The sequence below is a fragment of the Gopherus flavomarginatus genome, chromosome 1 (genome assembly GCF_025201925.1).
Source record: "Gopherus flavomarginatus isolate rGopFla2 chromosome 1, rGopFla2.mat.asm, whole genome shotgun sequence".
NCBI classification, from domain to species: Eukaryota; Metazoa; Chordata; order Testudines; family Testudinidae; genus Gopherus; species Gopherus flavomarginatus.
In genome coordinates this window covers 209,122,785-209,411,142 of record NC_066617.1, presented here as the reverse complement: position 1 = coordinate 209,411,142, position 288,358 = coordinate 209,122,785, and the positions used below count along the sequence as shown (strand labels likewise).

Here is a 288,358-nt window from a genome sequence, read left to right as displayed (position 1 = left end):
GGCCTCCTATCAGCTGAGCAGGCAGGTAAATAATGCCATATCACAGTGTGCATGGCAAGAATCCACTCTAAGATCCCCAGGCTGTGAGGTGGGATCCACAAAAGTCCCCAGGGAGGTGGGATCCCCAAAGGTCTCAGGGATGCAGGTGGGCTATAAATAGAGCTACATCATGACATAAGAGGATAGGATAAGTAATATTCCATTGTGAGATGCTGGGATAGGGGCATCCTAATGAAGGCATAAAAAACAAACACAGCCTGTGTCTCACCATATATTTTGCAATCACCAAATGGCACAGAAAAAGAAAACTGGAAGAGGAGGGGAGAGAATTGGTCGCCCCTGGGGGAGAGAAATGATTGAACACTGAGAGGCGACGGGGGCTCCCATGGTGTGTGTGCATGTGGGGGGGAGGTTCTATGTTTTCCCCACTTGAGCAGGACAGCAGAGAGTTCCCCCCTCCTTGGCTCCTTGTGTGCTTGTGGAGTTGCATTTCCCTGGTGGGCTGGCCCTGTGGGTTGAGGTAGTGAGGATTTCCCCAGCTCCCCATCCCAGCGCTCCCACAATCTTACTGTCTATGTTCTTCCGGTTGCTGATGTGCTGCAGGTTGCTGATCAGCATTCTAATGAGCTTTATGACCTAATTTAGCTGTGTTTAGCACTTTACACAGAAAGCTGTTTTTGAAATATCTATTCCTTTTGCATGTAACATGACTCAAATTGTTAGGATACTGAAATGCAGCAAAGCTCCTCAGCTGCTTTCAATCTTTTTCAAATGAAAGGTCAAGAAGTGAAGCAGTTATTCCCAGGTGAACCCAATTCACTTTTTGTTAACCAATGTGACTGCCATGAATAATTTATCTAGAGAGCCATACCCACAGCAACAACTTTTACTAACACAAACAAAATAGAAACACTGACAACTAAATCTTAAACCCACAGTAGATGGCCGTATAACTCAAAATTTTACCTATATTGCTATTCCCTCAACTTCTAAGTACAAGCTGAATCAAATCAAGTGGTAATATATGTTTCAACACAGTCCCTAGGCTAAATGTTTCAAACTCTGGTACATAATTAATTGATTTTTCAGCTTCCACTTAAGTCAGCTGTTAGTACTCTGTACTTGGAAAATCAGGTCACTTTTATGCCTATATTAGGGTAGCCAAGTCTCAAGAAGAAGGTGGGATGGACTGGTCAAGGTATTAATGTACTAAATTTAAATTTCTTCATCAAATTCACATTAAATTGACATTATCAATAAAAATACATCTCTAATTAAATAAATAAATAGGCAGGGTCTGGTTCAAAAGAATAAAAATTACATATATTACAAGGTACATTTAGGGGCATATCCTCAGCTGGTGTAAATTGCTATTGCTCTACAAAGATCTGCTCCTCAGTGTGTGATGCAATAGGCCACTGTATTTCCGTGTTTGATTTCTGAAAGTCCTTTGCTGAGTAATGAACTCATCAAAGCATTTGATTGTTAAATCTTCAATGCAGAACTAACTAAAATGCGGGGAAAACCTTTTGAGGCTGACATTCAAAATGTCAATGAAAATATTCATTTACAAAAATGTAAATTAGGACTTTTTTTTACCAAACCTGCTTTATCACTAGAAGCGAGACCAATAAATGGCCCTATTGTTCAGTACATGTCAACTGCAATTAGTTTGCAAGGTTAAACTGAGTAGTACCATAACGGTAAAGCTGGAATGGTGCTTTCAATAGCTCTTTGATCTCTGCCAGTTTTGAATGAATCTCTGCAGCAATTTATCATTGCTACAGAATTCTTTGCAATTTCATCTGCATTGCCATCAAAATCAGTGTACGTGTCCTTCACATATACAGTCTTTCACTATTCAAGGAAATGTACATTATGAAAATGTATACTGTACATTTATTTTATTTGACACTTCACATGCCATTGAATAAAGGCTTGCTGTGCTTTAGCTTTTCCATATGAGTGGAATGGGGAGCAGATGCATTTTCCACAATCCTCTCTTGAATCTGGTAGAAAATGGTAGCCTAAGTATAGAATTCTAGGGATATTGTTCTCTAACAAACTCTATAGCAGATATATCTTCCTTTGTTAAATAAATGGTACAGGCTTTTAGAGTAATTTCTAATGAATGCTATTTAATCACTGTAGAACCTCCTGGGCTTCATCTGAGTTTCTCTAGGATGTTCCCAGAAAGGATGTTTCTAACAGAGACTCCAGATGGTAGGAGCAGAGGTAGCCAAAGCAGGGACTGCTGAGCTGGGAAAAAGGGGTAAAAATGGGCCCCAGGCAAGGCCACCTCTCCTCTCAGCACGTCCTCTGGATCTGGAATGGTACAGGAGAAATCGCCTACTCTAGGGGCATTAGATGGTGCCTTCCTTCCCCCCGCCATGTAGCCTTGTGGAAAAACCATGGAGAGGAGCCAGAGATTCCATCTGATAGTCACAGACACCGCCAAGGCAGAGACAATTGGACATTGAGACATTTCTACAGTTTGGAGTGGACTTCCTCTGCCCTGTGCTGATTGGTTGTTTGCTCCAACACTCCCACTCCCTCACAGACTTTCACCTCAACTTCTCTTCACACCTGCCCCTCTTACCCTTTTCTTCCCTGCTCCATCCTCCCTACTTTCTTCCCTCCCTTTTCTTTCCATTTAGCTGATCCCCTCCTAAGTAGCCTCCACCAAAAAAAAAAACCTGTGGTATTAGCATGACATTTGCTGCCACCACACTGTTCATGCTGCTTCTGTGTTCTGTCCCTTCCCTGTTGTGTCTGTCTTATCTATTCAGTTTTGGAGCTCTTTGGGATCATCTACTGCTCCGTAGTTTTACAGTGCCTGGCACAGTGGAAGCCCCCTTCTTGGCTGGCCTTTAGGCATGACCATAACAAATATGATTAATAATAATCTATCTTTGCTAAATAGTGAGAGTCAGTCACATGATGCAGCACAGAGGCTCTCAGATCATCTTAACATTGTGCAGAACACGAGGCAGCATAGCAACTCACAACATCTGTGAACTCTCAGCTGAACACTTTGATGAACATTATTTCAAGCACTGATCTAATATATTCAAATGATTAAACCACAGAATTACACTCAGAATGCAACACAATTCTCTTTGAAAAAGGGGAAAGGCCATCCTGCTAGATTTGACATAAAAACTGCCACTCTAAAAGAGTAGAAGCCAATCAGTAAGCCAATCCAGATGGCACAGTCAAGCAGTCTTTAAACTTAGTGATTCAACCCTCCAACCTCAGCCTGAACATAAAGCCTGGGGTCCCCAAGGCTCAGAGGTCAGGAAGGGTGAGGAGGCCAAGCACTCAGGGGAAAACATCCTCAGAGGCCCAGCTCCCAACCTGCAGTCCCGGGACTAACCATGAGGGCCTGTTTCCCCTGTAGGCATCAGGGCCATCATTATCAGGAATTCCCCTATATGGAGTGCAGCTTTGAGCAAGTATGGATGGCAAAGAGCAGTGACTGGAAGTGCACCCAAGCAAAAGTAACAGTTCTGGTACAAATAAAATGGGACAGAGGTAATAGGTCTAATGGACTCTGGATATGGGCAAACCCTGGTCCAGGATGACTTAGACCTCAACCCTGAAGTCCCCAGGGAGACCATCTTGCTGCACTGCATTCATGGGGATATTAAACCCTATCCCAGTGCCCAGGTAGAGGTCACCATAGGGGAGAACACAAAGATCCTTGTAGCAGGGCTAGCCCAACCCTAGCCTACCCCATTACCTTGGGTTGAGATTGGAAGCACTTCTCTGACATATTGAGGGGATGTAGACCTGCTCCTGGAGAAAGTGTTCAAGGGACCCAGAGCAGGCAGGGAACCCCGGCCCATGATACTTGCTGGAGTAGGTAAGGAGTGGGACCCTGGGAAGGGGGGTCCTAGCTCAGAGGAAGTGCTGCCGGAAGATCCTTCTAATGAGGAGGCGTTACAAACCCCGCTCCAAAAAGGAGACTTACTGACCCGAGAGGCAGACTTTGTGAAGGACCAGAGGGAGGATGAGACCTTGAATAGTGCCTATGAACAACTCCCAGCAAGGTCGTAGATCTCCACTAGGCTGCACTGTACCCTCACTTTGAACTCCAGAAGGAATGGCTATATAGGCTGAAAAAAGACCATCAAATGTGGGAAATTGGATCACAATTCCTCATCCCTCGGCCACTTTGATGAGAAGTCATGTGACTGATCCATGCTATCCCCTCCGCAGGCCATCTTGGACAGGAGAAAACTCTGGCCAAGTTCCTAAACCACTTCTTCTGGCCTGGAATACATTAAATAGTTAAAAACTTCTGCAATTCCTGCCCTGAATGCCAGCTAATTGGGCCACAAAAGGGGGTGAACCCCACCCCGTCCCTCTCCTGGTCGTTGATGTCCACATGGAATGGATTGGTATTGACCTTGTCAACCCCCTGGAAAAAAGTGAAGATGGATACAAACATCTATTGATAATAGTCAATTATGCTATTCAGTATCCTGAGGCAATCCCACTATGTAACACCAATGCAAAGACTATTGCCACAGAACTATTGAAAGTCTTTGCTTGAGTAGGGGTTCCCAAAGAAATTCTCACCGACCAAGGTACAACCTTCACATTCTGCTAGATGAAACAAGTCTGTGATCGTCTGAAAATAAAGAACCTCTGCACCTCAGTTTATCACCTGCAGACAGATGGCCTGGTTGAATGCTTCAACCAAACCCTGAAGCAGATGCTGAAAAGGTTTATGCCAGAAGACCTGCATCATTGGGACCAGCTGATCCCCCTCCCCCTTCTGTTTGCCATTTGGGAAATCCCACAATCCTCTATTGAGTTGTCTCCAGCTTTTGTATGGGAGATGGCCCTGGGGAATCCTCAACCTGTCTCGGTAGATGTCGGAAGGACAAACTCTTAGACCTCAGAACGTCATGCACTACGTGTTGAGACTTAGGGGGCAACTTGAGATTGTGGGAGCTTTGGCTAAAGAAAACCTCCTCACTGCCCATCAGATGCAGGAACATTCCTATAACAAGGGGGCACAGGTACGCACTTTCAGGCCAGGCGATAGGGTCCTCCTTCTACTCCCAAATACGGAGTCTAAACTACTGGCTAAGTGGCAGGGACCCTGCAAAATAGCACACTAAGTCAGGCCAGTCATGACGAGGTTAGACAGCCTGATAAACAGAAGCCCACCCAGATCTATCAAGTCGACCTGCTGAAGGCGTGTAAAGAACAAGAAAGCCTATTCATTGCTGCGTACCCCCTGAACCAGAACTGGGGCCTCAAGTGCCTTACACCCTATCCCCAGAGACTATACACGTGGGGGAACAACTTTGCCCCTAACACAGGGCCCAGGTGCAGAGCTTCATGAAAGCATTCCCAGTGGTGATTTCCTCCTAACCAGGAAGGACTTACCTCATGCACCACCACATCTAGACCAAACCTGGACAAACTGTCCAGGAGAACCCCATAACCACTTCCATGGAAAGTGTATGAGGCTGTAAATGAGGAAGTCTGGACCATGTTGGAGCTTGGGGTCATTGAGGAATCCTGCAGTGAGTGGTGAAGCCCTGTTCTATTAGTCCCAAAGCCGGATGGCACTGTCTGGTTTTGCATCGATTCCAGGAAGGGCAATACAATCTCCAAATTTGACGCCTACTGCAGATGAACTACTAGACCGGCTGGGCGAGGCTCAGTATATCACCACATTAGACTTAACGAAGAAGTATTGGCAAACCCCACTCACACCAAACTTGCAAGAAAATACACCTTTGCCATTCCATTTGCCCTCTACCAGTTTTGAACTATGCCCTTTGGACTCTATGGAACACCTGCGATGTTCCAATACCTCATGGACCAGGTTTTGCAGACCCATACCTTGCACACCGCAGCTTATTTAGATGATGTACTCATCTACTGTCGAACCTGGGAAGAACATCTGGCACAAGTTGCAGATCCGACCCCTTATAGATAAAGTCCAAGCCCTCAAGGAAACCCCACACCTTGTCACCAAGAAACAGGACAGGAGTGTTTTGGGACTCACTATCTACTACTGCCAGTTTGTACTGTAGTTTTTGACAATCTCAGTCCCTCTTACAGATCTGGCCATGAACGACAGCCCCAAGAAAATGCTCTGGTCTGAGGCCTGTGAAAAGGCCATTCAAGAATTTAAAGAACTCTTATGTACAACTGGTCCTATTCAGTCCAGACTTCTCCAAACAATTTATTTTGCAGATGGATGCTTTGTATGTGGGACTGGTCGCTGTTTTATCTCAGGAAATAAAGGACAAAGAACACCCCAAACTCTATTTGAGCCACAAACCGTTCCCACAAGAACAGGTCTACTCTTTTTATAGAAAGTAAAGTGGCAGTAAAGTGGGCCATAGATTTGCTCCAATATTATCTCCTAGGAAACCCATTCAAGCTCGTCACTACCATTCCCCTGTAAGATGGCTAAACACCATGAAGGACACAACCCCCCAACTAATGCGTCGGTACCTGTCTCTCCAGCCCTACGTATTCCAAATTCAGCACTGAGCCAGCGAAGCCCACCAGAACGCTGACTTCTTTTCCAGTGAAGAGGGGGAGCAATCAGATGGCCCCAGGTCTCCTGGCTCCATCTTGAGGGGGAGGGTGTGTGATGGGGTATACAAACACCCCACTGGTCAACAAGGTGTTAAGGGATTATTTTCCACTCAGTTATCCCTGCCCTGCCACACCCGCAGCAAATGCTCCATCTGCTGAAGGAATTAAAAAAAAGAGGAAAACAGTTCATTTGGGTGGCAGAGCTGGAAGTGACCAGCCCTGCAGTGCAGAGCAGAGGGAAGCCTAAAGGCTCTGACACAGCTGCCCAAAGGGGCTCGCCCTGAGGGAAGGGACGTCCCACCCCAGAGACAATCAGAAAGGGAAGTATCCCCCTCTCCCCTGCCTGTTGACCCTGGACATGAGTAATCCCTCTTACTTATATTGTTTGGACTTCCTCAATGGGGGAAGCTTTGGACTAAGCTGACCAGGGGGTAGGGGAGGGACAAGAAGAAGTGGCCCAGGGAGAACAAATCTTGGTTGCCAAGCCACTGGTGGCACAAAGGCCCCTGGGTCAGAGCCCGATGGAGTGCGAGGGCCCGGGCTCCCCTCCCCACAACTCCCTTGGGAGTTAGAGGTTGCAGCCATGACCACTAGGCCGTGCTTCCCAACCAGACTCCAAGAGAGCACTATTACACTCAGTCACAGCAATGCTACATGAATGGAAGGTGTGAGCTCAATACTTGTATTTTAGTGGAAGGTGAATTACACTGTAGCTGAGAAGAGCATGATTTCAACTGTCCTCTCTACTGACTGTGGTTGACATTTCTATGCACTAAAGCACCCAACTCTCTCGGGCCCTTTTGAAAATCTCACTTTATAATATTATAGTTTGTTGGCTTTTACTGCGTGAACCGAGATTTCATTTCTCAATTTCCCAATTTTTCTACTGGTAGGATGTTTAAATTTAGGAGTTTCCATTTTTTAAAGAGCTATGAATTTCAGCTTCTGAAAGCATATGAGATAAATGACTCTACTATTATGCTAAAACTTCCGAACACCAATGTTATGAACTGACCAGTCAATCACACAACTCATTTGGAACCGGAAGTATGCAATCAGGCAGCAGAGAGAGAGAGAAAAAAAAACATATACAGTATAATACTGTGTTAAACATAAATGACTAAAAAAAAAAGGGAAAGTTTAAAAAAAAGATTTAACAAGGTAAGGACAGAGGCAGATTAGGATTTTCTGGGGCTCAGGGCCAGATCAAGTGGGGGCTCCTCCCCACCGCTTCCACCTGCAGTCCCCCCCATTTTCCACCCCACGGTGCTCCTGCGAGGGAGTGGGGTTGGGGTGCGGGGGCTTCCCTCTCTCCCTGGCAGGAGCACTGTGCGGGTGGGTGGAGCGGGTCAGGGTGTGGGGGCAACTATTTTTCTGGGGGCCCCCAACTGGCTGGGGCCCCTGGGCCTGGGCTCCATTAGCCCAGTGGCTAATCTGCCTCTGGATAGGGAAACTGTTTTTGTGCTTGTTTCATTTAAAATAAGATGATTAAAAGTAGAGCTGTCAATTAATTGCACTTAACTCATGCCATTAACTCAAAAAATTAATCACAATTAATCACACTTTTAACAATAGAATATGAATTAAATATTTTTGGATGTTTTCCTATATTTTCAATATTGATTTCTATTACAACACAGAATACAAAGTGCACAGTGCTCACTTTATATTATTTTTGGTTACAAATATATATACTGTAAAAATGATAAACGAAAGAAATAGTATTTTTCAGTCCACCTCATACAAGTACTAAAGTGCAATCTCTTTATTGTGAAAGTGTAATTTACAATTGCAGATTTTTTTTGGTTATATAACTGCACTCAAAAACAAAACAGTGTAAAACTTTAGAGCCTACAAGTCCACTCAGTCCTACTTCTTATTCTGACAATCCCTAAGACAAACAAATTTGTTTACATTGACAGGAGATACTACTGCCTGCTACTTATTCACAATGTCATCTAAAAGTGAGAACAGGTGTTCGCATGGCACTTTTGTAGCCAGCGTTGCAAGGCATTTACACGCCAGATATGCTAAACCTTCATATGCCCCTTCATGCTTCGGCCACCATTCCAGAGGACATGCTTCCATGCAGATGATGCTCGCTAAAAAAATAATGCGACAATTAAATTTGTGACTGTACTCCTTGGGGAAGAATTCTATGTCTTCTGTTCTGTTTTACTCACATTCTGCAGTATACTTCATGTTACAGCAGTATCGGATGATAACCCAGCACATTTGTTTTAAGAACACTTTCACAGCAGATTTGACAAAACACAAAGAAGGTACCGATGTGAAATTTCTAAAAATAGCTACAGCACTTGACCCAAGGTTTAAGAATCTGAAGTGCCTTCCAAAATCTGAGAGGGACGAGGTGTGGAGCATGCTTATAGAAATCTTAAAAGAGCAGCACTCTGATGCAGAAACTACAGAACCAAACCACCAAAAAAGAAAATCAACCTCCATCAGTCAGCATTGCTTTGGATCATTATCAATCAGAACCCATAATTAGCATAGACACATGTCCTCTGGAATGGTGGTTGAAGCATGAAGGGACATATGAATCTTTAGTGCACCTGGCACGTAAATATCTTGCAACACCAACTACAAGAGTGCCATGTGAATACCTGTTCTCACTTTCAGGTGACATTGTAAACAAGAAGCAGGCAGCATTAGGGTACCAACTCATTTTTAAACAAATTCATCTTCATGGATTAATGTTTATCATTTTCAATTAATCCAAATAAAATATATAAATGGCCTGTTGCATACTAGTTTGTTTTTAATATTCTGAATGTTTCCTTTTCCTTTCAAAATTATGACCCTGATTGTCCACTTTATCTGTGCTGCACAATGGGGAGTGGTGCCTCAGAAAGCTGGCTGCAACTCCCTGATCCCTGACCGCTCACACCAGGGGAAGTCAGAACAGCAGAAGACCTGCTTCAACTTCTGCCTTTGGCACCAATGGTTCATCTAGTCCAGTATCCTGTCTTCCTACAGAAGCTGGTGCCAGGTGCTTCAGAGAGAATGAACAGAACAGGGCAATTATTGAGTGATTCATCCCCTGTCATCCAGTCCCAGCTTCTAGCAGCCAGAGGCTTAGGGACACTTGAGGTTGTGCCTCTGACCATCTTGGCTAATAGCCATTGATGGACCTATCTCCCATGAATTTATCTAATTCTTTTTTAAATACAGTTATGCTTTTGGCCTTCACAACATCCCCTGGCAATGAGTTCCATAGGTTGATTGTGAGTTATGTGAAGATGTACTTCCTTTTGTTTGTTTTAAACCTACTGCTGAATAATTTGATTGGGTGATCCTGGCACTTGTGTTATGTGCGGGAGTAAATAACACTTCTACATATACTTTCTTCACACCATTCATGATTTTATAGACCTCTATCATATCCCTGGCCCTTGGTTGTCTCTGAACTGAACAGTCCCAGGGTGTCTTAATCTCTCCTCATATGGAAGGTGTTCCATACATCGTCATTTTTGTTGCCCTTCTCTGTACTTCTTCCAATTCTAATATCTTTTTTGAGATAGGGTGACCAGAATAGCACACAGTATTCAAGGTGTGGACATCCCATGGATTTATATCCTCTCATTATGATATTTTCTGTCTTCTTAGCTATCCCTTTCCCAATTGTTCCTAATATTTTGTTAGCTTTTTTGACTGCCTCTGATCATTGAGCAGATGTTTCCAGAGAACTATCCATGATGAGTCCAAGATTTCTTTCTTGATTGGCAACAGCCAATTTAGACCCCATCATATTGTACGTATAGTTCAGTTTATGTTTTCTAATGTGCATTACTTTGCCTTTATTACTATAGAATATCATCTGCTGTTTTGTTGCCCAGTCACCCAGTTTAGTGAGATCCCTTTGTAAAGGTTTGCAGTCAGCTTTAGACTTAATTATCTTGAGCAATTTTGTATCATCTGAAAACTCTGCAACCTCATGGAGCCAGAGAGCAATGGGAAGTGGGGTGGGAAGCAGAAAGGGTGGTTATTCACTGTCTAGTTTCCACTTCTGGCTGTAGAAAGGCGTAAAGTGGACTTATCTCAATGTGGCTGCTGAGGAGGCCAACAGGCAGGGATAGGCACAGAAGGGAAAAGTAGGGTCAAGCACGTTTGGATGGTGTTGCTCTTAGGCGAGTGCCCACACTTCCCTGCTGAAAAGACACTATAATTGGTGGGGAAGGAAATCAGAATATACTATTCAAATGGGACCAGAAACTGATTTGTTATTAAAATTAGTCAGTGGAAAAACAAAAATTCAAGGCAAGTGTCCTTTAAAAATAAATGTAAGCTGGCTGGTATAGGCCTTTCATCACAAGTAGTTGTAGTACTTGCATTTAGGAAATTTAACATATTCACGGTAAACGAGTTGGTGCTGTACTCCTGCAACAGTACATTTAAAAATGAAAACTCCTTTTAATGGTCCTGCTAATTATTATAAGATTTGGACATCACTTTTTCTTGTCTATGTACCTGACTTCCCCTGTGTGTTTAGAATTCAAGACACTTACCTGATCAAAAGCTGACCAAGGGCATCAGCATTAAAAGAGGAATTTCAACTGGTGAATTTCACAACAGCCTTAATTGTTTGTCTCTTTTCCGATCAGTAGCAGATGCTAGTGGCAAGGTGGGGAGGAGCAAATCTACATGGCACACCCTTTGGTTATTATCTGTGTATCAGCAGCTTAGATATTTAATCGGTGGCAGATGTAGATGCTGGGAACATTTTGTGGTAGAGTAAACCTACAGGGTACATGGGCTAATCGAGCAGGCACAGAAGTGCTAGATAGTCCTACAGAAGCTACTGCTATAGCAGAAAATCAGGCACCAAAATCTGTACCTTTTTCTTGCTTCTAATTAGAGTGTGGGCTGGAAGCAGCAGGGATACCAGAGTGGGAGGAGCGAGAACCAGCCAGGTCAAGAAAACTTCCATATCCCTGATGGTTTTCAGGGGGAGAGGCAGACTGCCTTGAACTTGGGAGGTGAAGAAAGGCAGAATCAATAGAGACTGAGGTAGGGAGTTGAGGGAAATCTCCTTGTGCTTGTTTTCTGTTGTGAGCTCCCATGAAAAATGTATTTAGTTTTCTTTTTTAAACATTCAAGTTAATTTACTGCTGGTGAACGATACTAGATTGAGCGCTCTGGACATTAAAGACTTCTGTTTATTCATATCAGTTTTGCTACTCCAGATCAGGTCCATCTAACTCTGTATCCTGTCTGTGGCAGTAGCTGGATTAGGTAACAGAAATGCAAGCTTCCAACAAAAACCATCCCTGCCGAGGTATTTCAGCCTTGCCCTGGAGTTGGGATGACAGGGGAAGTCAGTTTTCATGGTACATTCAGGCCTTAGGCTGATCTATATTTAAAAGTTGTATTGGTATAACTTTCAGTTAGGGGTTGGTTTTTTAACCAAAATAGTTATATCAGTACAAGGCCTAATATAGATGCAGTAATACTGCTATAAATGTGCTTTATGTCAATATAGGTTATTCTGGTTCAGGAAGCTATGAGCACTTATATATCTAGTATCTGCATCCATGCTAGGGTGCATTGTATCGCTTTAATATATTGGTATGGTTAAAACAGCAAAGTTTCTAGTGTAAACAAAGTCTTCTGTACTGAGCCTGTCAATGGCATTGGGGTGGGTGCTTTGGACATCTGTCCCACTAAGAACTGGGCTCACTCACTTCACACGTGAATTGTTGAACAGCTGGTAAACAGTAACTTTTGCTCTTCAGGGTACTGCCCTGGGTTCAAATTCCAATCCTACTGGGAACCAAGTTCTCACAGCATGTTCAGTTCACTATACCAACCCCCCAAACTACCACTGTTTATACCAGACCTGTTTACATGTTAGAGGACTTCCTATGGATCACCAAAGATGCAATGCTCCAATTTGGACCTGTTCCTTAACTTGTTTTGTTTTGGATGCTACATTCTAACCTCTCTTGGTGGAAGGCACGAGCTTTTGAGCAACACAGAGATCTGTGTAGTTCAAAAGCTTGAACCTCTCACCAACAGAAGCTGCTCTAATTAAAAAATATTACTTCACCCACCTTGTTTCTTTCATTATGGAAAAGGTCCTCTGGGGTCACATCTGTCAGTGGCATCAAAAGGAAGGCCTCTCTATCAGTTCAAACTTGCCCTTTACACCCTTCCTTTGTGTCTTACATCTCTTCTGGGACTGCTCTGAACCAGGATATGCAAACTGCACCAGGATGTGGTACTTCTCTGGAGCTGTTTACAGTCCCAGCACAGCCATAATCAATCCTCACACATCGCTCTTTCTTCAGCCTTCTGTTTGTCTCTGCTGGGATAGTGCTACTTACAGGAGAGGAGGAAGTACTGCAACCAGATTCAATCCAATACTTCCTCCAGCCCCTACAGGTAATGCTGGTCCAGCCAGACTATGTCACTATCACCTGGCACTAGCAGGCTGAGTGCCAGGGGTGCATATCGCAGAGAACTGAGAGAAGTTTTGGAGTTAAGAAAGGAGATTATTTCCTCTGAACATACACTTTGTCCTGGACTTCAGGAATGATTTCCAGGTGCTTCATTCTCTTAAAACCAGCTGCTCGGTTCCTCCTTGTCACACTCATGGGATAAGCTGTCAGAGTTCAGGACTCCTCAGGTTGACCCTAGGGCCGTACACCTGAAGATTGGGCTCTCAGAGGAAACTCTGCCACAAAGAGATAGGTCTGTTGTCAAAGATGACTGGTGGCTGCTGAGGGGCAAGGGGGCACATTTTAAAGATTCACCACCTCCAACAGCTTCAGTCATGCCCCCCCCATGCATGCTCCCCCTTCTTACTCTCAGCAGCCCTTCTTTGCAGCTCCCAGGTGTTAGCTCTGCAGGAGAGGCAGCAGCAAAAGCAGCAGATCACTCTACAGCCACCAGCTGCTTGCCCCTGCCTCTCTGGGCCACAGATCCCAGCTTGTGACCCTATGTGCCCCCCCTCCACTTGTCATCTCTGTCTCTTGCAGCAGATTCAACTGTATGTATCTAGGATAGGCCCTAAATAAACAGATCTGGTGTTAGGCATATTTTGGGAAGCAGAATCCAACAGATTCTAAGTTAAACTTTTGACTCACAACAGACCTTGTGACCTTTTAGAAACAATATGTTGATGGGTGTGTCAGTATAAAATAAGGAGCCAGCTGCTAACTACTTTATATCCTGTTCATATCCTGGTCAAAGATGGTTTGAAAGTAATCACCTGCTAAATTTTAACTAGCTAACCACACAGTGAACACATGTACCAAGTGGAATTATGCAATGCAATTGATTGGTTATTGCTATGGCAGGTACAAGTATCAATAGGAGAACTAAACTCTTGGTGCCCACTCAGCAAGAACCTCGAGCCCTAGATACGTATTTCCCTGCTAATTTTCCTTCAGTGCTTTTGACCAAATAACTGTAATGATTATCTTGTAAACTGTGATTGTTGCATTTCATCCCAGAGACTGATTGTTATTCAGGGCAGAGGGAAAAAACACCTGGCCTGATTTTTTCCGAAGGTGCTGTGAACCCACAGTTCTCATTCGCTTCAGTGAGAACAGTGGGTGATCAGTACCTTTGAAAAGCAGAACGTACAGCAGAAGGGCCAAGAGGGAATCTGAGAAGCAAATAGCCAAAGATAAAGACGAAAACCAAGAAATTCTCAAAGAATATCTGAAGCAAGAAGCCTTTCAGGGTTTATTAAATTACTAGGGAGGAAAAGGACAGTGCAGAGAAGTTACTAAAAAAATATACCTTCACCTTTCTAAAAAGGGATGATGGGCAGATACCTACCCCTGAGATACTTTATACAGGTGGTAATAAAGATGTGGCAGTGCTAGAGAGTGAGGTGTCAACATAAGACATGCTGGAACAAATGGATAAAATAAAAGAGCAAGAAGGCATCTTGACTGGTTAGTGACCTGGCTGAGCTGTTAAAAATCTGTAATAGATAATGAAAATTAATTACTGTGTTAGTAGATTGGAAGGTAGCCAATGTTGTTGCTATTTTTAAACGGGTCCTTAAAGTGAGCCTGGGAACTACAAATCAGGGAGCCTTACTTCAGGACCAAGTACATTAAGTTAAAAAATAGAGAATTATAAAACACTTACATGATAGCTAGGGCCCTATCAAAGTCATGGTCCATTTTGGTCAATTTCATGGTCATAGGATTTTAAAAATGGTAAATTTTATTATTTCAGGTATTTAAATCTGAAATGTCACAGTGTTGAAATTGTAGGGGTCCTGATCCAAAAAGGAGTTGTGGGGTGGTCACAAGGTTGTTGTAGGGGAGATTGCGGTACTGCTACCCTTGCTTCTGCTGGGTTGCTGGTGGCAGTGCTGCCTTCACAGCTAGGCAGTTGGAGAGCAGTGGCTACTGGCTGGGAGCCCAGCTCTAAAGGCAGAGTCACCACCAGCAGCAGCGCAGAAGCAAGGATGGCCTGGTATGGTATTGCCATCCTTACTTCTACACTGCTGCCTGCGGAGCTGGGCCCTCAGTCAGCAGCTGTTACTCTCTGGCCACCCAGCTCTGAAGGCAGCAGTGCAGAAATAAAGGTGGCAATACTGTGACCCACCCCTAAAATAACTTTGCAACCCCCCTGCAACTTCCTTTTGAGTCAGGACCCTCAATTTGCAAATGCTGGTCTCCCCCATGAAATTGTATAGTATGGGGTAAAAGCACACAAATGACTAGATTTCATAGTCAGTGATGCGTTTTTCATGGCCGTGAATTTGGTAGGGCTCTAATGACAGCATAAAGAGGACCAGCAGAGCTCCTACAAGGGAAAATTATCTAACTTATTATAATTCTTTTTAGGGAGTTAACAAATTAGTGGATAAAAGGAGAACCAGTAGATGTAATGTGTTTGGACTAGAGCTGGTCAGGAATTTTCCAGGGAAACAGATTTTTATTAGGAAAATGCCAATTTGTCAAAACAACATTTGTGAAAACATCTCAGTTTCAACAAACTCCTGACGAAACACAGGCAAGGATCTGATGGAACTTTGCCTGGTTTCCTGCCAGCTCACATGGTGGGCTGCTGGGGAATCTGGGCTTCCAGGGTTCATGGCTGTGGGGCAGCTCTGCTACGTGGACTGCCTTGGAATTGGTTAGGGCAGGGTTTCTGGCCTCCGTGGCTCTGGGGTAACCCCACTATGTGGAATGACTTGGGACTGGGGACTGCAGTGTTTCTAGGGTTTGTGGTTCCAGAGCAACCCTGCCATGTGGACTACCCTAGAGTCTGGGTCCTCAAGGCTTCCAAGCTCCCTGCCACAGAGCTGGGCTTCTGGGCTCTAGCAGGGGCTCAGCTCTTAGCTCAGCATCAGGATACCTGATAGCCCTGAGAACCCCAACAACACTATGACAGATGAAATTATGCCTGATTCTGTTCTTCCGTAAGCCCTGATCTACACTACAAATGTATGTCTGTGTAACTACATTGCTTGGGAGTGTGGAAAAGTCACATCTGTGACTGACATCATTAGATTGATCTAACTCTTGGTGGAGTCAGTGCTATGTTGATGGGAGGGCTTCTCCTATCGACCAAGCTACTGGCATTAGGGGAGGTGGAGTTCCTATGCCAAAGAGAGAGGGTGTCCTGTGGCTAGATAGCATCTTCACTAAGTGCTACAGTGGTGCGGCTGCGCTGCTGCAGCAGTATAAGTGTAGACAACCCCATGTACATTAGGGCTAACCCTGCTGAAGCCAACAAAGTTACACTGGTGTATAATAGATTTGAGAAAAAAAATCATATGTATCTACTAGGATTAAAACATGATTTTCTCTCTATCATAGTTATAAAAATATGTTTTAAATGTCAACACAGAGAAGAAACTATACACTATAAGACAGCTTAGTCACAGCCATGTTTATTACACAACCTTGCTTAAATATGGATATTTTTGTAGTGTAGATGGAGTGAAAAAGATATACATGCAATAGATGGATCATTGTCTGGAAAATGTAATCAGAATCTAGAAACTGTTAAAAGACCAGGAGTACTAGAGGCACCTTAGAGACTAACAAATTTATTTGAGCATAAGCTTTCATGGGCTACATCCCAATTCATCAGATGTATAGAATGGAACATACAGTAAGGAGATTTTATATATATATATATATATATATATATATATATATATATATATATACACACACACACACACAGAGAACATGAAAAGGTGGGAGTTGCCCTACCAACTCTAAGAGGCTAATTAATTAAGATGAGCAACTATCAATAGGAGAGAAAAATGTTTGTAATGATAATCAAGATGGCCCATATCAGACAGTTTGACAAGAAGGTGTGAGGATACTTAACATGGGGAAATAGATTCAATGTGTGTAATGGCTCAGCCATTCCCAGTCTCTATTCAAGCCTAAACTGATGGTATCTAGTCTGCATATTAATTCAAGTTCAACAGTTTCTCGTTGAAGTCTGTTTTTGAAGCTTTTCTATTGCAAGATTGCCACCTTTAAATCTGTTACTGAGTGACCAGAGAGGTTGAAGTGTTCTCCTACTGGTTTTTGAATGTTATGATTCCTGATGTCAGATTTGTGTCCTTTTATTCTTTTGCATAGAGACTGTCCAGTTTGGCCAATTTACATGGCAGAGAGGCATTGCTGGCACATGATGGCATATATCACATTGGTAGATGTGCAGGTGAAATAGCCCCTGATGGTGTGGCTGATGTGATTAGATCCTATGATGATGTCACTTGAAGAGCTATGTGGACAGAGTTGGCATCGGGCTTTGTTGCAAGGATAGGTTGCTGGGTTAGTGTTTTTGTTCTGTGATGTGTGGTTGCTGATGACTATTTGCTTCAGGTTGGGGGCGGTCTCTAAGTGAGGACAGGTCTGTCTCCCAAGATCTGTGAGAGTGAGGGATCATCTTTCAGGATAGGTTGTAGATCTTTGATGATGAACTGGAGAGATTTTAGTTGGGGGCTGAAGGTGATAGCTAGTGGCATTCTGTTATTTTCTTTGTTGACCCTGTACTGTAGTGGGTGACTTCTGGGTACTCTTCTGGCTTTGTCAATCTGTTTTTTCACTTCAGCAGGTGAATACTGTAGTTTTAAGAATGCTTGATAGAGATTTTGTAGGTGAATGTCTCTGTCTGAGGGATAGGAGCAAATGCAGTTGTATCCTGAAAGATGATCCCTCACTCTCACAGATATTGGGAGACAGACCTTTCCTTGCTCCATTGACTTCAATGAGCTTTTTGATCAAGCCTTTAATTCACAGATATACCTGAGGATATGCAATGAGCCCCTCTAGATGTGAAAGATTTTCATCTTACATTCAAATTTTTCAGAAGAATCTAAAGGCTGAAGATTACAAACTGAAATGGAAGAGAAGGGGTTTTGGTTACTGGCGATTGTCCTGGTATTGGAATGCAGAATCCTGATTGAAGAAGGTGAAATACCGAGTAAGTACAATTAACATTTCATCCCAAGGTGATGATGTATGAGCCAATACAAAACTTCTATTGACTTCATATGACCATGCTTCATTCCCTACTCAAAGCAAGGTAATGTATCCATGGGAAATATTCTTGGTTTCCCGTGTTCTCTCCCTACGTCAGAGTTTTGCTCTCAGAGATACTGGTTGCCAAATAGGCAACTGTAGAATGTTTAGCTTCTCCACTGGAAGTTCTAAGAACTGATTAAACCTTTCCTGAAGGAGAAACTGACTCATGCCCAGTAATTAGAAGCATCATCAGGAAATTGTTATTAAATGAGCAGCCTCTGTCCTTCTCAGTGAACCTCTCCCCCAAAATGTAGAGTTTCCCATTTCAGGCCAGGAGACCCAGAAGGTCAACACTCTAGATCTCCTGGAACGTCATACCAGAGATCTCTCTAATCTGGCAGACAAAGGCATACGAAGATCTCGTGGATGGAAATGAAGCTTGAAAAATTAAAACTGGAAATAAGATGTGAATTTTGAATAGTGAGGGTAATTAACCACGGTAAGATTTACCAAGGAATGCAGTACATTTTGTATCACTTGCAGTCTTTTAAATCAAGTATAGCTGTCTACACCCTGCTCACTATTGGGCTCGATGAAGGGATCACTAAGTCAGTGATTCTCAAACTAGGGCTGCTGCTTGTTCAGGGAAAGCCCCTGGCAGGCCGGGCCAGTTTCTTTACCTGCTGCATCTACAGGTTCAGCCAATCGCAGCTTCCAGTGGCCGCGGTTTGCCGCTCCAGGCCAACAGAGACTGAAGGAAGTGGCGCAGGCTGAGGGATGTGCTGGCCACCACTTCCCACAGCCCCCATTGGCCTGGAGCAGCAAATCCCGGCCAGTGAGAGCTGCGATCGGTCGAACCTGCGGACACAGCAGGTAAACTAACCGGCCCGGCCCGCCAGGGGCTTTCACTGAAAAAGTGGTGGCCCTCAGAACCACTACTCTAAGTGAAATTCTAGGGCCTACGTTACACATAGGGTTTTAATGGTGCCTTTTGGCCATTCAGTCTGTGAATCTGTACATCTGTGGAGGCAGATCTTTGTCTTAGTTCCTAATGCAGAACAGACATCAAATTTATTCACAGATTTTGATGACCATAGCATATTTCAGGTGACGTTTAAATTGAAACAACATCATTTTAAACTATAGTAAACTAATGATCATCCTTTACATTAACATTTCACTCATAAATGGTTTATAAACAGTTAGTAAATTACAAAGGGTTCATCCATGCTTCAAATTGTTGGAGCCAAACTGGTCATTAGTTTGTTTATAACCATGGCTTATAACAACTTCTAGTGATGTGTTTATAACCATCCATAAGACTAACCCGGTTTGTAACATGCACATAATATCTAGTAGTTATTAACACTTTATATGTCATTGATAAATGAAAACTTAACAACAACAAGTGTGACCAGAATAATAAAAATTCAGTTGTCCAGATAGGTCAATTCAACATATATAGTACAGAAAAGCTCACTCTTAGCACTCCCTTCCCTTGCAGTGACTATCCTCAGACAAGCAGAACTTTATAAACCAACACTCTTAGCTTCCTTCTTTAACAAAGAATGTTTGCAAATCCTGTGTCTTAAGTTAGCCAACGGGATTTCAATATTGAGAAAGATGACTCCAATATTTGTCTTCAAGAATACCAGTTTTTATACGGGTAGGGTGTCTACATTTAGGGGATTCCAAATTGAGCGAGGTAGGAATTTTAACTTCTGAAAACAAAGGAGATAAATGACACCACTATTAAGCTAATAATTTGAATGAGCAGAGTACTGAAAACTAACCATGAACAGGAAAATACACAAAGTGTAGGACTTTGTCTTTAACAGGTACAGGTGAATGTGCTATGAACGTAAAAGAACGAACGAACTGTGATTATACAGGCATTTCAGTAAAAGAATGCAAAACTAAGGGATGTTGATTTGATGCAAAATACCCAGATGTACCCTGGTGTTTCTATCCTCACCTCAAAACAGGTAACATACCTCTATGAAATGTTTATAATTATCCCATTACTTGAATGTATGAAACTAATGGAAGTGGAGAATGATGCTTGTTTTCTCCCTGGCCTCCGTTATGCTTTATGTGATGCTGGCAAATCCCCTTTTGACAGAACTTCATGCTCTCTTCCTTTGTTTTCTTATCTTTCTCTCTTATACACGCTCACAGCATCACATGCTGCCCAGCGTGATTCATCCTTAATTGGCTCCTTGTACTAGTCCTAGTCCAATCTCATGTTTAGTGGACCACTTGTGCCTGACTCAAAATATCCAATAATGCCTAATGTGGAGAGGGTACTGTGTCAGGTTCCCCCGGGGTGTCACCTGGAACTGGGGTACCACTGAGCCCTCTGACCCACCAGCCTGGGCTCCCCCTCACACTGTGCTGCTGTGACAAGTTGCCATGCTCTCCAAGCCTGCACTTTCACCAGCATTCACGTGGCCATTCAGCCTGGAATCTGTTCCTCTGTGGAGGCAAATCTTTGTTAGAAACTAGTTCCTAACGCACAATCACAACGTATATCAGGTAACAGCTTAAATTGAACCCACATAATTGTTAAGGCTAGTGGACTAATGGTGATCCTTTATATTAACATTCCAATCATAAATGGTTTATAAATGGTTAATAAATTACCAAGCATTAGTCCATTTTTAAAAATTGTTGGAACCAAACAGGCCATTAATTTATTCATAGCCTTGGATTATAACAATTTCTACTGAGGCGTATATAACCATCCATAACAGTAATCCCCTTTGTAACATGCGCATCATAGCTAGTATTCATTTATTAACACTTTCTATGCCATACATAAATGAAAACTTAATATTAAGTAAGACCAGAATAATAAATATCCAGTAGTCCAGACAGGTCAATTCAACACACACAGTACAGAAACACTCACTCTTAGCACTCCCTTTGCCTGCACTGACTATCCCCAGACAAGCAGAACTTTACAAACCAACACTCTTAGCTTCCTTCTTTAACCAAGGGTGTTTGGAAGACCTGTAGTAGTAGGATTTTATGTTTGTAGTTCATATAATTTAGAATGAAGAATAAACAATAATTCTAGCATGTATTAAATATGTTGGTGCATAATTTGATCATATCCTTCCAGCCACCCATTTTAAATAGCAGAAAGGAATGGGCTAATGGGTCATTTGGTAAAGATGCATCAGCTGGATTCTGTATCTGGGCTGATTTCAAGGCAGTAACAAACCTTTTTAGGGTCACCAATTTGTTGTAGGGTACACATTTTAAAATACACAATCATGGCATTCTTTTCCTTTTCTTTTGCATTGCAGCTTAACGTTTATGTCAGCCAATGGGATTTCAGTACTGAGAAAGGTGACCCCAATATTTGTCTTCAAGAATACCCGACTTAGCCTTAGTGGAGCCAGGGGAGCAGGTAAACTACTCTCAACAGGATCTTTCCTGGGAAAACAGTGCTGTATGGGTTCTAGGCAGGAAAAGGAAGCAGCAGAGCTTTCAAGTATGCTGGATTTGGCATGACATTTCACATTTCTGCTGAATCAGGCTGTGTGTTTCACTCTGTGTGGAAGAGGGGAGCTAAGTACTTGTAGTTTAGTGGTGGAAGGTGGATTTCACTGGAATTGAGGAAAGCATGACTTCAACTGTTACCTCTACGGACTGCGGTTCACATTCCTATGCACTAAAGCAATTGGAGCTGGGCACCCAACTCTCTAAGGCCCTCTGCAGAATCCCATTCTACAATATTATAGTTTCTCAGGTTTTATTTGTAAGAACTGAGATATCATTTCTCAATTTCCCAGTTATTCTATGGGTAGGGTGTTTACATTTAGGGGATTCCAAATTGAGCAAGCTATGAATTTTAACTTCTGAAAGCCTAGGAGAAAAATGACACTGCTATTAATCTAATAATTTGAGTGAGCAGAATACTGAAAACTAACCATGAATAGGACAATACACAAAATCTTGGACTTTGTCTTTAACAGGTACAGGTGAATGTGCTATGAACGTAAAAGAACGAACGAACTGTGATTATACAGGCATTTCAGTAAAAGAATGCGAAACTAAGGGATGTTGTTTGATGACAAATACCCAAATGTACCCTGGTGTTTCTATCCTCACCTTAAAACAGGTAACATACCTCTATGAAATGTGTATAATTATCCCATTACTGGAATATATGGATCTAATGGAAGTGGAGAATGATGCTTGTTTTCTCCCTGGCCTCCGTTATGCTTTATGTGATGCTGGCAAATCCCTTTTTGACAGAACTTCATGGTCTCTTCCTTTATTTTCTTATCTTTCTCTCTCATACACACTCACAGCATCACATGCTGCCCAGTGTAGTTCATCCTTAATTGGCTCCCTGTACTAGTCCTAGTCCAATCTCATGTTTAGTGGACCACTTGTGCCTGACTCAAAATATCCAATAATGCCTAATGTGGAGAGGATACTGTGTCAGGTTCCCCCGGGGTGTCACCTGGAACTGGGGTACCACTGAGCCCTCTGACCCACCAGCCTGGCCTCCCCCTCACACTGTGCTGCTGTGACAAGTTGCCATGCTCTCCAAGCCTTCACTTTCACCAGCATTCACGTGGCCATTCACCCTGGAATCTGTTCCTCTGTGGAGGCAAATCTTTGTCAGAAACTAGTTCCTAACGCACAATCACAATGTATATCAGGTGGCGGCTTAAATTGAACCCACATAATTGTTAAAGCTAGTGGACTAATGGTGATCCTTTACATTAACATTCCATTCACAAATGATTTAAAATGGTTAATAAATTACCGAGCATTAGTCCATTTTTAGAAATTGTTGGAACCTAACAGGTCATTAGCTTATTCATAGCCTTGGATTATAACAATTTCTACTGATGTGTATATAACCATCCATAACAGTAATCCCCTTTTGTAACATGTGCATCATAGCTGGTATTCATTTATGAACACTTTCTATGCCATGCATAAATGAAAACTTAATATTAAGTAAGACCAGAATAATAAATATCCAGTAGTCCAGACAGGTCAATTCAACACACACAGTACAGAAACACTCACTCTTAGCACTCCCTTTGCCTGCACTGACTATCCCCAGACAAGCAGAACTTTATATACCAATACTTGACTTCATAATACTTGACTTTATAAATCAACATTCCTAGCTTCCTTCTTTAGCCAGGAGCGTTTGGAAGACCTGTAGTAGTAGGATTTTATGTTTGTAGTTCATATAATTTAGAATAAAGAATAATGTAGCATGAATTAAAAGTATTGCTGCATAATTTGATCATATCCTGCCAGCCACTCATTTTAAACAACAGAAAGGGATGGGCTAATGGGTCATTTGGTAAAGATGCTTCACCTGGATTCTGTGTCCGGGCTGATTTCAAGGCAGTAACAGACCTTTTTAGGGTCACCAATTTGTTGTAGGGCTGGAATTTCAAAAACAATCATGGCATTCTTTTCCTTTTCTTTTGCATTGCAACTTAATGTTTATATTAGAGTACAGGATTTCAGTATTGAGAAAGATTACTTCAATATTTGTCTTCAAGAATACCAGACTTCGCCTTAGTGTGAGCGATGGGAACTAGTAAACTACTCTGAAAGGGAACTTTCCTGGGAAAACAGTGCTGTACAGGTTCCAGGCAGGAAAAGAAAGCAGTAGAGCTCTCAAACGTGCTGGATTTGGCATGATGTTTCACATTTCTGCTGAATCCGGCCATGTGTTCCACTGTGAGTGGAAGGGTGGAGATCAATACTTGTAGTTTAGTGATGGAAGGTGGATTACACTGGAATTGAGGAGAGCATGATTTTAACTCTTACCTCTGTGGACTGCAGTTGACATTCCTATGCACTAAAGCAAATTAGAGCTAGGTACCAAACTCTCTAACGCCCTCTGCAAAATCCCACTCTTCAATATTATAGTTTGTCAGGTTTTACTTTTAAGAACTGAGATATCATTTCACAATTTCCAGTTTTTCTACAGGTAGGGTGTTTACATTTAGGGGACTCCATATTGAGAAAGCTATACATTTTAACTTCTGAAAGCATAAGAGATAAATGACACTTCTATTAAGCTAATAATTTGAATGAGCAGAGTACCGAAAACTAACCATGAATAACACAATACACAAAATCTTGGACTTTGTCTTTAACAAGGTGAATGTGCTATGAACGTAAAAGAAAAATGAACTGTGGTTATGCAGGCATTTCAGTAAAAGAATGCAAAAGTAGGTACACCAGATGTACCCTGGTGTTTCAGTCCTCACCTCAAAACAGGTAACATACCTCTATCTATGAAATGTCTATAAATATCCCATTATTGGAATATACGAAACTAATGGAAGTGGAGAATGATGCTCATTTTCTCCCCGGCCTCTGCTATGCTTTGTGTGATGCTGGCAAATCCCCTTTTGACAGAACTTCATGGTCTCTTCCTTTATTTTCTTATCTTTCTCTCTCATACATACTCACAGTATCACATGATGCCCAGTGTGGTTCGTCTGTAATTGGCCCCCTGTACTAGTCCTAATCCAATCTCATGTTTAGTGGGCCACTTGTACCTGACTCAAAATATCCAATAATGCCTAATGTGAAGAGGATACCCTTAGATACTGCATGAAGCAGCTCCTGTTAACATCAATAGGAAATTTCATTTAATGTTATTTAGATTAAAAATCTAAATGTTTTCCATGAACATTTTTATTGGAAAACATTGACAATTTTTTGTGACCAGCTTTAATGCAAGCATCAAAGGTGTTCACTAGTGCTTCATTCCCTGCTCAAAGCCAGGCCATGTATCAATGCCAAATATTCTTGGTTTCCAGTGTTCCCTCCCTAAGTCAGACTTTTGCTCTCGCAGACTTACTGGCTGCCAAATAGGCAACCATAGTATTTGTATCTTCACCAATGAAAGTTCTAAGAAATGATCAAACCTTTCCTTTAGTAGTCTCATGCCCAATAATTAGAAGCATCGTCAGCAAATGGTTAGTAAATGCAGTGGCATAGCCAGGTTCTAACATCAAGGGGAGCAAACACATAAAAAAAGGCACCACCCAACATATCAGATTACACCTCTACCTTGATATAATGCGACCCGATATAACATGAATTTGGATTTAACGGGACAAAGCAGTGCTCAGGGGGGCTGCACACACACCCAGTGGGACAGCCCCTCTCATCTCTCCAGAGGGGACTGCTCTGCAATCTGTGGCCCCTGGAAGCAGGCGGCATACAGGAGCAGGGGTTGCGGGCAGAGTCCCCTGCATAAAAGAGACAATTGGATGGAGGTGGGCAGGGTCTGTTGGAGGTTTGCATGGGGGAGAGAGGGTGGGAGGCTGCACTGGGAGACTCTCCAATGCAGGACCTAGCCACGCTGGCTCTGTGCATCATGAGGCACTCATGAAAAGGAGGCAGCAAGAGAGAGAGAGGCTGAGGAGAAGTGCCTTTCCCCTCCCAGCTGGGTCTGAGAGTCCCTGATCTCACAGAGTCTCAGCGCTGCAGGCACCCAGCCCCCAGGTACCGGGCTTCAGTGCAAGCTAGAGGGGCTGATACAGAGAGTCAAGACCAGTTAGAGCACTTCCCATGTCATCATGAAAACTCACTCCTGGAAAGCTGGGTGAGGTAATATGGGGGTGTCATAACATTTCTTCCCAGATCTGGATCTTAGTGTCCAAAATATGGGTGTTAGCATGAAAACCTCCAAGCTTAGTTACCAGCTTGGACCTGGTAATTGCTGCCACCAGCCAGGAATTATACAGTGCCTAGCTCACTGTGGTCTCCCCAAAACCTTCCCTGGGGGACCCCAAGACTCAGATTCCTTGAGTCTTACAACAAAGGGGAATAAACCATTTCCCTTCCCCCTCCTCCGCTCCCGGTGTTCCCTCCCTGTGTTCCTGAAGAGATATACAGAAGCAAGCTCTGTGAATCTAAACAAAGGGATTCTACCCTCCCTGTTTCCAGTCCTGGAAACACAAGTACCGAGAGAGAGCTAATCTCTCTTCCCCCTCACCCAGAGGGTATGCAAAGTCAGGCTTAGTAAATCTAACACAAAGAGATGTTCCCCCTAACTTCTTCCTCCCACCAATTCCCTGGTGAGCTGCAGACTCAATTCCCTGGAGTCCCCACTAAAGAAAAACTCCAATAGATCTTAAAAAGAAGGCTTTATATAAAAAGAATGGAAAAAGGACATAAAAGGATCTCTGTATTAAGGTGACAATATACAGGGTCAATTGCTTAAAGGAAAAAAATGAATAAACAGCCTTATCCAAAAAGAATACAATTTAAAACATTCCAGCAACTACACACATATAAATACAAAAAAACCAATACAAACCTATTGTCTTACTATCCTTGTACTTACAACTTGGAAACAGAAGATTAGAAAACCTGGAGATAGAAAAATCACTCTCAGAGCTGAGAGGGCACAGACCCAAGACAAAGAACAAAGAACTCACACCCCAAAACTTCCCTCCACCCAGATTTGAAAAAGTCTTGTTTCCTGATTGGTCCTCTGGTCAGGTGTTTGGTTCCCTGTGTTAACCCTTTACAGGTAAAAGAACATTAACCCTTAGCTATCTGTTTATGACAGTGGGCTAGGGGGGTTGTAATATATTTTTGTATTTTGTGTATTGTATTGTGTAGTTTGTATGTGTGGAGGCTGCTGGGGCAGTGTGCTGGGAGAGAAGCTGAGCTCTGTTTAGGGGGCGGGGCTTGTCTACTTAGGGGTCCTATAAAAGTAGCCAGCCAGTCAGGCAGTGGCATAGGCAGTTGCAGCGGAACAGCAGCCAGCAAACAGAGCTGTAAACAGGGGAGTTTCAGAGGGAGTTTACAGGGGGAGGTTGTGGGGGGAGACTAAGAGACCTAGGCAGAGGAACTGACATGCTAGTTAAGGGAGTGGGTGGTGGTCTGCCAGTGTTCTGATGCCTGTTGGGGGTTTGTTTTGTTTTGTGTTTCTTGGACTACTAGGTTTTAGGTGGGAAGGCTATGACTGGTACAGAGGCAGCAGTGAAAGACACAATGAGGATGACCGGATGCGGAAGCTGCGGCATGTACATGATCCTGGAGGGGGTACCTGAAAAGAGTTTTGTCTGCATGCAGTGCTGCCTGATAGAGCTGATGGAAGAAAAGATCCGAGGACTGGAGATGCAGGTGGAAACTCTGGTCGAGTTTAGAAGGGAGTTCGAGCAGATGATGGAGCAAAGACATGAGGAGGCTGAAGGGATAAGCTCAGACTTGCAGATGGAAGCAGGACCAAAGAACTCAGAGGAGACTGCTGGGTAAGGAAAGTGGACAGTGGAAGCATGTGACTAAGAGAACCAGGCAGAGGAAAAGATGGGCCAGTGAAGGAGAAATAGAACTCAGGAACAGTTTTGCAGAGTTGGAAAATGAAGAAGGGGCACAGCAGGTGGTCGCTGAAGGATAGAGGGCAAGGAAAAAGAGAAGAGCTGCTAGTCCTACAGGAAGAGGGGAGGAGTCAATGGAGGCAACACCAAATATGAGCCCCAGGAGGATTGCAAGGGCGAATAGGAATCGAGAGGACTTGCAGCCAGTGGGTGCAGGGGATAGACCGGAGAATCACACTGTCAGCAGGAAAAGGCAGGTCTACGTGACTGGGGACTCCTTACTGAGAAGAATAGGCAGGCCTGTAACTACAGTGATCCAGAGAACAGAAGGGTATGCTGTTTGCCGGGTGCTAAGATACGGGATGTGGACCTGAGGCTGAAAAGGATCCTTAACTGGAGCGGGAAAGAATCCATTGATTGTCCTTCATGTGGGAACGAATGATACGTCTAGATTCTCACTGGAATGTATCAAGGGAGACTATGCCAGATTGGGGAAGACTCTTAAGGAAATCAAAGCTCAGGTGATCTTCAGTGGGATTCTGCTGGTTCCTAAAGAAGGGCAACAAAGGTGTGACAAGATTATGGCTATCAACAGATGGCTCAGGCAGTGGGGCTATAAGGAGGGCTTTGGGATGTATGGCCACTGGGAAGCATTTATGGACAGAAGACTGTTCTCTCGGGATGGACTTCACCTGAGTAAGGAGGGAAATAGACTTCTAGGATGGAGGCTAGCCCAACTGATTAAGAGACCTTTAAACTAGGAAGTTGGGGGAGATGCTTGGGAGATGTCCAGGTGATCTCCAAGCCAGAATTTAACCTTGAGAGTGAAGAAAACAAAGTAAGAGGGGATACTGCCGTGGACAGAAGAATTGACATAAGGAGGCAAGGTAGTGTAGATACCAGTCTAACAGGTGATGCTGGTGGTAGAATGTCTGTGCCTAACCGGCTAAAGAATGTCAGTGAAGCCAAACAGCAAAAATTAAGATGTCTGTACACTAATGCGAGGAGCCTAGGTAACAAAATGGAGGAACTAGAGCTACTGGTGCAGGAAGTGAAACCAGATATTATAGGGATAACAGAAACATGGTGGAATAGTAGTCATGACTGGAGTACAGGTATTGAAGGCTATGTGCTGTTTAGGAAAGACAGAAATAAAGGCAAAGGTGGTGGAGTAGCATTGTATATCAGTGATGAGGTAAACTATAAAGAAGTGATGGAATGGATAAGACAGAGTCTGTCTGGGCAAAAATCACACTGGGAAAGAAAGCTACTAGAGCCTCCCCTGAGATAGTGCTTGGGGTGTGCTACAGACCGCCAGGATCTGATTTGGATATGGATAGAGACCTCTTTAATGTTTTTAATGAAGTAAAAACTAATGGGAATTGTGTGATCATGGGAGACTTTAACTTTCCAGATATAGACTGGAGGACAAGTGCTAGTAACAATAACAGGGCTCAGATTTTTCTGGAAATGATAGCTGATGGATTTCTTCACCAAATAATTGAAGAACCAACAAGAGGAGATGTCATTTTAGATTTGGTTTTGGTGAGTAGTGAGGACCTCATAGAAGAAATGGTTGTAGGGAACAACCTTGGTTTGAGTGATCATGAGCTAATTCAGTTCAAACTAGATGGAAGGATAAGCAAAAATAGATCTGGGACTAGGGTTTTTGACTTCAAAAGGGCTAACTTTAAAGAATTAAGGAAATTAGTTAGGGAAGTGGATTGGACTGAAGAACTTGTGGATCTAAATGCAGAGGAGGCCTGGAATTACTTTAAGTCGAAGCTGCAGAAACTATCAGAAGCCTGCATCCCAAGAAAGGGGGAAAAAACCATAGGCAGGAGTTGTAGACCAAGCTGGATGAGCAAGCATCTCAGAGAAGTGATTAAGAAAAAGCAGAAAGCCTACAAGGAGTGGAAGATGGGTGGGATTAGCAAGAAAAGCTACCTTAGTGAGGTCAGAACATGTAGGGATAAAGTGAGAAAGGCTAAAAGCCATGTAGAGTTGGACCTTGCAAAGGGAATTAAAACCAATAGTATAAGGTTCTATAGCCATATAAATAAGAAGAAAACAAAGAAAGAAGAAGTGGGACCGCTAAACACTGAGGATGGAGTGGAGGATAAGGATAACTTAGGCATGGCCCAATATCTAAATAAATACTTTGCCTCAGTCTTTAATAAGGCTAATGAGGAGTTTAGGGATAATGGAAGGATGACAAACGGGAATGAGGATATGGAGGTGGATATTACCACATCTGAGGTAGAAGCCAAACTTGAACAGCTTAATGGGACAAAATCGGAGGGCCCAGATAATCTTCATCCAAGAATATTAAAGGAACTGGCACATGAAATTGCAAGCCCATTAGCAAGAATTTTTAATGAATCGGTAAATTCAGGGGTTGTACTGTACGACTGGAGAATTGCTAACATAGTTCCTATCTTTAAGAAAGGGAAAAAAAGTGATCCGAGTAACTATAGGCCTGTTAGTTTGACATCTGTAGAATGTAAGGTCTTGGAAAAAATTTTGAAGGAGAAAGTAGTTAAGGACATTGAGGTCAATGGTAATTGGGACAAATTACAACATGGTTTTACAAAAGGTAGATCGTGCCAAACTAACCTGATCTCTGTCTTTGAGAAGGTGACAGATTATTTAGACAAAGGAAATGCAGTAGATCTAATTTACCTCGATTTCAGCAAGGCATGAGACACGGTTCCACATGGGGAATTATTAGTTAAATTGGAAAAGATGGGGATCAATATGAAAATTGAAAGGTGGATAAGGAACTGGTTAAAGGGGAGACTACAATGGGTTGTACTGAAGGGTGAACTGTCAGGCTGGAAGGAGGTTACTAGTGGAGTTCCTCAAGGATCAGTTTTGGGACCACTCTTATTTAACCTTTTTATTACTGACATTGGCACAAAAAGCGGGAATGTGCTAATAAAGTTTGCAGATGACACAAAGCTGGGAGGTATTGCTAACACAGAGAAGGACCAGGATATCATACAGGAAGATCTGGATGACCTTGTAAACTGGAGTAATAGTAATAGGATGAAATTTAATAGTGAAAAGTGCAAGGCTGTGCATTTAGGGATTAATAATAAGAATTTTAGTTATTAACTGGGGACACATCAGTTGGAAGCAACAGAGGAGGAGAAGGACCTTGGAGTATTGGTTGATCACAGGATGACTATGAGCTGCCAATGTGATATGGCCATTAAAAAAGCTAATGCAGTTTTAGGATGCATCAGGTGAGGTATTTCCAGCAAAGATAAGGAGGTGTTAGTACCGTTATATAAGGCACTGGTGAGACCTCATCTGGAATACTGTGGGCAGTTCTGGTCTCACATGTTCAAGAAGGATGAATTCAAACTGGAACAGGTTCAGAGACGGGCTACTTTAGGATGATCTGAGGAATGGAAAACCTGTCTTATGAAAGGAGACTCAAAGAGCTTGGCTTGTTTAGCCTAACCAAAACAAGCTTGAGGGGGGAATATGCTTGCTCTTTATAAATATATCAGAGGGATTAATATTAGGGAGGGAGAGGAATTATTTAAGCTTAGTACCAGTGTAGACACAAGAACAAATGGGTATAAAGTGGACACTAGGAAGTTTAGTCTTGAAATTAGACAAAGGTTTCTAACCATTAGAGGAGTGAAGTTCTGGAACAGCCTTCCAAGGGGAGTAGTGGGGGCAAAAGACATATCTGGCTTTAGGACTAAGCTTGATAAGTTTATGGAAGGGATGGTATGATGGGATAGCTTAATTTTGGCAACTGATCTTTGATTATCAGCAGGTAAGTATGCCCAGTGTTCTGTGATGGGATGTTAGATGGGATGGGATCTGAGTTACTGCAGAGAATTCTTTCCTGAGTGCTGGCTGGTGAGTCTTGCCCACATGCTCAGGGTTTAGCTGATCACCATATTTGGGGTCGGGAAGGAATTTTCCTCCGGGGCAGATAGGCAAAAAACCTCAGGGCCTCTGCCATTCTCTGCGGCATGGGGCATGGGTCACTTGCTGGTGGATTCTCTGCAGCTTGAGGTCTTCAAACCACAATTTGAAGACTTCAGTAACTCAGACATAGGTTAGGGGTTTGTTATAGAAGTGGATGGGTAGGATTCTGTGGCCTGCTTTGTGCAGGAGGTCAGACTAGAGGATGATAATGGTCCCTTATGACCCTAAAGTCTATGAGTCTATATCAAGGTGGGTGAAGTAATATATCTTATTGGACCGGCTTCTGTTGGTGAGAGAGACAAGCTTTTGAGCTTTCACAGAACTCTTCTTCAGGAAGAAGAAAGAACTCCATAAAAGCTCCAAAGCTTCTCCCACCCCCCCCCCCCAAACAAAAGTTGCTCCAATAAAAGATATTACCTCATCCACCTTGTGGCTCTAATTTCCCAATCCCAGTGCAAGGCAATATGGGATCCAGGCACCAGGTCCTTAGAATCAGAATTTGTACTCACAGGATAGTGGGATGACATTAAAGAATCATAGAGTATTAGGATTGGAAGGGACCTCAGGAGATCATCTAGTGCAACCCCCTGCTCAAAGCAGGACCAATCTCCAAATGGCCCCCTCAGGGACTGAACTCACAACCCTGGGTTTAGCAGGCCAATGCTCAAACCACTGAACTATCCCTCCCCTCCTTAGAAAAATTACAGAAGGCAACCCCCAAGAAATAAGGCATTGACCAAATGGCTGGGCAGATGTTAAACCACCATCAGCAGCCATTGTGTGCAGCAAGTGAATGACAATCAGTAACTTAATGACCACCATCACCAGAGAATTACTTACCCCTGGGACTCAGCAATGCCTCCCACTCCTCCCAACATGATCACAAGCCCTTCCCTTAAGGGACAATTCAGGTTTCCCCTGATAGAAGGAAAATCAGGCTACCTCTCCCTGCCCCCCATCATGGTGCCTGGACTTATGTTTGCCAGAGCACATGGACTATACTAAAACACATACTACAACAGCAGATAGTTCGTTCCAGCCTTCCCTTGGGAGACAATTCCATCCACACCCCCAAGCAGAGATTGTACTGCTATGAAGATTTCCCCTGATAGTCTCAGTTTTCCTCTCCTACCTCCCCACCCCATCCCTTCCCCACTGCCTCTTCCCTTCCGCTCCACACCCCTTAAGAGGCAGTCACCCAGATGCCAGGGAGGGGGAACTAAGCAAACTGCATGGCCACTGTCTCTGAGAGGCAGGCATCTCTGCCTGGGCAGGAAGGGCAAGCAGGGACACCACACCCCACAGGAGACACGCCCCCCCCTCCACCAATGCCTGTCGTGGTCCACCTGCCTGGGTGCAGGAGATGTTTTTGGAGATACCTCTCACTGAGCCCCCTGCCTCTCACTATGCAGACAACCATCCCACCAGCAGCCAGATGCTGGCTCTCACAGCCACCTGGGGGGTTTCCAGTCCCACCCCCCAGCCACCCTCACCTCAAGAAAGACCCCCTTTGAAATACACTTACCAGCTCCTGCTACTGGCTACCTTTAGTTGAGTGATAGGTTAGGAGCTGCTGCAGAGCCAGAGAAAGCGCACCTGCCACAGTGTCACAAGAAGCAGATAGGAGAAGGAGGTGGGGTCTCTCAGCTGCTCAGCCCCTTTCTCCAGGATCAGTTTCCCTCACTGATTGGCTGGTGGCCAAAAATCAGCTAAACAGCAAGCACTCGCACTCTCCTAGCTAGCTACCCTACTGCCCCCACCCCCACCGAACAGTGATGGCTCATGGGCCCCCACAGGCCCCATGAACAGTTGACTGGTGGGTGGGTGCCCCCCTATAGGTGCATGCCCTGACCAACCCCCTTCTTCCCCAAGGCCCCAGCCTCTCTTCCTCCCCAGGAGCCCAGCCTGCTGGAGCTCAGTTCTTTCCCCCTCCCCTCACTGATTAGCTATCTGGCTCCCTCCTGCTGGAAGACAGCTAATCGGTGAGGCAGAGAGGGGACAGGGTTTATGCAGCACACTAGGGGAAGCCAGCAAAGCCTGCCTGCAGGAGCCTAGCTTGCTAGAGCTCAGTTCTTCCCCTCCCTTTTCTCTCATGGGATCAGCTGTCTCCCTCTTGCTAGGAAGCACAGCTGATCGGCAGGGGCAGGGTTTGCAGCACCCTGGGGGACGCTGGGCAGGCCAAGCTTCAGAGTGGAGCATGGGCCGCGCACCTGGTGCTATGGTAACCCTGCCTAAGGTGAGGCTTTTTTGAAAATGTGCTGAGGGGAAGCAGCTGCTTCCCCTGCACCCCACTAGCTACGCTACTGAGTAAATGGGCAGCCTCTGTCCCTTCTCAGTGAATCTCTCTCTCAAAATGTAGTTTCCCTTTCCAGGCCAGGAAACCCAGCAGGTCATCCTCCTAGAGTTACACTCTGCGTCTTCTGTAATGTGGTAGATTTCTCTAATCTGGCAGACAAAAGAATAGCAAGAGCCAGTGGCTGGAATTGAAGCCTGAAAAATTCAAACTGGAAATGAGGTGTGAATTTTGAATAGTGATGGTAATTAACCAGTGAAAGAGATTTACCAAGAGATGCAGTAAATGTTTTATCACTTGCAGTCTTTTAAATCGAGTATAGCTGTCCGTACTCTGCTTGTTATTGGACTCTGTGAAGAGATCACTAGGTGAAATTCCAGGGCCTATGTTACAAAGAAGATTTTAATGGTGCCTTTTGGCCATTCAGTCTATGAATCTGTACGTCTGTGAAGACAAATCTTTGTCAGAAACTGCCTTTTAGTCCCTAATGCACAACAGACTTCAATTTTATTTCAGGTGGCAGCCTAAATTGGAACCACATAATTGTTAAGGCTAGTGGACTAATGGTCATCCTTTACATTAACATTCCATTAATACATGATTTATAAAGATTTAATAAATTACCAAGGGTTCATCCATTTTTAGAACTTGTTGGAGGCAAACAGGTCATTAGTTTGTTTACAACCGTGGCTTATAACAGTCTACTGATGTGTTTACAACCATCCATAACAGTAATCCCCTTTGTAACATGCTCATAATATCTAGTGTTCATTTATTAACACTTTATATCCCATTGATGAATGATAATATCAGTGAGACCAGAAATAATAAAGATCCAGTAGTCCAGCCAAGGTAATTCAGCACACGAGGTACAGAAAATCTCACTCTTAGCACTTCCTTCCTTTGCAGTGACTATCCCCAGACAAGCATAACTTTATAAACAAACACTCAAGTATCAGAGGGGTAGCCATGTTAGTCTGGATCTGTAAAAGCAGCAAAGAGTCCTGTGGCACCTGTGAGCTTTCCTGGTTGAATACCCACTTTGTGGGATGCATGCATCCGAAACTCATGCTCTGATACGTCTGTTAGTCTGTAAGGTGCCACAGGACTCTTTGCTGCTTAAACAAACACTGTTAGCTTCCTTCTTTAACCAAGAGTGTGTGGAAGTCCTGTGTCTTACGTTAGTTAACAGAATTTCATTAATGAAAAATATGACTCCCAATATTGGTCTTCAAAAATACCAGTCTTCATTTAATTTAATTTAGATTAAAAATCTAAATGTTTTCAATGAACATTTTAATTGGAAAACACTTTAACTTTTTTTTTTGACCAGCTTTACTGCTGGTTGGAAACTTGAAGTTAGGGAGAGAAATAGTAAAAAAAAAATGTCATGGGTTAGCATTAGAATAACTTTTCAACTAGCTGTAGGGATTTTTTCATCTTCATTAACCTGAAAAATAGAGACTATTGTAGGGGCATCTCAGTTATCTCTTCCCTATGCAGATATATGAGATACATTTGTTTCATCTTCCTGTATTGGTTTATGTGCGTATGATATATACCAGGGGTCGTCAACCTTCCGGAAGCAGTGTGCCGAATCTTCATTTATTCATTTCAATTTAAGGTTTCACGTGCTGGTAATACATTTAAACATTTTTATAAGGTCTCTCGCTATAAATCTACATATTATATAACTAAACTATTGTTATATTATAAAATAAAGAAGGTTTTCAAAATGTTTAAGAAGCTTCATTTAAAATTAAATTAAAATGTTGATCTTACGCTGCTGGTCCACTCAGCCCTCTGCTGGTCTGGGGTTCTGTGCACCTAGGCCAGCAGCAGGCTGAGCGGGGTCTGCAGCCGGGACCCCAGATCGGCAGTGGGCTGAGTGGCTCAGCCTGCTGCCACTCAGGGGTTCCATCCACAGGCTCCTGCCAGCCGGGATCCCAGGTGCCGGACCTGCTCAGCCCACTGCAGGTCTGGGGTCCCGGCCCTGCCCACATACAGTGAGTACCTACCTTCTCCCTGGTTCTGGCCCATTCTCTTCCTCTCTCTGCACTGAGCTGAGGGTGGGAGTACACTGAGCACAGGGCTGGGGGTGAAGGAGCAGGCTGGGGGTTGGGGTGTAGGATCTGGCCAGGAGCTAGAATTAGGGAGGGGGCTCAGGGTTGGGGCAGGAGGTTTGAGTGTGGAGTGCTTACTTGGGCAGCTCCCATTTGGTGCGAGGGGTGCAGGTGGGAATGTGGGGATGGTGGTGCAGGAGCTCCCATTTGGTGCTCAGGGTGGGGATGGGGATGTGGGAGGTGCAAGAGTCAGGATGTGGGGGGTGCATGGGTTGTGGGGGGTCTGGGTATGTGGGGGGTGCAAGAGTCAGGGCAGAGGCCTGGGGGCATGTGAGGGGATGCAGCTGTCAGGGCATGGAGTGTGTGGTATGTGTGGGGGTGCCAGAGAAGGGCTGGGGTCGTGGGGGGGGTGAAGGAGTCAAGCAGAGGGCTGGGTGTGTGTGCGGGGCTGCAGGGCTCAGGGCAGAGGGCTGGGTGTGTGTGAGCTGGGGTCAGGGCAGAGGGCTGGGGCTGTGGGCTGGGGTCGAGGGGTGCTCACGGCAGGGGGCTGGAGGGGATATGCCCCTATTCCACTACCCCTCTTCCCCAAGGCCCTGCCCCCGCTTCTTCTCTGCCTCCACCAGAAGCAGCGAGCACACTGACTCCACTCGTCCTCCAGCTCCTTCCTCGCAAGGGCCATCAGCTGATTAGCCAGCAGGGAGGGAGGGACGGAGATGAGGAGGAGGAGCAGGAACCCAGCACATTGCAGGAAAAGGCAGGGGAGCTGGCAGGACCAAGCTTCTAACCCCCTGCCCCGCGGATGGGGGCGGGGAGGGGGGAGGGCAGAGGGCAGAGAAAAGCGGGCCGGGCAGGGCTGGGCAGGATTTTTAATGGCACGCTGCTACCTGCTGGGACTAAGGCAGACAGCAGCATGCCATTAAAAATCGACTTGCATGTCCTCTTTGGCACGCGTGCCAGCCCCTGATATATATCATTGTTCTGCTGCTGGCCCTCTACAGCTAGGATCCTTTGTCCTCCAGTAGCCATCAGCACAAATCCCAGATGAAGGGCACAAAAAGTTGGTGCAGATTCCAGTTGTGGCATCCCAGCCTTTATGCAACTTCCACTATCAGGGCCTCTGCTCTGATCTTGCTCACCTCCTGAGTATAACAGAACTAAAGAAAAAGAAAATCTTTGACACACTCCTTCTGTTAGACCAACTGAACTGTGTACAGTCATTGAGGATGTGTAGAAGGGGACTGTTGTGTTGAACAATTGCCTGATATATACCTCTCAATTTGTCACAGCTTTGCTGCTTTAGGATTCAGAAAAATACTTTTCATTAACCTGTGGAATTGATGGGAAAATCTGACCCTAAAATATTGGTTTTCCCGTTTTTTTCTACCCTCAGATTGTTAAAGAAAATCTACCCCATGAACATACACGAGGAACTTCTCTGTCAATAAAACCATTGATGAAGGAATGTGTTTAAATCTTGCGATTTCTACTCTGTAATAATTTTGATTTCCAAGTCATTCCTGTCTTATGCAATGACACAGTTAATTACTGGATGGGGGTGGGGTTTGGGTACCAACTCATTTTAAAAAAAATCCTCTTCACTGGTTTAATATTCATAGATTCATAGATTCTAGGACTGGAAGGGACCTTGAGAGGTCATCGAGTCTAGTCCCCTGACATCATGGCAGGACCAAATACTGTCTAGACCATCCCTGATATTGGGCAACTGTTTATCATTTTCAATAAATCCAAATAAAATATATAAATGGTGTGTTGCATACCAGTTTGTTTTTAATATTCCGAATGTTTCCTTTTCCTTTCAAAATTATGTCCCTGATTCTCCACTTTGTTTGTGCTGCATAATAAGGAGTGGTGGCCTCAGAAAGCTGGGTGCAACTCCCTGATCCCTGACCACTCACACCAGGGAAAGGTAGAACAGCAGAAGGCCTGCTTCAACTTCTGCCTTTGGCACATGCTAAGCTCGCACCACGGGGGGAACCAGACATAGGTGGAGCCCCGCTCTACTGGGACCCCATAATTAGAAAATCAGAATGGCCACACTGGGTCAGACCAATGGTCCATCTAGCCCAACATCCTGCCTTGTGACAGTAGCTGATGCCTGCTGCCAGAACAGGGCAATTATTGGGTGATCCATCCTCTATCATCCAATCCCAGCTTCTAGCAGTCAGAGGCTTAAGGACACCTGGAGCATGGGGTTGTGTCCCTGACCATATTGGCTAATAGCTATTGATGGAACTGTCTTCCATGCACTTATCTAATTCTTTTTTTAATACAGTTATAGTTTTGGCCTTCACAACATCCCCTGGCAACAAGTTCCACAAGTTGACTGTGCGTTGTGTGAAGATGTACTTCCTTTTGTTTGTTTTAAACCTACTGCTGAATAATTTCATTGAGTGATCTCTGGTACTTGTGTCGTGTGCAGGGGTAAATAACATTCCACACTCACTTTCTTCACACTATTCATGATTTTATAGACTTCTACCATATCCCTGGCCCTTAGTTGTCTCTAAACTGAATAGTCTCAGTTGTCTTAATCTCTCCTCATATGGAAGGTGTTCCATACATCTAGTCATTTTTGTTACCCTTCTCTGTACTTTTTTAAATTCTAATACCTTTTTTGAGATGGAGTGACCAGAATAGCGCATGGTATTCAAGGTGTGGACATACCATGGATTTATGTCATCTCGTTATGATATTTTCTGTCTTCTTAGCTATCCCTTTCCTAATGGTTCCTAATATTTTGTTAGCTTTTTTGACTGCCTCTGATCATTGAGCAGATGTTTTCAGAGAACTATCCACAATGAGTCCAAGATTTCTTTCTTAAGTGACAACAGCCAATTTAGACCCCACCATTTTGTATGTATATTTCCATTTATATTTTCCAATGTGCATTATTTTGCATTAATCAGTATTGAATTTCATCTGCCATTTTGTTGCCAAGTCACTCAATTTAGTGAGCTCCTGTGATGAGGTAGACTAGGCCTCTGGCTGTAGGTCTTGCCATACCACACCTCACCCCAGAAAAAGGCAGTGGAGAGGGTTCTCCAAGCTGCCTAGAGAGGCAGCGTAGGATATAGCCAATCAGAGAAGCTGCAGAGAGCAGCCAATCAGGGTGTAGCAGACTTGTATAAAAGGCTCTGCGGCCCAGAGTGAGTTCAGCCTGTTGTCTGGGACTGGGGGAGCAAGTGGTGCTCTGGTTGACTGCAGTAGCTGAAATAGTCAAGGCAGGTTGTTGCTGGCTGGGAATGGGGAGCAAAGAAGGAGCTCCTAGCTGGCTGCTGGGACTCGACAAAGATAAGGGCTGTGGGGAAGTGGACCAGGGAAACAGTTAATTAAAGTGAAGTGGCACATAGCTGCTACTTACAGCAGGCCTGTACAACATGTGGGTCGTGGGCTCACTGTGCAGCCCACGGTGGTGGATGAGGGATGGGGGTTGAGGAAGCAAGCGGGCAGTGGTTGGGGGGGCAGGTGAGCTGGTGGTGGTGGAGGGGGGCTGAGGAAACAAGTGGGTGGGCAGAGGCAGGTGAGCTGGCAGCTGGCCCCAACTCACTGCTCCTCCGCCTCCTCCGCTGAACACACTGCCCTGCTTCCCCCCCCACCCCCCTGCTTCCCATGAATCAGCTGTTCATGTGAGAAGCCTGGGAGGGCTGAGAAGTGGTGTGGCAGCTTCGTGCTCAGGCCCAGGGAGGCGGTGGTGAGCTGGGGTGAGGAGTGGTTCCCCTGCACACCCCTTCGGTTACGTGCTGTAGCACGGGCGGCCTTCCTTGCACACACACACCTACCCTGCCCAAGCTCACCTCCGTCTCCCTGGGCCTGACTGCGAAGCCACCACACTGCTTCTCAGCCCTCCAAGGCTTCCCGTGCGAACAGCCGATTCATGGGAATCGGGGTGGAGGGGGGGCTGCAAGCTCAGCCTGACCCGGTGCTCCAGGTGCTGCGTGGCGGTGGCATGGCCTGGCTCCAGCCAAGCAGCACAGCTGTAGTGCCACCAGCCACCTCTAGGCAGCGTGGTAAGGGGGAAGGGAGCGGGGGGGGTTGGATAGAGTGGTCAGGGTGGGGGGGTTGATAGGTGTTGGGGTGGTCAGAGGGTGGGCAACAGGGGGGTTGAGTGGGGGCAAGGGTCCCGGGGGGGCCATCAGGAAGGAGGGAGAGGTTGGATGGGGTGGTGGAGGTCAGTCAGAGGACAGGGAAGGGGGATAGATGGGGCAGGAGTCCCCGGGGGGAAGCATCAAGGAACGCAGGGGGTTGGATGGGGCAGGAGTCCCAAAGGGGTGGGGGCAGGCCACGACCCCCTTGTGGGGTGTGGAGGGAACTGGTTGTTAAGATTTTGGCAGTTCATCACTGGCCGGGGGGATAGGGGGCTGAGGAGGCGAGCAGGGGGTGGGAGTCTGAGGTGGTGAGTGGGGGGCAGGTGAACCAGCAGCAGCAGGGTGGAGGGGGATGAGGAGGCAAGTGGGGGGGTGGGGGGGCTGAGGAGATGTGCTGTGAGTCGGTGGCTGACCTGTTCTACTGATCTGATCTGGCTCCCATCTCCTCTCCAAGGGTTGCACCTATCTGGAGGTGCTGCCTTCCACGCCTTCCTCATTCACTCAATAGGGCAATTGATTACAAAGTGAGGGAAGATCTTAGTCTACTTCTAGAAAAAAGACATTTCTTTTACCTTAATTATACTACCTTAGAGGCCCGCTAGAACATGTTACCAAGGTTCAATACCGCTGTTTCGGCGGGGCGGCACTGGGGAAGGAGGGTTTGTTTCCGTGGGGTGGGCAGCTCTTGGGGGGGGGGTTCTTTTGGGGCGCTGGGTGGTGCTGGGGGGGATTTGGCAGTGCCGAGGGGGATTTGGCCCTCAGCTGTTTTCTTTGGAGTAATATGGCCCTTGTCACTCTGAGTTGTGCAGGTCTGACTTAGAGGCTTCCTAGGTTGGGGCTCAAAGTAGTGGGTGGGCTCAGGTCCCCTCCAACACCTATTGGGGAAGTGGCTGTGACCTGAGAGAAGGGAGTTTAGACATGCCCAGGGAAAGAACTGTTTATGGAACTGTAAACCCCTTGGAAGGGGGTTGAACGGAGACTGACCCAGCTGGAGATCCAGAGTCAGAGGACTAAAGGACAGATGAAGAGTCACCAGGTAGGAAGCCCTGGGGGTGCTGTTCCATCCCAGAGTAGGAACCTTTGCAACTAAGCTGGCCAACTAGGGTACTGAGATAGGCTGTTGGTCAGACTGAGGTCCAGAGCCCAGGCCGGGCTACAGAGATGTTGCCAGTGGAAAGGTATTGCAATGGGTTCTGTTGGACTGTGAAGGGACTGAGACAAGAAGGAGCTGCAGGACATTACTGTGGACTTTGAAATAGACCTGATTGGACAGTATACCCCGGAAGGGGGTTGTTTTCTTTAGTTTCTCACATGGACTGTGAGAGGGCTGAGTCACCAAAAGCCTGCCTGACAAGCACAGCTGCTGACAGGGGGCACCATGAGTGGAGGAAATTGAAAAAACTGCAGACACACCCTACCAGAAGGAGGTGCTCACAAGAAGTGGGTGCCATACTGCTACAGATCCCTTTGTAAATCTTTGCAGTCAGCTTTTGGCGTAACTATATTGAGTAATTTTGTATTGTCTGCAAACTTTGCCACTTCGCTATTTACCCCTTTTTCTAGATCATTTATGAATGTGTTGAACAGCACTGGTCCCAGTGGAGATCCTTGGACTACCCTGTTATTTATCTACTTTCTTTGTGAAAACTGACCATTTATTCCTACTCTTTGTTTCCTGTCTTTTAATCAGTTACTTATTTATTACTTATTATTTTTGTTGGTCTTTTGACTGACAATCAACATTCAGTTGCCTGTTTGATGACTTTAGTTGTGGTTTTCCACTTAACAGGGTGAACCAGGTGAAGGTGGACTTCTTTCATCCAACTTCCCACCTGGCAGTTATGGACAACATACCCCAACAATGCCTGAAATTGCAGAAGCCACATGTGGCCACCTCATGTTTCTGGATCCAGCCAGGGAATGGCAAAGTGTGTGGACATTATCAGTGACCCAATTAGCTGCCCTCCATGGTTCAATCTGCCATGCAGACTTTGGGCCATACTGAACAACATTCAAACAAACCATGGAAGATGTGGCTACTTGATGTACATGTGGAAAATCAAAGACTCCCCTTCATGAGACTGCAGTGAGAACATACAAAACATCAAACACCTTGTAACGCAGTGCCCCAAATAGGGATGATGAAATGGATGATATCCACAATGTCACAGAGGAGGCCTTGAAATGGCTTCTGGACCTACAACTGAGTTTGAAGCCTAAAGCCTGAAAAACTGGAAGGCAATTTATTTTTAAAATCTCATGACTCTTTGGGCTCTAACTCATTGTGAGTGCTGAGGGTTAGAAATGCCAGAACTTTTCCAGCCACAGGCCCCTCCATGGAGCAATGGGAAGCAGGGTAGGCAGCAGAAAGGATGGTTTTTCACTGCCAAGGTCTGCACTCCTGGTTCAAGCAAGGGGTAAAGGGAATTACCTCAGTGCTGCTGCTGCTGAGGAGGCTGGCAGGCAGGTGTGGGCACAGAAGCAAAGAGTGAGGTCAAGCATGTCTCTGTGGTGTTGCTCTAAGGCCAGTGCCCACACTTCCCTGCTGAAAAGACTCTACCATTGAGGGAGGAGTGGTGGAAGGAAATCAGGATATACTATTCAAATGGGAATAGAAACTTGATTTTTTCTTAAAACTAATCAGTTTTTTTTTCAAGTGTCAGTGTCATTTAAAAATAAATGTAACACAAATGGTACAGGCTTCTCATCACAAGTAGTTATTGTACTTGTATTTAGAAAACAATATATCCACAGTACACTAGTTCTCAACCAGGGGTACACAGAGGTCTTCCAGGGGGTAAATCACCTCCTTTAGATATTTGACTAGTTTTACAACAGGCTACATAAAAAGCACTAGCAAAGTCAGTACAAAATAAAATTCCATATAATGACTTATTTATATAGCTCTATATACTCAAACAGTGTACTTAAAATTCTATATTCCAATTGATTTATTTTATTATTGTGGTAAAAATGAGAAAGTAAGCAATTTGTCAATACTAGTATACTGTGACACTTCTGTATTTTTATGTTTGATTTTGTAAGCAAGTAGTTTATTGGAACATCTCTGAGGGTGAGATTTATCTGTATTCAGTTTCTTAGTGTATGAGGTGTAGGCTTGTGAGTTTTGTTTTATTTTGTTTGGTAACTTTGTTCTGTCTGTTATTACTTGAAATCACTTAAACCCTACTTTCTATACTTAATAAAATCACTTTTGTTTATTAATTAACCCAAAGTAAGAGATCCTGACTAGCTCAGTTGGTAGAGCATCAGACTTTTAATCTGAGGGTCCAGAGTTCACATTCCTGGTCAGGCAGAGGGACACTTCCCCCTCTAATATTCTTGGGGACTGGACTCAATGACCTCTTAAGGTCCCTTCCGGTCCTAGAATCTACTAATGCCTGGGGGAGCAAACAGCTGTGCAGACCTCTGTGTTATAGAGGGTGGACAATTTATGAGCTTACCTTGTATAAGCTTTATACAGAGTAACTACATTTATTTGGGGTTTGGATCCCCTTGGGAGCTGGTGTCTGGGTGCTTGAGACAGGAATACCTGCTGGTTTTCAGTTAAAGCCTGCAGCTTTGAGGGCATGGTTCAGACCTAGGTCTGTGTTGCAGCAGACTAGCATTGTCTTGCTCAACAAGGCAAGGTACTGAAGTCCCAAGCCATCTGGGGAAATGGGCTCAGAGGTAGTTTCAGCACATCAGATGACAGTCCCAATGGAGTCTCTATGACCAAACCCATCACACTCTCCACTCCAATATCCCAGTTATTAATGAAAATAGTGAATAGTGCCAGACTCAGGAGAGCCCACCGTGTGACCCCCCCTCATATGTTCTCCTAGTTTGACAGTGATACATTAATAACTGCTCTTTAAGTACATTTTTTCAAGCAGGTTTGCACCCATTTTATAGTAATTAGATCTAGACCATATTTCCCTAGTTTGTTTATGAGAAGGTCATGTGGGATGTGCCAAAAGTGTTACTAAAATCAAGATATATCACATCTACTTCTTCCCTTTCCTTCCCCCCCACAATCCATAGACAAATAACCCTGTCAAAGAAAGACATTTTGGTTGGTTTGGCATGATTTTTTCTTGACAAGTCCATGTTGGCTGTTCCTTATAATCCTATTATCCTCTAAGTGCTTACAGATTGATTGTTTAATAACTTGTTCTACTATCTTTCCAGGCATCAAAGTTAGGCTGCCTGATCTATAATTCCCTGGGTTCTCTTTATTTCCCTTTTTGAAAAAAGGTGTCATATTTGCCCTTCTCCAGTCCATTGGGACCTCACCTTCCCTACCGCTGTAGCAGGGGAAAGGCTCCAGCAAGAGAAATGCAGTGGGATTTGGGAGGCACTGCTTGGTAGGGGAATATGCTCAACAAGGACAAGTGCAGAGTCCTGCTCTTAGGACAGAAGAATGCCATGCACTGCTACAGGCTGGGGACTGACTGGCTAAGCAGCAGTTCTGCAGAAAAGGACCTGGTGATTACAGTGGATGAGAAGCTGGATATGAGTCAAGAGTGTGCCCTTGTTGCCAAGACGGCTAATGGCATATTGGGCTGCCTTTGTAGGAGCATTGCCAGCAGATTGAGGGACGTGATTATTCTCCTATATTCAGCACTGGTGAGGCCACATCTGGAGTATTGCATGCAGTTTTGGGCCCCCCACTACAGAAAGGTTTGGACAAATTGGAAAGAGTCCAGCAGAGGGCAACGAAAATGATTAGGGGGCTGGGACACATGACGTATGAGGAAAGGCTGAGGAAATTGGGCTTATTTAGTTTGCGGAAGAGTGAAGGGTGATTTGATAGCAACCTTCAACTACCTGAAGGGGGGTTCCAAAGAGGATAGAGGTAGGCTGTTCTAACTGGTGGCAGATGACAGAACAAGGAGCAATGGTCTCAAGTTGCAGTAGGTGAGGTCTAGCTTGGATATTAGGAAAAACTATTTCACTAAGAGAGTGGTGAAGCAGTGGAATGGGTTAACTAGGGAGGTGGTGGAATCTCCATCCTTAGAGGTTTTTAAGGCCCAGCTTGACAAAGCCCTGACTGGGATGATTTAGTTGGGGATTGGTCTTGCTTTGAGCAGGGGGTTGGACTAGATGATCTCCTGAGGTTTCTTCCAACTCTAATCTTCTATGATTCTATGGTTCTGGCATGTGTCTATTATATTCACCTAAGCAGTGCCTCACTGGCTCCATTGCTGTTTATACCTATGCTAGGGGGACATGTAGTGGCTGTACTCAAGTGTAGACCTATCCTATTTTACTTGAATATTCTTTAAAGTGCACTTTCCCTATTCTGGCTTTTGTTCCTTCCCTATTGTTGTTAATATTAATTGTGTTATGCATCTGGTCACTAAAATTTCAGAGTTCACTTTTTCTTCTGAATGAAGGTTGAGATTGATTTTATTTTAATCAAATTGATAGCCCTGTGCTGCTGTTAGCTTAACATGCGTGGTTTATGCAAGTCACTCCCTGTGCAACAAGAAGGGAATGTACTCCTAAATGTACATTTAATAGAACTGTACAGTAACTCCTCACTTAAAGTCATCCTGGTTAACGTTGTTTCAATATTAAGTTGCTGATCAATTAGGGAACATGCTCGTTTAAAGTTGTGAAATGCTCCCTTCTAATGTCATTTGGTAGCCGCCAGTTTTGTCCGCTGCTTGCAGGAAAAGCAGCCAGTTGCAGCTAGCTGGTGGGTGGTTGGAATCAGGATGGACCGGCAGCCCCCCTATCAGCTCCCCACTATCTGACTCTTGTAGTTGTTTGGACCTGTGCAGAGCAAGCGTTAAATGCCACCAAATCAGAATGGTAGCGTGTTACACCTACTTCACACTTACTAAATCTGATCATCTGGTCTTGCCAAACTTGTCCAATCCAGGATCCAAGCAAAAGGAGACACAAAAGGGGACTTTATGCCACTTTTTTGGTTCCCCAGTCCTGGGGCTGGTTTGTTTTGATTTCGGGCACTTTAGAGTAGCCTTTGCACTGATCTAAGCTGTGCCCAGTTAATTCTAACCCCAGAAGGGCTGTTCTGGCAATGTGGAATAGCAAGAGTTCAGGGGCACTCTGTATGCAGCCTCTTCCAGATGAGCATGTTCCTTATCATACTCCCAAATCAGTGTATAAAAAAGAAGTGTTGAGCTGGAGTAGATGGTCCAGAACTAGCAGGAGACTCTTCAGCTGTCTTGTTAAAGAATCTTGACTGTCCCTTTTCACCTCTGGTACAAAATGTCCAGGTCCAGGAGCTAGCCCAGTTCAAATAAGTGTGACTACACAAGATGCAAGGCAATTGAGAATCAGGCCCAGACCTTTAGGACAGGGGTTCTCAAATTGGGGGTCAGGACCCCACAGGGGGTTCTGAGGTTATTACATGAGGGGGTCACAAGCTGTCAGCCTCGACCCTAAACCCTGCTTTGCCTCCAGGATTTATAATGGTATTAAATATATAAACAAGTATTTTTAATGTATAAGAGGGGGTCACACTCAGAGACTTGCTGTGTGAAAGAGGTCACCAGTACAAAAGTTTGAGAGCCACTCACTGCTCTAGGAAGTGTAACCATAAATACATAATTATTATTGATGTCTATAAATGATAAAGCTATCTACTGGGTGACTTCAGTTTCAAATGTGGAAACTGGCTGGTTATTTCTGATCAGGCTATGCAATTGTTCCCAGCGTTGCATCTGAGAAATGAAAAGCTTAAAATGCCATTTCTTTATTTTCTTTCTCAACAATCACTGTGAGTTTTGTATAGGATAAAAGCAAAAAGATATGTCTGGTGTGTCAGTAGGTATTAATCACTTTTTCCAAGACATAGCTTAGAAAGCTGAATTTAAAGGCAGAGGACATCTGCAATGAGGGTATGACTGAAAGGATGGATTCCAAGCTCCAGTTCAGTACAAACATGGGCCCTGATCAACTCTGAGTCAAGGAAAAGATTACAGTGGGAAATGGAGTGAGCTCATGGCATTTTTTCCCATGACAGGGATCCTTTGTAAGTGCATATCCTAAAATCAAATCCAAGTGACATAGAATTGTATGACTAGTTCATCAGTTCTCTTCATTGAAACAAGTTTTGTTTGAGCATATCTATTGTTTGTGAAAAGTTCTGGCATGAAATCCCTGGAGACTAAAATCTCCAGCAGCATAGGTAGTAATATTGCATACTTGTCCATATTGCCCTATCCATGTGCTTTAACCATGATCTGGAGGAAGTAGCTGTAGGGGTGAGGAGGTAGTTCAGTCTCCTTGGTCTATTCAGTCCTTGTGTCTGTTAAGACAGCCAACAAAGTTATCAGTCAATGCCATAGGTGATGAGTTAGTCATGTGGATACATGTCCATTTGGAAATAGACTATGATCATGTAGGCCACAGAAAAGTCTTTAGCTGGTAACTTTAATTCATAACCAACTTAAGCTAGTTTCTTATTTTTGGTAATGTCTTAATTTGTACTATCTGTATTGACAATATGATGATGTATTTTTCTCCAGAACTATCAGTAATTGATTTCTCTTGGAAGTCAGAGAGAGAAATATCCACTTTCCAGGAAAGGGCAACCTATTTAGAGCACAAAAATACCAAAGAAGCATCTTGCAATTTTTGTTTTGCTGCTTTTATTGTTTCAGGTAGGTGCATGATACTAAAGTATAGTAAAAAGATTGCAGTGGTAAATTATGTCATTGTAAAGAAAACAGAGGGATCAGAAATGACCTGCATGAAAATCAGCATAATTACAGGTCACGTACATTGTACAGATGAGAGCACTTTGTCATTGTCATAATGAAGAACTCCATTGTGAGAAACACGTTTCTTGAGAAGATCCATTTTATAGTTGACATTCTGGGTGGAGAAGGAAAAAAATGAAAAAGGTAATGCACTGTGCAGTAGTCAATCTCAAACAATTTCAAAAAAACCCATTTCACAAACACTGTGACGACATTCTGAAAGTTTGGACTAAGTTTAATTTTCCCCTGTCATCAATAGAGGAAACAAATTAGTAACTGAACTCTAAATATTTTCACCAAGGGGTGCCAGATGGTGTTGAATAGGAAGGAAATGGAAAAATAAACGAGAGGGATAAACTGAAAACCACTTTAAACAAAATTCTCCTCAGCCTCCCAAATCCTCTCAATTTTCCCTCTGTTTCCTCATCTTCTTTCAATCTATCTACTAATTGTAGATGACTGATAAGCTCTCTAAAGCAGTCACATTTGTAACCTTCCATTTATCTTTGAAATCTACTGATGTACTAAAATGTAATTTCTGCTTCACAGTGTGGCTTCTGTACACATTGATATGTAAGAATGCATTTAGTCATATGGTACTTTTCATTCACAAGATGGTGAAGTCACAATGCAGCAGACAGCACCAAGACCTACCTTAGCATGACATTTAACTGATCACAGGAGTCCTCCTGAAAGTTGCTGTATTAACTTTAATGAAAGGGGAAGATGCTCAACATCTTGCAGAACTGGGATTTATACAAATAAAAGTCCGTCTGCCAGCACTGAAAAAACTGACATCCTTCACACACTTACCTTCTGCTGGAACCGGTTTGAAACACCAGGGGCTATCTGGGGCATCTGAATTAAAGCAGCATTGTCTTGCACTACATTCAATTTCAGTGATGCCTGCATACCCACAGTTTTCTCTTGCTTTTGGTTGCACATCACATTCACCGGGAGCTATTTAAAACAAAGTACAAGGTAAACAGCCTAACATATTTTTTATTAAATGACTATGCATCAGTTATTTAAGGAATTCAAAATGACACTTTCAGGCACATCAAGCACTTTCATAATCCTAAACAATGTATTACCTTAAATTTTAAATAGAGCCAGCTCAAAACAGTCCCTCAGCATGGGACCCAGTAGTGAAATGGGTTATTTCCTTAGACTTATACTGCAGAAGAAATATGTTCAAATTCACAATTTAAATGCATCTAGTGTTCTGAGACTGCTGAATATTTGCTCTTAGCACTATGACACCACTACACAGCTTTGCACAATTGGCAGTCTTTCTCCAAAAGAATCCTCCAGCACAGTGACAGTGAGCATTACTGTACAGTAGTTTTACTTCACTACAAAAATTATACAACTACTGGTAGTACAAAGTTGTAATTGTAAAATACTAAGAGCCAAATTCTAGCTGTCAGTAGAACCCCAGGCAAGTACCCCCAAGATGAATTTGTCCCTAATTTTGTAGCTGATACAAAGAACCCAGTTCTGATCTCACATTGCTGTAAATTGAAAGAAACTGCACTGAAATCGATGGAGTTATATTTGCAAAATCCTAGTGAAAAATGAGAGCAGACTGGGCAAAAGAAATGCAAAAGTGGGAACTGGTTTACTATATCAAGTACTTTGCTTAAATCATCTAATATCATGGATGTAAAAACTAGTCCTTTTTAGTTTTTGTTTATTTGAAATTGTTTTCTTTCTACTTTACTTAGTGGGAGCGGCGTGCTTTCCAGACTTCAGGTCTGAAATGCCTAGACTCTCTTGAGACTTGAATCTTGACACGATTCTCTTACCCTTTCTAGACAGTAAATTCTGTGTAGCTGGAATCTTGTCTTTGTTCATGTTTTGTAAAGCATAGTGTACATGTATGGTGCTATATAAGTATTTAAGACACACTCACAACCTGGTTTTGAGGAGCAGGCCCTTTTCGAAAGCTGGGTGGATTTCCAGAGAGGGGTCCATCCAAATTCATGGGACAAATAGGCACAACCTGGTTCTGTAGCTCTTAAGGCCTGATCTTGCCCATTGAAGTCAATAAAATTTGCTATTTACTTTAATGGGAGCATGATCGGGGCCTCAAGAAAAGCTTTTTGAGGTTTACATAATAAGGATTTTGCAGTACTATGTCTTATAAATTTGTGTATTAAAATTCCTTGTATTTTTAACAATATTAATATAACTAAAAATCTGAAGTATGTAAATTATATATTCTGGTTTATATACTTTAGAATGCATTTAACTGGGACCATGAAAATGGACTAGTCAGTCTAGCATGAAGTCCTTTAGGGGCCTCACTGTTGCTAACCTATATTCATGGAAGGCTTTCGGATAATATGGGGATGGGCAGCAGTATAAAATTCTAAGAAGGCTCCCCTTTTGCCTATCTGCTTCTCCTACAATAGAACAATGTTGCAGTGTTTGGAATGCTGGAAGCTTAAATCCTAAACAAGAACTGTTTATAAATTTGTAAAATTGTGCAGTAATTTCCAATAAGATTTGCAAAATCTTAATTCTGGTTCTAAAGTAACTGACTTTTTTTCTTTAAATAAAATTAACTCCATAGAAAAATAAGATCCTACATATGAGTATGTAAAACATGCTTCACTGATTTTTGCTCTGTTGCAAATTCTGTATTCTCTTTTGTGAGCAGCTGGCCAAGTATGCACATGCAAGGGGCCCAAAGACTACATTTTGTATATTTTGGGGACCTGGATGGTCATCTTTTTATCATATAGATCTCTTTTGTAAGCAGTGCCATCAAACACTGCTGCAAAAGGACTCTCCAATACAAAAACATGAGCAAAGCTCTTGAAAGAAGTGCTATATGCTGCTAATACACTAGGCAGTGCGCCTTGCAACTAGGCCATATTATGTCTAATTCTTCCAGGTCTATTTTTCCCATCTCTGGGATAATTTTTTTCCCTGGACACCAACAGCTTCCAATGAAGTCAGCAGAACTCTGCACAAATATCCAGATCAAAATTGGGCCTTATGTGGACAAATCTCTCCAGATAAAAAACATTATTGTTAGAAGTACAGACCCACATCTAGTTATCTCTGCATGACAGAAAGAAACATAATTTATTAGATCTCAAACGTCTTTGCTCTCTCCTTCCCACTCATGCCAAGAAAAATATCAGAGGGGTCCTAATTTTCATTCTTTCCCATTTGTAGCCATAACAAAGCTGAAGCACAAAGATGTACTAAGTTTTACATCTCAACATAACATTAGAACAATTAACATAAAAGTTTCTTAATATTTAACATTACTGAAATTCTAAAGCAGGACCTTTGAGAAATACCTTATTTAACAATACTCAGAATTAGTGTTGATTAATTTCAGGTGGTTTGAGCTTATGCCCTGAACATGATATTTTAAACATGCACTTACGCAGCAAGGCATTGCTGAGCCCCACAATGAGGGAAATGGTCAGTAACCAGAACACCTTATTTCCCATTGCAGTCTTCAGTGTTCAGTCTTTAGGAAGAGTGTGAGTCTACGGATGAAAGTGTCCCCAGAGGGTTTTGTTTTATAGCAGTTTTATTTGCTCAAATAGTTTCAAATAACATTTATCTATTGAGGCATTTTTGGCAGTTCTCTCCATTTATCTCTTTTTGATTAAACCATTTCCTAGCCCATACAATGTCCAGTGAAGTGATAAGTATTTGAAAGTGGGAAAATGCTGGTGTAGATATAAAGCTTTGTTTAAGGCTTATGTGGCAATCAGGTTTTACATTCCGCACTGGCAACCTAACCTTATCAGAAACAAGTCGATACTCTGTCATGGGTGTGTTCTGCCAATTTCAGTATCAATTATTTTTAATATTAAAAAAGTGATATTTTGGCAAGCCACCAAGATGCAGATTTTTAAAAGGACATAAGTGTTGCTGTGCTCAGCGTTGCAAAGCTTAATAGATTTAGGAGCATAAAGACCATTTTCAAAAGTGATTTAGGCTCCTAAGAGCCTAAATCCCATCAACTGTCAATGGGATTTTGGTGCCTAAGAGCCTAAATTAGATGAGTGCTGCAACACTTAAATATTTGGGCCTCAGTGTCCATATGTCTGGGACACTAGTTCTATTCTATATGGCTTCTTATACCACCCTCATCACTGTAGTATCTGAGCACTTTCTGGTAGTGCATAATTCAGGGTTAAGGGGGAAAAACTGAAAAGCAGATGAAATTTATGTACGACTTTTAACAGTTTTCTCACTTCAGAACTGAGGCCTGTTTAGTAAGGTACTTAAGCGCATGCCTGACTTCAATCATATGGTAGCTCCCATCTACAATAGACTACCTATCTGTAGCGCTTCGGGCTCCTGCTATACATATAAAGAAGACTGGAGGAGAAGCAGAGTTGCACTTCCTTCCTCCACACAGTCAGAATAAAACCAGCAACAAAACATCTGAAAGAGGAAGCAGTTTCTGTATAGTTCATTGGTTCTTTCTTTCTTTCTATTTCCAGATAATTATCTCTCAAGGCTTATCTAAATGGCATAAATCCAGGCCTTATTTTTTAAAATGTCACACTATTGATAACTGCAGATGCTACATAATCCAGAAGGACTGACAAAGGCTCAGCTAAGGCCCAGCACTGATGGCTAAGATTCAGCATAAGTAACCCTTTTAAAATAATGATTAAGGCTAGGATTTAGTCACTGGTATTCAAAAATTCAGGCCCTGACCTGTCCATGACTTGTACTAAAAATACCTATGATTAAATCTGTGCAGGGGGAGAAGGGGAGAGGGGCTGCTGGAGAGATATGGGGGGTCACCGGGGAGGGGGGAATGGGGGAGCCGCTGTTGGGAGGGCACCCAGGGCCAGTGGTACCAACTGCCAGGGCCACGGACCGCGGTCACTCCAACAGGCCAGGGACCACTGCCAGGGCCAGCGGACGGCTGCTGCTCCGGCCGCCCCAGGTCTGCTGCCTGGGGCCTGGAGCAGTGGCTGGTGTGGCAGCCCTGGGGGCCACCTGAGCAGCTGGCCCTGGAACTAGCTGCTTGGGCAGCCATGGGGTCAGTCACATTGGCTGCTACAGAAGTCACAGAGGTCCCAGAAAGTCATGGGATCCCTGACTTCAGGGACCTCCGTGACAGGCACACAGCCCTAATAATGATCAATAACATCATTGTAACAGTGAAGTGTTTGGGGCAACTGAGGAACAGAATTTAAGTGACTCACTTATGGTTACGTAGGAAATCTGGGGCAGAGCTGAGGACAGAACCCCTAACAGACTCACACATTGTCCACTGGACCACATTGCCTCTCATAAAATTATTTCAAATCTCAGGTTTTAGGCTAATTGCAAAATAAGATTAAAGTGCTCACTCACCTTTTATAAAGTGCTCTGAGATCTGCAGATGATAAAGCAGTGTGTAAATGCACAGAATTAGTGTTAGCTATATATATATCAGATGTAAGAAGACAAACCAGAAACAAACAACTTGCTTGAGAAAAACTGTGGCCAGGTAGATTAAGTATTTGGAATAAAGCAGAATGAGCCCTGATGCTTAGGGTATGTCTACACAGCAAAGAAATACCCACAGCTGGCCCATGCCAGCTGACTCGGAGGTCACAGGGTCAGGCTGCAGTCATGTTTCATTGTTGTGTAGACTTTGGGGCTTGGGCTGGAGGCATATGAATAAGTAGTAGAGTGACATCAACGATAAAAAACATAGCAAAGTGTTCTTTTGCATTTAAATTTTCTGAATTTGCTGCAACTTCTTTTCTCCCACCCAGCAGGAAGGAAACTAGGAAAAGAAATAATGAGCAACTATGTATTCCTGTGTAGTAGCTAATGCTGATGGTCACCTGGCTACTAATGGCTAGAAAAGCCCGAACAGCCATGATCTGTTTAAGGCACAGGTGCAGCTCATTACCAAATGGGTAATCATCTGAGGCACAGGAAGCAAGTTAAAAACCACCTTGGGAGCTCAGAGAAGCTCTAGAAAAGAGACCTAAAATGAGAGGCTGGTAATAGTGTTTTGGAGTAAAAGCTTTGACTTTATTTAGGGCTCTGGTGAGCCAGAAAATAAGAATGCCATTTCTTGAAAAATTTTGAGGTGTTAACATTTGTTTTCATTCTGCATCAGAACAAAACTCAGACCTTTCAAAATGTTTCTCCGATAGTCTAGTGGTTAGGAGATTCAGCTAGGATGTGGAAGACCCAGGTTCTAAGTCCTCTTTATTATTTGTATTGTATAAGTGCATAGGCGTTCCAGTCATGACCAGGCCCCATTTTGCTAGGCCAGAGGTGTAGCTAGGACAGAAAAACTGGGTGGGCAGGCAGAGATGGGAGGTCTGTCTCCGCCGGCCCTTACCTCTCAGCAGGCACCAGAAGATGAGGCTGTGGGGGCAGAGGGGGGCCCTTCTGGGGCTCAAGATCTGTCTGACCCTTCATCCCTGCTTGGTGTCAGTCCGTCCATCCAGCTGGCCATGTCCCTCTCCTGCCAGCACTGTGTGCTGCTGCTCCAGTCTCTGGCCCTAGCGCTAGCCATGCCTAAATCCACATCCATGAAGCAGACCCTGCCTGGAGTGACTTGCTCCCTTCCATCCTGTGGATCTGGGGGCTCCAGCCCAAATTTGTGTGGGTCTGGATGCTAAGTGGGTGGCCCTGGCCCAGCCATGGTGTAAGCAAAAGCCTGATGGGAAGAAATTGTCTCAGAAAAAATTTGTACTCCATTTTGCTAGATTTGAATTTGTAAGATATTGTTCTGCGTTTACTTTTTGCTGATTGTGTTAACATTTGTTCTTAGAAGGATAGAAGTTTTATGGCTTTAATTGCCTTATTTACTGTTTGGTGTGAGTGAAGAATGTACAATACTTAACTGAGAAAGGACAACTGGGCTGGATGGTCAAGAAGGGAGTGGAGGAGTCAAGAGGCACCAACTTGATTATCCATCATTTGGATAGCAGATTGACAACCCAAAAGCCAAGGCATACACCCCAAGGACGAGATAAGGAGTTGAGCCAAAAGGACAGATAAGAAACAGCTGTGGATCTTCCTGGTAACAACTCAAAATAATGTTAATTAAAGCAACTTTGAATACCTCGTGATTGACAGCTCCGGTGTGACACAGCAAGGTCCATAGACTAGTGTGGGAACTGATCATTGTAAAAGAAAGGTGTATTGCCATGGGACTTTGGGTTAGTTCTACATCAACATCAGAGCTTCGAATGCATTTGACAGAGGCCCGGCTCCCCTCCCTTGTGTGCAGTTTCAGCTGGCTGCTGGAACTGACCAAGCAACACTGAGGACTGGTAACTATACAATCCAGCTGCAGAACTGTGTGTGTGGGAGAGAGAGAGAGAATGGAAGAATGTGATTTTAATGCTCAAATTGTACTCTCAATAAATGCGGCACGTTGCCTTATCCCCTTTAAAAAGATTCCGTGTGCTTCTTATAAGCCCCTGTGCTAGGCATTGTAGAAACCTAGAACAAAAGACAGTCCCTGCCCCAAAAAGCTTACAACTGACGTATAAGAGACAACAGATGGATGCAGATGGACAGACATGAAACAATGAGACAAAATTGGTCAGCATGATAGGCAGTGGTCTCAGCACATTGTCAACATTGTCAAGTTTTTTGTAGATATCATATCAAAGCAGAATTTTAAGGAGGGATTTGAAAGAGAAAAATGATTTGGCTTTGGAGACATTTACAGGGAGCTCTCCCAAGTGTGAGATGCTGCACAGGAGAAAGCGCAAAGGTGCATTAGATGGAGGCTGGTATCATGGGCTGATCAGAGGTGCAAGTTGACCTTTGAATACAGAATGAGAGATAATAGATCATGAAAGGCATAGAAAATGAAGATAAGTAACTTATGTTTGATATGACAATGAAGAGGGAGCCAGCAGAAGGATGTGAAGAGAGGCCATGGTCAAAGCAATGGGCTAGGAAAATAATCTCTGCAGCCGTATTTGGAATGGTTGTGAGTGGGGCAAGAGTGCATTTGTCCTGGCCTGAGAAAAGGATGTCGTAGTATCGAGATACAAGGTGAGTACAAGGTGGATAAGAGTTTTAGTTTTAGAAAAGAATAGGATCAGCGACATTATATGGAAAGAATTGGCAAAACGTAGGGCTCATCTACACAGAGAAGTTAGTGCAGAATAAACTAAAGCGTGAATGTGAAGTGCAATAGCTATTCCACACAAACTCCCCATGTGACACTCTTATTCCACATTAAAAGTGTCTTTCTGTGGTTTAGCTTAGTCTGCAAAACCCCTGGTGAGTTCTAGAGAGAGGTCTGAGTAAAAGCTGATGCCCGGGTCACAGTCCTGAATGACAGGCAAGGCAATGGTATTGTCCACAGTGATTGAGGAAAGAAGTAGTGGAGTGAGTTTCAGAGTGGGGGAAGCTTAAGAGCTCTGTTTTAGCCATCTTGAGCTTGAGCTGACAGCTGTGAGGAGATGTCGGAGAGACAGGCTGAGATTTTAGTTTGGACAGAAGGAGTCGGGTCTGCAGCAGAGAGGTATATTTGAGCCATCTTCATAGTCTTGAATGTATATTTGTGGATATAGTTACCCAGAGATCACAAGTAGAGGGTGAAGAAGAAGGGACCATGGGCAGAGTCCTGTGAACTCCCCCACCCTCCTTCCCACACACAACTATCCATTTGCTTTCAATGTCATCAGATATCTTTTCATTTCGGATATTAGACCATAGTTTCTATCTGTAGAATTAAGTCATTTAGCGTTGCAGGGGTTGGGGGAGTCCTCCAAGTGTTGCTAGTTAGGTACCTAAATAAGTGGTTTGATTTTTTTATCATTATTATTTTATTTTATTTTAAAGAGGGGCCGAACATCCACAGCTCACACTAGTTTGTGGGTATTCTATATCTCTATAAACCAGGCTGGTTATTAAGTGCCCTGAATGTGGATTTAGCTGTCTGACCATAGGCACCCTACTTTGAAAATTTGGGCTTAAATGACACTTAAGTTTTTAAGCCTGTTGCCTGCAGATAATACTATCCTCACCGTACAGAAAAGAGTCATTCAGACTGTCACAAAAACTCTAGAAGAGCTGTGTGTTGCTCAAAAGCTTGTGCCTTCCACCAACAGAAATTGGTCAAATGAAAGATATTACTTCACCCACCTTGTCTCTCTCACCTCTTGGGATCAACGTGGTTACAATAACACTAACACTATGATTTAAAGGTACATTTTATTTTTGTAAACAAGCAAGAATGATACATATTTCAAATACCAAAGTGATGGGAACCATACCCATCTACTTAGGTGGTAGAGACTATACTTGAGTGATTGCTTGTGTGAGAGTCCAGCTCCCTCTGGATGACGCCAATGAGTAATTCTGACCTTAATGATACAGTAGTTGCAGCTACTCGGCAGGTTTCTAGACCAAGTCACCTGTACTTGTTACCAATAGACCACCTCCACCTCTCTCCTGCTTGTCTCTTCTAATGAGTTCCCTGCCTGAACCTTTCGCAACTAACTTGAGGGCAGTTTATAGTTTTCATATGAATGAAAGGCTAGGCTCCACCGCTGTCTGCTAACTCATGTGAAAACTACATACTGCTTTGTCTTCACTAGGATTTTTTCTCAAGTTATTTAACTTGAGTTAAGAACATGCTGGGGTCATGGAAAGTAGTCCTGGGTTTACAATGGTGCCAGTGGTGCCATGGAGCCGGGCCCATGCTCAGAAGGGACCCCACCCTGCTCCACTTGCAATGCATCCCGAGACCCCACCAGCCCACTGCCTTCCTCACACCAACCACTTGCTCCTCTTGGTCTGCCCACCAGCCAGCCTAGGGCTCCTCTCCACCCCTGACCCCACCAGCCGCTCCTGTTAAGAAGTAGATCCAAGACAGGAATGACCCGGAAATCAGAATTATTACAGAGTATAAACCAGAAGATTTAAACAAATTCTTTCTTCAGTGATTCTATTGACAGAAGTTCCTGGTGTATGTTCCTGGAGTAGATTTTCTTTAACAATCTAGAGTAGAAAAAAGGGGAAACCAATATTGAAAGGGTCAGATTTTCCCATCAAGTCCAGAGGTCAATGAAAATTATTTTTCTGAATCACAAAGGAGCAAAGCTATGACAAATTGAAAGGTGTGTATTATGCAATTGTTCAGCTCAACAGTCCCCTTTTACACATGCTCAGATGACTGAACACAGTTCAGTTGATCTATGAGAAGGAGTATATCAAGATTTTCTTTTTCTTTAGTTCTGTTATGTCCAAGAAGTGACTAAGATCAAAGCAGAGACCCTGACAGTGGAAATTGCATGAAGACTGGGATGCCACAACTGGAATCTGCCCTTGTTGTGGGATTTCTGCTGATGGCTACTGGAGGACACAGGATACTAGCTGTGGAGGGCCAATAGCAGAAGAATAGTACCATATGTACATATAGCAAAACGAAACCAATATATGACATTTATCTGTGTAGGCAAAAGATAACTGTGACGCCCATGCAATAATTATTCTCTATTTTTCAGGTTAATGAAGATAGACACTTCACTACAGCTAGCTGAAAAGATATTCTAATGAAAAACTGCAAACATTTTTAAACATTTTTTTTGTTATTATTCCTCACACTACTCTCAAATTCACAACCAGCGTTAAAGCTGGTCAAAAAAAATAGTCAAAATATTTTCCAATGAAAATGTTCATGGAAATTATTTAGATTTTTAATTAAAATTAAATTAAATTTCCCACTGATGTTAATGGGAGTTGGCTCATGCCATATGTAAGGGTATCCTCTCCACATTACACAGTCTTGGATATTTTGAGTTAGGCATGCATAGTCCACTAAAAATGAGTCACAGAATATTAGAGTTGGAAGGGATTTCAGGAGGTCACCTAGTCCAACCCCCCTGCCCAAAGCAGGACCAATCCGCAAATCCCTCTTACAAGGATTGAACTCACCACCCTGGATTAATGGGCCAATGCTCAAACCACTGAGCTATCCTTCCCCCTACTACTATTATGTGATAGCCGATTAAGGATAAACCATGCTGTGCAGCCTGTGAGTGTATGTGTATAAGAGAGACAGAACACCACATAAAGGAAGGACTCATTAAGTTCTGCAGAAAAGGGATTTGCCAGCGTCATACGAAGCATAATGCAGGCCGGGAAAGAACACAGCATCACTCTCCACTACCATTTGTTTCATGTATTCAAGCAATAGGATAATTATACACATTTCATAGAAGTATGTTATCTTTTTTTATTCGAGGATGGAAACACCAGGGTACACTTGGGTATTCTGAATCAAAACAACAGCCCTTAGTTTGTCATTATTTTTCTGAAATGCCTGAATAACCATGGTTCTTTCTTTCCTTTATGTCCATAGCACATTCACATGTATCTGTTCATGGTTAGTTTTCAGTACTCTGCTCATTCAAATTTTTAGCATTTATCTCATACGCTTTCAGAAATTGAACTTCATTGTTCTCTAAAAAATGGGAACACCTAGATTTAAGCATCCTACCAGTTGAAAAACTAAGAAATTGAGAAATGAAATCTCAGTTCTTGCAGTAAAAGCTGACAAACTATAATATTGTAGAGTGGGATTTTCAAAAGGGCCTAAGAGAGTTGGGTGCCTATCTCTGATTGCTTTAGTACATAGAATTGTTAACAGCAGCCAGTAGAGGTGAGAGTTGAAATCATGCTCATCTCAATTCCAGTGTAATCCACCTTCCATCACTAAACTACAAGTACTGAGCTCCCTCCTTCCACTCACGGAGCAGTGCTGTGACTGGGCTTGGCAGCAGAACACACTTCCTGATTCAGCAGAAATGTGAAACCATGACAAATCCAGCACGCTTGAGAGCTTTGCTGCTTCTTTTTCCTGCCTGTTTTCCCAGGAAAATTCCTGTTCAGAGTAATTTACCTGGTCCCATGGCTCACAATAAGTCTGGTATTCTTAAAGACAAATCTTGGGAGTCATACTTCTCAATATTGAAATCCCTTGGGCTATCGTAAGACACAGGATTTCCACAAACTCTGTTAAAGAAGGAAGCTAACAGTGTTGGCTTATAAAGTTATGCTTGGCTAGGAATAGTCACTACAAAGGAAGGGAGCGATAAGACTGAGTTTTTCTGTACTACGTGTGCTGGACTACTGGATCTTTATTATTCTGGTGTACTTGATATTACGTTTTCATTTATCAATGGCATATAAAATGCTATGAATAAATGAATAATAGATATTATCAGCATGTTACAAACATGATTAGTGTTATGGATGGTTATAAACACATCAGCAGAAGTTGTTACAAGACAAGGTCATAAACTAATGATCTGTTGGACTTCAACAATGTCTAAAAATGGATTAACCCTTTGTAATCAGAGAGATCTCTGGTACCATCTTCCAGGTGATGCATAGTGTAACTCTAGGAGCTTGACCTGCTGGGTTTCCTGGCCTGGAATGAGAAACTACATTTTGGGAGAGAGGTTCACTGAGAAGGGACAGAGGCTGCCCATTTAATAACAATTTCCTGACAATGCTTCTAATTACTGGGCATGAGACAGTTTCTACTTCAGGAAAGGTTTGATCATTAAAACTTTCACTGGTGAAGCTACAAATGCTACAGTTGCCTTTTCGATAGTCAGTATCTCTAAGAGAGAGCAGAACTTTGATGTAAGGAGGAAACACTGGAAGCCAAGAGTATTTCCCATAGGGCTTGGCTACACTGGAGAGTTGCAGCGCTGTAAACCCACCACCAGCGCTGCAACTTACTCACCGTCTACACTTGCAAGGCACATACAGCCCTGCATCTCCCTGGCTGCAGCGCTGGTTGTACTCCTGCTCTTCCTCGGGTATAACAATTGCAGCACTGGTGATGCAGCGCTGCTCATCAAGTGTGGCCACCAAAAGCGCTGTAATTGGCCTCCAGGGTATTAGGAGGTATCCCAGAATGCCTGTTCAGCCACTCTGCTCATCAGTTCAAACTCTACTGCCTTGGCCTCAGGTGACCCGCCCTTTAAATGCCCTGGGAATTTTAAAAATCCCCTTCCTGTTTGCTCAGCCAGGTGTGGAGTGCAATCAATCAGTGACCATGCCTCCACACGCCAAATGAGCCCCAGCATGGAGCAATGACGAGTTGATGGACCTCATCAGTGTTTGGGGGGAGGAAGCTGTGCAGTCACAGCTGCGCTCCAGCCGTAGGAATTACAATACCTATGGGCAGATCTCAAGTGCCATGCTGGAAAGGGGCCATGACCGGGACGCGGTGCAGTGCAGGGTTAAAGTAAAGGAGCTGCGGAGTGCCTATTGCAAAGCCCACGAGGGAAACCGCCGCTCAGGTGCTGCCCCCACGACCTGCCGTTTTTAGAAGGAGCTGGACGCGATACTTGGGGGTGACTCCACTGCCAATCCAACGACCACGATGGACAGTTCAGAGCAGGGAGAGGAGAGGGAGGTGGAGGGGGGGGAAGAACTGAGAGTGAGGGTACTGGGGTGGGGGGCGACACCCCGGAGTCCCAGGAGGCATGCAGCCAGGAGCTCTTCTCAAGCCAGGAAGAAGCTAGCCAGTCGCAGCAGCTGGAACTTGTTGGTGAAGAAGAAGCAGAGGAGCGGGTTCCCTGTAAGCAGCTTTTATTTTCATGATGGAAATGTTTCAGGAGAGGAGGCAGGGGTTATGGCTGCATGCATGCATGCCTAGATGTGGAATAGCCCATTGATGTGGTCTATCATGTCGCAGTAATCGGCCTCGGTAATCTCTTCAAAAGTTTCTGCCAAAGCATGGGCAATGCGCTTGCGCAAGTTTATAGGGAGAGCCACTGTGGTCCTTGTCCCAGTCAGGGTAACACGTCCACGCCACTGTGCCACAAGGGGTGGGGGTCCATTGCTGCACACAGGCAAGCTGCATAGGGGCCACGGCAGAAACTGCATTGCTGTAGAAGACTCTCCCTTGCTTCCCAGGTGACCCGCAGCAGTGAGATACCTTCCAGGATTAACTCCTGTGGAAAATGTAGGGATAGTGTTCAATGTAGGTCCCCCTGCAGCTCTTTGCTTTCCCCAAAGCACAGAAAGCCCAGTGCAGCCCCGAACCAATCAGTCCCCCTTCCCAGGTGACCTGCAGCAGTGAGATAGCTTCCAGGATTGATTAACTCCTGCACTCATTCCCCCTTATTCACCATGTCTTCACTGCTGAGGGCTCTCTGTGCTCTGTTTGGTATATGGAAAATATGCTAAAGTGAGACTGTAAACTCCTTCACTGTGATTATACACAATGCTGCCTCTCTGTTAAATGTTTCAATTTTTGTCTTTCTAATAACAGTGTCCTTGACTACTATTACTACTTGACTGGCCGTATCAGAGACTGCTGAAAGGCTACAGAACCTGAGGAAAAAGCCACGAAAAAGCAAAGAAGATATGGTGAAAGCAGCTATGAATCAGTCTGCCAGAGAGAGTAAGAAGCTGTAGGACTCGAGAGAAAAAATGAAGCACTGGAGGGAAAGAGAAAGCAGGAGAAAGGCATTGGCTAAGAAGAAAAGCACGAAGCAGCTGACAAGCCTCCTGGCACGCCAAACGGACTGTATCCAGTCACTTCTAGCCATGCAGACAGAGCACTACTGTGCTGCCTCCCGCCCCCAAAGCTCTCTCTCTTGTTCCCCAATGTCAGCTCAAAACCCCCTTCTCCAGCATCCAGGTTCTTACCACCACCAGCTGCTCCCAACACCTGTAAGTTCACCTACCAGCCCTGAGAACTACGACCCTTACCCTCTGCACTCAACCCCCATCACCATGCAGCATTTTCATCCTGAAGTGCAGCAGTCATTGCACAGTACTCCAGGCAGGACATATTCAAACCTCTGACTGTACAGTCCACCACCCTACCACCCTGCCCTTTTATTTACTTTCTTTTCAATAAATGATTTCTTGGCTTTTAAAACAGTTTTTATTATTGCAGAAAGTGAAAGATACCGTAGCCAAAGGAAAAAAGAGGCACTGCAAATCATTGTAACCACTGCACTTCACTCCCGTGCAAGGCACCAAACATTACTGTTGGCTTTCAGCCTCAAATTCCTCCCTCAAGGCATCCCTAATCCTTGTAGCCCTGTGCTGGGCCTCTCTAGTAGCCCTGCTCTCTGGCTGTGCAAATTCAGCCTCCAGGCGTTGAACCTCGGAGGTCCATTCCTGACTGAATGTTTCACCCTTCCCTTCACAAATATTATGGAGGGTACAGCACGCGGATATGACCGCAGGGATGTTGCTTTCCCCCAAGTCTAGCTTCCCATACAGAGATCGCCAGCGCCCTTTTAAACGGCCAAAAGCCCACTCCACAGTCATTCGGCACTGGTTCAGCCTGTAGTTGAACCGGTCCTTGCTCCTGTCAAGCTTCCCTGTATATGGTTTCATGAGCCAAGGCATTAACGGGTAAGTGGGGTCTCCAAGGATTACAATGGGCATTTCAACGTCCCCTAATGTGATCTTCTGGTCTGGGAAAAAAGTCCCGGCCTGCATCTTCCTGAACAGGCCACTGTTCCAAAAGATGTGTGCATCATGCACCTTTCCAGGCCAGCCTGTGTAAATGTCAATGAAATGCCCACAGTGATCCACAAGCGCCTGGAGAACCGTAGAGAAATACCTCTTCCGATTAATATACTCGGATGCTAGGTGGGGTGGTGCCAGAATAGGAATATGCATCCCATCTATAGCCCCTCCACAGTTAGGGAAACCCATTTGTGCAAAGCCATCCACAATGTCCTGCACGTTCCCCAGAGTCACGGTTCTTCTTAGCAGGATGCGATTAATGGCCCTGTAAACTTGCATTAACACGATTCCAATGGTCGACTTAACCACTCCAAACTGATTCCCGACCGATCGGTAGCTGTCTGGAGTTACCAGCTTCCAGATTGCAATAGCCACCCGCTTCTCCACTGGCAGGGCAGCTCTCAATCTTGTGTCCTTGGGCCGCAGGGTGGGGGTGAGCTCCTCATACAGTTCCATGAAAGTGGCTTTTCTCATCCGAAAGTTCTGCAGCCACTGCTCGTCATCCCAGACTTCCATGACGATGTGATCTCACCACTCAGTGCTTGTTTCCCGAGCCCAAAAGAGGCACTCCATGATGCTGAGCATGTCCGTTACTGCCACAAGCAATTTAGTGTCACACGCGTCAGGCGACTCGATATCATCGTCAGACTCCTCACTGTCACTTTAGAGCTGAAGGAATAGCTCAACTGCCAGCTCGGGCTCCATTTCCCACAGAAATCGCGCTGCACAGAAACCACTGGGAGACTCATGATGGTGCCAAACGTGGATAGAAAAACAGTGACTGCTGGGATGTGAAGCAATGCACCATGGGACATTGGGACAGGAAGCAGAATGACCTGCACCCTTCCGTCCGCTTCCCACAACCCATGGCACCAAAATGGGACGAGGTGCTCTGTGGGATAGCTGCCCACAATGCACCACTCCCAACAGCGCTGGTAGCGGTCAGTGGGGCCACACTGCAGCACTGTCCCTACACAGCTGTACAAAGACAGCTGTAATTCCCAGCGCTGCACACTTCCAAATGTAGCCAAGCCCATAGATACATTACCTGGCTTTGAGTAGGGAATGAATCGCCAGGGAACACCTTTGATGCTTGCATCAAAACAGCATCTCTTTGTCTGGCATTCCACAGCATTGATTCCCAGCTTTCCACAGTCCTTTCTCTCTTACTGCACACTGGCGTTTGGCTGTTTGCAACAAAGTTCAGGTTACTGTATTTTTCTTTCCCTTCCTCCTCCCCATAAATGCTTATTTTTAATCCATACTCCATCAATTTCCACTGGACTATCTATGGGATAGTCTGACATATACAGTTTTGCAGCTATAAATTCTCCATAACTCCATATTTAATTTGGTTCTTAAAACCCCATCTGTTAGAATAAAGATACTGAGAATGCAGATCTCACTTCTCATGATAGAGGACCTGTAAACATTTTGGTTGTTGGAAAGTTACCTTGCATTCGCACGAGTGAATTAATTTCAGTATTTCTACTGTGACCAAAATGCACTTTATAATTTACTTGATTACACCACAGATAAGAGCTTTGCCTAATGGCTTAATGTGAGAGCTTCTCCCAGCTATAAGAACAGGAGTACTTGTGGCACCTTAGAGACTAACAAAGTTATTTGAGCATAAGCTTTCATGGGCTACAGCCCACTTCTTCAAATGCATAGACTGGAACATATAGTAAGGAGATATATAAACATACAGAACATGAAAAGGTAGAAGTAGCCATACCAACTCTAAAAGGCTAATAAATTAAGATGAGCTATCATCAGCAGGAGAAAAAAAAACTTTTGTAGTTATAATCAAGATGGCCCATTTCAGACAGTTGACAAGAGGTGTGAGGGTACTTAACATGGGGAAATAGATTCAATCTGTGTAATGACTCAGCCAATCCCAGTCTCTATTCAAGCCTAAGTTAAAGCCAAAGAGAAACTGCTGAACTTGAATTAATATGCAAACTAGATACCATTAACTTAGGCTTGAATATACATGTTCTGTATATATATATATATCTCCTTACTATATGTTCCATTCTATGCATCTGAAAAAGTGAGCTGTAGCCCACAAAAGCTTATGCTCAGATAAATGTGTTAGTCTCTAAGGTGCCACAAGTACTCCTGCTCTTTTTGCAGATACAGACTAACATGGTTGCCACTCTTAAACCTCCCAGCTATGCTATTATCCAGGTGATGCATACAGAGGATGTGAATAGTACTTTTTGTCATTAAGATTCTATCATTTTCCTATTCTGCCAACCAACACAAGGGTTATTTGTTCCCCTGTTAAGAGAGCTATTTTTTTGCTGTCTTTGGTCTCCTACGTGTATGTTCAGAGAGGGGAACTTATTGCTCTTTTTCTATCTGACAGAATAGAGATATGACAGAATCTCAAGGACAAAAAGCTTTTTTCAGAGTCTCCAGGACAGTCTCATCAGGTGTAAATTCACAATTCAATTTACTTCAATGGAGTTGCACCAATTTACACCCCCTGAGGAATGGACCCTCTGTATTTAATAATTCAATAATATAAATCCATATTCAGGCAAACCTTCCATTGGCAGATAAACACCAAAGTCAGAGTGAAGACTACAGGATCAGGCCTGTAATACGATCTTTCAAATCTGACTGAACTCCCAGTTTTCCATAACCTCTATCTATATCGTAAACTAAAGCTGCCCCCACCTTTTGTGCACAGACTAAGATGAAAAACTAAAGATAATGTATGTGAGAGATGCTACTCCCATTTCAGTGATAGTTATCATTGTTTCTTTGGGATTTAAAGTAACCAGAATGTGGAAGAAGCTTGGAGAGGAGCCTCCTCCGCACCAAAGACATATGATCAGTTAGATCAAGGGTAGGCAACCTATGGCACAGGTGCTGAAGGCGGCACACAAGCTGATTTTCAGTGGCATTCACAGCGCCTGGGTCCTGGCCACTGGTCCGGGAGGCTCTGCATTTTATTTAATTTTAAATGAAGCTTATACATTTTAAAAACCTTATTTACTTTACATACAACAATAGTTTAGTTATATATTATAGACTTATAGAAAGAGACCTTCTAAGAATGTTAAAATGTATTACTGGCAAGCAAAACCTTAAATTAGAGTGAATGAATGAAGACTTGGCACACCACTTCTGAAAGGTTGCCGACCCCTGAGTTAGATGGGAAGAACTTCTGAAGTGAGAGTTTTTAAGACAATTTGATACAGTATCATTATTAGGAAACAGCTTTCCAGTTACTTAAAGTACAGTTTCAGTTTAGATGTGTTTTTCTATTACCTTTGTAACAAACTCCTTATTCTGCAAAGAGTGTAGGTCGCCATATGAAGTCAATAGTTTTGTCATTGAATTTAATAGCAGCAGACTCAGGCTCATACATCGTCACCTTGAGATGAAAAGTTAAGTGTACTTACTTGGTAGTTCACCTCCTTCTGAGGTGTTCTGAGTTCTAATACCAGGACAACTGCCAGTAACCAAAACCCCTTTTGTTCCATTGCAGTTTGTAGTCTTCAGATTTTCTGGAAACTTTGAACATAGGATGAAAATCTTTCACATCTCAAGGGGCTCATTTCATCTCCTCACTATATATGTGAGTTAAAGGTTTGATCTAAAGTTCATTGAAGTCAACGGAATGACTCCTACTGAATTCAGTGATCTTTGGAGCAGGTTATTTGGGCATCCATTCAAGCCAATGGAAATCTTTCCACTGATTTGGATAACACTTGCATCAGTGTCTAGATTCTGATTACATTTTCCAGACAATGATCCATGTACAGTGCTGTATGTATATCTTTTGGCTTCATCTATACTACAAAAATATTCTTGTACAAACAAGGTTGTGCAATAAATGTGGTTGTGACTAAGATGCATTATAAAATGTATTTTCTAGCCCATGTGGACAGAAAAAGCATATTTTTATAACTATTTTAGAGAGGAAACCATGTTTTAGTCATAGTAGATACATTATGAGATGATTTTTTCTCAAATCAATTATATACTCATGTAACTCTGTTGGCTTCAGCAGGGTTACTCCTGATATACATGGGCTTGTCTACACTTACACAGCTGCAGCAGTGCAGCTGCATTGCTGTAGCACTAAGTGAAGACACCATCTATGCTGACAGGAGACTTTCTCCCATTGGTCTAGGAATTCCACCTTCTCTAGAGGCAGTAGCTAAATCAACAAGAGAAGTCCTCCCATCAGCATAGCCATGTCTACACCAGGAGTTAGATTGGTCTAACTGCGTCGCTCAAGGGTGTGGCTTTTCCACACTTCTGAGCAATGTAGTTATACAGACGTACATTTCTAGTGTAGATCAGGGCTTAAGAAAGACCAGAATCAGGCATAATTTCATCTGTCATAGTGTTGCTGGGGTTCTCAGGGCTACCAGGTATCCTGATGCTGAGCTAAGCTAAGCTAGCCCCTGCTAGAGCTCAGGAGCCCAGTTCTGTGGCAGGGAGCTTGGAAGCCTTGAGGACCCAGTTTCTGGGGAAGTCCACATGGAAAGGTTGCTCTAGAACAACAATCCTTGGAAACACTGCAGTCCCCAGTCCCAAGGCAGTCCACATAGTTGTGCTGCCCCAAAACCAGGAAGCTCTGCGGTCCCCAATTCCAAGGCAGTTCATGTGGCAGAGTTGCCCCACAGCCATGAACCCTGAAAGCCCAGATTCCTCAGCAGCCCACCATGTGAGCTGGCAAGAAACCAGACAAAGTTCCATCAGATCTATGCCTGTGTTTCATCAGGAGTTTGTTGAAACGGAGATGTTTTTACAAATGTTGTTTTGACAAATTGGCATTTTCCTAGTAAAAATCTGTTTCCCTGAAAAAAATTCCTGGCCAGCTCTAGTCCAAACAAATTACATCTACTGGTTCTCCTTTATCCACTAATTTGTTAACTCCCTAAAAAGAATTCTAACTGGTTAGCCAGACAATTTTCCTTTACAGGAGCACTGCTGGTCTTCTCTTTATGCTCTCATGTAAGTGTTTTATAATTCTCTATTTTTTCAATTAATGTACCTAGTCCTGGTAAGGCTCTCTGATCTGTAGTTCCCAGACTCACTTTAAGTACCCGTTTAAAAATAGCAACAACATTGGCTACCTTCCAATCTACTAACGCAATAATTAATTTTCATTATCTATTACAGATTTTTGTTAACAGCTCAGCCAAGTCACTAACCAGTCAAGGTCACTTCTTGCTCTTTTATTTTATACATTTGTTCCAGCATGTCTTATGTTGACACCTCACTCTCTAGCACTGCCACATCTTTATTACCACCTGTATAAAGTATCTCAGGGGTAGGTATCTGCCCATCATCCCCTTTTAGAAAGGCTGAGGTATATTTTTTTAGTAATATCTCTGCAGTGTCCTTTTCCTCCCTAGTAATTTAATAAACCCTGAAAGGCTTCTTGCTTCTGATATTCTTTGAGAATTTCTTGTTATTTATCTTTATCTTTGGCTATTTGCTTTTCACAATCCCTTTTGGCCCTTCTACTGTACAATCTGCTTTTCAAAAATACTGATCACCCACTGTTCTCATTGAAGCAAATGGAAAAAAAAAGCCAGGCCACTTTTTTTTCCACCTACTCTGAATAACAATCAGTCTGTGGAATCAAAGGCCAAAAAATCACGCTTCAAAATATAATCAAAACAGTCATTTGGTCAAAAATGTTGCAGGAAAATTAGAAGGGAAATACGTATCTGGGGCTCGAGGTACTTGCCGAGGGACCATCAAGAGTTTCGTTCTTCTATTTATACTTGTACCTGCCATAGTAGTAACCAATCAACTAAATTAAAACAGTTCCACTTGGGAGATATTCATTGGCTATATGGTCCCCTTGCTAAAATTTAGCATGTGGTTGTTTTCAAAATGGCAAATAACAGGATATAAAATATATAGCAGTTTGCTCCTTAGTTTATAAAGGCAATTTATTTGGAAGGGAAATGTGTTCAGCTTGGTATACATTCTCAAGCAAAAGAGAGAGCAGATGACACATGGGTTCCTATTGTGCTTCCAAACTCACCCACTATCTGTTTCTCTAAGGTGACATAAGTGAAATTTGTTGTGAGTCAAAATTTTTTACTTAGTATCTGTTGGATTCTGCCTCCCAAACCATGCTTAACACCAGATCTGTTTTTTTTTTTAAGGCCTATCCTAGATACATACAGGTGAAGCTGCTGCAATGGACCTATCTCTGTGTGGCAGAGTTTCCTTCAAGAGTCCCATCATTAGGTTTGCTTAGCACACAGGCCTAGGGTCAACCTGAGAAGTCCTGAACTCTGACAGCTTATCCCATGAGTGTGACAAGGAGGAACCGAGCAGCTGGTTTTAAGAGCATGAAGCACCTGGAAATCATTCCTGAAGTCCAGGACAAAGTGTATGTCCAGAAGAAACAATCTCCTTTCTTAACTCCAAAACCTCTCTCAGTTCCCTGTGATATGCACCCCTGGCACCCAGCCTTCTAGTGCCAGGTGATAGTGACATAGTCTGGCTGGACCAGCATTACCTGTAGGGGCTGGAGGAAGTATTGGACTGAATCTGGTTGTAATACTTCCTCCTCTTCTGTAGGTAGCACTATTCCAGCAGAGGCAAACAGAACATTGAAGAAAGAAAAGGAGAAGAAAGAGACAAGAGGGTGGAGAGTGTGGAGTGGGGAGGGAAGAAACTGATTGATCAATCTTTGACCCCAAAAGTTGTGCCAAGTAGACACCACAAGGCAAGGGGAAGGAACACAGGAGTAAATTGCTGGTGTCAGAGAAAACTAGCCTGTCTATGGGTCTAAACAGTCACTTCTCTCACCGGTACTGTTTTATAGCCATTCTAAATTCAACATTTTCCACCATGAAAGATCAAGACAAAAGGTCAAAAATATTTTATGCAGGAGGGAAAGACAGAAGAAATTCCATTTCAGATCAAGTGAAACAGATTTTTTCAGTTTGCTCTCTGGGCAGTTCATCAGGCAGCCCTGGGAGCCAATGTGCTGCTGCAGAGCCAGGGACCCTGGGCTTCCCAGCACCCATCCATATAGGATACCAGGACCTAGGGAGGCAGGTAGACTGGCAGGAAATCAGGTAAGTTTCTGAATGAAACCTGTCTAGTTTTCAATGGAGCTTCCATCAGAACAAACTTGTTTCTGTTGAACATTTCAATTTCTTACAAATTGGCATTTTCTGATTGAACCTGTCCATCCAAAAATTTCAAACCAGTCCTAGTAGTAATGTTTGGTTACAGCAGTAGGTTCATCTTGCCGACTAGCTCTCATTACTCAAATCATGATCTCATGGCCTAATCCATTGAGCTTTCACTGCCTTTCTTATGGGTGTCTTCTCTCCATCACCAGCCTTAGAAGACATTTAAACCAGGCGCAGCCTGGGGAGAGGGCACTTGTTACTGCCCATTGTCCCCCTCCTGGTCTTCTGCGGTAACCCTCAGCTGTAAAGAAGTTCTGAGCCCAGCCCCATCTGATATACTCTAAAAGACTAGATTTAGGAGAATGGGATCCATTTATAAGTCTGAGTGTTTGAACTGAGTAATTAGAAAGTGCTGGGGACAATGTGTGAAATACTTATTATGTAGCCATTTTTCCTGGTGATTAATAGCAGCAACAAAGGCCAAGTTCCACATATCTAGGGGTCTCTCTTAAAACTAGCAAACAAACACTGCCATCTCTTGCCCTCACATAGAATTTCTGGAATCACTACATATCTTCCCTGAATGCACTTAATTGCAATACTTCTCCATTCACAAGCACTGAGCGTGTGTATGAAACAAAGAAATCTTTATTAGAGGTAAAAAGAGAACAGAGCATCAGTATAGCTATATGAATGATAAATAACACTGTGACATTGTCAGTAGTCTGTTAATTCAGTTCCTCATCTGCTGGAGTGAATGTCCAACAGAGAAGAGAAATTCCCAGAGGACACTGAACTGGAAGGAGCTGTGGCTGCCAGCAAGAAGAGAAATAATCCAAAGGGCCCTACTGAAATATGGGTAGGAAGTAATTTATCCAGCTATGTCCTATGATATACATCCCTCGTTGCTATAAAATCTGAGCACTTCACAAACTTTAGCATAGTTATCCTCAGAACAGGCCTGTGAGATAGGGCAGTACTATTATTGGATTGTTTTCTAAAAGATCTCCTGTAGGGATTATTTTGGGGGAGTCCTGTGGCCTGTGTTATACAGGAGGTCAGACTAGATGACCACAATGGTTCCTTCCAGCCTTGGAATTTGTAAATACACAAATGTCCCTTATCATATCACTTCTCCCTTTGCAAAACCCTACTCATGGGTTAGCATCAGTGTGTAACGCAGTCCAAGAGTCCTTAGAGCCTCTCTCCAATCCAGGGCCGGCTCCAGGCACCAGCGCAGGAAGCAGGTGCTTGCGGCAGGCAATGGAAAGGGGCGGCACATCTGGGTCTTCGGCGGCAATTCGGTGGTGGGTCCTTCAGTCCCTCTCGGAGGGAAGGACCGGTCTCTGAATTGCCACCAAAGAATGAAGCAGCATGGTAGAGCTGCCGCCGAAGTGCTGTCGATCTCGGATTTATCTTTTTTTTTTTCTTTGCCACTTGGGGCAGCAAAAAAGTTGGAGCCCGCCCTGCTCCAATCTCTTGAGTTGCTTAGTCCTGTGCTGATGCTCCACCACCTAACCTAGCTTTTGGAGTGAAGCTTTGTGTAGTGCCAAGGGGAACAGCCTTACCAGAGCTTACTCATCTCTGCTCCCTGCATTATTCCCCAATGAAAGAATCCTTCCAACAAACACAGGATCCTTAGTAGAGGGGAACCTTTTTCAACCAGCTCTGCTGCAACTAATCCAGGCCAGGTTCTGGCTGGGTTTCACTTTGCCTAAATTGGTTCACCCTTCCACCTCATAGTAACAATAGGAATGAACACTTCTCAGTAGTGCATTTACTAAGTGTGGTCCCGTCTCAGAGAAAACAAATGCTGACTATAGGGAGTATTGCAATCATGAGGCCATATTAGAAGATCCAGGCACATTCTTCCACAAGAAGCAAGAAGCAAAATATACATATCTATTCCTTTGAGTCTCTTCATTTTTGGTGAAACAGGGTCTGAACCTCACATCTGAATCCAGCTCTGAAGTTTCTCAACTCTATTGTGTATTTGAATTCAGATTTTTGGGTCGGGTCCACCTCCAGGTTGTGTGTGTGTATGTGTGCACTTTTGGTTGATCTGAGGCATCTAATCTTTCCATTTCATCTCATGGGTGTGATAAAAGCCCTCTCCCAGCACTGACTCTAACCGTGTAAAATATACCACAATGGACCATGTATTGTTTTACAAGGGCTTCCTAAACGAGTCTATAGGTGTAGAGTTAAAGTTGGTTTTGGCATATGCAATGGGATATTTTACATAACTATGTTTGTCTAAGAGATTGTACGTACTATGAGTATATTGGAATATTTATCTTCCCTTATCTGTTCATTTCTGGACATAAAATGCATAGATTTTTTTAACTATGCAGTTCCTTGGTAGATACGCAGATAGCAACCTGCACTGAGAGAGCCTTTTTTCTGTTAATTTCCATGGTTTAAAAACACATGAAACCAGTGACCTCTCCCTGCCTTTAGATCCGGAGCAAAAAGTTCCCTCCTCCTCTCCTTGGAATGTGGAGCTTTGTAGGGTTCTGGTTCCGACAGCTCATGCTGCCCTTCACAGTCGTCGTTCTTCACACATACCACTAAATGGCACATCTTGTTTTCCCCTGCCTCATTTACTCTGTAGAGGCTGGAGAAAGGCAGCAGGGTCCCTGCTACCTCAAGTCTCTCCTATTCTGAACTGCACTGTGGAGTTTAGGCATAATCCACAGACCTCCCATTTCTCTTCTGCTTGAACTGCTCTGACTCTAGACTCTATAAAGCATTCGTTGGGCATTGGAGGTTTTAGAAGGCCTAGGTCACTATGCAAAATGATAATGGCAATTCTTGGTAAATAAATATTTTAAAAAAAAAGTTGCCTGAGTCACAAATTTCAGTGGTGTTTAATGGCTTGCACAATTTCAAGTTTGGCAATCACAGATTTGTAGTGAGAGGAATGCAAACAGATATTGTGAGTGTATTTTCAAAAAGTGGTGTCATTTTTAATCATCACTCTCAAACATGGTTTGACCAATTGTCTTAGATATTGTCCAGAAAAAGTCTATTTTATCCTGAAAAAAGTCACGCACATACCCTCCCTGGGCAATGGGAGCGAATTTAGAACTCTTAGAGAAGTCTGGTGGTACAACCTTTAGGCCTGGTCTACACTACGAGTTTATTTTGACTTTAGCAGCATTAAACCGAGTTAACGCTCACCCGTCCACACAATGAAGCCTTTTATTTTGATATAAAGGGCTCTTAATATCGATATCTGTACTCCTCCCCAATGAGGAGAGTAGCACTGAAATCGTTATTGCCATTTCAGATTAGGGTTAGTGCGGCCGCAATTCGACGGTATTGGCCTCCGGGGGCTATTCCACAGTGCACCATTGTGACCGCTCTGGACATCAATCTGAACTCGGATACACTGGCCAGGTAGACAGGAAAAGCCCCACAAACTTTTGAATTTCATTTCCTGTTTGCCCAGCATGGAGCGTTGATCAACACAAGTGGGGGCAAAAGACATATCTGGCTTTAAGACTAAGCTTGATAAGTTTATGGAAGGGATGGTATGATGGGATAGCTTAATTTTGGCAGTTGATCTTTGATTATCAGCAGATAAGTATGCCCAGTGGTCTGTGATGGGATGTTGGATGGGATGGGATCTGAATTACTGCAGAGAATTCTTTCCTGAGTGCTGGCTGGTGAGTCTTGCCCACATGCTCAGGGTTTAGCTGATCACCATATTTGGGGTCGGGAAGGAATTTTCCTCCGGGGCAGATTGGCAGAGGCCCTTGAGGTTTTTTGCCTTCCTCTGTAGCATGGGGCATGGGTCACTTGCTGGTGGATTCTCTGCAGCTTGAGGTCTTCAAACCACAATTTGAAGACTTCAATAATTCGACATAGGTTAGGGATTTGTTATAGAAGCAGATGGGTAGGGTTCTTTGGCCTGCTTTGTGCAGGAGGTCAGACTAGATGATCATATTGGTCCCTTCTGACCCTAAAGTCTATGAGTCTATGAGTCTATGAGGTGACCATGCAGTCCCAGAATCAAAAAAGAGCTCCAGCATGGACCGTACAGAAGATACTGAATCTGATCTCTGTATGGGGAGAAGAATCTGTTCTATCAGAACTCCGTTCCAATAGACGAAATGCCAAAACATTTGAAAAAATCTCCAAGGCCATGATGGACAGAGGCCACAACAGGAACTCAACACAGTGTTGTGTGAAACTTCAGGAGCTGAGACAAGCGTACCAGAAAGCCAAAGAATGAAATGGACGCTCACAGAGGGAGGGGCGACTGACGACTGTAGCTATCCCACAGTTCCCGCACTCTCTGAAAACCATTTGAATTCTTGGCTGAGCTCCCAAAGCCTGAAGGGTCAAAAACATTGTTGTGGGTGGTTCAGGATATAAATCATCAAACCCACCCCCCCATTAAAGCAAAGGGGAAAAAATCATTTCTCACCTTTTTTCAGTGTCACCGTGTGTCTACTGGATGCTGCTGGCAGACACGGTGCTGCAGCGCTACACAGCAGCATCCCCTTCCCTTCCCTTCCGGATGGCAGACAGTGCAGTAGGACTGATAGCCATTATCGTCGTCCCATGAATGCTCCTGGCTGGCCTTGGTGAAGTTGGCTGGGGGGCACCTGGGCAAAAATGGGAATGACTCCCGGTCATTCTCTTCTTTAAGCTTTGTCTCCTGGAGATTTACTCCTGTCTAGAATGTCATAGCAGCTGGAGGCTGCCCTCCCCTCCCCACTTTGATCTCTGCTTGCAAAGGCAATAAAGTCAGTGTTGTTTCTTATTCGTGCATTCTTTATTACTTCATCACACAAATGGGAGGATAACTGCCACAGTAGCCCAGGAGGGGTGGGGGAGGAGGGAAGCAACGGGTGGCATTGTTGCAGGGGCACCCCCTAGAATGGCATGCAGCTCATCATTTCTGCAGGATGTTTGGGGCTCTGACCCGGAGAGGCCATTTGCCTCTCTGGTTCTTTAGTAGGCTTGTCTGATATTCTAGGCAGGACTGTCTCTCCCTTTAGACAAAACTTAAAGAAGAGACTGACCTGGGAAGTCATTCCCATTTTTGTCCATGCGCCCCCGCCTGACCTCACTGAGGCCGGCCAGAAGCACCCATGACAGCAGCAGATGGTACAGTATGACAGGTAACCTTCACTGTCAACTTGCAAAGCAGCAGACGGTACAGTAGAGCTGGTAACCATCTTTGCTAACTTGCAAAAGGCAAGGGGATGCTGCTGTGTAGCACTGTAGTACCGCATCTGTTAGCAACATCCAGTAGACATACAGTGACAGTGAAAAAAGGCTGAACGGGCTCTATGGTTGCCGTGCTATGGCGTCTGCCCGGGCAATCCAGGGAAAAAAGCGCGAAATGATTGTCTGCTGTTGCTTTCACGGAGGGAGGATTGACTGACGACATTTACCCAGAATCACCCGCAACACTGTTTTTGCCCCATCATGCATTGTGATCTCAACCCAGAATTCCAATGGGCAGAGGAGACTGCGGGAACTATGGGATAGCTATCCACAGTGCAACTCTCTGAAAATCGACTCTAGCCTCGGTACATGGATGCACACCACCGAATTAATGTGCTTAGTGTGGCCACGTGCACTCGACTTTATACAATCTGTTTCCAAAAATCGGTTTCTGTAAAATCGGAATAATCCCATAGTGTAGACATACCCTTAGTATAGAGCTTCTCTGAGTGACTCCATAGGGTAATAATTAATACCCTGTAACACAAGAACAGTGCAAACTATTTTATTTACACTTTGTACTTATACTTGCACTACCCTCATTTAGGCTCAAAACCATTAGGTCCATTGTGCAATGGAGATATTGCTACAGCTACCACAGTTAAAACCCACAAAGCTGTAACTAGAGCCTTGGTCTTTTAGCTTCAGAAAACACATGTATTTACCATTTGAGCTAAAGAATAATTTGTGTTATAGAGGTCAAGAGGAATCTGAAACCTTACCTTCTGTATTTCTAGCAGAGTTGGTTTTTGATACCATAAACCTAACCTGTACTACATCTAACCTTAGCAGGTTAAGCGGCAACCTTCTGGAATTCCTTTCCTGTTCCAAAATGTACCCTTAATATTCCCAGCAAGTTTCTTAAGGACAGCAAAGAAAACTGGGGATTGCCAGTCTCAAATTTTGAAGTCTGTATTATGTCAGTTGCTTAGTCTTAAGGCTGCTTTGATTTGTGCTCAAGAACAGGGCAAAATGGAATCAGAAGTGTCCTCCCCTCCCCCAATCCTTAGGTGGACTGAGAGCATCTCAGAACAAAAGAATTTAGGGCACCCCCTGCCAAACTTTCTTACCTACAAAAAACTATACTTGTTCAAACTATTAATGATAGCAGCAAGAAAATGCATCCCCATATTGTAGCATGTAAAAGAACATAAGAATGGTCCTACTGGGTCAGACCAAAGATCCATCTAGCCCAGTATCCTGTCTACTGACAGTGGCCAGTGCCAGGTGCTTCACAGGGAATGAACAGAACAGGCAATCATCAAGTGATCCATCGCCTGTCGTTCATTCTCAGCTTCTGGCAAACAGAGGGTAGGGACACCCTTCTTGCCCATCCTGGTTAATAGCCATTGATGGACTTACCCTCCATGAATTTACCTAGTTCTTTTTTGAACCCTGTTATGGTCTTGGCCTTCACAACATTCCCTGGCAAGGAGTTCCACAGGTTGACTGTGTGTTGTGTGAAGAAATACTTCCTTTTGTTTGTTTTAAACCTGCTGCTTATTAATTTCATTTGGTGGCCCCTAGTACTTGTGTTATGAGAAGTAGTAAACAACACTTCCTTATCTACTTTTCTTCACCAGTCATGATTTTATAGACCTGAATCATATCTCCCCTTAGCTGTCTCTTTTCCAAGCTGAAAAGTCCCAGTCTTATTAATCTCTCCTCATACGGAAGCCTTTCCATACCCTTAATCATTTTTGTTGCCCTTTTCTGAACCTTTTCCAATTCCAATATCTCTTTTTTGAGATGGGGCGACAACATCTGCACACAGTATTCAAGATGTGGGCGTACCACGGATTTCTACAGAGGCAACATGATATTTTCTGTCCTATTATCTATCCCTTTCTTAATTATTCCCAGAATTCTGTTAGCTTTCTGACTGTCACTGCACATTGAGTGGATGTTTTCAGAGAACTATCCACAATGACTCCAAGATCTCTCTCTTGAGTGGTAACAGCTAATTTAGACCTCATCATTTTATATGTATAGTTGGGATTATGCTTTCCAATGTGCATTACTTTGCATTTATCAACATTATATTTCATCTGCCATTTCGTTGCCCAGTCACCCAGTTTTGAGAGATCCTTTTGTAGCTCTTCGCAGTCTGCCTGGGTCTTAACTATCTTTAGTAATCTTGTATCATCTGCAAATTTTGCCACCTCACTGTTTACCCGTTTTTCCAGATCATTTTTGAGTATGTTGAATAGGACTGGTCCCAGAACAGATCCCTGGGGGACACCATTATTTGCCTCTCTCCATTCTGAAAACTGACCCTATATACCTACCCTTTGGTTCCTATCTTTTAACCAGTTACCAATGCATGAGAACACCTTCCCTCTTACCCCGTGGCAGCTTACTTTACATCAGAGCCTTTGGTGAGGGACCTTATCAAAGGCTTTCTGAAAATCTATGTACACTATATCCGCTGGATCCCCTTGGTTCACATGCTTGTTGACCCCCTCAAAGAGTTCTGGTAGATTGGTGAGGCATGGTTTCCCTTTACTAAAACCATATTGACTCTTCCTCAACAAATTATGTTCATCTGTGTGTCTGACAATATTGTTCTTTATTATAGTGTCAACCAGTTTGCCTGGTACTGAAGTCAGGCTTACAGGCCTGTAATTGCTGGGATCACCTCTGGAGCCCTTTTTAAAAATTGGCATCGCATTAGCTATCCTCCAGTCATATCCAGTCAAAAGGAAGCCATATAAATGGAATGTGGGAAAAGAAAACACAAGCAGTATGAGAGATGGAACAAATCACAGCTTAAATCAGATAGTCTCAAAATTGATTGGAAACCTGCAAGATTTCAGCTTGTAATCTATTCACAATATACCAGAAACAAAGCTCTGAGCAAAGGGAATGTTGTTTTGTATCCAGAAAAGACGTCAGCTCTTCATTTACATACTGATACCCACATTAACTGAACCCACCCCACCCACACACCTATCTACTGGAAACAATATCTACAGTGTGTGCATAAAAACTTGTATATACACTTCTATATAAACAGTATATAACAATGCCATATCAAGCACCTTGTTTGCCTGTTTATTCTGTTTATCTCTACACAGCTCTGCGTGTATGTGTTTAATGATAAGAGGACTCAATTGTTTAGCTTCCTATCTACCTACCAGCCTCAAAGCCACAAACAAACAGCAGAAACCCACACAAAGCCCAAGTCAATGGGCTTTGTGTGGGATACTATGTGGGATTCGAGGAGGCTGGGATTCAGTACTTCCAACCTACACATGGCTGCCATACAGCCCCTCTGCAGACAATACCCCAGCCAAAGGCAGGAATAGAGGCCCTCGCCTCCTGTATAGGGTGTTAGGGCCACTGAATATGCAGAGCTGGAGATCCCATGGCCCTTCCCCAGACCACTCTCTCTTGGTCCTCCCAAACCTTTCTTGAGTGCTGGTCTGTTTGGGGCTGGCAGGGAGCTCCCTTCCACAGTACACAGGAAATGCAGAGAGCCCAGTGTGTGCCCAGTCTTCCTGTAGTCCCTTGAGTTACTTCAGTGATGTGGAGATCCTTGCCAGGCCCTCTGTGCCATGTGTGAAATTTACTGAGACAAGACTGGGCTCCGGCACTCATGGACATTAAGGATCCCATCTCACTATTATAATGGGCCTGATTTTGATACCTTTACACATGTTGACTAGCCCCTTAGTCTTAAAGTAATAGCACTGATTCCAGTGGAGCTGCTCATGAAGTAAGTGTTACTCAGTGTAGGTAAGGATATCAGCAGCTGGTCCTACAAGAGAAGTGTTAGCCTCAGGGTCTTGGTCAAAAATCTAGCTTAGGTAATTGCATTGATTCTACCTAAACTCTCTACTTCCCCTCCTAAAAACTGTCATGTAGTGTTGCTAGATTAAAATTGCTGCTCCAATTTATATAGATAAAATGGGGATTTTAAGCAAATTTTTGATTGAAATTTTTAGTGAAAATTGCATAAGAGGGAAGGTTTTTCGATAAGATCACAGACTATTTGACAAATGAGGTACTATTTAATTTGAGTAAGGATGTGTTCTGATAATTGGGCCTACAAATTTACCTGCTTTGTGAGTGGAACTGTTAAAAGTACGTAAAAGTTCATAAAATGTCATAATAACCTATTACAACAGATGTTGAAGAGAAATGGTGCAAAAAGGAGACATAAAAATTGAATTAGTCTAAAGCAAAAAAGAAAAAAAAGCCAAGCTGGTATGATTCAAGGACTGTGTTGAAATTATGGATGTTAAAAAACAGGAGATGTGGAACTGGAAGTTAATAAGCCAGAATTGATATGTCAGATATTGGGCCTACATGGTGGATAAAATAATAATGGGATGGAATATTCCACCCATCACTCCCATTTGGAGTCCTTAAAAGAAATAGATTTAGTGGGTAAAGTATGAAAGAACAAAAAGAACAGCTGGGAAGAACAGGTAGAGGCTACTGGAGTGAGCTTCACCATCACAGCTGTCTCTATCACAGTTTCCTAGGATCCCTAGCCTTCATCATCTTGATCTTGAGAGGTGTCCTGACCCAGAATGGGCCAAAGAGAGGGACCTGATGACATTGTCACCCCTGCCAGCTCCAGCTGAATCCCAAACTCCACCTGAATTGACAGTTCTTACCATCTTTGCTCCCATCTAAGGGACTGCCAAACAAGGTTTTTTTTTTGCTTTTAAGACTGGATGTTAACAGCAGCAACAGTGATATTTCCAAACCATCTTAAATAACTAATTCTCTTTCCCCCAAAAGACAATTACTACCACCTTTGATACCATCTAAGAGATGGTCAAACAACAGGGTTTTTCCTTCTAAAACAGGGGTTGGCAACCTTTGGCATGTGGCCCATCAGGGAAATCCACTGGCTGGCCGGGCTGGTTTGTTTACCTGCAGTGCCCACAGGTTTGGCCAATCGCAGCTCCCAGTGACCACGGTTCGCTGTTCCAGGCCAATGGGGGCTGCAGGAAGTGGTGCAGGCCGAGGGATGTGCTGGCCACTGCTTCCTGCAGCCCCTATTGGCTTGGAACAGCGAACCGTGACCAGTGGGAGCCACAATTGGCCAAACCTGCAGACGCTGCAGGTAAACAAACCGGCCCAGCCTGCCAGGGTGCTTACCCTGGCGAGCCACATGCCAGAGGTTGCTGATCCCTGTTCTAAAACCTATCTACAGCTAAAGGGAGAAGGGACAAGGAACACTGTTAAAACAAAAGCCTTATTTAACATTTTGCATTTCAAATGCTTTAACTCTTTTTCCATCTTTTACCTTCAACAAAAGGTTAAAAGGATTTTTAATAACATTTTTGCCATGGTGCTAAGCAGCTGAGCTCTTTCGGGCCCTGTTTTACACAGTTTAATGTTGGACAGTGACTGGATTACGTTAACATCTTTGTACCATTTATTCCATCTAAATGAATACATCAGGTGGCAGGAGCCTCAGATAAAAAGACTTAGATTGCACAGATTACATGTAGCCCGTAATAAGAGGCAGTGTGGCGCCGCATTGCCGCAGGGGTCCCGTGTCCACAGGAAAAGTGCGTACACTGCTATGTTCCTTCAGGGGGTGCAGCACACTCCTGTTGTGTGGAGTTCTGTCTCCTTCCAGGAGAGAGAGGGAGCAGTCACTGTGCTCCCACAAGCAAAAGGACATGCATTATGTTAGCTCCTTATATGGCCCATACAATAGTGGGCAAGGTTCCTTACTCTGTCTCTCCCACACAGAGCGCTGGCTAACTGCAAGAGGACCAAAGGGGATCTAACCCTAAGTAAGACAATAACATGACAAGAATGCCAGTAGATTACCAAGGAGAGCGGCATAGAAAGAATAGGGGTGGAAAATATCACCCATATCTAAATTCCACGAATAGTCCCTTACACACAGGCATCCTGAAAAGTTAGTGGCCTGAAGTCAGTTCTTCAGGTGATGGTATTGTGCAATCACCACTACTTCTGACCAATTTCTATTTTCTTCAGAATGAGGCATCTCTCTGAAACAATAAGAAAAGCCAAATAAGACTACAAAGATTTTTAGTTTTTTTTTTCTCTTGCTCTCATTTTAGTGTTCTAAGAGGATCTCCTTGAGTGAACACTTTAATGCTGCCAAAAATGAGATTATTATGTGGAAACATATTGCATATTTATGTCCAATTAGTGTATTAATGTTCAATGCTCAAAACTGACTGGTGAGGGACTCAATTTAGACCAATGATGAGCAACCTGCAGCTCCCAATGGCAGCAATTCACCATTCCCAGCCAATGAGAGCTGCAGGAAGATGCTGGCCACTGCTTCCCACAGCTCCCATTGACTGGGAACAGAGAACCGCGGCCACTGGGAGCTGCAGTCGGCCATGCCTGTGGAGAGTAAATGTAAACACAGTCTCACAGTCTGCCAGCAGATTACTTGGTGGGCCATATGGTGCCCACCACTGATTAAGACTGACCCCACCATCCTCCTGCATCCCTCAGTAGGGCCCTACCAAATTCACAGCCATGAAAAACACATCACAGACTGTGAAATCTGGTCTCTCCCATGAAACCTGGCTATTGTAGTGGAGTTGTGGCATTGCCACTCTTACTTCTGTACTGCCTTCAGAGCTGGGCAGCTGCAGAGTGACAGCTGCTGGCCAGGCACCCAGCTGTGAAGGCAGCACCACCACCAGCAGCAGCAAAGAAGTAAAGATGCCAGTACCATATCATGCCACCCTCACTCTGTGCTGCTGCTGGTGGCGGCGCTGCCTTCAGAGCTGGGCTCCCAGCCAGCAGCCACCACTTTCTGGCCACCCAGCTCTGAAGGTGATGTAGAAGTAAAGGTGGCAATACTAAAACCTCCCTTCAATAGCCTTGGAACCATCCTTCATGAGCCCCTTTTGAGTCAGAACCCCCATGGTTACAACACCATGAAAGTTAAGATTTTAAAAGTGTTACGAGTGAGAAATTTATCAAAATGGACTGTGAATTTGGTAGGGCTCTACCCATCAGACTGCTCTGGGACTGGTCAGACAGTCCCTTGACAAGTGGCACAGATTTGATTAAAAAAATATAGAAAATAAACCACTTGAATGTATTGCTCACCCAATGAAAGGAAATAAATTCACTCAAGGGAAATCTAAAATAACTTTCTAGATATTCTAACAAAGGATATAAACAGATTAAGAATTTAACAATCGTGTGTTTGCAAAAGGAATAGAAGCCGATAGCTTTCAGATTAAGTTGTTTGTTAAGGACCCAATCCTATACGCTTTGCATAGGTAAATCTTCAGTGGAAGTTTACCCTTGTGAATAGAATGGGATTGGGCCCAACACTGACAGCTCAAAGATAACAGACTTAATAAATAATTTATTAAGCAATAGGAATGACAAATTATACAGGTACTTTTTATGAGTCACACCAAGGTCCAGTAATCAACTCAACATTGCTGCCCTGTTTTGACTGCAACAAAGTTTAGGTTGGATATAAGGAAAAACTTTTTCACTAGGAGGGTGATGAAACACTGGAATGGGTTACCTATGGAGGTGGTGGAATCTCCTTCCTTAGAGTTCTTAAAGTCAGGCTTGACAAAGCCCTGGCTGGGATGATTTAGCTGAGGATTGATCCTGCTTTGAGCAGCGGATTGGACTAGATGACCTCCTGAGGTCCCTTCCAACCCTGATATTCTATGATTCCTCACTTTTGGATAAAAAGGAATTCATTTAGTCATTTGCTTTTCGTATAAAAGAAGGAGGTTTCAGACACCTAAGATTTTCTTATGGGCTGATGCAGCTCCCACTGAAGCCAGTGGAAGGACTCCCATTGATTTCTGGGGTGCTGCATCGGACTCTTAGATTGCATTGACAAAATTGTGTGTAGGACAAGAAACTGAATTCCTTTATCTAAAATGTGAAGTTTTCTTCATTTGATCGTAGGAAGAAGTCTGTCATGAATTGCTGGATGTTAACTTGTAACAGAGACCACTTCTGCTTGCTTCTGCATAATATCTGAAGCAAAGAATGAACAAAGTGCTAACCCATTATACTTTGATGGATCATGCCTTCCATAAAGAAACATTGAACGTGGATGGATTTTGAGCAAAGTGAGCTTTGTTATGGTAGGCCCAAAATATTTATTACAGGGTCAGTAATGTTTTTTCTATTAATAAGTAATTCTCAAAACAAATGGAAGCAAAAAGAGTTCTTAATGTCAATTGATAGCACACTGTCAAAGAACGCAGTGCAGGAAACAAGCCAGAGATTTTAAAAAGTCATTCACCCATTTGATACTAGTGAACACGAGGATTTTCCTGGTGAGCAGGAAGGCACATTCCATCAATATGTACAGAGTATAAACTGTCTGAGGCAGGGGGTGGAAACAGGCTGAGTTAGTTAGGGTTGGTCTATCAATTACTCAGAAAACTGGATTTTTGATTAAGTGACACTTCTCAAAAACAACCTAATTTCCATGAAATATTTGATTTTTTTCAACCCCAACCACCCCCAAATACTTGAAGATTGAAAAAATGTTGGCCAAAAATGAAACTATTTGATTCAGAAATGCTGCCATGGTACCTCATAGGAGTTACAGTTCAGGTGCCTCTTGCCCCCATTCTCATTATGGACCATTTTCCCTGGCTGGACTATATCTCCCATGATGTAACTCAATAAGAGGGGAGATGGTGGTGCATCATGGGAAATTTAGTCCAGTCCATGTTCCAACTAGTCTAATCAGTTGTGTATCTGTGGAAGCAGAGCTGCTCTGGTTTGAAGATGAAGTGCCCTGACTGAGTGCCAGTATCAGAGGCTTTATGTCTTTCTAAAGCATTCTGCATCTTGAACTGTGTAAGGAGTGTACTGGATAGATGGACTTTCCAGGTCCTCACACTACCTGCCTCTATACCTTCCTTGCTACCCTCTATACTTGCCTATCCTCTCCAGCCTCCCTGCAACATAGTAAACAATGGCAACAGGATTCCCATACAGACCAACCTAATAATGTCCACTGAGTCAGGACTTGCCTTTGATTAGCCACAAAAGGGTAACCTTAGGAGCAGGGGAGTGGACTACAGTGGACAAGGCAGAACATGGAAATGGGGAGGAGAGTTGGTTACTTTTTGATCATTAAAAGCAATAAGTCTCTCCTTCGCCAATAAAAAAATACTGCAAAGGGAATTCATTTATTCCCTTGTGAATATATAACCATGCCCCTTGCATGGATCATTTGTGGGGAATGAACACAGGACCTCTGGATCAAAAAGCAAGAGGCCCTATTTGCTTAAGCTAAAGAATCAGATCCTCAGCTGATCTAAATTGTCAGAGCTCTATTGACTTCAGTGGAGCTTTTACCTTTTACACCAGCTGATGATCTACCTCTGAAGCAGCCTACTTTTTTGGAAGCAGGCTCATACATCTCTATATATGGTCCAGCCACTAAAAGGATCCAAGACCAGTGAGGACTGCATAGATGCAGAACATTATTTTCTCTTGGTCATTGACGTAACTAGCTGAACAGGGTAGCTGTAGAACACATGCAGGACTGGCTCAAAGGTTTTGTCAGCATGAGTCTCAGAAGATCTACCTAACTCCTCAGTGATGAACCTACACACAAGTAATGTATGCAGCTCATCCAAATAGGTGCCAATAAAACCTTTATAGAAAAGTACTCCATTCTGTTCTCTGCACTTGCCACATTTTACGTTAAAAATATTCAGCCATTATGTTCACAGCGTACAATACACCACAGAAATATTTATCTTTTTTTTATTAGTGCTATTTTTGTATATTTCCACCTTACATGCCTTGGAATCATGTCTGACAAAACAGGCCTCAAAGGCAGACATTACAGTCTGAAAATTCTAAATATGGAAAAGCTATCTTAGGCTATTAACAGTGGTGTCAGGATTTTAAGCTCCGATCATACCTCTCAAACACATCTCTTTCAATTTAATCCCATAGTTCCCAGGGCAGGAGGTTGGGGTGCAGGGTTCAAGAGGGGTTTGGGGTGCAGGCTCCAGCCTGATGCCGCTTACCTGGAGTGGCTCCGGGGTGACAGTGGCACTGCAAGGCTAAGGCAGGTTCCCTGCCTGCCCTAGCCTTGCGCTGCTCCCAGAAGTAGCTAGTACCACGTCCTTTCAGCCCCTGGGGTGGAGGTGGGAGGCAGAGGACTCTGTGCTGCTCTCATCTGTGGGTTCCACACCTGAAGCTCCCATTGTCCGGGAACAGGGAACCGCTGCCAGTGGGAGCTTCGGGTGTGGAATCCACAGGTGAGGGCAGCGTGCAGAGACGTCTGCCCCCTTCCCCCCTGTCCTCCAGAGGCTGCAGGGACATGGTGCTGGCCGCTTCCGGGAGTGGTGTGAGGCCCATGGTGCCATGGGGGTGGCAATCCTGCAGGCTGGATCCAAAGCCCTGAGGGGCCAGATCCGGCCCACAGACCATAGTTTGCCCATCCTTGCTCTAGGCTGTCTGTCTGCTGATTAACTGTGCTAGGCCCAGATTGCATGCTTTCCTACAGAGCCCCCTAGCCTGCAAGCAGGACCAGGAAGCCTCTTACTCTTAAAGTAATAATGTTAAAATTTGTACCTCTCTTCAATACACCACCCTTTTGTTTAAAATTATTTATGGCAGAAGTTACAGGGTTATTACACTAAATAGGTGAATCCCACAGCACTCTAACATACCTGCATGAATAATTGTATGCCCCTTTTTGGTCTTTGTCACATAGCCACATTTGGGCCTTGGCAAGTTGAGAGTTATGGGTCTAATATCATACAATCTATCAGAGTTAGAAACAAATAGATTTCCCCATTGGAAAAGGTGGTGTAATAATGGTGTCTATCAGGCCTACCCCAATTGTGAGCACAACTGCTAGAACTTGTGTGAAAGTTCACAAAATGTTACCATCACCTTTAGCAAGTGTGAACAGAAAAATATATGAAAGGGAGCCAGAGACTGGACTAGTTCAAACAAAAAGCTCTACTGATACAACCCCAGGGCTGTGTTGAGATCATGTCTGGTAAATAAGAGAATGGAAATTAATGGACCAAAATTGGTGTGCTGGAAATCAGGACTAACTGGTGGGCGAATAACAAGGGTATGAGCTATTCTACCCATCGTCACCCTTTTAGGGTTCTTATGAAAGGGTCTCTCTGGGGATCAAATAGGGAATAGACTCCTGGGGGAATCCCTTGAGGAAAGGCCAACAGGCTTCTGCTTCATTCCAGAGACTGTTTTTCGCAGGTGAACCTTGATCATCAGTCTGTCTAGACCAGCACACCAGTGAGGATGCCCAACCATCACTGCTGGACCAGTGAGAATCCCAGACTGATATATGTGAGATTGTACCCTTTCCTTTGCATCCACCACTACCTTGCTCTGGGGCTCTACCTGCTAGCTTTACACCTGAGCCAGAGACCAACCGCACCACATGGCACCAGCACAAGATTAAATGACTCATTGAAGTCCGTGCAGCCTGAGAGAGATGGATAAAGGAGAGGGACCTGACCAGATCAGTCATATGACATCCCAGACCAGGGAAGTGAGCCAGAGTCCAGAGCAATAGCTGTCTTGGCCAACCTGATAGCCCAAAGCATCCACCTGTGACTGACCAGCCTCTTTGTATGTCAACAAAAGCCTTATTTCTTCCACTTCTCTAATCCTTTCTGTTTTGCCAGAGGCAGAAAAAGTAAACATCATTCTCAGAGGTCAACTCAATATACAAAAGAACTCTAAGAAGGGCTGTTTGACAAAATATGAGACTCTAACCAATATCTTCGCTCTGAAGAGGACTTTGATAAATTTGGATTAAGTTTGTTTTGCATAACAACTCTATTGCAAGATGCTTTTTCTCTTGTGTGTCCTAAGCAATACATTTCCAAACTTTGGCCTTTTTTTTTTAATGTGTTTGCACCATGGGATTAAGATGACCAAGGTCTCTCTACTCATCATAACCCCAAACCATATTGGACTATTTGGTGTTGTACAGTGACAGAGTCAGGTTAATATTCCATTGATTTTAACACAATAGTTCTTTACTTCCTAATGTGAAGTGGTTTACTTTTCTACAGACCAAATGGATTGTGAGCTATCCTTTCACTGGTTCAGGAGTGAATATCACTGGGTCTGGGCCCAGTGGAAGTCTTGAAGCAAAAATTATATATTTGGAGGGAAAATATTGGTCTGGTAAGTTGTTTTATTAAAAACATATAGAAACAGTTTGAAGCTGCTCAGAGGTTTGGAATGTCCCCAAGGAAATGAGCTCAGGTGAGGTGGTCAAAGGTGTATGATAAATGCAGTTTATCACATAAGTTTGCATTTTATCTAATGGATATCACCACCACATATATGATATACTTGGTTAGATTTTCTAATCAAAAGAAAAAGATACTTTAGGTGGAGCATGGTCTGGGAAAGTGTTATCTAAACCTCCTGCACAAACACAAAAGAGGGTATAAAACGAACCCTTCTGAATGTGAGAGGTACTTATCCTCAATCCAAATTCTCTCCCTTTTCTTTTTGAGGACTCCAAACTGCAATGGAACAGAAGGGGATCCAGTTACTCTCAGTCATCCTCATTTTAGGGCTCAGTGCACTGACTGAAGGAGCAGAAGCCCCAGGTAAGTATATTTATTTGATACTGCATTCAGAAGTACTTACATAGGCCTGTTCCTGCTGATTTCAAAGGCAGCAAGAGCAGATCTCCTCTTTGCGTACACTAAAACATTAACATTTCATCTCAAGTATTGTTCCATGATCCTGATCCAACTGCTACTGAATTCAGTAGCAAAAATCCTGCTGACTTCACTGGGAGCAAGATTAACTCTCATATTCTTAGCAAAATAAGCAGCAAGCTACAAAAAGGAGTAGTAATAAACATCAAACCTGGTACTACCCATTAGAAAACCAGAAAGATCTTGCCTATGATGGTCTACTGTAGGCAGCTGTCTCCAAAAAGCACACTGTTGTTTATTTTAACTTATACCACACTGTTGTGCCAATACAAGCAGAAAGTTGTATATAATACTGCATAATCAGACAAAGAAATCCAATTAGACAATCCAAGAAAGGGGCTGCAATTAACTAGATTTGATGCATTTAGACAGCTTTTATTGAACCAATCTATTAGTGATGCCTCTGCTGTACGATTATAATGTCAGAATTTCAGCTATTACAATTTGCATATGATCCTTTATTTTACAATAACCTGACTACCATGGTTTTGTATCTTCACATATATACTAATTTGCACGGAACTCTTCTGTCTCTCTTTCTTTGTAAGAGATCAGCAAAGGTGTCAAAATTTGCTGGAATTGGAATAGTACATGATGTCACAATCTTACTCCTAGGCCTGATCCAAAGCTTACTGAAGTCAATGGACCTCATTCTGTTACCTGAATGGGCTTTGGAGTAGGACAGTAATGCTTAATGAGTTAAACCCTGGCCCCACTGAAGTCAATGGAACTTTGCCATTGACTTCAATGGAGCCAGTATCTTCATACTATTGAAGAGCTGTAGATCAAATGATTTGTGGCTTCAGTGGGTCATGGAGAATTTATGTTTGCAAGATTGTTTGGAACCAATGAAAGTGCCATTGGTTAAAAAAAAACACTAATAAGGATAAAGAGAGAGAGATGGCAACATTGATTTTTGTTCTAAACAGCTCCATGCAGATGTAATGTGGATCCAAAAACCAGAGTGAACTGCGGGCCTCCAGGAATCACTGCCGAGAAATGTGAAAATGCAGGATGCTGCTTCAGTTCAGAAGTTCCTGGCGTCCCTTGGTGCTTCTCTCCTCTCCCAAGACAATGTAATGTACCTTTCTGAGACATGTTTGATTTCCCTAGTGCTTAACTACGCAAAAATGTGCTCAGCTGGGAAAGAGTGCTACTACACAATAAGAAGGAGAACCAAATGGGTGCAGACTTCTATTAGAACACTGCAAAGAGCAAGGACAGTGAAAAATACTAGTGTAGGCAACATTCAACCTTACTTTCAAGTCTCCTATATCTCTATTTTTCTCAGATGCTCTACACCAGTCATTTGCCTTCTCTCCTGGATAGAAGTTAGCAAGTAACTAAAAGTGGCCCCCATCTGCAGCCTTGTTGACTAATGTTAGGAATGTCTTTGTTAATTTATATTTGTTTTCTAAGTGGCTATCCAGGGCTAGAGTTACTCCACATCAACTCTGATCCAAGGTCAGGAAAAAAAAATCTTTAAGAGGACATGAGCCCATCTTTAACTGTTTAGTGCCTTCTGCAAAAGACCTCTAGGTCTATCTTCTCTCCAGTCTCTCCCTGATACTTCTCTCCATTCTCACTCACTCGCCATTTTAACTCCAGTTTTCTGTTCTCCTCCTGTCCTCCGTACTCACTCACTGCATCCTTCCCATTATGATCTTCGGGTAAGATGCCCCAAATGCAGAACTTCAGCCTCTGCTTTAGCTTCTTCCTTGAATAAATTCTACGGAGGAGTCTAAGATCCTGTATTATTTTGTTTTTTTCCTTAAAATTTGAAAAGATGTTCCCAAATTTTGTCTTTAATGGACACCAGACCTAACTGAATAGGAATTGTAGAGCCATGTCTCTAACACTGCAACATGTAGTATATAGGGAAATTCTGTTAAGAGCCAGATTTTGGTTTCTGTGGGACTTTAGGGACCCTTTCTCAGATCTGCACCTATAAAAGGGTCAGAACCAATTGAAGTCTATGTGATATGGAGAACACAGGGGCTGTTCCATTCTGACTCCCTAGGGCAGCAGGACACAGCACCATTGTTTTTAGTGGGGAAGAGTGAGGAAGAGGCAAGATCATGACTCCACCATTGATTCTACTCCTGCATGCTAGGTAGTTCTAGGAAGCATTTTGTCTCTGAGGCACAATTCCTCTTCACAGTCCTGCTGAGGTGGGAGGGCTCCCCATCCCCTTTTACTCTAGACATAAGCTAAACAGGCTTAGCTTCACCTTATGTGTATCTGGTACCTAAGTTGAGAAGACTGGCCTGGCTGTCACGTTCAGTCATTGGCCAAACCTCATTAATGTATCATTTAAGTTCTAAGCTGGATTGTTGTCATGTTACACGTGTTCCAGATCAGAGAAGTTTACAATCTGTACAAAGCCAATTATTATTAAAACATTTAACCTTTTGCTTCCAGGTACTGGGATCTGGTTTTGAGTCTTTCATTCTGCTGGACTATTTAAATCAGGCAGTTTCTGTTGTTAGTGCCTTATGTAGGAAATGTGGGCTGATTTCTCCGCACCCACTGCACTCCCTGTACCTCACTCAGAGCAATGGGACTGGCCAAAGCACCATGCACTCCCACAATCCCTATCTAGCAGCTGGTCCCTACTTGCTCTAAACTGCACCTGTGATCAAGGCTGGGTGTAGAATCAAGAGCTGTAACAGGCTTCCTCACAGAACCCCTTTCACTCCCTGTCACACCCAGCATGTGAGCAGGGACTCTCTCTCTCTATTTCTATAGCCAAGTCCAGTGCTATTCAACTCACAATTTGTCAGTAGATTACAAATAAACACCATGTGTGCCTCCACCTGGCTGTCTGTAGCCATCTGCTGTCTCTTGTCCTACACTTAGATTATCAGCTGTTTGGGGCAGGGACTGTGTTTTTGTTCAGTGTTTGTACAGCACCTGATGCACTGGGGTCCTGGTCCATGACTGGGGATCCTAGGTGCTATGGTAATATTAATAATGAGTAGAATAAAAGAAACCTAAGATAATGTGCCTTTTTAAAAAAAAAACAGATAAAAAGGTCTGCCCAACAGAGGTAAAACTCAGAGAGAACTGTGGTTACCCCGGCATCTCAGCTGATGTATGTGAGGCAAGAGGATGTTGTTTCGAGTCAAAACCCCCTGCTGTCCCCTGGTGCTTTTTTCCTGATCTGGTGGAAGAAGGTAAGTTATGTGTGTGAAATAAAGTTAATTTTCTCAGGATATAAACACATAGAGGTTTGTAGTTGGGAATTTTATTCTTTTACTTTCTGGTCTCCATTATACTTTGCAGGCTAAGAGTTGGTAGAGAATTCCCTCAGACTAAGCTTCATGGAGTCTTCCCTCATTATTTGCTTGTGTTCAAATCTTGCATGCTCAGAGTGTGAGTGTGGTAGAGATGTTTAATGTTTAAAAAAGGGGGAATGAATAACCACAGAAATGTGGGCCTGGAAGGGACATCAAGAGATCATCCAGTCCATCCCCCTATGCTGAAGCAGGATGTAATGATTTATTACATGACGCTCACAGCTGTTATAATGTTGCCTGCAGTGATGTTTGTGTGGCATTAAAGGGATATGAAGACAGTTGTTGTGCATACAGTACTTAGCATTGCTCTGCAGCTAACCCACTCCAACCAGGATTCTGCATCATGGGACCAGTCATCAGGATATCAATGCCACAAGGAGGGCACAAGAAGGTGGTTCAGAGTCCAGATGAGGTGTCTCAGCCACTCTGGAACTTCCCCTCTGTGGATCACAGACCTCATCTTAGTCATCTCCTCTATGTAACAGAAATAATAACATCTTTACACACATTCCTTGATAGATCTTCGTAAGTCATGTGCCTTAAACATATAAAAAGATGTCTAGGAGGGAATTGTTGTGCTGAACAATTGCCTGACATACAACTTTTTGTTATTTGCCACAGGAAAACCAATGCTTTTAATCTTCTATGGATATGATTAAAAAAAAATCAATCTTTAACCCATTATCCTTCTTTTTTCTCTAGCTTGTTAAAGAGACCGTGAACCAGGAACTTGCACCAGGAACCTCTCTGTCAGTGGATCTACTCACGCAGGAAAATAATAGAAAGCCCTCACCTCTTACACTTTGCATTCTGAAATCATTCTGATAATCATCCAGATAATTTTTGCCTTGGATTTACTCCTTTTCCAATGACCCAATTAATCACAGCTTTTATTCTTTTCAATCGGTTGGTACCAGGCAGCCGTCCAAAGCAATAAAAGAATCAAAACAAAATGTGTAAATGCTGGGTTGTCCTTTGTTTCTAATTGTCACAATGTTTCTCCCTTCCCGTAGATGTACATATTTTAGTGCTCTGCAGATAAGACATCAGTCAATAATATTTCTGACACAAACCACAGCACTTTCAGTTGGGATCAGATTGTGATGCCCTTACCAGAGCAGGTGGAGAATTTTTTGATGAAACTGTTGTAAAATGCTGATTTGTTGATTAACAGACGTATTGGAGCATGCGCTTTCGTGGGTGAATACTCACTTTGTTGGATGCATGCTCAATACATCTGTTAGTCTATAAGGTGCCACAGGACTCTTTGCTGCTTTTATAGATTGAGACTAACGCGGCTACTCCTCTGATACTTGATCCTAGCTGAGTGCCTCAACCACTGGCTATTGTCTCACCTGGCTTCTGCTTGAAAAATTTTAAGGGTCTCAATTTTATCTCATTGAGGAAGGGAAAAATCTTGACCTCTTCAATTTTTGCTGGACCGGAAGACCATTTCCCGTCCAGCTCTAGTTCATACTCATAATGGCTTATTCACTTTAAGGTCCCTTTACATTGATGGAATAAAGGACTAATCAGATAACTCCAGAGCGAGAAGCACAAATGGCTACAACTTGAGCTAAAGGGCCAAGCTCTGTAGCCAGGGCTGGGCCACAACATTTTGGCACCTGAGGTGGGGAGCTCAAATGATGCCCCCATGTCCCCTTGCTTGGGCCAAAACTTTGAAAGGTCTCATTTCTGCTTTCTTCCTGTTCTACTCCTCTCATGGTACTTCTCTGCTACTTCTGTCATGGTATGCTCTATTGAGATGTTTGCAAGGCCGACCAGCCTCTCTCCTGTGTCATTGTGGAGCGTAGATGTGTTTTTATTAATTTCAGCTTGGAGAAACTGCGTTCTCCACTGGTAACTGTTACAGGAAGTGTTAGAAGTATGCACAGAGCAACAAAAGCATTTGGAAAGAGGGTGGTCATCTTATCTGTGCACATATATTTTAGAACAGCCTTTGGAGTTGATCCTGCTGAAATGTATCTTGAAAGGGCTTTCAGTTCATCACTTAAATAACTCACATCAATATCGCACATGTCATCATGTGTCAACACTGTTTATAGTGCCCTGCATTGCTGGTGTAGGTCTTCTTCAGGTATAGTGAGGAGTTTTGGAATATCGTACATCTCAAATATACTGCTATGTTCCTTGAGCTTCATGAAACATTCTTCAACTGACTGTATTGCACAATCTAGCACCTGGTTAAAGAATTCAACTTTGAATTGTTGTTTGGGGTCTCGTATGGGATTATCCTGTGCCTTGTAATCAAAATGTCTTCTTCTTCAGTGATTTTTGTATTCTTGAATGGGTGGGAAAATAGCTTCAGTGTGAAGTTCCTCTGCCAACTTCTGTTGGCACTCTTCAGAACATTTTGAAATCCCTCGTATGACTTCACTTTGTCCAGTTGTTCCATTGCTCAAGATATATCAAGGTCAACTCCTTGGAGTCTCTTGTTTACAACATTTATTTCAAATAGTATGTCATGCCACAACACTAAACCACACAGAAATTTGAAGTTATGTATGTTTCTGGTGATTCTATTTCCCTCTGCCACTGTTCTCCCATGAACAGTTCCTGTCATAGCATTATCCTCTATAATGGCAACTATGACATCATCTATCTTCCCAATTTGGTGTTTGATAGGCTTTATCGCCTCCACTCGACTTTCCCATCATGTGGCATTCAGTGGTTTCAGTGTCAGAGAGGATGTTCCCAGATGTTGCTTCAAAATTTGCCATGGATGAATTGATCCAGAGAAAAATACATAAATGCTTTGAATTACATTAAAAAATTCAGCAGCCTCACTAGAAGCTTGAAGGGACAATAGTCCACACCGTGTTGAGTCAAGCACAGGAGTTCATTACGCACAGCACTGGCGGAGTGTCACTTTGCTTATCAGGCTCAGAGACACTGCAAAACAATTAATTACTATTGATTATATATGGTACTCATTGGGCAGAGAGAAACAACGGGGATGGATTTTCCCAAGCCCCTGATAGCCCCTTGCAGCAAGACAAGATAAGCACAATAAGCCAATGGTCTAAAAGATTACATAATGACTCCTCCCATGGCCCAAATTAATATATTGCTGTCACACAGGTAATTACCCCCAAACTACATCTGTTAAAGTGTATAGGTTAAATCCTAATTTTGGGGTCCAGGGGAATGAGGTAGCAGCTCTCTAGGTTGACCAACAGGTACATTCCTAGAGATTTAAAGCAAAAAAGTAGTAATTAGTACTTAACAATTTCACAAGTTTACCCTTGCATTTTTGCTGGCTAGGACTGGCATACATCTGTGAGGGAAGGGTGTCATAACTCATGTCAATCATATTAGGCCTCTCTACGAACTTTGTCTAGGATCTGAGGGGTATTGTACCACTATCTCCTCCCTGTATTAGCGAGTAACCATGCGGCCTTTCTCAGCACTTCATGTGTCTATAACTCACGATAAGGATGCCCAATTACATTCGGAGTTACATTGACTCTGCACACTGGCTTGAAACACAAGGTTATCTGTTTACCACAGCTTCCTCTGAGCCATGTATTGTTCTCTGTTAGCTAGCCCCCATAGCCCAAGCCAAGCTGTGGACTCCAGGCCTATACGAAAAGTTCTCAGGAGAAGCTAATGGATTCTAACTCTTCAAAACTGATGCTGCATCACTGATCACCAAGTTAAATGAATGAGAACTGCATGGGACAAAAAAAAAGCTTGAGGGTTTAACTCTCAGATTCATGTCTGCACTCCTCTGTTCTTTCTTCTCATGTTGGCACCATTATCATAGCCCTGACCTCTCATGTCAGCTATCACAACCCTCATATCTTCCAGCTTTTTAAGAAGCACATTTGTCATACCAGCTTCTGTAGTATCATCAATGTCAATAAATTCTAGAAAATGTTCTCTGACAGTCACCATTGCAGTGATATTTTCACTAGGTTCTGTTGTTGTTACAAAACACACCATTAAAGTCATTTGTTCTGTATGGCTGATGTCAGATGTGCAGTCCAGGATAACAGAGTAATATCTTACTGACTTCAGATCTCCCACAATCTTCTGTTTGAATTTTGTTGCCAGTAACTGCATGAGCTCTTTTTGAATTGTTTTTCCAAGGTAGTGGTGTGTGTACATTTCTTGAGTGGTGACTCTTCTTAGATGCTCCTGGAGTACAGCATCAAATGCAGCCATCAGCTCCACAATTTTAAGGAAGTTTCCATGGTTTGATCGTTACAGCCGATCTGAAATGCCACACAGTGCTAAGTTTTGAGTAGCAAGCATTCTCACAATGGCAATGAGCCTTTTCAGAACATTTTGCCAGTAAAGAGGCTCTGACACAATCTTCTCTTGATGCTCATCATCTATGGTGGCCTTTAACCTTAGCTCATCTCAAGTTCTTTCCACCTATGGAATGCTCTCTGGTGATTTGCTGCCTTCTCCTGGCATGCCAGATTTCTAGCCAGATTTTTCCAGTCCTTTGTTCCTGTTGAACCCAATGTGGCTGGAACATTAGACTGGAAAAGTTTGCAACAAAAACAGTATGCAGCAATCTGGGTTTTTGAGTACATAAGACATGGCCTCTCCACATTGTCAGCATTGGGGATTTCACGCCAGTAATGTGTTGGATGGACACATTTATTTTCATTGTCTTTGGGGAACATGAAGTTTTTCACTTGGTGTGGCCCATACAGTACAAGGAAGTCCCTCAGGCTACTACTCAAGTGGGTCCACAGTCCTGGATCATCTAGACTTAAGGAACTAAACTCAGCAGCAACTGTTTCTTGTGCCTCCACCACACTCTTCTCTGATCTACACTTCAGGAATGTGCCTGGCTACATCCATTTGAGATGGAGATATGGATGCTGCAGTGGCTGCCAGGTCACCTGCACTCTGACTAACTGGAAGATCAGGCATCTCCTCACCACTCACATCCTCACTGGGGCCGGAAGGCTCTCCGTGAACATTTGTGTCTATGTATCTCAGGAGAGCTCCTTCCTGCTTAGATAGAAAAGCTTCCTTTGCTTTCTTTCTTTTTCTGAATGCTGCCCCAGAGGGGCGATTACTTCTTTCATGCATGACTGCTGCTCTGTGCCAGCTCTAGTGGCTCTCAACACTCAGTTGAAGGGGACAAATAACCAGGGCCTGAGTAAGGGAAGATATCAGTGTCTTAAGGGCCTAACTGGCTCCTACTACTTCAGTTGACTGCCTGTTCTCCTTAAGTGGGTTCCAGGAAACAGCAGGAAACAGGAAGCTCCCTGAGAAGCTGGTGTTAATCAGTCCAGGCTCCTGGGGGTTCTAGAGTGGTACATAAGAGGCTCCTCTCCTCTCTCTCCCTGCAGCTCCTGCTGCTTTCTGTTATTCCCTCTCACCTTTTCTCCTGCCTGCCTGTTTTGTGCCCTCCTTCCCCCAGCACAGCACTCCATCATCTCTGAGAGCACAGAGAATACATATGCACCAGCAGCAGACACAATTTTCTACACTCTGGATCCTAGGGGTGCCACACACCCCCTCCCCAGTCTAGCACTTGAGGCAGCCTTCTCAGTTCTCCTCATGTTAAGACCAGCCCTGTCTGTAGCTGTGAACTTTACCAGCCTGGCATCCTCAAGCTCAGTAGCAGAACTAACTTACATTGAGCAATGGGTTAGTAGCTGATAGCTATAAATTGTGGCACATTAATGTTATTAGACACAATTTCCTCCCTACTTTATATAAAGAACATGAACACTAAGAAGGGGCAGATTCAGACCAGTAAGGAATTGTTGTGTAGAGCTCGTGAACTACAAGACTCAAGAGATGGTTTCAGCAAAACTACTGCAATTCATTCATTCAGGAATTCGCCAGTAGAGTGCAGCAGATTGCAAAAACATTGTAAAATAGGTACTTATCATAAACAAATAGTTAAGAGTTAATAGAACAGAAGTACTTCATGTCTCTTTTGCCTGTAAAGGGTTAACAAGTTCAGTGAGCCTGGCTGTCACCTGACCAGAGGACCAATCAGGGGACAGGATACTTTCAAATCTTGACGGAGGGAAGTTTTTGTGTGTGCTGTTAGTTTTTGGTTGTTGTTCTCTCTGGGTTCTGAGAGTGACCAGGCGTGCAACCAGGTTTCTCTTCAATCTCCCTGATACAGGTTCTTATAGATTCAAATTAGTAAGTACTAGGTGATAAGGCGAGTTAGGCTTATGTTTGTTTTCTTTATTTGCAAATGTGTATTTGACTGGGAGGAGTTCAAATGTGTATTTGGCTGGAAGGAGTTCAAATTTGTATTTTGCTGAAAAGATTTTAATTTGTACTTGTATATTTAGGCTGGGAGGGTATTCCCAGTGTCTATAGCTGAAAGGGGGAGAGAAAGATTAATTTCTCTCTGTGTTAGGATTACTTTCTCTCTCAGGGAGAGTCTGGGAGGGGGATTGAGAAGGAGGGGGGAAGGTGAATTTTCCTCTCTGTTTAAGATTCAAGGAGTTTGAATCACAGTAATCTTCCAGGGTAACCCAGGGAGGGGAAACCTGGGAGAGGCAATGGTGGGGGAAAGGGTTTACTTTCCTTGTGTTAAGATCCAGAGGGTCTGGGTCTTGGGGGTCCCCAGGCAAGGTTTTGCGGGGACCAGAGTGTACCAGGCACTGGAATTCCTGGTTGGTGGCAGCGCTACAAGTACTAAGCTGGTAATTGAGCTTAGAGGAATTCATGCTGGTACCCCATCTTTTGGACACTAAGGTTCAGAGTGGGGAATTATACCATGACAGTACCTTTACTGGATTAAAGGAAGAGTGCTTCTGTACAGCTGGACAAATAATGGATTGTTTGCTTTTTTTTTTGGTTTGCTGACAATTTTGAAAACAATCCAAAATAGTTTAGTTTTGTCTCTAACTGAAAAAGACATTTTCTAAGGGTATTTTTTTTGGCAAATTTAAAAATGTTTAAGTCTAAATCTTTTTGGTAACATAGAAATGAAATGTTTCAGTTCTACCTGAAAAAAATGTATTTCAAGTTTCAAGAATTTTTCCAAAAAAAAAAATCAAAAAGAAAGGATAACTGGATTCACAAAGCAAAGGTGCTTCCCTTATCAGCTGTAGCTTAGTACGGTAGTCCCCAAGCATTTTTTATGATGCCCCCCCTTCCCCATAATGGAATCTGTCCACACCCCTGCCCCAGAAACCATAGTCAGAAGCTACAGCTGGGAATGGGCGAGGAGCCACAGTGGGAGCTAGAACCAGGAGCAGAGATCCGATCAGGGCGTGGAGCTGAGAGCTCAGGCCAGGGTGGAGCTGCAGCAGGGGCCAAGGCCAGGGCTGGGCGCCAGGGACCAGGGTCAAGGCTGGGTCCATGGCTGGACATGGAGCCACTGCTGGTGCCAGCAGCGGGCCCAGGGCCCAAGTTATGGGCAGGGCCAGAGCAAAGCTGAAGGCAGGGTAGGGCTGGGTGACACTCCTTCCCTACCCCTGGTGGGTGCTGGCTTGTGCCCCACCATTCCCTCCGCCCCCTGAATGTTACTCCATGCCCCCCAGGGGGTCATGCCCCACAGTTTGGGTACCACTGGCTTAGTAGTTCAGGGACTCACTTGTGTTGTGGAAGACCTAGGTTCAGTTCCTTTCCCTTTGTGATGTGTAAAAGGGATATAACCTGAGCCTCCTCCACTGCAGGAGAGTGTCTCAAGCACTGGGCTATGGCGTATTCTAGGATGGGGCATTCCCAAGCTCTCTTCTTGAAGCTGTTCCACTCTTGATAAATAAGTCAATAGTCTCCGCAGCAAGGATTTGAATTTAGGCCTCCTACATGACAGCCCCAACTATCAGGATATAGAATCATTGTCATTCACTTTTCTTGGCCAAGTGACCATCCATTCTCATCATGAGGGGCAGTAACTGAGCAAGAGGGTTGTGGATCATAGTACAGTAGTGGCTAAATCTGGGATTTGGGCATCTAAATTCCTTTGTGAATCTGAGCCCTGGAGCCTTGTCCCAGTGTGGCTCTGACAAGTGCTAGTACCAGTATAACTGATTCAGTGCTAGTGCTGGCATGTGGGGAGGGAGTGAGGGGATCTCTGGCACATTCCTCAGTACAGGCTGTTTGTAGCCTGACTGGTTCCTGAACTCAATAAAGCATCGGGTACAAAGTACAGTGAGAGTGTTCTAGAGACCCATCTCTGTGTACACATCCTCACAAGAGCTAGAGGCAATGCTTCAGGGTAGCACCCAAAAAGTGCTATCCACCCTCAAGTGTCCCTGAGCTCCGAGTTGCACTCCTGAGCGTAACATCAGTGTGTGATATCAGGCCATGGGGCAGCTGAGTGCTTGCCCCACTTCACCTCCTTTTTACACCAGTAACTGCTCACAGCAGAGTCAGTTGCCATTAAAGAGATGATGTCAGAAAATAGGCCAACCACACCCTGATAGACAAATCCACAATCCTGACACCACCTAGTGGAATAGGAGAGGTACATTTATTATTCAGGGTTAAAAGGCTATCAAAGTTTAGACTTTGCCAATTGCTACAAAACTGTTGAGATTGGTGATTTTTTTGCATGTGCAACTAGTGCTTTTCTCTTGGCCTTGGTAACTATTGGAATTGGCCAGAACACCACACTAACCTAGGAAGCTTCCAAGGCTCTTTTTGTGACTATACTGGTCAGGATGTTGGGTTTATATCAATATGTCTAAAGGTACTTACATGCCCTCCCCTTACCATTATATCTGAGCAGCTCACAACCTTTAATGTATTTATTTATCCACATAACACCACTGTGAGGTAGGGCAGTGCTCTTATCCCCATTTTACAGATGGTGAACTGAAGCACCGAGATGCTAAGGGTGTGGCTACATTTGCAGATGTACAGCACTGTGACTTAAACCCGCCTTCATATAGCTGAGTAGGGAAAGCGCTTCAGTCTGTCCACACTGACAGCTACCAGCGCACTGTCATGGCCACATACGCAGCATTTGCAGCTGCACTGGGAGCGGTGCATTATGGGCAGCTATCCCAGCATTCAAGTGGCTGCAATGTGCTTTTCAAATGGGGCGGGGGTGGAGCGTGACTGGGAGCCTGAGGGGATAGAGAGTGGGTTTTTGGAGTGCTGAGAATGTGTCAGCATGCTGTCTTTTAAGTTCAGACCTCCCTCCCTCCCCCACCTCTCTCTCACTCACTGAAAGCAAACAGCAGCTGTTTCTTTTTTTCTCATAGACCAGATAAGCAGCCGCTTGCTGAAACAGACCCCAAACCCCACCCCCACCTGTCTCTTCATCAAACATTAGCTGTTGGCACTCGAAATGGAGCCCCCCTGCCTGCCTCTCACTCATTCAAAGCAAATAGTAGCTGTGTTTGTTTTTTTGATAAGCAGCCCCGAAATGGAGCTTTGAAAGGGCACTTCCTTCTCCAGAGTTCACAACAAAACAAGAGGATGCTTCAGTTAAAAGGATTATGGGAAGTTTCCGGAGGTCAATCAGTGCGTAATAACATTACTCCCTGTTTACACTGGAGCAGCAGCATCTCAGCCAATAGGCAACAGCTGTTATTCCTCTCGGGGAGGTGGAGTACCAGCAGCGCTGTAGCCACGGAGACACAGTGCTGAAGGTGCCTTGACAGTGTAGATGAGGAGTGAAGTACAGCACCCTGGGAAGCTTTATTGCGCTGTAATTCACAAGTGTAGCCAAGGCTTAAGTGACTTGCCCAAGATCTCATAGGATGCTTGTGGCAGAGCAAGGAATTGACTATAGAGCTCCTGATTTGTGCCCTAATCACTGGGCCAACCTTCATTCCTCATTAAAAAAAGCCCACATTTCCATAATCAAAAATACTAAAACTCTATCTTTGTCTTTGTAGTAACCATCTACTTAACATATTTCAGTGATCAGACTGCAGGACCTTTGGGGTTCTATATGAAGATTAATATAAACATTTAAATTAAATCTCTGTTTTGGGGCCCAGGCAAGCACAGAAAATGGTAAAGCTGGCCAAGAATTTTGACTAGAAAAATAGGTGTCCATTTTTTAACTTGTCCTCTAAGAGACCACATAGTGTTTATTGTAACTATGGAAAGGAAAACCAAGGGAGTGAGCTTAGCAGCAGATCAGCAGCTCTGTGGCATGTTTAGTCATTTGGTGTGGCTGATCATATCATATGTGTGACTAAGTCCAATCAACCCCACCCTTGTGTAAATGAATTTCTCATAACAAAATACTTAGTTATAATCAAAAATATGAGATCCACTGATTCTCTTCACAGGCTTTCCCCTAGGGTGGGATTATATATAAATGGATATAAAAATCAAACAATCAGGGCTAGACTGTGGGTGACCCCTGCTTAACCAGGGACACATACAAAGTCTTCCTGTGCCACTTGGTTGAGTGTGTAATGGCCACTCACAATAGCAGTCTGTGTGCGCTGGGGAATGGGCAGGGTTGTTGCTCCACACCAGCATATGGAGCAGGGCCAGTGCACTGGGTGGGGGATGTTCTTCTCCACCCTAATCTATGGAGCAGATTGCTCATTGCCTGTACACAAGGAACAGCCCTGGCAGAGACTGTGCTTTCCAAGATGCTATCTCTGGTGTGGCTCTGCCCCACCCTCTTTTCAGGATTGTGGCTGAACAGCTGCAATCTAGTCTGAAGTGTTATCTCAGAAATAAATACACAGCAGCACACATTTGTCCAAGATGGGGAAAAACACCCCCTCCCTGAATGTTTGCCTCTGCGCCATTTCAGCTGCACCTACACTGGGAATTGCAGGGACCACTCCCACCATTGGTCTCGCACTGGTGCAGTTCCAACAGTGCTAGCAATAGGAGGAGTTGCTTTGCCAAGTCCTTGAGGAATTTACTGTTTCTCTTACAGACCGAGCTCTCTGAGCTGAGACTCTCAACTTTCATTTTAAAAAAACAGCTTCTAGTCCTCATGGTTTCAGAGAAAATCCTGAAAACCTGATCCCAATGCACCCTAAAGACTCAGAAACCGAGTCATATAAAAAAGCCTCCAAAATATTTTTTAAAATCTCATGGTTTTTTAAGCCAATTGTGTGATTTTAGGGGGTTTACTTGTTATTTCTGAATGTTTGGGATTAGTAATATTGCTAGTGTGCACTGCCTGGCAAGCTGTCTAGATCGGCTCATCACCAGGAGTGCCAACCTCAGGGCAGACTGTGAAGAAGCAGGGCACAAACCCCAAACTGGTTGTGAGCTCTAAACTTAGATTTCACCAATCAAGTATCCAGTGTGAATTCCTCCAGCACTACAACAGCCTTAACATGGAATCACAGACAGTCCCCTTGGGCACTCCAGTCTATCCTGCCACCTAAGCAAGCTTGCCTTTGTGATGGATGATCCCTTACACCAAAAATCGCAACAATATTCAAGTTACTTCTAGTCCCAGAGGACCAGTCACTTACCCCAGATCAGGGATCAGCAACCTTTGCACACAGCCTGTTAGGGAAATCCGCTGGCAGGCCCAAACAGTTTGTTTACCTGCAGTGTCCACGGGTTCATCCGATTACAGTTCCCACTGGCCACGGTTCGCTGTTTCAGGCCAATGGGGGCTGCAGGAAGCGGCAGCCAGCACATCCTTTGGCCTGCGCCGCTTCCCGCAGCCCCCATTAGCCTGGAACTGCAAACTGTGGCCTGTGGGAGCAGTGATCAGCCAAACCTGCAGATGCTGCAGGTAAACAAACCGTCCCAGTCTGCCAGCAGATTTCCCTGATGGGCCATGAGCCAGAGGTTGCTGATCCCTGCCCCAGATCAATTGTACTTCAGATCTCAAACCAAAGACAATGCTTTTAGCCAATTCTATAGTACTAACTAAAGAAAAAGAAATGTGAGTTATTTACAAGGTTAAAGCAGGTAAATATGCACATGCAAATGAGCTGCCATCTTAGATTCCAAAGGTGATAGCAGCTGCTATATATGCAAGCGCTCTGTGTCTCTTTAGGGCTAACTCAAACTAAGGGCTTGTCTACTCTACACAGCTTTTAGCGACAAGGCTGTGTTGACATAGCCTTGTCACTAAAAGTCAGCATGCGTGAATGCTCTCTGTTGATATTTTGTCAGCACTTTTGCCAAAAAAATACTTCCAGCCCTGTGAGCAGCGTTAGGTTTGTCGGCAAGAGAGCACTCCCTCCGACAAAGCTGCATTCACACTTGCGTAGGCAAAATTTTTGTCTTTCACAGGGGGGGCTTTTTTAAATAGCTGTAAAAGACAAAAGTTTTGTCAACAACTTCTCAGTGTAGATAAGCCCCAGGCTGCTTGAGGATCCCTTGCTTATGCTTCAAAATATTGCCCTCTCCGAACTCCAAACAGCATAGTGATACAGATCCTCCTTGTCAGACATTTTTATTCCCTTCCCCCTAGAGTTCAAGCTAGTGGGGTGAGTTCATGCTCAGGTCTCTTCATGGGGGTGGAGGGGAGCAGTCAGCAAAGTCTTTGTCCTGTGATGTGTCACAATGGCTCCTTTGGTTTCAATGGGCTTTCTTGTGTACAGGACCAGAACTTTACACTAATGAATGCACCTTCCTGTTTGGTGAGTTGCACAATTACAGAGGTTTACAATGCAAACACTCAGCATAACTTATACCAGGGGCTACAGATGTTACAAGTGAATTCAATACATGCAGCATCCTACAAGCATTTCATCAAGTCTAAACACTAAATGCATTTGTATCAACTTAACATCTATTTTAACAATACTAACACACCAGTGAGACAGACTGGTTTCTAGCTATGTGTTCTGTCAGTGTCCAATGAGGCCTAGGGGTCTTGCCATGAGCTGGCACCTGATCTGCCAGCATCACAATGCTCACGGACAGTTCTCCCAAAGTAAAGAGTGCTTGTGGATGACCAATCCACATCAATGCCTGAACACTTTAGAGCCATCTTCTAGGCCCCTATCTGGTAAACATTTCCATATGGATGGACTGGTGCATTCATATGAAGTCCCACTGACTTCAATCAGACTCTGCATCTGTGTAAGGGTCCACCACAGAGATCCTGTTACAGGGTAGGGACCTTAGCACCTTTTCGTTGGAGACACATCAAGTACAAAGGTTTAAAAAGCCAGGGTGAAATCTTGTCCCCTTGAATTAAATGGGAGCATTGCCACTGACCTATTTGGGACCATGATTTCACCCAAGATCCTTTTCTTCAGCTGTTAGATCTACCAGCTTCTAATGCTATCCTAATTATTTTCTGTGTGACTATTGTATCTGGAATAAGAGGGCTTAAACAGGTAAACAAAAATATTACCCTACTACAACCATGGTCAGCAGGTAATTTCTTGTCAGACAGGTACTGGGGCTTAAAAAAGACTCTACTAACAGGGTATTTGCAACCACATAGTAAAGACAGTATTATAGACACTGTGTCTCATAGGAATCAAAATAACTATTACCTATTGGGTTTCTGATTATAATAATAATAGTAAAAATATACTGTGATGTACACGACGTCTAGACTACGATGTTTTTACCAGTAAACCCATAGATATGAGTATGCAGAAAACTGGCATTCTGAAACCTGCATTAGAATGAAAAATGTCAGTTATTAGCCTCTCCCATCTTTCTCTACTGTAGAATCAACAGTCTGTTTAAAACTAGTGCAAACCAGTGAGTGTATTTGTGGGCTGCAGAACTTCAGGTATGGGAATCTGGTAACACCCATCCTGCTCTTTTGTTTGCACAAGGCCTCCTGATATCTGAGCATCGGTAACCACAGAAAGAAGATACAGGCTGCAGCATGCAGCAATGGTCCATTTGCAGGAGATGTTTTGTCTGGTAGGCAGAAACAGCTGCTGCTGTTAGCATCTCTCTCAGAGGATCAGAGGTGCAAAGTAATATATTTGATGTGTTATTTTTCACGTTCCTTCCTGCTCCCGTTCATGCTCTTGCCTCTTGAATGCACGCTGTGTTCGTGGGGAAATTCCGGTGATCATATAGCTGAGCACCTCGCTGCAAAAGAGACGCATACAGAGAAAATACATTTCCGTGGAAAATCCTGAGCAAGTCACATTACACCAGCACACTGTTGAGACATAAGGCAAATCCTCAGTTGCCCTTAGTCCTTACCTAGGCAAAACTCATTCGACTTCAGTGGGAGTTTTACAGAGTAAACTGTGCACAGAGTTTAGCTATATTCGACATAAGTGGATTCACTGTAGTAATCAATAGAATAGCTTGCATTTATATCAGTCTACACTTTTCATCACTTGGCCCCCATCTCTGTAAATTATCACAATAACCTTCCACTCTTTAATGTATTTATCTTCACAACATTCCTAAGAGATAATGAAGTACTATTATCCCAATTTATCCAGGTTGGAAACTCAGGGCCTAACATTGCCCAAGATCACATATGGAGTTCATGGGAGAGCCAGGACGTGAATCTAGGTCTCAGAAGTCCCAGCTTAGTGACCTAACCACTGGACTGTCTTTTAGCTTCATCTAAACTACTTTCCATCCCACAATGCTTTAATAAACACTATACAGGACTTATTTTAGGCACCACCAAAATGCAGCTCTCTGGAGAGGAATATGGAAACTTTTTAAGGGAATGATCTTTGCATTGAAGTCAGTGTTAATTTTGCCACTGGCTTCAATGGGCCCAAGATCAGGCCCTAACAGTACATAGCAAAAAAGACACAATTAAAGACAGGACAAGAATAAAAAACCTGAATACAGTTCAAGTGCTGGGGGGATTTATATAAGCAAAAGGTAGTTATCTAAATTGAACAAGGACAACAGGGGCTGACACCCTCACTCTTCAAAAAAGCCATGCTCTAGGGTCTTCAGTGACGACAAGTCCCTTAATTTCCCCTCTAGAGTGCACTTTCTGCAGCACAGTTACTGCAAAGACCACATTGGGATATTGCTTCAGGGTTGATTCACAAAAGGGAGGCGTGCCTCTTAATACAGAATTGCTAATACAATTGTATGGAATGTACATGAATGAAATAACTAATGTTCCTAAGGAGTGCTTGTTATCTGAAGTGCTGGTTTTTCAAACCACTGATATTCTCAAGTGGCTGAGATTTTATAGGGCAATAGGACATTTTAAAAAGCCATGCTGTTCTAAGTTTAAACATTAATATGAACAAGTAGCTGGTATGAGAGTCATACTTCTACTACTCTCAATTACACAGCATTAGGAAATGCTACAAATTCTCTTGAATGTTCTTAATTTCTGAAACTTCAAGGACTGAATGAATCTAATTTTATTGCTATAAGAATAGCTGCTCCTGATGATCAATCTCCAATATTTAATCAGTGATATGCTAATGCTAATCACTGATCACCTTAATTATGTTGCTCATAAAATAATATTGGATTGCTGTGCTGCAGATCCCTATTTAAAGGCAAAAAGAAAGTGGTTCCATTTAATAAATACTTGAAAGATTAAGTAATACTCTTACTTAGACTTCACAGATTTCCATCTGTATGCAGAACTTGGGGAGAGAGAATTAAGTGTTAAAGCCTATCAATTCACTTGAGACTAGAGCTGGGTGACTGTTTTTTGACAGGTAGTTTACGTGCTGAAAAATGCAATGTTGGTCAACCTGGCACTATTTCTGAATTGGACCCTTTTGGTTTTGACAAGCTTCAGAACAAAAAAGTGTATATATGTTCATTCCCTGTGAGCCCAGTGGTTTGGACATCTGCCGGGTATAGCAGAGACCCAGCTTTGAAACCCTGCTCTGGAGCAAAGCCTCAGACTCTGATCTTCTCTCTGCCTGATGGAGAGAAGGGACTTGAATCCATGTCTGCTACCTCTCAGGCGAGCACCTTAATCACCAGGCCATTTAGTGGCTGCTTCTCTTTTTGGCCCAATGAATACTTATATAGTTATAGAAAGTGGAATAGCTTCAACAGGAGAGACTGAGGGCAGGTCTTCACTACCTGCTGATCTGGAGGGTAGTGATAGATCTATTGGGGTTGATTTATCATGTCTAGTTTAGACGCGATAAAATTGATCCCCGATCACGCTCCCCGTCGACACTAGAACGCCAGCTCACGAGAGGTGGAAGCGGAGTCGACAGGGGAACGTCAGCACTCGACTCGCTGCTGTCCTCATGGTCAGGTAAGTCAATCTGAGATACATGTACCCCCTCCCCCCGCTAGTGTAGACCTGGGCTCAGAGTAACCCCCCTACACCTTCCAAATAGCCATCAGTGTGGTAGTTTGGAGCCTCAGCTCAGAAGGGGTAGCTCTGAGTTCAAATCCTTGCTCTAGCATGGGCCTCCAAAGCTGGATCTAATAGATACCAGGCAAATGCCCTGATTGTGGAGCTAAATGTTATAAGGGTCACATACCCATGTTTTTGCTGAAAAGGACCTTTCTGATTTGCTGAGAAATTCCAAACATTTTCAGAACCAAACTGAATATTTTTTCGGTTTGCTCACTGAACCGAAAGATTGATTATTCACCCATCTCTACTTGTGGCCTTAATGAAAATGTTCTGGAAACTGTTGTGCTTATAACAGCTCCTCAGAATAAATTTATTTGTTTAGTTTGCAGTGTACCAATTCCTGAAGTCCACACTTAGACTAAATTCCCAACTGCTGTGAGAGTTTTGCTTGAAAGAGGAAAGAGTAACTACTTCAGGAATTTACTCTGTAATAGGTCCAGGGTGTCCTCACCATACAAGCCAGACTGAGAACCAGTTCTCCTCTCCCTTATACTGTGTGTAGTAACTGATACCTGTGCAAAATCAGTTTCCAGAAGATGTCAGATATAATCTAGTCAGAATAGATTGTGTTTTATGCCCAGTTTGCCCAGGTATAAATGACTACACAAGACACAAGTCTGGGCCCAATTGTTTTCTTATACCAGTTTTGCACGTTTCAACAGCGTTACCTTGATGTACACTAGAGTGAGATTGGTATCCAGGTCTCTGTTTGCTGCTACCTTTCCTGAGTCATATTTATGGAGATGTAACAAAAAAAAAGTCACAGAACACAACCTGGCTCTCTTTGTCTAGGCTCTTATTCCACACAAACTACAACAAGCAAAAGAAGGGGAATTCAGTCCAAAACATAGTAAAATTGCCCAGGCAGCTGCTTGGATGAATCCTTCCTGTAGGCTCCTTGACTCCTCTCTTTCAGGTCCCAGTTTCCTCTGAGGGAAAACTAAGGGTACGTCTACACTACGGGATTATTCCGATTTTACATAAACCGGTTTTATAAAACAGATTGTATAAAGTCAAGTGCACGCGGCCACACTAAGCACATTAATTCGGTGGTGTGTGTCCATGGTCCAAGGCTAGCGTCAATTTCCGGAGCGTTGCACTGTGGGTAGCTATTCCGTAGCTATCCCATAGTTCCCGCAGTCTCCCCCAACCCTTAGAATTCTGGGTTGAGAGCCCAGTGGCTGATGGGGCAAAAATCATTGTCGCGGGTGGTTCTGGGTAAATGTCATCAGTCATTCCTTCCTCCGGGAAAGCAACGGCAGACAATCATTTTGCGCCCTTTTTCCCTGGATTGCCCTGGCAGACGCCATAGCTCGGCAACCATGGAGCCCGTTCAGCTTTTTTTTTTTTACAGTCACCGTATGTGTACTGGATGCCGTGGACAGAGGAGATACTCCAGTGCTACACAGCAGCATTCATTTGCTTTTGCATGATAGCAGAAACAGTTACCAGTCATTCTGTATCATCTGCTGCCGGTGTAAATTGGCAATGAGATGACGGTTATCTGTCCTTCTGTAGTGTCTGCTGCTATCATGGGTGCCTGTGACGTTATTGATATAAAGTGGGACCATACAGAACATGGTTTGCAACCAAGGTCCTGTAGTGGCACCAAATCCTATGTGAAGGGGGCCATATAAGGTGTCTAAGACCAGGTTATGTGTTGCTGGTTATCATTAGGCTGTCTGTATGTCTGTATCATTATGTAGTTGAAGTTATAAGTATTGGCTTTGTACTGTCTGTATTTCAAATTGGTGCTGTAGTTCTGGGTGACACTCCAGACAAGTTGGTGTTAGCTCTGCTTAGTCTGCTTGATGGCCCATTAAGGACCATCAGCTACACAATTGACCCATTGAGAGGAGGCAGATACATCTTGTTACTCAGCAGGGTGTGCAGAGACTTGCTCATGTGACTCCAGACTCCATTTTGCTGTAATTTTCCACAGTAAGAACAAAGAGGTACTTACACCTGGAAAAGCCTATATAAGGCTGATGCCTCATCTCCATCTTGTCTTCAGTCCTGCTTCTTACCTCTGGAGGGACTTTGCTACAAGCTGAAGCTTTACACAAGGGATTGATGACCCATCTCAGCGGGGGATGTTCTCCAGAGACTTGATTTGAACCTGCAGTTTACTCTATCACTGCTACAAGCCTGAACTAAGAACTTTGCCATTACTGTATGTAATTGATTCCATTTAACCAATTCTAGCTCTCATTTCTACCTATTTCCCTTTACGAATAAACCTTTAGATTTTAGATTCTAAAGGATTGGCAACAGCGTGATTTGTGGGTAAGATCTGATGTGTATATTGACCTGGGTCTGGGGCTTGGTCCTTTGGGATCGAGAGAACCTTTTTCTTTTACTGGGGTGTTGGTTTTCATAACCATTCATCCCCAGGACGGGTGGCACTGGTGGTGATACTGGGAGACTGGAGTGTCTAAGGAAATTGCTTGTGTGACTTGTGGTTAGTCAGTGGGGTGAAACCGAAGTCCTTTTTGTCTGGCTGGTTTGGTTTGCCTTAGAGGTGAAAAAACCCCAGCCTTGGGCTGTGACTGCCCTGTTTGAGCAATTGGTCCTGAATTGGCACTCTCAGTTGGGTCCCGCCAGAACCGCATTATCACAGTGCCCCTGGCTGAGATCAGCCGGGGGCGAAAACCAAAACTGGGAATGATTCCCCTAGTCAATCCCTCCTTTATGGTTTCTATAAATAGAATATGCCTAGAATATGGGGCAAGTGTACTAGAGAACCAGTGTATAAGAGAGCACAGCTGCTCCGTGTCAGATCCCGCAGAAATGATGAGCTACATGCCATTCACGGGGGGTGCCCCTGCAACAACCCCACCCCTTGCTTCCCTCCTTCCCCAACCTTGCTGGGCTACTGTGGCAGTGTCCCCCCCATTTGTGTCATGAAGTTATAAAGAATGCAGGAATAAGAAACAGTGACTTGTTAGTGAGATAAAATGAGGGGGAGGCAGCATCCCGGGGCTATGACAGTCCAGGCAGGACATTAAGCGATGCGGAGGAGTGGAGCTCAGCATCCCGCTGCTATGATAGTCCAGGCAGTACAGAATCTTTTCTTTACACAGGAAAGGGAGGGGGCTGATGGAGCTCAGCCCCCAGTTGCTATGATGAGGACGGTTACCAGCCGTTCTGTCCCATCTACTGGGAATGACCAGGAATCATTCCTATTTTTACCCAGGCGCCCCCGGCCGACCTCACTTGAGGCAAGCCAGGAGCACTCATGGGCTGATGGTGACGACGGATATCAGTCATATTGTACCGTCTGCCACCGGAGAGGGGAGGGGAGTGAATACTGCTCTTCACTGCTGCAGCATCGCGTCTACCACCAGCATTCAGTAGACATAGGGTGACATTGAAAGAAGTCAAGAAACAATTTTTTTCCCTTTTCTTTCATGTTGGGGGGGCGGGAGTAAATTGACGAGCTATTCCCTGAACCATGCCAGACAATGTGTTTGAACCTACAGGCATTGGAAGCTCAGCCAAGAATGCAAATACTTTTCGGAGACTGCTGGGAACTGTGGGATTGCTGGAGTCCTCAGTACCCCCTCCCTCCCTCCATGAGCGTCCATTTGAGTCTCTGGCTTCCCGTTACACTTGTCATGCAGCACTGTGTAGCCTGGAGATTTTTTTTTCAAAACGCTTTGGCATTTCGTCTTCTGTAACGGAACTGTGATAGAACAGATTTGTTTCCCCATACAGCGATCAGATCCAGTATCTCCCGTATGGTCCATGCTGGAGCTCTTTTTGGATTTGGGACTGCATCGCCACCCGTGCTGATCAGAGCTCCACACTGGGCAAACAGGAAATGAAAATTTCTTGGGGCTTTTCCTGTTTACCTGGCCATTGCATCCAAGTTGAGATTGCTGTCCAGAGCGGTCACAGTGGTGCACTTTGGGATACCGCCCGGAGGCCAATACCGTCGCTTTGCGGCCACACTAACCCTAATGCGATATGGTAATACCGATTTTAGCGCTACTCCTCTCGTCCAGGAGGAGTACAGAAACTGATTTAAAGAACCCTTTATATTTATATAAAGGGCCTCGTAGTGTGGATGAGTACAGCTTTAAATCATTTTAACGCTGCTAAAATCGGTTTAAACACATAGTGTAGACCAAGCCTTAGTGAGTTATGTAAACTCCTGGTGGTTAATTGACAGGGAAACAAGAGCCATTTGGCAAGAAAACCCAACCTCTTAACCCCTGATAGGCTTGGATACATCCCTTTTTGTGCTCACAGGGTTCTTTGTATATATGATCCACTTGCCAGGGTCTTTGATCATCCTCACTTTCCAGCCACAGGGCAGGACTGGGTCTTGGTGCCTCATCATCCTGTTATCTACAATGGTTCATTCAGATTGTTAATGTCACTCAAACTCCCTTCAAAATAATTTTCTCTATTATTTTGCTTATCGACATGAATCATTTGTCAACATGGATCATATCTCCCCCGAGGGGAGATAATTATCTTGAAAGAGAAAAAGACAGAGATAAAAGATAACTAGGAAAGTAAGAGACCTGCTGTTGTAAATAGTACTTTACAGTTCTACAAGGGAGGTAAGCACCATATGCCAGTTTTAGAGATGAGGTAAGAGAAGCACAGAGAGATTGCAGGATTGCCCATCATCTCCTGAATCCCTAGCTGTATACGAAGTCCATTAGAGCACAGCTACCCCCACTGGGGGAGAAGTGTCGTTCTGCTCATGCCAATCTACCTACCTCTGCCCTCCAGCACAACCCCAGAGACTTATGAGATAATATTCTGAAGAGAAGAAGCAAGTTGGAACAATCATACATGACAAGAGTCTCTTGATCCCTATGCATTGAGGTACTGTTGGAAATATAGCATTTATCAAACATCTGTGGCTTGATGTCACAGCCCTGATCCAGAAGAGTCTGAGAAGAGTACAGGCACTACCTCTGAGTATACTTTTGGGGTGCAGGTTCTCTTTCTAGCACCCCCTTCTGAGAACTGAGACCCCATAGTCTGAATGCCTGGTCTCTGTGGCCTCCGCTACATAAGCATGTCTTTCCCCAGAGCTCCAACCTTGAGGATTCTCTAGTTTACAGTTTAGCTCTTTTGGGACACTAACTAGTTTAACCTTTCTAGCACAATTAGTCTTTACTTTAGATAACACAAGAGAGAAAGAGATCTAGGAAAAAACAATTAAAAAAGAAAACCTGTATGCCGTTTGCTGCCTCACTTCCTGCAGCATTCTTTGGGATTTGGGCCAGTGTCCTTTCCAATCATTCAGGATCCCCCTCCCGCAGCTCCTGGCTTCCTTTCTGGACCATGGAGAGAGACAGACCATCTTTCCATTGTCTCTCAAATGGCCAGTGAGAGACTCTTCCTTTTATAACTTCCAGACCCCTTTGTCAGGTGACCCTCCCTGATCAGCCTCATCAGGAGATCCAAGTCCTAGTTAGCAGTTCACTTGGCAGAATCAATTTTCTTGGCATACCCATTGTATTGCCCAAGTAGACCTACTCAAATGACAATGAGTCTTGATAGTCCACTCACCCAGCCCAGACACACTACTGCACTGATCACCTGTTACTCCCAGCCAGTGTCTCTGGAAAGAAGACAACCCCCTGAGGTCAGGTAACAGGCAGCACAAGATTAAACAGGTAAACCGAGTCACACATAATATTTCATAAACACACTGCAGAAATTTCCCGCATTCTCCACACCTGGCAATAATAAATCACTTATATCACATTTTCATTCTGTTAGATTGATACTGTGATTGACAGAGAAGGTAAACTGATAGACTATTGACTAATTCAAGGGTAGACATGAGTGACTCATGAGAAAAAATGTGCGGCCTACCTTTGCCACATAATCCTCCCATTAAGATTAATATCCAAATCATCATTCCTATTTCTTGATAATGTATCTGGACTGAACATGTGTTACCCCAAAATAAATACACAGGTGGAGTTTGGATACAAAATAACCCTCCCAAGATAAACATTATCTGAAGTGACTGAACAAACATATGGGTATAAAATTAGCTTTTCTACAGATTTTCACTCTATACTAATTGTTCTAATCAACCTGAAGGTTCAGGACTGAAGACTGCAAACAACAATGGAACACAAGGGGTGCTGGTTACTGGCAATTGTCCTTATTTTAGGGCTCAGCAGCCTGGCTAATGGATACATACAGCTATGTAAGTGCATTTGCTTCATTTTTCATGTGTTCATAACAAGCAAAGTCTTGTGTTGATTATTTGGTTAATCAAACCAAATAATACATTCAAGGAAAGTCGGGTAGAAATCTTAATTTTATCTAAAGAGTTCTATTAAACCACAAGGTTCTTTCTTGATGATTGCATCCTTTTACTATTATCATCAGTAATAATTATTATTTCTTGAGCACCATTTGGCCCAAAAGTTTACAATCAATTTAGCTTCAATTTTTTGGGGGTGATACTGCAAAATCTGTCCTCTATTACCAAGTACTGTACATAATACCACAATGAGTTAAATGAAATCAGAATTAGGATTCTTTTAGTATTTGTAATATTACCATTTTATATAAAGTCTGTTTTATTGCAGTAGTGGAGTTATCACAGAATGTGATCTTAATGCTTCTAAGAGCCCTTGCAATGAAATACAAAATTTCTTATTACAAATTCAGCTTATTAGTAATAATCAAATGTTAGAACCACAAATGATGAAGACATTCTTCTTATTAATTTTCACATATAGAACAGCTGACTAAAACATTTGAAAACAATTCCCCTATATGTCAATTAGCTCATGTGTTTTTCCTTTTCCGCATTTGTAGCCATATCACAGTCTTAAACTATAAAGATTATCGCAGCCCTTGTCCCATAATCACTTGCCCACATGAGTGACTTTATAGCGCAGTATGGTCCCATTAATTATTCATGTATGCATGTGTTTTCAGGATTGAGGCTAGAGTTTTTTGTTTTGTTTTTTTAACTCTATGCAGGTTTTAAATAACTTTAAAAAAAAAAATCTGTGCAGATCCCATTGGGCTTGAGACTGAGCTCACTTCCACACATCATTTAACATTGTATAAATGATTGAAGTTCTTAATGTTTTTCAGGGGGGAAAGAAGTGTCAATTACATAAATTGTATCAGTCAGACAAGCCAATGCCTTGACAGCAAGTAATTCTCTACTCTAAAAAGAGCAAGACTTTGTGGTGATGAAGCCATTATGTAGACAGCAATTGGTGTTTAAAATCACAACTGGCCATTAGCTCTAAATTGACCTTCTACAATTATGACGTCGTTCTGTAACAAAGCCTTCACTTACTACTATAACTGAATACACAATGCTTGGTATTACAAATTGGTCCTCATCACTCAAGACAACTTTACAGTAGCTTTAAAACAAATCTGACTAAGGAAAAGCTGTCAACGGATCATGGAATTCTGAAGCAATGGGAGAAAATTGTTTGTGGCTGAGATGCAGAAACAACAAAAGTGCAGTGGGTGGTACATTGTTAGCATGAATGGAAAGGAAAGTTGTAAAACCCTAAATCATTTGAAAAGGAGAAGTAATTCAAAGTTCTGTGAAAAACTGATGTTTTAATGTACTCGCAATGTATCACGTAGGTAAAAGCTTTGCAATTAAAGGCTCTAGAAAATCTCAAGTCAATGGCAGTAGTTGAATTAGTAAGGCCTGCTTGCATGAGTGAGATGTTTCTGTATCCGACAACTGCAATTCATCTCATCGAACAAAGCACGTGCTTACCTTTGAGGACACCATCCCCTTGATTTCAGTGGGCCCACACATGAGCTTAAAGGTAAACATGTGCATAAGTGCTTTGATGAATCTGGGCCTCAAGAAGCTAAAAGCAGCTCAAGGAGATTTTTGTCAAACGAAGGAGACCAAGAAAAAACCCTTTAAATGTGATGTTTGCAAAGGACACAAACAATGCAGGGACTGATACTGCAGACATTACTCAATCAAAACTCCCATCAAAATGTGGCCTGCAGAGAAGTTTATCATCTAGAAGTTAATAAGGCAGAACAAGAGGGAATACAAAGACTGAACTGTTTCTTTTGTTCGGATTGCAGCATTTGCAATTCTCGTAGTTTAATAAGTGTTGGTGCTATTTGGTGCTTTTCTTCAAGCCCCTCTTCCGGATTCATGAAAGTTAGAAGAGAATCTCAGCTTTCATTTGAAAAATAAGTCAGTTTCTAACCCTCCTAGTTGCAGAGAAAAGCTTGAAAATGTGGCCCAAATGTAACAGAAAGGCTCAGAAGCCAGAAAACAAATAAAAAGAACTCAAATTATATATTTGCTGGTTTAAGATTTTTAAAAATATCATGGTTTTTAAACCAATTTAATGAGTTTTGGGGGCCTAACTCACCATTTTTGAACACTTGAGGCTGGCAATACTGGGACTGTGAGTCATCTTCTCCAAAGAGCTTTCTCACAGGAGGAATAAGAGCTGCAACAGGAAACAATAACTAAGTTTACAGTGAATTAAAAGTTTTAAATAGGACTCATTTTCTTACTTACAACTGACATCACCATTGTTATTGAATGGATGGGAGATTGTAGCCAAGGTATTTTTTGTTTCAGCAGTTTAGTTATAATGAAAGTATTATATTTATGGAGGCATTTGATGTCAGTGTCTGATCTATTACCATTACAATATAAATGTGAGGCATATCGATACGAAAAGAATATATTTTGCCCTTGGATGCATGTTGGCTGAAATTAACGTGAGCTTCAGGGGGTGATGTTTATATCGATAACAAACCATTCTGTGTTATGTTAGGCTGGTTAAGGGATCTAAGAACTATAAACCCTCATGCTTCATATTTCATGAACCAATATCTAACAAAGGGGTTTAGAAAGGAACTTTCTCTATGGGCAGAGAATTTCATAATTACTTGCTATAGGATTTTTGTACGTTTTTTGAAGCATCTAATACTGGCCAATATCAGAGACAAGATGCTGGGCTAGATGGACTGCTGGGCTGATGCGGCATGGTCATGCCTAGGTTCCTGTGTGCTCATCCAAGTGTGAAGATCACAGTGCAGAGTGGCCCTAAAGCATGAAATGAAACTCACACAATCAGTTAACTTGGACTTTGTTTTAAACAGCTCAGGAGCAATGTGCGCAGCAGCCATCTGCCCGAGTGAACTGTGGCTATCCGTACATCAGTGCTGAGGAATGCAACAACAGAGGGTGCTGTTTTGATGACAGTATCGTTGGTGTCATCTGGTGCTTCTTTCCTAGGGCAGAGGAAGGTAATAGAGCAATGGGCCTGTTTTTCCCAGTTCCACAATACACAGAAAACATCACTGTAGTATAGATTAGTTCAGTGTGATTAATCTAAAGCAGTAGTTGGATGGGAGAAAATTGTCTGTAAACAAATAACATCTCTGGGCTGGGATTGTCTGCTGAGACTCCAGGAGGCACAGAACACACAGGACTAGCCAGTGGCAGAGAGGGCCAAAGCCTTTAATCCACTTTGGGGAACCTTCCCAATTCTGGGCACCTTCCAATTCTGGGCTAGACAGTGGCCAAAACTTGGCAGAATATGAGTGAGTGTAAGGATGGGGAAAAAATCAGTGTCTGGGGAAAGCAGGGGCATGGAGGGTGAGAAAGGAGAGTATCCATCTACATATCCATTCCTTCATTTATTTGATTATTTTTGCTTACATAGTAAACACCATATGACGTACCCCAGACCATACATTTCTGGAGTTCAGTTAGGGTTTGTGACTTGTAAATTAACACTGTTGGGAAAACATGGGACTATTGGTGACTCTCTGTATAACATTAGAACTGAACAAAATTTGGAAATTTTGGTCCCATGGGAAATCCTGACATTTCCACATTTGTTTTCATCCCACACTGGGGTGAAATGTGGCAATTTCTATTTATTTGTTTTCTGCAGAATGGAAATTCTGAAAACATTTGATTCACCATTGTTGAAACGATTGAAATACAATATTTTGACATTCCCAAAACTGAAATGTTTCATTTTGGTGTATTGAACGGAACCCAAACATTCAACATTAATCAGCATTTTCCCATTGTGGCTCATTGACTCTTGGGAGCTACAATTCAGGGGCTTGATGTCCCTATCCTCCATTATGGGCCAGGCTACATCTCACATGATACACCCAGCATCATTTTACTCCCATGATGCATCATGCAGCTTGATCAGAGGGAAATCCACATTGTAGTATTTCAACGAGCCTGGCCCAAAAGAGAAGATGGGGGGCCCCAACTACAACTCCCATAAGGCAATTCACTGATAGGGAAATGCAGCTTAATGTTTTGTTGAACTGATTCAAAACAAAATGTTGTGGATCCGTTCACCAAAACAAAAGATGCTGATCTGGGTTTAACTGATCCAAAATTAAATATTTTATTTCCGTTTTTCTGCTGAAAAATCAATTTTTTGGGTAAAATCAAAATTCTCCTGTGGAAATTTAGATTTTGCTGAAACTCATTTTCCATAGGAAAATCATTCTCAACCAACTATAGTAAACAGCTTTGAAAGTTAGCAAGCCCTGTCTTTGATGTGGAATGGATAGACTTTGGTTTGGAAGCAGATATCAATGATGTGCTTTTGTTTTGTTTTTATTCCAGAATGTGACATCTAGAGTGAATCTGTCTCTCTCCGCTGAAATTTCTCAAGCAGGACAAGAACAGAAAGCCTTCCTGTCTTACACTATGATCTCCATTAATTGCCAAGCCATTTTTGGCTCCTGTACTTTTGCTTTTCAATGAGATGGCTCACCTCTGCTGCCCACAAATGTTTCAATACTTTACTATTCAAAGCACATGACTTAAAAAATAAAAGCAGCAAACGAAAAGCTTTATAGCAGTTTCCAATCCTTCTGCAATTACCTTGGGGCTAGATTCTGATTTGTGCTAGGGAGTAAGAGGGATTACAAATCCCCCAACATCCCTATAAGGGCCCTTAGATATAGGTATGTGTGAACAGGTGTGCTGGAAAATGGTGGAAATGGGCAGAAGCTTTACCTGCAATGGTAATAACAAGCAGAACATCTGTAAAATATGTATGCATTATGTAACTCTTCATGGCACAGAAAGAATGCAGAGCAACAAACGAGGCCAAAACAAAAAGAGAGAAATTGATACAATCAGTGCTTCTGAATGATCTGGCTCTTGACAGTTTTTCTTCATGAAATAGATCTTCCAAAATATACCTGCTAGATAGGTTCCCTTTTATGCCACTTTTAAAGACAGGCCTCACTACTGAGGCATTGTACTACCTTAAAACTACTGACCATCTCTCAAACAATCTGATCCCTGCACAGTTAATTTATCCTTCAAAAAAAATTTAAATAAGACATAGGAAAAAGATTAACCTTTATTGTGATGACAACTTCCCCAAGCCTTTGTGCTTTTATCCTGCATTATGAATCAGGGTTTAAATGGCCAATAAGTTGAAAATACAGCACAGAAGAGAAGCACAGTGAATCCTTTTACTTAATATTCTCTTTATTTTTTTAATCTACTCAGAATGAGTTACAGAAGGTAGCTGTACATGTAATGTAAACCACTTCTTGCACAGGTGCTAATGAGAGGTTTATGTTTTGACTTAGTGTTATGGTATTCACCATAGAATCACATCCTGAAATAATGAATTTACATTGACTCTAGTGCTAGATAACATTTTTGGGAGTCCTGTTTCTCTTTGGTTTAGGAACAGTTAGTTTAGGGGGCATGCAAAGTCCGTGACCAATTTTGCAGGCCTATGTAAATATAAGAGGCGATCTCAGCTTTAATTGGAAAACTGTCTGGACCGTCGCCTTAAAAAGGCAAACCGATTGCTAGCGATGAAACTTTGTCCATGTAATCTTTCCAAAAGCTCACTAGTTGCTTATGTTATCCAGGATTGGCCATTTTACTGACTTGTAAAAAAACAACAGCCAACAGCTTATGAGTAGCCCCGTGGACCATTTAATAATAGGAGTCACTGTTGCATTAGTTGCCTCTAATGATCGTAGGCCCACTACACAAATCTACAGCGTAATAGGATAAGAGGAAGCCTTGCCCAATGAACTAAGCATAGGACTGATTGTAAGAGTCTCATATATTCTAATCCCTGCTCTGATACCGGTATCCTCTGGGGTTTCAGTCAAATCATTTAACTTTTCTGACTCTGTTCCGTGCCTGTAACAGGGATCATCTACTAATAGGGCCTCCATCATTGAAGTGTCTGAGCATGGAGTGTCTGAATTTAGTCTCATAATACCCTTATGAGATATTATCACCATTTTACAAACGGGGAGCTGAGGTACAAAGAAACTAAGGGAAAAATCCTGGCTCCACTGAACTTAATGGCAAAACTCACTGACTTCAATGGTGCCAGGATTCCACCCTTGAATGGCTTGTCTGAGGTCACATAATGTCTGGGAGAGATCTGGGCATCGAACCTAGAATTCCCGAGTCCCATTTCAGTGCCATAGCCACAAAATCCTCCCTTGTAACTCTGTCACAGGGAGGAGGAGATTCATTAATATTTGCAAAGCACAACTTGGAGTGCTAAAAGTCACTAGAAAGAACATGCATAAAAGCATCTGAACAGCTCCCAGATGGAAAGGTGTGGAATGTGGGCAAGAAAGGGCATGTCTGTGGTGACATGGACTTCAGCCTGAGTCTCAACATGAAGATGAGGTGCTTAGAAACATGCTCCTCTCTTTGGCCTTACTCCTCCTAGGTCTGAGTAACTTGGCAGTGCTCTCATTTATACAGGATTGGGTTTGTCTGCACACCCTGGCCTGTTCATCGCTCCTTCCTTGCATTTATACAGACTATATCTTCTGCTTCCTCCTTGATATTTTACCTGAAGAGGTTCACCTAATGAGAAGATTGACCCTGTACCAGGACTGTACATAAGGAGGGAATTCACAAAAGTAATATAGCGCATGCTTCATTAGCATGTATGTACAAAAATGAAACTGTTGTAGACCTTCAGCTTTTCAGGATGAAGAAAGGAGAAGATGAGGAGCTGAAAGAGTTGAGTAATGCTGCTTAATATGGCTTACTCCCAGCACCCTCTAGTGCACAGTCAGTGACTATTTCATCTGAGAAAAGGCATTGGTATAAATAGGAACTAGGGTCATGGCTAATTTTTATTATTATGTATGATATTGTAGGTAGCAGCAAGAGACCAGTCAGCCTGAGGTTCCATTTTGCTAGGCACTATAAATGACAGTCCCTGCATCAAAATGCTTATGAAAGACCCTAAAAATTCACTAAAGACAAATAAATTGATTTCATGTGTAATTCATAATGCTGGGACACATGAACTCACATTTTCCCCAGATTTGTATTCACAGCGCTTTTCATTGGGTAAGAAAGCCCCTTGCATATGTTGGGCTTGATTTGCAAAGAGAGCCACCTAATTTACACATGCAGGAGAGCACGAGCAAATTGACTTTGTGTGCATGTGGCCAACGAGATACATCACTGTCCAACTGTGCATACAAATACCTGCTTTATGGGCACTGCCACAGTAAATACACATACAAATTAACCATGCAATTGTAATTACTTTTTGCACATGCTGTTGCAAATCTGACCCTTTGAACACCAGGCCTTTCCTTAAAAATGAAATAGTCACATTTACAAATTATTAATTTTAAACCAGTTATATCTCTACTATAAGTATACGCTCTGTCATGACTTCATGGGCTTGTCTACACTGCAGGGTATGGCCGTATAGCTATGAGGTCCTAACCCTAGTGTTGATGCATCCTATAGCAATGGAAATAGGTTTTCCATCGCTGTAAGAAAACTACCTCCCAAAGAGATGGTAGCTACATTGAAGGGAGCATTCTTCCACTGGCCTGGCTGCATCTACCCTGGGGATCAGGATAGCATAAGCTACAGCAGTCAGGGTGTAGATTTTTCACCACCGTGAGCACTGTAGCTAAGTCAACTTAAATAGACTAAGTCTAAGGCTCTTGGTTGATCAAAGGCATTGCCGCCTGTGTCTTTCAAGGATATTAGGAAGCAATTACCTAGTAAATATTCGGCTGTATTCAAAATATGTGTTCCTTCAAAAAGCATTTTTTTAAAATCTTGCATCCATCTAGCCCCTGCATCCCAACCAAAACCAAAGCACTTTACAAACTTAAACTGGGTTCAAAACCATAGGCTTGAGCCTGCAAAAGCCCTTGCTCCTGGGAGTAGGCTTTGCTCATCTAAGTAGTCACACTGACTTCAATAGAACTAAGCATTCAGGTTGATGGGAGTTGAAAACATTTATACCAGGGCTGAATTTGGCCCAAAGAGAGGTTAAGTGATTTATTCAAGGCCAAACAGCAAGACAATGGTAAAGGGACCAAATTCTGATCTCATTGCAAATCTGGAGTAACTTCATTGGAGAGTGCAAAGTATAAATCCAGAAGGAACAGTTGTGAAAATTATAAGCTTGCAAAACCAGGGGACTACTGCTAATATTGTTAATTTGTTTCTGGTAGTACCCACAATGTGCAATCTACAAATACAGCAAAGAGCACAATCACTTCCCTGAAAAAGTTTGCCTTCTAAAAACACAAAATGGAGCTGGAGGGCAAGAAAAAAAAAAGAGGTTCAACGTATGAGTAAAATGGTCAGATGGGAATTGGCAACATCCTCATTAAACAACGTGTTAAGAACATTTGCATGATAAGAAATACCAACCCCACAACTTAGCCACAATCAGCCAGTTTGTTTCTTGTAGGCATTAGGGTAGAATGTTGGTCTACAGGAGAGACTTGAATCGGAAGGAAGTGACTGTGGACCAGCTCAGGAAAGAAACTCCTTGCATAGGGGATAGTGTGGAAGAAAGCATAGGGATGCTGGTGGAAGATGCAGACAAATAGGATGTCCAGGTTGTTGTCACAGGAAGAACATTGGGATGCAAATAGGGGTATAATGGAAACTGTTCTGCAGCATAACTATTTTGAGAGATGGCTATAAGTACCATAACATATATGTGGAACTAACAAAGAGCAATACACTGCCCCGGATTCATGGCAGAACTCCCCAGACTGGGTGTATATGTCTAAGAGCAGTCTGTGAAATTCCAAATCATTCACTGGCAGATATGCTTGTCAGTTCTGATTGAGAATGAACAGGGACTAAGGCAGTAATCTGAAAATAATAATGTTTTATTTGATTTTTGTTACATCATCATAAATGTTCTCTGTTTTCAGAAAACAAAGCCCTAATTTGGAAAATAATGCACATACAAATTTCCTACAAGTATATAGAAATATACAAAGCTTAATCTATCATTAGAATGCCCCACATCCTAAAGTTGGTACTCAGGTCTATTGTGCCAATGAGTACGAACTACAAAGGTAACAAGCAACCTGAAAAAGACCAGGTTTATGTATATCTACAACAGTGCAAATATATCACAGCGCGCAGGCAACAATTGTCTCTAAAGAAGCATAACAAAGTTGATTCCTAGTAATGCATCTTGCATCACAGAAACAAGAGAGAACAATTACATATTAGATAGACAGTGTATGCACACCTTTGCACACTGATTTAAAATGTTACTTGCATTGAATCTTGCATTTTTTTTAAAAAAATTAAATAATAACAAATTCAAGGGCAATATCTCACTACAAGTTCAACTGACTGAGATCAGGTATTGCACAAACAGTCTAAAACAAGTCAGCTAGAGTCCCAACTACACTGTAGGACTGATTTTTTTTTATTAAAACATATCTATAATAAAAATGATCATTTTCCTTTCCCATCAGAGGAGGACACTACAAATGCAGTTTATTAACTTTTGTAGCATGCTTTATGGCATTTTTCTGTCAGAGCATTTTCTATTTACATTGCATTGTTTTTCAAAAGATTCTCATTGGTAAAAGTTGGTATAATCAGAGTTAACTCAAGCAGCCTGATTTTCTGAAGTAATAGAAAGAAGTCATTAATAGCATTTAATTTTAATATGTTCCTAAAATAAGAAGTAATGGTGCAAAGTCATAGATGTCACCAAAGCACAAAGATCTTTCAGAAACAAGGACTTCATATTGTCTCTACAATACACTTAAAATACATTTTAGATTTTCTGGGGGGAAGGCAGGGGGAACAGCATTAAATCCAGCACTTCTATTTTCAATGAATTTTGCAAAGGCAGTTAAGATATTGGAATACCTAACATTGGCACCAAGGGCTCATTTATGCCATTCTGTTTCTACACTGTACAATGTGATACGCAGTGAATAAGGACATGACATAACTTGGACTCAAAGGGTGAAATTCACTACTGTGCAGAAGCCTAGCAGAAGGACTATCACCCAGAGTCTCAAAGATATTTAGGTGTCTAACTCCCAAGGTCTTGATCTATGCCCCAGTTAAGTCCCACTTAAGCTGTGGATAGGCCTTGTGCTGGTTCCATGCACAGGGGTGGATTTCATCCCAGAAAGAGGATACAATCCGATGATTTACATGAAAAAGAAAAGACTTGGAAGAAAGCAAAGACCTATTGAAGGAAGACCCTTTACATGAAAACAATATTAAGTACTATACATTACACAGAGTTGATATCAGAAGTCTGAATTAGGGCTCATGCTCTTCAGTACTTTTGTTCTTAGTGTATGTAGGTGCTGCATGGAATGTGTACAAATAAGTAGAAATGGGCCAGTGTCTGCCTAGAGTTAAAACAAAGTTGTTATGGCTGAAGGTAATTGCAACTCATGGACATGTCCGAAGCACAGTAGTATACATATTAAAATCCACCTGAATGTAACGCGTTAAAATGATCCCTACTAGATAAAAATATCATTTAAAACAGGATAGTCTGGATTCTCTCCTGGAAGTTGCCGAGTATTCTGGGACCCAATCCAGCAAAGCCCTTTAGCACGTACTTAACTCTAAGAAAACAAGATTGACCTCAACGGGACTTAACTACTAGCTGGTGCCTTAACTACTAGCGGCCTATCTGGTGACATGGCAGTGACAGGGGTTATACAACATATAGATGACATGTCAGAACATCAGCCCCTGCCTACTTCATAGTTCCGTCATGGCTTTTAAAATGTCTTCAGTATTATCATACTTTACGAATGGCACGTCACAATGTGTCAACTATGAGAGTGCAACAGATGTACATACAGCGGAGCAAACAGCTGATAGGTCAAGGCTCCATAGCACACATATAATCTTTGTTTTCCTGCTGCCAGTGGGTATAGGGAGCATTGAGTCAGGATTTGTCAATATACAAGGTCAATGTAAAATGCATTAGGGCTTAATGTCCCCATCGCTTGTGCCAAGGGGGTTAAGACACAGACACCATAAAACAGCAGGTCAGAGTGAAACAAAACAAAACTTCAAAATGAGGCCATGGAAGTGCTGGGGGTGCAGTGAAGGCAAGATCAAGCCCTATGTTTGCTGTGTTATGATAATAAGATTTAACATCTCATGCAAGGCTCCATGCAGCGGTAGGTAAGGTTGCTGCCCCTTTTAGCCAACATATAAGCAGAATCAGAGACAAACATGATGTTCAAATAATTCACTAATGAGATTTAAGTAAAGGGCTGCAAAAGAAACAGAGCTAAACAATTGCTGTCAGGAAAAGACTATGTCAATGTTAAAATTTAAAATAAAAATATTCACATTTAATTGGCAAAATCAGTGTAGACAGTGGCTAAAAGCAGCATGGAAATAATTTTCATTGTGGTCCCTAACTACCAGTACAAATATTAGTGCTGGATCTTTGGGACTGGAACTCTAGGCTCTTGCTACATGCATTAAGAACCGGCTTCTGCTCTTGCTCCAGTGAACTGCCAATTCCATTGTTCACCACCCAGCTATTTGTGTTCATGCTAACTCCAAAAGCATGGACTGAACAAAAGGCAAGTCTCAATTCAGGAAAGCATTCCTGCTTAGGAAAGCACTTAAGTGTATCTTTAAATCCCACTGAAGTCAATAGGGCTGAAAAATGTGTTTAAATGCTTCCCTGAACAGGGATGGATTTAAGAACACACTGAATCAGGGCCCCAGTTGCCAGACTGGGATATCAAATTCTGCAAATGGGAGGTGTCAAGTACTGACTAGCACAGCTTAACCCTTGTGAACAAATCCAATTATCTGAAAAAGTTGGGACTCACTAAAATAACACTTCCTGAATAAGAGCCTGATCCAACTGCAGTTAAAGTCAATGGTAGTCACCATTTCCATTGGTATCAATGGGCTTAAGGTCAAACCCCACACATGAAGCCCTGTCATCTTGCAAAGCCTCAAAAGGACTAACTTCAACCCACTGAGTTAGCCACTTTCATAGATCCTAGTGCTGGAAGTGTCCTCTTGATTTATCCAATTCGAGTCCATTGTATTTATCTGCAATTTCAGGGGGGTGAGCAAACGGCAATGTTGAGGAGAGGAGAGCTCAGTGAATTGAAAAAAGGAGGCACATGTTTGTTAGGCCACCTGGGGGTTGCATCCCCTTCACAAGGATTTTCAGCAGAGGTCGTGTTTACAAGTTTATGAGCCTGAACTCTCCTCTTGAGCCCTGTACGGTTCCTGAATACAAGGGCCTTAGGCCAGGAGAGAAGAGGGAAATAGAATTAACACAGTACATTTAAATATAATTCTATTATTCCACCATACTTATGGCTGTAAATACTAACCATTTATTTTTTAGAACTGAACAGCAGTTCTGGATTTGCACTTGTTATACAGAGAGAAAAATATAACTATACAATCATTTTTTGCTTAGCAAAATTATGCCACTAACAGTAGTATCTGTTTAACAGTGAGCACATAGAAAAAATATACCTTCTTCTGTGGGGTGGTCAGTTTCTCTCTTCCTTCTCACCCCCAGGAGAACACTTTGCATTGTAATAAAGAGCTTAAAAGGTTATTTCCTATTTAGTCAGGGTCACTGGGGAATGAATACATTACACAAAGGCCATGTCTACACTACAGGGATGATAATGGCATAGCTACAACACTGTAGCTGTGCTGGCGTAATCCTGTAATGTAGATGCAGCCTATATCAATCAGGGTGGAGGATAGCTCAGTGGTTTGAGCACTGGCTTGTTAAACCCAGGGTTGCGAGTTCAACCTTTGAGGGGGCCATTTAGGGAAATGGGGTAAAAATCTGTCTGGGGATTGGTCCTGCTTTGAGCAGGAGGTTGGACTAGATGACTTCCTGAGGTCCCTTCCAGCCCTGAGATTCTATGAAGGAGTTTTCCTGTCGTTGTAGAAACACCACCTCTCTGAGTGATGGTAGCTATGTCAGCAGAAGCATACTTCCATCAGCTTAGTTGCAGCTACACTTGGGGTTAGGTTGGCATAGCTCTGGCATGGATTTTTCTCACCCTTGAGCAACACCGCTATATTGACCTAAACTATAAGTGTAGACCAGGCCTTTGATATAACAAATACACTCTTCACCATAACCTTTGAGCCAATGCAAAAAGGAGACATGTCAGTTTTCTGGGCAGTATGGCCCTGATCCAGTAAAGCTTTCAAACAAGTGCTCCACTTTAAAGACATGAGTAGTTCCAGAAGTCAAAGAACAACTCACAAGTGTAAAGTTAAGTATGTACTTAAGTGCTTTGCTGGAATTGAGTTTATAAGAACCTCATTAGAATGGAATGGATCCATCTAACATGGAGCACATGGGGTAGCAGAGAAACTCTTTCTTTTGTGAGAACAATCAGGACAGAATGGGTCACCCTACACCATCACACCTTTTTCTAAATGAAAACATGGTGGTGATCAGTACAGGGTTCATTTCTGTAGTCACACAGACTGATGTAAAACTGTAGACCCACACACCAGTCTCCTACATAGAGTACCATGATCGGGTGTCCTCCCTATGCAAGGCCTGAAGGGGTTAAGGTGGCCAGATGGGCCAATTAACTGCCTAGGCTGCAAATGGAGGAGCCAGGGAGCAGGGACTAATTAGAGACCAGGCCCAGCAGGAAGGAACAGGAGGGCCTGCATAAAGCCCAGCAGCTGAGAATAGGTAGGGGCTGCAGAGAGAGAGAGAGGGAGAGGGAGGATGCAGTCACTCTGAGAGTGAAAGCAGGCAAGGCAGGAAGTAGCCCAGGGATACAACAGTAAGTTTTAGGACTATGCAGACCTTAACTGCTTGTTGTAGGTTCCCTGGGCTGGAACTCAGTATAGAGGATGGGCCTGGGTTCCCCTACCAGCTACTGGGGAAGTGGCGCCATTAAGGGGCAGTGAGTGGGAAGACTGCAGGGGACAGCAGGTCCTGAGAGACTCTGATACCCTAGTAGGGGAAGACTACATTGACCTGGTTGGAGGACCAAGCCATGAAGCAGGAGCAGTTTCCAACCCAGGACACAGAAACACAGAGAGAGGATGCAGTGCAACAGCAGGAAGGGGAGTCTAATCCCGAGATGTGCACAGACGGAGGCAGTGAGGAAAGCACACCATGACAGTAACTCAGACACAAATGTTCACTATCTCACAGAGAGCATTTAACCAGCTATCCTGGTTTGCAGGGTTTCTTTAACTATATTCTAGCTTCAGCCAAAAGGAAATATTGGAAGCATTTAATGTTTGAATTGCTGCATATATGACCAAAAGTATAATGATACAAACCATATCCACACAGATCTGGGCTAGATAAACAAAGAAACCAATAGACTGCTAAAATCTTCTAGATGTCATTACAAAAGAAAACAGCCTTGGAGCTCTTTGCTTTTGCATTCACAGGAGGTAGTTCATGTGGATAATGAACACAATTAGCATTTTAACTATCACATATAAGGTGGGTTTAAAAGACATTGCAAAAACAGATTTTTAAAAAAAATAAAGCAATCATCTGTGGACAGCTTAAATATTCCTGACTATCTGTGCTCCATATTTTTTTACATGGGAATCACAGGTTTACAGTTCTGACTCTGATTTTGTCTTTTTTCCTTAGTATTACAATTTCTGAGTCTGAGACCATGTCATCAAGTAAAGCACCAGAATTCTAAATTTAGATAGGGTATCACTAGGATTTTTTTTTTTTTTTACATATTATCCATCTCTATTAAAAATGGACATCTTTTCTTGAGAATCAGTAAGCTAACAGACTTGGGTTTGGATGGAAAATCCTTGTGGAAGAGAGATCCAAAGTGATACATTAAAAAATTTCAAAGATGACACTCTGAATTTAAAATGAAGTGATAATACTACTTTCTTTGCATCCCTCCACTTGGTACTTGACTGACTGTTGATTAATAATCACCAGCCACGTAAAGATGTCATTGTACAACTCTGGCTATCAGGGCAAACATCGTCTTATCACAGAGATGGTTTTCGTAAAGGAAAGTTCCTGAAACCAGTTTTTGTTGCAGTTACACTGTTTCACAGTTGAAACTCTACATTCAAAATTTCCTTCTATTTTTTTCTTCCTAATTAAAGCTAGAAGTGTAATGAAAATGTGACCCAATCCAACTGGACTGATTAGCTTAACACTACACATCCACTAACCCAATACGGCTCTCTATGGGCTGGAGCATAACAGCATCTGTAACTGGGCACTGGACACCAGCCTCCCACGATGAGACAATAATAAGTGCCCTCTACTGCACGTCTAGAGCTCTTCCTATTGGATAGTTTTGTTTGTTTTTCCTTTACCTCTCTGCTTGGATTTTGTATCTGAGAACAAAATAGGCAATAAGACGCAGAGAGAAGAAGAAAATTCCAAGCACAATGAAGTCCAGGTAAAGTTTGGCATTTTCTACATCCAGTTCTCTCAGGATGGCCGCTGATTTTTGAAAGTGGCAAGTATCATCTTTGTCGCAGTGAAGATCTTCTCGATCCAACCCATAGATGGAGAGAATAACGCCCTCAAACCCATACCTAGAAAGGAAAGGATGGATTACAAGATCAAATTCTAACCAGGGCAAGAATTTCTCATTTTTTCAGATGTTCTCAAGAGGGAAAACACTCATAATTAGAGCTCAGATGGTAAACACTGAAGAGTTAAATATTGTCCTCAGAGGCAGGAAGTTAAAGGCCAGATTCTCGTCTTGGTTGCACTCAAGCACATCACACTATAGTGGGTTTTGCATGGGTGCAAAAGGATAGAATTTTGTCTTTAATAGAAGATTAAAAAAACAATACAGTCAACTTTCCTTAAAGGAGAACATTATTTAAAAAAAAACCTCAGAATAACCTCTGTTTATATTTAAAAAACATGCTAGTGACTTTATTAAAATTGACATGGTTAATATATATATTTTTAAAGAGAAATATACTTAGTGCCTCAAGACAGTTGTATTGTGTGATGAGGAAGAAACTGGAATGTCTCATCCTAATTGTCCTCTGCACGCTTCTCATGGCACATCCTCACCAGGAAACTTCCCCCAGCTCTCCTGTCTAACCTGGATCTGGTCTCGCTTAGGACCTGATCCTGCAAGCAGATGAGCTAGCATGGATCCCTCTGTAGGATTCTGATTTCATTGGGACTTCACATGGGTTGGAAAGGGGCCTTAGGAACGAAACCATTTCTCCACCATCCTGACACTGGATGCTAGCTACCATCCCAGTCTATACTGGCTTCTAGCTTCTGATAAGTCTCTGGATATGAGGAATGAACTTGGTCTGGTGTATTTGCAAACCAGGACAGAGTTTGACTTAGCTTGTCTTTATAGTTCTACAACCTGGAAATAAGCTATTTTTCAAAACCACCTCAAACTGACTTTGCCATTATCTAGGACTTATACAAAAGTTGTTTGAGTGGACATTTTCTAAGCCCCCTTAGCTCCCTCTGCAATGTCACCTTCCTCACCATCTTTCTCCGGAGAAAACCCATTGGACACCCACAGTAGTATCATTATTGGTTAAACTGGACAAACAGGCTTTATCCAAGAGGTCTGTCTGAACCATCAGTGAGATATGCCATGAGATACACAGTAAAATGCTAAACAGCCTCCGAAGTGAAGTGCTGGCAACCCCATTAAAGTCTTGCTATGGACACTTTGTCCTCACCTTTATATGTCAAAGCAATTGGTCCAAATTCTCCGCAGACTTACATGCTGTGCACTCCTTGAATTTAGTGGGATAGAACAAGGCATAAATCAGCACAGATATTGGCCCATTACAAATAATCCATGCTAAGATTTTTCTTATTTCATGTTGTTATACATACTTCATACAGTAAAATAATTTGGGATTGTTCTTTTACATATATTTCCTACTGGAAACATGGAAATACATCACATTAAATCCTAAAAGAATGTGTTGTAAATGTGGTAATTTTAGCATTAAAAGACAAAAAATGTCCAGGTTAAGATATCACTGGCTTCCCACACGGTACCTGACATATGAGATGTAGGACATCCATTGGAGATATGCGGGAATGGTATCAAAGCTGACAAAGAATCCTGAGAAAAGGAGGACTGGGATGGCTGTAACCGGACCCACGAATGTTGCCACCTGGAAAAAGGAGGAAACAAATGATGCCTTCTCAGATAGTCAAAGAAACATCCAGGGGTTCGGGGTACTCTCTACTTTTAATTTCTTCACTGCTGTTGGGGAAGGTGGTCTTTATTTCAGCAAACACTCCCTAAGGCACAAATCCTCTGTCCTGCGTCAAACTCAGATAAGCAGTTGAAGTTCAACCAGCCACGCTACAGAATGGCATTGCAGTGTCATGCCCTGCAGCTAGCCCTTCTTCAGGGCAGCAGTCATGTCAACAGCTGCTTCACTCCCTCTCTGTAGATGGTTTGGGTTATAGATCTGTTTAGTGGTGACTCTGCCTTGCCTCCTGCACATTTCTGTCTGTACTTGGATGCCGCTAGTAAGAACAGCTGCAGGTCCCCAGCACCCTACCCCACTTTGTACTACAGAATTACATCAGTTCTGCAACTTATAGGACATGATGCACTTGTGGGTGAGTGGGGTATAACATCCTTTTGAAAGAGATGGGTGATCTGGCAACTCATTCAGTGCTGAGGTGCTTAAAGAGCTCATTCTTTCAAATGCTGTAACAACATCACTGCTTTCTCGCTATTATTTATTAATTCTCAAGCAGCTGTAAAGACCCCAAGAACCGGCTAGAGAAGCCCTTCTTTGCTGTTTCTTTGCAGGTGGTTCAGAGTGAGATGAGAAGCACAAAGGAGGTCAGGGAACTTACAGCAGCAGCTGTGGCAAGAAGGCATAAGTAGCCATTGGCAGGGGAAGCAAGGTTCTGGTGAGATCATAACACACAAATGCCAGTACCTGAAGCGATGTGGAGGCTGCACCTATCAGAAGACCTAATGACTGAGCTACCAGCGATGTCATTGTCCCCAAGGCCGCGAATAGGACAAATCGGAGTGCATCTGATGGCTGTGAAGTCATCCAATACACGATGCTGCAATATGCCACAGGAAACATAATCTGCAGAAAGATACATCTGCAGTTACTACATTATAGAGTCAAGTCAAAAGCGAAACAGAATGTTTCAGTGTTGCTGAAAGCAATATAAACACCTAGAAAGCATTATATCCTACTTAACCCATCTCTCTCATCCCTCAATGCTGTACTCAAAGTGATGATGCTCAGAGGGGAGTTAGCACATCCACCACATCCTATCAAATCTATCATGTCCTGCGTGCTACCTTAGATTGAAAAACACAGCTTCCACTTGCTACCAGCCCTTTGCAGCCACTAGGCACAAAAGCAAATGAAAAGCCCCTGTCTTTGTTTAGTTTATTTATTCAGGTTAGATACAGGAGCTTGATTTCAATAAGATCCTGCCATTTATTCCCAGTGAGTGTTTGATTTAAGTCAGGAAGCTCATACGCTAACACACAGGCAGTTTTCCACCACTCTGGTATTCAAATGAGATTAAAACATTGATGAAATTCTGATATCTACTTCATTTGCAAGTGGATACAAGAAAAATGCTCTGTGGTTTATTCAAAAGTATATACCTGAAAAGGGACATCAGCCATGGTTTTAGCTAGATAGTAGGCCTTCAGACTGTACCAGTAGTTCAGATGCTCTCTGAGAAATACACCCATCTCAAGAGGAACTAGATAGAATAAAAATTAATATGCTGGTTACTTACACTGTTAGAGCGTGACATGCTCGTGCATAACAATATCCTACCCATTTGTAATTCTGAGATGATGCAATACTACAGTGTGCCTGGAAATCCAAAACAATTGTCAGACCAGCAACACACTGAATCATGTCTCTTAAGGCACAAGAGGTCAGCCCAGGGAGCAACTTATTGTGCACATATCTGCCAGGATGCTCAGATGACACGGCTCTCCCTTAAAGAGGCTTTATAAACAAAAACTATGTGGTTAGAAGTTGAAAGCCTTCTTCCCTGTCATGGAGGGAATCGAAGATGACAGCCTACAACATAAAACCTTGCAGGCTCTGCAAGTCCCTCACATGATTATGGTGACAGTTCTATAGTTAAAGAGTCACAAGTTAAAAAGCTTGGAGGTGTCATCCTAGTCCCTATCCATATACATTGTATACATACAATACAGGGTCACATCACTGGCATCTTCGGAACATGGCAAATTCCAGACCAGAGCTGGAAATTTTTCTCTATCCTTGAGTAAAATGAGTGCAAAATGTACTCACGTTTATCAAAAATTAAGCCAAAATTTACACATGGTTTAACATGAAATGGGTATACTCCAGCACTGCTTATTTCATTCCAGCTAAAATAACTTATTTACAGAAAATATAACAACAACATGGTCAGTACTCACATGTAAGGACAGTTGGCATGAGAGCAGCAAACATAAGGAATAACATGGAAAAAAAGAGGAAGCCAGAGTTGCTTAAGACTTTCTTAGCTTCATTTCCAATCCCTAAATATAGTAAGCCTATAAGAAGTCCAATTCCAATGTGTGATGTGATCCGCAAATGTGTCAGGACCTAGGAGCAAGGAAAAGTAGTATGTTTTGGATCAGCATGTTTGGATCTAACAGCTACCACACTGTACGTAAAATCAATTAACAGTCTGCAAAAATCTTAAATCTATCCTAAAATGAACTATTTAGAAATGGTCATTTCCCACTAGCTAATTGGGCTCCAGACAGACAAAGCTCCATTAACGGAATTTCTAGATGTACCCTTGCCAATCAGATACAAGGACCAATGGAAAACAGAATTTTGCTCTCCAGGCAAAGGCTGTAACAGAGGATGTCTCAGAATAGTGTCTGACAATCTCAGTGTAGCCACTGGCACACTTCCTCAAGAGAAGCAGACTTTTTCTCTGCCTAAAAAGTAGCTGAAACATAATAGAAAGGGCTTTGAAAGAATCAGACAAGACATTTTGAGTTTATATTGACAAAATCAAATTAATCTGCCACTGATTTGCTCTTGGTATTCTCTCAGTAATTCAGTATCATTACAATAGATATGGCACAAGGTACAGAGGCCAGAAGAAAATCTAGAATAGTCACATCTTTATGATTAGGCAAAAAGAAATTTCCTTAAGAAATAGCTATTAACTGCCCAATTTGAGCATCCCACTGGGAAGAGACGAGGAAACTAGTATACAATGAGAGAGTGGTCTTTTGAAGACATCTGTGGGGTAGCGTCTGTAGATAACTAGCAAAGAAAATTATGAGTTAAGTGGATAATGCGTAGACAGGTAATCTGGAAAATCTGAAACTGGATATATCTTTTTGGATGAATAATAATTCCTTGACATTAAGATCAATTATAGTCTCTTAACTAAACATTTTAATTTACCTTAATTAACTACTGGGAGCTTTGACCAATGGGGCAATGGTCCCATGCTGGCACATGTGGAAATGCAGGCTGCAGCATTTCCAAGAGTAATGAAGCTCCTAACCCAGCGCAGCCGTTTAGAGCCACAAAAGGAACTCTATCTGAGTGACCTGAGAATTCTTCCGAAGATTCCTGCTACTGTGCAGCCTCCATACACCCAAACACATACACAATGCACACTGTGACTTCACCTCACTAACTAGCCAGTTATATCTGAAAAGGATAAATTTATCCCAACCCTCCCCTCATGACACTGTAATTAATAACAGCCTGATTCTCCACTGCCTTGCAGTTTGCAGAATCATTTACACCGGTGCAACTTTGCATTCCCTTTGCACTGGTGTAATGACTGCACAAAGTGTAGAGTAGCAGAGAACCAGGCCCTGGATGGGATTTTTTTCAGATATTTCTCCTATCTGCATACCAGTGAAAAATGTATGATTCCCCACACTCATACTATAATTACTGAGACTCAAAACACAACCTCCGTATTTTAAAGTTCTGTGCCAATCTGCACGCACATAAGGTGGATGCTGAAGTTAAACCCAGGACACCACCTCACAAACACAGGAAAAGTGCCCTTGGCTACAAAAGTATGTTAAAAGCAGCCTTACCGAATCCCTCATGATGGTAAGAAAAGTTCTTTTAAAGAGGATGCAGAACTGGGTGAGGCAGCTGGCTGAGAAGCTGTGACAGCCTTCTGTGGATGAAGAGTCCTGAGGCGAAAGACAATACAACAAACTAAGCTCCTTGCAGAAACTTATTTCTGTTCACTAACAAACCCCAGCTCCATGCAGCAGAACATGCATAGCTCTCCGCTACTTACTTAATATTTCGATTATTTCTCTCAACCTCCCTCCCCTTCAGTGCTTTGCATGGATTTACCTCTTCAGAGGGTCGGTGCCATAAGAAGGGGTTCAGTTCATTCTCGCCACCAGCATCTCTCTTGTAGTCTGTGTCACACATCCCTTCCCGTGCTGCTCTGACCAGCTGACTATTCTGGTCCCCGTATTCACCAGATGCAACCTCCATCACTACGCAGAACATTTAGAGGAGATTTACTCATTCTACACCATGCACTAGTCACAGGCTTGGCTATTGGGGCCTAATCCTGCAACACTGAAGTCAATGAGAGCTTTTGCCACTGATTTCAATGGGAGCAGAAGCAGGCCTTAAATGCTCAATATTTGCATGTAAAAAGCCTACATTTTTCTGCTGCTAATACTTGTTAAATACAACATTTTAAAGGAAATATAATGAATGTATGGCTGCCTTAGTACTCATTATATGGATTGCAGACCTGTTTCTTCTGGTCCCTACTGCTGCTGTGAACCACTTAGCTATGACTATAGAATGATACAGTATTGTTTTCACAAGGGCTATGGTGTTTCATTAGAAAACCATGGAAGTTTATAGGTGCAACATACATTTTGCCTTTCATCTCCTACTACTCCACAGTTTGCATTTCAATCAGAAGAAGTCATGAATTAGTCCCACCACCAGATGGCATTAAAATGATTTACAAAAAACAGGGGACTCATTCCACACGGACACAGTAAAAATATAGAAAAAAAACCCAATAAAAGCCTCACTATTTCTATTTCATTCAGAAGAGCTAATCAAAAGGAAAATAAGCAAACTGGAAAAGTTATTCAATTTTCCTTACCAAAATCTGCTGGATTGTGGTATGTTGGACAGTTTAAACCCAAATCTCTCAGATAAGGGACAAGGTTCAACACTTTCCCACGGTAAATACATTGTCCTTGACTTAAAACATAGAGCTGAAAAATAAAAGATGGAGAAAGTGAGAAAACATAAGAACCTATGAATGTGTCTGTGATGTTGCACTCTATATGATTTTATGAAAATATGCTAATGAGTTTAAATATAATGTAACTGGAATATGCTTCATGCAAAAGGTCTCTTATAAGGTATCATTACAAAGCCTATAATCTACTGAGTGTGGTCATCCTGTTTGTATAAATATACCACTCTTGTATCTGAAACTAGAAATATGAAATATAACTCTGAGGGCCTATTGTAATTATGCAAAGTGTGGGCCATTGATGGTGGTTTGGAATCTTGATGACTCCCATCAACCAGGACAATTGTCTGCAGATGGCTCTGTTTTACCTGTAAGGGCATGGCTACATGGGAGAGTTGCAGCGCTGGTGATGGGGTTACAGCGCTGCAACTCACTCTGTGTATACACTTGCAAAGCACGGCCAGCGCTGCAACTCCCTGGTTGCAGCGCTGGCTGTACACCTGGTCTGCTTGAGGTGTAGCGATTCCAGTGCTGGTGATGCAGCGCTGCTCATCAAGTGTGGCCACCAAAAAGCGCTTTTATTGGCCTCCAGGGTATTAGGAGATATCCCAGCATATCTTCTCAGCCACTCTGCTCATCGTTTCACACTCCACTGCCCTGGGCCCAGGTGACCCGCCCTTTAAATGCCCAGGGAATTTTAAAAATCCCCTTCCTGTTTGCTCAGCCAGGTGTGGAGTGCAATCAATCAATCAGTGACCATGCCTCCACGCCCCAAACGAGCCCCAGCATGGAACACTTCCGAGCTGCAGGACCTCATCAGTGTTTGGGGTGAGGAAGCTGTGCAGTCACAGCTGCGCTCCAGCCATAGAAATTATGATACCTATGGGCAGATATCAAAGTCCTTGCTGCGAAGGGGCCATGAACGGGACGCATTGCAGTGCAGGGTAAAAGTAAAGGAGTTGCGCAGTGCCTATTGCAAAGCCCGTGAGGGAAACCGCCGCTCAGGAGCTGCCCCCACGACCTGCCGTTTTTACAAGGAGCTGGATGCCATACTTGGGTGTGACCCCACTGCCAATCCGAGGAGCACGATGGACAGTTCAGAGCAGGGAGAAGTAGGGGAGGGTGTAGAGGAAGCCGAGAGTGAGGCTACTGGGGTGGAGGGAGACACCCCGGAGTCCCAGGAGGCATGCAGCCAGGAGCTCTTCTCAAGCCAGGAGGAGGCTAGCCAGTCGCAGCAGCTGGAACTTGTTGGTGAAGAAGAAGCAGAGGAGCGGTTCCCGGTAAGCAGATTTTATTTTTAGGATGGAAATGTTTTGAGAGAGGAGGGTGGGGGTTATGGCTGCCTGCATGCATGCCTAAATGTGGAATAGCCCATTGATTTGGTCTATCACATCTCTGTAATCGGCCTCGGTAATCTCTTCAAAAGTTGCAGCCAGAGCGTGGGCAATGTGCTTGTGCAAGTTTATAGGGAGAGCCACCGTGGTCCTTGTCCCGGTCAGGCTAAATCATCCGTGCCACTGTGCTGCGAGGGGTGGGGGGACCATTGCTGCACACAGGCAAGCTGCATAGGGACCAGGGCGGAATCCACATTGCTGTAGAAGACCCTCCCTCTCTTCCCAGGTAACACGCAGCAGTGATATATCTGGCAGTAGAAAATCCTGCTGAAAATGTAGGGATAGTGTTCAGTGCAGGTCCCCAAGTAGCTGCTCTCTGCTTTCCCCAATGCACAGAAACCCCAGTGAGCCCTGAGGCAGTTCCCCTTCCCAGAGGAGTAACTGCTGTGGCAATTAGGGGGGGGGGTGTTCAGTGCAGGTCCCCAAGTAGCTGCTCTCTGCTTTCCCCAATGCACAGAAACCCCAGTGAGCCCTCAGGCAGTTCCCCTTCCCAAGTGAAGTCACGGCAGAAACACTCACCCCATTACTCTCCATGCCTTTGCTGCCGTGGCCTCTCTGTGCTATGTTTGGTATGTGTAAATAATGCTACAAATAGTCTACAAACTCCTTCACTGTGATAATAAACAATGTAGCCTCTGTATTAAATGTTTCTATTTCTGTTATTTTAAGTGTCCTTGAATCCTCCAGCCCTATCACCGCCTGCGTGAAGACTACAGAACTTGACGAAAAATCCTAGGAAATCAAAAGAAGATTTGATCAAAGCAGTTATGAATCAGTACGCCAGAGACAGTAAGAGGCTGCAAGACTGGAGAGAGAAAATGCATGAGTGGAGGCAAACACAAAGCAGGAGAAAGGAATTGGCTACCAAGAAAAGCACAAAGCAGCTGATAAGCCTCCTGGCTCGCCAAACGGACTGTATGCAGTCTCTCGTAGCCATGCAGGCAGATCAGTACCGTGGTAACCCCCACCCCTCCCAAAGCTCTCTCCCTTGTTCCCGTGTTTGCACAAAACATCTTTCTCCAGCAGCCTGGTTCTTACCACCACCAGCTGCCCCCAACACCTGTACGTTCACCTACCAGCCTTGAGAACTACAACCCTTACCCTATGCACTTAACCCCCATCACGATGCAGCATATTAATCCTGAAGTGCAGCAGGCATTGAACAGCAATCCAAGCAGGACATATTCAAACCTCTGAATGTACAGTCCACCACTCTACCCTCCTGCCCTTTTATGTACTGTATTTTGAATAAATGATTTCTTGGCTTTTAAAACATTTTTTATTATTGCAGAAAGTGAGAAATACTGTACCGCAAGGGAAAAATGGGCACAGCAAAGGCACCAAACATTACTGTTGGCTTTCAGCCTCAAATTGCTCCCTTAAGGCATCCCTAATCCTTGAAGCCCTTTGCTGGGCCTCTCTAGTAGCCCTGCTCTCTGGCTGTGCAAATTCAGCCTCTAGGCGTCGAACCTCAGAGGTCCATTCCTCACTGAATGTTTCACCCTTCCTTTCACAAATATTATGGAGGGTACAGCACGCGGATATAACAGTGGAGATGCTGCTTTCCCCCAAATCTAGCTTCCCATAGAGACACCTCCAGCGACCCTTTAAATGGCCAAAAGCACACTCCACAGTCATTCTGCACCGGCTCAGCCTGTAGTTGAACTGGTCCTTGCTCCTGTCAAGCTTCCCTGTATATGGTTTCATGAGCCATGGCATTAAGGGGTAAGCGGGGTCTCCAAGGATCACAATGGGCATTTCAACATCCCCTACTGTGATCTTGTGGTCTCGGAAAAAAGTCCCGGCCAGCAGCTTCCTGAACAGGGCACTGTTCTGAAAGATGTGTGCATCATGCACCTTTCCAGGCCATCCTGAGTAAATGTCAGTGAAACGCCCACGGTGATCCACAAGCGCTTGGAGAACCACAGAGAAATACCCCTTGCGATTAATGTACTCAGATGCCAGGTGGGGTGGTGACAGAATAGGAATATGCGTCCCATCTATTGCCCCTCCACAGTTAGGGAAACCCATTTGTGCAAAGCCATCCACAATGTCCTGCACGTTCCCCAGAGTCATGGTTCTTCTTAGCAGAGTGCGATTAATGGCCGTGCAAACTTGCATCAACACTATTCCAACGGTCGACTTTCCCACTCCAAACTGGTTCGCGACCGATCGGTAGCTGTCTGAAGTTGCCAGCTTCCAGATTGCAATAGCCACCCGCTTCTCCACTGGCAGGGCAGCTCTCAATCTCGTGTCCCTGCGCCGCAGGGTAGGGGCGAGCTCAGCACACAGTCCCATGAAAGTGGCTTTTTTCATCCGAAAGTTCTGCAGCCACTGCTCGTCATCCCAGGCTTACAGGACGATGTGATCCCACCACTCAGTGCTCATTTCCTGAGCCCAAAGGCGGCGTTCCACAGTGCTGAGCACGTCCGTTACTGCCACAAGCAATTTAGTGTCTTGCGCATCAGGCGAATCAATATCATCGTCTGACTCCTCACTGTCACTTTGGAGCTGAAGGAATAGCTCCACTGCCAAAAGTGATGTGCTGGCAACATTCATCAGCAAGGTCCTCAGCAGGTTGGGCTCCATTTGTAACAGAAATCGCGCTGCAGACTCACAATGGCGCCAAACTGCCTGGAATGTGTAGCAAAGCACCACGGGCTGTTGGAACAGGAGGCGGAAAGACCCGCACCCTTCCGTCCCCTTCCCACAACCCACAGTGCCAAAATGAGACAAGGTGCTCTGTGGGATAGCTGCCCACAATGCACCACTCCCAACAGTGCTGCAAATGCTGCAAATGTGGCCACACTGCAGCGCTGGTAGCTGTCAATGTGGCCACACTGCAGTACTGGCCTACACAGCTGTATGAACACAGCTGTAATTCCCAGCGCTGCACAAATGTAAGTGTAGCCATACCCTAAGTCTTCCTGTATACGTGTGTGCTGGCAAGTGGGTAATGAAGTCTTACAGTGACATGTGATCATGTCACCTGAACTGGAATCCATCATTAACCTGGTGCTTTTCCACTGAGAAGGAAGGGGTGGGAACCCAGAGAGGGACAAAGGATTCCTGCCTTATGCGTGGAACAGAACAAAGGGGAGAAGCCATCATGAGGAATCCCCTAGCTACCACCTGAGCTGGAACAAGGGCTGTACCAGGGGAAAGGATTGTGCCCGGACTAGGAAGGTGTCCAGTCTGTGAAAGAGACTTATTGAAACATCTCTCAGGGTGAGATTTTATCAGTACTCAGTTGTATTACTGTATTAGGCTTAGATTTGCATGTTTTACTTTATTTCACTTGGTAATTCACTTTGTTCTGTCTGTTACTACTTGGAACCACTTAGATCCTACTTTCTGTATTTATTAAAATCACTTTTTACTTATTAATTAACCCAGAGTATGTATTAATACCTGGGGGAGCAAACAACTGTGCATCTCTATCAGTGTTATACAGGGCAAATAATTTATGAATTTACTCTGTATATAAGCTTTATACAAGGTAAAACTGATTTATTTGGGGTTTAGACCCCATTGGGAGTTGGGCATCTGAGTGTTAAAGACAGGAACACTTCTGTTAGCTGCTTTCAGGTAAGTCTGCAGCTTTGGGGTACGCGGTTCAGACCTGGGTCTGTTGGAGCAGACGGGAGTGTCTGGCTCAACAAGACAGGGTGCTGGAGTCCTAAGCTGCCAGGGCAGGAAAGCAGGGCCAGAAATAGTCTTGGCATATTAGTTGGCAGTTCCCAAGGGGGGTTCTGTGATCCAGCTCGTCACAATGTCTACCTGCTTTCTCATAGCAACTGGACTAGTCAGTTAGTAGCTGTTTGATTTGGAAGAAAATAGCAAGAGATTGAAAAGATTTGTCAACAGTGAATGTGGAACTACAATTAATGGAAAACCTGCAGAATATTAGAGATGTTCAAGATGTGAACGCTGTAAAACAACCCCTTCAGAGCTTGTAGTGTACTAATTTAGAAACATCATAATTCATCCCTCAGACACAGGTTGGAAGGCAGGCTGGAAATCAGGGATGCCCAGAGGATTTAGGGGGCCTGGGGTCTTCGGGAGCGAGGGCCCCCTGCCACCGAATTGCTGCCGAAGACCCAGCACTTTGGCGGCGGGTCCCGGGGCAGAAGGACCCCCCGCTGCGGGTCTTCGGGGCACTTCGGTGGCGGGTCCCTGAGCGGAAGGACTCCTCACTGCCAAATTGCCGCCGAAGACCCAGAGTGGAAGAAGCTCCAGGAGCCCAGGCCCCCACAAGAGTTTTCCAGAGCCCCCGGAGCAAGTGAAGGACCTCGCTCCAGGGGCCCCGAAAAACTCTCATGGAGGCCCCTGCAGGGCCTGGGGCAAATTGCCCCACTTGCACCCCCCTCTGGGCAGCCCTGCTGGAAATGGCATGACTGTGTCATCTTATTTCCATAAATTTTTCATGTTTTTGGTATGAAGATGGGGCTGGCGAATTCAGAGGGCAATGGGGGAACAGGAAGAGAAGAAGGAAGAGCAGTAAGAAATGCTTGATGAATCTTGCTTTTAGCCTCTCTATTGACTTCATTTAAACTCATTGAAAGAGTGGCAATCTTCAAGAGCTTGTTCACCTACTGTAGAGTGGGTTTTCTCTAAGCTCTCACAACTCTCACTTAAATGGCATAAGAAGATTAAAGTAAATTTAAATCTAATCTAAACAGGAACAGACCATATCCTGCCATCAGTGTGAACAAAGATTTCTGACAGCCTTCATTTTTCTGTTTTATTCTTTCACATGAATACAAAAAAGCAATCTGTTCTCAGTTATTCATGGTCAAACCAGAGTAATTCCATCAAAAATGAATGGAATTTTCTGAATTTACACCAGAGTAGCCAGGATGAGAATTTGGCCCAGAAACATTATAGACCTTAAAAGTAACACACTCATACTAATACTTACTTACTATAACTCACACAAAACATTGGCAGGAAAGGACCCGAAATTCAGAAGTGTGATAATCACGACTTCTAAAATTTACCAGCCAGATTCTTTAATATAATATAATATAATATAATATAATATAATATAATATAATAAAATATAATATAATTGTCACGGAGTCACCGGGCGATGCTCTGGAACTGCTCCCCACCAAGCCAGTCAGGACTTTGGGGAGCCTCCTCTCCCTTGGAGCAGACTTGTTCAGGGCAAGAAGCTCACACGTCTTCACCTCCTGGGTCTCTCCTTGGAGCATTCAGCATCCTCTGCCCCTCCATGCGCTTCCCACAGCGAGCCTGCCCCAGCGGGGTCCTGGGGAAGCCTCCGGGTCCTGCCCCCCACTTTGCAGTCAGACGTGACTCTTAGCCAGCCAGTAACACAGAGGTTTATTCGATGACAGGAACAGGGTCTAAAACAGAGCTTGTAGATACAGCGAACCGGACCCCTCGGCCGGGTCCATTCTGGGGGGCAGTGAGCCAGACCCCCAGGTCTGCCCTCCACCCTTGACCTCAGCCAGCTCCAGACTAACAACCCCTCCCAGCCCCTCCTCTCTGCTCAGCCCCTTTCCTGGGCCAGGAGGTCACCTGATCCCTTTGTCTCCAACACTTTCAGCTGGCACCTGCAGAGGAGGGGCCCAGGCCATCAGTTGCTAGGAGACAGAGGGTCAGGCATTTAGGTGCACTGGCCCTTTGCTCTGCCAGATACTTAAGAACTGCCATGGGGACACTGAGGCACCAACACAGTACTCAGAGAAAACATTAAGAACTTTCCCAGTTCGTCACAATAATATAATATAATATAATATAATATGAAAACAGGAATATGAAGGGAAAAGGGGAAAATCATATTTTGTTCAAACCTACAACTCTACGGATACTGATTTGGGACATGAGCCATGATTTTGCATTATCTCCAGCCTGCACCAATTATAGATACAACATATTTGAAGAAATATGTAAAGAGAAGGATTTCTAAAAGGTACCTGATCAAATAACTCAAACAGTTTGGCACTTGGTTGATGAATAGTGCAGATGATGGACCTGCCACCCTGGGCTAATGCTTTCATGAGAGAGACAACCTGAAAGCAAGATGCACTGTCCAAGCCACTGGAAAAAAAGGCACAAAGGTGTTTATTAGATATGTGGGTCCATATGCAACTGTTCAAAATAATACATGTGCTATGATGTTTCCATCTCTCATCACTATCTTTTTACAAAATGCATCTTTATCATCTAACATTACACCACACAGTACCTCTGGGTTCTTATTTCTTTCTTCCTCTGGCCTTTTCCTTTATCAGGCATGCATCATACTTCATTAAAATGGGAGTTCTTCACCGGGTTACCTTATGCAATTTTCAAATTCTAGGATTGTAGGTTCTGATTAATGTGTGGGTTCTAACAAACTAAGGGCCAAATTCTACTCTCAGATACACACCCTGGCCCAACTAACTTCAGGGCTGTCATGAGTGTCTTCCTGAGACAGAATTTGATCCTAAATGTATTAAATTAAAAATGCAATTATCAAAAATGTTTAAGCTAATCGGCCATCTTCACTTGAAGGGAAACTACACATTATAATCTGAAGAATGTTTTCTCTCTCTCTTCTGGGGATCCCTCTAGGATTTCTCTCAATTGCCCTCTTCCATATTGTTTCCCTAACAACAACCTTTAATAGCCCCATGTCATGTCAGGTTACAACAGTAACCCAGTGCACTAAACTGGTGACCCTACTGAAACTATTTCTTGGGGCTTGCATTGCTCTATGGTTTTACACAGGTGTAACTCAGTTGCTTTCTATAATATTATCCCAGAGTAACCTGGAGTAACACAGTGGCAAATCAGGCCCTTTAAAATCAGTATTCAAAAATTACAGGTTTTACAGAGGCTGATACAAATATTTTAAATAAAACATACCAGAAGCATTTCCTAGCAATGAAAGGTGAGTGTAGCAAACATGAAGCTACATAACTTGATGCAGCATATAATCTAGTATCTACATTTCAAAGGAAAGTCTTGATTTTCTTCTGTTTCAGCTATTCTAAGATGCTAACAAGGGCTAGTATGTTCTGTGATAGTTCTCTAACACATGTAGTGGGGAGGGAGGAATCACAAAAGTATGTAGGCATCTAAGTCCCATTTAAATCAATGGGAGTTAGGTGCCTAAATACCTCTATGAATCCCACCCACAGTAGCAGTAGTCTACTTCCTAACATTTGGCCTTGATTTACCTGGTAGGTTCATCAAAAAACATAACTGGCGGGTTGTTCACCAGCTCCAAAGCAATTGCAAGACGCTTCCTCTGGCCCCCAGAAAGACTTCCAGTTCTTGTATTGGCACATGTCAGCAAACCCAGCGCTGTCAAGATCTCCTTTACCTGGGGACAGGATGAAAGCAACAACATGGGTCATTTAGATTGTTACCACACAAAAAACCCACAACATCTCTTACCATTATCAGTGGTTTTTCTATAAAGGATGAAAACAAACCAGTTGAACCTATGTTACCATTTATCACTTCTCAGTATAATGGCAGAACAGTTAGATTTTCATGTCCACTAGATTAGTAGGGCTCCAGAAAACATCATTTCTCATTATGACCCAAACTTTGGTCACCTTTCTCACATGACTAGTCCCATTAACTTCAGTGAGATTTCGTCCTTGTCTAAAGTGAACAGGAATTGGTTTTCTAATTGTAATATTTTTTTAATTTGCAATCAGGACTTGGGTTTGTCCTCAGAGCCTGATGTCATAAGAGCTTTATGATTTATGAACAGATAACATACAGCAAAACAAACATGACTTTTTGTAGATTTATTAGATTTTTATTTACAAGGGAATCATTCAATTAATAGTAGAACTCAGTAGTTTCTAGAGTGTATTAACTTATTTTCATCTAATAGCTCTGTTCCTCAAGGCCTACATTTTTAAAAGTGACCACTGATTTTGGGTGCCTCCATTTTTCTTGGGGACCAGTTTGGAACACTTAAAGCTTGATCTTCACAGGCAGTATGAGGAGGGTCTCATATGGGTCCACAGGACTTTACACAGATCATGGACTGATGTAGGCCACAATCTGTCCCAGTGTCTTGGGAGGCAAGAGAAGAAAAGTACTGGCTACCACAATTTTTTTCTTTCAGCAACTGTGGGCCTGATCCTGTAGCCTTGACTTGTGTGAGTATCTCATTGATTTCAATGGGACTACTATATAAACAAGGCCTATACTTTTCAAATTATACTTCATAATCCCCAAAAGGAGGACAGTTACTAGGCACTGACATTGACACCACACTGGAGTGTAGGAAGGGAAGTTTGCTGCTTTGCTCATGCTAAAATTGGGTTGGCTGGAGATAACATACTTTGTAGAAATATAACATGGTGACAAGTCATAAGGGCCTGATTCTGAAAGGTGCTGAGTCCCTGCAACTGCCACTGTGTTGATTCCCATTGACTTCAGTGAGAGCTGCAGGTGCTCATCTTTCTGGAATAGGTTCCATGAAAACAATGAAACACTTAAAAAATTAATACAAAATTCTATAGAAAAATAATATTGTTGAAGATAAATCCTTAGATTATGGGTTCTCAACAAGTTATCAAAGGGTGGGTGGTCTCAACTTGATTCTGTTTTTACATAGTGTTACAGTGTGGAAAAGGTTGAGAACCACTGTTCTAGATCCCAGAATCAAAGAGAGGAGATAGGAGGAAAGGTCACATCTATCATTTCCCACTTCTCCCAGTCACTATTTTAAGTAAGCAACAATATTCAGGCTAAATCAAATTCTTAAAAAAAAAAAACTGATGATACAAGAATGGGGAAGTATTTCGGTCCTCATCTGAAAGCTGGGATAACTGAGTCACAGACTTGCTCAAAGTAATACAGCAAGTCAGTAACAGAGCCAGGAATAGAACCCAGTTCTCTTGACATGTAATCACTGCTTTAACTACAGGAATACATTGTTATGTAAGTCCCATTAGCCCCAGCATTGCCAACAATCACACTAAAGGCTTCCTATATTAAGACACACAAAGACGCGTCTTTTGCTTGTTAGTGTTATTTTATGCTGGACAAAAACATAGCTTTAAGCATGCAAAAATAACCCCATCTAACAAAAAAATCTTATTTTAGCAAAAAACCTTGACCTAATGTTTTGCTATTCATGAATCTCTCAACAACCTGAACTGTCTCTGCTTTCACCAGTGCTGTGATTTCTTTATTTTTAGCTTCAGTTGTCATCCTCCTCTCCCCAATCACTTTCTGCATTAAAACATCTACACAGCAATGAATAGGTCTTTTATCACGTGCATGGGAATGCTTCTGTAACCCCACTCACACAGTGATGAGCACCTGAGCTGCAAGTCTGCCTAGGAACACTGGCATGCAGGCTCACATTTTCAAAGGCCCTGGCTTGCCAGACAAAAAGGGTGCATTTTCCAATTCTATTACTTCAACTGAGTTAGCTTAACAAGAAGTCCTATTAAGATGCAGGCTAACATGTCGCAAGCCATATCGGCTGGCTGTATTTTAAGCTTCGTCTCCCCACTAGCCCACGCAGTGGCAAGTTAACACAGTTTGAGATGTGTTAGCCTGCACCTTCATGGAGCTTTTTAATTGTGTTAACTCAACTGAACTAACATGATTGAAAAACACACCCTTTCTGCCTGGCAAGATGTACCCAAAGACTCATGCCCTTATGTGCGCAGTACCTGACTTACGCTTGCAAATTTCTGCAGCACTTGTAAGAGCTATTGACTATGTTTGTGCATTCCTAGGTGCGCACACACAGCAACGGAACTGTACTCATAGCCAGGCACTGGGGATTAGTATGGGCGTGTGCAAGAGTGTGTGTGCCCTGAGGCATGCAGGCCCAAACATTTGAGCCACAAAGTGCAACTAAAAAGGCACCACAAAAACTGCAATATATTTGAATAAATCTTTCATGTTTATCTAATAAAATTTCCTGTCATTTGCAGGGTTTTACTATCCCTCCTACACAATAACAGCTGTCAACTTTGTTATGTTATAATTTACTCCATTCTTGCATATTAATTGCAATTCAATTTTAGATACAAACTCAAGCTATATAAATTTCACTCTGACATCTTCACTATGTAGCATTTATACCCAAAGGAATACCTCAGTTTGAAGAGCAATATACATACCATCTCCTTTCTGCCTTCATCCTTCTCTTGAAGTTTCAGATGAGCAGACACCTATTATATAAACACACAATATGTTGCAAGTTAAATTGGAATTGGTCAACGACATGACATCTTTGGAATATCCACTGTAAGTTTAAGGGCAGGTCTGCACTTAACATGCTGCATTGGCGCAGATACACCAACGCAGCTGTGCTGCTGCAGCACTGACAGAAGAGCTACTCCTATTGGTGTAGTTAATCCACCTCCGTGAGAGGCAGCACCTACGTCGACAGGAGAAGCTCTCCCGCTGACAATAGCGCTGTCTGCACCAGGGATTAGGTTGTGGACAATTTGTTCTAAAATGAAGCAGAAATTAGAAAACAGAAGCTTAAGAAGAGCAGTATTAGCTATGAAGTTCTAATCATGAGTAGAGTATAGGCATATGCATACTTTCTTAAGGGACCACTCAACGCACCGACAAAAATAAGTGCTTAACAGAGATGCTTTACCGTATCAGAAGGGATAGTCCAGCGGACAAGGAAGCGGAGTGGGATGCAGGAAGTTCAATTCCTAGCTCTGCCACACCCTTCCTGTGCGATGCTGGATAAGTCACAGTCTCTCTGCTTTAGCTCCCAATCTGCAAAGTGATGGTAGCAATACTTCCCTACCTCACAGAAGTGTTATAAAGATAAATTCATTAGTGTTTGGTAAGTGCTCAGATACTACAGTGATGTAGAAAATAAGTAGAGAGATAAATAATCCTGTATCAGACGCCATCTGCTGTCCTAAGAGGTAACTACAAAATTCTGCTTTACCTTTATAAGAAGCAATTAGATGTTAAGTAATTAATTTTTTGTCAGCACTTTGAGTGGTTAATTTACACACAGTATATCATCTGGGCTCAACTTATCAAAAGAGGCTCTCTTTTTGCAGCTGTAATTTAGTCAGCCACTTTGAAAAACATTACCCTATTGCACCTTATAGACTAACAGACGTTTTGGAGCATGAGCTTTCGTGGGTGAACACTCACTTCCTCAGATGCATGTAGTGGAAATTTCCAGGGGCAGGTATATATATGCTAGCAAGCAAGCTAGAGATAACGAGGTCAGTTCAATCAGGGAGGATAAGGCCCTGTTCTAGCAGTTGAGGTGTGTAAATTTGACACCGTCAGCTCAGGATTGAACAAAGACTGTGAATGGCTTGCCAGCTACAGAACCAGTTTCTCCTCTCTTGGTTTACACACCTCAACTGCTAGAACAGGGCGTCATCCTCCCTGATTGAACTGACCTCGTTATCTCTAGCTTGCTTGCTAGCATATATATACCTGCCCCTGGAAATTTCCACTACATGCATCTGAGGAAGTGGGTATTCACCCACGAAAGCTCATGCTCCAAAACGTCTGTTAGTCTATAAGGTGCCACAGGATTCTTTGCTGCTTTTACAGATCCAGACTAACACGGCTACCCCTCTGATACTAATTACTCTATTGGTCTTTGACTTCAACTAAATGAACCAGGAAAGCTTTCTGACAGAGACGATCCCTTCCAGAAATCAGTATTAGAAAAATTACAACTCTGGAAAGTTAACAGATAAGGCATAGACCAGACTAGGTGATTATAACAGTCCCTTGTGGCCACAGAGAATTGGTGAAAGCCCCTTTCTCCTTACCAAATGATAATAGCCATGAACTACTGACTTTATATATTGAAGATTCAGCAGGTACAACAAAACTATTGGGCTGATTTTCTCATCAAACTGAACAGCAGAAGGTTCCAGACTTAACACTCCAGCTGGCTCTCAGTATATGGGCACTATGTCAAGAGTGAAGAGGAAGAGATTTTTATCTACTTTAAGGCCTGGGCTTCTTCACAGCGAGTCTAGGTAAAGACAGAAAGAAAGAGGCTATATCTGAGGGCTCCTGGACCCAAGACAAGGACAGAAGAGTAGTGACAGCCAGGAGTCCTGGCATACAGTAGCATCATGCCAGCATGGAATCACCTGGTTAGGGCATGGAAAGCTGAAAAGGAGATTTAACAGGTCACCTGTCAGTGTTCCCAGGAAAGAGATTCACACAGGGCTATCACAGACTCACTCAGTCTGGCAACACTGGCCATGACGAGCATTTCAGACTCCAGCAGTTGGCAGCTACTGGAATACAGAATAAGTGACAGGATACTGGTAGGCACTGGGAGGACTCATGAGTGAGAAGGTGTAGTTGCCATTCTCTGGTACCAGCCTATTGTTGCTGTTATTATCCAGACACTAGCCTTTCATGGTATTTTATTTCCCTGAGGGGGAAATGAACGCAGGCTCACAAATTTTCTTCTGAACCCTAACTGTGATCTTAAAACAGCAGCAAAGCCAGGAAGACTCAAGTGAAGTCCAGCCTAACACCTAGAACCACACCCAGGAATAAAAATATGTTCTCATGCATGGAGCGTGCCTCTCTCTCTCTAGTCCCACACCCCAAACCAATCAGAACCAGAAAGAAAGTTCACCATCATAGCTTCTTGGACAGTAAGATGAGGGAGCAGCATGTCATCTTGCATGATGTAACAGGACACTTTGCGAAAAGAGCGCAGGTCACGAGGCTGCCCGTTAATGAAGATCGCTCCTTTCATCCCAGTCTCTCTGAAATGAAACAAACACGTGAGTTAGCATGAGAGAGTTACCTTTATAATCTTTACTACACATCTCAGAGAGTGGGCCCACTGGGCAATTTTAGCCACTTTTTTGGTGATTTCTTAGGGCCAAAACAGACAGTAGAGAGAGTGCACATGTCAAGTGTTTGTGTTTATTGTTTCAGAAGAAATGTCACAGCTTGGCAAAAAATTTAATTCAAACTTGTGCAAAAAGTGTGCTGCCCATCTGGATGCTTGAAGAAATGTGGAATCATTTCTTAAAAGGCTGTTTGTGAGGTGTCTCTGTCCCTCCTTTTTGTGATCTGGTGGCAGCAGCTGCAGAAAGCTTATGGGGGGAGGGGAGGGAAAACCACCCAGTTGTTTCACATATTGCAGTTTAATCAAGAATTATTGTTACATCCTGAAAATTTTGATGGAAACATATTCTTAAGTGCCGATAAAACCTAATTTAAAATACTCCATAGATAAAATCTTAGGCCAAATTCATCAGATGGCTGGTGAGCAGCAATTTCTTATTTCTAGAATTTTAATAACTATTTATTTAAATGCAAAACTAATATATAACTCAGAAATGTCTGCTGTATAGCACATAGGAACATGACAATTGGGATAGTAAAATTCAGTATTTGTGAAGCACCTATTTTCTACAAATATTGGACGAGAGTCTGCAGAGAAGCGGAGTAGCCTCCATCCAAACTAGAGAGCAAAGAACCACTACACTCCCCCAAGAGGGTGGAGCTGAATCCGCCACACCCTCAGAAGTCTAGACGTGGAACAGGAAGTATAAAAGGAGATCCCTGGAGCTCAGTTGTGGCTGGACCATAGGAGGAAGCAGACATCTTTTTTAGGGAGCTGAGAGCTCTACAGGATCCCAGACTTGCCCCCAAGCAGAGCTGCCCCCTGCGGTCAGAGGAGACAGATGAGTAACTCGAGTAGCTGCCAGGACTGCCACCAGACGAATGCCCTGAGAAGCTGTGGGGACAGCTGGCTGCCAAGTACCCCAAGGAAACAGAGGGCCTTTGGACTATGGAGCCCTACACCCAGACTGTGGTAGGAAGTAGTCTCAGGAAAGCAGACTTTAGTCCGGTTACACTGCTGGAGAATAATTCACTGTGTTTCGGTGGGATCCCCACTAACCTAGTGGAAGAAGGGGGGTCCTGTGAGGGGGCCCTGGGCTGGGATCCAGTGGAGTAAGATGGGCACAGGTCCTCCTACCCCCTGCTTCCAACCCCACCCCTGGGATGGCAGCCTACTTCCCCTTGGCTGGAAGGCCCTGTGCCAGGCTCTGACTTTCTTAGCCACACCCAAAAAGCTGTGAGGGCCCCAGACTGTGCTTGCTGTCTGCTCCAGCCTGAAGGCTGTAGCTAAAGATGGTTTGTGCTCTGCCCCGCTCAGACGGTCAGAATGTCCCCCCAGACTATTGGTTACTGTGTGCCTGGAGTGAGGCAGAGTGGCCTCCCTCCCCACTCGAGAATGAGGGACCACTACAGAGTCCTTTTGCTTTCTCAATGGAGGTCAGACTAAATTATCAGCGTGGTCCTTTATACTGACCTGTACCCTGCCAGGATATTCATGAGTGTTGATTTCCCAGCCCCAGAAGGACCCATAATTGCAACAAGTTCTCCACTGCTGAACTTCCCTGAAATTCCTTTCAAAAGGGTCTTGTAACCTGAAGGAAGAAAGAAAATATTACTAAACGGTGACACTTCACAGTTATATACTGTACATAAAATATACTTCACCTATGCAGAGATGACAAGGATGGCTGTTAGTGAGTGAAATGCAGGAAGCTGGGAGGAAGCTGGCAGTTATATCAGCACACCACAGCCACTGCTACAACCTACAGACTGCACTGGAGGTTGCAGCCTTTTTCTACTACATGAGTAGTGGTGATGAGGCTACACTGATCCATTTAAAAATGGCTCTATTCTTGATTCACTCCAAGAACATAAGAACGGTCCTACTGGATCAGACCAAAGGTCCATCTAGCCCAGCATCCAGTCTTCCGACAGTGGCCAATGCCAGGTGCCCCAGAGGGAATGGACAGAACAGGCAATTATCAAGTGAACCATTTCCTGTCACCCATTCCCACCTTCTGGCAAACAGAGGCTAGGGACACCATCCCTGCCCATCTTGGCTAATAGCCATTAACGGACCTATCCTCTGTGGATTTATCTATTTCTTTTTTGAACCCTGTTATAGTCTTGGCCTTCACAACATCCTCTGACAAAGAGTTCCACAGACTGACTGTGCGAACAAATACTTCCTTTTGTTTGTTTTAAACCTGCTGCATATTAATTTCATTTGGTGACCCCTAGTTCTTATGTTATGAGAAGAACTAAATAGTACCTCCTTCTTTACTTTCTCCACACCAGTCATGATTTTATAGATCTCTATCATATCCCACCTTAGCTGTCTCTCTTCCATGCTGAAAACTCCCACTCTTATTAATCTCTCCTCATATGGCAGACGTTCCATATCCCTAATCATTTTTGTTGCCCTTTTCTGAACCTTTTCCAATTCCGGTACATCTTTTTTGAGATGGAGTGACTACATCGGCATTCAGGATTCAAGATGTGAGCGTACCATGGATTTATATAGAGGCAATATGATATTTTGTGTCTTATTATCTATCCCTTTCTTAATGATTCCCAACATTCTGTTAGCTTTTTTGACTGCTGCTGCACATTGAGTGGATGTTTTCAGAGAACTATCCACAATGACTCCAAGATCTCTTTCTTGAGTGGTAACAGCTAGTTTAAACCCCATCATTTTACATGTATAGGTTGGATTATGTTTTCTAATGTGCATTACTTTGCATTTATCAACATGGAATTTCATCTGCCATATTGTTGCCCAGTCACCCAGTTTTGAGAGATCCTTTTGTAGCTCTTCGCAACCTGCATCAGACTTAGCTATCTTGAGTAGTTTTGTATCATCCGCAAATTTTGCCACCTCACTGTTTACCCCTTTGCCCAGATCATTTATGAATATGCTGAATAGGAATGAGCCCAGTACAGACCCCTGGGGGACACAACTATTTACCTCTCCCTGTTCTGAAAACTGACCATATATTCCTACCCTTTGTTTCCTATCTTTTAACCAGTTACGGATCCATGAGGGGACCTTTCCTCTTATCCCATGACAGCTTACTTTGCTTAAGAGCCTTTGGTGAGGGATCTTATCAAAGGCTTTCTGAAAAATCTAAGTACAGTATATCCACAGGATCCCCCTTGTCCACAATTTTTTTCTAAAGTGACTTAGGAATCCAACTGCCATTTTCCAAAGGCTTTGATCCTGTATATTAGTTGGGTGCTAGCCTCTCCATTACAATCTCTATTACTCAGGAGTTTATACCTCAGCTTTGAAGCAAAAATCCAGACAGTTGCTTCAAGTTTTATGTCAAGTCTCTGCCCAACAAAAAAAATAAAAGTAATATTCTTCATATTTGGATATCTTAAAAGCAAAACATATAAATATTTGTCTTTTCCCCTCAAAGATGACAACAAAAGTAATGTGGCAAAAAGAGACATACTGTGCAGAAGATCCTACTTGATTCTTTCCTCCTAAAGAAAGCCCTGAATCAAAACTCTAAGGGCTTGTCTGTACAGGGAAATTGACCAGAATAGCTATTGCAGAATGTGCCCACATTGGAATCTATTCTGAAATAGCTATAGCACATTAAATTCACATTCTACCTATCCAGCATAACTTCCTCATGTAGACATGCCCTAAATTAGAACAGCCCTCAAATTTAGATCTGCAGATTAAACTCATAGCCGCACCCATATTTGATCGGATGAATGAAGACCTTAGATCCAAATGGTATGATCTGGGTCTGTTTCTAGCTGCTTAATAACAACCTTTGAAAGTATACCCAATCTAACAATATGGTTGTTGTGCACTGAAATTCAGGACCTTCAGTATTTGACTCATTAATGATGCTGATGAAGAGAAAGACATTTTATTTGCTCACACCTGAATTCAGTGTTCTGTATGCATAAAACTGCTTAGATAGCACTCTAACAGATGACATCTAGTTACCCATCATTTATAAAGCTGAAGCCACATTAACACAGAGACTGTTGACTGCAGCGCATCACTGACTAATTGGATTTTCATTCTAATCTGTATCTGTGATCCACTAATGTACCTTCTCTGATTCCTTGGATTTAGAGTTCTTTTTCCTTCAACTGCACCCGGGAGATACACTAGTGAGTGTGACGTGCATTTGTACTTCTCAGGAATGCCTCTCCTTTGTTTCTAAAGAGGTAAAAAATGACCCATTGCTGAAACTTTGTAACCTGAAAATATTGGTCAGGTGACAGGAAACAGCCATGCTTTGTGTTAAATGTTTCTATAATGAAATGAAAACAAAAATGGAGGGGGAAAGAGAAGAACCAAGCATATGACATGTTGGGATTTGGCAATCCACTGAACCTAGGTTAGTTAATATGCAGAAAGAATTTACACATAATGTGTCCCCACTGCTGGAATTATTAGCAAAGATTCTAACTAGGACACTGAAATGCCAGAAAATGAACTTGATCACAAGCACCAAGAAAATAGGCGGTAGATTCTCTCCACATTATTTCTGTCACCTCGTTACCACTTCATGGCCCATCCTTCCGTATCTTGTTTTCCTTTCATCTCCAGATTCCCTCTTCCCTTTCTCAGTCTCCTCTTCTCCTTTATATCTCCTCCTCTGTGTTCTCTCTCCACCCTGCGCCAGTAACACTGAGGGGACCCTTGCCATTGAGGGATCTTTCTAATTCACACTCTAGTCTATGCTCTGAGTGTTCCACGGGCAAGGAGCACATCCCTGGCCAGAATAAGCTCAAATACTTCTGGAGGGAGCAACATGCCTGCTGCCAATACCACAGGCCACTGTCTAAAAGTAATTAACAAAATACACCCATATACTGGCTCTGAAACCATCCCTCCTTTTTTTCTTTTTCACAAGCCAGAGGATATTTGTTTTGAAACGCTGTCCTGATCTGACTAATGGAGGTCATCTGGGAGTTGACAATATGCTATGTGCTTAAGCATGCTCCTAATGGTGCAATATTACAATCTCCAAATGGAGCAAACCTCAAGAACAGTAACAACATTAGTTTAAAGAGCCCTCTGTGCGAGGGTTAGGAGAGGGGAATCCAGAAAGGCAAGGCTGAGATACCAGTGGCTGGCTATCTTGTCCTTGATGTCAGTATCACCACAGATTGTATCACAGAATTCAAGGGAAAGACAAATCACACCTTTTTGAAGGGTGTTTTTAAAATACGTTACAATTATAAATAAATAAATAAATATTAATAGGGATATGGCCCTCTACACTGGTCCTTTATGTCCTATAAGGACGAGTTTGAAGTACTCTTGGCTTTACCTCAGGTCTTCAGTAGACTGACGAAGGACCAGAATGGCAGGCCTTATCAGTCAATTAAAATTACTACACATTACATGTAAATGTGATACCCTTATACTGGGTGAAAACCTGGCCCCACTGAAGTCAATAAAGAGAAGTTTATCATTAACTTCAGTGAATCCAGGATTTCACTCATTATGTAGCACTTTATTCCCACAACTAGCCCAAGTACTAGCTTAGCTTAGAATACTATTGACTGAAAGAAAGGCCACTAATGAAGCTCATTTGATAACACAGAAAATACCATTGTAACTTTTTGGTACACCAACTTCTACTGTTTGACATTGTTTTGATATAGATTTTTACTCTATAGGATAGTTTATTCTCACTGTAAAGATTTCATAATATGCAACACATCATAAGCACCAAGAATAGCGCAGTAAGTATATGCTTCATAACTCTTTTATACTATAGCATAAAGAACTGGGCCAGTTATAAATACTTACGGAGATATAATCCAAAAAAATACTTTCATAGCCTAAAAAATGTTCATAGCCTCATAATATTCATCCAAAATATACATTTATTGACTAAAAATTAAGGCTTTCTTTACTAGTACACCTCTACCTCAATATAATGCTGTCCTCGGGAGCCAAAAAATCTTACCGTGTTATAGGTGAAACTGCGTTATATTGAACGTGCTTTGATCCACTGGAGTGCACAGCCTGCCCCGCCCCCGTCCCCCAGAGTGCTGCTTTACCTCGTTATATCCGAATTCATGTTATATCAGGTCACATTATAGTGAGGTAGTGGTGTAGTTACACTAGTTTAACTAAAACAACAGGTTAAAATATATTTCAACTACTAGTCCACCTAATGAGTAAAAAATAAACTAGGCTTGTTTTAATTGCATTTTCCTTTTAAAATTGTATTTGTAAATCTGTAAGTCAAGTTTCAGTGTGTTTTGTAACTTGAGTTTTTTCACTATAAAAACTCTTCTAAATGGAAATGAGCCATCTCCTGCCAAAAGGAGATGTAATGTGGAACAAGTGGTTGCTCAGGGCTTGTCCACTAAATTGAAGAAAATAGCTAAAATTGTAGAAAAATAAGGAATATCTCGATCTTCAATTAGACAGATTTAGAAATTTAGATCCAGCACTACTGTCTTTGGCAGGATACATTTTAAGCATCTTACATATTGTACTTTGATTAGAGTGAACTAAACTTCCCAAAATCATCTTCATCACACACAGTGCAAGTGTAAGAGAATGATTTAAAAAGTAGAAGGAAAATGAAACTCATAATGAATTTTAGATTAGGATGTCATTAATTGGCATTTCAGACCACAAAGTCCCACCATACCAGCATCTGTGGGGTAAATGACTGTCTGTAGTGTGTGTTTATCTTGTGTTTGTCAGTCTGTTTGTTTGTTTGGTTGTTTGAAGGACCATGTGCTGTGGCTGGCAGTTGGAGGCTGTGAGCTTCAAAGGAAGGTTTGAAAGCTAGAAGCCTCTGGTAATTGGCTGAGCCTTAATCAGTGGGTGGGGCATTCACTCAGGCCAGGGCTTTATAAAGCTACGCACAAGTGACCAGGGCTGCTAACAGGGAGTTTCGCAAGGGAGTTTAGAAGGGGAGTGGGAAGGGCGTGGGTAGGACCAACAAGGGACCTTTAGTTCCCTTAAAACCTATAAACCAAACTACATTCAAAATCTTTCTTAAATCACCCTTTCATTAAGTAGGAGACAATACAGGCAGAAGCCCAGCAGCAGAGTGGGGGCTATCCAGTTTATTGCACTGAGTGTAGTATGTATGATTACCTGCCCTGTGGGCGGGTGGTGTATGTGTGCAGTCGGTGCAAGGAACTCCTGGCCCTCAGACACCATGTACAGAGTTTGGAGGCCAGGGTGGCGGAACTGGAGGAGCTAAGAAAGGCAGAGAGGTATGTTGATGAGGCTTTCTGGGATACTGTAGAATTGTCCCACCTCCGGTCAGACAGCCCCTGTGCTGTTGAGGAGGAAGAAAGGGCCAGGGAAGCAGATCAGTCAATGGGAGCAGAGGGAAACCTTCCCATAGTTGGGACCCTCCTTCCGGATGGTGCTGAGGTTGCCTCTCGCACTGAGGTTACCTCCCCGGGGGAGGGAACTCCAGTTTCTAGGAAAAGGAAGATGTTGGTAATGGGAGATTCGATCATCAGAAATGTAGATAGCTGGGCTTGTGATGACTGGGAGAACCGTATGGTGACTTGCCTGCCTGGTGCGAAGGCTACAGATCTCTCAAGGCATCTAGACAGACTTATGTGTAGTGCTGGGGAAGAGCTGGTGGTTGTGGTACATGTAGGTATCAATGACATATGGAAGGGTAGGAGAGATGTCCTGGAAGCCAAATTTAGGCTGCTAGGGAAGAGACTGAAATCCAGGACATCTATGGTGGAATTCTCAAAATGCTCCCAGTTCCACATGCAGGGCCAGGTAGGCAGGCAGAGCTTCAGAGTCTCAATACGTGGATGAGACGATGGTGTAGGGGTTTACGTTCAGGGCCGTCCTTAGGATTTATGGTGCCCTAGGCGAGATTATTAAACTGGTGCCCCCGTGCCTGTCTTCCTCTTAGCAACACAAACATAAGCCTACAGTACTGGAAAACTTGCCACATGCATGTTATTAAAACCAGTTTAACTTAATTAAGCACACTGTAATGCTGATGGACTAGCACTAAAGAAGGAGCACTATAGAAAAAATTCTGATTTGACACAATGATGCAAATAATATCATTTTTTTAATTTGTCAACATCTTATTGGAAATTTCTATGAAGTAGTATTGAAACAAGGATTAGTTTTTAATTAAAAGCAATCTTTCTGGCATTTTTTGGCTGCAAAATCAGTAATAATGTCATCGTATGACAAAGACAAAGTGATGTCTTGCTCGATTGCAAGAATAGCAAGACCAGTCAAGTGTTCCTGACTCATTGTAGAGCGGAGATAGTTTTTAATGAGCTTTAGTTTTGAAAAACTCTGTTCTCCTGATGCTACTGTTACAGGAATTGTCAGTAGAATACGAGTGGCAATGTACACATTAGGATATATGTCAACAAGTTTGCTAGTATGAATAAACTGTACAATGTCCATCATCGATTTTGCCTGTGGCAACAACTCAATTTTTCGTACAGTTCAAGTCCATTTAAATCAAAATGATCACCGTGCTTCAGGAGGCTCTTTAGGTCAGGGGTCCCCAACGCGGTGCCCGCAGGTGTCCCGGTGCCCGCAGGGGCCTCTCAGTGCACCCACGTACTGGCCGGAGGACGAGCATCTGCTGAAATGCCGCCGAAATTCGGCATCATTTCAGCAGATGCTTGTCCGCCACCACGGTCTTTCATCTGGCCCCTGCCAGATGAAAAAGGTTGGGGACTGCTGCTCTAGGCTCTTGCACTTTGTCATTAGTTGCTCTTGTTTTCCTATTTCGTTGAATTTAGTCCCGTCAGCCCGCTGCCAGCTGAGAGAATGGAACCCCAGGCCGACAGTGGGTTGAGTGGCTCAGCTGGGGTTTCAGCCTCCGGCCTGCTCAGCTGCTGCCAGCCTGGGGTTCATTGGGCGTCCCAAGGCCAGCAGTGGGTGCTGAGTGGGACCGGCGGCTGGGACCCTGGGTGCCAATGGGGCAGCAGCTGGAACCCCGGAGCAGTGGTGGGCTGAGCCACTCAGCTCGCCGCTGTGTGCCATCAAAAAATCAGCTCGTGTGCCACCTTTGGCACGTGTGCCATAGGTTGCCAACCCCTGCTCTATACATTAGTAAGGAGATGAGCATATTACAGTTGTTGGAGGGCTCTATTTAGCAGTAACAGGGCTATAGGAAAGTCAGTCAACATTTTTTGTTTCTCTGATGAAAACTGGTCCACTCCGTTCCCCATACCAAACTTGTCACAAATAATTGTCAACAACTTAAATTTTCTGGTTTTGGCGAAGATATTGATTTTTTTAAAAAAAATATTGAAATTGAATTCAGGATTGTTAGCAAGCATTTTTGGCAAACACAGTTGTTAAATGACACTTTAAAAGGCAACACAGTACTGCTTTCATGCTTGGCTCACCCCCCAGCTTGCTAGTCCAACAGCTGCAGTAGAGGAGGAGATAGGTGGCAACAGCAGCAGCAAACCCTCAAGTCCAATCACACGCCAGTGGGCACCACTGCCAGCCCAACGAACCACGGTGAAGTTAGCACAGCATCTGATCTCAGGGACGGGGCACCCATGGAGACACAGCAGCTCATCCTGCCCTGTGCAGCTCCCCCCGGACGAGATGGATCACTGCCAGCCCAGGGGAGAGATGCGCTCCCCAGCTAGGGTGATCAGATCCAGATGTCCTGATTTTATAGAGCCAGTCCTGATATTTGGGGCTTTGTCTTATATAGGCACCAATTACCCCTATCTAGGGTGACCAGACAGCAAGTGTGAAAAATCAGGACAGGGGTGGGGGAGAATAGGAGCCTATATAAGAAAAAGACCCAAAAACTGGGACTGGCCCTATAAAAGTGGGACATCTGCTCACCCTCCCCAACCTCCTGTCCTGATTTTTCACACATGCTATCTGGCTATCCCCAGCCCAGTCCTGTGTGACATTTCAATCCTGGCTGCCTGCTGAGGAAGTGAGTTACTTTCACTGTCATTCCTCAGCAGGCAGCCAGCCAGCCTCCCCTCCCCCCCAGCACCACACCAACCCAGCCCTGATGGAGGGGAGGGGGAAGAGAGGTGTGCTCCATGGGCGGGGAGGGAGAAACAGCGGGAGTGCTCTGTGGGGCAGAGGGGAGAAGAATGGACGTTATGGGGGACAACAAAGGATACTGCCAGAGCCGCAGAGCCTGCCTCACCTCACGCCAGGGGAAAGAGGTACACCCACAGGTGATTTCCTTCCCCCACCCCTTCCCAGAGACACCAGCAGCCAATCTCCTCCCTCAGACTGTGCTGCATTCGGCTCTCTCTAGGACCCAGCACCCTGCTCTTACATGCTCCACTGCTTCCCGTCCGTTCAGGCTCTCGAAGAGTGGTGCCCCCAGACCTAGTTGTGCCCTAGGTGGCTGCCTATTCTGCCTATGGCTAAGGACGGCCCTGTTTACGTTCATTAGGAACTGGGGAAACTTTTGGGATGAGGGAGCCTACACAGGAGAGATGGGCTCCACCTAAACCAAAGTGGAATCAGACTGCTGGCACTAAACCTTAAAAAGGTTGTAAAGCAGTTTTTAAAATAGGAGATGGGGGAAAGCCGACTGCTGCAGAGGAGCATGTGGATCGGACACAGATTTCTCTTAGGGGAGAGTCTGATGATAGAGAATCTCCAGGTTATAGTCGGGAGCAGAGGATGGAAGAGGATAATGTAAGGGCCAGATCAGATGGCAAACTGTCACATAAAAAAGAATCTGGCACATCAGAAAAGGGCAGACAAATAAACAGGGACAAGTTTTTAAAGTGCTTGTACACAAATGCTAGAAGTCTAAATAATAAAATGGGTGAACTAGGGTGCCTTGTGATAAAGGAGGATATTGATATAATAGGCATCAGAGAAACCTAGTGGACTGAGACCAATCAGTGGGACACAATCATTCCGGGGTACAAAATATATCGGAAGGACAGAACAGGTCGTGCAGGGGGAGGAGTGGCACTATACGTGAAAGAAAATGTAGATTCAAATAAAGTAAAAATCTTAAGCGAATCCACATGTTCCATAGAATCTCTATGGATAGAAATGTCATGCTCTAATAAAAATATAACATTAGGGATCTATTATTGACCACCTGACCGGGACAGTAACAGTGATGATGAAACGCTAAGGGAAATTAGAGAGGCTATCAAAATTAAGAACCCAATAATAGTGGGGGATTTCAATTATCCCCATATTGACTGGGAACATTTCACTTCAGGACGAAATGCAGAGATAAAATTTCTTGATACTTGAAATGACTGCTTCATGGAGCAGCTGGTACGGGAACCCACAAGGGGAGAGGTAACTCTAGATTTAATCCTGAGTGGAGCACAGGAGCTGGTCCAAGAGGTAACTATAGCAGGACCGCTTGCAAATAGTGACCATAATATAATAACATTTAACATCCCAGTGGTGGGAAGAACATCTCAACAGCCCAACACTGTGGCATTTAATTTCATAAGGGGGAACTATACAAAAATGAGGGGGTTAGTTAAACAAAAGTCAAAAAGGTACAGTGACTAAAGTGAAATCCCTGCAAGCTGAATGGGCGCTTTTTAAAGACACCATAATAGAGGTCCAACTTTAATGTATATCCCAAATTAAGAAACACAGTAAAAACTAAAAAAGAGCCACTGTGGCTAAACAACCATGTAAAAGAAGCAGTGAGAGATAAAAAGACTTCCTTTAAAAAGCGGAAGTCAAATTCTAGTGAGGCAAATAGAAAGGAGCATAAACACTGCCAAATAAGTGCAAGAGTGTAATATGAAAAGCCAAAGAGGAGTTTGAAGAACGGCTAGCCAAAAACTCCAAAGGTAATAACAAAATGTTTTTAAGTACATCAGATTCAGGAAGCCTGCTAAACAACCAGTGGGGCCCCTTGACGATCGAAATACAAAAGGAGCGCTTAAAGACGATAAAGTCATTGCCGAGAAACTAAATGGATTCTTTGCTTCAGTCTTCACGGCTGAGGATGTTAGGGAGATTCCCAAACCTGAGCTGGCTTTTGTAGATGACAAATCTGAGGAACTGTCACAGACTGAAGTGTCACTAGAGGTTTTGGAATTAATTGATAAACTCAACATTAACAAGTTACCGGGACCTGATGGCATTCACCCAAGAGTTCCGAAAGAACTCAAATGTGAAGTTGCGGAACTATTAACTAAGGTTTGTAACCTGTCCTTTAAATCGGCTTCGGTACTCAATGACTGGAAGTTAGCTAATGTAATGCCAATATTTAAAAAGGGCTCAAGAGGTGATCCCAGCAATTACAGACCAGTAAGTCTAACGTCGGTACCGGGCAAATTAGTCGAAACAATAATTAAGAAGAAAATTGTCAGACACATAGAAAAACAAACTGTTGAGCAAGAGTCAACGTGGTTTCTGCAAAGGGCAATCGTGTCTTACTAAGCTATTAGAGTTCTTTGAAGGGATCAACAAACATAGAAAGTACATAGAAAGTACGCTTATTAAGTTTGCAGACGATATCAAACTGGGAGGGATTGCAACTGCTTTGGAGGACAGGGTTAAAATTCAAAATGATCTGGACAAATTGGAGGAATGGTCTGAGGTAAACCGGATGAACTTCAATAAAGACAAATGCAAAGTGCTCCACTTAGGAAGGAACAATCAGTTTCACACATACAGAATGGGAAGAGACTGTCTAGGAAGGAGTATGGCAGAAAGAGATCTAGGGGTCATAGTGGACCACAAGCTAAATATGAGTCAACAGTGTGATACAGTTGCAAAAAAAGCAAACATGATTCTGGGATGCATTAACAGGTGTGTTGTAAACAAGACATGAGAAGTCATTCTTCCGCTCTACTCTGGTTAGGCCTCAACTGGAGTATTGTGTCAGTTCTGGGCACTGCATTTCAAGAAAGATGTGGAGAAATTGGAGAGGGTGCAGAGAAGAGCAACAAGAATGTTTGAAGGTCTTGGGAACATGACCTATGAAGGAAGGCTGAAAGAATTGGGTTTATTTAGTTTGGAAAAGAGAAGACTGAGAGGGACCATGATAACAGTTTTCAGGTATCTAAAAGGGTGTCATCAGGAGGAGGGAGAAAACTTGTTCACCTTAGCCTCTAATGATAGAACAAGAAGCAATGGGCTTAAACTGCAACAAGGGAGATTTAGGTTGGACATTAGGAAAAAGTTCCTAACTGTTAGGGTAGTTAAACACTGGAATAAATTGCCTAGGGAGGTTGTGGAATTTCCATCTCTGGAGATATTTAAAAGTAGGTTAGATAAATGTCTATCAGGGATGGTCTAGACAGTATTTGGTCCTGCCATAAGGGCAGGGGACTGGACTCGATAACCTTTCGAGGTCCCTTCCAGTCCTAGAGTCTATGAATCTATGAAACATGTGGACAAGGGGGATCCAGTGGACATAGTGTACTTAGACTTCCAGAAAGCCTTTGATAAGGTCCCTCACCAAAGGCTCTTATGCAAATTAAGCTGTCATGGGATAAAAGAGAAAGTCCTTTCATGGATTGAGAACTGGTTAAAAGACAGGGAACAAAGGGTAGAAATTAATGATAAATTCTCAGAATGGAGAGGGGTAACTAGTGGTGTTCCCCAAGGGTCAGTCCTAGGACCAATCCTATTCAATTTATTCATAAATGATCTGGAGAAAGGGGTAAACAGTGAGGTGACAAAGTTTGCAGATGATACTAAACTACTCAAGATAGTTAAGACCAAAGCAGATTGTGAAGAACTTCAAAAAGATCTCACAAAACTAAGTGATTGGGCAACAAAATGGCAAATGAAATTTAATGTGGATAAATGTAAAGTGATGCACATCGGAAAAAATAACCCCAACTATACATACAATATGATCGGGGCTAATTTAGCTACAATGAGTCAGGAAAAAGATCTTGGAGTCATCGTGGATAGTTCTCTGAAGATGACCATGCAGTGTGCATAGGTGGTCAAAAAAGCAAACAGGATGTTAGGAATCATTAAAAAGGAGATAGATAATAAGATTGAGAATATATTATTGCCCTTATATAAATCCATGGTATGCCCACATCTTGAATACTGTATACAGACGTGGTCTCCTCACCTCAAAAAAGATATTCTAGCACTAGAAAAGGTTCAGAAAAGGGCAATTAAAATGATTAGGGGTTTGGAGAGGGTCTCATACGAGGAAAGATTAAAGAGGCTAGGAGTCTTCTGCTTGGAAAAGAGGAGACTAAGGGGGGATATGATATAGGTATATAAAATCATGAGTGATGTTGAGAAAGTGGATAAGGAAAAGTTATTTACTTATTCCCATAATACAAGAACTAGGGGTCACCACATGAAATTAATAGGCAGCAGGTTTAAAACAAATAAAAGGAAGTTCTTCTTCATGCAGGGCACAGTCAACTTGTGGAATTCCTTACCTGAGGAGGTTGTGAAGGCTAGGACTATATCAGTGTTTAAAAGAGAACTGGATAAACTCATGGTGGTTAAGTCCAAAAATGGCTATTAGCCAGGATGGGTAAGGAATGGCGTCCCCAGTCTCTGTTTGTCAGAGGATGGAGATGAATGGCAGGAGAGAGAGATCACTTGATCATTGCCTGTTGGATTAGAATCATAGATAATTAGGGTTGGAAGGGACCTCAGGAGATCATCTAGTCCAACCCCCTGCTCAAAGCAGGACTAATCCCCAACTAAATCCCCAAATGGCTCCCTCAAGAACTGAACTCACAACCCTGGGTTTAGCAGGCCAATGCTCAAACCACTGAGCTACCCCTCCCCCTGGGGCACCTGGCATTGGCCACTGTCAGCAGACAGATACTGGGCTAGATGGACCTTCGGTCTGACCCGGTACGGCCTATCATAACCTTAGTCCCAGATTTGGACCTTAGCGTCCAAAATATGGGGGTTAGCATGAAAACCTCCAAGCTTAGTTACCAGCTTGGACCTGGTACTTGCTGCCACCACCCAAAAAATTAGAGTGTTTTGGGGCACTCTGGTCCCCCTGAAAAACCTTCCCTGGGGACCCCCAAGACCCAAATCCCTTGAGTCTCATAACAAAGGGAAATAATCCTTTTTCCCTTCCCCCCTCCAGGTGCTCCTGGAGAGATACACAGACACAAGCTCTGTGAATCCAAACAGAGTGACTCCCCCTCTCCGTTCCCAGCCCTGGAAACAAAAAGCACTTTCCTCTTCACCCAGAGGGAATGCAAGATCAGGCTAGCAAATTCAACACACACAGATCTCCCCCTGATTTCTTCCTCCCACCAATTCCCTGGTGAGTACAGACTCAATTTCCCTGAAGTAAAGAAAAACTCCAACAGGTCTTAAAAGAAAGCTTTATATAAAAAGAAAGAAAAATACATACAAATGGTCTCTCTGTATTAAGGTGACGAAATACAGGGTCAATTGCTTAAAAGAATATTGAATAAACAGCCTTATTCAAAAAGAATACAAATCAAAGCACTCCAGCACTTATATTCATGCAAATACCAAAGAAAAGAAACCATATAACTTACTATCTGATCTCTTTGTCCTTACACTTAGAACCAGAAGATTAGAAAGCAGAACTACTTCTCCAAAGCTCAGAGAAAGCAGGCAGACAGACAAAGACCTCAGACACAAAATTCCCTCCACCCAAAGTTGAAAAAATCTGGTTTCCTGATTGGTCCTCTGGTCAGGTGCTTCAGGTGAAAGAGACATTAACCCTTAGCTATCTGTTTATGACACGGCCGTTCTTACGTTCTTGTTATCGAACATTTTTCCACCAGAAAATGTGGACTCATCAACATCAAAATGTGTTTCAATAAGGTTGTTTCAAAATGACATTTTTATTTTTTTATATCCTAATTTCAAATTTTATTTGTATCTTTTCTTGATACTTTTATTTTTATGTTATACCAGTTACTAAACAGATTACCAAACCAATTAGAATATCAATTACCAATTTCCATAGCTATTACTAATGACCAGTTAGAATACCAATTAACAATGGCCTGCCAGAATATCAGTAACTAACTTCCAAATGCCATTTAGACTACCAACTACAATACCAATAATTAAGGCTAAGATTTTGTCATGGATATTTTTAGTAAAAGTCACGGACAGGTCACGGGCAATAAAGAAAAATTCATGGAAGCCTGTGACCTGTCCCTGATTTTAGTAAAAATAATCATGACGAAATGGGAAGGGACTGGGCAGCTGCTGAGTGGCTGGTAGCTTTGGCACCCCCACCACCCATGGGGGCTCAGAGCTCCAGGGTCCCCCTGTCCCCTCCCCAGCGGTGGGGAGCTCTGGGGGTCCCCCTGTCCTGCCATGGTGGCCGTGGGCTCCAGGGGTCCCCCTGCCCCCATCCATGGTGGCCAGGGAGCTGCGGGGATCCCCCTGGCCCCTGCAGAGGCTGGGAGCAGCAGGGGTACCTCAGCTCCCTGGTGCTGTGAGAGGCAGCAGGACCCTGCAGCTCCCAGCCACAGGGGCTGACATCATGGAAATCTTTGGAAGTTACAGATTTCGTGACTTCCATTACCTCCATGACAAAATCATAGTCTTCCCAATAACCAGTTACCAAAGCAACTGTCAATTACAATAACACTTAAGAATGACCACTCATAAAATAATTGGTTGTTATTCTATTATATTCTATTTTTAAAATAACTGAAACCTATTTTTAAATATAAAATTAAATAAAATCAAAAGTACAAAAATATAACAAATCATACAAAATAAAATATCAAATGTCAAAATTGAAATATTTTGATTTTATCTAAATGAAAAGTATTAATTCGCATGAAACAAAATATTTCAGAAATTTTATTTCATGGGAAATTTTGACTTTTCAATCTAATTCAGACAAGTTGTTTCCCAAAAATGTCAGCATTTCCCATGGAAGGGAGATTCCATTTTTGACCCGCTCTAGTCAAAGAGGATGGAGGCACAGAATAAGTCCACAGTTAGAGATAAAAGATTGCCCAGCAGAGGAGTGCAATAAGCAAGTAGATTTCTCTAGCCCTCTGATCCTAGGTCAAGTACTTAGCAACCTTGTCTTTCATGTATAAACAATTAACTTTCATCAACCAAATTAAGGAGATTTCCTTACATAATAAAAGAAGATAAGAGGGGTCTAACAGAGAAGAATTCTCTCTTTGCTGGAGCGAAAGGCTTTGTTGAGGGAATCAGCAGTGAAGAAGCTTGCAGGAGATTACATCTGCTTTCTCTGGTGAGGAATATGAGGGTTTCTAGGGAAACAGATTTTTCATTTTTTCCAAAATTAGAATAGTCCCAAGGCAGCACATGCTTAACTTTAAAGTGAACAGGACTACCCCGGTGCTTAAAGTTACGCATATGGTTAGGAAGAAGGCTGCGGAACTGGGGTCAAAATCATCATTATAATTACTGCTTCTCCAATGAATTCACTGAAATAAATAACATCTTTAAGGTGACAGATTCATTTGCATTTCACTGATGTAATGCATTCATTTGGCATTCAGAGAGAGGTCACACAGACTTTCTAAAATTTCCATGAGTTCTAGCATAATTCTGCATTCATTAATAGACATGCGAAACCTGGCTGTGCTCTCATTTAAATCTATGGAAGTTTCATACTGTCTTAAATGGCAGCAGGACTGGGCCTTGAAAATGAATCTAAGCCGTTTCCATTGCGTCACCAATTCTTCTGAAGGTTCTGAATGGCTGCTGATGCTGTTTATGCCTCTACTGTACACTGACACCTTTTTGCTTCTCTGTGGATTTTCATTGCATACAATGACTAGAACTGCTACCATCTGACCTTGAGGATGTTATAAATGTAGATGATTAGCACCATCAGCTCCTATAAGCAATTGTCAGAAGACAGGATACTGGACTAGATGGACCTTTGGTCTGACCCAGTATGGCCGTTCTTAAGTTCTTAACTGTTTTTATTAATACACAACCTCTCTCATCCTTTTATTAAACTACATACAAAAAACTATGCTAGAAGAGTGTTAAGATTGTAAAGTCACGGACTCTGAAATTAGGCAATGTCAGAATTAAGGCTTCCCATGCACAGTGCAATTAGCACATCCACAAATTATATCAGCAAGCCCCTGACAAATTATAATTAATAAGTGCAAGTGGCAATTTCCAGATGATTATAACAGTCAAATCTGGGTGGATAGTCACACACAAAAGACATACCTTTGACCCTGCCAAATTTTAAGTTCCTGCTCCAAAACATAGAGAAGATAGAGTTCTTCAAATAAATGTTTGGAAAAATGAACATTGGTCAAACTACCTATTTTTCTCTGTCATCTCAGTCTAGGAAATGGTCAAACCATTTTGCTGAAACTTTCTCAGAAACCTCAACTTCAGGCAGACACCTGGCATGAGAAATTTCAGCCTAAATTATTGAAGTTTGGCAAACTTAAAAGCAACTGAAAACATGGGTTTATAATAGAAAGTGCTAGGAAACCTTAACTATAGCATTGTAATCAGCTCCACCTTCCATATTTCTGCCTGCAGCCTGGTATGATTTTTAAAAGCCTGAAGATTTTGTAAAGCAATCCGTGCTTCAGTTGTGTTGGACACCATTAACTATTATACAAAATGTATTTACAAAGATTATTTTTCATTTTTGTACTACTTATTTTTCAGTAGGGATGTTATTTATTGCTTTTCAAAATCACCCAGCTGTAAATTCAACAAACCATCCTGGCATTTAGGAAAATCAATAACCTACGTCACATTAATATTTTCACAAGAAACATGGGTTTTTAAAATATTGTAGTTGCAAGTGGAGAACATGGAGACCTGGGAGATGGGTCGGAAATAAGAGGGAGCATGGGCTATAATGGCAGAGAGAAAGGAGGGTCAGGGCAAAACTAGGAGGCAAGATCAAATCAGCATCTTTGATGCCTATATACAAATGCGAGAAGTATGGGTATTAAGCAGGAAGAACTGGAAGTGTTAATAAATAAATACAACTATGACATTGTTGACATCACCGAAACTTGGTGGGATAATACATAATTGGAATGTTGGTATGGATGGGTACAGCTTGCTCAGGAAGGATAGACGGGGGGGAAAGGGAGGAGGTGTTGCCTTATATATTAATAATGTACACACTTGGACTGAGGTGGAGATGGACATAGGAGATGGAAGTGTTGAGAGTCTCTGGGTTAGGCTAAAAGGAGTAAAAACAAGGGTGATGTTCTGCTAGGAGTCTACTACAGGCCACCTAACCAGGTGGATTCTTATCAATAAACTAGGCAAATACAACTTAGATGGGGTACTATAAGGTGGGTGCATAACTGGCTGGAGAACCGTACTCAGAGAGTAGTTACTAATGGTTTCCAATCCTGCTGGAAAGGTATAGCAAGTGGGGTTCCACAGAGGTCTGTTCTGGGACCGGCTTTGTTCAATATCTTCATCAACAACTTATATACTGGCATAGAAAGTACGCTTATTAAGTTTGCGGATGATACCAAACTGGGAGGGATTGCAATTGCTTTGGATAGGATCATAATTCAATGGAGAAATGGTCTGAGGTAAACAGGATGAAGTTTAATAAAGACAAATGCAAAGTGCTCCACTTAGGAAGGAACAATCAGTTTCACACAGACAGAATGGGAAGAGACTGTCTAGGAAGGAGTATGGCAGAAAGAGATCTAAGGGTTATAGTGGACCACAAGCTAAATATGAGTCAACAGTGTGATGCTGTTGCAAAAAAAGCAAACATGATTCTGGGATGCATTAATGGGTGTGTTGTGAGCAAGACATGAGAAGTCATTCTTCCACTCTACTCTGCACCGGTTAGGCCTCAACTGGAGTATTGTGTCAGTTCTGGGCACTGCATTTCAAGAAAGATGTGGAGAAATTGGAGAGGGTCCAGAGAAGAACAACAAGAATGACTGAAGGTCTAGAGAACATGACCTATGAAGGGAGGCTGAAAGAACTGGGTTTGTTTAGTTTGGAAAAGAGAAGACTGAGAGGGAACATGAGGAGGGAGAAAACTTGTTCCTCTTAGCCTCTAAGGATAGAACAAGAAGCAATGGGCTTAAACTGTAGCAAGGGAGGTTTAGGTTGGACATTAGGAAAAAGTTCCTAACCGTCAGGGTGGTTAAACACTGGAATAAACTGCCTAGAGAGGCTGTGGAATCTCATCTCTGGAGATATTTAAAAGTAGGTTAGATAAATGTCTATCAGGGATGGTCCAGACAGTATTTGGTCGTGCCATGAGGGCAGGGGGTTGGACTTGATGACCTCTTGAGGTCCCTTCCAACCCTAGAATCTATGAATCTGTTAACTTATTTTATCATAATTCAATTGCCTTGGTGAATTATAAAAGAGAAACCTAGGAACTTTTTTGAATAGATTCACCAGTGCTATTCTATTAGGAAAACAAAATGGTGTTTTCCTGCTCTAAAATCCCTAGGCCGAATTCTGATCTTTCTGACACCAGAGTAAGTCAAAGTACAGTGAAGTCCATGCAGTTCCCCAGTATAAAAAACAATGTAAATAAGATCAGAATAGGGCCCCGTGTTCTTTTCTTTTTGCCTAGGGGCAGAAGTAGGGAATCTTCCTATCACGCAAAAAGGCTCCCAGTAAATCCATGAGTCTGCCATCTCACTGAGGTCCATTATGCCCATAAATTAAGAGCAAAAGACCTCTCAGTTACTTACTACAGAACAAGGCAAGCATCCTGGGCAACATGGACTAATCTTTGTATGTTTCCTATGTTAAGAGGACCAGTTGGTTGAATTATTCAAGAGAAACACAAGTTGTAAAAATCCGCCTTGCAGAGGAAAGCTTCATCTGAGGATACTGTGAGGATGTGTACACAGTACCTTTAAATCTGTAGCAGAAAGCCTGACAGGACAGGATGAGGGAAGGCTGGCAGAAACTCCGCAGTGAAGCAGAGCAGCACAGACACGCTAGTCTTAGGCCAGGTCTACACTGGAAATTTTTGCTGGTATAATGTGGTTAGGGGGTGTGATTCCTCACGACATTTTCATGCTGGCAAAAAGAGTTTTTGCTAGTATCATTTATTTCCTTCGGGAAGCTGGTATAATCTACAAACTGCATCTCCCCTGGGAGGTTTCACCAGGGCAGCTATGTCACTATACTGGTACACCTTTCCTAGGGAAAGCAAGGTCTTGGGGTTTTGTTTTCTTTATTTTAATGTTACACTTTGTTCACTATTAGAAGCAAGCAGCTTTTTACCATTGCCACATGAAAAATACAAACAGCTAAGGAAAATCACTGAAAAAATGTAACAAGCATTTGTCTCATTCTAAAACACAGATATTTGTCCTATTTGGGGTTTGAATTTTTTTAGGCTAGGTTGTCTTTCCATGTATCACATGCACAATTTGTTTACCCTTCTTATTTTAATATGGTGTTTGTGTGGTGTGTCAGTGACGCAGATAGGGCACTGAAGTTCTCTGTTTATCCACAGAACAAGCTGATGACAGACTATGTTACACACAGCGTTTCACCAATGTTCCTCACACCTCACCTACCTTTACACTAGTGTAAATTGCAATCCAATATTCAAATCAGCTCAATCCTTGGCCTAGAGGTGGGCAAACTATGGCCCGCGGGACCCTCCTGCTTGGCTCCTGAGCTCCTGGCCCAGGAGGCTTGCCCCCAGCCCCTTCCCCGCAGCCTCAGCTCACTGCACCGCCGGCGCAAAGCTCTGGGCTGCAGGTTCTTGCCAGGCCACAGCTCTGTAGCTGCTCTGCCCGACCCGGTGCTCTGTGCTGCGCAGTGGATGGCTGGCTCCAGCCGGGCGGCACGGCTGCCTGTCCTGGTGCTCTGGGTGGTGCGGCTGTAGTGCCGCCAGCCACCGGTGCTCCAGGCAGTGCAGTAAGGGGGCTGGGAGTAGGGGGGTTGGATAGAGGGCAGGGGAGTTCGGGGTGGTGGTCAGGGAGTGGGGGTGTGGATAGGGGTCAGGGTGGTCAGAGAGTGGGGAAAAGGGGGATTGAATGGGGGCAGGAGTCCGGGGAGCTAGTCAAAAAGCAGAGAGGGGTTGGATGGGGCGGTGGAGGGCAGTCAGGGGCAGGGGTTCTGGGGGAAGTCAGGGAAAAGGGCTGGTTGGATGGGGCAGGGGTCCCAGGGGGGCAGTCAGGAATGAGAGGAGGGGTTGGATGGAGCAGTGGGGGGCAGTCAGCGGTGGAGGGTCTGGGGGGGGCAGGGAGGGTTGGATAGGGCACGAGTCTGTGGGGGGGGTGTCAGGGGGCAAGAAGGAGGGGGGATTGGATGGGGGTGGGGGCCGGGCCACACCTGGCTGTTTGGGGAGGCACAGCCTCCCCTAACCAGCCCTACATACAATTTTGGAAACTCAGTGTGGCCCTCAGGCCAAAAAATGTGCCCACCTCTACCTTGGCCTCTGCTGAGAACAGGCCATTACCCTAAGGAAACAGTTGTGCTTGTGAAAGAGACCATGGCCATCATCAGCACCTAACTAACTGCTGCCACAATAGGTCTAACAAGTTTTGGCTGCTGAAAATGCTAGAGAAGCAAGCAGGGAGTGAGTGCAGGAAGACTCTGCTGAGGTTCTCAGAGAAGATCATCTGAGTGGAGTTCCAACTGCGTACCCTTTACTTCACACAGCTGACTGTATCAGCTCAAGAACAAGCAACACAAGTAATTTGTTTGCCTCCAAACCTGGGTCAGCAGAGAGGAAGTTCCAGCCCACTTCAAGCTGCTCAAATCTCATAGCCAACATTCTAAGTAGCAAATGAGTGCAAAGTTACCATGAACAAGTTCATTAATCTATTTGGTGTCCTGAACAGATAAACAACACGTCTATCATAGGAACACCTTCACAGTTCTATAGATGTTCATTCCTATGCTTTGTTCAGGTTTACGAGCCTCCAGAAAACCAAATGATTTCTGTACACATATTAAGACCTTTAGTCTTCACTCTTTAGCTCTATAACGCAAAGAAAGCCTGAGAAATATAGGGTTCTCAAAGTCAGATGAGTGTGGGTCCTCGCCAATCCCACTATGAAATGTGGGTTTATGCTTTGAGTAGGGGTCTGGGAATCCAGACTTCCAAGTCCTGTTATAGCTTTGCCATTGGCTAACTGTGCGGCCTTGGGGACAACTCACTTATGAACAGACTTTCAAAGATGAGCGTGTATCTCTAGTTTTTGCATACAAATTAGGTCTGTGACTACTTACCTGGACAATTAGGCATCTCACTAACAGGGGTCGGCACCCTCTGGCACACGGCTCGCCAGGGTAAGCACCCCAGCAAGCCAGGCCAGTTTGTTTGTCTGCCGTGCCAGCAGGTTCAGCGCACCATGGCTCCCACTGGCCGCAGTCCACCGTCCCAGGCCAATGGGGGAGGCGGGAAGTGGCGCAGGATGTGCTGCACCTTACCCAGTTTTACTTATTAGTTACATCTTGACAATGTGGTATGCATTTGTGCACACACAGTTGAACACCCATAATGTATGTGTGCAGCTTTCATGTTTATATATGCAAATTGGGTATTTATTTATTTATTTGCATTCCAAAATGGAATGAAAACAAAAAAAATGATGTTTCCTGCAAAATGATATTCCAGAAAAACAAATCATTTTGGGTCAATCTCATTGTTTTATTCTGATAAAATCAAAACATTTTTTCCTACTTTAATTGTGTCTATTTTATATTATATTATAAAAAATTGGAAAGTCATTTCAAAATGGAAAATCAAAACTTTCCATTATTTATAAATGAAAATTTAGTTGAAATTAAAATATTTCCAATATATGTTTTTCTTTACACAAATCAGCATTTTCTGTTCTTTCAGAATATTTCCAAACAGCTCTACCATTCTGTGATGCAGTTTGCTCATTCAGAAAGTACTTACCTCTCAGTGCTACTGTCAGGGTTTACTAATCTTCAAAGAAGGGTTTTCAGATCTTTGATGAAAAATATTATCATTTATAGGCATTGCTACAAAATAATTTAAACTTCAAAACCTCTTTACAAAAATTGATAAGCCAACTAAATAATGATATTTGGGGAGAAAAATAGATATCTTTTAACTTCACGGAAATATGTAGGACAGAATGGGCATTCTGGAGAGCCAGAGTGAAAATACATTGCTAAAACAATAGGAACGTTCCTTATTACAGGGAGACAGTTGGCATGTACAAAGGGGAGCAAAATTCCACCTTGGGACTAATAAATGTATTACGGTAACGATCTAACAAAAAAGTCATAGCAGGAAATTCACAGGCATTGGTCACAGTGGCTTCATCTGCCATTGGCATGTTACATTTACCTTTATGAACCATTTTGCACTTTATTGCTGGAAACCAAAGATCCCTATATTTATATTTCATCCATTTTCAGGGGTGCAGAACTGCACAGTTCTTTATGTGACCCACTTTATGCCAATTAATGGGATTTATAATTGTAATGCAGTATTATTTGCCTCAGAGCAAACACTCTTTATTATATGTGTCTGTGAAGCAGCATGCCCTGGACTAAAACATCAGAGAAGAAAGAAACACTGAATGCAGAAATGTCTGAAGTGGCCAGATCAAACATTTCAAGGTCTTCTTTACTGCTCATTTTGGGGATTCGATTTCATTCAACTTGACCAAACTAATTGCTTCTTTCATAGTTGGTGAAATAAAAAAGTGCATCAAGCTAATTTTTGTAGCGGTCTAATTTGCATTTTTATTGTAGTCCATGACCAGGTCTAGGGTTATACACTTCACTTAATCCACAGTAGATCCACCATCTAATAACAATGAAAGGGATTATACAAACTACAAGGGAAGAATATGGCCCCTATATAGCAACTAAACAAGCTGTTAAATTCAACTTCACTCAAGAATAAAAATGATGTCTAGCACTTTAGGACAAGTACTATTTGTGCCCTGTGTTTAATTGACCATTTATATGTGTAATTAACTGATTTGTATATGCTAATTAGTATGCAATAATTGTGCGAATTAAGCACACAACTGCACACCAAACTTATTACTATTTGTTATTTAGATTGCGCTAGAACCCACTTAGATTTTTCCAGGTGCTTCCCAGGAGAAGAGGTTACAATCTAATCAACTGTTTTGAAAATCTGTCTTTTAAAATGAAATAAATAGAGCGGGGCATTTTTATTTTTTGGCTAATAACTTATTAGCTGAAAAATGCCGTTTCAGTTGACCTGAAACTATTCACAAATTCAAGTTGAGTTTGCTGAATAGTTTTGACTAAGCCAAAAAATTGAAATGTTTTGGTAATGTCAAAATGAACCATTTGATTTTGACATTACCAAAACATAATTTTTCAGGCTGGAGTCACAAATGGCCAGAGGAGGTGATAGTCTCCTTATAACCTGAGATACAGAAGACCCCAGTTCAATTCTCCCCTTCACCTGATGTGGAAGAGGTATTTGAACATGGGTCCCCCGTATTGCAGGATATTCTGAGTATGGCTCTCCCAATCTCTCCTGTTGAAGCTGTTCCATTGCGCATAACTAATTAAACAGTCACTGGAGCAGGGACTTCACAGCCTAGGTGAGAGTCCTAGCTGAGAGGCTACAGAATCATTCTCACTCTCTTTCCCTGACTCAAGACTGTACATTATCATTCCCAGTGGCAACTCTTAGTCATTTATGATTAAAAAAAAATGGAGTCAGGTAGAACGAAACATTTAATGTGACCCAACTGTGATGGGATCCCTGGGGTGCAATCTGGAAATGGGGTACTGCTGTACCTCTTAACTCTCCAGCATTACACCCCAGAGCTGTACCATCTTGCCCTGGTCAGAAGCCTGATCAGTATAAGTTTATATCCCAGTTTGTCCCTTCCTCTACGTGGAGAGGACATGTACCAGCTTTTGTAAACTGAGCTGAAGTTTCATAGAATCACAGAATATCAGGGTTGGAAGAGACCTCAGAGGTCATCTAGTCCAACCCCCTGCTCAAAGCAGGATCAATCCCCAACTAAGTCATCCCAGACAGGGCTTTGTCAAGCCTGACCCAAGCACTTCAACCAAACTACACTGTTTTAAGTAAAGTATAAAACAGATTTAAAATTAACTACAGAAAGATAGATTTTAAGTGATTATAAGTAGTAGGCATAAAAAGGTCAGAGATAGCTACCAAAGAAAATAAAAGATAAAGGCATAATCTAAATCTTAAACCAGGGGGTCTCACACTGGGGGTCAGGACCCCTCAGGGGGTTGTGAGGTTATTACATAGGGGGTCGCGAGCTGTAAGCCTCCACCCCAAACCCCGCTTTGCCTCCAGCATTTATAATCATGTTAAATATAGAAAAAAAGTGTTTTTAATTTATAAGGGGGGGTCACACTCAAAGGATTGCTGTGTGAAAGGGGTCACCAGTACAGAAGTCTGAGAATCACTGTCTTAAACCTTATTACACTAGGCAGTATTCAGAGCAACAATTTTTCTCACCCCACTGGATGTTACAGTTCATAATACACAGATTTTCCTCTTAAACCAGGACCAGTCTCCTCTGGTACAGTAGTTGTCCTCTCAGCATTCCTGTTGCTTCCAGCATAGGAGGGGGAGGAGAAAGGCCAAGACATGATGCCACCATCCCTCATTTTATATTCTCAGACCAAGAGTCTCAAAGACACTTACCCAGACATGTCCTGGTGAGCTTTGTTTAGTCAGCACGATCGCATGCCTGATGGGCTTTGTTGAGTTACAGTGACTGAGTAAATCCCCATTGTGTGGACTTGTGCAACTGAGCTATAGGAGTTGATTACCGGTCGGTTAACACCCCACCTGGCAGTAGAGATTCTCAAACATACAGCATATTTCAGTAACAACCATATAGCAAAAACTCAACTTCATACACATTAACTATATTCATAACTGGGCAAAACAATGAGTTTCAGTAGATTGTGAATTTTCACATGACACCTTACAAGGCATGCTTTGTATGGAACCGATCATAATTATAGGACATTGGTGAATATGAGGGTTCCAGTGTGCTGTTTTGAGGTACAGAGAGCTACCCAACACAAAAAGTTTTCTGATTTTTCAATTTGCCAAAAGAAAAATTACATATGTTTTCAGTTAAACCCTAGAGAAAACATTTTTCAATTTTTTTTGGAATTGCCAACAACCTGAAAAATCCATTATTTGCCCTGCACCAGTCATAATTAGGCTTTAGAATTAACATGTCACTGAGATGAATGGGAGCAGCTGACACCTCTCAGGGCTATTATTTCTGGCTGTCAGCAGACTCAAGAATACATGACTGTATTGGTTGTATTCAGTTCAAACTTGGAAGGTTTTTTCACAACCATAAATACATGTTTGTTTAATAAACCCTTGCATCCTGCAGAGTCTGAAAAGACAATAGAGGGGCAGACCTTGATCAAGGGCTGGGTGTTTCACACCATTGCTCTAAAACACATTTTGAACTCTCTTTGTATAGGTGCCTATAGTGTCACTAGCACCAGCACAAGGTACTAGTGTCAAAAATACAACCTGCCTTTTCCCACTGGATTGCCTATACGCTGCAAGGTAAAGTGGAGGCTAGTGACAAATTCTTAGCACTTAACATTGACAGAGACCTTGGCATGAAGTCATTCACCACTATATGTGGTTTTGTTAACAAAAGATGACAGGCTGGTGAGAAGATGGGAACTGAGGTGAGAAACTGATCTTAAAATTGTAGTTGAGGAAGAATTTGGAACTAAACTGTAGATTATGAAGGACCTGAAAAGACCCTGTAAATTTATTGTTCTCTCAAATCCATGGATTAGACGTTAAACTTGCACAAGATATTGGATCTGACAGTCTGCATTGTTCACCCAAATAAAAAAAGCCCTAAGCAAAGTTTTCAGTCTCTTGAAACTTCCCAGTAAGGGCTGTATATACCATGCTCTTCCTCCATTATGCAGCCAGCTCATTGCATAATTTTAATATCTGAATAATACTTTTCTTCAGGGTAACTAATAAGATGTGACAGCCTGTTAGGCAGATAGCCCTCCAACATCAGACCATTCAATTCAATTTCAAAGTTTAACAGATGGCATGACCTCACCCATCTTGCCTGGCTGAATAGCATCTGCCGGCCATACACTGTTCATGCAGAAACTTTAGAATGAACAAATTTCACCTGCATATTTCCCATATCCTCACAAAACACAAAATCAAATGAAATGAATTGAAAATGAATTTAACAAAAAAAGTTACAGAACTTGCCATAAAACACTCTTTGCCAATTCCCAACCCCTTCCTAATTATTCAAAACCAGTACAATGTTGAGAAAATGGATATGCAGATGGATTAAATGACACTTGCGTTGTGATGGCAAGATATTTGTAACATTCACCTGCTGCTTCTTTGTATCATCAACTTTGAATGTGTGCATCTTACTTTACATAAGCCAGCATGTTAGAATTGTACAAAACCAACAGCACACAATTATGGTGCATGGAACTTTAATCTGTCCTGCACCTTTAAACTTTCAAGCACAGACACCACATGAAGAGTTTTGTTCTCACACTTCTGTAGATTGTTAGAGAAGAGATGCACATGTGCATATATACAGAAAGTATTCTCTATCACACAGAGATAGAGTCCCCAATTCAGGAAACATTTAAGCATGCACTTAAGCTTCATTGGGATTTAAGGGCATGCTTAAAGTTAAACACATGCTTAAGAGTTTTCCTAAGTAGTGATGCTTTCCTAAACTGGGTTTTATCTTTCTTTCTTTCAAATTAAAGTCATTTTGAAGTTATTTTAGTATAGTATTTTCTCTTTATAGGTAACTCATGCTTCTCTGTGTGGCTCTCTGTCCCCCTCTAGTGGCAGGACCACATTGAGGGTTATGAATGACACTGGCTTGAAGCTAACAGCCCTGGGTCTTTTTCTCAAGTAATGGAGGCTCATGCCTTTTAGTCCAGAAAATTAATCCTCACTATTGACAGCTCAGGATTACATGTTTATGGAAAACATAACACCAAGCCTGATCTGTCCTGTCCACTTGGGCATAGCTAAAATCAGACTCTAGTTAGTCTGATTTTGGGGTGTGTTTTAATTTAGCTGCCTATAAACTCTTTCCCCCAAAATACAATATAACATTATATTACAAGGTGGTGCACTGAGTTGGATTCATTAAATAGTTCACTGGTAGGCAGACTAGGGGTTTTCAAATCTTAATGAATAATAACATGTCCATTCTTTATTACATATGATGATAATTTTCAAATGTCATCATTTATAGAAAATTGTCACACATAGGTAACCACACTATGTGATATTTATGAGGGCCAAGCTTTTTTAAATATAGAAATTCTATATTCATCATTAAAGCTACCAATTTACGTACTTTTGAATATTAAAATATGTAACCAATAGAAATGTCATTTATTATGGACCAAATTCTGAGACCCTTAGTATTTCTTCAACCTTTACTCAGGCAAACTCCCTACAGTTTGTTCTTACTAAAGTATTATTATTTTTATAATTTAATCACCAAACACCCCAAAGTGTGCTAGGTGCTTTAGAGACAAATAAAAATGACACCAACCCTCCCCCAAAGACCCTACAATGGAAGGGTTGGTTCCTGCAAACCCTACTGAACGGAAGAAAGACTCTCTCTTTAGGAAGCATCTTTAAGCATGTGTTTAAGTTCTTTCCTGATTTAGAAGCCTAATGCTTGTAAACATGTACGGTCCCATTGCATGGCAATATGAGTTGGGATTAAAATTAGTAATATGTATTTGCAAGACCAGACCCCCAAGTAGAGACATGATAAGATCTGTGAAAACAAAACAGAAGGAGAAGGCAGGGAAGATGTGTGAGAAGAGATACAAATATACGTTAGCTTAGTAGCCCTACACAAGGAATCTTTTTCACTGTTTTGCACCAGGCCTATCTCATGTTTCCACCCAAGTTCTATAAACATTGGTTCAGTCTAGCTTGAGAATTCTTTGCCTTGCAACCACACTTATTCACCTGTTGCTTAAAATAATAATAAAATAAAAAAATATAAGATTAATTCATTTAAACAACTGTAAAGTCCAGAAAACCTTTTACTCTGACCCGTGTGTTCCATCATCATCCAATCCTTTCCTCCCAAACTCCCTACAATTAACAACTGTTGCTGCAAAACAAATGGAAGCATCTCTTAGGGACCATTAAAGTGACCAAAGAAATTGTTATGGTAAACCTTGTTTTCTGCATAGGTCATGACGAGAGGAGGTGATGGGCTCTCAAAAATGAGCAGGTGCTAAAAATAACCTTCTGCCATGTCTGAAGCAGAGAGATGGGGACAGTATCAACCTTGTAAGCCAACAGCTAAGAATTCAACTCAGGATTCTCCTTTCACTAGACATCTTCTCTATACCATGTGCAGTGAGTCACCAGCCAAGTTTGCACTCAGCTTGTTCAAAGGAATGGTACCAGGACACACCAGGGCAGAATTCAGGCAGACCGCCAGTTTCAGTGGGGGTATCATAAACATACAGCTAAGGGTAGCATAAAATCCCTCTTTACCTTTAAAGGATTAAGTCCTCTTTTACCTGTAAAGGGTTAAGAAGCTCAGATAACCTGGGTGGCACCTGAGCAAAAGGACCAATAAGGAGAGAAGATACTTTCAAATCTGTTGGGAGAAGGTTTTTTGTCTGTGTCTCCCGGAGTCAACAAGGAACCAGGGCAGGGAACATACATCTCCCTAAGCCATATCTAAACTAAGCATTTAATATTGCAGAAATAGTAAGTAATAGCAAAGAAATGCGTTAGGTTGTCTTTTGTTTTAGCTTGTGAATTTTCCCTATGTTAAGCGGGAGGTTTATCCCTATTTTTGTAACTTTAAAGTTTTGCCTAGAGGGGAAATCCTCTGTGTTTCTGAATCTTTCGTTATTCTTTAAAGTACTTACCATCATGATTTTACAGAAGTGATTCTTTTACCTTTTTTTTTTTAATTAAAATTCTTCCTCTAAGAACTTGATTGATTTTTCATTGTTCTTAAGATCCAAGGGTTTGGGTCTGTGTTCACTTGTACCAATTGGTGAGGATATTATTCTCAAGCCTTCCCCAGGAAAGGAGGTGCAGGGCTTGGGGGAATAGGACTCCAAGTGGTCCTTTCCCTGACTGTCTAAATCACTTGGTGGTGGCAGCATACTGTTCAAGGCACCCACATCTGAACCCCCGAGTTCAGAGTGGGGAAGGAACCTTCACAGGGGGGTAGGGAAAGAGTGGCTCAGCCTGATATACTGAAAGATTTCAGTTCACACAGATTTATCAGAAATGTGCTTACCTCAGCAATGAAGGCTAAGAACTGAAGACTAAGAAGCCACTAAGGCCACTGTCCTGTCATGTCACTCAATACCCAGGCCAGTTGCTGGGTTGTGAAGCCGCTCAACATTTTTCTAATTTCAAAATTCTAAATTTATGGGTGGGGAGAAAAACAAAGAGAATTTGTTTTAATATTTCATAAAATGCTTTCCCTTCCTTTCGACCAGCTGTACTGGGTTTTACTGCTAAATGCTAATGTGTTCATCCACTGTTCTCAGCCCAAAGCACTGAGCAAGAAAGCACAAGGTCTAGGTGGTGACCTCTGGCACACAGAAAGAACTGACCAAGACCTCAGAAACATATAAAACATCAGAAATGCCCAAACTGCTCGTATCAATGGAGGAAACCCTCACAACATGCTTGCTATGAACAACTTCAAGAACAATTTTTGCAGAAAAAGCAACATATATACTGATTATGGGGCAAGGGCAGCATATTTTGTCCCCAAAATGATCAGTTTACAATAAAGACAGAAGACCACATCAGGAGCCATTCATTGCCAGCAGCAGCTTTCATGGGCCTGGTCTACACTACGCGTTTAAACTGATTTTAGCAGCATTAAACCGATTTAACGCCGCACCCGTCCACACTACGAGGCCCTTTATATCGATATAAAGGGCTCTTTACATCGGTTTCTGTACTCCTCCCCGATGAGAGGAGTAGCGCTAAAATCGATATTACCATATCGGATTAGGGTTAGTGTGACCACAAATCGACGGTATGGGCCTCCGGGCGGTATCCCACAGTGCACCACTGTGACTGCTCTGGACAGCAATCTGAACTCGGATGCACTGGCCAGGTATACAGGAAAAGCCCCGCGAACTTTTGAATTTCATTTCCTGTTTGGCCAGCGTGGAGCTCTGATCAGCACAGGTGACCACACAGAGCTCATCAGCACAGGTAGCAATGCAGTCTCCTGAGAATCGAAAAAGAGCTCCAGCATGGACCGCACGGGAGGTACTGGATCTGATCACTATATGGGGAGAGGATTCAGTGCTAACAGAACTCCGTTCCAAAAGACAAAATGAAAAAATATTTGAAAAAATTTCCAAGGCTATGATGGAAAAAGGCCACACCAGGGACTCAGTGCAGTGCAGAGTGAAAGTTAAGGAGCTCAGACAAGCCTACCAGAAAACCAAAGCAGCAAATGGAAGGTCCAGGTCAGGGCCGAAAACATGCCGCTTCTATGCTGACCTGCATGCAATTTTAGGGGGCTGCGCCACCACTACCCCACCCCTGTCCGTGGATTCCGAGGTAGGGGTTGTAATCTCAACCATGGCTAAGGATTCTGCGGAGGGGAAAGATGAGGAGGAGGAGGAGGAAGAGGAGGACGACCTTGTAGCGAGCACACAGCACTCCGTTAGCCCCAACAGCCAGGAGCTTTTTCTCACCCAGACGGAATTACCCTCCCAGCCCTCCCAAACCACTAGCCCAGACAGTGAAGCCATGGAAGCGACCTCTGGTGAGTGTACCTTTGTAAATATAAAACATGGTTTAAAAGCAAGCGTTTTTTAATGATTGATTTGCCATGAGGGCTTGGGATGCATTCGCGGCCAGTAAAGTTACTGGAAAAGTTTGTTAACGTGTCTGGGGATGGAGCGGAAATCCTCCAGGGACATATCCATGAAGCTCTCCTGGAGGTACTCCAAAAGCCTTTGCAGAAGGTTTCTGGGCAGGACAGCCTTATTCCGTCCACCATGGTAGGACTCTTGACCACGCCATGCATGTAGCAAGTAATCTGGTATCATTGCATGACAAAGCCTAGCTGCGTATGGTCCCAGTGATTGCTGGCATTCAAGAAACATCCATTCTTTATCTCGCTCTGTTATCCTCAGGAGAGTGATATCGTTCATGGTAACCTGGTTGAAATTCAGGAATTTAAGTAAGAGGACAGAGATGGCCATTTTCCTACTGGGCTGTTGCTTAAAAAAAATCCTTCCTTGCACGTAGCCAAGCGGGGGGAGGGGAGGAAGGATAGCACTGAGTTTTGCGTTTGGCTAGCAGGAATCTTCCCAGCTACCAGCCACGTGGTGGGGGGTGGAAAGGGGGGTGATTAGCAGTGATCTTCCATGATACCAGCCATGCGGTGGGGGAGGGGTAAAGCAATCCTAGAGAATTGGATGGCAGGGGGGGTTGGCTTCTGCTGCTGCATGTTAACAGGAAAGAAGCATCAGAGGGCACTGTGTATATGAAGGCTGGAGAAGCCGAAAGACAATGGCTTACCATGGCCGCATGCAAGCTGAATTCTGATGCCCGGACCTGCCTCTGTGAGATCTGTAACACCAGAGCCACAGGTACTCAATATTAAGATGCAAAATGGGACCTTGTAGTGAAATCACATGTGCTATGTAAGGTGAATAGTGTTGTTCACTGTGAAAGAGTATAACCATTGTTCTGTAAAATGTATCTTTTTAAATACTTCTCTCCCTTTTTTCCCTCTCTCATGCAGCTGCACATTTTTCAAGCCTCCCTACTCCATCCCGAAGGCTATCTCAGATAAGGCGGAGGAAAAAGAAGACGTGAGACGAAATGTTCTCGGAAATCATGGAAGTAACCCGCAATGAAAGAGCTCATCTGAATGAGTGGAAGGACGTGGAAGCAAAGTACAGGAAAGATGCCAGTGAACGTGAGGACAGGAGGGACCAACATGAGGATAAGAGGGACGAACGTGAGGATAGGAGAGAGGCTCGAGATGAAAGGTGGCGGCAGGAAGATCAGAGGTGTAGGCAGGAAGATCAGCAGTGGCGGGATGCAACACTGGAGCTGCTGTGTGATCAAACTGATATCCTCTGACGTCTGGTGGATCTTCAGGAAGAGCAGCGGGGTCACAGAGTGCTGCTGCAGCCCCTGTGTAACCACCCTCACCACTCACCATGTTCCATATCTTCCTCACTCAGACGTGTAAGAACGCGTGGGGGAAGGCTTCGTGCACCCGCTCACTCCACCCCCGTGGACAGTCCAACCAAAAGGCTGTCATTACATTGAAATGTGTTTAGTGGCCTTTTCCTTCCCTCCTATCCTACTCCCAAATCACACCCGGGATACCTTGTCAGTTCTCTGCCTCTTTTTATAATTACTTTTTAATAACGAATACATGATTTTTAAACGATAGTGACTTTATTTCCTTAAGCAAGCTGTAATCGAAGGAGGAGGGTGGGTTGCTTACAGGGAAGGAGTCAATAAAGGAGGGGGGGGCGTTCATGAAGGAGAAACAAACACAGCAGTCACGCTGTACCCTGGCCTGTGATGAAACTCGTTTTCAAAGCTTCTCTGATGCCCACCGCTTCCTGTTGTGCTCTTCTAATTGCCCTGGTGTCTGGCTGCATGTAATCAGTGGCCAGGTGATTTGCCTCAGCCTCCCACCTCGCCATAAAGGTCTCCCCCTTACTCTCATAGAGATTGTGGAGCACACAGCAAGCAGCAATAACAAAGGGGACATTGGTTTGGCTGAGGTCTGAGCGAGTTAGTAATGTGTGCCAGCGCGCCTTTAAACGGCCAAATGCACATTCTACCACCATCCTGCACTTGCTCAGCCTGTAGTTGAACAGCTCCTGACCACTGCCCAGGCTGCCTGTGTATGGCTTCATGAGCCATAGCATCAAGGGGTAGGCTGGGTCACCCAGGATAAGTATAGGCATTTTAACATCCCCAACTGTTATTTTCTGGTCTGGGACATAATTCCCTTGCTGCAGCCGTTTAAACAGAGCAGTGCTTCTGAAGACGCAAGCGTCATGAACCCTTCCTGGCCATCCCACGTGGATGTTGGTGAAACATCCCTAGTGATCCACCAGTGCTTGCAGCACCATTGAAAAGTACCCCTTGCGGTTTACGTACTGGGTGCCTTGGTGCTCCGGTGCCAAGATAGGGATATGGGTTCCATCTATCGCCCCCCCACAGTTAGGGAATCCCATTGCAGCAAAGCCATCCACTATGACCTGCACATTTCCCAGAGTCACAACCTTTCGTAGCAGCAGCTTAATGTTTGCTTTGGCTACTTGCATCACAGCAGCCCCCACAGTAGATTTTCCCACTCCAAATTGATTCCCGACTGACCAGTAGCTGTCTGGCGTTGCAAGCTTCCAGAGGGTTATTGCCACTCGCTTCTCCACTGTGAAGGCTGCTCTCATCTTGGTATTATGGCGTTTCAGGGCAGGGGAAAGCAAGTCACAAAGTCACAAAGTTCCATGAAAGTGCCCTTACCAGTCTGTGCTTGTTTCCTGGGCCCAAAATCGGCGTTCAATGGCTAGAACCTGCCCCATTACCAGCAGGATTTCCAAAGCGCAGGGGCCCGTGGTTTAAGATAATTCTGTGTCCATGTCCTCATCACTCTCATTGTCGCGCTGCCATAGCCGCCGCCTCCTCCTCGCCTGGCTTTGCAGGTCCCGGTTCAGCACAGACTGCACGAGAATGCGCGAGGTGTTTACAACATCCACTATTGCGGTATTGATCTGAGCAGGGTCCATGCTTGCTGTGCTATGGCGTTTGCACAGTTCACCCAGGAAAAAAGGCGCAAAATGGTTGTTTGCTGCTTTCACGAAGGGAGGGGTGAGACTGTACCCAGAACCACCCGCAACAATGATTTTTGCCCCATCAGGCACTGGGCTCTCAACTCAGAATTCCAAGGGTGGGGGAGACTGCGGGAACTATGGGATAGCTACGGGATACCTACCCACAGTGCAACGCTCCAGAAATCGACGCTAGGCTCGGACCATGGACGCACACCATCGAATTAATGTGCTTAGTGTGGCCGCATGCACTCGACTTTATACAATCTGTTTTATAAAACCGGTTTATGTAAAATCGGAATAATCCCGTAGTGTAGACGTACTCACACAAACACACTGTACTCACCCGGGGCCACAGCCACCCGCATGGCAAGGTGTGACCTCCACATGGGATGGGAGAGGTAAGGGTGAGCGTGCTTTCTGTGAAATGGGCAGGCAATGAGGACAGTATTTTGTTGCAGGCACCGGTAAATGGGAACAGTAGCGACCAGTATGCCACCTACAAGTCTGAATTCCCCTGTCCACTAGAAATTTATTTTACGCCATGCACATGGGGTCCCCAGCCAACCACCAGTTCCAGAATCTAATAAACCATTGCTACTTTTCATTGCTTAGGGGGGAGATTTTCAAAGGAACAGAAAGCAGTTAGCTGGGCATCTAACTCCCATTTGTGCCTATGAAAGCCACATCTCATATGAGTAAGCCTAGTTCATTTTCAGTTTAAATCTATTTTTACCAATTAAAAAAAATCCTTGGTTTTACAAAAGGTATTATTTTTCCCCCCAATTTTCATATCATTCAAATATTTAAAAAATAACTTGTTAAATTAGGAAAATGCAATACATTGCATGAGATACCATATATTACGATAATACATTAGTCTCTGAGTCTATACAAAGCTGATTGTTGAAGTAAGGCTATGTATTAGTCTAAAGACACACACAAACGAACAGGCATGCACACAAGCTCTGAAGTGTGTGCGCATCTGAACGTACTTATGAATCTCATGCCCACCACGTACACATTTCAAGCTGTTAGCAGATAATGATTTTAAGGTCTGACACACTAAAATGGGAAGAAAACAAAAATCTGCATCAGAATACATTTCACAACACAAACTAGTATTCAAAAGTTTAAAAAAAAAAGGACAAAAGGATGAAGTTGAGTGTATGTGTTACAAATGGTGTGGCCCATTTAAATGTAAATATTTATAGGCTAATAGTTCTAAGTCTACAACAGTAAATTATTTATTCAAATGAAAAATTTTATTTGGAGATTAGAGATGCATTTTTTCTTAGAAGTAGCATTGAGTTCTGAGTTCTGTTTTAGTTCTGCAGCAAACCACATGAATTCTGTTCATCAAAGCATTAATCGATTCAATACTTTTCCCCCCTGTCCTTCTGTCCACCAAAATAAACCCCAATATTTACCCAGAAAAAGTATTAATATTTTGCATCAATTTTAATCTGTTTTTGTTGTAGTAACAAACACCAATAAATTCCCAGAAAAAAAATAAAAACTGAAAATGAAGGGCCCTATACATGAGGAATCCTTTTCTCTGAATCAGCCTCTAAATCTCAAGGGAATTCTCTAAGAGCTAACTAACAATATTTCTGAAGTATATGGTACATTAATGTAAGATGTTTTTTTAAAATGACCACAAAATCTTCATGAGGAGGGGAATCAATCAGTTCCCTGAAGCGAAGCCTGCAAAACAGATATAATCCCAACAACCCACCATTAACAAACCCAAAGTGCTAGGTTTGTTTGCAACTACGGGCACAGTATTTTTGTCACACCAGGCTCAGCTCCCCTTCACACCATAGAATATCAGGGTTGGAAGGGACCTCAGGAGGTCATCTAGTCCAACCCTCTGCTCAAAGCAGGACCAATTCCCAACTAAATCATCCCAACCGGGGCTTTGTCAAGCCTGACCTTAAAAACCTCTAAGGAAGGAGATTTCACCACCTCCCTAGGTACCACCTTCCTTCTCCATTGTTGTGAGCAGGCTGAGTTTTGCAATGTGTAAGAATCCTGCTGCAAAGAACTACTTCAATAAAGTGCCTCCGTGCCTGCTCCATCTCCTTCTTGGTGAATAAATGTCTGACACTGACTGCTGCCATTACTCTAACTGACATGGCTGTTCAGAGCAATTACTAATCTTTACAGAGAATAATAGCCACTTGTCCACTTATCTGTATGTTGGCATGTGAGAAAGTGGATGGGAAAGAGCAAACTGCTTGTTTCCAAATGGAATAAAGTATTTACTTCAATGGGAGTTTCGCCATGTGCCTGAAGGACGAATTTCTGCAAATCCTGAGGAAGAGGTTCCTCAGCAGCAGCAGCAGATGCAGAGCTGCTATGTGGCTGCCCAGCCCTAAACCCTCCCTCAAAAACAGAGAGCACACTCATTCCCCACAGCCACTGTCGACAGAAGGGCTGTGGAGAATTATGTGGGAGGAGGCTGTCTCTATATGGGTTGGGGTCTCCCGAGCTGACTGACTGCTGGGGAGATACTGGAGCCAGCAAGCAGCCACACCTCAAGACACAGACATCCCTCTCTAAGGGCCACTGCAGTGATGGTAGCAAAGCCCCCAAAATCCTTCCTTAACCTACACTCAAAAGGCTAATTTGAGGGGAGCAATGCCTCCCTCTGTCTTTTCCCTATAAGCATCTCCTAAGGAGGTAGTAGTTGCCGCTATGATCCTCACATCGATAATGGACCGAGAAAGGATTAGCAGCAAGCCAACGTAGAGCGTGGAGGGAAATAAGGTTCTATATAGATGACTTTAAAGATCTATGGAATTTTATAAAAACAATCACCTCTGTATGAGTTTTTGAGCTGTTCTATAGCAGGGATATAATTCTCTATTCAATCTTATACGATGTCTAAAAGAAAATGTATAGAAGGGATCTCCTTTTCTGTTAATTTCTATAAGACTTTTGCATAGGGATCTGACTCTTAGATAGAGACGGTTTCCTTATCAAATGTTGCTTCACACGAGAGTTAAAGCCGAATTCTGCCTTCGGAGGCATGCACACGCAGCCATATGCCTGCATCCAAGGACAGGGATTGCCACTTAAATAGGTCAATGAACTGTAATAGCCCCCACTCCTGCAAACATACATAGGAGTAACTCTGCTGGCTTCAGTGCATTGCCCTCAGTTCTGCAAATGCTCTGGCAGAGTATGTATTGTGATCTAGAAGAAAATAGTTTCCTTGCCTCTCTCTCCTTCCACCAAAAAGATAATCAGGGTGAAATCACAAGCGCCTGATGCACAACTTTACCTTTTTAACGAATCTATTGAAGATTTATTTATTTTTGAACTAATTAACTTAGAAAGATATTGGACAAGTGCTTTTTTTCTTTGGTTTTCTTTTTTTTAATTTTTACATTTGTTTCTGCAGCTTAAAAGTACAAGCAGGTTTATTATTGTCCCCAAAAAAGCCATCATACGGAGAGATGAAAAGCTGACACATTCAAGGGAATGAAAAACACTAGTCACGAGCACGGTACATACGTAGAGATGAGAGCTCCTTATGTATGCCAGTCACGCAGAAGGTAATTTCCTCATAATTACAATACTTTTATACCTCAGAAAGTACAAACAGTACTATTCACAGCCTTGTAAAACAGATTTAAAAAAAAAAGAGGTTTTTTTTTTTAAAATTCTTAATCTAGGAGACATTCTAAATTGTTTCAGTTGGCTGTTACTTGCTGAACAATCTCATCCAACCTCATTTTATAACACACAGATCTAACTGGGCTGCTTTGTTACAGGGGAGTCAGAACCTGCCTCACACTTCTGCATGGACTATCTGGACCATGGGTGTGGGTATACAAAAATAACCAGGCACTGCACACTTGCTCCTCCCTCCGCCACGCAGAACAGATAGGCAGAGAGGGAGAGGAGAGTGGGTGAAGACTTGGCTCCCTCCCTCTCCCTCCCCAATGCATTGTAGGCTGGAATGGCAGCTGTTGTAATTTGCTGCTGGTAGAGGCCAGGAGCAAATTTCCACCCCAAAGCAAAAGGACAGCGTTGTTGTTCTGAGGGGTATCTCTGATGCACAGTGCTTCAGGGCTGCTGCTGAAGTCATGCATGCAGTGATTTCCCTAGACGCCCCCCGGGGGGGTGTACACCCCCCCTGAATTTCCCAAACGCCCCCCCTAGTTTTGTGAGCTAGTTACATACAAATTTAGTGACTGTTTGGAAATCTGAATTTAAACTGAAACATTAATACACACTTGAAAGCTTATACAGTGTATGATAAAATATGTGTATCTGAAAAAGTATACTAGATTTGAAAAGTATGAACATAGACTAGCTTCCTTGCTTCCTTATACAGCTGTTGTTTTTTTTTTATGTCAGTGCATTCATGATGTTGGCCAACCTAATAATATCAAATGATGATTTGTTAGCAAAGTCTAAATGAGCTCTCCCTGACAGCTAGTGATGAGCTGGGGCTGTGGGGCCAGATTATATTTACATTCATACCTAATCTACATAGGTATCCAGCAAACAGAGCTGTGTTGTCCAAGTGATAGATTTTGGCTGGGGTTGGGTTACAAACCACTTGAATGTGGGGGCGGGGGGATGAAATGTTTTTCTTATTGTATGAGTAAAGGGCAGTAGAACTGTACTTAGCCTGTGATGATTTGAAGGCATCAAGAGAGAGGGTGGGGACCTATCCCTCTCCACGGTTTAAAGACAGAGCTGATTAGGCTCCATACATAGTCTTTTGTTCTGTTAAGTGACCACTGCAGCTGAAATCACTGACAATCAGGTCCAAGTGCTTAGTCCTGTTGTGAGGACAGTGTTCCTGTGGGACAGCGTTTTTGTGGAAGAGATGGCCCAGACTGCACTAGCAGTGAGCTTCCCCCACTGAGAGCTCAGCTGAAATCACTGAGAGCTGGTGGAACCTCAAGAGACCAACTCACAGAGGTCACAGTGGCAGGTGGCAGCAGAAGGTGACTGCACAGGGCCATTGGCAATAGAGTGGGGGAGTGAATGGTGGCACAGCGAACAGCCATGGCCAGAGCAAACAGTGAGCAGCTGGAGGAACGAGCAAGGTGCCTTCTTGTCCCCCACCTGGAAGGTGGACTCACGTGAAAGCACCTCTGAACTCTGAGTGTACTCTCCACTGACCAAGGACAACACCGGTGAGTGGGGCGCGGTGGAGGGAAAAGTTAAATAAACATTTATTTGTTGGACTATATTTTAGTCACTTTGCTCCAGAATGCTAGATTTGTGACTGGGAATGGAAACTTATATAAATATGTTTCCTAGTAGGCCAAGATTTTTAAAAAGCATTATTTGCCAAGGTTGTTATCTCACATTGTTGCTATCTTGGGAGGTCATTATGTTGGGGAGTTTCTGTACTAAACATTTTTATTATTATAATTAATTTTTACATAAGAATGATCATACTGGGTCAGACCAAAGGTCCATATAGGCCAGTACCCTGTCTTACAACAGTGGTCAAGGCCAGGTGTCCCAGAGAGAATGAACAAAACAGGTAATCATCAAGTGACCATCTCCTGTTGCCCATTTCCCAGCTTCTGGCAAACAGGCTAGGGACACTCAGAGCATGGTGTTGCATCTGTCCCCATCTTGGCTAATAGCCACAGATGGATCTATTCTCCAGGAATTTATCTAGTTCTTTTTATAATCCTGTTATAGTTTTGGTCTTCACAGCATCCTCTGGCAAAGAGTTCCCTGGGTTGACTTTATATTGTGTGAAGAAGTACTTCCTTTTGTTTTTTTAAAACCTGCTGCCTATTAATTTCATTGGGTGACTGCTAGTTCTTGTGTTATGTGAAGGATTAAATAAAATTTCCTTATTCACTTTCTTTGCACCAGTCAAGATTTTGTAGACCTCTATCATATCCCCATTAGTCATCTCTTTTCTAAGCTGAAAATTCCCAGTCATTTTAATCTCTCCTCCTGTTTCATACCCCTGATCATTTTAGTTGCCCATCTCTGTACCTTTTCCAATTCCAATATATATTTTTTAGGATGGGTGACCAGATCTGCACACACTATTCAAGATGTGGGCGTACCATGGATTTATATAGATGCAATGTGATATTTTCTGTCTTATTATCTATCCCTTTCTTAATGATTCCCAACATTGTTTGCTTTTGTGACTGCTGCTGCACATTGAGTGGATGTTCTCAGAGAACTATCCACAATGACTCCAAGATCTCTTTCATGAGTGTTAACAGCTAATTCAGATGCCATAATTTTGTATGTATAGTTGAGATTGCTTTCCAATGTGCATTACTTTGCATTTATCAACATTGAATTTCATTTGCCATTTTGTTGCCCAGTCACCCAGTTTTGTGAGATCCCTATGCAGCTCTTCGCAGTCTGCCTGGGACTTAACTATCTTGAATAGTTCTGTATCATGTGCAAATGTTGCCACCTCACTGTTTAGCCATTTTTCCAGATGAATATGTTGAACAGTACTGGTCCCAGTACTGACCCCTCAAGGATACCACTATTTATCTCTCTCCATTCTGAACACCAATAATTTATTCCTACCCTTTGTTTCCCATCTTTTAACCAGTTACTGATCCATGAGAGGACTGCCCTCTTATTTCATGATGGCTTACTTTTCAAAAGTCAATTTAAATTAAATACTTTTTTTCTAAAATGTATATTTTTTTAGAAATCTAATCCTGTTATATGTGTTTTGGAGTAACTTGCATTATACTTATGTTAAATTTGCATAATCCTAACAAAACATTTACTTTATTCATATCTCTTTTATTTATCTCATTGGTCCTGACACCCCCCCTGTAAATTCGAACACCCTCCCCCTAATTTCAATTCCTGGGGAAACCACTGCATGCATGTTCTCTGCCACCCCTTTCTCCAGGCTGTGTCTAATGGCACTATCTATCCCATAGATTTTATTTGCAGAGAAAAGCTTTTCAAATGCTATTTCTTTTCTAAGTCAAGGTTAGTCAGACACACTAAACCAAAGGGGTGAATGCTGAAAGCCTTGTGCAGACCATAAACAGAATACTCATCTCCTTCCAGCATATTGCAAAGGAGAGTGGTTGTCACAAATGTGCACCCAGGATCACACCTTCCTACAAATCCCTACAGAAACTAAGGGATCCACAATCTGTGGATTTTGAAAAATGTTTGGGTTCCACTGATTACATGATGAAAGTTACTCCACTCGTTGACTTTTAAAAGATGTTCCTCTTTAAAGGTTAGCTTTATTAATTCAATAACACATTTGACTGCAAACAAAACGTTGCTCCACTGGAGTTAAATCAAATTAAATTGAAAATATTGTTCAGGCAACAAGCCATCTATATTTTTTGGAGAAGGAGAAAGAACAGCATTAGAACAGATCAGAATTGTGCATTCTAAAATACTCCTACATATGCCTCTCCCTCTTCCTTCCTCCCAGTCCCCACAAATAGATTTGCTTCATGTTTATACATTTAAAAGAGTCCTCCATTATTGTCCAGTTCCCCTACTCCAGCTCCCATTTCTTCCATTCTGCCACCTATTCCATAGATAGACACTTGAGGGCGAGGAAGAGACTTTCACCAAACACACTCAAATATACCCAACTTGTTTAAAAATGCATTTTAAATAAGTTTTCTGCAGCTTTTCATCAGGATCTGAGCAGGGGGGGAAAGCTTCAGGTCTTTCATTTTGTTTCATCCACCCAATGCTAGCTAGGGGCTCAGAGTTGCCTGTGTAACAACCACAGAGAAGCTGAAGCAATTGCTCTCAAAATCAGGAGGAAACTAGGAGAGAAAGAGAAATAAATCCCGTAGAGAATAGTTTCTGAGGTTGAGATAAGCTTAATTTCAGTGGGACATCCACAGAGCCACTTCCTACTTGTGCCTGCCACTTGTTAGCAGTGGGTAGGCAGCAAGCTATCCGTGGGGACTCCTGCTTTGAGAAGCATCCATACTGATCCCTCCCATTTGTTTTTCCTGCATCCACAGAAATAATTTGATAATGATATGAATGGCATACAAGTATAATGGCAGCATCTGTGATCCTGAATAAATATAAAGAATAAAGATGAAGAGTGTGGCAACAAGCCTGGGATTTCTACCCGCTCTTGGATTTTGGTTAGAATAACTGTGGTTTTCTCTCTTTCTGAATATTTATGTTAATGAAATCTTCTAAATGAAAACACCAGTGAACTATTCTAATTAACTACCCCATCTTCTGTAGCATATCTGTGCTGAATAAATTACAAACAGAAACCTACAGTACAGTATGCTGGTGCTGCTGGAATGAAAATGAGTTAAAATAAGCAGATTTCAGAAGGCTGATTTCTGCTTTTTCTGCAGTTTGTAATGGGAGAGTTGGCAGCCTTGTGGGGGCATCTGTTGAGCCACACTAAACTACTAAATTTCCATCTGTTTTAAAAAGCTCCAGTTGACCTACATTCAATGTTATGGATTAGCTAAAGCTGATGCGGTAACATGCAGAAAGCTTTGATTCTTGCTGCTAACCATATATTCTAAGCAATTAAAGATTTCATCAGTAATATGTAAGAAGCATGTTTCAAAAGGAAGATACATTTGACTATTCGCACACAAACCAAAAACATAGTTTGTACAATGCATAATTTATGACATAGTATCAATATACGCAATAATCTCATTACTGACTTGTTTACCGTACTTTGTTTCACTCTAATAGACACTTTTTTTAAAGGTATTGGCCAAGACATTAAAAAATGACTAATGATTCTGGGTACTCAATTTGAGATTCCTTCAATAAGCCTGATTTTCAGAACTGCTGAGCACCCACTTTCTGGAAACTGGACCTTTCAAGTTATCTCATGTTGGACATGCAAGATAACTAGTCATTTTGGAAAATCTTGGCCATTATTCTCCAAATTACCTATAGAATTATAGGAAGCAAGGAAATCATCAGTTGAAGCAACATTAACACCCAATCCAACCTGAAATCACACACCTTACAGGCAAATCACCATAACATCCAAATATATGCTATGTCTACACTACACAGGTTTTAGTGACATGGCTGTGTCGCCACAGCCATGCTGCTAAAAGTCACGCAGTGTAGCTGCTGTTTGTCAACGCTCCTGCCATCAAAAAACTTCCATTTGCATTGTCAGAAGGAGAACGCTTCCTGACGCTTGTCATAGGAAAAACTTTTGTTTTTCAGAGGGGAGGGGCGGGGAGGAAGAGAGTTTAAGACCCCTGAAAGACAAAAGTTTTGTCATTCAATTGCCAGTGTAGACATAGCCTAAATATAAACTGAAACTGCAGCATGGGATGAATTATTAACATACTGCTGTCTGACAATCACATTTTCACCTGCATGCAGCCATTACTTATATTAGCAATTCATTTGCCTGGTATGTTGAGGAAACACAGATTTAAAGCAAATTTTGCTATACATACATGCGAAAGCAAAGAAAAGCAATGAAAATTGTAGCATCTGTTCATGGCACTCTTGATTTCAATGGGAGTGTTTGTGAGCACTGTGTTTAAGTAGTGAATGCACCAGCTGCATTTTTAATTTTTTTTAGGCAAGTTAAGATTTCATTAGTCTGGCAGACAAGAGATAGGGATTGCAACAATTTGGATAATGACAAAACACAGCAGATTATTCTGTCACTGGATCACAATATTTCCAAAATACTACAGGATAATTTTCTTAACTTGTGTACCTTCCATTAACATTAATATGAGTGAGTAGACTTTGGTGAAGATATGTGCAAAACCCCCAAAACTACTTTTGAATAGGCTTTCCCTCACTTGTATGATTTGCTGTAAACCAGTCTAGGAGATGTGATCTTGTCTGCAAATATTTGTTCGCAGTTTATACTTATCTATTATTTGTCTTACAATAATGTCTAGATGCCTCTGTGCAATTCAATCCCATTGTTTTAAGCACTGTATAAAACATATATGAAATAATCCCTACAACAAAGAGCTCACAGTCTAATCACCCAGTTCTTCCAGTACTCCCCACTCTCTATTAACTGTGTTACTGTAAATTCTATGAAAAAGGAATGCTACAGTATCTTACTGCTGCAATGATCCAAAGCTTTCCAGTAAAGCTCATAGATGGCCTAAGAAAGCAAGGAGTCATATTAGCATTTGGTTAAGACAGGCCTTAGGGTTCAAAACATAATCAGGGCTAGAGTATGTTTTCAACAGCCCCACAAGTTGTACCCTTAAAATTGCCATCTGCTCGAATGATAGAAATCTCACAAGATCGGCACTTCTCGTGACAAGATGTTTGCTACATCTGAACCAGAAAAAAGGCCAGTAGGCCAGTCTTCAGCATAAGATAGAGCAGCTGTCACCTGACAGCTGTCGCTCAGGGACTGCTCTGGCAGTTGGGGAGTGCCAGGCTATAGACAGACCACAACCACACCCCCTGTTGCCCACCAGACACACTCCCAGTATCTAGGGCAGGGGTAGGGTGGCATGGGAGTTGGCACGTTCGCTCCATAACACCTAAAGATCTATCTATACAGAGGAGATCCTATCTTTTAACCAGGGGCGGCTCCAGGCCCCAGCATGCCAAGCACGTGCTTGGGGTGGCATGCCGCGGGGGGCGCTCTGCCGGTCGCCAGGAGGGTGGTAGGCAGGCAGCCTTCGGCAGCATGCCTGCGGAGGGTCCGCTGGTCCCGCGGCTTCAGTGGACCTCCCGCAGGAGTGCCTGCAGAGGGTCTGCTGGTCCCATGGCTCCACTGAAGCCATGGGACCAGCGGACCCTTCGCAGGCACGCCTGCGGGAGGTCCACCGAAGCCGCGGGACCAGCGACCGGCAGAGCGCCCCCCCCCGGCATGACGCTGTGCTTGGGGTGGCGAAATGTCTAGAGCCGCCCCTGCTTTTAACCAGTTACTGATTCATGTAACCCTTCTGCCCCTCTGAGTTGGCAGCAACAAGGGCCGAGTTCAGTATTCAGTGGTTCTGTTTCAATAACACAATGCAAAACCGGCTCGAGCCCCCACCCAGTGACCTGAGACAATTACATACCACACCCCCCCGAGCGCCTCTAGGAGGCAATACTTCCCCACTTGCAAGCACGGAGTCTGAGTGTAGCAAAATCCTTTTAATAAAGGAGGGAAACAATGCGGCATCACGTTGGAGAAACACCACAAACAGGATTATAACACAAACCATAAGCAAAAACCCACCTCCAAGTACATTTGGAAATGTCCTTTCCCCCTTAGGGTCTTAAGTCCAATCACCCCAAAGTCCAACAACCTGAAAGTCTCTGGTCAGTGCCACCCCAGAGTTCAAAAGTTTATCGGCAGAGTTTTACCCCCCCAGCCTGGGTGGAAAGGGGGGGGGGCACACAGGGTGGTAAGGGGCACCTTACGTGGGCCAGGGCCAACTGCTCTGCCTCTCTGTAGAGTTCTGCTGCAGACTTCACCACGACCAGCTCCACTACACCAGCTGTGCTGCTCCTCCAACCAACCCATGAGCCACTTCAGCTGTCCCCGCAAACCACTCCGCTCCTTGTTCCATGGGCTGCTCCAATATGCTGCAAAACTACTCCGCTCTGCCAGCCACTTAGCGATAAATCTTCAGACTCCCCCACTAGTTAGCACAGCACTCAGTGATCTCAGCTCAGTAAGCTTAGCTCTTTTAGTGATTTCACTCTTAGTGATTTCAGCTTGTAGTAGGGGAGCCCCGGTGCTGGTCCACCATTGGCCCAACGTGAGTTCAGCTCAGCAGCCTCTAGATGGACTCCTAATGGAATCAAAATTAGCTCTACTCTTCAACAGTAGAGAGACGAGGATGTGCAATTGGTGTTCCAGGCCCTCAAAAGGGGCCCATACCAACAGGTACACACACCAGTCCCCAACCTCTCTCATTTCAATGGGTTTTGGCACCTATGTCCTTTGTCTAGCAAGTGCTACTTAATTGACAGAGACATCTCTGTCATAAAGCAGTCTCATAGTTCCTCATTCACATAATCAGGGTGACAACACTTTATTCCTCCTGCCCCAATAACAAAGAAATTGGGGATCCCAGAGATGTCAAAATAACCATCCTAGGCTGCCATGAGCTATGCTAGGTGGGGTGGGTGTGCCAATGCAAATACCTAAAATTCCTTTCCACACTCCCCATAATTCACCACCAGATATCAGGGTAGACCTCATCCTGACTCTGCTTACATCCATAAGAGGACCTCCCCTCTGATCCATGACAGCCTACTTTCCTTAAAAGCCTTTAGTGTGAGACCTTGTCAAGAGCTTTCTGCAAGTCCAAGTACACTATATGGACTGGATCCCCCTTGTCCACATGCTTTTTGACACCCTAAAGAATTCTAATTGATTTGTGAGGCATGATTTCCTTTTACAAAATCTGTATTGACTCTTCCCCAACATACCATTTTCATCTATGCGTCTGATAATTGTGTTCTTTGCCACAGTTTCAACCAGTGTGCCTGCCTGGTCTCTGCTCTAACACTCACCAAGCAAAGCTCTATGGCTTGGTATCTAACTAGATGATACTGTGATTCAAAGGACAGCACAATCTTGATCTCCTTCTCCTAGGGACAACTGTGAAGACCCTGCAAGTATTTATAACTATTTTTTCCTTTATGTATATGCATAACATTGAATTGTTATAAATAAGGATATTAAGAACAGAAAAAAAAAGATATACTCTAGGTTTTAACTTCATTAAAATACATTGGGCAAGTAGATCTGATTCATAACAGTGCTGTGGTCCACTTGTGCCAGCATAATCAGTGCAAAGTTGCTGAAAAGCAACTGCATGGCTCTTCATGGAAGTACGCCTTGCGCTGGTAGCCTACCCCACCAGCTACAGAGTGCAGCCAGCTCTGTACCTCTTGTGACAGCCTTAGGCACAGAGGGTGTCCCAAGGCGTGTTGGAGGCAGGAGGGAGGGGATGTGACTTGGGTTATTATGGCCCTAGCTATTCCCTGGCTGTCACAGAGGCTGTAGACAGCTTGTCACAGAACTGGCCCCTGGCAGCCCCAGGATCAGAGGGACACAGGTCTCCCCTGCATCCCTATGGCAATCTCTGTTCTAGTGCTGAGGCGAACTGGGATCAGATAGTTTTTGAGGCATCAGGGTAAAAAAGTAGCTAAAATATAGCTAAAAAAGAAAAGTTAGTGTATCTGAACCAATTAGAATTCAGACTCTCCACAGTTGGCGATGGAAAAGGCCTGTTAAATTATCAAATCCATCTCCCTGCCAGTTCAGAATTATTTCACATTTTATTTTCTAGGGTTTTCTCCAATGCAGTGTTAAACATCCAAAGCAATGAGGCTTCCACCACTTCCACTGAGATGCTAGTCCACAGATGTCACCAGAAATTCTATTTACATTTTCCCATCCTTAATTTCATCTCATTATTCCTAGTCACTCCATCAGTACTAACCTAAAAAAATTCTCTTCCTCCTTGGTATTCATGCCTTTCAATTTTCTGCAGCCTGTTTGAACCGCCCCCACCCCCTGCTCCCACCTCACAGCCCGCCTCTCCATGGCCACCACATAGCCAATCCATCCCTATTTAGCTCCTATACCCTTTTCTCTTCACTCAGACCATGTCTACACTACAGGCACTATAGCAGCACTGTAGAGATGCCACTGCATTACCATATTGTAGATGCTCCCCACACTGATGGAAGGGGTTTTCCCATTGATGTAGGAAATCCACCTCCCCAAGTAGCAGTAGCTTGGTTGATAGAATAATTTTTCCATTGACCTAACTGCGTCTACACCAGGGTTAGACTGGTTTAACTACAATGTTTAAGGGTGTTAATTTTTCATGACACTGAGCATAGGGTTGCCAACCCTCCAGGATTGGCCCAGAGACTCCAGGAATTAAAGTTTAATCTTTAATTAAAGATTATGTCATATGATTAAATCTCCAGAAATATGTCCAACCAAATTTGGCAATATAGCTGGGCCAATCTGAATTTTAAGTGTAGACCAGGCCTCAATTTTCTTCATCCCCTTGATCATTCATGATGCTTTTCTTTGAACTTCCTCCAGTTTATCAGTATCTTCCTGAAGATGAGATGCTCAGAAATAAACACAAGATCTATCTATATAGCTAGGATTTTATTCTGCACAGACTGCCATGGTACCTGAATGCCTTGCTATCCCTAGTGTGATTGCACCACAGCCAGGTAAGAGGAACTACTACCCTTTACTGTAATGTCACACTGAGTTTCTGGATTATTTTATTAGCTTTAATAAGTCATTCCAAACTGAATTTTGTTTCACCATTTCCTTGCTTATATTTCTAATATCTTCCTGTCCCTTTATATTTATTTTGCAGTCCTAGTGAGGATTACAATTCCTCCCTAGTAGTATCAACCAGGAATTTCATTAACTCCTTCCTTCAAAATAATCAATATTAGGCTCGATTTCCTCTCCTTAGGACATCTCGTGGAGATTTTTCACCAGTTATTTTATTTAAAGGGCTGGGTTTACCTCTCCATCCCTTTCCCCATCTCCTCCCCTTCCCCCACATTCCCCTTAGGAACCAGTCATAGAGCTTACCCACAAACTCCCCTAAGCTTTGCTAGGTGTGAGGGGTACGTGTGTCCCCTCCAGCCATTCCACAATCAGTCAGCTCTCTCCCATTAGGATCCCCCATAGGCAAGGACCCCTAGGGGAAGGGGATATGCCACTTGGGAGGCAGATGAGCCCCCTTCCTGCATGCAAAGGGCAGAGTTATGTATGAAGAGTCCCTTCTGCATACAGATCTCAGGGACACAATCAGGCACTGTGATGTTATTGACATAAACTGTGACCGTATAGATCATTGTTGCAACCACTGTTACATATTTGCAACAAATATTGTACAAAGGTTGTCAAGTGAGATGTCTATAAAAAGGTTATGATTTGCTGGTTATGATTATGCTATCTGTATATGTGTATCATTTTGCAGTTGAAGTTATGAATATTGGCTATGTACTTGTATTTCAATGTGTTTTGATTCTAAGTAGCCTCAGTGAAGCATTTGGTCAGCTTCTTAAGAAAGGATTATTCTCAGTAAGGGCCCAATCAAGAAACACTTAACTGACAATGAACTTTGGGAGATGCCAATCCACATCTGAGCTTTCCTGGGAACGTTCAATCTAACATGTAAGCAATGGCGTCGGCCTGCAAACTGAGTCATGCCTGGACATGCGACTTGCCCACGTGAGTCCAAACCCCATCTTGCGGCTGTGATTGTCCACAGTAAGAACAAAGGGGTGTCCTTCCAAAGGGCAGAGAATATAAAGGCCCTGGAAACCCCTCTGTTTTGTCTTCAATCCAGCTTCTTACTTCTGGAGAAATTTTACTACAAACTGAAGCTCTAAACAAAGGACTGATGACCCATCCCAGCTGTGGATGTACTCCAGAAACTTGATTTGAACCTGCAGCTTATTCCATCACAGCTGCGAGCCTGAACCAAGAACTTTGCCATTACTGTATGTAATTGATTGCATTTAACCAATTCTAGTTCGCATCTATATATCTATCTTCTTATGAATAAACCTTTAGATTCTGAAGGATTGGCAACAGAATAATTTGTGGGTAAAATCTAACTTGTATATTGACCTGAGTCTGTGGCTTGGTCCTTTGGGATCGGGAGAACCTTTTTTCTTTTACAAGGGTATTGGTTTTCATAACCATTTGTCTCCCTAATGAGTCGCACTAGTGGTGACACTGGGAAACTGGAGTGTCTAAGAAAATTGCTTGTATGACTTATAGTTAGCCAGTGGGGTGAGACTGAAGTTCTCTCTGTTTGGCGGCTTTGGTGTGCAAAGGACCCCAGCCTTGGGCTGTGAACTCCCTGCTCTAAGCAATTTGTCCTGAATTGATACTCTCAGTTGTGTTCCACCAAAGGCAGCATTGTTACAGGCACTATGAACCCCACTATAAGGGTGACCAGATGTCCCAATATTATCAGGACCATCCCAGTATTAGATAGGGGTCTTGTCTTACATAGGACCCTATTACTCACTCCTCCACCCCGGTCCTGATTTTCACACTTGCTATCTGGTCACCCTTCCAGTTATACATCTTCCCCCAATTACTTAGATGCAGGTAACAAACATTTTTACCCCACCAGAAAATCAGCTACAGGAAGTCTCTATTGTAGGGTCATTGTTTGACTGAGTTTTTTTAGTGTCTTTTTGTAAGACAAAGTGTACATTTTCATTACTTGTCATAAATTCTGGGCATTTTACTTCTGGTTCTACCTAAAAAACATATTCCACCAATTCTCTGCCATCAACAAATCACCAAAGAAATGGAAGTAAAACAGATTTATCTAGTAAACATGCCTGTTCCCCTTTAAAATCAGCCTGAAAGGGAGTCAGAACACAGCTCAGGGTTACACAACAGGAATTTCAGATAACTATGTTCAAAAGTTGCAAATAGAGATCTAACATTGTACCATATCTGAACTGGAATCCCTGCTGACATATTCTGAGGGGTTCCATGACATTCTTCCATGTCATTGCTGAGGGGAAACAGTGATAAAATACAATATGAACAGTATGGATTGCAAGAGAAATTATTAGAAACAGCAGAAAATTGCCCAGATCGTACAACACAATAACCCCTATTGAGAAACATTACTAAAAATGCTTTCCTTTCTTAGTTCTCATCCTTTCCACTGATGGCACTCAAAAGGATGAGAGCACTTCCATTTTACAGTCCACTTTTCTGCTATTTTCATTTATTATGCAGCTTATCCAATGGAAACAGGCTTGAACTATTTCTAGGAAACTGCTATTCCCTTCTTTTGATGCAAAAATCACAATTTTGCTTATCTGGACAGGAGCTGGAATCCAGGTCAGGTTGAAACTGGGGGAAGTATCATCCTTTGGTTTATTTCCAAGCCAGTCGAAATTCTTATCTGGCCCTGCAGATTGTACTGTTTGACTCTCTAAGTAAAGCACCTTACTATTTATCATGATGGACTATAAACCTAATTGCACTGGATGATATTAATGTACCTGTACTTTTAAGTATTAGTGCATGCTAATGAATGAAGAGAGAGCTTTTCAGGAAGTAGGCCAAATTCTTTTCTGATCAAACTCTACTGACTTCAGTGGGTTTATATCAAGGATGAATTTTGTCCAGAATAGTCCTTCATGAAAAGACACACTTGACAAACTGTTAAGGATACGTCACATGGGTCAAATTCATCCGTGAACCACCACAATAACTCTTAAGACAGCAGATCCCAAACTGTTCTTATTGCATACCCCCTTCCAGATCTACCAACTTCCTGCATACCCCTACCCTTCTCATCACTGTTACTGTGTGTTCTTCTTGACGCTACCTATCTTTAGACAACTGTGCATATTTCACTGTTACGTACAGATATAATTAGAGTGCAACGTATACAACTGAAAAAAATAGAGCTCAGTTAGACTGGACAGTTGCATCTTGAAGTAAATTAATTACGGTATTTTATATAACAAATTCCACAGAGTTTTAAAGCTTCATCAGAGTAGCCTATTATGAAAATGCAATAAATAAAATCTATAATCAATAAAATTCACCTTTACACAATTTCTCCTGGAGACGACTCTCATATCTCCAGGGGTCTCTATACCAGTTTGGAAACCTCTGCTCTAAGATGATACAGCATGAATGTCTGGGTTGAATCAAAGCCTCCCAAGTTAGTCTTGTTTGTTAAAGTAAATGCATTTCTATTTCCCTGCTTCAAATAATTTATTTGGTTGCATTTATTTTGATTATTTAAAAGTTGCCTATGAAAGTCAAACAAACGCTATAACAAGGCTGTGATCATGCCCTATCTTCCTCAATTCCAAGTACTGTAAAGATTAATGCAATAGTGCAAAGTACTCGACTTCATGTTTCTTATACTATCCCACTACCATCCTGTTACTGGTTGCATGCACACTGTAGAAATATACAATAATATTTTATTCCAGAAGTCAGTGATTTATGCCTGCTTCAGTTGAGTAATATCTTTCCCCTTGAGGTTTACATAACCATATCCTTACACATCAAATCAAATGGCAAACATTCTCTCCAAGAAGGTGAAATACTATTGCTTACTCTGACTGCTGATTCCTAATACAACAACACACATGTGGTAATAGCTCATAGCCTTGGACATTAGAACTTGTTATACTATAGCAGAAATGGCAGAAATTCTATTTTCCAGTTTGCAGTTGTTCATAACTATCTGAAACTTTCACATTCAGGGCTGAATTTTTCCATACTTGAGATCCAATCCAACGCCCACTTAATTCAATGGGAGACTTTCCATTGCCTTTATTTGCTATTGCCCGGGGCCATTGGTCTGTGCTGGTGATTTGATTTTATTCATTTATTTTTAATGAAAGTTTGAGCTAACCCAAGTCAGCCATTAGGGAGTAAGAGAAGAGGGTTTTTTAAAAAAAAAAAAAAAAAAAAAAAAAAACAGTAATTTCCCTTGTTCACAATTCTTGCAACCTGTTTTTGAACAGCTCTCCTATCAAACCTGCTGGGAATTGAAAGCTGAAATCTGGCTGATATTCAGAATTATATTTGGAATCTTTGGTCCAGTATTTGCATATTAATTATCAACTTACTGCAAATTTGCCCATCCAAAGAATTATACAAGGTCCAGGACCAAAACCCATCTCTTTCCCATTCCCAAATGAATGAAACCTTCATACAGAGCTGCACTACCCAGCTCTTTTACTTGTGTCTTGAGGACCAAAAAATTCTCTGATAGCAGCCTATGACATTCATTTGTCTGAGAGTAAGAGGACTACAAACCACAGGTTGCAAGGAGGGCAAGTTTCAACCTCAACTGATGTAAGCAGGTTTTTAGAGAAAGCAGGGCCCCAATATTCATTTTCATGAATATTCAATAAAAAAATGTTAGTTCGAGCATTTTGACCCAACTGCAATGGCAACTCCAATTTGCCAGTGCAAGTTTTCTAATTAAGTATTTACCCTCTAACCCCTCTTTCTTTTGATTCTACGTTCATTTGCTGATTAAGCACATTACATTCACAGTACTTTATTGTTTAATGTCTCAATCATTCAGAGATGTGTTTGGCTCTGTGCTTGTAAAATAAAGTAAAAATGCCTGAGCTGTATCTGTGCCATCTCATTTACTTAAATGATTCCAGAACGATGGCATAGGTTTAACTCAGAGCAGTATTTGGCCCAATAGCCTTGGTTACAATATTAAAACCTTTAGAAAATATTTTTTCTTCAAATTTTATGTTCATCTTAACTAACCATATAATTTCTGATTTTGAAGCTCCCATCTCCTCTCTCTGACACTAAGATCTATGCTTTGAAGGTCAGGAGAAGACTGAACACAGGCCTCATTTCCCAGGGTCCTGACCATTAATTGTTCCATCTTTTCCTTTACGTTAGCAGATGTACTCAGGAATAATTACAAGTGTTGTTTATAATTAAACATGCAAAGCAGTAAAAAGTAGGATTCTTACACAAAGGATGTAAGCTGTGAAAAGTAAATGAGAGGCAGATGGTAAATTATCCTGCAAACCCTAGGCCTCTGCCATTTATTTGTATGTATTTTGAATAATGAATAACAAACAAGAGGTTAAATCACATAATGGTTGGAATGAACTAACACATTGCTTTTCTTTAAGGATTTAGACTACTTCGCCATCACCATCCTCTCTTGTGATAAATATATATTATAAATTGTCAGGTCCTTCTCCTGATAACGCTGATTTTTGCCGAAAGCCTAAAACAACTCCAAGGGAAAACGAAAGACTGGGAGCAAAAAATAACTCTTTCCACCAAGCTTAACCAAGATGCTTTCCACAATGGGACTCAATTGAACACAATAACATTTGAGACTTTAAAACACTACAGGTCTACGACATCATTTCCAAGTAAGTATTATGATTTTATCCACACACTGCTAATATTTAGAAAGCACTAATTTAATAGCATTTGCTGGTACTACTTTGATAGCTTTTCTCACATGATAAAGTGTCTTCTCAAAAGAAAAAAAATAAAAAATCCACAAGTTTGAGTCCAGATTCAATCAAAACACATGTCTGAGCTAGAACAGCTAATTCACTAGGGAACCAATTTCCTATGAATATGTTATAAATGGGACACCATGGTAAGCCTGCCGATAATTAATAAGATCCAAGGGGAAATAAATGAATAATAAATCTCCACAGCATTCCCTTCTACTACTGAAATAGCAGTCTCTGCCAAAGGTCTCCTCTCTTCTTACGTCTGAGCTGCTGGTACCTCTCTCTGTGTGGCATTTCAACTGTCTTCTTGCTTAGGGTGGGGAAGGGTGAATTGTAGAGCTGGTTGAAAAACATGTTTCATGAAAAAGTTTGAAAATGTCAAATAATTTTTGTTCTGCAGGTTGTAAAAAGGAATGACTTTTCATTTATTTGATACTTGGTAAAAAATGTTGATACTTTTTTGGGGGAGGGTCCCTTTTCCTTGCCATTTCCCCCTTCCTCTTGTCTCTCCTTTTTCTAGTTTGCAACTGAAGGAAGAGAAAGGAAGACAAGAAAAGCTGAAAAACAAAATTCTCATTTCACTGAAAACTAATTTTTGAAAAAAAAAAAAAAAAATTTTTATATTTGTTTAAGTCATTTTTGATGAAAAATTTAAACTGCTCAAGTGAGCTGTTTCTGTTTTGTTTGAAACTGTTTATTGACCTTTAACTATCTATATATACCATGGAGCTGGAGTGTGCCTTTTGCCCTGAGTAGGGGCTGATACATAAATGCTCCATGGTGTTCCTCCTGTTGGAGGGGGAGTAGACATCCTTGCAGCACCTGCTTACTCCTACATATTCTTACAAGGTCTAGATAGCCCACGCATTAGTAAAAGAATTCTGGCACTTCTCTTATGCCCATGCATGAACACACAGTCTAATTCATAATCTAGCCCTTATTATTAGTTTTATTGTAATTGTCATAGTTCTTTTGTTAGATGAAAAGACTAAATTCATATCAGACTCTGCATAAATGTATGTGTTGCAGCTCAGATGTGATGCAGTCAACAAAAAAAAAAAAAAAAAAAGCAAATTCTGCCTACTTTTATACCCCAGTGAGGTTACATTGATGTAACTGTAGGCAAAATAATCCCACGTGCCCGTGCTAGAGCACAGAACAATTGATTGTTCCCAACATCCACAGTCCTGGGCAGGTTTCTGCCATGTGGGATGCTCACTTGAGCCCTGAAGTTATTTCCATCCAAATACTGCGTGAGATTATCTGTCACTTTATTTCTCCATATGCAGCAAGAATGTACTGGCTACAAAAAACTCATATATGAAGCACTATGTTGTGGGGGGGGGGGAGTTGGATAATAAATTCAAATTTTGCCTCAAGGACATTAGCTTCTGGATTTAGCCACTAGCTTTTTATTTGTAGTGTTCTCATTTTTAACTCAAATTAATATACTCCCTTAGGCTAAAATATTATGTAGATTTTGCTGGGATTCTCCTTTGAAGTTCTGAATTTGATGATGCTGAAAATGTTCATTTTCTAAGTAAGATCAAACTTTTTTTTTTTTAATGGAGCGGAGGGATGTGTGCTGCAGTTTTATAGGCACAGTTCCTAATTATAACTCAACAGGGTCATAAGGCCAGAATCTGATGTATGCACGTAATTTGATGTATGCACGTTCCATGAGTAGTCTTACTGAAATCAGTCAGCTTACCTGCCGAGTAAAATACGAGTCCATAATTCCTTAGAGAATAAGGGCAGAACCCTGCAGCCTTCCCTATTCAAGCAAACTGCCCTGAAAATGAACATTTTGCCTCAGTAAAAACTGGGTAGATCCCACGTTCGCTAGAAGGTACATTTCAAAACGGCATGTAAATACAATGGCAGAATACACACACTATTAAAAGCATTTGTACTCCTTGGGCCAAATTCTACCCTCGGCTGCCTGCACAAAACTTGCATCAGACAGGATAATACCAATCTACAATAGTGATGGCAGAGTCTTAAATTCAGACTGGCACATTTCATATGATTTCCAAAGGTACCTTCTCTACACTCTGGGCCAAATTCTGCCTTGGAAGGCATGAATTGGAATTCTGCCTTGGAATACCTGTGTGCTGATTCATGGTTTGCAATCATCATCTCCATGGCACAGCTAATACTATCGTCTTTGAAATGAAATTGCATGAAGAGAGGAACACCCCTGGTGCAGGGGGCAGATGGGTGGAAAGAAGCTGGAAAGCAAAGCACTTGGCAATCCCCATTTATCTCATGGAGATCCAACCCTAGAGTATGGAACTATGGAGCCCTAACTGGGTCCATGACTGCCCCCCACACCTCATGCTGTGACCAATGTAAAGTTACGCCTGCACTGCAATCATACAGTGTGACTCCAGCATGAGTAGACATATCTGAGCAAGCTTTAATCTAGCTAGCTCAGGTCCCCAGGCAGTGAAGCCACAGCCACATGTGCTTTAGCATGAGCAACCTCTGCGAGTAATTACACTGCTCTACAGCCAAAATGCTTCTGAAATAAATGTAGTCCAACTTTACTAATTCTGGGTCACTGAGAACGAAAATGATGCTTAAAATTGTTGATTGGCTCTAGTTTTCAAGATATGCTATTGGGTCGGTATATATGACCCTTGACTTGGGAATAGCGGAGGATAAGTGAGTTATAAAGGGAAGGGATCTCAATTTAAACCAGAAATGACTAAAATACATCTTTGACTAGATCTATGAATAAATCTATGACTGGGTTTGGACAGTATTTGCTTTTTAGGCAAAACAATGAATGATGCAATCTGAAGCTGGTATTGTGTCATACATGATATGAATTGCATCATGTTATTCCTAGCAGTCATGGATGATGCAATCATAACGAAGCTTACATCACTCTGCTGAACCAATTGCCTATACCAGCTCTAGAAATCATCCAGTGTCGTGCTCTCTTATTTGTCAGTGTTTGATTTTGCAAAGGGACACATTTCTGTTTAGCCAAAGTGAGCAGAGATACCTCGTACTTGTGTGAACAGTGCAGATAACTTCTGCTATGTTTGTGGTGAAGTGACTTTTGCATCACAAAAGCGCAGCATAACCACTATGGTTAAGAAAGCCTATCACCTTTATTTTGGCTGCAAAATTGGAGATCAGGACAAGAGGTGGGCCCCACACATATGCTGTAACACTTGTGCAACAAATCTTCACCAGTGGTTGAACAGGAAAAGGAAATCTATGCCTTTTGCAGTGCCAATGATTTGGAGAGAGCCAACAGATCATACCAGCAATTGTTACTTCTGCATGGTGCCTCCAGTTGGGAAAGGTGTGTCAAAGAAGAAAAAGTGGACTGTGCATTATCCAAACATTCCATCAGCTATACGCCCAGTACCCCACGGAGAAGGACTGCCGGTTCCTGATGCACCAGAATCCTTCTCACTTGAGTCAGAGGAGGAAGAGGAAGAGGATGAAACTTCTGGTCCTGAACCATCAATGTCACAGGACCCACATTTTCTCCCATCCTCCTCCTCTGAACCACACTTCATAACACAAGGTGAACTGAATGACCTTGTCAGGGATTTGGAGCTACCCAAGAGTAAGGCAGAGCTGTTGGGCTCCAGACTACAGCAGTGGAATCTCCTGGCAGGCTATCAGGGCAAATGGAACCCATCAATGCTTGCAGACTATTGCTGGACAGTGACAAGAGATGCTCCATTTAATCAATACAAGAGACAAGCCAAGAAGCGCCGAGTAGACACTGAATAGGACTAAACTATGTGCATAATAGTTTTTTGCCTTTTGTTTCATAATAAATTTTATTTATATAACCCTTTTGCTGATTTTTAAAGTGTTACATAAACAGGACAGGTGAAATATTATCATGTAAAGCAACCATAAACACATGAAAAGACCTAGGTTTACAATTTATGATTAAAACTCTACTATCTACACAATATACATAGACATAAAATGTAAAAACTTAAATATCTTAGAAACAGTAGCCAATCAGTTGTTTTAATTGTCATATTTGAATTCAGCACATCAAAATACATAATAAATATCACATTTTATCTCTGAAGCAGACGACTTCTCAAAAATTGTAGACCAGTGTTACCAAGGACTGGGGGGCGGGGGCAGGCTTGTACAGTCCATGCTGCTGCAGCTTTACTACTACAATACCCGAGCTAGCTAGACTAAAGCTACTTAGGTATGTCTACAAGAGCCGCAATCAGTCCCTGTGATTACAATACAGACATACCCTACACTGCAAGTGAAGGTGTGATTGCAGCATGGGTAGGCATACCCATGTTACCTGTACTAACTAGATAAAGCTAACAATAGTAATGTAGATGCAGTGGCACAGGCTTTAGTACAAGTTAATAACCAGAGTATGTACCCAGGTCCCTGGAGGGCTTGTTCTCTGGCTATTAGCCCATACTAATGCCTGTGCCACCATGTCCACACTGCTATCGCCACCCATTCTAACTAGATTAAAGCCAACACAAATATGCCTACTTGTACCACAATCACTCCTTCACTTCCAGTGTAGACATACTTAAAGTAATCTTTCATTATGCAGGCCAGATTCTCTGCTGTCTCCACTTATGAGTATTTCAGAATTTCTGTCAAGGACTTGATCTTTCTTGTTGTTCATCTGGGACAGTTCATGCCTGGCAATGAATTGTACAAAAACTATAAAATGTGTTATTTTAAAATGCTGACTAGACGTCATTTTAAGAGTGAACTGAATAGATAATTCCCTGTCTTAGTTTTAACATGCATTATTTTAAAAGAAAAAAAAGGCTTGACAAATACAGACCAAATCCTACTAATCTTCCTCACACAAATAGAGTCAATGACTAAACTCAATTAGGCCAGATTCTGCCAAACCTTACTCTCACTGGGTAGTACCTTACTCTACAAGTAATCCCACTTAAAGTGAGTAGTCCCCTTAATTTCAATTAGACTATTTGTGGAATAAGATAATACTCAACATGAGTAACAGTCACAGAATCTGTCCCAGAATCTGCTATTGTATAAAATGCATGCAAGAAGATGGATAGGGAATTGTTATTTTTTTGAGGATTACCTCATGAAATGCCATAATGTATTACAATAGTTGTGATTTCTCAGTATTTGTTACCATCTTTATACAGTTTGAATGCTAACAACAGTGTCTCCCTCTTACTGGGTTACTTACCATAAAATTAAATTCAGGAATCATCTAGTTAAAGAAAAATATACAATTTTGGTATGGTCAGGTATGGGTAAAGTTAAGCTGATTAAAAAAAAAGGAAAAGGACCCTTAAAATACCTAGCTCTGGAGCTTGTTCTCTAGTATTGCAGTTAATTTCTACCAGTTAGACTTGTTTGCTCTAACATATGGATACTAAATTATTTATATTTTGCTATCTGAGATACAAATATACAATCTCAGAGCAAGCAGATTCTAAAGTGGATGAAAACAATACAATCCATCTGTTCTAGAGAAAAGGAAAAACTATCCCCAGCAAGGGTTTTGGTCCTTACTGTTCTGCGTCTTTTCCTCTCATCTTAGCAACAGTATATATAGCAGCCAATCAGACTGCGCTTCCTCTAGCTCTAACGTCACACTCTGAGGTTACTATAGTGCATTGACCGACAGTAACCATGAGAGAGGAAAAAGACAGTTCATGCGGCACCTCTACCGCAGTGCACCTGCTATGATGAGGACAGGCTTTTTCTAACTCCTCTAGCAAGCATTAGCCAATAATTTAGGGCAAATCCTATTTTTGATCATTTGGATCTTACAATGTCACCAAGAGAGTGAAATCTTTCCAGGACGTTACACAAAAGGCACAGAAAAATGTATGTTTTGTTCAAATCAATATGTCTGAATGAATTTGTAACAGCACACCAAGAAAGAATTAGAGAAACCTAGTCCATTGAAATCTATTTTGGCATTTTGACAATGGATTAAGTCACCTGTGTTTTCCATCTTCTTATTTAAAGAACAACATTTACACAATATATGTGTCTTTTAGCTGAAATGTAGGTATCTAAAATCTATAATGAGGTTATCTCAGACTGGTAATTTTTCTTAAAAATTAAAAAATAGCTTAACAGCTTAACAAAAATTCTACCTTTCCCCTTCAGACACCATGGGTCAAATTTGTCTAAAAGCTTCTCCCATGCAGGGAGAGGATCTTGTTTTGCTTGATAACTTTAAGGTAAAACATGTTATGGTCTTGTAAAAGAAGATAGTTTCTCTTGAATCAATTACAGGGATTGCTGAAACATGAAAAAACAGATGTAAATGATCACATATTTTACAGCGCATGGATGTCTGTGTTGATATTAACCATATCAATAAAAATACAGTTTTTAGAAAGATTACATTTTGACTGGCTAGAACCCATTTCTTAATAGGTTACTAACGAGCAAATTCTACCAGCCCCTGCATTCTAACTTGGTGCAAATAAGTCATTACAACACTGAGGACAGTGAAGGAGAAAATAAATTTCCAACTAAAATGTTGCCTAATTAACAATGAATACTGATAAGTACTAGAAAAAGTAAAACCTGAGTTATTTGGGATTTCTGAAAAGCAAATTATCACTCTCCCCTTTCAGGATATCCTGGACTTATGTTGGAACAATATTTCCATGGGATCTTAAGTTATGTAAAAGGTGCCTTAAAGTGTAGATGGTGTCCATTTTTAGTGCATATATAAAACCAAATACCATAAATAAAGTCAAGATGCATGTGTTAAGAGTGAGAGGGCAAAACAGCATTCGCATCCCTGTGATGGGGTGTACATACCCCACATTAGCCAAGAAAGAATGGAGTTAACCCTATGGGCGGCAGAAGACCCGCCCCTCGAACTGTGCAGGGCATGCTCCAACTGCTGCCTCAGTTTAAAAGGAAGCAGTTCAGATCATTCTAGGCTGACCACCAAGGAAAGAGGATGCTTGGTAAAGGCTCCCGCCCAGGAGCTGCTTCAGCACTTGACTGCGGGAGCTAGAGATCCCAAGGACCAGAACAGAGACCTAGTGCCTACGGCTGGCCAACCACAGTCAGAATCCCAGGGAGATACCTACACTGAGGGGCTCGGAGACCCTGACAATGTATGGACCCTGGCTTCAGGAGACATGGTAGTAAGTGGCCCAGGGAGGCAATGTGAGTGGTATCTCCCACCTGAGGAAGATCAGCATGTTGCAGCAGGATCCCTTCAGGGCCCTGGGCCAGGACTTGGTGGAGCAGGAAGGGCCTGGATTCCTCTTCCCCGGCCATCATCCCCACTGCGGCCCTTTATTCTATTAGTCCATACAGCCCTGACTCCTAGGGCAGCCATACTGACTCCAGACACTGGGTCGTGCTGTTCTCAGCCTACGGATAGGTGGGTAGTCTGTAACCGTGGTAATATCACAACCTTGACCTGCCCTAAAAGGGGACACGGTGTGCATATCCTATGACAATCCCCTTTACTGCATGGGGCTAGTCATAATCTGATCCTAGATAGATGTATTTTATTAAGGTAAACTAATCTTCTCTTCATGGTGCTTTTAATGAGAGGGGCATGTCAGCAGAAGAGTTGACATCTCTGTTGGAAACCCTGATTTATGAGGCAGAAAAAATTAATTTAAAAAAGCACTAGACTGAAACTTAGTATAAAGTCTATTAGCCCAAATATCAATCTTCCCTCTTTAAATTGGTTAACCTGGGTTTTTCTTTCTCTTTTTTATATCTAGATTGAGGTATCAGAGCTTGGGGTGGAAATTTATTTCATATCTTACTTTTGTTCAACCTCTAGTCAAAATAAGAAGTTGCATTTTTTTTTTAAAAAACATCAACTTTGCCTACAGATAGTCCTCAAATTTGTGGATTAGGCTTCTGTTATATTGAGAAAATATATTTGATATGGCAGAGGGATTTTTCCTTAAAAGGTGAGTTGGCTCATTGCTCTTAAAAGTGAGGGACAACCAGCATGGGACTGAACAAATCAGTGTGTGCACGTGTACTGTGCAAGTTTTCCCCCTCCAGTTCTGCCAACTCAACTCCATTCCAAAATATGACAACACCTCTACACCAGTCCTGGACCTCAGCTAAGTAGACTCTGAGTCCCACTCAACTGCATAATAGTTTTGTGATGTGCCCAAGCAGCGGCCAGATTCAAACCATGAAACTCATTTTCACTGAGAAGAGTAATCAGGATTTGATCCCTGCAGCCTCCAGAGCAGAACTAACTCACTCCACAATCTATATCCTTCAAAACCAAACAGCTATTTCGCTGGGAAAATCAGGGACTTTTCTCTATAAACGTTATGGCCAAAATTGCCCATGTGATTTAGTGGCTGACTAAACCACACTAAAAGTCAGTGGGACTCAGGCTCCCAAGTCATTAAGGTACTTTTGAAAATCCTACCTACACCCTTTTCCAAACTCCTGTGCTAATGAAAATGCCCATTGAAATGGACAGGTCAGAGGTACCATTTGCTTGATTAAGTATTTGTGTGCCAAATTCATTCCCAGCATAATTCCATTGACTTCAAGAGAGTTATGTCAAGTATGAATCTGGCCCAAGGTCACCCCCAGACTAGCTCATGATGGATTTCTTAATGGCACATTCCATTCATTTTAATGAGTCTCTTGCGACAAGCAGCATTTTTCATGTAATTCTTTGTAAATGAAAGTGAGTCCCTCTACAGACATTTAGCCAAACAAAAAAAGGAAAATGAAATTAATACATATACTAAAGAGATGTTACAGCTGGGACACAGATCAATACAAGAAACATCTTGACTTAAAGACAGCCATGGTGTATTTAACCTACCTGTTAATGTCAAGTAATGCAGAGCTGTAGTTCTCACTGGATCTTATAAAAAGTAGATGTTACATGCCATATGGGTTTCACTGTCTGAACAGTGTGGCTGAACATAGAACACAAGGGCAGAATTATCATAAAATGCAACTGCTTTTGTTAGTTTGGATCTTAACCTTACCTTACCTTACTGTTTTGGTTGGTGGTGGTGGTTTTAAGACTTTCAGCTCCTATACAATCTGTTTGCATGAATTTTTCTTTACAAAAAAAATTGTATTCTCCCACATATTTGAGCATTCACTGCATGTTAACTGTTTCTCTCATTAAAATCAGGCAGAAAGATAAAAATCTAGGTAAACTGCAACAAATTTTCTGAGCTAGCTATTAAATGAACACTACCAATTTGAAAAATCTCATTGACATCTAAAAATCTTTTACATGTTGTTGCTACAAGTAATATCTAAGAGTGACTAGAATTCAAAGATTATTTTCTATTCTCTTCCATTTGTGCATCTGACAGAAGTTTAGTTAGTTTCACGGTTTGTTTGTTTTTTAATTAGTCATCTGCACTTCCTAGACCTGATTTTTTTGCTGCAAGTGAGTTACTTTGCACTATTCTCGTATAAAAATATATTTTTCCAGCAAAAGATCTCTTTAGCGTGAGGAATCCCCACCAGCATAACTAGCTATGCATGGAGTTCATTGTTGCCTTTTTGCCAAGCTTCAGCTTATGGGGCTTTGCAGTGCATTAGTTTCTCAATGGAGGAGAAATTGGTAACAGACTCAGGGTATTTTCTCACATAATTTATTTTTAAAATGTATGTAAACTCTGTTTATTTTATTGCACAGAGTTAATTCTATGTTGCAGAAACCCCAGCAAAGAAACCACAGACCTTATACAATGAAGCAGCTTGTTGGTCAGAATCTTCTTTTGAGACCAGTTAGGCTGTTCAGTTTTTGATCTTCTATTCCATAGTGTTTTTAGCTTGTCCAACCTAATAACTGTTTTATTTAAGCCAATGCTCCGAGCCTGCCCCTGGTGGAGAAGGGTGGGAATGGGAGGAAGGGGTGTGGCTTGAAGGCCTCTGTGCTCTGGTGATCCCAAGAAAGTCTAATGGACCTTGAGACCCATTGGCAGCTGGCATAATTTAGAGCAGTTCTGAGGCTGCTCTAAGATGTCAGGGAAAAAGCAAATGCAAGCCCAACATCAGGACTGGGGACTAGCAAATGGCCCCTTGTAGCTGCCCTGCACAGAGGTACACAGAGAAACTAACCCTCTGTTTCACACACCAGCGTGATGTCATCACTGTCATGCACTGATCTTCCCTAGGGCCAGCAACAGATGCATACCAGTAAACAGCAGTTGCAGAATTGAAACTGAATTGCCAGGAACCAAGCAAGTGCTCAGTAAGGGAAGAAGCAGAGGCAAAAGCCTGAGCATGTTTGGTAACAATGCTGTTGGTTTACCCAAAAGGTGCTCTTAAACCTCAGAAGGTTAACAGAAAATCATTTAAAAATTTTAGTCATTTTAAAAAGTAAACATCAGGATTCAATTAGAAAAATTATTTTTTTAAAAATTGAAAAGAATTCAAGTAGACAGCATCCTTTTAATCTTCATGTAATGGCCTGCCCCGAAATAGTCATTGCTATTAAAAGCTAAATACGAGGGGTCTTTGGAACATTTTCAACCACAATAAAACCTCTGAGTTACGAACACCAGAGTTACGAACTGACCAGTCAACCTCACCCCTCATTTGAAATCAGAAGTACGCAATCAGGCAGCAGCACAGACAAAAAAGTACAGCGTTAAACGTAAACTACTAAAAAATAAAGAGAAAGCAGTATTTTTCTTCTGCATAGTAAAGTTTCAGAGCTGTATTAAGTTAATGTTCAGTTGTAAACTTTTGAAAGAACAACCATAACATTTTGTTCAGAGTCACGAACAACCTCCATTCCCAAGGTGTTCATAACTCTGAGGTTCTACTGTAAATGAAATTTAATTGAAATATGCCATTTTATCAAAGCCAAAATGTTTCACAGGGAAGTATCGGAGGGTTTTTTGGGCGCTCTGTTCAATTCTGACCAGAGAAAGTGAGAAACTGAATCAAAAAACTCAGGTTTTGGATCTGAAGAGGGACATTTCAATTCAATTCCATTTTGTGAAAATCTTTCAAAAGCTCTTATTTTCATTCCAGTGAGGAACAAAACAAAATTTGAAACCTCAAAACTTGCTGAAATTGTTGTCTCCCATGTAGCTTTACTAAATACATTAAACAGCTTTCAAAAATACCTTCTGTGGTGAGTGGGGAGGAAAGGGGAAGTAATGATTTTTTGGGGGAGTGGGAGGGGGAAATAAGATACATTAGAACCCTGATCCTGCAAACACCTATGCCTGTGAGTAACTGTATTCATGTGAACAGTGGGGCAGGGGCTACTCACAGACATAGGTGTCTGCAGGATCAGAGCTTACGTGATGATGTTTCTTCACCCCAGACATTTCTAGATTATTAAAACTTGGTACATTAGCCAGGCTGGCGTGATGGTGCCTGGGAATTCTGTTTATCTGACAACAGATTTTATAAAACAATTTTAAGAAGAATGTTTAAACCAGTGGATACACACCCAAAGACAGGTAGATTTAAATTGAGAACAAGAAGTGCCATATAAAATTTCACTAATCTTTGTCTCTAGTATGGCTCAACAGCACATTTGTTATTTCCAATGAATAGATAATACCCTACTAAAGCACACAACCATACCAATTTACTCTACAGGAAACAATTCCTTGTGGAAATGTAATGACCTCATTTAAGTACGTGAAGCTCTCCTTAAAAAGAGTTCAGTATTTTCTCTTGGGTGTATTTTCTTCCAGAAGTGGCTGCTACTGGGAATATTATACATCCTACTTGCCCCTTCAAAGAGACCACTAATCTTATGAAGAAGAGAGAACTTCACTAAAAAATGCAATGCACCTCATTCTCCTCTGCCTTGCATCTTGTGTAGCCCTTTGCAAAGTGAGTGAAAAGTGGATGGAAAATGTTACTATTCTGATTGGGCAGCATTTTATGCCCGTATTTCATAAGGGCAAGGCAAAGGAGAGTCAGGCACATTATAACAGTTTTTCTGCATCCACAAAATAGAGATGAGAATATTTACCTACGTCATGGAAGCACTGTAATGACTAATTACCAGATATGTCTACATTGCTTTGAATATGTAAAGCATAATATATATATTAGAACAAAGGGTGAAATCCTGGCCCCACTGAAGTTAATGGGAGTTTTGCCATTGACTTCACTGGGACCAGGATTTTACCCCGTTTACTTATCACCTTTGAAGTGATCTGGACAACTACTCACAATCTGTTTGTTGAGCACAATTTATTAGGCAGAAATAGAAATACACCTGTCTTTGAGCTCATGTTTTTAGACTTGGACTTAAGGTCTTGAAGTAGGGGAATAATAATGGAGGCATAGCAGATAAAATAAACTGCTGCTGTAGCTGCAGTGGATAGAAATACATTCTGGGATACTTCAGAGTCATATTTTACAACTACTTCAGTGGGAGATTGTAGTAGTAATTCCTCATTTCAATGAGATATACCAGCTGCCCAATAGGCTTACAAACATGGGCCCATATCCAGCAGAAGTAGCCACGCAGGCAGGCCCTTATATCCACTTGGTTTCCCAATGACTTCAGTAGGATTCATTATTTGACTTCAATGACACTCCATGTGGGCAGATTCCTTTGTAGGATCAGGGCCCACTAGCTGCACATGGGGTAGGACCAACGCTTTGTTCACAATTTACCTCACTGTACTTCAGCCAAAAACCTGAAGTGGTCAGTACACCATTTAAGTCAATAGAAAGTGCTCAGCATCTTTCAGGATCTGGCCCTATCAAGAACGACCAACCACATGGGTTCTCTCTCCTTATACATTGTTAGGATGTAAAAAGAATGATAAAACATCCAAGAGAGATGGATGAGCTGACATTTCTACATATTATGGGCTAGATTTTCAAACACCACATTTTAAGAGACACATTCTGCCCTCAATTTTGTGTGCTACTATACTGCTGAAACACTCACTCCTTGGAAAGAGTTCAAAACCTAACCATTTGCCAGTAAACACCTTCTCTTTTGTCCTATACATAGGAGAGAAACATATGAGGTTGTAGACTAGGCAGATTTGGCAACCCTGTAATACTGTATTTACTTGGACCATGAGATCTAAATTGAATTTGGAACTCTGTCCAAGAATAAATTCTTTGTCATCTGAACAATAAGTGCCAGGGGATCAAACAGGGTTAATAGTTAAGCTAGAATGAATTTTAATCATAGTCTTTATTTCTACTGTTTCAGCCAAACTCCCTCGGCGACTAGAACTGGTTTGCTAGGCTCAGATTGTGCCATTTAGGCACTGGCTGGAAATAACAGCAGTTCTCTACCACCCCATGCAGAACTCTGGGAGGGACTGTGCTTCCAAAGACACAGTCCCACCCCCAGCTCTCCAGTACATAAGGGTAGCATCTATGCTGCAGTCAGGGCCGGATTTACACTTTATGTACCCATAGGTACTGCATCTTCAGTGTTCCCTCTGCCTACAGCTGACCTTCGTATTTTCTGTAAAAAAATGACACTTTTTAACCCACCTAACTTTTAGGAACCCCCAGAACACTGATGCCCCTAGGCACACGCCTAATTGGAAATCCAACCCTGGCTGCAGTGTCTCACTGAATGGCATAGGCCCCACTTCCCAGTGCATCTGCCTAGCACCTGAAGGTGGGGAAGGTCCTCTCAGCACACTCTGAGGTGATCTTGACTCCCAAAGTTACCAGCCAGGCGCACTGCCTCGAAAGCAGGGACTCCTATTGTGCTTGTCCCTTGAGCAGGATAAAGAGGGATAGTGGTGAGGAACGCTCCTTGTGCCCATCTTACCTTCTGCTCTCCCATGTTAAGGCCAGACAAAACAGTCACCTTAGTCTTTGTTAAACACATCACTTTATATTTAAGCAATTTATTTGCATACTTACAGATTTATTTTGAACCAGAGAAAACATCAAGTGTCATTGCATAAGTGGCTGTGAGAATGCCCCAGAAAAACAAACACGGAATGTACTTTGATGGCCCCACTCATTGCCTTTGCTTCCCTGTATAAAACACACTACCTCCATTTACCACCACAGGCCACATGAGAATGTAAAAAACATTTCTCTTTATATTTCTTCTAAAAACATTAGTTTTCCTCACCCTTCTTCCTCCACCATGGTCCTTCCTGGATAGAATATGACAGTTCCTTAAACTCAATGTTCACAGCTGGTCTTCGGGGTAGGTAGGAGAAACGATGGGCTTCTGTTAGAGTGTTGTCCACCTTTTTTAAGTGTCCATTCAACAACCGAGCATCTTGGTTATCTATGCCACTTGAGACCACCTCATCCACTGAGACACACACTGACTTTGGCTCAGCCATAGCAGAAGAAGAACTGCTGACGTTCTAGAAAATAGGAATAGGAAACAAGAAAACTTTTCAGAAACTCTTATTGGCAATAAATTTAATCAAACTTCTTCATTTGTTCTAATAATTCTTAAAAATATATTAATCCAGAACACTAGTATTGAAAGGTGAAAGGGAACAATTCAGTGGTTTGAGTCCCGTGGCCTGTGTATAGGCAGGCGCATAAGGGAGGAGGGGGCAGCAGCAAAAAAGGGCCGTTTCCCAAAAATCTAGCAAGCACGTATGCTGCCATCCAAAGCACGCATGAGCCTGTTCCACTAGTACCAGTCACTTTTTTTTCTTCTTGAAGACTTCACATTCAATGTAGCAAACACATGATCCATAATACTGGAGGTAAAAGACAGCTCAGATTACCAAATTTCCTGGCAGAGAGGGGAGAAGGTGTTTTATGCATGCTCATAAGTAACTAAACTGGTCAGGAATCCAGCAATGCCTACCAAATTTATTTGACAGTAATGACAAGTAATATGAACAGGATAATGTGAAAGAGGATCTAAAAGAACCCTAGGCACCAAAAAAAATAGTCCTACTGGCAGCCTCACAGATCAGCACCTCCCTCTCCTCCCATCCCCAGCACCTTCCGCTCACCAGCAGCCTCATTGATAAGCACCTCCCCTTCGTCCAGTATCTCCCGCCTGCCGTGATCAGCTGCATACAGGAGGTGCTGGGGAGGGAGAGAAAGGAGTGGGAGCAGGAAGAGGTGGGGGAGGGGGTGGAACAGAGTGGGAAGAGGCAGGTCAGGGGTGGGGGCTTGGGAGAAGGGATGGAGTAGGGGTGAAGCAAAGGCAAGCAGAGGCAGGGCAGGAGTCGAGCACCCCCCGGGGAACAAAGGAAGTCGGCACCTATGAGCAGAACTAAATTTGTTAACCTGAAGAACCTATGATGAAAGGTTTAAAAAACTGGGCATGATTGTTTAGTCTTGAGAAAAGAAGACTAAAGGGGAACCTAAGAAGTTCCATGAGGGGATTTCCACAAACAGGTTGGACAGAGATGGTCTAGGAGGTTTACGTGGTCCTGCCTCCGAGCAGGGGGCTAGATCTGATGACTTCTCAAGATATCGTCCAGCTCTAGATTTCTATAATTCTATCTTGCAGGGACTACTTGCTGCAAGCAAGTGCCACTCTTTGAGTAAAGATTTGCAGAATTGTAACCTACAGTAAAGTAAGTGGCCAAACGCCCCAATCCCCAGGCCCACCCCAGAGCCCTGACCCTCTCCTGCACCCCAACCCCCTACCCCAGCCAGCCATGAGCTCCCCCAAACCCAGAGCTCTTCCTGCACCCCAACCCTCTGCCCCAGCCCTGAGCCCCTCCCACACTCCAAACCCCTCATCCCCAACTCCATTAGGTCACAGGCATCAATAATTTTCTTCAGCTGGGTCTCCAGAAAGAAGTTTGAAAACCACCATTTTAAACTAATGTATGTTTCAATTAATGTGTTTTTGTGTAACAGACATAAAGACTCTGCTTGCACCTTCAATCAGTTTCCTATGGTTTCATTTTCCAGTTTCTCTGTTGAGGTTTTTAACTGCTTCTGTTTCACAACAGGCAAAACAATAAACACATTTCCATTCAATGCAGTAAAATTGACCTACATGTCTCACACTGTGAAATGCCTCCATCTTCTACCAACCAACTGCTCTCCAAATATCTCCCTTTTGTGAAATTCAACCGGACTTACACAAAACCCATTAGATAATGAGCTAGTGAGCTTGTAGGTTTCTCAGTAAATTTGTTTTGAAATCATAGGATGCAGTTGTGCAGGACAGAGCATGCTCAGAAGACTGGCGAAGCCCCCCCTCCCCCCTTTTATGAGCTCAAGGCAAGAGGTAACTTTCGGTCAAACCCTGCTGTGTGTCCCTGACTTCAAATCTGTGATGCTATAAATGAAAAACCACTGCATCCTGCCTACTTCTAGCTACCTCTAGCCAGCCTGGACCCTGTGAAATGGCAATAACTATCCACAAGAACAACCCCCAGAACTTGAGATACATTCTTTACATGAATTATTTACACAATCAAAGACCAGGGTTAACCAGCCACTCTAGTTGCTTAGAAAGCACAATTACATGACCAAGCCAGGGCACTCGTTTATGTCTGTATAAAAATCAGAGCTTCTCCTCTACATCCTCTCTCTCACGGCACACAGACAAAACAGTTATAGAGCTATTGACCCAGCGCAGCCAGGCTCACAGACAAGGCAGGCATCACAGCAACGCTTACTATACACTGGAAGCCATGGACCCGGGTTTTTTTTGCTGGCCTGGGACACTTCTGGAGAAGTCCGATGGCCACCCTCACTCCCTCCCCAAGGCACGCAACGTTGCCCCCAGCCCCAAGAACACCTGTGGGAATGCACCGCTGGAACTCACCGCCTGGGGATCATCCTGGCTCACCGCGCCGCTTCGGGGGGGGGGGCTGCCCTCTCCCCCGGGCTGCCCAGGAGTAACCGGGCGGAGTGAGCCAGTGGGGGCAGTTTCCTCTCTGTCAGCATGTCTGTTCTGAAATACGGGCCGGCCCGAGGGGCGAGCAGCGGGGCTCTAGCCAGGAAGCTCACCCCGCAGCTCCCACCCCGCCGGTGCGAGGAAGGCTCTGCAGGGCGACGGCGCGGCTGGGGAGCTGTGCTCCACCGGGCTCCCCACATCCCACCGCCGCCCCCAGCGGTGCCGGCCCCTGGCACACCAGCAGAGCCGCCCTGCACCGGGGGAGGCTGCCCCAGGCTGCAGCCCCGCTCGGACCGGCTCCGGGGCCACGCAGCAGGGGCGCATCTCCTTACCAAAGCGGTGCCCACCGAGAGCGCTGCCATCAGCCAGGCCATGTGCCCCGGAGACGGGCAGGGGCGCGCGGGGCTCCAGCCGCAGCGAGACAAGGCAGCACGCGGCAAATCGCGGAGCTCTCACGGGCTGCGCTCCTTCAGCCCCACACCGGCAGCTAGTCCCGCCCCCTCCCCCCGGATTGGCTGAGCAGGGGCAGGGGGCGGGGCTGGCCTCTAGCAGGAAAACGTGCTCTTGTTTTCCTGCCTCTGCGCCCCACCCCCCATGCGCGCAACTGCGCGCTTTACAGCCCCTCCTCCACCCCTCCCAGCCTGGTGCCTGCCTGCTCTGGATCCAGCGCTGCCTGCGTGCACGGACTGGAGTTGGGGACAGTGCCGTGTGAGGGGTGCCCAGGGCCAGTGCAATCATTTAGGCGACCTAGGTGGTCACCTAGGGCACTGGGATTTGGGGGGCACCATTTTCTTCAGCAGCGATCGCAGCAGCCTTATCTTTGGCCGCCCCAGTCGCTGCTGGCATTTAGGCGGAGGGAGCTGGGGCAGGGGAGCACGGGAAGCATCATCTGCAGCAAGTAAGGGAGGGGGTGGCACGCAGGGGAACTCCCCACCCCAGCTCACCCCTGCCCCACCTCCTCCCCACGCACACCATGGCTGCTTCTCTTCTGCCTCCCAGGCTGGCAGCACCAGTCAGCTTAGGTGCCGCCAGCCTGGGAGGTGGGAGAAGTGAAGCAGCGACGGTGTGCTCGGGGTGCTTGTGTGCGAAGCAGGGGCGAGCTGGGGGGGGGGGTGTCTCAGGGTGGGGGGATGGGGAGCTGCTGCAAGGGGGGCACCTCAGAGCGGAGGGGGGAAGCTGCTATGGGGGGGTGCCCTCAGGGCGGGGACGCGGGGGGGGGGTGCAAGCTGGAAGTTTCGCCTAGGGCGCCAAACATCCTTGCACCGGCCCTGGGGGTGCCCCCCAGCAGCATTGCACCCTCTAGGTGCAGCACTAGTGGGATGCCCAGAAGAAGCTTTCCACTCCCTTCTGCTCCTTCACCCTGGAGTTGATGGGCAATGTCTGGCAGCAAAGAAAAGAAAGTTCCTTGCCTCCTGGGTTCTGATTGCTGCTACGGGCAAAGTGTATTAATAAAAGAAAGCTTAGCAGGTGCAGAGCTTTGTATTGTAGCAGCACTGGAGATCCATGATTTTATATTATTGTGTCATGCATAGGTGTTGGAACTAGGGGTGCTGGGGTGGTGCAGTCCCTCCCCTCCCCCGGCTTGAAGTGGTTTCCTTTATATACAGGGTTTACAGTTTGAATCAATGGCTCTCAGCACCCTCACTGTATAAATTGTTCCAGCACCCTTGATGCCATAGGGTATGGATATATTATCAGTGATTACTGATGATAAATTATAAAGCTCTACCACGTCTTAGTACATCAGCACAAGATGCAGAGGAGCCAAGAATTGAAATATTGTTTAATCCTGGCGTCACCCCTGTAAAGTAAGGAAGTAAGTTTGTCGTGGGGGTGGGGACAGGAGACCACACAGTCTGAGGCAGGGTTGGAATCTGTGAGTAATTCATGTGTGGGTGCTGATACTGAGCAGACTGTCCTCATGTGCCACAAATGCAGCTGGAAAGGTTCTGTCACCAATGCCAAGGATTCTAAGTGCTGCTGAAGTCACTGTAGGGTTCTTTTTTCCTTGTTTGTTTTTTCTCAAGACGGAGAAGAAAATGCACCCACTTAAGGTGCAGTATAGATGGCTAGACTGGAGGATTGTGGGCTCAAAGCAAGTCTAGTGGTAGTGTCAAGCAGTAATGTGAGAGCCTGTGCATCATTTTGTGTGTGGACAAGGATGTGTTATATGCAAGCAGGGGTCGTGGCCGTAAATGGCAGTTAGCACTCCAAATTTCCCCTGCTGTAGTCAAGACCATAGGGAGATGTGATCTGAGAGTAGGATGGAGTGCCAAAAACTCCTGAGTTTCAGTCCCAGCTCTGTCACTTATTTGTTATGCCTTGAGTAAGTTCCTAAGATTTCTTTGGCTTTTGCAGAACTGAGGATCTGGCCCAAAGCCTGGTCCAGGTAATAACCACATACTTAGTGGGCCTTGTTCTCATTTGTCCTAAGGACCATTTACTTGGAAGCAGTGAGAGATAAAAAGACTTCCTTTAAAAAGTGGAAGTCAAATCCTAGTGAGGCAAATAGAAAGGAGCACAAACACTGCCAGCTTAAGTGCAAGAGTGTAATAAGAAAAGCCAAAGAGGAGTTTGAAGAACGGCTAGCCAAAAACTCCAAAGGTAATAACAAAATGTTCTTTAAGTACATCACAAGCAGGAAGCCTGCTAAACAACCAGTGGGGCCCCTTGATAATCAAAATACAAAAGGTGCGCTTAAAGACAATAAAGACATTGCAGAGAAACTAAATGGATTCTTTGCTTCAGTCTTCACAGCTGAGGATGTTAGGGAGATTTCCAAACCTGAACTGGCTTTTGTAGGTGACAAATCTGAGGAACTGTCACAGATTGAAGTGTCACTAGAGGAGGTTTTGGAATTAATTGATAAACTCAACATTAACAAGTCACCGGGACCAGATGGCATTCACCCAAGAGTTCTGAAAGAACTCAAATATGAAGTTGCGGAACTATTAACTAAGGTTTGTAACCTGCCCTTTAAATCAGCTTCGGTATCCAATGACTGGAAGTTAGCTAATGTAATGCCAATATTTAAAAAGGGCTCTAGAGGTGATCCTGGCAATTACAGACCGGTAAGTCTAACATCAGTACCGGGCAAATTAGTCGAAACAATAGTTAAGAATAAAATTGTCAGACATATAGAAAAACAAACTGTTGAGCAATAGTCAACATGGTTTCTGTAAAGGGAAATCGTGTCTTTCTAATCTATTAGAGTTCTTTGAAGGGGTCAAACAAACATGTGGACAAGGGGGATCCAGTGGACATAGTGTACTTAGATTTCCAGAAAGCCTTTGACAAGGTCCCTCACCAAAGGCTCTTACGTAAATTAAGCTATCATGGGATAAAAGGGACGGTCCTTTCATGGATTGAGAACTGGCTAAAAGACAGGGAACAAAGGGTAGAAATTAATAAATTCTCAGAATGGAGAGGAGTAACTAGTGGTGTTCCCCAACGGTCAGTCCTAGGACCAATCCTATTCAATTTATTCATAAATGATCTGGAGAAAGGGGTAAACAGTGAGGCGGCAAAGTTTGCAGATGATACTAAACTACTCAAGATAGTTAAGACCAAAGCAGATTGTGAAGAACTTCAAAAAGATCTCACAAAACTAAGTGATTGGGCAACAAAATGGCAAATGACATTTAATGTGGATAAATGTAAAGTGATGCACATTGGAAAAAATAACCCCAACTATACATACAATATGATGGGGGCTAATTTAGCTACAAAGAGTCAGGAAAAAGATCTTGGCGTCATCGTGGATAGTTCTCTGAAAATGACCACGCAGTGTGCAGAGGCTGTCAAAAAAGCAAACAAGATGTTAGGAATTATTAAAAAAGGGATAGAGAATAAGACTGAGAATATATTATTGCCCTTATATAAATCCATGGTATGCCCACATCTCGAATACTGTGTACAGATGTGTCTCCTCACCTCAAAAAAGATATTCTAGCACTAGAAAAGGTTCAGAAAAGGGCAACTAAAATGATTAGGGGTTTGGAGAGGGTCCCATATGAGGAAAGATTAAAGAGGCTAGGCCTCTTCAGCTTGGTAAAGAGGAGACTAAGGGGGGATATGATAGAGGTATATAAAATCATGAGTGATGTTGAGAAAGTGGATAAGGAAAAGTTACTTACTTATTCCCGTAATACAAGAACTGGGGGTCACCAAATGAAATTAATAGGCAGCAGGTTTAACACAAATAAAGGGAAGTTCTTCTTCACACAGCACAGTCAACTTGTGGAACTCCTTACCTGAGGAGGTTGTAAAGGCTGGGACTATAACAATGTTTAAAAGGGAACTGGATAAATTCATGGTGGCTAAGTCCATAAATGGCTATTAGCCAGGAAGGGTAAAGAATGGTGTTCCTAGCCTCTGTTCGTCAGAGGATGGAGATGGATGGCAGGAGAGAGGTCACTTGATCATTGCCTGTTAGCTTCACTCCCTCTGGGGCACCTGGCATTGCCCACTGTCGGTAGACAGATACTGGGCTAGATGGACCTTTGGTCTGACCCGGTATGGCCGTTCTTATGTTCTTATGTCTTTGGAAATGTAAGGAGGCCTTAGAGTAGGCATAAATTACTGCCAGAATGGCATAAAGTGGCCAGTGTCAATGAGAATCAGGCCCCAAATGTCTACAAAGCATTTGATAATCAAGTTCATAACCGTTTGAACTCTTCTATCAGGGAGTCTGTCATACTACTGTACTTACCCCGTCTATAATGTTGTACAGACATAAAAGTAATCTTCACAGTGCTCTTGGGTGGTAGGTAAGCATTATATCCCTCTTTTAACAATGGGGAAACTGAGATGGAGAGGTGAAGTTTTACCCCAGGCAGTGGCAGAACTGGGACTAGAACATCTGAGCTTCCAGCACCCAAGCTTGTAGTCTGTTTTGTAGACATTGCTGGGTCTGTTTGCAGCACAAATATTGAAAAAGAAAGTGTTTACCTACTGTGGAGTACCAACTAAACTGTTCGCGTAGCAAAAAGTGTTAACTACAAACCTGAACCCTGTTGGGAAAATGATATCAAAATTGATTCTTCCCTACTGTTCAAAATCAGCTGTCAAGCACTGGTCTGGTTATGTTAAAAGGTTTTAGCTAGCTTGGTTTTGTGAACCATTGTTGACAGAACTTAATATTTGTGTAAACTAGATGCCTCACTTCCCTTTAAATGTTTGCTTTTGAGATAGCCTTCCCTCCTTCCTTTCAAAATCTGAAAAGCATTGTGTTGAGTGTCAGTTTCTGCTGTACAGTATATGTTTAGGAGTTATGTGGTCAGATCACCTCCTTAAGTTAGCCAGCTGTAAGGTAAAACAGAGGGGACAGAGTAGAGATATTACTGAAGAAGGCATGTAGCAGCTAGTAGTTTGAGATATGTGCAATACCCATCCAACCAATGCCTATTCCTTCCCCTAATTCTCACCTTTTTGGAGTCTAAATGTGGAGCAAACCCCAAAATGAAGGACACAAGAAAATAACCAGTCTGGAAAGTTAAATTCATGGTGCTGAAATCTCAGATATAAGCAACAGTCTCAACTCAGTCAGTAAGTAATTTATCAAAATAAGGGCTGGACTGTGCCTTTCAGGGAACTGGCTTACATTGGAAGCTGTGCAGAACTGCTTTGCCCCAGTGGGAGCTCCAGGAGCTCCCAGTGCTGCTCTAGCTGGCTAGGATGGGTCATAACACAGATAAGATGAAACAGCAGAATCAAGCTTTAGAATGAAGGACCTCCCTTGTAAAATGGGACAGTTGGGAGGTATGCTCTTCCCATTGCACATATTCCCTGTCATCTTGTGTGTCAGGAATGTTGTCATTTATATGATGTGTGACATAACAAGGGTAAAAATACCCAAATGTTGTGCAAGAGATATCTTTAAACAATTAATGGCTGGATTCTGACATCTTTACTCAAGCAACACTCCTGTTCACTTCCACAGGAATTTTGCCTGAGCAGGGAGTGCAGGATCTATTTTCCCACACAGCCACTGATATATCAGTATCTAACTCAACCTCTTGTAAAGCAGTTTGATGTGAAAGATCCTGTGTGAAACCAAATTCTAGCTGATTGGTATCTCAGAGAAAAAATGACATTACCTAACTTGGAAGAGTATGTTACCTACAAATAGCAAAGTGCCCTGGGTTCTCTCACATTCCTTCATTAACTCTTCCATTAACTGCACAGGTGGTCCCCAAATCCCTGCACAGACTGAGATAAAGACCACAAGCTGAAGAAGAAGAAAAATGAAGATATGGAAGGGTGTTAAAAATCCAGGACAGAAAAACTTGGAAGGCAGGTGAGTACTAGCAGTCAGGAACAAAAATCCTGAATCCAAGAATAGAACAGAACAGATGCAATGTTAAGGAAGAAGAAAGAGTGTGGCTTGGGATTTGAAGGTTGTGAGGTACAGGGGAGAAAGAGAAAATGAGGAAAGAAAAAGGCATTACGTAAAAAAGTGGGAGGAGCAATACACATGTTAAAACAGTGCAGAGAAGAGGCTGAGAGAGTACTTAGGTCATAGTACATATGAGCTGCTGAATAACCCCAATTCTCAACAACTGGTTCTTAATAGATGGATTGAAAAAAGGGAAAAGGCATGGAAAAGCAAAGGAGAATTAAAAACCCCTCACAAGCTCACTGAAAGAAGAAAGAAAAAATTGTGATCATAACTAAAGTATCACTGTGCTTCCTATATGAGCCCAGACATGAAAACACTTGAAAAATGTTTTTCCTGCACTTTTCTTTCAGGTAACAAATACGCAGCTCACTACAAATGAAAGCCCAATAAGAAGTGGAAAGGCAGTTTTCAGCCACAGACTCACATCAGGATAACTTCCCCGCCCAACATTTATGCCTCTTATCTGGCTCCCAGAAACACATCTTACCATCATCACCTCCCCTTGAATTTCTCAGGGCATATAATGAACCCATATAAGCAGACTAATAAAACTTCTGTGGGGGATTGGAGATTGTTGTGCTCCTCTCTTACAAGGGCCAAGAACTACAGCTGGTCAGGAGCTTGCTGACTAAACATTTTTGCATCAGAACATGCTGATTTGTCAAAAATGAAACCATTCAGGAGGAAAGGTCAGTTTCGATGAATCTCCTGATTTAACATTTGCTAAAGGAAAAGTTCTAGTTTCCAGTTTGAAATTACTTTTTGTTTCAAAATTTTAGTTCATTTAGACTTTGGAAAAGATCAAAAAAAATTTAACTCAAAATTGAAACGAAAACTTTTGAAATGATTGAAATAAAATATTTCAAAATGATGTAAATGAAACCTTTCGATAGACCCAATCCAAAAACAATTTCAAATTATCTGTTTGCCACAGTTTTCATGATTTCAACTTTTCATCCCAATTTGGGACAGGGAAAAAAAATTCAAAATCTTGAAAACTCTCACAGAATGGAAAACCATTTCCCACCCAGCTCATCCTTTTTCTTACCTTTGTTCAGTGTTCTTTCCTGTCAGGCCAGCCCTGGTAGCTAGAGCAAGTTGACTTGTATGACTACATGGCCATTAGCCATTATGGCAGGTTTCAGCTACAAAACAAAGACAATATTTAAACAAGTGTACCTTCCCCCACACTCCCAGGTTTTGTATAGCACATAGAGGCTTCCATGACTGGATGCCTGTTGTTCCATCTGGTGGCTGAATGAGGCTCAGAGATCTGGACCCCCTCTGGCCACCGAAACATATAAAATAAACTTCTAAAAGAAGACATGTAACTTTATGATGAATCTGGGTTAGGGCTGGTGTTCCTTGTGCTCCCTTTCCCCCAACCCTATTTCTACCTTGCTTTCAGTTTTGGAATTACTAACCTTTGGCATCTATGATAACTGCCTGAGAGGAAGCTGATTAATATAATTACAACTCTCATCAACCACAGGCTTCAAATACAACCAACTTGTTTTAACACTCATTGAATTACACCTCTTTCAGAATAGTTAAAATAAAACCTGCCATCTCTCCCCACTGGTCCTTGCTTACACCCAGAGTAGACTTTCCATACAGTTGTTCATTGTAGTAGATCTTCTTGAAGAATTTGAGTCATTGTTGAACTAAGTAAATGATCTTTTTTTTAACATATAGGTACACTCTGCTCTACACAGTATATGTTCCTGTTCCTCCTTTTGTTCTTCAGCTAACATTGATTTGTGGTAATACAAGAACTATCCAGTTTATCTTTTATCTTTCAAGTATTTGTAGGTACCCTACTCCCTTCTTATAAGCAGGACTGCCGGAGCGTGGGTGAAAGGGGCAGTTTGCTTGGGGCATTGAGACCTGGCACACACCTGAGTGGTGCTACAACCCAGCATCCCAGGTTGCACAGTTATTGGCTCATGATTCAGGAGCAGCCAAACCTGAGTGGTGCTGCCACCCTGCCGTAACACCCAGAGTGGGGAGCCAGGTCCAGGCCTGCAGGATAGGAAACTGCTACTATGGGTGGAGTGCAAGGCAGATTCATTCCCCAAACCTCCACCTCTTCTCTGAGTTTTTGCCCTGGACCCCCCTGGGCAGCCTTATAAGCAGATTCCAGGACAAAAAAGAAACAAGAAAGAAAACAGGATCTTATTCCTTATCAGCATCAGTTTGACTAAGTTGACAGCACTCTCACTTTTATCCCACTCCAGCAGTTAGGTTTGTAGCCAGTGTAATGAATTGGATGAGATCTTAAACCATCTTTGATGGCTGTCAAAGTGGAAGTTAAAAATCTATCAGTTTATACTTGTATGGTCCTTATCACTGTAATATCTGATCCCAACACACATTTGAAAATAGCAGGGGAAAAACCTGGGAAAAAAGTTCTGGCAAGGTCATTGAATAACATAATGAATGAGACCATTGCCAGGTAAGCTGCAGGATAAAGTAGGAAACATTTCTTCCTCTAAACTAAGACATCAGCATGTGATTTTTTGCAACTTGTGAATGGAATAAAGTCATCATATTACTTTTAAAGGACACCTGCAAATTTTTTTTACTAAATTTTCTCAGCTGCAGCAATCCATGCTGCATTATCCCATAGCCAAGATGAGAAATCCCCAACCTACATATGTCAGCCCCATGCTGCAGTCAACCCTAATGACTAATATCAGCATAGCACATACTAGGTTATAGTGCGGTGGGGACAAGTCATTAGAGTGAGCCTGAGCGATGGGAGAACAAATAAAGACACAAATGGGGGATTAAACCAAGAATGATTTAAAAACTTTTAGCCTAGCTGCTGGGGATTTTCAGCACATATTGCTAGGTCTGAGGGAATTTTCTGCAGTTTGTAGGACACCTTTTTGGAGGAGTCATTTTGCTAATATGTCTTCACAGAATGAAATAAAACAATAACCCTATCTTCCCTCCCCACCCCCCTTGCAAGTAGGATACCACTAAAGTTCAGGTAAGTGAGAGGCAAAAACCAGCCAGAGGTAGCCCTGCATTGTTGTAATAATATTTTTATCACAGAATGAAATAAATGAGAGCACATTATATTGTCCATTCCTTTAGTGGTGCTGGATTGCTTTCTAAAGTCAAGATGTAGGATTATAGAAGTATTGTCATGCTTCCTGGTTAGCTGTAAAGTCTTCTCCTATTGGGCCCGTACCTAATAACGTTCCTAATGCATGCAGATATCCAGTATAACCATGCAGTTTGTGGTATGTTACTGCTTACCTGTTATGTCTATAGGGACAGATTCTGATACCTTTACTCGTATTGAGTAGCACATTATTCCATAAGTGGTCCTACTGACATCAACAAAAACAACTCGTGGAGTTAGCATCCATTCAGCAGGAGTAAGGGAATCAGAATCTGATTCTTAAATGCTAATCAAGATTTAATTATTTATTGAACAATATTCAAGCTCCGTCGTTTGATATTCAAGAGCAGTCCAGTTCATTGGTAGCCTTATTCTAGGCTGTTATCCATTTCCTCATAATGGAGGACTAATACAATATATAAAGTGACTTTAATGACAGTCAAGGAAACTGAAACGCAGAGCATCAGACTTTTTAGTTAACATAGAGCTAATGTTTAATTACTTTTTTGATTTACACAGGATCTTTTTGGTCAGATAATTCAGCAGTGCTCATGAAATCCTATCTTTTTAAACATGAATTCTCTTTATCTGCTGATTCAGTAATTCCAAGGTAAAAATTGCCATAACCAACTGCAATAATAATCCAAACATTTGTAGAAGACTCTAAAAACTAAAGTGGAAGTTAACACTCAAATCAGATTAAGATTTTGAATGTACTATGTGTAATGACCTTTGTATAAAATTAACCTTTTCATCACAAGAATAGAATGATGCTTATTACTGAAGTCAGTTGAATAAAATTAAGAGGGCACAGCTGCTGATTTGAAATGACAAATAGACCAATGACTCAACAAATAGCACGCTCCCCTCTGAGTCAGGATTGAACCAATGCCGTAACATTAGCAATAGAGGGCACTATGTTTTTGGAGCTGCTGTGTCTCAGATAAATTTTCCTGACTGCTTGCATTAATTAAAGATCCAGTGGTATTATACGCAAGAATCGGAATGTTAATTCTAATACTTTGGCTATATTCCCACATCAGTAGTTTTTACTTTTATAACATGCACTTTATCCCATCTCTTAAAAGAACATGTATCTGGGGACTATAATTTCTCAGAGACAAAAGAAAAAAAAATCACTCTTCTCCTTTGGAAGAGTCCTGGAATTCCTGGAGATAACAAAGTTTTGTTGCATTTTCACAATGATATTCAGTACGATACAAAAAAGAATCAACTAAGTCTGTAGGAACCAAGTCAATGCGAGATGCAGGTGCTCAGCATCTCTCAGAATCAGTGAATCAAGCCCTTAAAGAGCGAGTCTTGTTTGTATGCTAGCTTCATACTGCACCACCCCAGAACATTTATCGGAAAACACAAAGGAGAGCAGTGGGGAGAGTGGAGGGAACACGACATGGGGAAATATCTATCAATCTCTCTTTCTTTAAAATGTTTTTAATAGGTGGACTTAGAGCCACATTTTCAAAGGTATTTCACAGCTAAAAATGCAGGTAGGTGCCTGCAGGGTGTGACAAAGTTCCTCCTCTACGTTGGTGGATCCTGCGCTTATTGGCAGATTTGCTCACCTCCGTGATCTTCCCCACAGTCTTGGTCAACTCCTCCTGTGTCTGATCAGGAGTTGGGAGGTTTGCGGGGAACCTGGGCCCGCCCTCTACGCCGGGTTCCAGCCCAGGGCCCTGTGGATTGCAGCTGTCTATAGTACCTCCTGTAACAGCTGCATGACAGCTACAACTCCCTGGGCTACTTCCCCATGGCCTTCTCCAAACACCTTCTTTATCCTCACCACAGGACCTTCCTCCTGGTGTCTGATAATGCTTGTACTCCTTAGTCCTCCAGCAGCACAGCCTCTCAGTCTAAGCTCCTTGTGCCTCTTGCTCCCAGCTCCTCACACGCACTTCCTCTCCTCTGGCTCCTCTCTGCCTGACTGGAGTGAGCTCCTTTTTAAACCCAGGTGCCCTGATTAGCCTGCCTTGATTGGCTGCAGGTGTTCTAATTAGCCTGTCTGCCTTAATTGGTTCTAGCAGGTTCCTGATTACTCTAGTGCAGCCCTTGCTCTGGTCACTCAGGGAACAGAAAACTACTCATCCAGTGACCAGTATATTTGCCCTCCACCAGACTCCTGTACTCCACTGGTTTTGGTCTGTCACAAGGGATTTTCAAAGGCACTGAGAGTATGTTTACACTGCAGCTAGGAGGTGTCATTCCCAGTGAAGGCAGATAGCCTCATGCAAGCTCTGCTTCAGCTAGTGCACTAAAAATAGTAGCATGGATGTTACTGGCGGCAGCTCAGGCTAGGTGTCCAAGTCCAAGCCCACCCAATCCCCTGAGCTCAGGTGTCTAGCCTGAACCGTTGCCACTGCTGCAACATCTACACCGCTACTTTGAGTGTGCTAGCTCAAGCTGAGCTAGCATGAGTCTCTCTACCCAGGCTGGGAATCAGACCTCCCATTGCTGTGTAGACATACCCTTGGGGTCTAACTCCCTTTGGTTGCAGTGAAAGTTAGGTACCTAGGCACTTTTATAAATCCCACAAGACACCTATCTACATCTTTCGGCACCTAAACACCTTTACAAATCAGGGCCTCAGTGCTTGTGAACTATTCTGAACAGACAGACCTAGGGTGCGGAGTCTATCATCTTTCTCCATAGCGGAGTTACAACATGGGCAACGGCAGTGCAAATGTCCTCAAGCGGCCCCTCCAGAGTGTCCTCTCCACCCCATATGGAGGTGCCATCTGAGAATGTGCTGCAATTGTTCATTTTCCTTTCCCCTTGAAACCTTGTCCTCTCTGCTAAGACTGCGAACAAGGCTGTCTTCTTGTCTCCAGTTGAGGTGGAGCTTTTTGTCGTATGGAGGCGTGTCTCACAGAAACTGAACTAAGGTCACCCACTCATATTAACCTCTTTTTTTCGAGTGCAGATTGTAAATGTATCTTTGACACGGGTAACTGTGTCATTCAGAGAACAGTTTTCTTCACATGAGGTAAAATCCACTGATGTGGAAAAAGTCCGTACATGACCCAGGCACTGGTTAAGTCCTATTTTGAGAGCTGAAGTGGTGCTTAGGCATTGTGGTGAATTTTATCCATGTGGACCAAGTTTCCAAATTTTGCAGTCACTGAGATTTATTTTCAACAATGCTTATTACTTTCGTAAACCACTTGGTTGTAATCTAAATACACCTCTACCCCAATATAACGCTGTCCTCGGGAGCCAAAAATCTTACCGTGTTACAGGTGAAACGCTGCTTTACTGCATTATATCCGAATTCGTGGTATATTGGGGTTGCGTTATATTGGGGTAGAGGTGTATTTCCCCTTGTGGGCTGAAATGGATAGAGACAGCAGCACCTAGTGGAAACTGCAGGAATGTACTGCATTCTCCATCTACCCTGGGCCATTTATAAGCTGAATAGTTTTCCTTTCTGTATCTAATCAGGATGCTAAAAAAGATTTCCAGAACTTCAGTGTAGTGACTGATAAGTTGACCCAGTATCAGTAGATTAAAGCCTTCTTTCACAACGTTGGTAGTTTGAAAAAAAAGGGGGATTTATATTAATGTGCTATAAACAGTAACTTTGAAAAGCAGATTTTTTAAAAGGACTGTCAAAAAGAGTTTTACAATGTTTACTTGCTGCGCATGCATAATATAGAATCACAGTCACATCAACTGTCCCAACGACTCCAGCCAAGCTAGAAAATTAGCACTCCTGTACTGATCAACACAGAATCAAACTTGATGGGGAATCTGAAGTATAGCCCCCCACAATACCAAATATGGATGTTTGTATTTCTATTGTATTTTCAGCTGCATTGTCCCTATGATACTAAAGAAGAAACGCAGCTTCCAACGATCGAATGCGCTACATTGGTATGGCTGATGATAGCTAAAAGGATAGGTATTGATTTGTTTACCCAGAAATTTGTCATGTCCTAAGATAACCCAGCTTTCAGGAATATGGTAGAAGTGGTATATATTTGCTTAGATCCACAAGGGTGTTATTTTTATGGATCAATTATTTCAGTGTTATTAATTTTGTAAAAGTAGCTCTTTTTAAAAAAAGATGTTCTTTAATATAGAGAACAATAACCATTAGAGTTAAATCCTACCCCTAGCAGAGCAAGGCCACATGATGAGGAAGAACAGGGATACTGGCACATACATCCTTTACAACAGGGCTGCTTGATCTTTCCAGAATTTGTTGTTCCTGTTTTCTCCAATAGTGGAGCAAATGGCTCCTTGACTCACTGGAAGCTCAATCTTGGCATTGGGAAGGTGCTCAGTCCCTTCATCCAGCAGATCTTGGTGTCTTGCTGTGCCATCCTGGGAATATGCTCTATGATCTGCACACTCCATGACCTATAATCTACAGGGAGGGCACTCTCCTGGGAGGTGGGGAAGGAGGTCCACCCAGATTTCAGTCCCTGCCCCAATGAATATTTAATTATTTATACAGAGTGTAACAGTTTCAATAGGAGAGACTGAGAGAGACCCACCATAGAATACGCAATGATTTTGTAGCTAAGGCACCTGGGAGGGCAGAGACGTATTCAAATCCGTGTTCCAAAGTGGGGATTCAAACTTGCGTCTCCCACATGAGTGCCCTAATCACTGAGTTACTGGATATAAGACCACCACCAGTATTACTTCTTTTGTGACTGGTGGCAAAAACCCTGTGAGTCGCTAGCCCAAAAAAATCAAAATGTTTCAATGTGATACTGTCAAAACAGTTTGTTTTGACAGTTCCATTTTTTTAATTTTGACTTAAACAATTCACCAGAATTGACATGAATATGCAAAATATTTCATTTGAGCTGAATCTGCATTGTTTGGCGGTAAAAAGTTCTCTCTGACAAATTTTGTCCAGCTCTAATGTAGAGCCAGCTCAGCACAGAAGGGCAGTGTCTTCCAGGATCTCAGGGACCAGGGGTCTGATCCAGTATGGCAAATCCTACATTCCTACCTAGTTATTACTATAGGCCTAGATCCTCAAAGATATTTAGGCACCTCACTCTGATTGATTTCAGTAGGAGCTAGCTGCCTAAATAGGCACTTAAATATCTGGAGCATCTATATTTTACAAGGTAATAACAGGAATCTGCCTAATATTAACAAAGCTCAGGAAAAAATATTTTGTTATGAGAAAACGTAGGGGCCAGAAAGTTAATATTGCAAAAAAGAGGAAACATCAAGACCTCTTAAGCATTACAGAATGGTATATTGGTGTGACAGAGTTGGTGAACCTTGAAAGGGTGTGTTCTCATTTGAATCCTAACTAAAGGACTTCAGTACAATCTGGTCTAATTTTTTAGAGAATTATATTTAATACATTTTTATTGGATTTGTCAGATTAGTTTATTCTTTCCTATAGCTAGAAGCATTTAATATGTTTGATATATTGAAGTTATCATTTGTATTTATTAATGTTTTAATTTCCGATAAATATAAGTACTTCATGTTGTGCTACATTTTATTTTGGGACATACACGTTATAAAATAAAAATAACCTACAGTTAAGGCTAAGTTTCTCCCCTTACAGGTGTGGGTTTATGAAACGGAGCAAAGTAGCTCTGATTTTACGTTTTTTTTTAAGGGACCTCCTTCATTTGAAATCCTGTCAGTTTCCAGATATGAGTGAAAATAGTGTCAGGTACTAACCCTGTTCCTCCTGTCAGTTTCCGTGGCTTTACAATAATATTTTTTTCTCTTTTAAAAGTTTGTTTCTCTTCATCAGGAGAAATTGACTGACTATGGACAAAGTTCTGTCAAATGTACAAAGGAACAAACCGACGGGGAAAAAAGAAGAAAAAGGTATATGTTTTCTCTAATGTCTTGAGGTAGAGCAATCCAGGGTTTTATGTATGAAGGGGACTGCGGAAGACTGTGTCACGGCCTAGCTAGGGTATCTCTGTTTTCTCGGCGGCCTTGTGGAAAGCCCCTGCTTGCTAAGTGGCCTGTCATTGTAGGACACGGCATGCCAGTTATAACTTGCTTTTAACTGGTTGAAACCAGTTTGTGTGGCCTTAGGCCAAAGGGCGGGCATAGCTTGTGGGAAGTCCCTTTTTGCATATGTATAAGTTGCTTTTCTATTGTGTATATATAGCTGCATGCTCCCGGTCCTGCCTTTGGACTCCAACCCAGGCCGAGCTGAGCTTCGGTGCTGGGTTCCCCGCCAAAGTGACAGCAACCCAGGGTCCCTGTTGCAAATGTGTCACTTTACCTTCATTAAAGCCAAATAACTCACAGTATGTGTGGGCCTCGTTCTTGCAGCGCATCCAAGCACGTTACATTTGGCGCAGCGAGCAGGGTGCTCTGGAAGACAATGCCGCTTTGGCCGAAGGTAGGGGAAGCAGGGGAGCCGCCGCTGTCCCTACAGCGCATACCCAGGTGGCCCCAGACGGAACGCTGGGGGCTGGTAGCGCGGGTTCTGGCAGGTGGACTGCCCCTGCAGAGTGGCCGGAATTCTGGCAGGTGGCCGGAGTGACTCCCGCACAGCTGACGGAGGCCTTACAGCGGGTGCGGGTGAACCGGTGTTCTGGGACGGAACGGTGAGCGATGGGGGAGCTCGGGTGGCTCTCCCTAACCGCCCTCCAGGCCCAGGATGAGGAGGTGCTCCGCTTACAGCGGGCCCTGGAAGACTATCGCCGAAGAGGGGGATTGTGAAAGCTGGCTGACCCCCCCCTAATAGATTACAAGCAGCCAGTAGGTGCGGGGGGGTGAGTGCTGCTCATGGACACAGCAGCCTGAACTTTTACACTACCTCTTTTCCTCTGTGTTTTTTTTTCCTTATCCCTGTCAGGCTGTTAATTGGCTCTCAGCTAGGCAGACCCGATATTTCGGTAACAGTTCCTGGTGACTCCAGACGGGACTCTCCTAGCTCAGACATTGAACTCCAGACGGCTGCGGCGAACTAGGAGCGGCGCCACTGGGGTGCTTAACCCCTCTTCCTCACTTCCCCGCAGCCTCTGGGGTTCGTGCTCCGATAAGGTGAACCCTAATAGAATAAGGAAATACTATCCAGTTTTGTTTTGTTTAACCGGTTACTGTTGTTTTTTTGCTTTGTATACATTTGGGCGTTAGAAGTGTGGGCGGAACTGAACCTCTCGTTCATAATTCCTCGGAGTGGAAGCCATGCCTGCGAGGAAGCTCTGAGGTCGAATTGAAATTCTTCTGTCCCGTCCCCTGTAGCGGTCAGTGTAATAAAGTGGGAAAACCTGGATTAAATTGTAATTCCCTCTGTTCTCTGTGTAATTCTCTTTTTGTTTAAGTGTCAGCAGACAGATGGGTGTGTCTTATGTTAAAAATTATGTTTTGTGTTTTATGTTTTGTCTTGTGGTGTCTGTCTTGTGGCCGGCATTGTTGTGTTTAGTGTTTCTACAGAATGATCTGGTTTGGAATCAGGCAAAAGGGTTGAATTGAATGAACTTCGCAAAGTGGGTGTGCTTGTCCTGGCTTGTTGCTCCAAAGTTCTCTAATAAGGTTATTTTTAGTAAAAGGATATATGTGGCATACATTAAACAGTAAGACTAATGTACTGTATAATGGCAATGTTTACGTGTTCGTTGTTAAAAAAAAGTGTATAAGTAAAAAGTAAAAGTTCCCTTTGTAGAATAAAAAGAAGCAAAGAAAAAAAAACAAAATAAGTTAATTGGAAAAAAAAATAATAGCGAGCAGGCTAAAAATAAGATACTGGCTCCACTCAAGGACACTGCTCACAGCTAAGACTTGGCTAATAACCAAGAAAAGGACAGGGGTGTGTGAATGTGCCGAAGCAGCTATGAGATCTGCAAAACACTGCCAGGCACTAATGAAATGTGTTAGGTTCCTTTCCTCACAGGTAACAAAGCGCTACCCAAAGACCCCTCCCCCTCGGGAGGATTCTCCTACTGATGATTAGCCTATTTCTCCTTCCAGCTCCACTGTGCCTTTTGGACAGTGGGGAAAAAAGGACAAGGTGAAGTGCTAGTAACCTCTCCCTTGTCCACTGACAGATCTACTGTGCCTTTGCATTGTTCTAGAAGCAGCAAAACCATTACAGGGTGATGTGCTAGTAACCTCTCCCTTGTAGGATGCTGAACCACAACTGTTTCGGGGAAGATAAAGGAACACTCACTCTACTGACATTGCCAAAGTCCAGGAATTCCTGACTAAAAAGGACATTAAATACTGACCCTGGTAAAAAAACAAAGAATTATACACTGGCAGGAAAAAATTTGTGGGACCCATGCTTGGGAATGTGGCATTAATTGGATTTTGGGGTTTATTCTACAGGCTGCGCCCTGTGTTCTGAATAAATCCTTCAGCATGTATTGCTCTCTCTAATTGAATTTTAAATAACAGGTGTATTATACTACACCAAGGACAGATGGTATTAAATATCACTGAGGCTGGGAAGGCATTGCAGTGGAATCTAGTATGTTTGGAAATTCAGGATTTCCTGAATGACCAGCTAATGGCCATTCAGAGCGATCTTAAGTATCAAACTTGGCCCACTGCCCTTACAGACACATCAGGAGTACCATCTGATCTGTGGTCATGAAAACATACTTGGACACTTTTTGAGTGGAAGTGTGGATATTCACAGTGCTCCTTCCAAGCATTTGGACCAGTTAGGGGGGTGTGGGCTCCCACATACCGAATCCTAATAGGTCCATGGGGAGGATGCATATGAAACTGAATTATTCACCAAGACATCTGGGAAATTAGATCACCTGGTATACCTAACTGATTTATAGTCGGTGCCCCAATCCCTTAGTTGTCAAACAAACAGGATTTCATTCTTTTGTTCGTGCACTCATTCCTGAGTAGGGGGGGGCTTGTACAGGCACTGGGAAAAAATGCTATTTTTATGTCAATTATTTTGGCTCAATTAAATAGGATTTACAGGCTATTAAGAATTTTGCTGCTGTTTGCTATGCTGTATTTTTTGATTACACCTTTAATTTTGAGAACCTTCTCCCAGCCCTTGGGTCATGGTCACTGGTGTCGCTCGAGAAAGCGAGGGGGGTGAATGTAGGGGACTGCGGAAGACTGTATCACGGCCTAGCAAGGGTATCTCCGCTTTCTCGGCGGCCTTGTGGAAAGCCCCTGCTTGCTAAGTGGCCAGTCATTGTAGGACACGGCATGCCAGTTATAATTTGCTTTTAACCGGTTGAAACCAGTTTGTATGGCCTTAGGCCAAAGGGCGGGCATAGCTTGTGGAAAGTCCCTTTTTGCATATGTATGAGTTGCTTTTCTATTGTGTATATATAGCTGTATGCTCCCGGTCCTGCCTTTGGACTCCGACCCAGGCCGAGCTGAGCTTCGGTGCTGCGTTCCCCGCCAAAGTGACAGCAACGCCTAGGGTCCCTGTTGCAAATGTGTCACTTTACCTTCATTAAAGCCAAATAACTCACAGTGTGTGTGGGCCTTGTTCTTGCAGAGCATCCAAGCACGTTACAATGTATATCCGTGATAGATCCGTTTTGAGATAGGAGAGTGATTTTTAAGTTGACGGTGTCCCTTTCTCTTAAACATTTAAAGTATGTCTACACTGCAGTTAAACCGCAGCTGGCCCATGGCCAGTGCTCACCCATTGGGGGCCCTAAGCAGGAAATATTTCCCCCACCCACCCTCATACACACACACAAGACATACTAATAACTAAGAGGGAAGGGCACCTTGACCTGCTCAGGGCCCTAAAAGCAATTGTTTAGACTGCTTATGCCTAGCACCAGCTCTACCAATGTCAGCTGACTCAAGCTCGTGGAGCTCAGGGTACAGGGCTGTAAAATTGGAGGTTCAGGCTATGGCTGGAGCCTGAGGTCTGGAACTCTGGGAGCGTCTGACAGCCCAGGCTGAAGCCCAGACCAAACGTCTACACCACAATTCTACAGCTCCACATCCCGAGTCAGCTGGCACGAGTGTTTAATTGCAGTGTAGACCTACCCTTATTGGCTAATCCTTTACCATCATGGATGTTATATATTGTGCCTTTCCATGGAAGGGAGGTAGAGTGTCCAGGAAACTGCACAGTGAACCTTGTAGTGTTTCTTTGAAAGTGTCTCCTCACCAGGGAAGGATATGTGCCTTTTTAGAAGAGGCAGGGAGCATAACCTTCCCAGCCCACAGAACCCAGGAATGGGAACATCGTGTCCCATGGAGGTCTGGCCTTTTCTGTGTGGTTTCTCTGGTCTCCCTCTTCTGGCTGACAGCATGAATCTTGTTGACAGGCACCCCATGGATGCAGAACCCTATCTCACCGAGGAGGGAGCAGGCGTAGAGCCTAACTTGATTCTACTTGAAATTCAAGAGATTATCCCCTACCTTTGGAAGGGAGAAGAGTGGCTAATCCTCTTCTTGCCCCCGGCGAGTTCCTGGAGCCTAGTTCCCACAGTACAGCTGCAGAGAGGCTTTCATAGGGCTGGAGGGAATAGGGCCAGATCTACCAGATCTGGGTCCCACTGCTTGTAAAAATGGCGGTGCTGATCTTGCGCAGAGAAATCACATCTCTGTATCTGTTGAATTAAGCCTTGCCAACCTGGCTCTGCGGCTACTTAATAATTTCAATCAAAACTGAAAATATTTTTTAAAAACTTCCCCAAAATTGTACTGCAAAATAACAAAAACAAACCCCTTAGAAATGCAAAATTGTAAAAATAGTATATTTATTTCTAACATATTTTTGGAAATCATTTAAAATAACAGGTCTTCAGAGAGTTTAACATATTTTACATATACCGTATCATAGAATTCTGTCATTTTATATTACAGTACAACCCAGCTGTACATACTCTTCCAATAAATATAATTTCCAGACCCCAGAAAAGCTGAAACTAAGAGTCATGTCCATTATTATTCATACCATATTTAAAAAAACAGAAAAAAATATTAACAGCAGTCAATGACCTTCATTTGTATTTGCAAAGCATAATACTCAAATGAGACTGCATTTACTGATAGAATGAATGGTAGGATGACCAGACAGCAAGTGTGAAACATCGGGACGGGGGTGAGGGATAATAGGAGCCTACATACAAAAAAGACTGTCCCTATGAAACTGGGACATCTTGTCACCCTAATGAATGGCCATGTACACATTCACAAATGATTCATGAGTATAGCATGTCATCAGGGTTATAAAGCATGTAAAATAGTGGCCACAAATATTAATGTTAGTAAGTCTTCTTCTGTGGAGCTGGGTTGTGGCATATAGGCACAGTCTGAGTAGAAGGCAGTACAGAACATCCTGCCCCAGGGATGCTCAGAAAGAGTTTGTGCCTCATGAGCAAAAGCCCCCGTCACAGATCCCTGCAAATATTACACCTGCCAGGAGCACAAAATAGTGACACAAATTTGTGCAGAAAGGTGCAGCAAACATGCAGCCATCCCTTTGTGACCCCATGGCCCCTTCTGGAATAAAACTCTGTGGCTAACCTATGGAGGGCCTGGTAAGCAACCACTTGGAAGGATGGTACAGCCTGAACTCACTCACCCTATGTTCTGGGAAGCAAAGTCCCACAGGGTCTGTCTACACAGCATTTTGGAGCGAGTGGGAATGAGCCTCCCAGTCCAGGTCAACAAACTCAGGTTTATAGGGCTCACACTCGCACTCTAAAATAGCAGTGTGAACGTCTCTTTGAAGTTGCAGCTCGGACACTGAAGCCCATACTCCTCACTAGCCTTCAGACCCCAAGCTCTTGCCTGAGCCACAGCTTCAAAGCGCTGTCTATCCAGCTAATTTTAGACCTTCAAAATGCTGTGTAGACATACCCATACAGGTGTGACCCCCTCCATTTAGTGACTTGCCTCTTGGTTCCTCCACGAGACATGCTATCCGGCAAAAGAGGATAGCCAGAGAAACAGCACTAAGAGGTCAAACTGACTTGGGATTTGGCCCCGCGAAAAGAAACTGGCTGCACCCATATAAAACAGTAAGAATAGATGTGCTGTCCCTTTGGACTGGGGTGTTCAGAAAGGCATTCAGCCATCTGGGGGCAGTGCAGCTCTGCTTTCCTTCTAACTATCTAGGCTGTGCCAAAAAGACAGTAGCCTGTAAAAGAACAGGAACCATGCTGTTATGAAGAAATGAATTCCATTCTTTCTTAGTTAACTGCTAACTTCTGAACTGAAGTCAGACCCTATTATTCAGAAATTCCACCCAACCACTATTTCACAGTAACACACATTCAGTAACAAATCATAGAACCAGGCGTTGGCTCACAGACAAAAGGAAATACAGATACAGACAAAATTAAGTCTATATGAAATACACAAATCATGGTGGAATAATTATTATTACCATTTATTAGTATGCTCAGTGCTGTAAAATACACAAAAAATGTAAACAAGCCCTGTTCCAAAGAGTTTACAGTCTAGGTGTGATGAAGATAAGGAAAACTCTTTAAAATATTTTATGACTATAAAATATACAGGGTCTGATTTAATGCCTAGTGAAATCCCTGAATCTTTCCATTAACTTCAATGAGCTTTGGATCAGGTTTATAAAGAGCAAAGTGAAATGAGATTATATGTCAGATTTTTGTCTAACCATTTCTAATAGGTAAAAATGGATGAGTTAATCTGTTCCTCCCCAGATCATCTTCCTTCCCTTTCAGTGATATGTTAAAATTTTACATTTGGCAGTTTCATTTTAGATCACACATACATGTCTATTTAAAGTCAACATACTTTATTAGGATTTTATACATTTATTGCAAACTGTGCTTATTGGTCAAAATGAAAGAAGATAATCATAGAGTTGTGTAAAGTATTCATGTATATATATATAAGTTCATTAGAGATGTGCATAAGACATGTTGGTACATGCCAACCCACACTTTGTATAGTGAATTTATGTGATGGGTTGAAAGTAAATGAATGTAATAAATGCACAGGCACACAAAGAGTCCAGTTCTGCCATTAGATGCATATATACAGCTTTCCTTGAAGTCAAGTATTTCCAAGAACAAAATATGGACCATAATAGTGGGCTTCATCATGTTTCCATTTAAGACAATGGGAATTTTGCTGGTGGTTTCTGTAGAAGCATCAACTCCTTTGTGTTTATAACTCTAACACCACATATCTAATCTATAACTGCCATTTATGGCCATTTCATTTCCTTAGGTCACTAGCATGGAACTCCGAGCTCTGCCACAGACTTCTCAGGGTATGTCACTTAGTCTCTCTGGGGCTCAGTTCCTCCTTAATAAAATGGGGATAATAGCACTTCCCAACCTCACCAAGTTGTTGTGAAGATAAATACATTAAAGATTGTGAGGCACTCAGGTTCAACTGTGATAGGGGGCACAAAGTGTCATATAAGTACTTCAGATAAAAAGATACATTAAAATCTCTCTATTAAATCTCTTTTAAGGTAGTGAGTGAAATCATTTATAAGTCAAAGTGAAGGCTTATAAGTATTGGTAGGCAAAATTTCCCATAAGTCCTTTAGGTTCAAGCCAATATTCACCAGCTGTAGACCTCATCCAAAGGCACACTGACAGTACCAGCAAAGTAAGTATTAATGCAACTCCAAGTAGAACTCCAAGGACAATCACCGCTGTTTTCCAGGCCAGATTTGTTTCAGAAGATGTTGGGATTGCTGTAAATGGAAAATATATTTGAGAAATACCAGCCTGAAATGTCAAAATGTGAAGCCTTTAGAAAGCTCGGTGCATTAAATAACAGCTGCATTCAATGTCTGACATCAGACACTTTGAAACTGAGCCGATGTTAAATACTACTGTGTTCATGCCCATCTCTTGGGGCCAGACTGTGGCAGCCCTAGCACAGGTATGCCGGCTGACATAGCCTGCAAGAAGCTTCCCCACCTTAAATGGCTGCACAATAGCAGTCACTGTGCTGTATGAAGTGTAAGAACTGCTTACTTCCACGCCTCCTGGGGAGCCAGGTGCCAAGAAGGGAATACAGAGGTGGAAGGGTCCTGGCCCTGTGCCAACCCAGAGCAGAGTCAGTGTACCAGGGGGAGCAATAAGCTGCATCCAAAGTGTTGGAGCAGATTGCATGCTGTGTGCACACAGGATTATGCCTGATGTCATCGATGCCTCTCTGTACAGCTCCCTCCCCAGAGCTGTGACAGAAATGACCTGATCCAGCCCTTATACTGAATGCAAGATATGCACATGCTGTCCAACATTCAGTGTAGTCAATAGGAGTCTTTTCATTGATTTTAAGGGAGCTACATCAGGTCCACAGAGGCAAATTCAGAGATGAGTCTAAGTGAGCTGAAAGAAAGTCTAAGTTAATGTAACCTGTCTCTTCTTTCAGATTCTTCAAAGTGTACCTTACACCAACGTAGGGTCCAGCTGTGCAGTACTTATGTGAGTAGTTTTGTTCCCTCCAGAGAACTACTCTTGTAAGTACGTACTTACCAGGCTAAGGAAGGATTGTGGGACCTATATGCTTTATACTGCAGCATTTCATTTTTAAGTACTAGAAAAAGAGAGCAGCGGTTGGAAAGCAGCTCAGGGGGTCACATCACAGACCAAGTATGGAGACTCTTCATGCCCCCTTCCACCCAAAGCCAACCATCTGTAGCACCAAAGTTGGCATGCACTGCAACAAGGAGATCTATATAGTTTCCTTCCTTCCATGTAAAGAGAGCCAGGATTTGCCCCATAGATCTTTAAATATAAGAATGTACCCCAGAATATTCTACTTTCACACTGCTGAGGAGAGGTATAACGTGTGTTTAAAATAGAACAATAATCTACATTCCAGAGGGAATGTGCTGATGAAGAGGGGGGAGGTAGGGGGCCCAGGCTCATCCCCCGCTTAGCTCTGAGCAAAGCCCCACCCATGGCCTCCCCTCCTGGCCACGCCTGAGGCAGCAGTGTGCAGCAGCCACACGACCAGAGACCTTTGGCCCACACAGGAAGTAATGGGCTGGGGCACCCACATCCCTGCCCCCTGCTGGAGTCCTGGCTCTGCAGGCTGGGAGGAGAGGCATGGCACTTCCCTGAGCCCCCCGCCTTGGCTGAAACAGCAGCACGGGGGGGGGGGGGGGTGGCATGCAGCCCAGATGCTGGGGCCTTCCACAGGGAGCAGGAGCACTAGGGGCCCGCAGGACTGCCCTGCCTTGGCACCAGGGCCTGAGGTTGGCATGTCCCAGCACTTCCTTCCCTGGGTGCAGCCCTGAAAACCTGCCTGCAACTGGCTCTGCCCTCTGTCATTCTGAGCCATGCCCACAGGGCACCTTGCACACCACCATCCTCATTCCCCCACTGAAGAGGGGTCCTTTCCCTAGGCTCCCTCCTTAGGAAAATTCTGGTTGTGCCCCTGTGCTGATGTGAATGTTATTTGAAAAGTTAGCATAAAAATATGTACCTTGTAGAAGGAAAGAATTATTTTTAACAATTTCTGTGCAGTGCATGAGATTAGATGCTTTCAGGTCCCTATGTCATAACTAATAAGATGTTTTAGTAACACTTACATTGTACAGTTACTTCAGTTTCATTACCAAACACATTCTTTACTATTTTACTTAAATTTGCTTGAAGAGTATTTGCATCAATGTACTGTTGTTCTTGTAGTAGAGAAACAAAATAGGCGATCACACTCCCAGGTCTAAATCCAACCACTATGATATCAAAGCTGTCATCTCTCAGGCTGATTCGCATTTGTTTAACAACCTGGAAAAATGTAAACCAACATTTGTTCCAAAATGTCAGAGGCAGAGCAAGAATTATCAGTAAATTTATTTTTTGTACACATCACCCTTTTAAGGCAAGACTTTTAGAATAAGAAATAATTGAATACATTTTTTTTCTATAGCACAAAATATTTATTCAAGAAAGGTTCTCTTGGTGATGTACAGTGCATGAGTTAAAGTATGAAATCAGAACTCGATTTTTGGAGTAGCAATCTACAGTTAACTATCAGCTGGGAATTTGTATACACTCAGTACCCTTCTTCACATTCTACCACATGTATATTGGAACACAGCAGCACCTTACTGCTATATTTACAAAGCACATATAAGATTTCTAAGGTTACTTTTAGGGTCCCTTCAGCCTTATTAGCTTGCACACCTTGACCTCAAGTGTGCTCATCCAATACGTACACATCCAATGGTAGAAGCTGGAAATAGGCGTTTAAAATGGATATGATAGTGCTACTAGTCTAGACAAATAGCATGTATAACTTGTAGAGCATTATTCACTTTGTGTCGTCGTCACATAATCAAGAGCCGGACATTTCAGAATGACTGGGCAAAGGAGAGACAGGAGGAAAGATTCTTCTCAGAACCACTCCAGTATAAATCAAGCATAACCTCCATTGGTCATAACCTTTATTGGAGTGACTCCAGATTTACACTGGTGTACATCAAAATGCAGTTTGGCCCAGTATTTCCTACCAAATAGAGGAAAAGTACTGGTAGTTCCCTTCCTTCTAGGTAGGCCTGGTCAAAAATTGCAGTCAAAACTCTTAATTAAAGAAAATATTTCACAAAGTATCTGCTTTCCATGGAGAATTTTGATTTTTTTTGTCGAAAAAACAAAGGCCTAAACAACAAAAAATTTGGATTAGGAAACGCTGTCATAGTGCTAGCTGGGAGTTGCCTCATGTTTCCATTCTCCTTTTTGGGCCAGCCTCCTCCACTGGACTACATGTTCCATGATGCACCATGGCCAGGGACTCCCCTAACACATTTCTTCCCAGCTCCAAGACCATCATGGGAGATGTAGTCCAATCAAAGAACCCAGCCTATAGAGGAGAATGGGAGCATGGGGAACTTGACTATACTTCCTATGAGGCACCATGACAGCATTTCCAACCCAAAATATTTCACATTTTTGATAAAATTGTCCACAGAAATAGAAAACATTTTGTGACTTCAGAGGAGGGTCTTTCCCCAGCTCCGTCACTGTCTAATAATAATGATAATAATCCTTATTGCCTTGAGCAAATCATACAAGGCCTGATCCAAAGTTCATTGAAATCGGTAGAAAGACTCCCACTGTATTTAGTGAACTTTGGATCATGCCCTTTAAAAAGTCAGTTTAGCCCTCTATAAAATGGGGGTGCTGATAACAACGCTGTATTAACGTTCAGCTGATATGGTAAGAAGGAATTAGTTACTGCTTGTAAAATACTTGGAAATTCTTGGGTGAAAGCTACAGAAGAAACGCTAAGAATTCTTTTCTTTATTATTCAAATCAATGACAGTCTATCCCAACCTTGCAATATTTTCACTCTTCCAGCTGGCTCTGGTCTGCAAATCTTTTTGACAAGTGAATAAATTATCATTAGTTTTTACATTATCATCATGGCGAGGTAGAGTAGATTTTTTTACCTGCCTAGCATCTTTTTCATGACAATTTTGCTAAGCTGTTCTATGTTATGTAACGTTTCTGAACTCCCCTCCTCCCTTCTGTATTCCATCAGCACTCTCTCCAGTGCCTCAGCTGTCAGTGTAAGGCATTGGCCATGAGTTACAGCATTCTACCGGAATTAGTCAAAGCCCTACATCTTACAAATATTTTTTGCAGCATGACTTTAGAACACTATAATAGCTACTCCTATAGACATTTATCTAACAGGAATGAAAGAAAACAGAAGGGATGAGGAATTCCCCTCCTTTTTATTTAAAACTTTTTAAAGTTCCCATTATTAAATGTGGTACATCTGAGAACTGAGCAGGTAGCCAAAAGCTCCTTCTCTGCCCTGATGATTCTTTTTAGGATCATGCTTTATGTATTATTTTCACTGTACAAGGAGGGGTCATTTTTTTCTGCTTAATCACATCAAAATTTTCAGTGAGATACCAACCTCTGTGACTGACTCTGGGGCTCATAACAATATTATTAGTGCATTTCCAGATGACAAAGGAGGACAATTTACAAAATGATAATCCATTACGAAGTCAAACTTACGTCTGTTGTGATGCTTTGGGACAAATTCTGATACCTTTGGCTTTCAGAGTTATAAAGTTCAGGACCAAACACCAAGTTTTTGAACAAAATTTCACAAGCAAAAGCTTGTTTACCTGTGGGAGGAAAAAGAGGTAATAGACTCAAAGAATCTCTGACCTTCAATCCATCACTTGTGTCTTCTTGTTAGACTTTCCTATCTCATGTTATTAATTTATTATATTAATTTTATTTAAAAAGTAAATTAATTAAATAAAAACAAAGGAACTCATCAAGTCTGTTCATAGAATAGATTTCCTAGTGTAATCCTCATCCCTCCCAAAACTTGTCCCACATCACAGTGACTGCTTATCATCCCTTGCTATCTTCTGTGACCATTTACAGTGCTCCCACTGAACTCAATGGCAACACTTCCTTTGATTTTAGTGGGCACAAGATCAGGCTGTTAGTTCTGGATCCTTCAAGATGCGCTCCATGCTAGGTGCTGAATACCCTCAACTCCCAGGAAGTAAATGGATGATCCCTACCCAAGAAGAAGACACGTTAGAAGCAATTGTGTTATTTAAAAATAAAGACTGAGGCTGAAACTGAAGCTTTGGTGGAAGGAGCATTCACAATTACAGGCCAAAGAAATGTGAACTTCGGATGCTAGTTGAACTCACATACCAAAGTAGGGCATAAACTGTATATCAAAAACACTTGCTCCCATGTGGGATGTTACCCAGAAAACTGAAATGAATTAGGAATGCTTAAAACTTACTTGAGCATATCCGATTTTTGGAATCAAGACAGTCATTATTTTGTGTTGAGCAAAGGTTAGCGCTGCTGAAGCAGAGAACAGGATCTGTAAAGTAAACAGCAAAAGCAAGTTAAGTGACACACTTAGATACAGAAAGGAAATTCACGCCTGTGTAAAGGGCCATTGTAAGCTGCATATAACCCATAAACACTCTGAGGCTTTAAGTAGGACAGAAATGGTATATATAAGCCTTGTGTGGCCCTTTGTCCAGGTGTGAATTCCACCCAGTGGGAGAGATTATGGGAATTTCCAATGGAATTATAAAAGCAGCAAAAAGTACTGTAGCATCTTATAGACTAACAGATGTATTGGAGCATGAGCTTTCATGGGTGAATAGCCACTTCATCGGATGCATGCCAATGGAATTATATGTCTGTATTGCAGCTAGCACACTTTCAGCTGTGATCACCCTAGGTATGGAAGAAGGCCTGTATAAAAAGGTTCTGTTTTTCATACAAAAATGACAGAGCTGAGGAACAAAATCCTCAGTCCAGCCTGTTGTAGCCGGCATGGAGTTATTCCCATTGATGCTACCACAATGTATGGGGAAGGCAGCGGATGCTCTCATGCTATTTCTTGGGAGTATCATGTCACCAATACCAGAGAATATATGGAATGAGAGATCCATTCTTTCTGGTGCATGAAAAGATGCAGCTGGATCACCTAGGGCTGGATCTCTCCATCTCATGGTAAGACCCACACCAGAGAGCTAATAGGGGAGGTAAGCTTCACAAGGTTCCCCCCACAAAGTTCCACCCAAATTTTTCCACTGGGCCGGTGGAGTGAGCCATGAGTCCTGATCTTAGGCTCTGCAGAGCTCATGGAATTCATGCATGTCCTAGAGGATCAGTGGGAAGTCAGGGCTAGCCATATGGAGGCCCTGTTGGCCTGGGGAACTGACGTTCCAATGGAGCAGTGCTGCCAGGGCTTCTGCAACTAGCAGCAGTCCCCAGCAACCCTACCCATATCTCATTAAAGAGTTCCTTGGTGCAAAGGAGGTTCTGCAGGAAAGTTACTACTGCGCGAGGACTTTTCTGGGGACTCTGGGGGCCAGAGTGAGTGCCATTATATGTCTCTCTTCATCCATTCCCACTCAGTGCAGAGCTGCCCAGTCCCCTCCCCCAGCCCACCTAGTCTTCACCAAGTGGAGATCCCAGCCTTACACAGAACCCACCATGGGATCCTAGGTAGACTGGGGAAGGTGCCATGGATGTGTCTGAGCTCATCACTTCTACATGGGAAGAAGAAGATGTGGGACGGGAGAACCCTGTCAGTGCACAGATCTGTGGGACGTGATCTTCCCCTCAGTGTGGAGAAAACTTTCAGCCCCACATCCTATGCCCCTATCATACATATTAATAGCTTTGAGAATTCAATGATCTCCAGGTAGACCATTTAGTATGAAGCTTTTATGTGTAGAGAGTACAAAACAACGTTTTTGGTGAAATAAGTGTGGCCTGGGAGAATTTATTCACGATTTTTCAGCAACATATTGCAAAATAATGTTTTCCTCAGCACAAGTAAGCCAATATTCGTTTACCTTTACATTGTCTTCCAGGATTTGTCGGATTCTCATCTTTTATTCCTGGATTACAGTTACATTCATAACTTCCTACAGTGTTGTTGCATGTGGCCAAGCGTGAACATGATGATGCATTAGTAGCACATTCATTTATGTCTATAAGTTAAGAGAAGATCATGTTTATAAACTGAGATCACATTTTCCCCCTTCTACTGTATAAAGTCAGATGGACACAATAATACACACGAGACTGAACATTAATTTTTCACACTTGAAAAATGGAAGATTTAAGCAAACAGCTTCAGTTAATACAGATGTAAATGTAATCAGTTTGTTTTTACACATAAACTTGCATTGGTCTAATCAAGATCAGATTCATATCAGTGCACATCTCCAAAAGGGTATCATAGCCTTTCCTTCTTACCTTGGCAATCTCTCCCTGGTACACGGGGACTGTTGTCATAGAATCCATCTTTACACTTACAGGAATAAGTTGCCTCTTCACGGATGCATGAGGCATGTTCAGAACAGACTTTTGATACTGTTTCACAGATGTTTCCTGCTGTAATAAAGTAAATATTTGCCATATTAAATGCCTCTTGGAAAAAATGAAAAAATGTGTGATTCGTTGTTCGCTCTTGGGGCTAAGAGGGACCAGTCGTACACCCAGGCTTTCCCAATCTTTCTGAATCAGTCTTTCATGTTTCAAAATTGTAAGTAGTAGCCAGGCAAGGCGGATTAGCCTTATGTTTGTTTTCTCAACTTGTGAATGTGTCTTTTTGCTGGAAGGATTTTTACCTCTGTTTGCTATAACTTTGAATCTAAGGCTAGGGGGGGAGTCCTTCTGGTCTATATGAATCTGAATACCCTGTAAAGCATTTTCCACCCTGATCTTACAGAGAAAATTTTTACCTTTTCTTTCTTGAATTAAAAGCTTTCTTTTTAAGAACCTAATTGATTTTTCCTTGTTTTAAAATCCAAGGAATTGAGTCTGAACTCACCAGGGACTGGTGGGGGGAAAGGAGGGGAGATGGTTAATTCCTCCTTGTTTTAAGATCCAAGGAGTTTGGATCAGTGTGAAGCCTCTCAAGGCAACCCAGGGAGGGGAAAGTCTGGGGGGAAAAGGAGGGGATGGTTAATTTCTCCTTGTTTTAAGACCCAAGGGGTTTGGGTCTGGGTTCCCCAGGGAAGGTTTTGGGGGAACAGAAAATGTGCCAGACACTAAATTCTGGCTGGTGGCAGCGTACCAGATTTAAGCTAGTAATTAAGCTTAAAAGTGTTCATGCAGGTCCCCACTTTTTGTACCCTAAAGTTCAAAGTCGGGGAAAAGCCTTGACAATCTGAAATAAGGAATAACTCTCCTTGTGTATTGGGTCCTAAATTCAGAAATCCCACTATAGTAGTTTTTACAGGTAAGTCACCGTCATTGGTAAACACAGTAATCGCAGAGTATACCAGAAAAAGATTTCTGTGAGCACTGGGCCATACCTTCTACAAAAGTGCTGTTGAAGTCCACTCGCCCCAGAGCGCTTTTGTTCAGGGCTTTTATTAAAGCATCGAAGACCGTTGTTCGTGTTAAGTTTTGTTGCACAGGCATCACCATGTGGAAGAGCACAGTCACGCTGCCATTGCTAAGACTGTCAATTACTATACGCAATTTCCTCATGTCAAATAAGTTTTTGAACTCGCCTGTCAATTTTCCCCCTATCTGTAAAATGAAAAGTAACAATCAATCTGATTTTCTTTCACCTTCATAAATTCTTAAACCAACTTTTTCTGATTTCATAACCTTTCATAACAGTCACCGATAAAAGAATAACCCGCATATAGGAATCAGTTCTGTTTCCCAAACCATTTTATAGACCTTTCAGTTTTAAATGTAACTGTTTGACGAACTGCCAATAAAGGAGTAAAATAAGCCAAATAATGTAAAACATTCCTTATTCATTTACCTGTGGTGGTATTTAAAACTCTAAAAATAAAACAAAATTCCCCGTCCTGGGGGAAAGGGGCAAGAGGAACAGAAAAAACAGCGTTTCACCATGTGATTCCCATTTTAGCCTTATCCACACAAGTGAATGGAACCATTTTTAATTAAACTGATAGGACATCTCCACTGTAAGCACCAGTGCTGCAGTGGGGCCACATTAGCCACGATAATCTAGGTGTAGGTCTGTTGCAGTTTTGTGCTGCATTCACCCAGCAGGGTACTGCACCATGACAGTCAAAGCCACCCTGCAGGAGTCAGGATCCAAAATCCAGGAAAGGGCAAGTTGCTGCAGGATGGAGGGGCAGCCACTGTTTACAGCAGGATCCCTCCCATTACTGTTGACTCCATCAGAATTAATTTACATGCTTTCTCCTTCCACCCCATGCAACCCATCTCTGAGGGGGGTTCCAGACACAGCAGCCAACAGGGAAGCTCTTAGTAGCATGGTTCTTGCAGAAGCTGTGTTACCAAAGGATCAGACTGAGATGGAAGCTAGTGGGAAAACATGGGGCCTCTTCCCAGATGGCCCTGGCCTTCCGAGATCCCAGAGTTTAGGTGGCTCTCAGGGGTCTGTTGGTTTGGGAGGCCTAACCCTCTGCTACTTCACCAGTGCAGAAAATCCCCTTGACGCTCCTCCAGAAGAATGTGACAAACTGTCCTCTAGGCAGTAGTAAGCAGTGTAGGGAATGATAAAGCTCATAGATATTTTGAAGCAATGAGTGGTACCTCGTCAGTGAAATTCTTTTCGAAGTCTTTAAATGCTGCACTTGATTTGTTTCTGTACTGAGGGTTGAACACTTTATCTATCAACCTGGTTTGTCCTTTGAAGTTTTTGGATGCTGTAAAGAAATAGAACATATTAAACATTATCCCTGAAGGATTAACCTACTGACATTGAGGCACTGGGTTTACTAGACTGAGCAAATAATAATCTTGGACCGCCACAATCAGCCTAACCTCTGGGACACTTTGGAAGGCACAAAGCAGTGGTCCCCAACGTGGTGCTGCGGGCACCATGGCACCCGCTGGGGCATTTATGTGCACTCGCCTAGTGCCCAGCAGGGGAGAGAAGCCGGGGCCCCTGCAGGCTGCGGGCGCCGGTGTTCTCTGTCCCCAGCAGGCACCAAGCCACAGCTTCTCTCCGGCTTTGAAGCCGGAGAGAAGCCGTAGCCCTGCGCCTGCCGGGGACAGAGAACTCCAGGGCTGCAGATGCCAGTGCTCTCGGTCCCTGGCAGGTGCGAGGCTGTGGCTTAAGACAGAGAGAAGCTGGGGCCCCACGCCTGCCAGGGACAGAGAACTCTGGGGCTGCAGGCTTCATTCTATGTTAAAGTAAGAATAATAAATATATTTGGACCAGCAGTTCAACAATGTTTCACTTTTTAAAAATAAATAAGATGAAAACTGTTTATGATATTTATTTTGTAAAAACTCCTTAATTTTTCTTACAGGCAGATAAAAAAGAGCAAATTCACATGGTAAAGTGAAAGAGTAATTGCCGAATAATTTAATTAATACTGTTTACATGTAAAATTACCCTTATAATCTTATGGATTCATATATTATGTAATATTAAATATGATTTTTTTGTATTATTTAATGTACAAATACAAAATAAGCCTTGAAAAAGTGTTGGCACCCGCCACACTCTTCTGAAAACATGAATGTGCTACTGGCCACAAAAAGACTGGGGACCACTGGCACAAAGGGTTTATAAAAATCATTACTTATCCAGTCAATTTTAATTTTTAACATTTAGCTGGAATGAGACAACTTATTCTATCAGACAGTATTAGAATCTGACTGTGCAAAAGCCTTGGGTCCGATTCCTTTATCCTTCTCCATGTGGAACTCCCCTGAGAATAGTGGGGGGTTCAATTTGTAGAAGGCATGCAGGATTGGGCCCATTGTTGCATTAAAACGAAGGAGCAGTGCTTCTAGGTGAAGGTAGAGAATGTAAGCAATGTATATTTTGTCCTGTTATTTGATGTCCTTTTTGATATCGAGTCTCTAAATCCAAACTAGAGTATCATCAGGCTTAAACTGAAAGACACAAAGGCAGTATATTCATATCTGAGAAGTCTGAATCTCCTGTCCAGCACATCATTATACATTAAGAGTAATCCCTTCAAAATCAATAGAATTGCACTGGTGTAAAACTGGAATAAGTGAGAAGAGAACCAGCCCCAGGAATTCATGCACATTACTGAAATTACACTACCATATTTTCATTCATTTAAAGCCCCAGTTTGCCATTTCCTTAGAAGAGAGAGAGCCACAGCTTGTTCTGTACAGGCTTGTGCAGCTACATCAGCCTTGTAGGAACTGATTTTCAGAAGTATAGTGCACCTGCGATTTCATCTGAAGTCAGTACGTTCTTGGCACCTCTAAGGACTTGTCTGCATGAGATGTTAGCATGCAGCAAGCCAGGGTGTGAATCTACAGCTTGCCGGGCAGTAACATCCCACATGGACACTGGTACAGCAGCACTCTAAAAGTTGTGTAATGCATTTTGACGTACTTTCATTTCAAACAGCAGTACCTCAAAGCCCATTACAGCACATTCAGTGTGCAATAGCAGTGCCCACTTGGGATGTTACTGTGCAGCAATCTAGTGTGCTGCAGATTCACAGCCTGGCTTGCTGCCCACTAATATTTTGTGTAGACAAGCTCTAAGAGTCAGACCCACAGTTACTTGCCTTGTCCCTGGAATTACACATAAGGAATGATGTATTGTAATTCATATGAAAAGTCTTACGACAATGATACACTAGAGTATTATGATGATCATAGAATATCAGAGTTGGAAGGGACCTCAGGAGGTCATCTAGTCCAACCCCCTGCTCCAATCCTCTGACAGATTTTGGCCCCAAAACCCTAAATGGCTCCCTTAAGGATTGAACTCACACCCCTAGGTTTAGCTGGCCAATTCACAAACCACTGAGCTATCCCTCCCCTCAGCTGAACAGAATATAAATATATAAGAATGAAAAACTGTTACACAATGCTACTTGTGTGTCTAAGGTTATAGAAATTTTTAGAAATAGTATGTGACCCTATAATTAATACTATTTCATCATTCCTAGGCATAAAATTAATAATAATAATAATAATAAATAATAATAATAATAAAAACATTGGGGCACAGTTAAGATGGCTCATGCAACATTAACTTTGGCATTACCTTACTTCTGAGTGTTAAATTTGTAACAAATACTCAATGTATTTTTTGTACAGAATTCTTTATTTAAGGGCCATGACTGCAAAATTATACAGAATAACTCTGCTTACGCAAGTAGTCCTCTTGAAGTCAATGGGATGAGGCACATAAATAAGAACTATTCACATGAGTAAAGGTTACAGAAGTAGACTCTAATCCAAATGTGGGCAAACTATGGCCTGGGGGCTGCATCCGGCCCGTCAGACATTTTAATCCAGCCCTCAAGCTCCAGCCAGGGAGTGGGGTCTGGGGCTTGCCCCACTCCAGCTGGGGAGTGGAATCAGAGGTTTGCCCCACTCTGCGCATGCTGGGGCTCCGCGCAGCTCCTGGAAGCAGCAGCACGTCCTCCCTCCGCCTCCTACGCTCTAGGGGCAGCCAGAGGGCTCCACACACTACCCCTGCAGCTCCCTCTGGCTGACATCCATGGCCAATGGGAGTTGCAGGGGCAGCACCTGCAGACGGGACAGCGTGCAGAGCTGCCTGGCTGCACCTCCGCATAGGAGCCGGAGAGAGGACATGCCGCTGCTTCCAGGAGCTGCTTGAGGTAAGTGTCACCTGGAGCCTGCACCCCTGACCCCCTCCTGTGCCCCAACTCCCTGCCCCAGCTCTGATCCCCCTCCCACCCTCCAAACTCCTCAGTACCAGCCCGGAGCACCCTTCTGCATCCCCAACCCCTCATCCCCAGCTCCACCACAGAACCTGTACCCCCAGCCAAAGCCCTTAGCCCCTCCTGCACCCCAACCCCCAATTTTGTGAGCACTCATGGCCCACCATACAATTTCCATACCCAGATGAGGCCCTTAGGCCAAAAAGTTTGCCCACCCATTCTCTAATCATATCTAAAAAAAGATATCTTATGCGTTATTAATAAAAATGATTAGATTATCAAGGAAATACCTGTCTGAACCGTCATTGAAGTACTGGTCTTCTCACCACAGTTTAAAACCTCCACAGATATTATGTATTCCTGGCCAGGAAGCAAATGTTCATATGCTATGCTTGTTTTATATGTAGTGTTTTTTTTCACTGCTTCATCTCCGAACAGAGAAGCTGTATAAGCTATACCGCCACCTTGAGGTGTCCAATTGAATTGTATCATGTCACTAGTTACATTCTCAAGTTGTATGGAAAAATCAAGTGAAGCTATAAACAAAAAGATCATTTTCTGTAAGTGACACATTTACCCACATCTGTGATGCTAAAAATAAATACTTATGAAAAGTAAACATTGTTATTAAATGATTTCTTATGTAAGGACAATTTAAAACTCTGGGGATTTTCTAGGCTACTGTTAAGGGACAAAGACGCACATGCATGTCTCCCATTGAATCAAACCACAGCTCTGTGCACCTGCCTGCAGGTAGAATCCAGCCCCAAGCTCTTTGTCTCCCTCAAAGCTGAAAGGTAAGTATTTCCTCTAAAAATGTAAATTACATTCTAAAATATTAACTTGCATTATCTGCTATATCCAAAGGAAAGTTGCATTCTTTTTTAATATCTCACCACAAATTAAAGATTGCTTCGCTGATAACCATAATCATAAGCGGACAGATGGCCCTAAAACAGACTCTGATCTCATAATCATGGCAGTTTTTTTAAAAAAGTCAAGAATTCGAAAAGCTCAGAGCGAATTCTATCATGCTAATGTATATACAGATTATGGTCATGGACATTGCGCAATTCTGCATTATAGCAACAGTCACAGCTCCCAACATGTAGCTTTATCTGGGCAGACATTTTGTCCATATGAAGACCTTCTGCACTCACTGTGGCTCTGCACAGGTTCAGGGAGTGACTCCCGGCACAGATCTAATCATGCATTAGAGCCTTAAACATAATTGAAACCAGTATAACTTCTATAGGATTTTTGGATCATTCTTTCCTAAAGCCACATTTTACTAGAGATGTTACCTCCCAGTTAAAGTACCTAGTAAACACAGAATTATATTTTCATAGCTTATATCACAATTTCTTTTTCTCTTACTGTGCAATATTAATTAACTCACTGCAAGCTCCTGATGTGGTAGTTAAAATAGGATTTGTTGTAGATCCTGTAACTATAACTGTAGACCTTGTCGTCCTGTTGAAAGTCTCATGAGATGTTACAACTGTAGACCTGTATGGAGTTGTCACAGGGATTGTAGAAAATGTTGTTGAAATTCTTGTGGTTGAACTCACAGAATTAGTGCTGAGTTCCACAATCGCAGTTACTCTGGTTGTATCAGTAGATGATGTACCTGATGAACCTGTAGAAATTCTCTCTGTAGAAGAAGCTGTAGACAATAAGGATAGTGGTGTGGTGGAAACAAGTGAAGGTGTTATTGTGGTGTCCACACTAATTATTGTGGAAGGGGCTGTAGATATGTCATTAGTGTCCGTAGCAGGAGAAGGCCTAGAAGTGCCATTTGTTAGCACTGCATTAGACACAGGAGCTGCAGTGGACTGCGTCGCAATTGTTCCTAAGGGGGTAGTTTCCAGGGATGTATTATTTATGGAATATGTATTTGTGGCTTTTGTAGCTACTGATGAAGATACTGGCAAAGTTACACGTGTTTCAGTCATGGCGGGTGTTGAAAAATGTTTCTCTGTAGTTGCTATTGTGTCTGTATATATTGGCGTTGTTTTTTCTGTGGGAGTACTTTGATCTATTTCAGTACTTGTAATTATAGTATTCCCAGTAGGACTGATAAGTGTTACGTTACTTGTGGGCACTTTACTCACAGTATTCGTTGAAGTGACTTCAATTGTAGGTTGAAGTGTAGTAGTTATTAAGGAAGTAATTAAATTTGTTAAATTTACTGAGGTTGGATATATCAGTGATGTAGATTGTGGACTCAGCACTGGTAACGGAACTGTCGTGTTTATAGAAGTTGCAGGTGCAGTTTTAGATTCTTGTGTGAGGCTAATGCTTTCAACAGATGGCTTTGATGTAGATGGCTGTCTTGATGGTGCAATTGTCACCGGCTCTCCAGCTGGTTCTATTATAGAAAAAATAAGGCAACATTAAAATTAGAGATGGAGAACATCATTTTTAAATCATACTGAAATGGAATTGCTTCTGCCAAATTGCCGTCCATTTACTCAAGCACAGTCATGCAGGGCTAGATTGTTCCCTTGTCTTACTCAACTAAGCAAGGGAATAAGGAGGAGTAAGGGCCACCCACCCCTTTGCACAACCTCCCTGGATCTTGGGCCTGGGTCTCATGCAGAGTGCAGCCTCTGCTTTCTGGATCATTGCCCCACCAAGAAAGCAGGTAGGGAATAGACGGAGTTTTGGCTCCACCGGCCCTACTTGCTGTTGAGAGTAGATGGGGAGCTGCCCTGGGGAAGTAAGCTCACCATTTCAAGGGCTGTAGTAACTGAATTTACCCTGTAGCAAGATGAAATCAGGGCAGGAATTATGAAACTCTGTGCCACAATTCCTTTCCAGGGCTTTTTCTGGGGCCATAGTTATGCATTACACCTTACTCAGGACTGGGACTAATAGCTCAGTCTGATCCACAGTTTTTTCCCAGTTGTGTTGTTCCCAGTACTCTGGTTGGTTCTGTGTATCTAACTTGCAGGGTCATCATGCAGTTATTTCTCAGCAACTGTACAGAGTGTGAATCTCTATACTCTGGTTGGCTCACAACTATTATTTGTTAATATAAAGGTGAAACAGAAGAATTCCACAATGCAGATGAAAGAGAAGAAAAGAAAATAGGGTTGTGAAGCTGCTGGAAGGGAAAATGCTTTTTATATGTTTTAAGGCAATATAATAACTTGAGAGTTGCTTACTATTAATTATGTACTAAACAATGGGTTCAACCTCAGAGTTTATATACCCAAAATATAGTCCTTGTGTTATAAACAGGAATCACTCTTCAGTTACCATTGTGATATGACTATGGATCCAATCCTACATAATTTTACTCTTATAAATAATTCTTTATGCAGCCAATTTGAAGCCATGTCCCTGTCTTTTAAATCTGGATTAATCTTTCTTCCCTTTTAAAGGACCCACATATTTCTAAAGTCCACCTGGACCAGTGTGTGAATTTTCATTAAAGCATTTCTCTTGAGGAGAAGGCGAGTGTTGTGTTAAGATGCTGCACTGGCATTTGGGAGAGGGGGGTCAAAACTGGCACTTCTACAAACTTCATGTGCAAATTACTTCATCTCTCTTTGCCTCAGTTCCCCATTTGTGAAATGGAGATAATGATACTTCTTTTCTCCTACTCTTTATCTATCTTCTCCATTTAATACCCAGTCCTGCAAACACTTAGTAAACAAATGACTCGTTCCATTGTTCTCTGTTTCAGTTGGACAACACTGTGCTTCAATTCACCACACCGGGGACTGTCAGAAAGGCAAGGCCTTAGAGTGTATGTCCTTCAGGGCAGTGAACATTTCCCTCTTATTATGATTTGTACAGAGACTATCACAGTGGAACTCCACTATTGGCTGGGGCCTCCTGACAATAATGTAATCAGATAAAATAATAATCATCATCATCTGTTAAGATTCCACCGTGTTTTATTCTAGTTATTTTTTTCTGATTTTCTTAAATAACTCATTTATGAGTTTACTTTTAAGAGTCAAATACAAAGTTTTAGAAAATGACCATCTAAAGAGTTTTGTGAATTTAAATTCATCTTACCTCGGCAATCTCTCCCAGGTACATTGGGACTAAAGTCTGTGAATCCAGCCTGACACTGACAGGAATAAGATGACCCGCTAACGTTGCATGTGGCATGTTCAGAACAACCATTAAATCCCGTCTCACAACTATTCGTTTCTATAAGGAAGTTGAACAAACATAAAAAAAACAACTTTTTAACTCATCATGGAAAAGATGAAAGTACAAGTGCTGAGTGCAATTAAATGACAGTTCACTACCAGTGCAGTTGTTGTCACATAAAGTCACTATCAGTGATAAACACTGTAATAACTAAATATAAAGAAAACAATTTGTATGAGCATTAGGCTATACCTTCTATAAGTGTACCGTTGCCATCCGTTTGAAATTCTGTACTGTTGTTAAAGGCCTCTGTAAAAGCAGCTGTGAGCTCTGTTTTTGTTAAATTTTCTTCTACATCCAAAACAATCATAAAGTCCACAACTATACTGCCACTACTAAGATTGTTGATTACTATACGCATTTTTCCTTCATCTAGTAACCTTTGCATCTCAGGTGGCAAGTTTTTTCTTATCTGTAAAGTAAAAAGTTAAAATTATTCCATTTTCCTTTTGCAGTCAAGAACTCTTAGGGCAAAAATTACCCTACATTGTTCAATTCATTGACAAGCATTACTGATAGTGGAACCAAATGCTTATAGAAATCAGTTCTACGACCTTCAAACATTTTCATAACTCTCATATATTCGTGGCAAATGGTAAAAAATTGCAAGAGGTGATAGGGTTAAAAACTGTTTGAGAGAGAGATCTACAAATCAGAGCTCGTTCCCACTCCCCTTGAAGATTGTAAGGTGTACAGGACTCTCCCAGTTGTCTAGGTCAGGCCCCTTCCCTTCCACAAACACTGGTTTAGAACAGCCTTTGGCCCTCAGTTAAAAGCAAATTGAAATCCCCTACTTTTAAATCTCTTCTTCCTGCCTCCCAAATTCTGCTTTAGTGGAAGCTTTTGAGTGGTATTTAAGTGTAGTAACAAATTAACATTTTCTGCAGTAATCCAGTTGGAAGGCCAAGAATCACTGTATAAATATGGCAAGATCCAAATGAACAAAATGTCCACATGTATCTAGCCAAATGGAGATGGAAAAAGGCTCATCTTTTCACTGACACTATGCAGTAATCAAGGAGCATGAAAATATCCATAGTGATAGTTAGATACCAGCGTGTCATAAAAGATAGTAGTTATTTGGGTTTGGGTCTATGCTGTTGGATACATTTTTTCCTCTCACTTTATTTTTCACTTGCTTGTTTTTAGCTCTGTCTAACCACAATGAAGCACATAAAAGAAAAAAGAAAAAATAGTAGAAGTTCAAGTCCAAAGTCTACATATGTATTCACAATCTTTGGAAGTATGTTTACTACCAACACGTCTTGTATTTCAGTTATTGGAAAGACTTTAAAAAAAAGTTATGTTTAAAAATAAAATTTAGCAATTATATCACATTTTTCATGTTCAAAGCATTTTACAAGAGCTAGCTGTGAACTTCCTTAACAAAGGGGGGAGAAGCACCCGCAATACAAAGGAAAAAATGCCAGTGTTTGCACCCTTGCTACATTCTTCACCCTTTCTAGAAGCATCATCTGAATTTTTTCTAGATAGAGCTTTGACCAACTCACTCTCATCCAAGGCCCTACCTCATTTGGATGTGGAAAGTGTAGAGAGTACACTATGTAATCTCACTATATCTCCTAACAGGCTCCTTCTCATGGGACGGAAACTCCAAAATCATGTTTGACTGACCTTCAGGGAATAGAAGTAATTGCTCAACACCACCCTTTTGGCTTTAAGAGGATTAAAGAAAGTGCAAGTCCATCTACCCCACTTGTGTCCACAGGATATCAAGATCTGCCAATCTTTTGTTACAGTCTTTTATTTGTTATGGCATACATACAGAGAAGTTAGATAAAAAACATAAAATACTCTTTCTGGAATATAGCAGTGTTACACTACTTTATTTCTCAGACTTCAAAACCCTAACATATGAGCACCAAAAATGGAGAAACAAAGAAGACTGCTCCCCTAAAACAGCAAGGCAGAACTCAACCCACCTTGCTCTAGGCTGGCTCTTTGCAGACTGACTGCTGAAGACCCAGATTGCGCATTTCCCTCCAGAGCTCCCTCAGCTACAAGACAGACCAGTAAACTCCTTACAAATTAAAGTAATAGCTTATCATTTGGATGGTTAATATAACGTATCATTGAAATTAAAGGCTGCTGAGAGATTTAGGAATTAGAATAGCCCCCTATCCCTTGAAAGTGATGGTCAACCAAAAAGATTAGTGCAGTGTCTTGGTGTCCCAGGAATAATGTCAAATTGAAGGGGAATAAGGAAATCTGAGGATGTCAAAGGACACAGATGCTTGGCTGAAACTTTAGCAGTAAAATCACTTATCAGGAAAGACAGAGACAAGGCAATAATCGTCAAAACTTGTCTGTGTCAGGGGATGATTCCCTGATCAAGGGCATAATACCTGCTCACATGCAAGAAGTTGGTACCTTACCCTTCTCTAAGGAGGCACTGATGTTCTCAAAACAACAGGGACCCAATGACTCCCTACTGAATGTTGCTAGCCATAAGACAGGAAGTCACTGGTAACAGACTGCATTTCTCCCTATACAAAAACTCTCAGTAAATGAAACCGGTGAGAAATTAACCAGAGAAGATTTCACATTTGCTGATATGACTCATCTACCTAGCAGGTGACCTAATCCAAATCTCATCAGTCTTATCCTCAAATAAGTAGGTAATATTTCACAACAAGAAACACCTGATTCTGCTTCTGGTTAATGGCAATCCAGATTCACTATGCAGTCCAAACCTAAATTCAACATTCACTGGCATTTCATGGACACCATGGTGGGAAAAAAACCCATCTCCTCTACCCCATCTCAGATCTCAAAAACTCATTATCCTTCAGTTAATATGACTCTGGGCCAGAGCGTCATTTAAACTAAGGCTCAATGGACCTTAGTGTAAATGAGAGTTCACGCATCACTGTGCAATAACCATCACTGGTATTCTAACCTCCAACCAATGTGTTCCATCTGTGTAGATTGTGTGTGACCTGGTTCTCACATATATTTGGATTAGGAACAATTCAATAGAAAATAATTTTATTTGAATAATCCTGGATATAATACCTCCGCAATGAACTTCTTTTCAAAATCCTTAAATTCTTCACTTGATTTGTTGTTATACTCAGGTTTGAATTCCTCATTTGTAATCCTGGTTTTTCCGTCAAATGTTTTAGCTTCTGTAAAGACATTGAAAAACAGTTCAGCATAGTGCTGCAAGAATGCATTTGTTACATGAAATCTTTTGGCTACTACCCAGATCAAATACAACAATAACATGCTACCTTCACGCCAACTTCTGGGACACGTTGAAAGGTAAAAGAATTGTAAAGTAATCAAAATGAATGTGATCTACATCAGTTTTAAAAAGGTTAACTAGAATGAATCTACCATAAGCAGGAGAAAGTGGATCCGGATTCCACTGTTTGTAGTCAGAAGTTTGTCATATTGAATTATTTAATTAGAGCTAATAGCACAGTAATAAAACTGTTACTGTGGAATGGTGGGTTCTTCACTGAAAATTTTAGGAAGATATACTTTGGTCAGTTTATTTTATATTCTGTTTCAAAAATGGCTTTCTGTCTAACTACAAACTATAATAGCACTAGGCATAAGTTAATGTAGGCAGGATGTCTTCATCCACTAAGACACTCAATACTGTACTTAATGGGAAGTATCTTCAATTCACACCTAAATCCCCAATTTGCAATCCTAATTTTGATTTCTGTTCTATTCTTCTAGGTAAGATATATATTTCTTTCTCAAATATATATATTTGAAACCTATAATGTAAGATGGAAAATATCCAGAGTAAAATATAACTTATCTACTCTATCTCTCTGTCTTTTGCTTAAGATATAGCTGTATGGGCTAAATCTTTTCTTTACTTACACATGTACAACCACACTGATAGCAGAGGGGTTGTTTACGTGTAACTGAGAGAAGAATGGCTGTCATGTCTTTCCATGGAATTAATGTCTTTCAGAGGCCAGTTTCCTTTGACTTGTTCCAGATTTTCTGAGTCATAGACATGACAGTCTCTGAGATTCACTGCTACATGATTTAGGGCCCAATCCCAAAAGTACTCTCAACTTTCATTGAAAGTCAAATGAGTTGAGGGTGACCAAAACATTACAAGATGAAACACTTATTTTTCTGTTTATTTGAGTGATGTGATCACTACAAATGTAATGACTGATCCATCATCACTGAGTGCACATCTAGACTTCAGGGTCCATGATATGGCCAAGTCATTTCAGGATTTATCCCATTTCTATCAAAGAGAGTTTTGCCTGAGCAAGGACTTCTGAATTTGGCCATATATGAGTTACTGTAATAAAGAAAAAAATATTCAATTATTAAGGCAATACCTGTGCGAACTCTCCTTGAAGTATTGATCTTCTTAGCACAAGTTAAAACTTCCACAGATATTATATATTCATAACCAGGAACCAGATCTCCAAATGCTATCCATGTTTCATTCGTAGTGCTCTTATTCGTCACTGTGTTATCCCTCAACAGATAGACAGTGTAAGGGCTATCTCTTGTCCCACCTTCAGGAGTCCAATTCAACTGTATCACTTCACTGGTTACTTTCTCAAGTTGTATGGAAAAAATAAGTGAAGCTATAAACAAAAAATGAAGTTGCTGTAAGTCATGGATTTGCTTATTTTCTGTGAGTCCAAAAATAAATTTTAGATTTCAAATTCTTATTTTAGGTACAACTAAATTATTTGCAAAATTTATAAGTTAATAAAATGCTTCAGTATAGTTTGGAAATAGAGTTATGGATCATATTTGGTCTCAATATTTAAGTCGCTACTATATTCTAAAATACTGTCTAACTTCTTATTTGTTACTGTAGCCTATTTGACTGTATTTCATTTGTTTAGCATACAAAGCTCTAAATCTTCTCAGGCAAGAGGCAGTAGTAGACACATAACAGTTCAAAATTCTGATTTCAGAAGGTCCACATATATCAGTTACCGGATGAAGAATCTCTACACGTAGAACAATTTCTGATTCACTGTATGACGTCTAAAAATGTGTTTATAATTCAGGTTTTTCATTCCTAAAGCCACAGTTTATTGGGTTTGTTACTCACACTTTCCAATATGACACTTATTTAAAAACAAGTATATTTTCATAGGCTACGTCGGGATTCATTCTTATATTTGGTTTTTCAATGTTTAGTAAAAAGCACAAATATACTTACTGCAAGTTCCTTGTGGTAATGTATTTTCTGTGATAGCTGAAACAGTGCCAGCTTCGGGTGCTGTATTTCTAACTGTGGGCTTTGTATTCTTCGAGGAAGTATCTCCTGCTGTTACAATTGTAGAAACAATAACTGTGGATTTGCTAGATAATGATGTCTTTGTAGGACTAGCAGAAATTATTGTGGCTGTAGTTGGTGGGGAAACAGATATGTTGGGTGTGGAAAAAGTAGGAGAAATCTGAGATATTGTAGTGTTCAGAACATTAATAGATATGATAGATTTAGGTGTTCTGGAGGACACCATAATGGTTTCATTGGCATTAATCATGTCAGTAACTGTAGAAATTTGGACAGGATTTGAAACAGAACTAGATTCTGATGAAGTTACAGATGTTAATGAAAATGAAGTGTCTAACTCAGTGAGAGCAGAAGAGAATTTAGTTGTGGAAGATATTTCTGCTCGAGTCTGAGCCATAGTGCTTAGGTGAGTCATTGGATTGGTTCCTGCAAAAGCGGTACTTTTATCATCCAACTCAGAAGCTACAGAAGCAGTAGAGGAGACTTTGTTTGTGAGGGCAGGCAGGCTGTTGGATTCTCTATCAGTTCTATCATTACTTGTGCTGCCCATGGGTACTGTCTTTGGAACAGTATTACTATAGCCAGTGATTTGAGAAACCTCTGTCTGCGGAGGAATATTTGTGGTCAAACGGGTTGTGGCAGTTGGTAACACTGTGCTGCTATCCAGAATAACAGTGCTCACTGGAAGAGCTGATGTCTCTCTATCTGTCCTGAGTGTCTCTGCAGCAGTTGAATGCAGTGAGGAATGGCTCCAGTCTCTTGCTGTTACATCGTTCAGAGTTCGTTGGTTAGAGGAAGATGTTATGTCCTCCTGTGTATTCGGTTCAGAGGTAACTGGTGACAATGCACCTTTGGAGGACGTAATGCCCAAGCTGGATTCTGTGACAGTGGCAGAAGGAGTAGAGGATATTTCTTCAGTGTGTGCATTGCTTGTGGCAGTAGAGCCGTGTTCGCTGACAGCATTAGAAGCAGTTTGCTCGCTTCCCTGGGAATCACTCTTTGATATAGGTGAGGAGGAAGAAGAGGTGCTGGATTCTGTTTCTAAGGGGTTTAATGTTGCTGGGCCACCCCTTGTGCTTGCTGTTGACATACGCAGAGTTGTTTCTGTGGAGAATCCCGTTGTGGCTGGACGGTTGGAAGATATTTCTGCTGGGGTCTCTGCTCTAGTGCTTAGGTGAGTCACTGGATCGGTTTCTACAAAAGTTGTACTTTTATCACCCAACTCAGAAGCTACAGAAGCAGTAGAGGAGACTTTGTTTGTGAAGGCAGGTGGGCTGTTGGATACTGTATCAGTTGTATCGCTAATTGTGCTACCCATGGGTACAGTCTTTGGAACAGTATTACTACTGCCAGTGATTTGAGAAACCTCTATCTGCGGAGGAATATTTGTGGTCAAACGGGATGTTCCACTTGGTGCCACTGTGCTGCTGTCCAAAATAACAGTGCTCACTGGAAGAGCTGACATCTCTCTATCTGTGCTGGGTGTCTCTGCAGCAGTGGAATGCAGTGAGGAATGGCTCCAGTCTCTTGCTGTTACATCGTTCAGAGTTTCTTGGTTAGAGGAAGATGTTATGTCCTCCGGTGTATTTGGTTCAGAGGTAACTGGTGACAATCCACCTTTGATGGACGTAATGCCCAAGCTGGATTCCGTGACAGGGGCAGAAGGAGTAGAGGATGTTTCTTTAGTGCGTGCATTGCTTGTGGCAGTAGAGCCGTGCTCATTGACAGCATTAGAAGCAGTTTCCTCGCTTGCCTGGGAATCACTCTTTGATACAGGTGAGGAGGAAGAAGAGGTGCTGGATTCTGTTTCTAAGAGGTTTGAAGTTGCAGGGCCATCCCTTCTGCTTCTTGTTGACAAAGGCAGAGTTGTTTCTGTGGAGAATCCAGTTGTGGCTGGACTGTTGGAAGATATTTCTGCTGGGGTTTCTGCTCTAGTGCTTAGGTGAGTCACTGGATTGCTTCCAACAAAAGTTGTACTTTTATCACCCAACTCAGAAGCTACAGAAGCAGTAGAGGAGACTTTGTTTGTGAGGGCAGGTGGGCTGTTGGATTCTGTATCAGTTCTATAGCTACTTGTGCTGCCCATGGGTACTGTCTTTGGAATGGTATTACTAGTGCCAGTGATTTGAGAAACCTCTGTCTGCGGAGGAATATTTGTGGTGAAACGGGATGTTGTAGTTGGTGCCACTGTGTTGCCGTCCAGAATAACACTGCTCACTGGAAGAGCTGACATCTCTGTATCTTTTCTAGGTGTCTCTGCAGCAGTTGAATGCAGTGAGGAATAGTTCCGGTCTCTTCCTGTTACATCGTTCAGAGTTCTTTGGTAAGAGGAAGATGTTATGTCCTCCTGTGTATTCGGTTCAGAGGTAACTAGTGACAGTGCATCTTTGGTGGACGTAATGCCCAGGCTGGATTCCGTGACAGTGGCAGAAGGAGCAGAGGATGTTTCTTCAGTGCGTCCATTCCTTGTGGCTGTAGAGCCGTGCTCACTGACAGCATTAGAAGCAGTTTGCTCGCTTTCCTGAGAAACACTCATTAATACAGGTGAGGAGGAAAAGGAGGTGCTGGATTCTGTTTCTAAGGGGTTTAACGTTGCTGGGCCATCCCTTGTGCTTCTTGTTGACAAACGCAGAGTTGTTTCTGTGGAGAATCCAGTTGTGGCAGGACTGTTGGAAGATATTTCTCCTGGGGTCTCTGCTGTAGTGCTTAGGTGAGTCACTGGATTGCTTCCTGCAAAAGTTGTACTTTTATCACCCAACTCAGAAGCTACAGAAGCAGTAGAGGAGACTTTGTTTGTGAGGGCAGGTGGGCTGTTGGATTCTGTATCTGTTGTATGGCTACTTGTGCTGCCCATGGGTACTGTCTTTGGAACGGTATTACTACTGCCAGTGATTTGAGAAACCTCTGTCTGCGGAGGAATATTTGTGTTGAAACGGGATGTTGTAGTTGGTGCCACTGTGTTGCTATCCAGAATAACAGTGCTCACAGGAAAAGCTGACATCTCTGTATCTCTGCTGGGTGTCTCTGCAGCAGTTGAATGCAGTGAGGATTGGCTCAGGTCTCTTGCTGTTACATCGTTCAGAGTTCGTTGGTTAGAGGAAGATGTTATGTCTTCCTGTGTATTCGGTTCAGACGTAAATGGTGACAATGAACCTTTGGTGGATATAATGCCCAGGCTGGATTCCGTGACAGTCGCAGAAGTTGTAGATGTTTCTTCACTGGGAGCATTACTTGTGACAGTAGTGACGTGCTCACTGACAGCATTAGAAGCAGTTTGGTCGCTTGCCTGCGAATCACTCATTGATACAGGTGAGGAGGAAGAAGAGGTGCTGGATTCTGTTTCTAAGCGGTTTGAAGTTGCTGGGCCATCCATTGTGCTTGTTGTTGACAAGGGCAGAGTTATTTCTGTGGAGAATCCAGTTGTGGCTGGACTGTTGGAAGATATTTCTGCTGGGGTCTCTGCTGTAGTGCTTAGATGAGTCACTGGATTGGTTCCCACAAAAGTTGTACTTTTATCACCCAACTCAGAAGCTAAAGAAGCAGTAGAGGAGACTTTGTTTGTGAGAGCAGGTGGGCTGTTGGATTCTGTATCAGTTGTATCGCTACTTGTGCTGCCCATGGGTACTGTCTTTGGAACGGTACTACTACTGCCAGTGATTTGAGAAACCTCTGTCTGCGGAGGAATATTTGTGGTCAAATGGGATGTTGTAGTTGGTGCCACTGTCTTGCTGTCCAGAATAACAGTGCTCACTGGAAGAGCTGACGTCTCTCTATCCCCGTTAGGTGTCTCTGCAGCAGTGGAATGCAGTGAAGAATGGCTCCGGTGTCTTGCTGTTACATCGTTCAGAGTTTGTTGGTTAGAGGAAGATTTTATTTCCTTCTGTGTATTCGGTTCAGAGGTAACTGTTGACAATGCACCTTTGGTGGATGTAATGCCAAAGCTGGATTCCGTGACAGTCGCAGAAGGTGTAGAAGATATTTCTTCAGTGTGTCCATTCCTTGTGACAGTAGAGCCGTGCCCACTGACAGCATTAGAAGCAGTTTGCTTGCTTGCCTCGGAATCACTCTTTGATACAGGTGAGGAGGAAGAAGAGGTGCTGGATTCTGTTTCTAAGCGGTTTGAAGTTGCTGGGCCATCCCTTGTGCTTGTTGTTGACAAAGACAGAGTTGTTTCTGTGGAGAATCCAGTTGTGGCTGGACTGTTGGAATATATTTCTGCTGGGGGCTCTGCTCTAGTGCTTAGGTGAGTCACTGGATTGGTTCCCACAAAAGTTGTACTTTTCTCACCCAACTCAGAAGCTAAAGAAGCAGTAGAGGAGACTTTGTTTGTGAGGGCAGGTGGGCTGTTGGATTCTGTATCAGTTGTATCGCTACTTGTGCTGCCCATGGGTACTGTCTTTGGAATGGTATTACTACTGCCAGTGATTTGAGAAACCTCTGTCTGCGGAGGAATATTTGTGGTCAAACGGGATATTGCAGTTGGTGCCACTGTGCTGCTGTCCACAATAACACTCCTCACTGGAAGAGCTGACGTCTCTCTATCTCCGCTGGGTGTCTCTGCAGCAGTGGAATGCAGTGAGGAAAGGCTCCGGTGTCTTGCTGTTGCATCGTTCAGAGTTTGTTGGTTAGAGGAAGATGTTATGTCCTTCTGTGTATTCGGTTCAGAGGTAACTAGTGACAATGCACCTTTGGTGGATGTAATGCCCAGGCTGGATCCCGTGGCAGTCGCAGAAGGAGTAGAGGATGTTTCTTCAGTGCGTGCATTGCTTGTGGCAGTAGAGTCGTGCTCACTGACAGCATTAGAAGCAGTTTGGTCGCTTGCCTGCGAATCACTCATTGATACAGGTGAGGAGGAAGAAGAGGTGCTGGTTTCTGTTTCTAAGCGGTTTGAAGTTGCTGGGCCATCCCTTGTGCTTGTTGTTGACAAATACAGAGTTGTTTCTGTGGAGAATCCAGTTGTGGCTGGACTGTTGGAAGATATTTCCGCTGGGGTCTCTGCTCTAGTGCTTAGGTGAGTCACTGGATTGGTTCCCACAAAAGTTGTACTTTTCTCAACCAACTCAGAAGCTAAAGAAGCAGTAGAGGAGACTTTGTTTGTGAGGGCAGGTGGGCTGTTGGATTCTGTATCAGTTGTATCGCTACTTGTGCTACCCATGGGTACTGTCTTTGGAACGGTATTACTAATGCCAGTGATTTGAGAAACCTCTGTCTGCGGAGGAATATTTGTGGTCAAACGGGATGTTGCAGACGGTGCCACTGTGTTGCTGTCCAGAATAACAGTGCTCACTGGAAGAGCTGACATCTCTGTATCTCTCCTGGGTGTCTCTACAGCAGTTGAGTGCAGTGAGGAATCGCTCCGGTCTGTTGCTGTTACATCGTTCACAGTTCTCTGGTTAAAGGAAGTTGTTATGTCCTCCTCTGTATTCGGTTCAGAGGTAACAGTTGACAATGCACCTTTGGTGGATGTAATGCCAAAGCTGGATTCCGTGACAGTCGCAGAAGGTGTAGAAGATATTTCTTCAGTGTGTCCATTCCTTGTGACAGTAGAGCCGTGCCCACTGACAGCATTAGAAGCAGTTTGCTTGCTTGCCTCGGAATCACTCTTTGATACAGGTGAGGAGGAAGAAGAGGTGCTGGCTTCTGTTTCTAAGGGGTTTAAAGTTGCTGGGCCATCCCTTGTGCTTGTTGTTGACAAAGACAGAGTTGTTTCTGTGGAGAATCCAGTTGTGGCTGGACTGTTGGAAGATATTTCTGCTGGGGTCTCTGCTGTAGTGCTTAGGTGAGTCACTGGATTGGTTCCTACAAAAGTTGTACTTTTATCACCCAACTCAGCAGCTGCAGAAGCAGTGGAGGAGACCTTGTTTGTGAGGGCAGGTAGGCTGTTGGATTCTGTATCAGTTGTATCGCTACTTGTGCTCCCCATGGGTACTGTCTTTGGAACGGTATTACTACTGCCAGTGATTTGGGAAACCTCTGTCTGCAGAAGAATATTTGTGGTGAAACGGGATGTTGCAGTTGGTGCCACTGTGCTGCTGTCCACAATAACAGTGCTCGCTGGAAGAGCTGACGTCTCTGTATATCTGCTTGGTGTCTCTGCAGCAGTTGAATGCAGTGAGGATTGGCTCCAGTCTCTTGCTGTTACATCGTTCAGAGTTCGTTGGTTAGAGGAAGATGTTATGTCTTCCTGTGTATTCGGTTCAGACGTAAATGGTGATAATGAACCTTTGGTGGATATAATGCCCAGGCTGGATTCCGTGACAGTCGCAGAAGTTGTAGATGTTTCTTCACTGGGAGCATTCCTTGTGGCAGTAGAGCCGTGCTCATTGACAGCATTAGAAGCAGTTTGGTCGCTTGCCTGCAAATCACTCATTGATACAGGTGAGGAGGAAGAAGAGGTGCTGGATTCTGTTTCTAAGCGGTTTGAAGTTACTGGGCCATCCCTTGCGTGTGTTGTTGACAAAGGCAGAGTTGTTTCTGTGGAGAATCCAGTTGTGGCTGGACTGTTGGAAGATATTTCTGCTGGGGTCTCTGCTCTAGTGCTTAGGTGAGTCACTGGATTGGTTCCCACAAAAGTTGTACTTTTCTCACCCAACTCAGAAGCTAAAGAAGCAGTAGAGGAGACTTTGTTTGTGAGGGCAGGTGGGCTGTTGGATTCTGTATCAGTTCTATCGCTACTTGTGCTGCCCATGGGTACTGTCTTTGGAACGGTATTACTACTGCCAGTGATTTGAGAAACCTCTGTCTGCGGAGGAATATTTGTGGTCAAACGGGATGTTACAGTTTGTGCCACTGTGTTGCTGTCCAGAATAACAGTGCTGACTGAAAGAGCTGACATCTCTGTATCTCTGCTGGGTGTCTCTACAGCAGTTGAATGCAGTGAGGAATCGCTCCGGTCTGTTCCTGTTACATCGTTCACAGTTCTCTGGTTAAAGGAAGTTGTTATGTCCTCTTCTGTATTCGGTTCAGAGGTAACTGTTGACAATGCACCTTTGGTGGATGTAATGCCAAAGCTGGATTCCGTGACAGTCGCAGAAGGTGTAGAAGATATTTCTTCAGTGTGTCCATTCCTTGTGACAGTAGAGCCGTGCCCACTGACAGCATTAGAAGCAGTTTGCTTGCTTGCCTCGGAATCATTCTTTGATACAGGTGAGGAGGAAGAAGAGGTGCTGGATTCTGTTTCTAAGGGGTTTAAAGTTGCTGGGCCATCCCTTGTGCTTGTTGTTGACAAAGGCAGAGTTGTTTCTGTGGAGAATCCAGTTGTGACTGGACTGTTGGAAGATATTTCTGCTGGGGTCTCTGCTGTAGTGCTTAGGTGAGTCACTGGATTGGTTCCTACAAAAGTTGTACTTTTATCACCCAACTCAGAAGCTACAGAAGAAGTAGAGGTGACTTTGTTTGTGAGGGAAGGTGGGCTGTTGGATTCTGTATCAGTTGTACCACTACTTGTGCTATCCATGGATGTTGTCTTTGGAACGGTATTACTACTGCCAGTGATTTGAGAAACCTGTGTCTGCGGAGGAATATTTGTGGTCAAACGGGATGTTGCAGTTGGTGCCACTGTGCTGCTGTCCACAATAACAGTGCTCGCTGGAAGAGCTGATGTCTCTCTATCTATGCTGGGTGTCTCTGCAGCAGTGGAATGCAGTGAGGAATCGCTCCAGTCTCTTGCTGTTACATCGTTCAGAGTTCGTTGGTTAGAGGAAGATGTTATGTCCTCCTGTGTATTCGGTTCAGAGGTAGCTAGTGACAATGCACCTTTGGTGGACGTAATGCCCAGGCTGGATTCCGTGACAGTCGCAGAAGGAGTAGAGGATGTTTCTTCAGTGCGTGCATTGCTTGTGGCAGTAGAGCCGTGCTCACTGACAGCATTAGAAGCAGTTTGGTCGCTTGCCTGCGAATCACTCATTGATACAGGTGAGGAGGAAGAAGAGGTGCTGGATTCTGTTTCTAAGCGGTTTGAAGTTGCTGGGCCATCCCTTGCGTGTGTTGTTGACAAAGGCAGAGTTGTTTCTGTGGAGAATCCAGTTGTGGCTGGACTGTTGGAAGATATTTCTGCTGGGGTCTCTGCTCTAGTGCTTAGGTGAGTCACTGGATTGGTTCCCACAAAAGTTGTACTTTTCTCACCCAACTCAGAAGCTAAAGAAGCAGTAGAGGAGACTTTGTTTGTGAGGGCAGGTGGGCTGTTGGATTCTGTATCAGTTGTATCGCTACTTGTGCTGCCCATGGGTGCTGTCTTTGGAACGGTATTACTAATGACAGTGATTTGAGAAACCTCTGTCTGCGGCGGAATTTTTGTGGTCAAACGGGATGTTGTAGTTGGTGCCACTGTGTTGCTGTCCAGAATAACAGTGCTCACTGGAAGAGCTGACATCTCTGTATCTCTGCTGGGTGTCTCTACAGCAGTTGAATGCAGTGAGGAATCGCTCCGGTCTGTTGCTGTTACATCGTTCACAGTTCTCTTGTTAAAGGAAGTTGTTATGTGCTCCTCTGTATTCGGTTCATAGGTAACTGTTGACAATGCACCTTTGGTGGATGTAATGCCAAAGCTGGATTCCGTGACAGTCGCAGAAGGTGTAGAAGATATTTCTTCAGTGTGTCCATTCCTTGTGACAGTAGAGCCGTACCCACTGACAGCATTAGAAGCAGTTTGCTTGCTTGCCTCGGAATCATTCTTTGATACAGGTGAGGAGGAAGAAGAGGTGCTGGATTCTGTTTCTAAGGGGTTTAAAGTTGCTGGGCCATCCCTTGTGCTTGTTGTTGACAAAGACAGAGTTGTTTCTGTGGAGAATCCAGTTGTGGCTGGACTGTTGGAAGATATTTCTGCTGGGGTCTCTGCTGTAGTGCTTAGGTGAGTCACTGGATTGGTTCCTACAAAAGTTGTACTTTTATCACCCAACTCAGAAGCTACAGAAGAAGTAGAGGTGACTTTGTTTGTGAGGGAAGGTGGGCTGTTGGATTCTGTATCAGTTGTACCACTACTTGTGCTATCCATGGATGTTGTCTTTGGAACGGTATTACTACTGCCAGTGATTTGAGAAACCTGTGTCTGCGGAGGAATATTTGTGGTCAAACGGGATGTTGCAGTTGGTGCCACTGTGCTGCTGTCCACAATAACAGTGCTCGCTGGAAGAGCTGACGTCTCTGTATCTGTGCTGGGTGTCTCTGCAGCAGTGGAATGCAGTGAGGATTGGCTCCGGTCTCTTGCTGTTACATCGTTCACAGTTCTATGGTTAGAGGAAGATATTATGTCCTCCTCTGTACTGGGTTCAGAGGTAACTGGTGACAATGCACCTTTGGTGGATATAATGCCCAGGCTCGATTCCGTGACAGTCGCAGAAGTTGTAGAAGATGTTTCTTCACTGGGAGCATTATTTGTGACAGTAGAGATGTGCCCACTGACAGCATTAGAAGCAGTTTGCTCGCTCGCCTGGGAATCATTCTTTGATACAGGTGAGGAGGAAGAAGAGGTGCTGGATTCTGTTTCTAAGGGGTTTAAAGTTGCTGGGCCATCCCTCGTGCTTCTTATTGACCACGGCAGAGTTGTTACTGTGGAGAATCCAGTTGTGGCTGGACTGTTGGAAGATATTTCTGCTGGGGTCCCTGCTGTAGTGCTTAGGTGAGTCATTGGATTGGTTCCTACAAAAGTTGTACTTTTATCACCCAACTCAGAAGCTACAGAAGTAGTAGAGGAGACTTTGTATGTGAGGGCAGGTGGGCTGTTGGATTCTATATCAGTTGTATCGCTACTTGTGCTGTCCATTGATATTGTCCTTGGAACGGTATTGCTACTGCCAGTGATTTTAGAAACCTCTGTCTGCGGAGGAATATTTGTGATCAAACGGGATGTTGCAGTTGATGCCACTGTGCTGCTGTCCAGAATAACAGTGCTCCCTGGAAGAGCTGATGTCTCTCTATCTGTGCTAGGTGTCTCTGCAGCAGTGGAATGCAGTGAAGAATGGCTCCAGTCTGTTGCTTTTACATCGTTCACAGTTCTTTGGTTAGAGGAAGTTGTTATGTCCTCCTGTGTATTCAGTTCAGAGGTAACTAGTGAGAATGCACCTTTCGTGGATGTGCTGCCCAAGCTGGATTTCGTGACAGGGGCAGAAGGAGTAGAGGATGTTTCTTCAGTGCGTGTGTTGCTTGTTGCAGTAGAGACGTGCTCACTGACAGCATTAGAAGCAGTTTGCTCGCTTGCCTGGGAATCACTCTCTGATACAGGTGAGGAGGAAGAGGTGCTGGATACTGTTTGTAAGGGGTTTAAGGTTGCTGGGTCATCCGTTGTGCTTGTTGTTGACAAAGGCAGAGTTGTTTCTGTGGAGAATCCAGTTGTGGCTGGACTGTTGGAAGATATTTCTGCTGGGGTCTCTGCTCTAGTGCTTAGATGAGTCACTGGATTGGTTTTTACAAAAGTTGTACTTTTATCACCCAACTCAGAAGCTGCAGAAGTAGTATAGGAGACTTTGTATGTGAGGGCAGGTGGGCTGTTGGATTCTGTGTCAGTTGTATCGCTACTTGTGCTGCCCATGGGTACTGTCTTTGGAACGGTATTACTACTGCCAGTGATTTCAGAAACCTCTGTCTGCGGAGGAATATTTGTGGTCAAACGGGATGTTGCAGTTGGAGCTACTGTGCTGCTGTCCACAATAACAGTGCTCACTGGAAGAGCTGACGTCTCTCTATCTATGCTGGGTGTCTCTGCAGCAGTGGAATGCAGTGAGGAATCGCTCCAGTCTCTTGCTGTTACATCGTTCAGAGTTCGTTGGTTAGAGGAAGATGTTATGTCCTCCTGTGTATTCAGTTCAGAGGTAGCTAGTGACAATGCACCTTTCGTGGACGTAATGCCCAGGCTGGATTCTGTGACAGTCACAGAAGGAGTAGAGGATGTTTCTTCAGTGCGTGCATTGCTTGTGGCAGTAGAGCCACGCCCACTGACAGCATTAGAAGCAGTTTGCTCGCTTGCCTGGGAATCACTTTTTGATACAGGTGAGGAGGAAGAAGAGGTGCTGGATTCTGTTTCTAAGCGGTTTGAAGTTGCTGGGCCATCCCTTGCGTGTGTTGTTGACAAAGGCAGAGTTGTTTCTGTGGAGAATCCAGTTGTGGCTGGACTGTTGGAAGATATTTCTGCTGGGGTCTCTGCTCTAGTGCTTAGGTGAGTCACTGGATTGGTTCCCACAAAAGTTGTACTTTTCTCACCCAACTCAGAAGCTAAAGAAGCAGTAGAGGAGACTTTGTTTGTGAGGGCAGGTGGGCTGTTGGATTCTGTATCAGTTGTATCGCTACTTGTGCTGCCCATGGGTGCTTTCTTTGGAACGGTATTACTAATGCCAGTGATTTGAGAAACCTCTGTCTGCGGCGGAATTTTTGTGGTCAAACGGGATGTTGTAGTTGGTGCCACTGTGTTGCTGTCCAGAATAACAGTGCTCACTGGAAGAGCTGACATCTCTGTATCTCTGCTGGGTGTCTCTGCAGCAGTTGAATGCAGTGAGGAATCGCTCCGGTCTGTTGCTGTTACATCGTTCACAGTTCTCTGGTTAAAGGAAGTTGTTATGTCCTCCTCTGTATTCGGTTCAGAGGTAACTGTTGACAATGCACCTTTGGTGGATGTAATGCCAAAGCTGGATTCCGTGACAGTCGCAGAAGGTGTAGAAGATATTTCTTCAGTGTGTCCATTCCTTGTGACAGTAGAGCCGTGCCCACTGACAGCATTAGAAGCAGTTTGCTTGCTTGCCTCGGAATCATTCTTTGATACAGGTGAGGAGGAAGAAGAGGTGCTGGATTCTGTTTCTAAGGGGTTTAAAGTTGCTGGGCCATCCCTTGTGCTTGTTGTTGACAAAGGCAGAGTTGTTTCTGTGGAGAATCCAGTTGTGGCTGGACTGTTGGAAGATATTTCTGCTGGGGTCTCTGCTGTAGTGCTTAGGTGAGTCACTGGATTGGTTCCTACAAAAGTTGTACTTTTATCACCCAACTCAGAAGCTACAGAAGAAGTAGAGGTGACTTTGTTTGTGAGGGAAGGTGGGCTGTTGGATTCTGTATCAGTTGTACCACTACTTGTGCTATCCATGGATGTTGTCTTTGGAACGGTATTACTACTGCCAGTGATTTGAGAAACCTGTGTCTGCGGAGGAATATTTGTGGTCAAACGGGATGTTGCAGTTGGTGCCACTGTGCTGCTGTCCACAATAACAGTGCTCGCTGGAAGAGCTGACGTCTCTGTATCTGTGCTGGGTGTCTCTGCAGCAGTGGAATGCAGTGAGGATTGGCTCCGGTCTCTTGCTGTTACATCGTTCACAGTTCTATGGTTAGAGGAAGATATTATGTCCTCCTCTGTACTGGGTTCAGAGGTAACTGGTGACAATGCACCTTTGGTGGATATAATGCCCAGGCTCGATTCCGTGACAGTCGCAGAAGTTGTAGAAGATGTTTCTTCACTGGGAGCATTACTTGTGACAGTAGAGATGTGCCCACTGACAGCATTAGAAGCAGTATGCTCGCTCGCCTGGGAATCATTCTTTGATACAGGTGAGGAGGAAGAAGAGGTGCTGGATTCTGTTTCTAAGGGGTTTAAAGTTGCTGGGCCATCCCTCGTGCTTCTTATTGACCACGGCAGAGTTGTTACTGTGGAGAATCCAGTTGTGGCTGGACTGTTGGAAGATATTTCTGCTGGGGTCCCTGCTGTAGTGCTTAGGTGAGTCATTGGATTGGTTCCTACAAAAGTTGTACTTTTATCACCCAACTCAGAAGCTACAGAAGTAGTAGAGGAGACTTTGTATGTGAGGGCAGGTGGGCTGTTGGATTCTATATCAGTTGTATCGCTACTTGTGCTGTCCATTGATATTGTCCTTGGAACGGTATTGCTACTGCCAGTGATTTTAGAAACCTCTGTCTGCGGAGGAATATTTGTGATCAAACGGGATGTTGCAGTTGATGTCACTGTGCTGCTGTCCAGAATAACAGTGCTCCCTGGAAGAGCTGATGTCTCTCTATCTGTGCTAGGTGTCTCTGCAGCAGTGGAATGCAGTGAGGAATGGCTCCAGTCTGTTGCTTTTACATCGTTCACAGTTCTTTGGTTAGAGGAAGTTGTTATGTCCTCCTGTGTATTCGGTTCAGAGGTAACTAGTGAGAATGCACCTTTCGTGGATGTGCTGCCCAAGCTGGATTTCGTGACAGGGGCAGAAGGAGTAGAGGATGTTTCTTCAGTGCGTGCGTTGCTTGTTGCAGTAGAGACGTGCTCACTGACAGCGTTAGAAGCAGTTTGCTCGCTTGCCTGGGAATCACTCTCTGATACAGGTGAGGAGGAAGAGGTGCTGGATACTGTTTCTAAGGGGTTTAAGGTTGCTGGGTCATCCGTTGTGCTTGTTGTTGACAAAGGCAGAGTTGTTTCTGTGGAGAATCCAGTTGTGGCTGGACTGTTGGAAGATATTTCTGCTGGGGTCTCTGCTCTAGTGCTTAGATGGGTCACTGGATTGGTTTTTACAAAAGTTGTACTTTTATCACCCAACTCAGAAGCTGCAGAAGTAGTATAGGAGACTTTGTATGTGAGGGCAGGTGGGCTGTTGGATTCTGTGTCAGTTGTATCGCTACTTGTGCTGCCCATGGGTACTGTCTTTGGAACGGTATTACTACTGCCAGTGATTTCAGAAACCTCTGTCTGCGGAGGAATATTTGTGGTCAAACGGGATGTTGCAGTTGGTGCTACTGTGCTGCTGTCCACAATAACAGTGCTCACTGGAAGAGCTGACGTCTCTCTATCTATGCTGGGTGTCTCTGCAGCAGTGGAATGCAGTGAGGAATCGCTCCAGTCTCTTGCTGTTACATCGTTCAGAGTTCGTTGGTTAGAGGAAGATGTTATGTCCTCCTGTGTATTCGGTTCAGAGGTAGCTAGTGACAATGCACCTTTGGTGGACGTAATGCCCAGGCTGGATTCCGTGACAGTCGCAGAAGGAGTAGAGGATGTTTCTTCAGTGCGTGCATTGCTTGTGGCAGTAGAGCCGTGCTCACTGACAGCATTAGAAGCAGTTTGGTCGCTTGCCTGCGAATCACTCATTGATACAGGTGAGGAGGAAGAAGAGGTGCTGGATTCTGTTTCTAAGCGGTTTGAAGTTGCTGGGCCATCCCTTGCGTGTGTTGTTGACAAAGGCAGAGTTGTTTCTGTGGAGAATCCAGTTGTGGCTGGACTGTTGGAAGATATTTCTGCTGGGGTCTCTGCTCTAGTGCTTAGGTGAGTCACTGGATTGGTTCCCACAAAAGTTGTACTTTTCTCACCCAACTCAGAAGCTAAAGAAGCAGTAGAGGAGACTTTGTTTGTGAGGGCAGGTGGGCTGTTGGATTCTGTATCAGTTGTATCGCTACTTGTGCTGCCCATGGGTGCTGTCTTTGGAACGGTATTACTAATGACAGTGATTTGAGAAACCTCTGTCTGCGGCGGAATTTTTGTGGTCAAACGGGATGTTGTAGTTGGTGCCACTGTGTTGCTGTCCAGAATAACAGTGCTCACTGGAAGAGCTGACATCTCTGTATCTCTGCTGGGTGTCTCTGCAGCAGTTGAATGCAGTGAGGAATCGCTCCGGTCTGTTGCTGTTACATCGTTCACAGTTCTCTGGTTAAAGGAAGTTGTTATGTCCTCCTCTGTATTCGGTTCAGAGGTAACTGTTGACAATGCACCTTTGGTGGATGTAATGCCAAAGCTGGATTCCGTGACAGTCGCAGAAGGTGTAGAAGATATTTCTTCAGTGTGTCCATTCCTTGTGACAGTAGAGCCGTGCCCACTGACAGCATTAGAAGCAGTTTGCTTGCTTGCCTCGGAATCATTCTTTGATACAGGTGAGGAGGAAGAAGAGGTGCTGGATTCTGTTTCTAAGGGGTTTAAAGTTGCTGGGCCATCCCTTGTGCTTGTTGTTGACAAAGGCAGAGTTGTTTCTGTGGAGAATCCAGTTGTGGCTGGACTGTTGGAAGATATTTCTGCTGGGGTCTCTGCTGTAGTGCTTAGGTGAGTCACTGGATTGGTTCCTACAAAAGTTGTACTTTTATCACCCAACTCAGAAGCTACAGAAGAAGTAGAGGTGACTTTGTTTGTGAGGGAAGGTGGGCTGTTGGATTCTGTATCAGTTGTACCACTACTTGTGCTATCCATGGATGTTGTCTTTGGAACGGTATTACTACTGCCAGTGATTTGAGAAACCTGTGTCTGCGGAGGAATATTTGTGGTCAAACGGGATGTTGCAGTTGGTGCCACTGTGCTGCTGTCCACAATAACAGTGCTCGCTGGAAGAGCTGACGTCTCTGTATCTGTGCTGGGTGTCTCTGCAGCAGTGGAATGCAGTGAGGATTGGCTCCGGTCTCTTGCTGTTACATCGTTCACAGTTCTATGGTTAGAGGAAGATATTATGTCCTCCTCTGTACTGGGTTCAGAGGTAACTGGTGACAATGCACCTTTGGTGGATATAATGCCCAGGCTCGATTCCGTGACAGTCGCAGAAGTTGTAGAAGATGTTTCTTCACTGGGAGCATTATTTGTGACAGTAGAGATGTGCCCACTGACAGCATTAGAAGCAGTTTGCTCGCTCGCCTGGGAATCATTCTTTGATACAGGTGAGGAGGAAGAAGAGGTGCTGGATTCTGTTTCTAAGGGGTTTAAAGTTGCTGGGCCATCCCTCGTGCTTCTTATTGACAAAGGCAGAGTTGTTACTGTGGAGAATCCAGTTGTGGCTGGACTGTTGGAAGATATTTCTGCTGGGGTCCCTGCTGTAGTGCTTAGGTGAGTCATTGGATTGGTTCCTACAAAAGTTGTACTTTTATCACCCAACTCAGAAGCTACAGAAGTAGTAGAGGAGACTTTGTATGTGAGGGCAGGTGGGCTGTTGGATTCTATATCAGTTGTATCGCTACTTGTGCTGTCCATTGATATTGTCCTTGGAACGGTATTGCTACTGCCAGTGATTTTAGAAACCTCTGTCTGCGGAGGAATATTTGTGATCAAACGGGATGTTGCAGTTGATGCCACTGTGCTGCTGTCCAGAATAACAGTGCTCCCTGGAAGAGCTGATGTCTCTCTATCTGTGCTAGGTGTCTCTGCAGCAGTGGAATGCAGTGAAGAATGGCTCCAGTCTGTTGCTTTTACATCGTTCACAGTTCTTCGGTTAGAGGAAGTTGTTATGTCCTCCTGTGTATTCGGTTCAGAGGTAACTAGTGAGAATGCACCTTTCGTGGATGTGCTGCCCAAGCTGGATTTCATGACAGGGGCAGAATGAGTAGAGGATGTTTCTTCAGTGCGTGCGTTGCTTGTTGCAGTAGAGACGTGCTCACTGACAGCATTAGAAGCAGTTTGCTCGCTTGCCTGGGAATCACTCTCTGATACAGGTGAGGAGGAAGAGGTGCTGGATACTGTTTGTAAGGGGTTTAAGGTTGCTGGGTCATCCGTTGTGCTTGTTGTTGACAAAGGCAGAGTTGTTTCTGTGGAGAATCCAGTTGTGGCTGGACTGTTGGAAGATATTTCTGCTGGGGTCTCTGCTCTAGTGCTTAGATGAGTCACTGGATTGGTTTTTACAAAAGTTGTACTTTTATCACCCAACTCAGAAGCTGCAGAAGTAGTATAGGAGACTTTGTATGTGAGGGCAGGTGGGCTGTTGGATTCTGTGTCAGTTGTATCGCTACTTGTGCTGCCCATGGGTACTGTCTTTGGAACGGTATTACTACTGCCAGTGATTTCAGAAACCTCTGTCTGCGGAGGAATATTTGTGGTCAAACGGGATGTTGCAGTTGGTGCTACTGTGCTGCTGTCCACAATAACAGTGCTCACTGGAAGAGCTGACGTCTCTCTATCTATGCTGGGTGTCTCTGCAGCAGTGGAATGCAGTGAGGAATCGCTCCAGGTCTCTTGCTGTTACATCGTTCAGAGTTCGTTGGTTAGAGGAAGATGTTATGTCCTCCTGTGTATTCGGTTCAGAGGTAGCTAGTGACAATGCACCTTTCGTGGACGTAATGCCCAGGCTGGATTCTGTGACAGTCACAGAAGGAGTAGAGGATGTTTCTTCAGTGCGTGCATTGCTTGTGGCAGTAGAGCCACGCCCACTGACAGCATTAGAAGCAGTTTGCTCGCTTGCCTGGGAATCACTTTTTGATACAGGTGAGGAGGAAGAAGAGGTGCTGGATTCTGTTTCTAAGCGGTTTGAAGTTGCTGGGCCATCCCTTGCGTGTGTTGTTGACAAAGGCAGAGTTGTTTCTGTGGAGAATCCAGTTGTGGCTGGACTGTTGGAAGATATTTCTGCTGGGGTCTCTGCTCTAGTGCTTAGGTGAGTCACTGGATTGGTTCCCACAAAAGTTGTACTTTTCTCACCCAACTCAGAAGCTAAAGAAGCAGTAGAGGAGACTTTGTTTGTGAGGGCAGGTGGGCTGTTGGATTCTGTATCAGTTGTATCGCTACTTGTGCTGCCCATGGGTGCTGTCTTTGGAACGGTATTACTAATGCCAGTGATTTGAGAAACCTCTGTCTGCGGCGGAATTTTTGTGGTCAAACGGGATGTTGTAGTTGGTGCCACTGTGTTGCTGTCCAGAATAACAGTGCTCACTGGAAGAGCTGACATCTCTGTATCTCTGCTGGGTGTCTCTGCAGCAGTTGAATGCAGTGAGGAATCGCTCCGGTCTGTTGCTGTTACATCGTTCACAGTTCTCTGGTTAAAGGAAGTTGTTATGTCCTCCTCTGTATTCGGTTCAGAGGTAACTGTTGACAATGCACCTTTGGTGGATGTAATGCCAAAGCTGGATTCCGTGACAGTCGCAGAAGGTGTAGAAGATATTTCTTCAGTGTGTCCATTCCTTGTGACAGTAGAGCCGTGCCCACTGACAGCATTAGAAGCAGTTTGCTTGCTTGCCTCGGAATCATTCTTTGATACAGGTGAGGAGGAAGAAGAGGTGCTGGATTCTGTTTCTAAGGGGTTTAAAGTTGCTGGGCCATCCCTTGTGCTTGTTGTTGACAAAGGCAGAGTTGTTTCTGTGGAGAATCCAGTTGTGGCTGGACTGTTGGAAGATATTTCTGCTGGGGTCTCTGCTGTAGTGCTTAGGTGAGTCACTGGATTGGTTCCTACAAAAGTTGTACTTTTATCACCCAACTCAGAAGCTACAGAAGAAGTAGAGGTGACCTTGTTTGTGAGGGAAGGTGGGCTGTTGGATTCTGTATCAGTTGTACCACTACTTGTGCTATCCATGGATGTTGTCTTTGGAACGGTATTACTACTGCCAGTGATTTGAGAAACCTGTGTCTGCGGAGGAATATTTGTGGTCAAACGGGATGTTGCAGTTGGTGCCACTGTGCTGCTGTCCACAATAACAGTGCTCGCTGGAAGAGCTGACGTCTCTGTATCTGTGCTGGGTGTCTCTGCAGCAGTGGAATGCAGTGAGGATTGGCTCCGGTCTCTTGCTGTTACATCGTTCACAGTTCTATGGTTAGAGGAAGATATTATGTCCTCCTCTGTACTGGGTTCAGAGGTAACTGGTGACAATGCACCTTTGGTGGATATAATGCCCAGGCTCGATTCCGTGACAGTCGCAGAAGTTGTAGAAGATGTTTCTTCACTGGGAGCATTACTTGTGACAGTAGAGATGTGCCCACTGACAGCATTAGAAGCAGTTTGCTCGCTCGCCTGGGAATCATTCTTTGATACAGGTGAGGAGGAAGAAGAGGTGCTGGATTCTGTTTCTAAGGGGTTTAAAGTTGCTGGGCCATCCCTCGTGCTTCTTATTGACAAAGGCAGAGTTGTTACTGTGGAGAATCCAGTTGTGGCTGGACTGTTGGAAGATATTTCTGCTGGGGTCCCTGCTGTAGTGCTTAGGTGAGTCACTAGATTGGTTCCTACAAAAGTTGTACTTTTATCACCAAACTCAGAAGCTACAGAAGTAGTAGAGGAGACTTTGTATGTGAGGGCAGGTGGGCTGTTGGATTCTATATCAGTTGTATCGCTACTTGTGCTGTCCATTGATATTGTCCTTGGAACGGTATTGCTACTGCCAGTGATTTTAGAAACCTCTGTCTGCGGAGGAATATTTGTGATCAAACGGGATGTTGCAGTTGATGCCACTGTGCTGCTGTCCAGAATAACAGTGCTCCCTGGAAGAGCTGATGTCTCTCTATCTGTGCTAGGTGTCTCTGCAGCAGTGGAATGCAGTGAAGAATGGCTCCAGTCTGTTGCTTTTACATCGTTCACAGTTCTTTGGTTAGAGGAAGTTGTTATGTCCTCCTGTGTATTCGGTTCAGAGGTAACTAGTGAGAATGCACCTTTCGTGGATGTGCTGCCCAAGCTGGATTTCGTGACAGGGGCAGAAGGAGTAGAGGATGTTTCTTCAGTGCGTGCGTTGCTTGTTGCAGTAGAGACGTGCTCACTGACAGCATTAGAAGCAGTTTGCTCGCTTGCCTGGGAATCACTCTCTGATACAGGTGAGGAGGAAGAGGTGCTGGATACTGTTTGTAAGGGGTTTAAGGTTGCTGGGTCATCCGTTGTGCTTGTTGTTGACAAAGGCAGAGTTGTTTCTGTGGAGAATCCAGTTGTGGCTGGACTGTTGGAAGATATTTCTGCTGGGGTCTCTGCTCTAGTGCTTAGATGGGTCACTGGATTGGTTTTTACAAAAGTTGTACTTTTATCACCCAACTCAGAAGCTACAGAAGTAGTAGAGGAGACTTTGTATGTGAGGGCAGGTGGGCTGTTGGATTCTGTGTCAGTTGTATCGCTACTTGTGCTGCCCATGGGTACTGTCTTTGGAACGGTATTACTACTGCCAGTGATTTCAGAAACCTCTGTCTGCGGAGGAATATTTGTGGTCAAACGGGATGTTGCAGTTGGTGCTACTGTGCTGCTGTCCACAATAACAGTGCTCACTGGAAGAGCTGACGTCTCTCTATCTATGCTGGGTGTCTCTGCAGCAGTGGAATGCAGTGAGGAATCGCTCCAGTCTCTTGCTGTTACATCGTTCAGAGTTCGTTGTTTAGAGGAAGATGTTATGTCCTCCTGTGTATTCGGTTCAGAGGTAGCTAGTGACAATGCACCTTTCGTGGACGTAATGCCCAGGCTGGATTCTGTGACAGTCACAGAAGGAGTAGAGGATGTTTCTTCAGTGCGTGCATTGCTTGTGGCAGTAGAGCCACGCCCACTGACAGCATTAGAAGCAGTTTGCTCGCTTGCCTGGGAATCATTCTTTGATACAGGTGAGGAGGAAGAAGAGGTGCTGGATTCTGTTTCTAAGCGGTTTGAAGTTGCTGGGCCATCCCTTGCGTGTGTTGTTGACAAAGGCAGAGTTGTTTCTGTGGAGAATCCAGTTGTGGCTGGACTGTTGGAAGATATTTCTGCTGGGGTCTCTGCTCTAGTGCTTAGGTGAGTCACTGGATTGGTTCCCACAAAAGTTGTACTTTTCTCACCCAACTCAGAAGCTAAAGAAGCAGTAGAGGAGACTTTGTTTGTGAGGGCAGGTGGGCTGTTGGATTCTGTATCAGTTGTATCGCTACTTGTGCTGCCCATGGGTGCTGTCTTTGGAACGGTATTACTAATGCCAGTGATTTGAGAAACCTCTGTCTGCGGCGGAATTTTTGTGGTCAAACGGGATGTTGTAGTTGGTGCCACTGTGTTGCTGTCCAGAATAACAGTGCTCACTGGAAGAGCTGACATCTCTGTATCTCTGCTGGGTGTCTCTACAGCAGTTGAATGCAGTGAGGAATCACTCCGGTCTGTTGCTGTTACATCGTTC

At 43.0% G+C, this 288,358-nt stretch overlaps 5 protein-coding genes and 1 long non-coding RNA gene across 7 annotated transcripts; 2 read left to right on the top strand and 4 right to left on the bottom strand.

Annotated features, from left to right (window-relative positions):
• Positions 1-58,723: 58,723 nt before the first annotated feature.
• On the bottom strand, positions 58,724-64,480 carry LOC127043278 (trefoil factor 2-like). Its single transcript, XM_050937255.1, is given in 3 exon segments — positions 58,724-58,887; positions 64,069-64,185; positions 64,474-64,480. Coding segments are annotated over 3 exon segments (288 nt in total).
• A 23,416-nt stretch (positions 64,481-87,896) lies between these two features.
• Positions 87,897-118,167, top strand: LOC127043273 (trefoil factor 2-like). Its single transcript, XM_050937245.1, has 4 exons — positions 87,897-87,978; positions 89,022-89,168; positions 116,653-116,799; positions 118,154-118,167. The coding sequence occupies exons 1-4, from the start codon at positions 87,897-87,899 to the stop codon at positions 118,165-118,167; spliced, it is 390 nt and encodes a 129-aa protein (XP_050793202.1).
• A 6,467-nt stretch (positions 118,168-124,634) lies between these two features.
• On the bottom strand, positions 124,635-223,095 carry ABCG1 (ATP binding cassette subfamily G member 1). 2 transcript variants are annotated; one of them, XM_050936570.1, is made up of 15 exons: positions 222,966-223,095; positions 219,928-220,171; positions 151,710-151,827; positions 150,015-150,147; positions 147,538-147,588; positions 144,610-144,755; positions 143,362-143,485; positions 135,927-136,041; positions 135,146-135,294; positions 134,875-134,976; positions 133,231-133,399; positions 132,433-132,533; positions 131,738-131,896; positions 130,833-130,951; positions 124,635-129,373 (listed from the first exon to the last, which is right to left on the bottom strand). In XM_050936570.1, the coding sequence occupies exons 1-15, from the start codon at positions 223,005-223,007 to the stop codon at positions 129,145-129,147; spliced, it is 2,001 nt and encodes a 666-aa protein (XP_050792527.1). In that variant the 5' UTR covers positions 223,008-223,095; the 3' UTR covers positions 124,635-129,144. The 2 variants fall into 2 exon arrangements, with proteins under 2 accessions (XP_050792527.1, XP_050792529.1); XM_050936572.1 differs by lacking the exon at positions 222,966-223,095 and adding an exon at positions 222,562-222,592.
• LOC127043070 (uncharacterized) lies at positions 199,971-201,452 on the top strand. Its single transcript, XR_007772138.1, has 2 exons — positions 199,971-200,078; positions 200,904-201,452. It is a non-coding gene; the product is annotated as an uncharacterized LOC127043070 (long non-coding RNA).
• Positions 223,096-245,578: 22,483 nt separating the features above from the next.
• LOC127043269 (adhesion G protein-coupled receptor E5-like) lies at positions 245,579-254,047 on the bottom strand. The gene is made up of 7 exons (XM_050937235.1): positions 253,870-254,047; positions 252,806-252,943; positions 252,400-252,537; positions 250,821-250,904; positions 250,064-250,176; positions 247,621-247,819; positions 245,579-245,769 (listed from the first exon to the last, which is right to left on the bottom strand). The coding sequence occupies exons 1-7, from the start codon at positions 254,045-254,047 to the stop codon at positions 245,579-245,581; spliced, it is 1,041 nt and encodes a 346-aa protein (XP_050793192.1).
• A 5,521-nt stretch (positions 254,048-259,568) lies between these two features.
• On the bottom strand, positions 259,569-284,294 carry LOC127043265 (serine-rich adhesin for platelets-like). Its single transcript, XM_050937221.1, has 6 exons — positions 267,554-284,294; positions 266,709-266,963; positions 265,405-265,517; positions 262,561-262,780; positions 262,228-262,365; positions 259,569-260,566 (listed from the first exon to the last, which is right to left on the bottom strand). The coding sequence occupies exons 1-6, from the start codon at positions 284,292-284,294 to the stop codon at positions 259,569-259,571; spliced, it is 18,465 nt and encodes a 6,154-aa protein (XP_050793178.1).
• Between the last annotated feature and the right edge of the window lie 4,064 nt (positions 284,295-288,358).

Coding starts and splice junctions, on each gene's coding strand:
- ABCG1 (XM_050936570.1), bottom strand. CDS start 223,007: ATGGCCTGGCTGATGGCAGCGCTCTCGGTGGGCACCGCTTTG. Junction 220,172..222,965: donor TCTCGGTGGGCACCGCTTTG/GTAAGGAGATGC, acceptor CCTATTTTCTAG/AACGTCAGCAGTTCTTCTTC. Junction 130,952..131,737: donor CAGCCTCCACATCGCTTCAG/GTACTGGCATTT, acceptor TCCTTTTTCCAG/GTGGCAACATTCGTGGGTCC.
- LOC127043265 (XM_050937221.1), bottom strand. CDS start 284,294: ATGGGCAGCACAAGTAGCGATACAACTGACACAGAATCCAACAGCCCA. Junction 262,781..265,404: donor AAAAGAAGTTCATTGCGGAG/GTATTATATCCA, acceptor TTTACTTTACAG/ATAAGAAAAAACTTGCCACC. Junction 260,567..262,227: donor ACCTGGGAGAGATTGCCGAG/GTAAGATGAATT, acceptor TTTCTATAATAG/AACCAGCTGGAGAGCCGGTG.
- LOC127043273 (XM_050937245.1), top strand. CDS start 87,897: ATGGAACAGAAGGGGATCCAGTTACTCTCAGTCATCCTCATTTTAGGG. Junction 87,979..89,021: donor TGAAGGAGCAGAAGCCCCAG/GTAAGTATATTT, acceptor TGTTCTAAACAG/CTCCATGCAGATGTAATGTG. Junction 89,169..116,652: donor CTCTCCTCTCCCAAGACAAT/GTAATGTACCTT, acceptor TGTTTTAAACAG/CTCAGGAGCAATGTGCGCAG.
- LOC127043269 (XM_050937235.1), bottom strand. CDS start 254,047: ATGAGGAAATTGCGTATAGTAATTGACAGTCTTAGCAATGGCAGCGTG. Junction 252,944..253,869: donor CAACAGCACTTTTGTAGAAG/GTATGGCCCAGT, acceptor ACTTTATTACAG/CAGGAAACATCTGTGAAACA. Junction 250,177..250,820: donor CAAAAATCGGATATGCTCAA/GTAAGTTTTAAG, acceptor TTCCTCCCACAG/GTAAACAAGCTTTTGCTTGT.